Below are 288358 nucleotides of genomic sequence, written 5' to 3'. Positions count from 1 at the left end.
TCTAGAGCTTTCAGCTGTGATGTTAACTCTCTGGTTTGACTATTGTCTAGTTTCTTCCTGTGAGCACTTAGAGCTATGACGTTTCCCCTTAGTACTGCTTCAAAGTGTCCCTTAAGTTGGGGTGTGTTGTGTTTTCCTTTTCATTGAATTCTAGGAAGTCTTTAATTTCTTTCTTTATTTCTTTTTTGACCCAGGAATGGTACAATTGCGCATTGTTCAATTTCCATGAGTTGGTAGGTTTTCTGCAAATTTTGTTGTTTTTGAATTATAACTTTAAAGCATGGTGATCAGATAAAACACGGGGTTAATTCCAATTTTTGTACCTGTTGAGGTTTGCTATGTTGGTGAGTATGTGGTCAATTTCTGAGAATTTTTCATGTTGTGCTGAAAATAATGTTTTTTCTTTGTGTTTGGATGGAAAGTTCTATAGATGTCTGTTAATCTCAATTGGGTCATAACTTCTGTTACCTCCTTTGTCTCTTTTTTAAGTTTCTGTCTGGTGGTCCTGTCCAGTGGTGAGAGTGGGGTGTTGAAGTCTCCCAGTATAACTTTGTGTGTTCTTATTTGTGATTTGAGTTTTAATTATGTTCTTTTATGAATGTTGGTGCCCTGGGATGGTTTTGATAATAAAGTAACTTCTGTGAAGTGAAGAACTTGCAATCTTGCAGAATATTATTTTAAGGTATGTTACATTTGCTTATGTTCTGAAATGTTTGTTTAATTATGTAAAGATGTTTTGTTTTTGTTTATTCTGAATTACATTACCTCTGTGATGCTATGTTTTTTTGCCTGTCTAAAACACGTGATCATTTAATAAAGAGCTGTAAAGCCCATTGCAAGACAGTAGAAAGAATAGATGAGGCTGGCAATCAGAAAATATAAATAGAAGGATAAATCTGGAAGAAGGGAGGAAGGAGCAAGATGAAACAAGGAGAGGAATATTTTAGGGCAAGTCACCCAGCCACCCAGACACCCAGCGATTCATCCACCCAGGCATCCACCCAGCCAGAGAGCAAGTCTGAAAGTAACAGTTACAGAAATAAGAAATGTAAAAACCCTAGAGGCAAAATAGAGTCAGAATAATTAAAAAATGTCAAGAAACAAAACAATCTACGGCCAGGTATTCATAAATAAGAAAAAGTCTCTGTGTTTGATTTATTTGGGAGTAGTGTGCTGGGGTCCGCTGAAAGAATATTAAAGAGTAAAGAGTAAAAGAATATCCAACTACAAACTCTTGCCATTATTGTTATCATTATTACTTATAGTGATGCTGTGTTTATGATATAACAAATAAAGCTGGCCTGAACATCAAAGTGCAAAGCAATCGACACAAGCTAGCCAAAGAAGCCAGGTATTGGTGGCCCACACTTTTAACCACAGTAATTAGCCATAGAGGCCTGGCAGTGTTGGCACACAACTTTAATTCCAGAATGAGGGAGAGAGAGGCAGACAGATCTCTGTTATTTCAAGGCCACTCTGAGTTTCACAAAAATGATCCAGTCTAAACCAGAAACAGAACTCACAAAAAGGTGATCTCAGCAAGTGGGATCATATGCCTTTAATTTCAGTACTAGAGAGGAATATAAGTTAGGGGAGACAGGAGCTAATTGCAGTCTGAGGAACAGTGCAGTCAGTAGCAGTCTGAGGTTCAGTGGATCACCCTTTCAGTCTGAGCATTGGTAGAGTTGAATACTCTCTAATGGCTGGCCATTTTACTTCTCTGATCTTCAGCTTTGACCTCAATATCTGTCTCTGGGTTGCTATTATTCCTGGTACCACTACTGCATCCATACATATGCAAACATATTAAAACCAGGAATGTAGTTCATCACAATCTTAGCAGTGTCAATGCATCTTATTACACATATGGACACTTTACTTGCATGTAATATTTAGATACAGCATCTAAACAAACTGAAATATTAAACATGATTTAACAACCATGAGGGTGAAGGACAGAATACAACTTTTGTAGCCATGTTCAGCTAGTTTAAATGGTAATTTTTTCTTTATTCAGAAGAATTCATGTTTTGCAAGGTGATTTAGAATTGGATTGCCGCTGGTGGTTAAGGTGGGCAGGAGGTGAAAGGGTAAGGTCATATAGAGAAAAAAAGGTAGTTGAAACCACAATGGTGTCAGTGAGGGAGATGACCCCATGCCCCAAGGTTCCCAGAGAAAGAGGGAAACCTGCCACCACAGCCTGCCCTGTGGGCTGCTGAGCAGCATTGGAGCAGCTTCCATAGGATCGCGCCATCCCGGCACTCTTGGGCGTTGGACTCTGCACTCCCAAGATGATAAAGACAGATCCAGATAAAGACAAACCTCTAAAAGTTTACACTTCATTTAAAAATATATTTAGGCTTAAAAGAGAAAAAATAACAGGAGGAAATAGATTAGCTGGTTGTGGTTGCTCATGCTGGTAGGATTTGCTGAAGGAAGCAGAGGCAGGCGGATTTCCACAGAGAAAACCTGTCTGAAAAAAAAAGGAAAGAAAGAAAGAAAAAGAAACAAAATAAAGTAATAAAAAGGCCACATAAATATGGAAAATACACAGAGAATCTGGATACTATATACCATATTGTTGTCTTTAAATTGTTTGATTGCCAAGGAAAGACATACTGCTGCTAAAATACATTTGATTATAAATGCTGCTAAATTAATCCAACTTATATATTTTAAAAATGTTTTGACTTCAGAATGTAAGTCTAAAGACAGGCTACTTGAAAAAGATTTTTATTTGTGTTTTCTCAGAAAATAAAAAGCTATGGATTCCTTCCAGACTAATATGGTTTGATCAAGCAAGACCCCCTGAAGCTGAGACGATACAGCCTTACAGACTACAAAAACAAGGACTTGGTCACGTTTCTATGTTTTATCATATTTCTGATGTCCCCCAAGCAGCAGGAAGCAGTTTAGAAAGAACGACATCCATATTCCCAAATATTGTTTATAACAGTATGTTTTCATTTAAATGGGGTTGGTTATAAATGGCAATGAGCATAGTCAATGCCTTTTTAAAGAAAAAAAAGGCATTTTCATTTATTGACACAACTTTAAGGTCAATTTTTTGATATATATATATATATATATATATATATATATATGTCTCCTCTTGTTTAGGTATTGTGTTTATATAGATCTTATATAGTCAGAACTTATAATTAGGTTAATTAGGTTTTCTAGATTTACAGAGATGTATTTGAGATGGATAGATATTCTTCTAACCTTTCAAAGAACTACAGAAATATGGCATTTAAATGGTTTAGGGTTTTTCTTGGCAGTGAGACACATCTCCTCCTGGCACACCATTTACTTCAGAAAGGAGGATGGGCATCAAAGAAACTCGTTATAGAGTTTGTTTTCAACATGGCAAGATAAGCCATTTGGGTAAACTGCCCTTTCCTGGACTGTTTGTTTCAGTATAAGCTGGACATTCATGACCCACAAGAAAGTGACTGCTGAACTTACAAAACAGGACAGTACCGAAGGGTTCCTGTTGAAAGGGAGAAGTGTGCAGCCACACTGTGGCCTATAGGCCAAAGATGGATGCCCCAATGTTACAGAAGAACTTTGGGTGACTGTCCAGGTAGCAAGATGTCCTGTCAATTCTAGAGTTTATATATTATCCTTCTGTGGTCTTTGATACAGTTGAAGACAGATAGTTATGGTTATAGTTTTCTTCAGTTGTTATAAAAGATAAGTTACCCTTCTTTTTATTTACACAGAACAGAGGAGATGATGGGGAATGTACTTCTTTGTATGTTTATCTTGTTAATTATTGAATAAAATACTGTTTGGCCAGTGAGACAGCAAGTTAGACAGGACTAGGAGTCAAAGAGGATTTTGGGAAATGTAGTAGAGAAGTGGTTATCCAGGCAGGAAGTGACATAGCAAAGAGAGTCATGTTTAAGAAAAGGAAACAGGAAGTGTCCCCCTTTCACTCCTCCAGTGGCTGGATGTGAGCCTCCGGCAAGAGAGGGCGCCAATGAAAGGTGTCCTCTATAAGATAAGTCCTATAAAATATATAGATTTTTGATAATTAAGACTGAGATAATAGATGATAAATCCTAGTCATTGGCCAAGAAGCTTTGAACCTATTACAAGTCTCTCTGTGCGTTAATTTGGGCCTTAACTCAGGCGGGTGACTGGCATAAAGCACACAAGTGGTGGTGGGGCTCCGCGGCTTTTGGTGGAAAGATTTATTGTAACAAACCACCTTGGATGCTGGAGAAGCAGATTGAAAGTCTGTAATTGAACACATATTCAATTTTAAAATAATGTATCACTTAGAGGTCAGCAGTGAACTGAGTCTCCTGGGCAATGATGATGGAAGCTAAGTAGGTAAAAAGGAATTTCACATGTAGGCCTTTGATTTTTTCAGCCTGGAGTACGAGAGACAGGTTTCAGGCTGCTGCCCAAGTGAAAGAGAAGGGCTTCAAAGGTGCTGGCACCTGTTGAAGAAAATGGAATTGATAACAGATACAAATGGGAGGCTTAGCCAGGAAAAAATCCCAGAGGGTGGAGAGCAGCATCCATGAGCTTCTAAGTGTGTGAGTTTGTGTGCTTGTGTGTGTGTGGGGTTATGGGTGTGTGTTCATGTGTGTATGCATGTGTGTGTGAGAGCATTCTTGTGTATCCGGACAGGAACAGGAAACAAAATGCAAAGAAAGAACACCCCATTCTCATTATTTCATTAGAGCATGAAATTTGTGTAGAAAGCTAGAGGAAGGACATTATCTAAAGAAGAAGAACTTTAGCAGTAGGTTTCAGAAAGAAGCTAAACTGGGAAAAAGGCAGGAGTCATTCATGAGCAAGGTAAATTAGTAGGAAGATCACATTTAGGAGACTGGCTCTGGGTAGGCCATCTTTTTTTTTTTTTTTTATCCAAGAGAACCTGAATGTTACAAGCAGAAAGAGTAGAGAGAAAGCATAATCGGAGACAAAAACTTGAATGCAAGATGTCACAAGCACATTCTATTACATTAGTGTATGGCCATCAGCTATAAGCTCCTTGGAATACAGAATTCAAATTACTGCCCTTTTGCCAGGGTAGTCATTATCAAGTAATTATGCCATGTTAATGTAGAAAAAAAATGTGAAGAGACACACTGAACTGTGCTACATAGTCAGGCCCATGTGCTCATTGGGGTTGGAGGTCCCAAAAGAAAGAAAGAAGGCTAACAGAAAGTGACATCACAACCAAATATACTCTTCAGTAAGAGGGACTGACAAGAAGAATGTTTAGACACCTCTATTTTACCTTCAGGTGTCAGACAGATTGGTTTAGAGGAAATTCTCCACTTAACACCTACGTATATGAAATGTCCTTCTGGTTGAGAGAAAGGAAGCCTTTCCAGAATAGTGGAGTTAAAGAAACAATCTTAAACTCACCCAACATTGAATTACCCATGGTGGATATGAGGAGTTCAAAGACCAGATGATTTCTTTGAAAGTTGATCAAGTGAAAATGTGATGTGGTGGCTTATTTGGGAAATATAAACCATCCATTAAATGTCTTGTTCTTGTCTTTTTATCACAGTAACAGAAAACTAAAAAGCAGAGTACATGAGGAACTAGAGGGCTACAGTGTGAGAAAATGAAGCAAACATTCATGCAGGTCACTGAATTAAAATATTAGGTAGGTCAAAATATAGTCAAAAGACAAGTTTTTCATAACACTGAGGACATTAAATGAGTGGGAAACTTGTAGAGATACTGCCTGTAAGAAGCAGAGTCTGCCATCAGCTTGGGTAATTATAGATAAGAAGATGAATAGGAAAGGAGTTGAAATTTTACAGTTTTGTCCTCAATATGCCACTACCAGGCATGAATATCCAGTGAGTACTTGTTTTAAGAATGCTACATTATGAGCAAACATGTTCCTAACTGGTCTTAGGGGACTCCTTGGGCAGGTCAATGAAAAATTTCCAGAAAAAAAGTTACTTTTCTTCTAGAAATCATTAGTTAATGTTACAGTTCGACCAAAATAAAGTTTTACAAAATAGCACGGACCTTGCAAACAGTTAACTTCCAAGACTAGAGACCTGAAATTATTCTGCAGAAATCCCATTTAAAAAAAATACAGATATAATGGTGAATACTTATAAACACAGAATTAGGAAGTTAAAGATAGACACACCTGGATTTCTGTGGACAGACTCTGGCTCACAAAAAATGATGATATAACCTGAAAAATGGCACCAAGTATTTTCACTGTCTGCAATGTGCACATCTGTGTGCATACCTGCCATACAAATATAACACATGTACTTTTGTGATATAAAAACAAAAGTGACCCAGAGCAAAGGATGTCTTATCCCAAAGACCTTTGTTTTACTATTTGGGGTACAATTTAGAGTTGTGGGCACCATGGATCTGAACTACTAAGCATTCTAGTTTCAAGTATAAGATATCAAAACTGAGGCCAAACATTTACATGATGCTGAGTGTTATTTAATATTCCCTCAAAATGTAAAATGCATGTTTATATTGACATCTGATTCAAAAAACAGCTAAAAATGCTAATTTTAACTGCTAAATTATTTGTGTGCGATTATAAAAAAAATTCAGGACAGATTGTAATGTTGACTCACTTTAAAAATAAGCTTTGCACTCTTTCTGCTGACCAGATCCATAATGATGTGAGTGATCCTCTGCTATTACCCAACTCCCTTTCAAAACCCCATTCACCCCATCTCCCAGGGACTGGGTCTGCTTGGGATAGACACGCCCAGGCAGGGAGGAGCTCCCTGAATCTGGAAACACCACACTCTTCCTTCCCTTTCCACCGACCTGATCCATAACAAGGAGAGTAATCCTCTACTGTTACCCACCTCCCGTCCAAATCCCCATTCACCCCATCTCCCCGGGCCTGTGACTGTGCCTGCTTGTGGTAGACATACCCAGGCAGGGAGGAGCTCCCTTAGTCTGGAAACACCCCACTCTTCCTTCCTATCCCGCCAACCTGACCCCTATGGAGGCCTAACTCCTTCAGAGTGAGGAGACTACCAGGATAGGCAATACCATCCAGAGCTGTGGACATTGAATTCCTGGGCCCCACACACCACTGGGTCACAAGAGGAGATAGAGAGACCCCAACTGCACCTACTGGAAGAAGATATGGGAAGAAGACAGAATAAGAACTCACTCAACAACAGAAAGGCCAATATGACACCACCAGAATCTAGGGACTCCACTCCAGCAAGATCTGAAAAGGCCAACACAGAGCATGAAGATGAGATGGACCTCAAAAATTATCTTGGCAAGATGATAGAGACCTTTAAAGAGGAAACAAGAAAATCCCTTAAAGAAATAGAAGAAAAAGCAACCAAAAAATTATAGGAAATGGAGGAAAAGACAAACCAAAAAATTCAAGAAATGAACAAATCTCTTAAAGAATCTAAAGAAACCCTAGAAAAACAACCAAACAAGTGAAGGAAGCTCATGAAACAGTTCAAAGCATGAAACCAGAAATTGATACAATAAAGAAAACACAGAATGAGGAGATGCTGGAAATGGAAAGGCTAGATAAATGATCAGGAACTAAAGATGTGAGTATAACTAATAGAATTTAAGAGATGGAAGCTAGAATCTCAGCTATTGAAGACTTGTTAGAGGATATACTTTCATCAAACAAAGAAAACCTCAAGTCCAACAAATCCCTAACACAAAATATCTAGGAAATATGGGACACTGTAAAAAGACCAAACCTAAGAATAATAGGTATAGAAGAAGGTGAAGAAACACTGCTCAAAGGTACAGAAAACATATTCAACAAAATCATAGAAGAAAACTTCCCCAACCTACAGAAGGATATGTCTATGAAAGTACAGGAAGCTTACAGGACACCAAACAGACTGGACCACAAAAAGAAGTCCCCCTGACACATAATAATCAAAATACAAAATCTACAGAATAAAGAGAAAATTTTAAGAGCAGCAAAGGAAAAAGGCAAAGTAACATATAAAGGCAAACCAATAAGAATAACACCCGAATTCTCAATGGAAACTCTGAAAGCCAGAAGGTCTTGGATAGACACCCAACAAACACTAAGGGAGCATGGATGTCAACCAGGACTACTGTACCCAGCAAAACTTTCAATCACTATAGATGAAAAAAAGCAAGATATTCCATGACAAAAACAGATTTAAACAATACATACCCACAAATCCAGAACTACAGAAGGTTCTGGCAGGAAAACTCTAACCCAACAAACATAACTACACTCACAATAATACAGGCAATAGATAATCTAATATTACCAAACACAAAAAGAAACAGGAGGGTGAAATCCACACACAATGGCATCACAACAATAAATCCAAAACAAACAAGAACCAACAAACAATGGACATTAATATCCCTAAATATCAATGGACATAGCTTATTCATAAAAAGATATAGGCTAACAGAATGGATACGAAGAAAGTATCTATCCTTCTCCTGTTTACAAGAAACACACCTCAACTTCAAAGACAGGTGTTACCTCAAAGTAAAAGGATGGGAAAAGATATTCCAATCAAATGGCGACAAGAAACAAGCTGGTGTAGCAATCTTAATATCTAACAAATTAGACTTCAAACAAAATCAATTAAAAGAGATGCAGAAGGGCATTTAATACTCATCACAGGAAAAGTCCTTCAAGATGAAATCTCAATCCTGAACATCTATGCTCCAAATATGAAAGCTCCAAATTTGTAAAAGAAACATTACTAAAGCTCAAACCACACATAAAACCACACACACTCATAGTAGAAGACTTCAACACCCCCTTACACTGCTAGACAGGACCACTAGACAGAAACTTAACAAAGAAACAAAGGATATGACAGAACTTATTACCCAACTGGTTTTAACAGCTATCTATAGAACATTCCATCCACACACAAAAGAATATACCTTCTTCTCAGCACCACATGGAACCTTCTCAAAAATTGACCACATAGTTGGCAGCAAAGAAAACCTCCACAGTTACAAAAGAATTGAAATAACCTCCTGTATATTATCAGATCGCCATGCATTAAAGCTAGAATTTAACAGCAATAACAATTGCAGAAAACCTACATACTCTTGGAAAATGAATAACACCCAATTGCACCATTCCTGGGTTGAGAAAGAAATAAAAAAAGAAATTAAAGACTTTCTAGAATTTAATGACAATGTAGACACAACCTACCCAAACCTATGGGACACTCTGAAAGCAGTGCTAAGAGGAAAGTTCATAGCACTAAGTGCCCACATGAAGAAATTGGAGAAAAGTCACATTAGAGCATTGACAGAACAACAGATAGCTTTAGCAAAAAAGAAGCAAACTCACCAAGGAGGAGTAGACGCCAGGAAATAATCAACCTGATGGCAGAAATCAATAAAGTAGAAACTAGAAAAACCATACAAAGAATCAATGAAACAAATAGTAGGTTCTTTGAGAATAGCAACAAGATAGACAAACCTCTACCCAAAGTAACCAAAGGCAGAGAGAGGGCATGTTAATTAACAAAATCTGAAACGAAAAGGGGAATATAACAACAAAATCTGAGGAAATCCAGAGAATCTTCAGGTCATACTTCGAAAACCTGTACTCCACAAAATTGAAAATCTAAAGGGAATGAACAGTTTTCTGGATAGATACCACTTTCCAAAATTAAACCAAGATCAGATAAGCAGTTTAAATCTATAATTAGTGGTTAACTAATGAAATAGAACCAGTCATCAAATTCTCCAAAGCAAAGAAAGCCCAGGGCCAGATGGCTTCACTGCAGAATTCTACCAGAAATTCAAACAAGAGCTAATTCCAGTACTCTTCAAAGTGTTCCACACAATAGAAACAGGTGGGATATTGGCAAACTCTTTCTATGAGGCTACAATCACTTTGATACCCAAGACACACAAAGATAAGTCTAACAAAGAGAACTACAGCCTGATATCCCTCATGAATATCAATGCTAAAGTACTCAATAAAATACTGGCAAATTGAATCCAAGAACATATCAGAAAAATCATCCACTATGATCAAGTAGGCTTCAACCCAGGGATGCAAGGATGGTTCAACATATGAAAATCCATCAATGTAATCCACCATATAAACAAACTGAAAAAGAAAAACCACATGATCATTTCACTAGACACTGAAAAAGCTTTTGAAAAAATCCATTATCCCTTCATGATAAAGATCTTGGAGACAACAGGAATAACAGGAACATATCTAAACATGATAAACCCAATATACACCAAAACAATAGCCAACATCAAACTTAATGGAGAGAACCTCAAAGTGTTTCCCCTAAAATCAGGAACAAGACAAGGCTATCCACTCTCTCTGTATCTCTTCAACATTGTACTTGAATTTCTAGCTAGAGCAATAAGACAAGAAAAGTGTATCAAACAGATAGAAATTGGAAAGGAAGAAGTCAAACTTTCACTATTTGCAGATAATGTGATAGTCTACATTAGTGACCCGAAAAACTCTGCCAGAGAATTCCTACAGCTGATAAACACCTTCAGCAAAGGTAGCAGGATACAAAATTAACTCAAAAAAATCAGTAGCCCTCCTCTTTACAGATGATAAATCCAATGAGAAAGAAATCAGGGAAACATCACCTTTCACAATATCCACAAGCAACATAAAATATCATGGGGTAACACTAACCAAAAAAGTGAAAGATCTATACAATAAGAACTGAGACTTTAAAGAAAGAAATTAAAGAAGATACCAGAAAATGGAAAGATCTCTCATGCTCTTGGATAGGTAGAATTAACATAGTAAAAAGGGCAATCCTGCCAAAAGCAATCTACAGATTCAACATAATCTCCATCAAAATCCCAACACAGTTTTTCACAGATATTGAAAGAACAATACTCAAATTTATATGGAAAAATAAAAAACCCTGGATAGCCAAAACAACTCTTTACAAAATAACTCTTTGCATCACCATCCCTGACTTCAAGCTCTACTATAGAGCCAAAGTTCTGAAAAAAGCTTGGTATTGGCACAAAAAAGACAGACCAATGGAATAGAATTAAAAAATCTGACATTAACCCACGTACCTATGAACACCTTATTTTTGACAAATGTGCTTAATCTATACAATGGAAAAAGGACAGCATCTACAACAAATGGTGCTAGCACAATTGGATTCGGACATGCAGAAGACTGCAGATAGATCCATACCTGTCACCATGCAGAAATCTAAGTGCAAATGTATCAAAGACCTCACCATGAATCCAGCCACACTAAATCTTCTACAAGAGAAAGTTGGAATTACCCTTCAACTACTTGGCACAGGAGACTGCTTCTGAACATTATGCCAGTAGCACAGACATTGAGGTCTGCAATTAATAAATGGGACCTCCTGAAACTGAGAAGCTCCTGCAAGGCCACAGTCAGTAAGACAAAACGACCACCCAAAGAATGGGATAAGATCTTCTCCGATTGCACATCTAACAGAGGACTTATTTCCTAAATATATAAGGAACTCAAGAAGCTAGCCACCAAAACACCAGACAATGAAATTAAAAAGTTTGGTGCAGAACTAAATGGAGAATTCTCAACAGAGGAAGCTGAAATGGCTGAAAGACACTTAAGAAAGTGCTCAAAATCATTGGCCATCAGAGAAATGCTACTCAAAACAACTCTGAGATACCACCTCACACCTGTCAGAATGGGTAAAATCAAAAATACCAATGACAATCTATGCTGGCGAGGATGTGGAGAAAGGGAAACACTCCTCCATTGCTGGTAGGAGTGCGAACTTGTAAGACCACTCTGGAAATCAGTATGGAGGTTGCTCAGAAAATGGGAATCAGTCTACCTCACGATCTAGCCATTCCTCTCCTGGGTAAATACCCAAATAGTGCATGTTCATACAACAAGGACATATGTTCAACCATTTCCATAGCAGCATTGTTTGTAATAGCCAGAACTTGGAAGCAACCTAGATGTACCTCAACTGAAGAATGGATAGAGAAAATGTGGTACATTTATACAATGGAGTACTACTCAGCAGAAAAAAGCAATGGAATCTTGAAATTCTCAGGCAAATGGATGGAACTAGAAGAAACAATCCTGAGTGAGGTAACCCAGTTACAAAAAGACAAGCATTGTATGTACTCACTCATATATGAATTTTAGACACAGAGCAAAGAATTATCATCCTATAATCCTCTTCACCGAAGAAACCAGGAAACATGAAGGACTCTAAGTGATAAATGGTCCTCAGGAATGCGAAGTGGCATGAACTCCTGAGCTAATTGGGAGCATGAGGTTAGGGGAGAGGTAGCTGCCACAATAAGAGCAGGAGAAGACCAGTAGAGGAGAGGAAATGGAGGAGCAGAAATATTTGGTTGGGGGAAGAATAGAGGAGAGAGAGCAGGATGAGAGACACCACATTAGAGGGTACCTCTATAGGCCCAAAAAAGAGATCTGGAACTTGGGAGATCTCTAGAGACCTACAAGGATGACCCATTTGACAATCCAGGCAATGGTGCAGAGGATAACCTAAAAGCCCTTCCCCTAAAATGAGATTTGACTATTCTTTAGAGCCATCCTAGAGCCCTCATCCAGCGGCTGATGGAAGCAGAGACAGAAATACACAGATAGACACTGAGGTGAAATCTAGAATTTAGTTGAAGAGAGGGAGTAATGAAGATTGAAGGTGTCTCTACCAGGTTGGAGAAACACACAGAAACAGTTGGCCTGAACAAGGGAGAGCACATCCACCCCAGATGCTCTTGGGAAGCCAGTACAAGACTGATCCAGACCCCTGAACATGGATGTCAATAAGGAGGCTTCTGTACTCCAGGGAGCCTCTGGTAGTGGATTAGTATTTTTCCATGATGTAAGAATGGACTTGATAGCCCATCCCACATGAAGGGTTACACTCTGGCCCTGGACACATAGGGAAGGACCTAAGCCCAGCACAGGAAGATTTGGTGGACTTTTCAGAGCCCCTGTTGAGGGCTCTACCCTGTCTGGGGAGTGGTGGATGGATGGGGTGGGGGTAGGCTGGGGTGGGGCAGGAAGGGCAGGATTGAGGGGAGGGAGAGGGAGAAGGTACTTACATGTGAAACAAGCTTGTTCCCTAACTTGATCTAATAAAAATAAAGCTTTGCATGATTAATATTTACCCTGAATTAATTGTGTGGCATTGGTAAATATACTAAGTGAAGCAATATAATTCTAAGGTCATGAGTGCAGAAATTATCAGCAAGTAATTTTCATCATATGTCATGAGGGACATTTGATAGACAAATGAAAATTATTAATGGTTATAAATCATTTCACTTTGATGTACTATGTTTATATTTTGCTTGCAAAAGAAGTAAATCTAGGTAACAGGAGACTATGTGCCTCCTTTTAACACATGCCTCATTTTTTTTACTTTTTGATTTTCTTTGCTTAGTGAAAAATTGATTGCTGTTCAGATCAGACACAGAATTGAGCATCAGGGGACAAGATCCACAAAGTGAAGGGAGAAAGTCAGCATGAATCACAGCAGATAATATGGATTGCTACAGAAGAAAAACAGATAAAAAACAATCTGTTATTTTGTATTATGCCATAGTTAATACTAACAAATTTGTAAAAATAATAGCTGTGATACTATCACATTTATCCCTCCAAACGTCAAAAGTTTATCCAAGTACTACTTTACTTCCCTCTGGCAGAATTCTAAAATCACAACACAAAATGTTCTTCCAATTCATTCACAAGAGAAGTAGGCATACTATTTAGCACTGATTTGAATTTGTTTAGATGTGTTTGTACTCAAATATTATACAAATTACAAATGTGGTACTAGTTATATAAGTAGCAAAACCTAAAAAAGATGTATTTTTCTTCTATATCTTCATATGTGTAGTATGAGTAGGTATGCGTTACTCTGTAGTGTGTGTGAACACAGAGTGACAATGGGCATCTTTTCAGTCACCTCTCACTGAAGTGAAACTTGCAGTTTCATCTATACCTAATGTTCAGCTCTTCTGGGAACCTGTGTCTGCCACACATACCTGGGAATACATGGGTGCACTGCTTTGCCCAAATTTTTTATTTATTTATTTATTTATTTATTTATTTATTTATTTTAGTTTTTTCAAGACAGAGTTTCTCTCTATTGCTTTGGAGGTTGTCCTGGAACTTGCTCTGTAGACCAGGCTGGTTTTGAACTCACAGAGATCCACCTGCCTCTGCCTCCTTATTCCTGGGATTAAAGGTATGAGCCAGCAATGCTCAGCCTGACTTCTTAGATATGTGCTAGATATCCACATTCAGATTCTCACAATTTCAAAAAAGGACTTTATTTACTAAGCTATCTCTTAAGCCCTAAAAATGTTGAGTTTTAAAAAAAGAGAAGAAATTTAAATATCCCCTATACTGATCTTATTCAGTTAATGCAAATGAAGATAGATATACTTTAGTAATTAAATGAATAGTTTAGCCAAGGTCTATTGTGGGAAATTACCAATACTGAGTCAGGTAGAAATATAAGGGTATTTAATAGGGAAAAAGCCTTACTTACAGAGCGACCTAGCCAGCCGGTGTGGCAGCAGTCTGTACACAAGGCCAAAAGAGAAACCAAAAGTGCAAACGCAGTCACACTACATCACTCTGACCACACCCTCACAAGTGTAGTGAGGCACACCTGTAGCCAGCCCCTAGGAAGGCATGGCTACAGCTTCCCCTACAATTCCCCTTTTAGTATAAAAGAGGATTAAAACTTAACAGTATAAAGTATCCAAATTTAACTATCATAAAGGTAAAATATAAGAAGATACAATCTGCTTATGTCACATCATAACTATCTATTTTAACTAAACCCTAAAGTCGTCTGAAAGAGGTGGCCAAGAAGGAACACCTCCTTCCAATCCCAACCATAAACAATAGGAAGCTATCACTAACTAGGTATATACACTATCCTAAGTGACAACAATGGGAAAAGGGGGTGTAGATCCTCCAAGTTACTTCCTGCTGAAACAGGATGAAAAAAGTCATGTGGGGTCCTGTAGGAAGAAAATATCATGAATGGATTGTATCCAGTCCATGTTAGATGGGATTCTCTTGATAGAAGATCTCGCTTGAAATCCTCAACTTGATTGAAGTCAGTATCCAAAGCTTTGGCTGGAGTGTCAGTTGAAATGGAGCAAGTTGGATCCAGTGCAGTCGAGGAGGTGTGGCCCATTTTCCTTCCAGGGTGTCCAGGGATTGCTGTCAGGCATGTCTTCATTGGATGTGTGGGACTCAAACATAAATAGCAGAGAAATGTTTGCTTGTGTATGTACACATGCTGGGGAATGCAACCATGAGAACATAACAATTATGAGAGGGTGTACACCTTGAGAGAAAGATCCAAGAAAAGACAAAGACAGTCCCCAAATTCTTCTTTTATTCTGTATTACATCATTTCACTTCTTGATACAATACAGAAACACTAAAGTTTAGTTAAATAACATGCTTGGATTTCAGAGGAGGAAAGCCAAATCCACCTCTAAATCCAGCATTGGTTTAATTGAATAGGGACTAGGAAATGAAGAGAAATAGAGTTTTCTCAGAGACAGCTTTAAATTTACCATATGGCATGTTCCTTTTGTTTGGATGGTTATAGCTACCTTCTCTTCCCAAGTATCTACCCATGCAGTGTCCTTTGCCTTCTGGAGATGAGTTTTCTTGTGAAGATAAAAGCAAAACACTTCCCTTTCCTTTGGGGGTTTCTATTTAGTTTATAAGACATACCATAGTAGAATACCTGACATTTGTCCTCACAGAGAGGTTTTTCCTTTTCCACTCGAATCTTGATCAACTTTGATGGTATCCAAAGTTTTTCTTCTCCTGTAGAAACCAATGCAAAACCCCTACCCCAACGTAACACATGTCCTGGTTTCCATACAGAGGTTAGTACATCTTTAATGTATACCGGCTGATTGAGTTCAGCAGTTTTTTCCGTAGTCCAGTGTCTTTCTGAAGCTGTTTGTCCTTTTTCATTGGCATTAAGAAAGTTTAGTGTTAATAAAGCATTATGCAACCTATGTTTGGGGGGTTTAGTCTTCCAAGCTTGTTTGTTGAGCATCTCCTTAAGTGTACTATTAGATGTCTCAACCACTACTTGTTCTGTAGGATTGTGTGGTATAGCAGTAACATGCTTTATGTTATAATATTTGAAAAATTGTTCCAATTTTGTAGAGACATATGCTGGAGCATTGTCAGTTTTTATTTGTGCAGGTATACCCATAACTGCCATCACCTCTAGCAGGTGTATAATATAAAAGTAAAATAAATAAAATAAAAAAACAGAATCAGCTTTTTCAGAGTTAAGAGCAGTAGCCCATTGGAACCCTGAGAATGTGTCTATAGAATGATGCACATATTTCAAATTTCCAAACTCTGCAAAGTGAAAGACATTCATCTGCCAAACTTCATTTCTCTGAATGTCCTTAGGATTATAACCTGCTGGCAATGGAGTTTGATTATAAAAGCAATAAGTAGGACAGTTTTTCACTAACTCCTTGGCTTGTTGCCAAGTGATGGAATAGTCCTTTTTCAAACCTTTGCTATTTACATGATGTTTCTTATGAAATTCTGAGGCTTCTAGCACACTTCCAATTAATAAACAATCAATCTCATCATTGCCTTGTGCTAGTGGGCCTGGCAGACACATATGGGATCTGATATGTGTAATGTATATAGGATTAATTCTGTTTCTGATAGTTTCCTGTAACTGTAAAAACAGAGAAGTTAATTCTGTATTATCAGGAACAAATTCTACTGTCTCAATGTGTAATATGACTTCCCTGCATATTGAGAATCAGTAACTATATTAAGAGGTTCTGTAAAATCCTTAAGTACCATGAGAATTGCATATAATTCTGCCTTCTGTACAGATGTATATGGACTTTGAACTACTTTACTTACCTCACCTGCTTCATAATCTGCCTTACCTGATTTGTTGGCATAAGTGTAGAAGGTAAGAACTCCAGAAATAGGAGTTTGTCTTATAATACGTGGAAAAATCCAGACTGTCTTTTCTTTGAATTTAATTCTGTGAGTTTTGGGAAAATTGTTGCTAATTGTTCCCAAAAAGTCAGTAAGAGCTATTTGCCAATATTCATTATCTATCCATAAGGAAGAAATTTCTTCATTATATAAAGGTACTATAATTTCTGCTGGATCTTTTCCAGTCAGCTGACAAAGTCTTAATTTACCCTTTAAAATCAAATCAGATATCTTTTCTATATATGTCTTTAACTTTTTATTCTGTTCCAATATAGTGTCTTCCCTCTGCATCAGAATTCCAGAAGGGTATTCTCTGGATGGCAAGATAACCAGAATACAATCTAAATCAAGATTTATCCAATCTACATGTGCATTCAATATTCAGTTTTCTACCCATTGTAACTCTATTTCTGCCTCAGCAGATAATATTTTTGGACTGTTTAGGCCCTTATCACCTTTAGTGGCCATTTTTAAATGCTTTAAGTCATGTCCTTCTACATCAATAATCCGTCTGTAATTGAGAAATTTCCCCTAATAATTTCTGAAGAGAATTAAGAGTTTGATACTGATCTCTCCTAATTTGTACCTTTTGAGGTCTGCTTCTTTGTAACTCTATCTTGTAACCTAAATAGTTAATAGAATCTCCTCTTTGTATCTTTTCTGGGGCAATCTGTAATCCCCAACAAGGCAGAACTTCCTTCACCATTTCAAACATACTTTCCAAAGTTTCCTTATTAGAATCTGATAAAAGAATATCATCCATGTAATGATAAACAAGAGATTGTGAAAATTTCTTATGAATTATTCCCAAAGGTTGCTGTACAAAGTGTTGACACAAAGTAGGGCTATTTAGCATTCCTTGTGGCAAAACCCTCCACTGATATCTCCTTACTGGCTGTGAATTATTAAGAGTTGGTACAGTAAATGCAAATTTTTCTCTATCATTTTCCTGTAACGGTATTGTGAATAAATAGTCTTTTAGATCAATCACTATGATAGGCCATCCTTTAGGTATCAAGGAAGGTAATGGCATTCCAGTTTGCATAGAGTCAATTGGTTGAATTACCTTATTTATAGCTCTCAGATCTGTCAGCATTCTCCACTTACCTGACTTCTTTTTGATGACAAATACAGGAGAATTCCAAGGACTGGTAGATTCCTCTATATGTCCAGCGTCTAGCTGTTCCTGTACTAACTTTTCTAAAGCGTCTAGCTTCTCAGAGGTCATAGGCCATTGTCCTACCCAAACTGGTTCATCTGTAAGCCACTTCAATGGCAGGGCCTTTGGCTCCTCTGAAGTTCCATCATTTGTAGCTAGTTTCTGTACAGCATGGATGGTTGGTAACCGTTTTCCATAGCTTTTTCCCAGATCTTTTCTACTATTTAAAGATTGTACATAATTTGTATCTGACACAGGAGGAATATTAATCTGAGTATTCCATTGCTGTAAGAGATCACGACCCCAGAGAGTTATAGCTATATATGCCACGTATGGTTTCAGTATCCCTTTCTGTCCTTCCAGTCCAATGCAGACCACTGAGTTAACACTCTGTCGAACTCTAGATAGAGTTCCAATTCCTAAAAATTGTACATTTGCCTCTTTAAGAGGCTATTTCTGAGGCCAAGACTTTTGAGTAATAATAGTTACATTTGCCCCATTGTCCACTAAGCCAGAAATAACTTTATTATTAAATTTCACTTTCAACTAAGGCCTTTTATCATTAACAGAAGCTTGCCAAAATATGCATTTCTCATTTTGTCCATTCCCACTTGATTCTTCATCACTATTCAAACTAACATCTAGAGCAGTATCATTTTTCACAATAGGCAAAGAACTATCTATTGTTCCTGTGAGAGATTGTCTCCCACTGCTACTGGGAATGACCAAACCTTTCTCGATTCGGGGGCCTTCTTGAGTCCCCAAGCTTAAGGGATTTCCTTGTATGTCCATGGTCGATCTACATTCATTGGTCCAGTATCTGCCCTTACCACATCTTCTACACAATCCAGAAGGCAGTGCCCTTCCATATGAGGCATTGTTAGAATTCATTTGTCTACAATTTCTCTTGGTATGTCCCATTTTACCACAGTTGAAACATCTAGGTTCCTGGAGCCTTCGTGGTCTCCAGGGGAAGGCTCTTCCTACCCAAGGTTCTGGTTCATAGTAGAAGTAACCTCTAGACTCTTGGTATCTATGTTGACCTCTGTAAGGTGCTTGTCCTTGCCAAGCCCTTACATCCTCACCTGTAGACCTTTTAATTTCCTGTTGCTGTTTTAAACCTTTGGAGATGGCTTCTCCTACCCAAGCTCCAGTATCTTGCACATTATAGTCAATGTTGGCCGCATACAAAACCCATTCTTCTAGCGGAACTGATCTGATCTTTAAAGGCAAAAGTATTCTTTTGCATATAGGGTTTGCATTCTTATAAGGTATTTTATATATAATTGATTGTCTTGTTTCTGGATCTGTTACCTGTAATTCTACTGCCCTAGTTAACCTTTGTAAGAAATCCTGGAACTGTTCTGTAGGTCCCTGTTCTATTCTGGTATAAGCTTCTAGGCGTTCTCCTGCCTCACGAACCTTATCCCAGGCATTTAATGCTGCTTTCCTGCATAGAGACAGTATATCATCATGATATTCAGCCTGAACCTGTGGGTCAGCATAAATACCCTGACCAAGAAGCTTATCTAGAGGGGCTTCAAAAACTTCCTTTATGCCCTGATGCTCAAGGGTCTTTGCCTCTTCCCTTAATAATGCCTTCCACTGGATTTGGCATGAATTCTCAAGTACAGCTGCTACAATCGTTCCCAATCTGTGGGTGTCACCCTGTTAAAGGTTGCCCATGAATGTAATAGCTGTTTTACATATGGGCTATGGAGACCATATGAGATAATGGATTCTTTAATATTCTTAAGTTCCTTCAGCTGTAAATGTTGCCATTCATAAGTCATCCGTCCATGAGGGTGATTCTTAGAAGCTGGCTTTTCTACCATGGTAGCTGGGTACACTAATGGTGTATGAGTAACAACCTTAGAAGAATAGTCACAATAGGTAGTTGGAGTAGGTGCCTGGGATTGGAGTGATTCTGCTTCTGAGGCATCCCAATGATCTTTAAGCCTAGCAATGATATCCTTTTGAAAAGTTTCAATCTCCTTAATCATAAAAGATTCCAAGCACATTAGTAAATCTGTAAATTGCTCTAACTGCTCATCTACATGTTTTTCTAGGTCTTTAATACGATCATCCTTAGGCAGCATCTGGATGGCATGGAAACTGCCTTCTAGGTCTAGATTGGAGTCTAGATTCGAGGTCATGATTTGCTGATTTTGAGTCCTCAGCAATCGACCCTATGGACCTATGTAATCTGTCAGCCCTGTACTGTAAATTATCTTCCAAACATTCAAATCTAGACTCAAATTTGTGATCTGCTACCTTGGATGCTTCAATAATTGATTGAATGGCATTGTCCATTTCTTCAACCCTATGCTGGGTATTTTGCACCGTTGCATCTAGTTGATGAGTAACGTTGCCTATCTGAGTTTCTAGCTGGCTATGGATATTCTTTAGCTGGTCATGGTCTTCTGACAGCCTAGCCTCAAAGGCCTCAGACATGGAGGATCTCTCTGTGTTTATCTTATCATAAATACACTGCATCTCATCAGACAGCTCTGTCTTTAGTGTATGGGATACAGAGCCAAGCTTATCATCCAATTTCTGTTCCACTTGCTGCACAATTGTGGTCTGACCTAATGTGTTCTCCAAAACCTCACTGCATAAAGCTGTTATTTCCTGTAAGTAGGTGGTGAGGTTATCCTTATCCTTATTCCTGAGTCCTCTGGCTAGTAATACTATTTGTACCAGCAAGCTTACTGCCATTATGGCATATAGGCCAGTAACTGGCACATTAACATCCTCCTCAAACAGTGAATTCACATAATAAGCCAAAATATTACCAATTTTAGCAAATGATAAATATTCCCCCATAATTTTACCTGATTTCTACTCCAGATGCAGTACATATATTTGACCAGCAGGTAGCACAGGCGTTCAGTCAGTTCGAGGCATTTGTCAGCAGTCAGTCAGTGGTGGAGAGAGGTCACAAAAGCGGCTGAACTTATCTTAGAGAGTATATGGTCTTGCGGTTGCAACCACTGAAACAGATGTGGGTTTCCCGCAGCAGTGGCCAGGGGAAGCCTCTGCTGAAAGCCGAGGTCTACCTCGACTCTAGGCAGCTAGAAATTGTCTCCAAGCTGGGTGGATGATTCTGAGCAGCTCAGCTGCAGTGGGTTGTCTGCTAGCTGGGAATGCCTGTGGAGAAAGTTCGCTTTCTGGGCCTAGCTGCAGGCCCGATGGAACCCACAGCCTGTCCCAAATGGGGTGTAAGTTTCCAATATCCCACTTCTGACAACCAGATATTGTGGGAAATTACCAATACGGAGTCAGGTAGAAATATAAGGGTATTTAAAGGGAAAAGCCTTACTTACAGAGCGACCTAGCCAGTTGGTGTGACAGCAGTGTGTATGCAAGCCCAAAAGAGAAACCGAAAGCGCAAACGCAATCACACTATGTCACTCTGACCACGCCCTCACAAGTGTGGTCAGGCACACCTGTAGCCAGCCCCTAAGAAGGCGTGGCTATAGCTTCCCCTACAAAGATCAAATATAAAACTAAAGAGCATGAACTAACAACAGTATGAGCACCTGGAGAACGTAAATATTTTTCTTTCAAAATGAGAGCAGTTACCCTGCAAAGCAACTGTCTAGAAGAGGCAATCAGCATAAAGAGTTTCCAAATGCTCTTAAATGATCATATAATTTAAAAGAATCATATTGGCCCTGTCATTTTAAGTATTGCAGAGGGAACTTATGTATTTTCAGTGCATTTTATGATCATTAACCACTAATTAGCAGAACAACTTATGCACTCTAAGGAAATAAATGGAAATATATTATTTGTTTCTCTTATCAAATATAATTTCTCATGCAACTTGTAGTGGATTTAATTAACCCTTTGTTCCTTTTGGTATCTGTCAAAGACCTACCACTTTGATTAACACTAGGATATTTACAGAATGATTTATAAACCTACTTAAGAAGGTAATATTCAAACAACATTACATATTTAATACTGAAGGGATATTTGAATTTTGATTCTGGCCTATGAGTAGACCAGTAGAGAACAATAAAAGAACTTACTAAAACTGAGTATTTTAGGAGGAACAAAACAAGAACATATGAAATTAAATTTGTTGTTTTAAATAAAAGTATAACTAAAGAAAATCCTGGTCAATGCCATCAAAGATTTTAATCCCACAGGGTGAGAATAAGATCACTACCACAAATTTTTGAGCCAAAGTGAAACTAGGTTTACTAAGTACTGGCCAAGTCCATACCTGGGATTCCTGGAGAATGGTCATGAATTGTGTTATTCGGGTGTCTATAATGGCAAAACCCACAGGGCTGCTTATTTCCTGCTTTTCTGTAATTGGGGGAAACCATATATCTTGATATACTGCCTACCTACATACTTCTGACAAGCACATCCTGTACAGTTGGGGAAAACAATTTTGTTAGCAAAAGTGAAAATACAGTTTCCATGAACAGCTCCCAGAATTCCAGGAAGGTAATGTCCTTGGATAAGTGGAGCTTAAAGGTTAGAGGCATTTTGGTTTTATGGAACCTCTTAAGTACAGTAATTTAATCTTAAAATGTAAGTTTAGTCCTCACAATGTAAATTGTTTTGGTTGATGAATGCATAAAATCACCAAGGGAGGTATCTTGAGTTCTATCCAATTCAGGGGAGAGATATAGACATTAAACGCCATGGAGCCATCTAAAGAAGTTGATGGAATTACAGATGAAATAGCTGACACTAGTCCAAGGAATAGAGCACCAAACAAATAGTTACCTCCTTAAACACGTAAACTTGTTTTTAAAAAGTGTGGGGAGCCACAGCCCCAAGATGGCACCTGGCTGGATGCCAGGGAGACCGAGCTTAGCTGTAAACAAGCCTTATTTGGAAGCGCTTAGTGGATCTGGTGTGCCTTCTCCAGCTGTGACCTATCCAGGATTGCCAGATGGTGTGAGCTAATTGGGTAATGAGCTTGCTTTTAAGGGCCTGCCAAGGGGGTGGTGGGAGAGAGTAGAAGCTGATGTACAAGGTTCCTGAATAACCTGCTTGAAGAAGAGTTGTGGTCGTGTTTCTCTTGCTGGTCAAGATAGACGCAACAAAAAAGTCTTTACCTTTTTGTTCTATTCTTTCCATTGTATTGTCTCTATCACCTCAACACACATATAAACTGTGTCTAATCCAAGGTTCTATTATATGAATTCTATCAACAAAGACTTGGATAAAAAGTCAAATCCCTAGACTGTGAGATTGAACTCTACTCCTACCTACTGTTTGTTGCCTAATAGGAAAGAGGAGTTCCAGTGCATTGAAAGTGATTCTGAACAAAAAACAGAGTGATACAGAGGCACCTGGAAATAGAAAACTGTAAAATTTTAGGTGATTTAAAAATGACTAGGCATTTACCATGAGTAATTCACACCCACTAATTGCTAAGGTTCTACAAATATAACCTAACTTCTACTGATCATCAACCTCTGATCATCAAGGGAGACTCTCTGTTCTATAGTTCTAAGTCTCCTGAAAGTTGTTGAAGTTGGAAGATACCACCATTTTATTTTAGTACATTGAATAGGGCACTTGCTAGAATATCTTGTACCTTACTTTTTAAAAAGGCTCATTCAAATTAGTAAACATTTCAGGAGATAAGCATTTAAGGTTATGTTGTAAAGAGAGATATTTTGCTGTCTTAAATCACCTAGCCTAAATTCAAATTCCTATAGTTGCACATGCATAAATGTATCTTTAAACATACCAATAAATTGGCTTGATACAAGAAACTTTGTGTCAATTGAATGAAATTAAAGGATTAACTTAGAATTAAAGTTGCCTCAAGGGCTTCACTCTGTGGTAACTTCACTCATTTTAATTAAATGGTAAGATCGTTTAAGTCTGTGGTTCTCAATATGTGGTATGTTTGTACATGAATACGATGCATAAAAATATTGCTGGGTCACACTTACACTGTTTCTGATCAGGTTTAGAATGATGAACAAAGGAGAATGATTTACTGTTGTGAGAAGTTCCCATACATTTTTTAGTGCCTTTCCTGAATCACTAGAAGCATAGGCAAAACAAAAGCAAGAAAACAGACAAAGGGAAAAAAATAAAGGTTTTCCATTGAAATGAATGACAAAGCCAGAGGCAAAATGAGAAATACTGTAAAGCAATGATTGAAAACTTCCCAAAGACTGAGAAGAGATTAGAACTAAACCATTAATGGCATTTCCTCCAAGATATTATGTGCATTGCTCTTATGGTATAATTTTTTACACTGTGAAGGTTGTGTTACTCTGATTGCTTTAATAAATGGCTAAAAGGCAAATAGATTTGGAGGATTTCTAGGCACAGAGAATATAAGGAAGAAGAAGATAAGGTAGGTCAGGAGAGAAGGAGAAGGAGCATGGGCAGTATAGAGTAAATATAACCAAGCCATGTAAAATGTAAAATCATGTAGATTTAAAGTGCTTTAAGTTATAAGAGCTAGTTAAAAGCACACCTAAGCTATGGTCTGTTTTCATAATTATAAGACTCTATTCCATTGTTGAGAAGCCAATTGTACTGAAAAATTACTTTTCTTGTGATTCCATTTCCATTCAGTCAATTTAGAATCAGAGCAGAACCCAGAAACATTTCCAAATGCACCAAACTTAGAGAAACATGGAGTTGGTTAAGTTTACTTTTCAAATCATGAATAAAATTTTTACTAAGAATAATACAGATAAAACTACCATCTAGAAGGGGCAATGGCTCAACGTTTCTATTCAACTTTCAGACAGTGAACAATATAACAGTGAAACTGTATTACAGAAGAGTGTCTTGCTCTTCAGCCATAATTTACTTCTTTGATAATTAAGTAACTTTTCAGAAAGACCTTATGAGCTTATGGAGTTCATGAGCAGCCCCCCACTCCCTGCAGAAAAGAATGTTACAATACAGGGAAAGCTGCAAACAACAACACTATATGAACATCAATTTCACATGTGCAAAATGCTGACGGCCATTTTGGCTTAGATAAATAAAAGTTAAAATGATGAACAGATATTGTCCTATACTCATTTAAACATCTGGGACTATGAAAACAGGTGTGTGAGGGTAGGGTGAGATTTAAAGTCCCTGCCATATTGTAGTGGTAGTTATTATCATCTGTTTGTTTGACTATAAAAAATCACAGATTTTTCAGAAGGAATTGAAACTTACTATGTCATAGCTCTGAAGATTTGGAAGACCAAGATATCTGATATCTAACAAGTAATTTCATGATGTATTTATGAATGAAATAAGCACAAAAACTGAATAAAAGAAGAATGAACAAGTTCATTCTTTCAAAAGGATGTTACTATGATGAATACTTTGACTAATCCATGAATCCTCAGAGAAAGCACTGTTGGCTTAGTAAATGACTTGCCTTTTATCACTGTTGCAGTCATGCTGGAATCTTCAACATATGGTCTTTAGGGGAATCATTGAAGTGTAGTCATGGCCACCTGGAATTGAATGATGAATGAAGATGCTTCAAGAGTCTTAAAAAACCTTCAAAATCTTATATATGTACACCCATCACATTTCAGAATTCTGTTCTAGGAAAATTGAACAAATATCCAAAGAAATTTTGTATAGATGTTTCTAGTCCCTTTAATTAAAATAACTAAAAACAAAAAGAAAATCAGTCCATTATCTGTACAGTGAGGCAGTTTACAGAGATCAGAGGAGGAAACAACGTACTTAGAACATCGTAGAATGCCAGGCATCGGTGGCGCACGCCTTCAATCCCAGTACTTGGGAGGCAGAGGCAGGCAGATCTCTGTGAGGTCGAGGCCAGCCTGGTCTGCAAGAGCTAGTTCCAGGATAGCCTCCAAAGCCACAGAGAAACCTTATATCAAAAAACCAAAAAAAGAAATAGATATGAAAATAAGAAAGTCACATTAAATGAGTTTGATAGAAAAGAATGTACAATACATGAATACCTTGAAATGTATTTCTACATAAATTTCAGTCACCCAGAATTTTATAGCTTTCTATAGATGACAAAAGCATGAAAAGTGAGTGATATGGATTCTGGAAAAGCCCTTACAATGAGGTATATTTGTATTTTTATTCAGAGAGGTTTATAAAATATATAATATTCATACAATTTCATATAAGATGTTTACAAAGTGGGGGTCAGGGGAGGAGAGGAGGCAGAGGGAACTGGGATTGACATGTAAAACAGTTTTTTCTAGTTTAAATAAAAAATGGAAAAAAGAATCATACAAGATCATATTAGATGTTTATAAAACATAATATATTTATAAAAATTTTATCTAAATTATGCTTTTAGAGCATAAGCAAGCAAACCTATTCATGAAATCTTACAGATATATTTGTTTTTTGAAGACAACTACATATGTTTTCCAATATCTATTTCCATTGTCTATTTCAAGCTATGTTGTGGACTGTGTAATTGCTGAAATTGATAGTGTACATTACCATCCAACAGTGAGTCACTCTGAGTTTGACATCTTGGTCCGGATGGCATTCCCAGGACACTGTACTGTAAAGCATTTATAAATGATTGTATCCTTAATCATTTTTTAAATAAATATTAGTAATTTTCCAATTTATTTTAAAATTGAATTTTTTAAAAAATTTCTTCTGTGACCATTTTCCTATGTGGGTATGACAGACTCTACGATATCTTCTTATTTCCCTACCAATCCCACAAACTTCTTACCAAGTTGCCATTTATTCATTTTTTTGAGTTTCAAAATAATGGCAAAATAATGGCGAAATGTTATGCATCAATAGCAACAACAGCTTTTCCAGGTTCTGCAGTCATTTGAAGAAAATTGTAGAGACATCCAGCACACTTCATTAAAAAAACAAAAACAAACAAACAAATAACAACAACAACAAAAAAGTAAAAAACAAAGTCCCAGAAAACAGCACAGTTCTTTTACTCTTGTACTTGGCACCATTTTTTTTTTAAATTAGCTTCTCAATCATCATCTGGGAGGAAACCATTCTGAGCAACATCATTAAAAACAGCTCTGATAAAGCATGGTCACAACTAAGTATCATAAAGCAGGCCCACATATGAGTGAGTACATATCATGTTTGTCTCTTTGTGATTGGGTTACCTTGCACAAAATGGTTTCCTCAAATTCCATCCATTTTCCTGAAAATTTCAAGATTCCATTGTTTTTTTCTCCTGGGTAGTACTCCATTGTGTAAATGTACCACAATTTCTCTATCCATTCTTCGGTTGAGGAACATCTATGCTGCTTCCAGTTTCTGGCTATTACAAATAATGGTGCTATGAACATGATTTACAGATGTCTTTGTTATATGAATGTGCTTCTTTTGGGTATATGCCTAGGAGTGGAATTGCTGGATCTTGCGGTATACTCATTCCCATATTCTTGAGGAGTCGCCATACTGATTTCCACAGTGACTGTACAAGTTGGCACTCCCACCAGCAGTGGAGGAGTGTTCATCTTTCTCCGCAACCTTTCCAGCATAAACTGTCATTGGTATTTTTTATTTTAGCTACTCTGACAGGAGTAAGGTGGTATCTCAGAGTTGTTTTGATTTGCATTTCCCTGATGACTAAGGATGTTGAACACTTTCTCATGTGTCTTTCTGCCTGTTTAGAATCCTCTATTGAGAATTGTCTATTTAGTTCTGTACCCCATTTTTTAATTGGATTGTTTGGTGTTTTGGAGACTAGCTTCTTGAGTTCTTTGTATATTTTGGAGATCAGCCCTCTGTCAGATGTGGGGTTAGTGAATATCTTTTCCCAGTCTGTGGGCTGTCATTTTGTCTTGCTGGCTATGTCCTTGGCCTTACAGAATCTTCTCAGTTTCAGGAGGTCCCATTTATTAATTGTTGATCTCAGTGTCTGTGCTACTGGTGTTATGTTCAGGAAGCAGCCTCCTGTACTGATTAATTCAAGGGTATTTCCCATTTTATCTTCTAGTAGGTTCAGTGTGGCTGGGTTTATGTTGAGGTCTTTAATCCATTTTGACATAAGTTTTGTGCAGGGTGAAAGTCTTGGTTCTATCTGTAGTCTTCTACATGTTTGCATCCAGTTATGCCAGCACCATTTGTTGGAGATGTTCTCTGTGTTCCACTGTATATATTTGGATTGTTTGTCAAAAATCAGGGGTTTATAGGTATATGGGTTAATATCAGGGTTTTCAACTCTATTCCATTGGTCTACCTGTCTTGTATCCTTATTCTGAAGGACATATGTTGTGTACAGAACTATGGGGAAAATAGAAAATAATTACTTGTCTTTTTCTTTCTTTTTTGTTTTGGTTTATGAGAAAGGGTTTCTCTGTGTAACAGTTCTGACTGTCCTGGAACACACTTTGTAGATCAAGGTGGCCTCAAATTCACAGAGATATACCTGCCTTTGCATCCAAAGTGCTGGGATTAAAGCCATGCACTACCACATTGCTTTGGTTATTTTTTTAATTACCTGAAAAGTGTCTGTGTGATTCATAAACTACAAGACCAAAAAAATAAAAACAATAAAAGCATTCAATTACAAAAATAGTTGCAGGTCCTTTACAGTAGGTTTTCCTTTTTTAATGTGCAAGTTAGCATATTTGAAGGATAAAAAAACCTATTTGAAACCAAAACAATGATTTTATATTTTAGTTAATTCAAAATTAATTGGGTGAATAAGCTGGTGCAATCTTACATTATTAATTTTTAAAAAAATTATTAAAATTGAAAATAGTCTTATTTTACACACCAATCCTTCTCTCTCCTTTCCTCCCTGTCTCACCATGCCACCTGCCATACACTCCTTAGAGAAGGGAAGGCCTCACATGGGGGGATCGTCAACGTGTGTCACATCACTTGGGGGAGGACCTAGGCCTGATCCACTGTAGGCTGAGAGAGTAACCCTCCATAGAGGATGGGTTCCAAAATCACATTCATGCACTAAGAATACTGGTTCTACTACAAGAGGCCACATAGACTGCCCAAGCCACCGACTGACACCCTTGTTCATGGGGCCTGGTTCAGTCTTATTCAGGTTCCCCAGCTGTCAGCCTGGAGTCTGTGAGCTCCCATTTGCTCAGGTCAGGAGTTTTGGTGGGTTTCCCCAACATGGTCATGACCCTTTCTTTATCACTTCTCCCTCTCTACAACTGTATTCTAGGAGTTTGGCTAAGTGCTTAGCTTAGAAGTTCTGCTTCTGTGCCCAGCAACCACTGGATGAAGACTCCATGATGGCATTTAAGGTACTCATCATACTCATTGTAAAGAAAGGGCATTTAAGGTACCCATTTCACTATGCCTTAGATTTATAGTTGGGGTCATGCTTGTGGATTCCTGGGAATTTACCTAGTGCCAAGTTTCTCTTTAACCCCCAAATCACTCCCTCTATCAAGGTGCATTTTTCTTGTTCTCTTTTTCTCTTCTTCCCCAACTCAACCTTCCTTAACCCTCATGTTCTCCTCCCCACTTTCCTTCTAACTTCCTATTTCTTCCACCACCCTCCTCCACCCGATGTTCCCAATTTACTCAGGGGGTCTTGTCCCTTTCCCCTACTTGGTGGTCTATGGATGACTCTCTTAGGGTGCTCCTTGTTTCCTAACATCTTTGGGTTTGTGGATTGTAGGCTGAATATCCTTTGGTCTATGTCAAATATCCACTTATTAGTGAGCACATACCATGATTTTCTTTCTGTGTCTGGGTTACCTCATTCATAATGGTTTCTTCTATTCTGAGTAGTACTCCTTTGTATAAATGCACTGCATTTTCTTTATCCATTTTTTGTATGAGTGGCATCTATGTTGCTTCCAGATTCTGGATATTACAATAATTATGCTGTGAACACAGCTGGATAGATGTTTGTGGTATGAATGTACATACTTTGGGTATATGACTAAGAGTGAAATTGCTGGATCATGAGGTAGACTGATTTCCATTTTCCTAAGAAACCACCATACTGATTTCCAAGGTTTCTATAAAAGTTTGTATTCCCACCATCAATGGAGGTGTGTTCCTCTTTCTCCACATCCTCTCCACTGAAAAGTTTCATTGGTGTTTTTTATTTTAGCCATTTTGGAGGTTTTTGATCCATTTGATGTTAATTTTTGTGAATGGGGAATCACACATTATGATTAAGGCTGAGACCACACGCCTGAAAGATATACAAATCTCAGGAAAATATATTAAGTTGTCAATAATTTCAGAGTTGCTACTGAAATGAAAGCTGTCCATTATGTTTGGTCTTAGGCTCTGATGAGATAAGATGTTTTGTACTTCAGAAGATACATTCTCTGATCCATTGCTTTGTTGCAGATAAATATATATATATATATATATATATATATATATATATATATATATATTTAAAATGAAGTTGAAACAAATGCCAGACCCTTTTCATTTTCTAAATTATTGGTACAATTTTGAGAAAATCAGATTGTTAAAAGATAAAAAAGTATGCATCTTAACATAAAATATTGCTAAATTCCTTGGAGAAATTATGGTAATATGATTTTAACCATTTTTTTAAAGTAATAAACAAGTCAACTTCAGAATACAACAAACAAAACTAGAAGCTATATTCATCACCTTACAGAGGAGGCAGTCAAGGTTTGTAAGCCAGAATACCTGCAGCATAGCTGCAGATCAGGCCAGGTGTATTTGGTTTTTCTACATAGAGACTACAAAAATCAAGTCATCTCTAGTGTACTTCACTACATCTTATTTGCATGGTTCTTGTTTTGAAGATAACCAATCAGTAAAGCATGTGATAGGCAAGCAAGAAGAGCTGACTTTGCTCCCAAAGACACATCCCTACATCATCTAGGTATTGTGGTATTGGTGGTATGTATTTTAATAGCAACACAAGAAACTCCGAGACAGGCAGACCCCTTGTGTTCACTAGACAGGTAGCCCCAATTCCCAAGCACACACTACACTTCAAAAAACAAAGAAACAAACAGATAGATGGTTTCTGGATACCAAGTTGTTAAATTAGGTCTGGTCCCCACTTTCTTGGATATACATTCATATATACCAATATACACAGAAATACATGAAAACACACACATAAACACACACACACACACAAACACACATACACACACACTGTATAATATATGTCAAGGGAACTCCATGTTCTTTTTGTGCAATACGATATTGAAGATCGAATTCAGGGACTTATTTATGCTATGTGAGGCCTTTACTGATGATGTACATCATTGTCCCTTACGTCCTAGAGTCAAGGTTCTTGATTTTTGTGATTTGTATGTGTTTGTGTGTGTATGTATAAAATAAGTTGGTTTCCAACCAGAAAATCCTCTGCCTTACTTCTTGTGTACTGGAACTGTAGCATGTGCTAGAACTATTTCTCATCTCACTACACTCTGTATTATTGTCCTGGCTAGTTTTTATGTTAGCTTGATAGAGGTTACAGTCATCTGAGAAAAGATAACCTCAAATTAAAAAAATGCCTCCATAAGATGCAGTTGGAGGCAAATCTGTAGGGCATTTTCTTCATTAGTGATTTTTGTAAGATGACTCAGCCCATTGTGGTTGGGGCTACCCCTGGAGGATAGTATGTAAGAAATTAGGCTGAGAAAATCATGAGGAACAAGCCAGTGAACAGTGTTCATCCATATCTTCTGCAGCAGCTCCTACCTCCAAGTTGTGGCCTGTTTGAGTTCCTGTCCTGATTTCCTTTGATAATAAGAGTGATGCTGAGTGTAAGAAAAATATATCCTTCATTCTTCAAGTTGCTTTCAGCCATAAGCCATGGTGTTTCATAACAACAATAGTAAGAGTAGAACTATTATCATTTTGTTGTTTTTTTTAGTATTAACTCTGAATCTTACTACATGTATTATCAAATAGTGAACCATAACCAAATTGTTACAAAAACAGAAAGCCCATAGTAGTCTCGATGAATTAAATCTGTCAATATCTCCTTTAATTACATCACTTGAGACTGATTTTCCTTCTATTACTAAGGATCAAAGAACAGTCAAAGATCAATGCTATATTTTATTTAAAACTTTTATTAATTCACTGGGTGGTGTGAAATCATTAGGCAGAGGCAGGTGGATCTCTGTGAGTTTGAAGCCAACATCGTCCACAGATTGTCTCAAAAAAATTAGTAATTCTTTTGAGTTTTGAAATGTATTTTGAATGAAAAATCCCATTATCTGAATATTGGGCACTGGTTGGTTAAACTGTTTAGAAAGTGTTAGAGGTTGTGGCCTTGTTGGAAGTGTTGTGTAGTTTGGAGTAGGATTTGAGGTCTCAGAAGTTCACACCATTCCTAATTAGCACTGTAACTGTCTGTAGATGAGATGTAAGCCCTCAGCTTTAGGTTCAAACACCATGCTGTTTGCCTTTTGCTGGGCCTCTAACTACAGTGGTCTTGGAATGACCTTCTGAAACTGGAGACTTAGTAAACTCTTTCTTCTGCATGTTGGTTTGGTTGAGGTGTATCATCACAGTCATAAAGAAAAAAATAATTAAATCAGGTAGTTAGCATCCTTGTTAGTTTCTAATAACATTTCTCAATAAAACCAACTGTGGTGATATATTGTTTAGGATTTAATAAACCAACTGGACATCAAAATGCAAAGACACCCACAACCATAGTGGGTGATACACACCTTTAAACCTACCAGCCAGACTAGTTAGCTATAGAAGCTGGGCACTTAATTTTAGTCCCAGGCCTGAGGAGACAAAAGCATATGGATATCTGTGAGTTCAAGGCCACCCTGGGCTACAAAAGAGTGAATCAGAGCTCATACCTTTAATTCCAGGATTTGAGAGCTATAAAAAGAAGAAGCAGGGGTTCTCATTAGGAGAGTTAGTTTCCAGACTGGAACAGCATTTGCCTCTGAGCCTACATAGAAGGCACTGGCCTTAGAGGATATGTGGCAGGAATTTCCCCCTGAGGATTCCTGGAGAAAGGATCACCCATTTCCGTCTGAGGTAGGGATAAGAGCTGGTGTCTGGCTGTTATGCTCTTCAGCTTGAACTCCAGTATCTATCTCTGGGTTTTTATTATTTGTGTTACAAAGAACAATCATGCAGCAGCCAAATGACCCGTATTACAGACACCTATAAAGGAGGTAGACACAGTATATGGGTTTACTTCAAGATTAGACTTCATTTTTCCCCACTACTTCTTATATATTGTTTAGCTAGCTCCAAGAGACAGTCATTCAGTCAGAGCTTGATCCAAGAGATTCTCTAGCCTTTTATCTAAATGTTCCCTTCCACACTTCCCTGCAAACATTATCTTTTGCTGTCTCATCTGAGTTATTTCTCATGCACTCTGATGTATTTATGGCCTTCTTTTGTCCCAGAGGAATTCCTTCTAGGCTTTATCTTTTGCTTGATGCTTTCTGAAGTCATGTGGCCAAATCTGGCTCTGGGATTGTGCTTGAGAAACTAATTGCAAGACATCTGTCTGTTACCCAACACAATTCTAATTCTTCACTTTTAGCAAAACAACAGTGCCCTTCCCAAACTTCCACTGTGTTTATCTTAAGGACTTCTTTCTAAATGTGTCATGGTTCATAAGGGACAACATTAGCTCACAACCAACATAAGCATTTCACACTTAGATCATATGAGAATCCATGTTCTACCTAAGGATAGATTCATCTACATCATTTTTAAATTTTTTTCTTTTCTTTCTTTCTTTCTTTCTTTCTTTTTTTTTTTTTTTTGGTTTTTCGAGACAGGATTTCTCTGTGTAGCTTTGGAGCCTATCCTGGCACTTGCTCTGGAGACCAGACTGGCCTCGAACTCATAGAGATCCGCCTGCCTCTGCCTCCCGAGTGCAGGGATTAAAGGCGCGTGCCACCAACGCCCTGCTTCCTTTGTTATTTTTTAAGACAGACCTTTTGTTCTTCAACATTGTGTGGTACAAACACAATTTCACAGTCCAGTAGAACCCTTTGATAAATAATCCTGCACAAATCTTATTTCTTCTTTTTCCAATTTTTACTTAAATTAGAAACAAGATTATTGCCAGGCGTTGGTGGTGCACGCTTTTAATGCCAGCACTCCGGAGACAGAGGCAGGCGGATCTCTGTGAGTTCGAGGCCAGCCTGGTCTCCAGAGCAAGTGCCAGGATAGGCTCCAAAGTTACACAGAGAAGCCCTGATTTGAAAAAAAAAAGAAAGAAAGACAGAAAGAAAGAAAGAAAGAAAGAAAGAAAGGTAAAAGAAAAGAAACAAGTTTGTTTTACCTGTCAATCCCATTTCCCTTTTCCTCCTCTCCTCCCCCACCCCCACTAACACCCTACCTATCCCATATTCTTTCTGCTCCCCCAGGAAGGTGAGGCCTTCCATGGGGGACTGGAAGTCTGTTAAATCCTTTGGGATAGGGCCTAGGCTGAGGGAGTATCCCTCTATGTGGAATTGACTCTTTCTTAGGGTCCTCATTGTATCCTAGCTTCTCTGGCAGTGTGAATTGTAGGCTGGTAATCAGTTGCTCTATGTGGATCCATATATGAGTGAGTACATACCATGTTTGTCTTCTTGTTACTGTGTTACCTTGTTCAGAATGGTTTCTTCTAGTTCCATCTATTTGCCTGGGAATTTCAAGATTCCATTTTTTTTTCCTGCTGAGTAGTACTCCATTATATAAATGTGCCATATTTTTTCTCTATCCATTCTTCAGTTGAGGGGCATCCAGCATGCTTCCAGGTTCAGTCTATTACAAATAATGCTGCTGTGAACATAGTTGGACAGATATCCTTGTTGTATTTTTTTGGTAAATGCCTCAGTGTGGAATTGCTGGATTTGTGGTAGATTGATTACCATTTTCCTGAGGCATTACCATACAGATTTCCAAAGTGGCCATACAAGTTGGCACTTGCAACAGCAGTGGAGGAGTGTTCCCCTTTCTCCACATCCTCTCCAGCATAATTAGTTATTGATAATTTTTATTTTAGCCATTCTGACAGGAGTAAGATGGTATCTCAGAGTTGTTTTCATTTGCATTTCTCTGATGGCTAAGGATGTTGAGCACTTTCATGTGCATCTCTCAGCCATTTTATATTCTTCTATTGAAATTTCTCTAATTCTGTACCCAACTTTTTAATTGGATAATTTGGTGTTTTGGAAACTATCTTCTTGAGATCTTTGTAAATTTTGGAGATCAGCCCTCTGATCTCAAAGTTCAAACAAGAACTTTGAGTCCTTAAAGAAAGAAATTAAAGAAAGATATCAGAAAATAGAAAGAGCTCCATGGTCTTGGATACGTCAGTTCAACATAGTTAAAATGGCAATCTCATGTTTCTGTTAATGTAATTTTCTAATTTTTTATTTGAGTCAATTTCCTGAAGGAGAGTTTCTTTAAATTGTGCTTTGTTGACTTTGACTAATTTTGAATAAAGCTTCATATTGCATACTTCCATGGAAAATAGAGTTCTTTCAGTGCAAAGACAAAAAAATATTTGCCATTAATAGCATTAGCTAGTACTCTATAGAATCACTTCTCCCAGTATATACAAATTTACATGCTTTACTGGCGCTGACTTAAATTTTTTATTAATAATGCTATTTTAAATTTGAGTCAGGTCTTACTAAAATCACTCCATTTATAATACAAAAAAGTGAAGGGTGGATGTTTTTCTGATTTCTTTCTCATTGCCTTTATCATCTGTATATAGTCGGAATACTGATTTTTTTTTTTTAGTTAATTTTCTATCCTGCTACCTTGCTGAAGGTGTTTATCAGCTGTAGGAGTTTCCTGGTAGAGTTTTTCGGATCACTAACGTAGACTACCATATTATCTGCAAATAGTGAAAATTTGACATAGAAACAGAATAGAATATTATGGAAGTGAAGTAATGAAACATAATGAGCCATTATAATTAATTAATCATAAATGCATATGTTTATGAATACATAAAACTACAATAGTAGCTCTAACTATAAATGAATAAAAGTTCATTCTGTCTGGTGTTCTTAGGACATTCTTTGCCTCCTATTTGATTTATCTCCTTTGTTTCGTTTTCTAAATGCTAGTGTCACATAAATAGAATTTAAATTTTTGATGATATTAACATTTTAATATAACTTTATAAACTTTTAATGATATTAACTTTGATGATAATAACTTAGCTAATCATATTGTGTTAGAGGTGTATAGATCACATTAATTATCTATTACTCGTCAAATAGTATGACTTCAGTGGATTCAAGAAGTAAAAACTGAAATAAAAAAAACAAAAATAATGCCTAACATTACATACAATGTGCATTTCTTTGTAAGGAAAGAAGACAATACACACTTTCACTTACATGGGCTTTTTAATAGCAATGTTCAGAGAACCTATGACAAAAGCTATTACACAATCTTTACAACATTCCTAGGTTAGACCCATCAGAGGAGTACAGAAGGAAAAAATGTGTCCATAGTTTTTAGACAAGTAACAACCTTCATTGGCACGTGACTGAGGAGAAAGAAAGCATGTTTCAAACAAGGTACAAATGTTGTGGAAGAAAAGAGTGAGAATTGGTTTCAAAATTGATGCAGTTTTACTAAATCCATCCATTTGCTCTCTGAGAGATAACAAAATCCACAGTCAGTATTCTAGGGTTAATGTTTAGATTCAAGATAGAGATTTTTCATTATATAAATTTTCTGAATAGTAATTATTAAGACTTTGTCAATTCAATAGTGATAGAAATGTAGAAAGTTAAGGAATATATATATATATATATATATGCAAACAAACACCTTGTCTTAGAGACTTAAAGACTCTAGACAGCTTCAAGTCAAGAAGTGCAGAACAGTTAATTAATAACAATTAATATACAGTGAAAGATGACTGTATAGAGATGTTTATTTTATCTAGAGTCAAAATAAGAAAGTTAAAATTGTCTGATCATACCAAAAGGTCTAGACAAATGTAGTTTTTCTCCTTTCCTAGGATTTAACCTACATTTTTAAAAAATAAAAGCATTCAGGACCTGTACATAGTAAAAGATATGTATTAGCTCCCTGGTGCAACCTTTGTGATTCATGCTTCTGCCTTATCAGATTTTAACAACATCCAAAGCTATCTAACACCACTAAAATATTATTTACTAAAAAAATACTAAATAAAAGAAAGTTTAGCCACCCATTGAGTGGTTACTAAGGTCCACTATACAAAAAATAGGTGCAAAATAAATATACTTAACATGACTCTACTTTGAGACATCCACGGTTCACTCTCTTATAATGTTCTTGTCTAGCAATTAACACAGGTACTCTCACCCAATCCCCATTCTTAAAAGTTGAGACCATGTTATATTGGATAACCTGTGAGAGTGTTCATCCCTGAGAGAAGCTAATTCACCATGTTTTAGCAGTTAGTATTTGCCTATAGAGAGAGGGAATTTGTTTGGAGGAAAGGGAAGGGGAAATGATGTAATTATATTGTAATCTCAAAAAGGTAAAGAAACTCTTTTTTTTAGTGTAAAGAAAAAATAAATTAAAAGCAATCCCAGTTATACTAGCACAGAGTTTAGTTTCTCCTTTTTTAAATACTTTGACTTTTAAAAACAGTAGTTAGTTAATGTGTATGTCTCTCTGTGCATGTGAATGAATGAACATATGTCAAACTATGTGTATAGAGAAGTCGCAGTTCAACTTTATGAATTAGTTCTTTCCCTCCACTACAAGCATTTATAGGAATCTAACTCCAGTCATCAGTCTTGGTTACAATCACTTTTTACTTACTTACTATCTCACTAGCCTCCATACTTCCATTTTTAAATAAATACTTTCCTTTCTGGTTTTCTCACTCCATCTGTAAGTATTTAATATATGAGAATAGAATACAGATGAAAATGTTGAATTCATTGATAATATCCCACTGAATAACATTTATATTAATATAATGTTTATTTCAATGCTAAGATCTTTTTGTTGCCCTCAGATAAATTCACTCAGTGGAAAAATTATATATTATCCTGTCAAAAAGATAATCATTGAACAACATTCTGTATGAAATATTATAGATTGCCCATACCAAATTCAATGGAGTAAATCATGCTTATTAAGAATTTAACCAAGGAGAATTAAAAGACATCGACTGTTCCTTCCTTAGGAATTTATAGTAATTTTATTTTAAAATATTAAACATGCAAAATTAAGAAATTACATTGTACCTGCTATCTATAGCTAACAATTTTTTACAAGTACAATTTTTAATTTAAAAATATTTTGATTAAATTATAGCTTTGTAATGAAAAACAACTGAATATTTATGTATAATTTATAGGAAATGTAATTCATTTTTGGTTTGTGGATAAAATTCCTTACATTTTACTTTGTAAGTAATGATGATGATATTTAGATATGAAATTTCTTATTGATAATAAAAGAAAATGACATATACATAGGTTTCTAACTGATGAACAGATTACCCGAGTGAGCAGATGGTGTGTAGTTAAAACAAATTTTAAAAATTTTTAAAATTAATACAAATATTTAGGTTTCATAGAACTTATGTTTATAAAAACATAAACCCATATACATTATTTTACTAAAAAGCTTTTCTCTTGATACTTACAAAAGGAGCTTGAAATAAAATGTGCCCTTTGCCTTCAATAGAGTCTTCTTCCAAGGATACCTAACCACAGAAGGACAATTCATTATGACTACTCAGAAATCACAGCAATTTACAAATATTCTCAGTCCGGTGAATGCTGTTCCTAGAGTCAAGTCACAATGTCAGTGCTAAAATGACATTTCCCTTCCTTCCTATAGTGTACAAGTTATAAATATTCATGGTATTCTGCTAAGGGTATATTTCGTAGTGAGCAAAGACAAAATATGTCTAAAGTTACAGCTAATAGTTTAAAGGATTTCTTCAAAAATGGATCATAAATTAGCAGCTGCTTTTCATGGATGACAATGTACATAATTTCATTAATTGTTTGACCAGTGTAGTGCTAACCCTACAGATTTTATTGCCACATGATGCAGAACAAATTTTAATATACTAAGTTTTCAACTGTAAACTATATTTCTTTCCTAGTATAATTGTCTATAATCAAGAATGTAATTTTTTAAAACATAGATTTTCAGTTGAGATTAAAAAAAACACAAACTTGCTGTAACTCGGTGTCATTCTGATCTTCCTGGCCTGAAGAGATATCGTCTTAAGCACAATGCAATTACAAATGCTGCAGCCTAAAGCCTTTTCTAGTATAATTAATTAGTTTTAAGAAACAAAAGCATATACATGAAGCCATAGCTTCCATAAGGTGCAGATGGGGAAAGAGAAAGTTAAGGAAAAAAAATATAAACAGCAAAGAAAAACACCCTAATAGCTATGCAGTAATGCTGATACACACCCACACACCGACACCAACACCAACACCCACCCACCCCCATATATATATATATATATATATATATATATATGACTGTTAGCATTTTAAATTTCTCAATGTATTAATTATAAATCCAATACAAGACAGTTCAATATGAAATTTTGATCTTTAAGAGTACAGACAGCAAAATACCACTTGTTTATGAAACTATTCAGAAGTTAAATCCTTATCTTTTTTATTAGTTTCTTTATTGCATATTAGTAATTACTGTATCTCTATGTGTATGCCAAAGCCCATCGTTTGAACACCCTTTTGTGATCATGGAAATTCTTTTCAAGGATTTTCAATCTAGTGTTATTTTTGCTTGCAAAAGAATATCAAACACAGGGATATTGATGCCTCCAGAAGTTCCTTTAGTGTACAGGGTTGTTTTGGCAATCCTGGGTCTTTTGTTTTTCCATATAAAGTTAAGTATTATTCTTTCCAGATCTGTGAAGAATTGTGCCAGTATTTTGATGGGGATTGCATTGAATTTGTAGATTGCTTTTAGTAAGATTGACATTTTTAATATGTTGATCCTACCTAGCCAAGAGCAGGGGAGATTGTTCCACTTTCTGGTATCTTCTTTAATTTCTTTCATTTTTTAGACTGAAAGTTCTTGTTATACATGTCTTTCACTTGTTTGCTTACCCCAAGATATTTTATGTTGTTTGTGGCTATTGTAAAGGGTGATGTTTCTCTGATTTCTTTCTCAGCCCATTTGTCCTTTGTATATAGTAGGGCTATTGACTTTTTTTAGTTAATTTTGTATATTGCCATGTTGCTGAAGGTGTTTACCAACAATAGGAGTTCCTCGGTAGAGTTTTTCCGGTGACTTATGTAAATTATTATATCACCTGCAAATAGTGAAAGACTTATTCCTTTCCAATTTGTATCCATTAATCTCCTTTTGTTTTCTTATTGCACTAGTTAGAATTTCAAGTAAAATATTGAAGAGATATGGAGAGTGGAGAGCCTTATCCTGTAAAGATTATACTTAATGTATATAATGTTGCAATTCCTCCAGTTCTCCACCATTACAGGTAGAACACTGAGTTGCTACTGCAGGAGAATCACTGCTTTTAGAGTGCCATGGGGAGGATACTGTGAAGTAATTTAAGGGACAAAAATAAAACAAGAATTCTTTTCATGTACCTGTAATGTTAAGTGGAACAGATCATTAATTTTTTTCTAGTATTTTTCAAGAATGAACTATATGGAAATAAAAATGACAACTGTTGCACAATTCACTCCAGAGACATAAGAACATAGTTAACACCTGAAATTAGGAAAAACATTATCTTAGAGATAGGACATCCTCTACATTTTTTAAATCTAAATTCATGTAAATGAAAATCCCATCTTTATCTCATTTACAAGCTAATTATTGAGAACACACAATAATTTATAAACTTTTGATTGACAGTCATAGTAGTTACACAAAAGACCAAAAGGGAAGGCATTGATAATTTGCAAATGTATGAGTATGAGAACTCCAGATCTAGCAACAGTGACCTGCCATGTGATTTTTGGACTGAAGTTGTTTCAGTGCATAAGGACAAATCTTGCTGAAGCCACTTTGAACTTTAACTAATTACAATAAGTGGCATAGCCTTAGAAGAGTTAAGACAATGACATAAATACCTTCTTGTACACAGAGAGTCACAAAATTTTCAAACACAGCAAGCAAAAACTGAAAATGAGGCCAATACACCACATTACATGAATGGCCAAACAAGCATTAATGTATCCATATACAGAAGCAGGTAGAAGTAAGAAAATGAAACTATTGACTCATCAAAATTGAGAAATTGGCATAAAACTGTATGGAATACAATAAAGTAGATGAGAAAAGGTTGTGTGTGGCATATATTTGCTCATTAAAATTCTGTACCTGCAATCTAATTTACATTGATGGAAGAATCAGGTACTTCTTCAGCAGTTATACATAAGTATATAAAATTCAACAGTCCCATGCCTACACTTTATTGGATCTGGAATTACTAGGATACAAGCAGCCTGACACACCCCTGAGTGATGTCCTTGATTAGTTTAATTAGCAGGGGAAGCTATATTGTAGATGTAGGATTTCAAAACCTTGGCACCCCAATTGAGACAAGGACTGAGAAAAATGTTTCCTTTTCTATTATTATTGCTTTCACATATCATTGGAAAGTTGAGCTAGGTGGTGGCAGCAACCTCTGCTGCTGTTGCTGATGCTGCAGCAACAATCCTTCTCTGAAATAAAATTCCAAATTTTTGGGATTCCAATGCATATTGAAGAAGTGGCATAGCTTTACAACAACAGTTTGGAAGTGCTGAGACACTAACATCCTGAATTGAGCTACTATAAAGTTCTTAGTCTGACCAGAATAAAGACACCCTTTGTTAGACTACCCATACCTTATTGTGAATACCAATTCAGTAAATCACCCTTTGATATGTCTTCATTCTTTTCGTTGTTTCCCCTAGAGAACCCTGACTAATGCAAACAGTAAGTACTAATATCTAAGCAGGCAATTTCTCTTCATATTCTGTTCTATGTATACCCTATATATCTTGAAGTTTTATTTGCTATGTATCACATTAGAACACCCTAATTTTATTTAAATTCTAATGTATTTGGTGGTGTTTTTTATGTTTTCTTTATACTTTCTCCTTTTTCCTAACACTATTATTTTAAACAGACAGCACACTTTCATAATTGTGAAACACACTGGGCATTATTTAATATATAATCATATAGCATTGGTCTTACTGAACATTAAATGTGAACTTGGTGCTTATCTTGTATTCATCCTTGTTACTCATGGTCATGCAGGATATATTTTTTTCAGTTATAGGGCACTAACACAACAATTTCAACTAATGTGAATTAAGACAAATAGTCTTTCTTGCAGTAATCTAATATACTAAACATTATTTCTATTGAATATTTAAATTTAATTAAATTAGTATACAGATAAAATTATTTGCTATTTATTTTGAGAAACAGTTCTTTTACTATATATGCCTGTCTTCTGTAGAACTAACTTTTTAGTACAGGCAGAATTCAGAGAAAACCACCTGCCTATGTCTCTAGAATATGAGCCAGCAAGCCACTGTCTTTATATGCATTTTGATGGGCAATTCACATCTCAATCATCCTTTCCTTCTCCACTCCCTGCCCCCTGCTGGCAATTATCCAATAGGTTTCGACTTTTCCACCCCCACCCATAGTACTTTCCACTTTCATGTAATCTGTTTCCAGGATTTGGCTTCAAATGTTAATGAATTTCAGACTATAAAAATATGTTTCTTTTATGTAATATATCCATCACTAAAAATAGTTATTATTCTTCACATTTTAATCTACTTTTCATTTTGCTAATATTCAAATTATTAAAGTTTTATGCTTGTAATAGTAATAGTTTAAATTCTCAAGAATATCTTAATACCATCTTTGTGGTAATTTTCGTTTTATGTTTATTGATTTTTTGTTCTGTCAAATTGAAAATAGTGCAGGAAATAGAGGCAAAATTATTCTTTCTGACTTTGGTATCTTCTCAGGTCTTGGAATGTTCTCTGGCTCCTCGCAAAGTTCAATCTCTATGTCAGCAGCTGCCCCAGTGCACCCAGGAAGCTATGAGTCTTGTTTGTTGCCAGCATAGGTTCTCAAATTCACCTATCCTAGCTTCTTCTCTGATTTTTATTTTATATTTTTTCTTTGCTTCTTGTAGGTTTTCTCTTTTTTGCATATCTTCTGACTCAAGGACTCAATTGTATGAATCTGCATAAAGGCAGTTCTTCTGCCTTGATGTCAAAATTGTCTTCTTTTAGGATACCAACTCAAACATATACTAGGAAAGAGAATAGCAATAGTGTGATAGTGTTTGCATTAAAATTATTCTATTTTCTGATTATTCTGAAATAAAATTTAACATATTTTTTCTGATTTATATATTTTAGTAGAAGAATAAATAGAAATCTAATAGACTTTGAAAGAACTGAAGCTTACTTATATTTCAAGACATAAAATGAAAATAAATTTTGAGTCTTATCTACACAAGCCAGAATTCCATCCTTTCAATTTTAGTGTTGTTAGTAACAATGATGGCCAAAATAATTCTATATTATATTTAATTTCTAATCTCCACCATTCTTCCTGTGTTTTCTAAGATAAGTAACAACAGTTATGGACTTCTGAGTTGTTTCCATCAAATGAGGGAGGCTTGTTCTGCAGAGAATCTGTCAATTCTGCTTGTAAGAAAAGGATTTCACACAACTCATGAAAATTTTTCTGGAACTTAAAATTACATTTACATATAAAAATTTATTAAGGTAATTTCATACAAAATCCGTTACTTGCAAAGAAACATTGGAATTTAACAATAATACCTACTGTAACAAGTTGTGGGGAAAAATAAAGTGTAATGAGAATGATGACTAAGTAGTTATCAGGAAATGGGAAACTATTTCTACAGTTTTTTTATTTGTTGTCAAATTTTTGATATTGATTTTTCTCTTAGCTTTTTTTGAGCTTGGATCTTGCTTTGATCCATGTTGGCATCAAAAGAGCCGTCTTCTTAGCTCAATATGCCAAGTGTCAGGGTTACAAGTGTATACTAATATTTCAGGTTAATATTCCATTTCTTTAAAATATAGCAAAACACACACTAAAAGAAAAACAACAGACAAATAAGTAACTTTTAAACAATCTTATCTCTTGAAGTGCTCCCACATTTTTTCTATACCTGGTTCATTTATTCACTGTACACTTTACACACTTTATCACGGTTTGGGAACTGCACATTGATTACTTAATCTATATTTAAAATGTTCTACATTTATTTCTCTGAAAATTAGCACTTAACCTGATTATAAAATGTCTTTGGAGGCTCTGCTACATATTGAATCCAAAACCCTAGCTTTGTATTACAGTCCCATTTTTAAGGGTGATTAGCATTTCTGTACTCTATCATATCTTTCTTGATAAGTGACTTTCAAGCAAGCAGAAGATCCTGTAAAAGGGATTTCAATTATTTTTAAGATAGCTACCCTAGAATCACATTAGTACTCAGCTATAACTCCAGTGCCAAGATATGCTGTAATATTTTACCTATATGAAATTTTCATTATCTTCATTTTGAGAATTCTGAATTTTGTAATAGTGAGAATCTTCAACAGTACAGTCTTTTTTCAAATGTGTTCCCACAACATTGTAGAGATTGGATCTAGTTATTATAATTAATTTCAAAATCTAAAAATTTCCAAAACCATCGTTAATTTAACCTTTAATGTAGACTTATATAAATGTGTGAGCATGCTCTCCCCTCTCTCTCTCTCTCTCTCTCTCTCTATATATATATATATATATATATATGCAATTTCAATGTATTTATTAATACAAAATTTTAAGTCACACATATGTATATTTCAGAAAATTTAAAAATGTATATATGCAAATTTGAAGGCCATTGAATTTGTATACATATGTGTGTTTATGACAAAAGTACTGAATTTTCAGGAATCCGAATTTTTTCTGTTCTGGATACCTACATACCAACTAACTTCTGAATGTCATCGCTTCAACAATTTCTAACATTTGGGCATATTTTTTGTTCTTTAGTAATACTAGAATCACCTAAAATCCTTGATCTTCCATGCAGTCATGACATTAGTATGGAAAACTGTTCTTTACTTGTTATCCATTGTATGATTTGATACTTCTAACCTTTATAAATGATTAAACAGACTGAAGTCAGATACTTGAAAATGCTCTTGTAGCCTTGTGAGTCTGTTTTCTATCAGTTACACAAATTATTCCTTTGAACATTCAGAAATTGTCTGAATTTAGTACATAAAACAAATATAACCAATCATTTTAAAATTTTTCATATTATTTCATAAAATCTTAACATTTTACAATGCTTTACACTTTGCAAAATGCATTCAGTTAATCTCATGTGCATCATAAATAAATAACATAGTCAATGAGTCTGTTTAAATAATAAATATATAAAAGTGTAAAGAATCACCCTTCTATGGCTCAGACAGGTGTGCTTATATTTAATTCCTGTAACAAATTTATTGACCTTGGATGACTAATATTAAAGAAGAAAATTCTGATAAAATATCACAAAAAATAATTCATATTCCAGGTCCTGAGTGAAAAATGAGATCGCATGTACACAGCAATATAAACATGGCAATATATATATATATATATATATATATATATATATATATATATTTCTCAAAGCATTCTTCCTTTGGCCACCAAGATTTTTTTTCCAAAGTAGATTGTATTTTTAAATGCATACTTGAATTCAGCAAGAGGCATAATGTATAATCTTAGTCAGCTGACATTGTATTAATTACTTTTCAGTTGCATCACACTTGCCAGTGTTTCCAATCGCCCACATGTAAAGATACTCTGATGAGTGTCATTTTCTGGTAAAATGTAGCTTGTAGAAGTCAGCATTGCAATTTTAATGTGTGGGATTATGACACACATTGATTTCTGTTTGAATTTATACTGGGAATTTTTTTCTAATAGTTTTCAAATCACAGCATTAGATATCTTTAGTGTATTAATGTCTTATCACATTTCCTTGCAAAATCATCTAATTAAATTCTACATTCAAGGGCTCTAAATCCTTTTGCATGCATTATTGTATTCAAGGCATTGGTGTTTGAGTATCAATCTTGATCAATTGTATTTAGTTACTACACATGATTGTAGTGACTTTCCTTGCCAAAGTTTTATATATCATTGTATATATGAACATTATTTGTTATGAATAATTAAGAATGCCAATTTAAAATAAAAATAAATGTAGACTAACAGAGAGTACATGAACTCATGTATTAATTATCACATCTTTTACTTGCCTTCAGCTTTTTCTGACCTGAAAGAGTTAAGATGAAGATTTAGCCAACTATAATTAAGTTAGATTAAGTATAAATAAATTTGTAAAGGGTGATTAAACAAAGCAATTAGGGCAATTAAAACAGTGCATAGGTCAACAGATGTCAGGTTAAAATTGAAAATGTGATGATTAATATTTCTTGCTAGTACTAGAGAATTTAAAATGTTAAAACTCAATTATTTTCCTCATACCATGTGCTTACCAGCTCATTTTTATCTCCTTTCAGGGTAACATTTGTATAGCAATGTGAACACTGTGTTGGTGGTTCCTTTTCTGTTTGTGAGTCATGTGATAGATGTTACTCATTCCTATACAACTATCATTCCTATTAGTGAAGAGCAGTTGTCTATATCTGTTCATTGCTAAGGCAAGTATAGATGTATTGTCTATAGAGTTAAGGTAATTGAAAATGGTTATGAAGGGTTAATCATGCAAATTCTGTAGCCAGATGCAACTGCAGTCTTCAAAACTTTATAGAAAAGGAATAGGGAGCAAAGTCCATTGAGTAAATTACTGGAACACTGATTTTCACATGCCAATGTTTTACTTGCTTTTTTGATAGTTTCTGGCAATGGTTTATTGTCTGGGATATTGTTTATATTTTTATGATGATTTAAACTTATCCAAATATAATGAAGAAAAGGTACTTCGATGTATTTCCTCAATATACATAGTAATAAATGACCTCCAGCTAGATTTTTAAGAAATTAAAATGTTCAAACTAGTTATTACTTTACACATGATAAATTGCTGTTTCGTAGAATTGAAAAATATAATTTGTGGGATACTTACCCAGTTTTCTGAGCTAGACTTTGTTAAGACTCTGATTATCACAATAAATTATTTGTCCCTTTCCCTCACACTTAATTCCATGGGTGCATCTGTGTTTATGTAAATATTTCTTCTAGGATCATTATTTGATGTTATATTTATTCGTAATATAGCTATACTAATAAGTATGGCTTTATGAAATAGTTCAGGACATAGAAGTCAAGTATGGTTACATAAAACTTGAATTCAGGTAGACTAGAGATTGAAAAAAGAGGATTGCTATGATTATGAGGCAACCCTAGGTTATAGGATAGGACCCTTACAGCAAAATAAAAAGAAAAGCAACAGATCAGATTCACATAAAACCATACCAATGTAAGTGAATTTGCAGAATGAGATACATGTTGATTCTTGAGCTACTTCTGACTGCTTAAAGTACAATAACAAATTTAAGACAGTAAAAAATAAATATGTATTTAAATGAAAATGGAAAATCCCTAAATTTATATAATAATTCATCTCTTCAGTCAGCTGCTGTGAATTCTAGCACTGAAGCATTATGTCAGATATAGCATTATATTTTAGAACATAAAAGAAAGCTAAAATAATATGTAATAAAAAAATTACCTCATTAATGTTAAGTTTTGAATGTTGTAAAAATTCTGATATTAAGGATTTTTGTCCATCTAGTTTTAGCAATTTCAACAACTACCACAGAAACAAATAAATATGTGATAGATGCAAACAATTTCAAGCCAGTGGTTAAAGTAGAATCATTTTCTACTTTACTAGAATAGAATATTTTAATATTTAATAGAATATTTAATAGAATAAAGTAGTATTATTTTCTCAAGCTGTCATTATCAAAAGATGGGCAGAATTTAAGGGGTAAAATCCATTCATTTTCCAAGATGAGAAAATATGCATGAAAATGATAGCTTAGTTTTGAAAAATCAATTACACCATTATTTTGTGATATGTGTGAAAATCAGAAGTTTTTAGACCACTGTCCCCTGCAGTAACTATTTCATTTTCTCCCAGACATCAGGGGATTTGTAACAAATTATTTTTTCATTACTTTGCAGATCTAGCATCTATACAATTCTGAAACCACAACCTGATTTTATTTAACTAGGTAAGTATGAATTTTGTTTTAATTTGAAAAGGTTTCTTGTATGTCTAAGAGTATCAATATGACAATTTAATCTGTTATAAAATTTGATGTATATAACTGTGATTATAGCAAGAATTGTAGTAGCTATCTAGTCAAGGGACTATACATCTGTTTGCAGGTAATCAAATTTATTGAATTATCATAAGATGAAGATGAAGGCCTCTTTTATATACTGCATTTCTAATGATGGACTGCAAGTTACAAATTACTACATAGATTCTCTTCATTAAATCAACTTAATATTCTTTTTCTGAATTTTGCTTCTTAAAAGGTGGAAATTATAGGACAATTCATACACAGTGTCACCTCTATGTTTACTCAGAACCCAACAATGATTTAATTTTTAAAAAAGAAAGAAAATATAAATCTATTCTTACTTACCTATGTACACCATAAACTACTATTAATGCAGAAAAAATAAGTAGAAATATTGTTTTAAAAAGTCATCTTATTCTGAGACCTCCATCTTGATCTTAAACACATATGATTACTTGAAATTTCTCCTTTCCCTTTGACACATCTAAACCATGTGAGATATTACACATCATTCATTACTTGGGGACACAATGGGCTGAAAATGTATGGCATCATACTTTTAAAAATATATTTAAAAACTCAATCTTGCAATCAATGTGTTACACCAAAAGAAGCTGGGAAACAATCCTTGAAAAGTCTTTACAACATATAGAACTCATGATTTTGGAAAGTAATTCCTGCATCAAAGGAAAATCTTAACTCTCCCCGAAGTCTTACTTAAATGCAAATATTTTATTGCCATTTTGTACTCTCTAGTGGTTCAGAAGAAAAATGTGTACATCATTGGAGCTATGCTCCTGTTTGAGATGTGAGGGGAAATAAGGCTCAGTTGCTGTGCAGTTATTTCTCCATTTCCATGTTTCATCCCATTACTATAGTCCATGGTGCAGAAAAGCCAGAATGTCCTGATGAGCTTAATACCATGAGGCCATAAGATGAACCTGAATAGATTGGAGACTGGAGTTCCAAAATAAAAACCATACCATGTGTCAAATAAAAATATATTCTCCTGTACAAATCAGAAGAGATAAAAATTAATGAATAGACAGCAACTGTGTTTTACATCATACCTAAGCCAGTATTTCAAAACTACTTGAAACTTGGAGAATTATTTACCTTTTCCTTATTGTGAACACTTCCTAAAATTATTGGCAAAACAATGATTTATGTTGCCTTAAATTAAGCTTTATTGGTTTTTATTGAAAGTTTCACTTAGGGAAGATATCATGATTTGTATATCTCTAAATAAAATAAAATATTTCTGTGCACCAACAGCAATAAAATTATATTGAATTCTGTCATATAACAAGCCTAAAAGCTTCAGTAGAAATAAAATTCTTCCAAGTTTTTAAAGGCAAAAATCTGGGATTTTTCAAGGGCACACCATGCTCTATTCTTCTCAGAGAGGGTACCATGAATGTTTGTGCAGGGTATCCTTGACTCACTGACAACACAGGACATGACTTTATCAGACAGGTAAGGTGCCTTTGCAAATATATGAGAGTTGCTATCTATTCACAAACCACTAGGTATTTATTTTTATCAAAATAAATAAATAAATAAATAAATAAATAAATAAATAAATAAATAAACTTCAAATGCTCAGACTCTGTGGTCAGTGAAATCCATTGGACAATCTAGTGAATGTTTTACGAAGCCAGAAACCATAAGAGTTAAAAATGGAGATATATTTACAATCTTTTGTCCACAAGTAAAGTTCTTGTTTACTGTATGTAATACTTCCCCCTTCTTCTTCTCTTTTAAAATTGTTTCATTTTTCTTTTTTTTTTCTTTTCTTTTTTCTTTTTTTTTGCTGCTGCCTTTTTATTCAGTACATTTCAAATTAACTGTCCAAGGCTATGAGTACAAGGTCTCCTGGCCATTTCCATACATGTCAGCCAGTCTTTTAAAGCGGGGACCCCAGTCACTTAGGTAATCATAATTCTGATCAGAGTTTGAGCTGATGGAATCTAAAGAACTAAGAGATTCAGCAACTGAGCCATTTCCTTCAAATGCATAGGTCTGCAGCGAGTCATACGGTGGAGCCCCTGGATCCACATCAGCTTCTTTCAGTCTTTCCCAAATAAATTCCCTAAAAATGACATTATCTGGGATGCTTTTAAAAGTCGGTCGACTCAAAAACTGAATTTCAGGAGTCACATCTCTGCGGGTTTTGTTGTCTCGTATGACGTTGAGGTTTCTAAGTGCAGCCATGTCAAAGGCTTCAGTATCTTCTTCTCCCCCGCCTTCGTCATCGTATCTGACTATATTTTCTCTAATGTCCCTCTCCTCGTCAAAAATAAGAGGTTCTTTTTTTCGTCTTCTCATAGTGACGATGAGGAGGATCAGCACTGAAATGTGAATGGCAAAGAGAAATGTAAGCAAGCAGAGGAATGCAATCAATGTGGCTCACATTCTATCCCCTAGTAGAGAAACCAGTTGGCTTCCCGGTGTCACTGAAATTCAGTCAGCGGATGTGCTAAAACTGCAAGCGATGGCTGTAAAATGAAATGCTTTCATACACCAGAAAGTCTTTTTTTCAAACCTTTTTATGATTGATGTCTGCTCTAACCTCCAAAATATTTGATAGAACAAATTGAAGGGCCAGTTCAGAATAAATAGAATACTTTCAAAGCCTGGCAACACAAAGGGAGCCTTTGAACTGCTTAATTGCTGAAAAGGAAAAAATGTCATTTATAAATGTTTTGTATCTAATTTAGCAAGTGCAATGCCACACGGAAATGGATAAGAGAATTTGATCAGGTTCTTTGAAGAAATGTCTGGTCCTTGTTATGAAATTCAGCTGTTTAATGATATCCAGGTTGCCATGCCATGTAGCAAGATTAAAAGCTTCTATAATAAAGTACGTCCCACTTTCAAGTGTGAAATATTGACCCTGGACTCTTAATAAAACCCAAAGACAGAAAGCAGGCTGTGAGGCTTTCAATAATGGCCAAAGATTTAAGAAACACTTATTTAACATTAGGGATTTCTCTCCATCATAAAAATACATAGTAAATGTTGAAATGTACAGTTTCTCTGGAAAGCAAAAGAGAGAAACACAATAGTCCTGAGTATAACACAGATTAATGGCATTCTGCATTGTTAACACAAACAATCTTACTGAGACTTCACTAGCTACAGTGGCCCCAAGGCTGAGAACAAGGTTACCTCTCTTGGCTTTAAGATTTGTACTTACATGGGATAAAAAAAAGTATGTTTTAGAAGTTTGTGATTCTAAATGTATTTAAAAGAACATAAAAGTATAAATGATCTTTTTATGAAAAATATTTATTTTTATTTTGTGTATACGGATATTTTACCTGAATGTATACCTGTATACCTTGTATATGCCTATTGTTAGTGAGGGCATTAAATTTCCCGGGAAGTGGAGTTACAGAGTGCTGTGAATGAGCATGTGTTTAATTGAAATCAAGCCCATGTCCTCTGGAAGCCAACTAGTTCTTTTAACCACTGAGCCATGTCTCCAGCTAAAAAAGAATGAATTATCTTCATCTGCTAAATACCAAAATGTGTTTTATTCATTTTTATTGAATTTTTCCAGAAGTTTTAGAAGACTCAAAAATATACACATCATTATATTACTGTTTGGGTTATGTTATTCTCAGCCTATTTTTAAGTGTGTAAGTGGGTAGGTTAGAGAGGGAGGGAGGGAGAGGAGGGAGGGGAGAAAGAGGGAGGGAGGGAGAGAGAGAGAGAGAGAGAGAGAGAGAGAGAGAGAGAGAGAGAGAGAGAGAGAGAGAATGCAACACTGCATCCACAAGTCAGAAAACTGTGTCAGCTCTACAACCTCACATCTTCCTTATTTGAAATATATTTCATTTGTTTACTCCTGAGTAATAACAACTACCTGGCCCACAAGCATCTGCGGACTTTTTTTCTTTGCCTTCCACATCACTATAGGAGTGCTCAGAATATAAACCTGTGCTACTGGATCAGCTTTTATGTGTTTCTTCGGATTCACACTCAGGTCCTCAGGTAGTACAGAACCTTGTTTCCCTCTGAGGTATCCCCAGCACTCAGCATATTTTTATAAAAGTAGGTTAATGGGCAAGTGGTTGTAGCACAATGACAGATACTTGTCCACCATGTCTAACAAAACATGAAAACAAATAACTGGCTTAGACTAAATATAAAGTATCTTTGCTGTTAAGAATGTCTAAAGGAAAATAGAAGAGATTTCATGAGTGGACTGAGACCTGGGGAGGATGGGAACATGATTGATCAGGTTGAAGGGACAGGATAGAGAGAGTAGAGCTGGGAAATAGGTCAATGTGAAAAACATAAGCATGAGGACCTGAGTTAAAAATCACTAACAGCTGTGTAAAAAGGATAGCTATGGCAGCATGTCTGTGAGAGACAGAGATAAGCAGAACCCAGAATCTCACTGAAAAAAAATGAGTAATTGAAGAAGAAATCTCCATGTCATCCTCTGGCTTCCACATGCATCTACATAAGTGAGTACATATGTATACACATTCAAATATACTACATCCATACTGATATAACCTCAATTAAGGAAAGTGTCACTCCTAAATCATTCATGACCGATACTACCAATCTATTCAAGAATATTTTTGGTCTAGATATCTGAGACTTGAAGGAAGAACTCATTTCTCCCATTACATAGGAAAATATCATTAACTGTTTTCTAAAAGCCTGAGTTCACACCCAAATATAAACATAGCTCACAACGCATGACCAAAGCTTATTTTTTCAACCAATGAAAACCATTTGATATGATAGGGAAATTTCCACAGGGTCCTACCCAAGATCAAGAACTATTGAGGGAAGTGACTACTGTTAGAAGGAGAATCATTTGGCCCCAGAAATGAAATCACACATAGGGTGTCCAATTCCAAGTGTTCATCCCTGAACACATGGACATAGGAATAAAGCCTAAGGGACTCAGTAGGCCTTATATGCATGCGTACATATGCATATAACAATAATAAAAATGATATAAATTTGGGGAGAAGAGGCAGAGGTTGGAGGGAAGAAAGGAAGCCCTAGGGTGCTCTTTTAAGAAATTTTCAAAAATAAAGCTATTATAAAACAAACCCAATTATTTGAAATGTATAGATAATGTTCGGTACAGCAGCTTTTCTTGAACTCCTCAGAATGAAAGCAGTGACAAAAACAACTAACAGCCTAATGAGAATTGGTACGGAGGAAAAAAGAGGATAATGTACCTATTGAGGGGTGAATATGAAAGAAAATAGTGTGGTGATAGGGCAGGTGCACAGGTAGTAGCAAGTGGATATGTCATATTGAGAGCCAATGACAATAAGAGTTGCCACGAATACATGAGCTTAAGTGTACAAAAATGAAGAAAGGAAGACCTATGATACAATTAGACTTCTTTAAATTTAAATCAATGCCAAAGGGAACAAAGTATTTCAAATTTATCAATATTTTATACAATTGATACCATATTTTATACAAATGAATCATATTTTTACATTTACCAAAAAAGTAGCTCTAATATCATTCTGAGATGCATTTCATTCTACCTTTAAACTTGCTGTCCACTATTGCCATATCTCAATTCCTCCACAGAACAACTCTGTCATCCCAAACTGGGGGGAAAGACTAACTGGAAATACTTTAGTGAAATTCTTCTAACAAATTTCATCATACTCACCTATATCCAACCACAACTGTTTTTCCTTTATCATAAAATGTAGCTCAATCTATGTCTTCTATTTGAGATGGTTATTGTTCTTAAATAGAGAAACATCAGGCTTTTCTGTTACATTACAGAAACCAAGGAGATCAGCAAGTGGATTTCTTGCTTTCTAAAACTACTCTAGGACTTTTACCCTATTTTTATACATGGTGCATTTGTTCTATGAAACTATATAGCCACATATTTCAACCACTAGAAACTTAGTATGGGTCAACTATCTATACTATTGAAAGGATGTGATGGGGCTCTCCATAGCAAGTTTAAAAGGGAGTAAAAGCAGGGGAGTAGAGAAAGACAGGATGAATTGGAAAGGCTAAATGCTATTGTTTAAGTTTCTCCCCTCCAAACATCACTTGCTTTGTTGCTGCTCTTAAGAAACAAGAGGACTGTCCCTTAAATTCTTTTATTGGTTTCTTTCCTCATTCCCCATCAATTTTCATTGGTGAGTCGAATATGCTCATGCTTTTACCAACCTTTACAAACAGAAAACCCTTGTATCCCTCATATCTAAATATCCTTCTAGTTTTTCTGGATGAACAGACCCTGTTCTAAAATAATTTCTGACAAGTTCATTGAAATGACAACATATTCACAAAGCAGATCATAATAAAGTACCCAGGAATATAATAGTCTATTTTTATTATTTTATTACTGCCACTCTTTCTACCAACACTCTTTGAATTCATGTTACTTTCATTCACAGCACTTAAGAACAGTGGATTTAATGTCACTACATTTCATGTAATTTGTTTCATATCCTACGAATTTTCTCAAATAGGAAAATACTTGTACCAGAAATGTCCAGTTCATCTTTGATTCAACTGTCAATTTCCTCTTGTCTTCATCTAACGTATATATTTGACTTTAACAAACCATATGCTGTGAGTGCAATGGAGAGATTTGAGACTCATTTACATTAATTTACTAGATGGGTAGTTCTAAGCATAGTTTGCTTCCATCAATCTCAATTTTCTCACATATAAAATATTGATAATATTAGTGTTTTTGTCATGTAACCTCTATTTCATAGTAATTTTGTGAAGATTGAGTGAATTTGTTTCTATGAAGTCACATGCAGTAAATATTTTCTGGTATTATTAAATACTAGTACATATTTGATTAATGCACACCATCAAACTTTATGCAGCTAAGTTCCTCATTCTTCAAACATGGAAGCTAGTATACAAAAATAATTATAGATCCTATTTTGTTCCATATGATTAAAATGATCAGAATGATCACCAAAAATATTGTTAAGGAAGCTGATATTAATCATTGTGTTTTCTGAATGAAGAACACTGAATACTGGGTCTTTTTTCGAGTGTGTTAATTGTATAGTAAACCTTATAAAATACAAATAGTTAAACCACATTTAATGAGTCATTAAAACACTTTGTCTCCTATGTGCTTTATTGTATATTTTAATAACACATAAGATAAAAGGGTGTGTGATTGAGAGTTAAACATGAGTAATAGAAAGAAGGAGAATAGGGAATGGAGAATAAGAATGGAAACCTCATTACTCTCAAGGGGTATTTTTGTTTCAGCAAATTATATATAAATATAACTTACTCATGGCAGCTGTTTTCTAAGTAAAAAGACGATAGAAAGGTTTAGTGAATGCTAACAAAATAACAAGTAGGTATTCTGATATTGAGGAAAGTGAGTGTGAGGTTTGTTTATGAATATTCACAGTGGTAATAACATGCTCCTAGAAAAAGAAACATAAATGTATTATATGAACCTGGAAGGGGGTAGGTAGTACATTTCAGTAAAATAGTTGTAATTTTAAAAATAATGGAAATGAAATTTCCCACAACTTTTCCTAATGGGTGATGTAGGATCACATTGGCTGATATGTTTCTGGTGGTCATTTGTGAAAGAATGTATCTTGCTCGAGGTAAAATTTTGGCTTTCTTTAAACATATTCATTCCTTCTAATTTTTTCAAAAATATAATTATAATAATTTGTTTTACAAGTAAACCCTGAGAAGAGCACAGGGGATCAGAAAAATAATGTCATCTGAAGTAAATCTAAGACAAGTTCTGAAGTACAAAAATAAGACAAGGTTTTCAGTTTTAACCTATTGGTTGTAGAATCAGAAATACACATATTCCCAGAAACAAACGAGCAACAATTTAACTTGTACTTTTAAGTCCACTTAACACTTAAATTAATGGGGATTAATTACTATTGATATAATCCAAGTGAGTCATTGAGACAAATATGAAGCAAATACTATGTTTTGAACTGATTATAAAGTATCTGGCATATTTACTACATTGTGTCCTTTTTTATTAGTGATATATTCCTGTTTCTGTCTCTCTCTTACACAAACACACACACACACACACACACACACACACACACACACTATTATAAATCTCACCTTAAAAGTTTTCCAAATATTGAACCTTAGGAGAAAGATGAATATTATATTTCAAGAGATATATAGGTAATGCATAATTTTAAAATAATCAAATGTTCTTTTTTGTTGCAGACTACATTCAATTTATATGGTCTTTTCAGCAATAACACATGGAATTCCTCTGTCAGAAAAATCAATTTCTTTGATATCACATATAATGACAAATAATGCTTAGCCCCTGCCTTTGGAAGTAGCAGTTCATTAGAAGAGACACACAAAGAAATAAAATAATATAGTCAGGCATAATCTTTCTCAACTAGGATTTATGCAACAACACTACTATTCCAATAGTTTTAAAACGACCAAGTTGAGATAACACAATTTGGCTTCAGAAGCCAACAAATAGTCCCTGGAATACAAAACAACGGTGTTCTCTTATAATCAAATTAAAGTATACAAGATAAGAAAATACACATATAAAAGGCAATGTGTATATTTGGGCCTAAGCACACTGTGATAAAAGGGAAATATAAGGTAGGCCTGACTGTTAAAATTCTCATCTGGAACTCTGAGTTGTGTCTGCATACAAAAAAAGAGAGAGAATGAGACATGGAAATATATTTTAACTTGTATTTCACACAAGTACATTTGAGATTTAAAAACTTATGCTGTAATACTGTTTTATGGGATTTCTGTGAGTATAAACAAGAGGGTCCCTGTTGCTTGTACCTTCCCTTAAGCTCTTTTCCTTCTGTTTGATGCTTTGTTCAATTTTGATATGTTAGCTTTTGTTTTTTCTAAATATTACTGGAGAACTATTCCTTAGATACCTGTTTGTTTTCTAATGAAAGACAAGAAGGAATTGATTTAGAATAGGAAGGGAGATGGAGAGGAAGTAGAGGAAGGGGAAACTGTAATCAGGAAGTATTTTATGATTAAAAAGTCCATTTTTAATGTAACAAAAAATGTAGAGAAGTTTCCAGAATTCAAGAACATAAAGATGGAGCTTTGACTAAATCCAGTACAGCACCCAGGGAATAACTGAATAAACTAAAGAACTTATAAAGTAAGATTAAACCCTAATTCAATGCTGAAGATGAAATAAAGAGAAGACTGACTCAGAAAAACAATAAAAATTGGAATCTAAATGAAGAAAAGATCAGGATGTAGGAATATAGTTCAAGATTTGATACCTCTATTGGGATTTCTAATTTCAGCTTTTCAATAGAACATGGATTATACATAGTGAGATCTGATGTAAAATTATACCAAGTAGAGATTTGCAAATGACATGCAAAAATAGATAATTATTACCATGTCTCAAGACACAGAAATATTTAATTACAACTGAAATCATCCATCTTTACTGAAAATGAGTATCCCAAGGTGCCTCTTATTTAAATGTGATAATTATAATGATTTCACTTGAACCTCAAATAAGAAAGAGCAAAACGGTTCAAAGTATAATGAATATGTTACACAGAAGCACATTTTTTGTGCTATATTCTGTACCAAAATATAGTCTTGAAATAATGAATAATATGTGTAATTGCAAGTGTGTATTCCAAGAGTCACAATTAACTGGAGCATACCATAAATTAAACATCCTGAATTAACTAAAGATCTAGAAACCCACCACATGAAACAGTAAACATTTCTGCTTTTATTGCAGTAGCTATCAGGCTTGAGATACTAATAGACATTTATCCACTTCCAGCAGCACCTTGCTATTTCATATTAGAAGACAAATTTTCAAGAACAGATTTTTCAAGAATATTTAGAGGGCAACTGTTTCCTCCCTTCTGTTGCTTCTGTTTAGTTTCTGATTCAGATCTGAATTTGCCCTGTGACTTTGTGCCTTCTTCCTTATCTGTTGTTTGCTCTAAGACAAGGGGAATACAATAATAATAGTTGCCTAGGAAACAGTTTATGAACATTTTAAATTACTCAATGTTAAAAAAATAGCTAAATAATTTAGTCAATGATAAGCTCAATGCATTAGCTTAGGAAGGTATTCCATTTCTGTTCATTCTTTCTCTAAGTAGGAACATATTTGCTATCATGAATTAGAAATTGAGAGGCTGGACATTATCACAGAAGTGAAGCATGGTCCATTGTTATAGATCATGAAGAGTGATAGTTTTTACATGTCTTTTCTGATGTCATCATCATTCTCAGTGACTTGATATATATTTTTACACATTAATAAAATTCTGACTACACTTTAAAAAAAAAGAATACGTTCCCCAGTTGAAAAAATCCTAAGTAGCCTCAGCAACAGGTAGCTATATCTAGCTCAATTTTATATTGCATAAGCATAATGAAATGGTGTATGGAAACTAAAAGTCAAGCTGACCAATTTAGATATGTTGAATTCTAGCTAGAATTATGTGTGGTGAATGTTGAGTTTCTATAAACACCCTATTGAGCCAGGGCTTATAGAGATGTGTCACTCTGTATGAAGATCAAAAAGCAGGATGGGAGACTACATCTTTTCAAACACTTGGAATTATGATCCAAGTTGGGAAATAAATAGAACTTAATACAGTACATGCTGCAGCCATTTCAGTGAGAAGAAACAGACATCTCTGGGTAGAATAACATAATCCAGCTGTAGCAGTCCCAAAATACCTGTGCAACCTGTTAACGACTAGAAATATTTTAAACCAAAGCAGGTGAAATAGTTGCTCTGAGTTTCTGAAATATCCATCTCAGCAATGACTGAATGTGTGAGTTTTATATACTTTTATTTCCTTAAAGTGTTCTTATTCTAATTGAAAAATATCTGTATTTGATAAAATATGAATTTGACTATGATAATACATCAGATCAAATTGATATTGTTAGTTATGAGGAAAATTTTTTAATGTATTTTTAGGAATACTGAAATGTTTTCCATATATTGATTAGAATGAAAAATGTTTAAGGTGGCTGTTTGACTTCCATATGATGAAATCTGACGGTGAAGGTTCTGATTTCATTCAAGATGTATTCATTCTTTATAACAGAAACCTCATACTCTGGAGTTTTGGATTATTTCTTTCATTTAGCATATTGAAGTATAAATGAGTTTCAAACAGGGGCAAGGTCAACTGGGAAAAATAAATTTCACTCAAGAGATTAGAAAAATACAGATGGAGGTGGAGGTTGACATATATAACTTTCCATGTCATAAAATTTAAGCTTAAGGAGGAAAAGTTAGTAGGTGAGAACAAGATTCTTGTCCTTCCTGTTCAATCAAGAAGCAGTAACAAGAGTCCTGCGAGATGGCTTAGAGGGTCAGTATACTGGCTGTTCTACCACAGTACCTGTGTTCAATTCCTAACATCCCAAAGAAGTCTCACAACTAGTATTTCAAGGGATCTGATATCCTTTCCTGGCCTCTGTTTGTATATATTTATTACACAAATGCATGCCCTCAAAACATCCATATGCATAAAATAAAAATAATCACATATTATAAAATATATTTCTATAAAAAGCAATATGGAACCACATGTACTGAGCCAGATAGAAGAGAAAGTGGGGAATAACCTTGAATTTATTTGTACAAGAGATGAATTTCTGAACAGATGACCAAAAGAACAGGCAATAATATCAACAACTGATAAATGCAACCTCATGAAATTCAAAACCTTCTGCAATGTAAAGAATATCATCAATTGGACAAAGAAACAACCCACAGAATGGGAAAATATTCTTAGCAATTCCCCATATGACAGACAACTCATATTCAAAATATATAAAGAACTCAAAAACTACATATTAAATGCCAAGTAATACAACTAAGATATAAACACAAAATTTTCAGTAGACTAATATCAATAGCTAAGAAACACTTAAAGGAATGTCCAACATCTTTATCCATAACCAAGATAAAAGTCATAACAAGGTTTAGTTTCCATCTTACACCTATCAGAATAGCTAAGATCAATAATATATGGGAGTTCATTATGGTGAGGATGTGGAGCAAGGGGAATACTCTTCCATTCTTCCTGGGAGTGAGAACATGTGCAGTCACTATGGACATCAATGAAATAGTTCCTGAAAAATTTGGGGATTGATCTACTTTAAGACCCTGGTATTCCACTCTTGGGTTTATACCAAAAGGACATTCTGTCCTACAACAAGGACACTTGCTCAACCAGGTTCATTGTAGTTTTATGAATAATAGCCAGAAACTAGAAAAAAAACAAGATGTCTCTCATCAGAAGAATGGATCAAGAGAATGTGGTTCAATTACACAAAGGAGTATTATTTCACTGTTTAAAAAATGGGATGATGAAATACACTTGCAAATGAATGGAACAAGTTAAAGACAATAGAGTTAGGTAAGGCAGACTCAGAAAGACATATATGGCATATATTGACTCTTAAACAGATATTAAACACTAAATAAATGATAACTAAGAACAATCGGTAGACCCAGACAGGTTAGAAGAAGAGGAGGCGTTGAGAAAGGATGCATGATCTCTTTTAGAGGGGAACATAAAATAGATTTTAGAGGCAGCATAGAGACAGTAGAGGATTAGGGGTAAGGTGAGGTATGGTGGGCTCAAGGGAGATAGTACAGAGATAGCAGGGTGCTGTGTTGAAGCTCAGTGAAGTGGAAACCTAGTACAAAATATGCTAGAGCAATTATAGCATAGAACTAGTTGGAACAGCCAATCAATATCTGATTTGACTTAAGACATTCTCCACAAGAAGAAACCAATACCAAACACTGTTTTGGTAACCAGGAACCAGAAATTAAATACTTCGGAGACATAGGTAAATCCAAATACAACTGGTCTAAAAATCAATAAATTATTTCTTATGATAAGTCACTACACTCTTAGATAAGTGCATTCTCCACTCATCATCAGAGAGCAATTCTTCAACAGCAGATAGTGATAAATACAAAGACCTACTAGCAGACATTATGGGAAGACAGTCTAAATGGGATATTTCCATAAAATTCCTTCCTTCAAAGCTCAGAGATTTCCATGGAAGAAAAGGCAGAGTATAAGAGCCAGAGGAGATAGAGAACACCAGAAGAACAAGGTCCTCTGAATCAACTAAGCAATGTAAAAATTATCTCACAGAGAAAGAAACAACACACACACACACACACACACACACACACACACACACACACACACACACACACACACACACAGCGCTACATTGGCCTGCAGCAGGTTCGGTGCAAATATACTATATTTATTGGTTTAGTGTTTTTATGGGACTTCTGTCTGTGAGAACAAATGGATCTCTGACTCTTTTGCCTGCTCTTGGACCTCCTTTTCTCTTGTTGTATTGCCATGTTAAACTTTAATATTATTGTTTTTGCTTCATCTTAAGATATATTGTGTTGTTATATTTTGCTATTTCTTAGAAGCCAGTTCTTTCCTTTTGTTTTGTTATTCTGTTTGTTTGTTGTTAATTTCATTTTGGTTTTTATATCACAAGTAAAGTTTCCCCTCTTTTCCTTGTTCCAAGTTCCTCCCACAAAACACACCTACATTCACTTCTCCTGCACTGTTTCTTTTCAGATTCAGATGGGCATCCAATTGATACCAGCAAGCCATGGTATATTAAGTTGCAGTGAGACTAGATATCTTCTGTTCTATTAAGACTAAATGAGTTAACCAATAAGAAGAATGGATCCCAAAAGCAGGCAACAGAGTAAGAGACAGCCCCTTCTCCCACTGTTAGGATTACCACAAGAAGACCAAGCTACATAACACTATAATATATGCAGAGAGCCCAGGACAGTTTCATGGAGGCACTATGGTTCTTGGTTAAATATATGTTAACCTCTAGGAGCCAAGGTTAGTTGGCTCTGTGGGTTTCCTTGTGGTGACCTGGACATCACTGAGTTCTAGATTCCTTCCTCCCCCTCATCCACAAGATTCCCAGAGTATTGCTCAATGTTTGGCTGTGGGTCTCCACATCTATATCCATCAGGTATTGGGTGAAGCCTCGATGATGACAGTTTGGATGGACACCAATCTATGAGCATAGAAGAATATCATTAGGAACCATTTGATTGATTTTTTGGTCATTCCATCTTTTACTCTGCCTATGGATGTGGGGAAAGACCTGGATAGGGGCATGGGTATTGGAATAGGAAAGATTGGGTTGGGGGAAGCAGGAGGGAGAGGGAATTGGAATCTGGGTGCATCTCTGAGATGATCTAGAAACCTAGTGTAATGGAAGACCCAGGAATCTATGAGGATAATTCTAGATAAGACTCCCAGCAGTAGGGAATATGGAGCCTGAACTGCCCATTTCCTGTAACCAGGCACGACTTCTGGAGGAACTGGAACATCGACCCAGTCATGAACCCCTCAGTCTACAATTTCTCTTAACTCCAAGAACAGCTTATTAAAGATTATGCAGAAATTGTGGGAGTGACCAACTAATGAATGGTCCAGCTTGCCACATAAGGCCAGGATCCAGAGACTGGACACTCTAGTGAAACCTCTTCTTTTGTAAAGAAAGGCAGGGAAGAAGTTGATCCAGAGAAGAGGGGAGGTTGAGAGTAACTGAGAAGAGCATAGAGAGTGGAAATTTTAATAGGGATATATATTATAAGAGAAATGATCTATTTTCAATTTAAAAATATGAAACAAACAAAGCTATAACTGAGAATAAGGAATCCTTGCTTCTTCCTAGTATAGGCTCAAGGTTAGGATTCATTTCTGGGATACTTTTCAGTATTACAATTCTAATAATTCAATATATCATTTTTTAAATTAACTTCAATCTGTTACATCACAGAAAGAGAATGTTGACCCCTAGGAAAGTATTTTTCTTTATTAGAATTTCTAGCCCAGAGTCTACTACAATTTCCTCCTTAAATGAACATCAGTCTCAAGTTCTTGATTATCAGGGGCAATTCCTTTCCTTCATTTGTATAAAAAAGTTTGGTTCATAAGTTCAGAAGGTGCAGAAAATTTTGGCTTCTAGCATCTAAAGCCTAAATTTGCATTACTTTATGATATGTTATAAAAATGAGCCATTTGTTTATTTGAGTCAGACACTTTCCAGGATACGTACTCCACCTTCACACCTGTGAAAAAGTGAATTCCATTGGCTTCAAAACTGATCATGTCCTGGGTAGTAAATGAAGTCTGGCACATCTCTATGAAGAAGGACCATGTCCACCACCCAACCCTATATCTAGGCTGAACAAGATATCCTACCAAAAAGAATGGAGTCTAAAATGCCAGTTCAAGCACTAGGGTGGATGGGATAGGGTAGGGTGGATGTAGGGAGAGCAAGAGGAAGGGAGGGAGTGGGGATTGGATTTGGTATGTAAAATGAAAAGATTGCTTTAAAATAAAAAAAATGTCAAAAATTTTTCATGTCAAATTCCAGTTTATAATAGTGGAGGCAGACAGAAAAGACAACAAAATTTCTAATTACTTGTTACCTCCAAGTTAGGTTATAAAATTTAAAGATTAGAATAACAATTTGAAAGAGTGATTGTGTAAGATACTGGCTATTATATATTTTCCCTGTAGATATCAATTGTTGTAGGTAGAGCCTTTGCGTGAAAACTTTGTGTCAGTATGAAAACATTCTGCTTTGACTGAGACTTTGGTGAATCCACAGAAACTTAAAACAATAAACACAATGCAATGCACAAAAAAATTGATAATAAGAAACACAAGTGCCTTTTCTAATTCTCAGGTGACATGCCAGAAATTACTTGAATACTAGTTACGCTTACAATCACCCATGTCAAAACACACATACATATATATATATAAACCATACACACAGACACAGATGCACTCTCACACACACAGACACACCACAAACACACGGTAGATGTGATTTCTGTCCCACCAGGTCTTGTAGCCATTTAGCTCCAAATAAACATAAAGAAAGAAGAACATCCCCCATCCCACACACTCACACATACACATGACATACACATACATGAACATGCCCTCAAACACCACACAAATGCACACAAATACATCACACACATATCAAACCACACACACACACACACACACACACACACACACACACACACACACACACACACAGCCACAACATATACACATAGTGCTCATGTAGATAATTTTCAAACAGGAAAATAAATTTAAATCTAAAACTCAATTATTGAAAAGTATTAATAGAAGTTCAGATGATTTACCCTGTGCTGTATTCTGAAAATGAAGCTTAAATTTTTATTATGTATTATACTTTTAAAGCACTGCTAAATAGAACAGATAAGTAGTAGTGATTGTTACCATAACAGCATCTGGTAAATTATTAACATATCCTGGAAAAGATACCCAAAAGAAATGAAAATGAATTAAGAAAACCTTTGGTCTAATTTTATTTTGGAAACTACTCTATAAAACAAGAAAAAGAAAACAGTACCTACCCAATAGTGTCAATACACAGGCCAGTATTGCTATCAGGGCCCCAGTGCTGAGGCCAGCGGGTAGAACATAGGCCTCTGCATTGCAGGTCTGTGCTACACCATCAGCATCACAGTCACAGACACGGATGGTAAGCGTGTTGGTACTGCTTAGTGAAGGGGATCCACTGTCCACAATGAAAATTGGCAGGTAGTAAATTGATTGCTCCTGTCTGCGGAAGCCATTTCTCCTGGTGAGTATTGAGGCTGTGTTGTCTAAGATGAAGAACAAAAAGGTATAACAAGCTTTCTGATATACTTTATCTTTCCAAAATTGGAGTCATTCTTTTCATGTTGCTCCTTAATTGTAAAATTGATGTGGCATATATTTTTTTCAATATCCCATGGTAAATCTCCTTGAACAAAGAGGCATATTTCCTATGGAATTAAATTTCAGTTTTTGTTGTTTTGTTTTGTTTTTTGTTTGTTTGTTAGTTTTTTCGAGACAGGGTTTCTCTGTGTAGCTTTGGAGCCTATCCTGGCACTCACTCTGGAGACCAAGCTGGCCTGGAACTCACAGAGATATGCCTGCCTCTGCCTCCCCAGTGCTGGGATTAAAGGAGTGCTCCACCAATGCCCAGCTACTTAAGGTATTTCTGTTCTTCTATAGATAGCCAAAGAAATAGTCATAATGTAAAATTAAATGTTTTATTAAATGGAATTTTTATAAATTTTTATATATCTAAAATTTCAAATCATATACTTAGGGGAAGATTGGTAAAAGTTGTCAGTTGGTATATGTTTCTTTTCTAGTATCATTTTATTCTACCACTTGTTTGACAGTTCTCAAGATCAATAAAGAAAATAAGATAATATAGTTATATTTAAATTGATTATGCAATCAAGTATCACTGAACTAGGGAATATTCTCTGAGAAATGAGCCAGGCCAATTCCTGTGTTCACATCATGGTTTACTAGCATAAAATAAGATGTTTTCATTTCATTAGTTGATATAATCTTATGGGACTACCATCATAGATATGGCCCAACAATAAATGAAAAAAATCAATAAACAGCACATTTTTGACACAGATATTCAAAATGGGAATTAGTGAATAAATTTTACAAATCATTTTATTTTTAACACTTTCTCAAGCAACATTTTGAAATATTTTATTAATAACAGAACTTAATTAGTATTCAATATTCTGTCTCATCTAAGAAAGTTAAAGTAACTTTAACAATGGAAAGGTGATTAATATGTTCATATAAAAATTTATATTATAGCAATACATTTAATTTGAGGGTATTTCTCTGTTTTTTCTCTGAATTATCTAATTAGAATTAATGATATTTTTAGAATTACAACTAAGCAAAAATAATAAAAAAGAAAATAAATCAGGAATATACTGTCATATAGTATATAAATACTAAATAGTTTAAAACTTGCTAATCCATTATTGACATGAAAAATTCAATAATATTTAAAGAAACCAAGCTGACCTCATTCCTGCCTTAAGCAGTACAGAGCAATAAGCTCATATTCAACTGTAGCAAAAAAAAAAGATAACAGTAATTTTAGATTGGACAAAATAAAACATTACTATTGTTTGTAATTAATATATTTTCACATATGTAGATTTTGAAATGTTTACCAAATATTAATGTTTTAAAATATTTAATCATACAATATGGATTTGTAAAATGCACTTGGTGGCTAATGAATTAAACATGGAATTGTTTACAGATATATTTTAAGTTTCTGTATACTTCATAATACACAGGCTGATGTTCTGATGTGCACCAATGTTGATATTAATCATCATTATGAATATAAGGAACATATTCTTACAATTGCTTATTGTTAGTCTAACATGACTGATATAAAAATCATTCACACACAGACACAAAAGCAGAAACACACAATGTAACAAACATTGAATTGAGAAGCAGAGGCCACATGCTCAGCATGTGAAAAAAGAATGCTGTGATCAACAAAGAGTTGTAGAATATATGATCCTCTGTATTTCCTTTTCTAATGTGGAAGGCAACATGGATGATTTCTACCTATTCTTTTGATAACCTTCAACGTTCTGCCTAGGGAACATCGGGCTTGCTGTATGTGGCATAGGGACATTTCCAGCTGTGTGGCAATATGAATGCCTCATAAATCCAGACATTTTCTTGTACATGTTATACAGAAATATTGATGCTATTAGACTGTGTGACATATGGGATATATTCACCATCTCCTTGTGAAGATCCTATATTCCCCTGTCATTTAGCATCTGTGGTAAATGACTCCAAGAACTTAGAGTGAACCTTTCCAACAATGATTAAGTCAGAGAGTTTGGGATTACTCACTCAGAGAATGTTCTTCCCTTATATCACTAAAGGGAAAACAGAGTGTTCTCATTAGGTCGAGAATGGAATAAAAAAAAAATTACTTTCAGATTGAATTTTCCTGGCGAAGATCACAATTCTTGCACTAAAGTTGTGGCCTTGGGCAAAAGACTTGATAAATTTCATCTGAAAGCATGTCTGTTCTGGTAAGCCATTTTAGTCTTTATTTTAAAACTGAAACCTGATTCACCTGAAAAGCTTTATAATAAGTAAGAGTAAAGTCTAATGCTTCCTTTGGAAGGTCTTATAGTTTTTAAAGTGTATTAGGGAAATCAGGAACCTGCTTAAAGTTACTTATAGAGCATCCTTATAATTACACTTAAGACTTGATAGGAGTAGCTGACTTTAAAGCAAGAAAATTAAATGAAATGAGAGGGAGTATTTTTATTATTATTTGCTGTTTTATCTTATTCTGAATTATATTTATTATTAGATTTTACACTTATAACATTTATTTTATGTAAAAATAAAACTATTATTATTGAGACTATTGTGTCAATATTGATTTAAGTTGAAATGTATATAATCCAATTATTTTCTGAGGTCTCAAGTAGTGTTGACATACCACCATCCTTATGAAAGATCTTAGAAGACCTTTAAAATATAATATCATCTAAATAAAGAGCATGACATATAAATGGGAGGCAACTATCCAGGAGAAAGACAAGAGAAATACACCTAACTTTTCGCATTTTGTTTTATGCCCGAAAATGATTTAAATAGCAGTTTTTTCTCCATGATAGCAAATTCATGGATAAAAATTACTCAAGGAATTCATTGCCTTTTAATTAATGTCCTTGTCTTACCTTTGTTATCTTTAAGTGAAAAGTTGTGGTTATTTGTTGTGTCTGTTGTTAAGCTGAAATAAAACTGGTGTCCATTGGATGGCTCATCTTTATCAACAGCACTGATTTTCTGGATAACCTAGGTAGAGAAAAAGGCACTTATGCTCTCTGCTGTGATTTCTAGAGCAGGACACAGTGATTTTACACCTCATCAGAAAAGTTATTCTCCCAAATGAGTGTGGGCAATGGATCAGGTGTACAAACTTCAACTCAATGTAAAACAGGCTCCAGAAAACAAACCATGTCCTTTTCAAATTGCCTGTTTCAACTTACATTTTTGAACCACAAAAACAAGTTGTAATAATTGATTAGTCATAGTAAACAGCACACAACTCTGAGTAATACAGATGGACAAGCCAAGGCCACTTTGTACTGCACTTAATTCTTAGAAGTCAAGGCATTAAATTCTGCTGCATAATGTAATGTAAGAAATAACCTAATCAATCTTAATATGCCTTATTTCTTCTTTAAGGTATCCAAGCATTAAAACATGCTACAGGGCTTTTTACAATGTTCATCTTCTCTTCCTGAGGAATTTTCATTGCCAATTAAACCGGAATTTGAAAGTTCTTTTAATATTATTTTGTGCTACATATCAAAGTGCTAGCTTTACTGAAAAAGGCAGATTGTGAGGTATTTTAAAAATGTTATAAAAAACACCACTGCTGGATGTTTTTAAAGAAACTCTGGTCAAAGAAGTAGTGATTCAAAGCTCTCACCTGCCCAGGCTGAGCGTTTTCACAGACAGTTGTTTCATAGTCCATGGCAAACTCAGGTGCATTGTCATTAATGTCCAGGATAGTGATAGCCACATAGCCTCTCCCAACTTGAGACGGATTCTCTAGAAGATAAGAACATGTTCTCTAATTAACTCTGATAGAATTCTCAGCACACTCTTGCTATTTCATAAAAGAAAATTAAAATCAAGAAAAAATTGAAAACCTTCCTTTTCTAAAGTCAAATGAAAACTGTCTTTATGATTCTATACTTTCTAAAAAGAACCACATATAATCTGATAATCTAAATTCATTAATTTAGATATGAATATATTCAAGCATACATTTTATGTGTTTGTATATAATGTACAATTGTGTGTTATCTATATTCATGTATTTGGTAGAAATATGTATATACATGTATGTATATATGTGTGCATGTGTGTCCAGCCCATGACAAGTAAAATGATGAATGAGGAACAGTGAACCAACAAATTCAACTCAATGATGCCATAGTTCATATTAAGTTAGTACTAGCATATTCTATTTACATGTTTTTCTAAGTATTTTATAAAATACTACATATTCTAACAATATAGTTGTATTTTCTCTTAAATTCTTTCATATACTAAATTAGTTCAGTGTCAGAACATTCATATCTATGTGTGTTGGTAAAGATCAAATAACTTCCTATCCGGATAAAGGCAATATCTAGAATGTAAAATAAAACAGTTTCAGAAGGCAATTCACACCTATCAACCTTTACATTTTTATATTTTGAATTAACTTTAAATATCAGCAAATGAAAACAGTAAATCTGTAAGTATTCTACAATTTAGTCATTTGGGACTTTTTGAGGTTTGTCCAATTTAGTCAAACAACTATCACGGTTTAAATTGATCTTGACTCATAAATACACATTGTTTATTTTCACCTTACTTCATCTTAATATCATTTCAAACCTTTCAACTTACGGCTTTCCATTGCAAGGACTGTAATGTTATGAACAGCATTTGTCTCTCGATCCAATGATTTGGCAGTAGTAATAACTCCACTGTTAGCATCAATATTGAAATATCTCTCCAAATCTGTGTTTCTGTCAATTGAATATCTAGTTGAAAATTGAAAGAAAATATTTCACACTTCTGTTTGGTTATAATAATCTTATTTTTTCATTGATTTCTTAGATGATCACCAAATGCTGCTACTACCAGTAATACATGTTATGTTTAAACTCCTACTCTATAGCTGTATGCCACAGATTGTGTGTTGGTAATCACTTTCCTTATCTGTTAATTTTTTTGAAATGAGCACCATAGAATACATTACTTCAGTATGACTTTGAACATTCTATTGCATCTCTACATGCATTGATATTAGTATTTATAACTGATACTAGCCTCAATCCTGTAAAATCTTTTGATGTTTTGTGGGGGTCTGTAACCTTTTATTTTGATAACATCAATACTAATATCTTTTGTTGTTCTTGTTACTGGAATCATCACTCAGAAGTCGTAACTGGCATTGCAAAGATATTATAGAGAAAGAGGAAGCCTTAAAATTGCATGTCATTTCCATTGAATGCTGCAAAATTCCAACCTTAAAATATCTACAATGTGAACATTACTGAAAAATCATGCTACATCTGTATTCTGGATCCATGTTAATATTCCATATTTAAAACCACCTTCCCATAATAAGTTAGAAAGTTTGCATTCCCCTGTGCTCATAATATTTGAGGTTTACAGTGTTTCATACTTTAATGAAAACAATTCAGCTGTCAGTATTTTCTCTCTTTTAATGTCTCTATCACATTCAGTTTATCACAACCATTCACTCCTAAGCAAAGGCTATTACATGCATCATCTAAGAATTAAAACATAAATTGTCTCTCATATATTTCTGAGTTAGGAATTTGGGAGGACACTCAATATGGAAGTTTTTCACATCCTATCCTCTCATTGCATTGCAGACCAATATTGACTGGAGGTGGAGTCATTTATTCCTAGTGTGTTATGCCATCTATTTCCAAAGTGTCTTATTTCCATGACTTAATATTGTATGAAGGGCATGCATAACATATTGGTGCTTTACATGATTTCTCTTCGTGAGTGGTCTCATGGGAGGATGATTGGGCAAGTGTGAATAAGTTTAAATAAGTTCAGGGAGTTATAATTGTTAAAGAAAATAAGGAGACTCTTTCACTTATCATTGAAAGTATTGGAAAGATACTCTGAAGGAAACAATCCACCCGTGGAAGACTCCACTTTTTTAAAAAATCTGATTTTATTTAAATAACATTTTTCCATTTATTTTACATATCAACCAGTATCCCCTCCTTCCTCTCCTCCTATGCCCTCCCTTTCCAATCTGCTTTGCTCCCCATCCAGTTCTACATCTCCATTTAGAAAGGGACAGACATCCCATGGGCTTGAACATAGCATGGTGCATCAATTGAGTCAGGATCAATCTCCTCCCCTTATGTCCAGGCAGGGCCAGGTAATCCAGCATTCTGAACTGGTTACCAAAAGCTAACTAAGAGTCAGGGAGAGTTCCTCCTCTCACTGTTAGAAGGCTTACAAAGACACCAAGCTATATGATTGTCACACGTATGCAGAGGGCCTAGGTCTGTCCCATTCAATCTCCCTGACTCCATGAGCTCCCAGGAGCTCAGATCTGCTGTCTCTGTGGGTTCCCCTGTCATGACTCATTGGCTGGTACAATTACTCCTCTCTTTCTTTCATGGGACTCCTGGAGCTCACACCTGTGCTTGTCTGTGTTCCAATTGGTCCCACAACCAAATAGCCCCAAATAAATACACAAAGACTTATATTAATTTATAAACTGTTGGGCCGATGGCTAGGGATTCTTACTGGCTAACTGTCTATTAATTATTTGCCCATTTCTATTAATCTAAGTATTTTCATATGCTCTTGGCTTACCTGGTCATGTCCCAGAATGTTACTCCTGCCTCTACACGGAATGGCATGCCTCTAGCGGCTCTCCTCTGCCTTCCTCTCTCCAGCCTTTTCCTTGTCTATTAGCCCTGCCTATCCTTCTGGCCTGGTTACTTGCCAATAAGTGTTTTATTCATCAACTAATCAGAGAAACATATATACAGAAGAACATCCCCCATCAGGAAAATACCAATCGGCTTCCAGTAGGTAGTGAGTTTAGGCACCCTTTCCACCATTATCATCTGGGTTCCTTGGGGTTTTCCTGGCACCAGGCTTCTCCCTACCTATACAAAACCCTCGACAAAGATGTCTCTTATTACTTTCTCCATCTATCCTGCCTCTAACACACCTCCTGTACCCAACCTGCCCAACTTGCTCCCTCTATTTCCCATCCCTCCATTACACAACACCCACTACCAGCATACCCACAAAATCTTTTCTACTTCTTCTCAGGGAAATCCACTCATCCCTCTTTGGGTCCTTCTTGATATCTATCCATCCCTCTCTGGGGAAGTGTATTGTAGGTTGGTTATTCTATCCTTAACTCATAATAATCAACTTTGAGTGAGTACATACCATGTTTATCTATCTGGGTCTGAGTTACCTCACTTAAAATGATTTTTTTCCTAGATCTATTCATTTGCCTGCAAATTTCATGAGGTCATCATTTTTTGTTTGTTTGTTTGTTTGTTTTTCAGATGAGTAGTACTCCATTAATATACCACATTTCCCTTTTCCATTCTTCAGCTGAGGGACACATAGGTTGATTCCAGGTTCTGGCTATTACAAATAATTTTACTATGAAATAGTAAGAAAGTGTCCTTGTGGTGTGATTGCACTTCCTTTGGGACTTCAGTTTTAAGTATGTAAATTTATAAGAAAAGAAAGAATGGAGAATGCTGCGGAAAGATTCCAATCACTATCAGGGAAGTGTTTTCAATCAGATTCAGCTGAGAAGGCTAAATGACAAGAATCTAAGAGATATGAACACGGGAACAACCACTGACTCCTCAGCTATAGAAGCAGAGAACAATTGGTATTAGAGAGAAAGTACATGTATCACCAGGTGGGGGGACTTCAAGGTAGGGCTGATTAATCCTATTATAAACCAGCTGATGCTATCAGGACCAAAGTAAAGAAACAGATCTTCTTGGATTTAATGTTGGGCTTTCTGAGTTTCTGTCTTCATGTGTTCCAATTTTGTCTTGCTATGCCCACTTCTCCCTTTTGAAATGAATAAATACACTCTTTGACATTGCATATTGTAAGAATAATTTAATTTTTCATAGTAATTACTTTTAGCACAATGTAATCACATCATGCCCTCACTCCATCTCCACCCATTTACTTCTTCTTGTTCTGTGAAGATAATCCTTATGTCTCAGATAAAATACTGGGCATTGCCTTTTATAAACATATTAGAACTGTGTGATTGTATCTCATAGATGAACAAGATGCACTCTGATTTCAGTGACTACTACTGATCAGCTAGATGAACCTTGTATTTTATGATGACTGCAAAATTGGAATGTCCAAAGCTGAAATAATTTGGTTAAATGCAGTCAATTTTGGTTCAAGTGATAGGTAATCTTCATTGTTAACTTGAGTGAGTTTGATATCAGCTAGGAAATATTCCTCAGGGTCTGTATGCTCAGGTGTTTTGGGAGGGGTTTAATTGGGGGAGAGAAGATCCACCCTGCATGAGTACCTTATGCTTGCTTTATTTCAGACTAAAATGAGGAAGAGATTGGAGCACCAAAAATCTTCCTTGATTCCTAACCATGGTTCCATGGTTATTGGCTGCAAAATTCTCAGTATCATGCCATGATGAAATTTATTTCCTTAAACCATGAGCCAATGAAAACCTTAAGCTTATTTTGTCATGGAATTTGTCACAGGCACAAGAAAGGTAACTAATGCAATGTGCATTTCCAAATATCTCACTATTTCTTGGAAAGCCTATGGTAGGTTATACTTTTCTATTGTTGTATAAGAATAATGACCACGTCAACTTATAAAAACAATGAGATTTTTAAGGGGGGTGACTTGCAATTTCAGATGGTTAGAGTTCATCATGGCTGAGATGAACTAGTAAGTGACAGGGATATGTGGAAGCATCAGAGAGGTTACATTGGAAATAAAACCTCAATTCAAACTCCCAGTGACATACTTAAAACAACTAGTCCACACTTTCTAATTTTTCCAAATAGTTTAAAAAACTGGAGACTAAGTATTCAAACATATGACCCAATTGGGATCAATTTCATGCCAAACACCACAACTATGTTCTTCCATTAACCTGCATTGTAACAAGGAGAAAAATAACTGATCATATGTATGGATCAGTTCTACAATATTCTGTATTATGTTTTTGTTTTTGTTTTTGTTTCTTAAATTTTATTTTTTTCCAGCAGGATTCCCCTCCACTGCTGACCCGTCCACGGGAGGACTTCAGCCCCTCACCAAAAGCCACAAACAGTTTTGAGGCTTGTCAGGGCTGTGGGCTGTTTCTGAAGTTAGGATTCCTGTCTCTAGTCACTAGAACTGTTTGGGTTTCCTTCTGGAAGCTTCTTCAGACTCCCCTCCATGCAGTGAAGAGTGCCGCTGCTGGAAGTGAAGTGCAGGGGAGTCTGTTTTTGTTTTGTTTGTGTGGGTGTGTCTTACCTTGCTTTGCTTACACTACAGTATTTTAATTATTGAAACTCTAAGTCTTGAAATTTGATAAATTTAGTCATTCCTTTCAAAATTCCTTAGAAATTTGAAGTCCTTTATATTTTATAAAAATTTTACATCAGATTTACACACAACTATAAAGAATGACTGCTGGGAATTTCATTATTCCAGTGAATTAAGTTGTAAATAACTGACAATTTTACCCCTTAGGATGTTGAGCCATTAGAATGTTAATAATACTTTCATAATTCATCAGGTTTCTGTGATATTTTCTCTCAGTGATTTGTCTTCCTACCTATCTTGCAATTCTATACAGGTTTGGTTAGGCATAAATATGCATTTATATTTCAGAATTATTTTAAACTTCAAGTATATTTCTTTGATTGTTTCAGGATAATATATGAATGTAAAATTGGATTATAGAGATAACATTCTTGACCATGAAATTTTTAAGATTCTAGGATAGTTTATTTATTGGGAATTTTATATGTTCATATAGTAATTGTCCATGAATATGAATAGCCATGTTTCTTACTTGGTGTATATGGGCTTTCTTTCTTTTTCATGCCTTACTGAACTAGCAGGCATGTGTCCCACACTAAATGTAGTAACTTATTTATATACATTTTAATCAAGAGTAATTATACCATTCCTTTGCTTTTCTTCTCACCAATTTCTCCCTTTCCAATCTCAAATTGAATACCTCTTCGATCATTCTTATTAAGCATGTACTTGTGTGTGGGCGCGCACACACAGACACACACACAAACACACCACATGCAAATAAAAAATTAAATGTGCTTATAGTCAATATTGTTGTTTGTGTGGATAAGGTTTCAAGGCTCAGGACATAGACAATGAGAATATCAATGGACATGCTAGAGTGGAAGTGAATTAGTCTCAAGATGTTCCACGCTAGACAAACAATTACAGTCAATTGATAACTGAGGAGAGAGGGAGTTATCCTCCCTCAGGGTTGAGCATCATGATTTATTACTGGGCATTTTTCCCTATTTCTTTTGCTTTCTTATTTTAGGCACAGGTTGTAGCACAGGCTGGCCCAGAACTCTGGTTGGTCTGAAATTTTATTCAATCCTACTGCCTCTGCTGGAATTTTATGTACAAGGCACAACACCTAGCATTTTATAATTTTTTCAATTTTAAGAAATATTAATTTACCATATATGATTAATTTAAATTTAGATGCTTTTTATTTGGGTGAAAACATTATATTTTTGTTACCTTGGGTTTCTTCAGAATCAGAAGTAAATGGCAAATTTCCCTTAATATTTTTTATCAATATCTGATATGATCATGGGAATGTCTTTTTATATTAACATAGAATGCTATGTATTGAAAACCTTTAACTATTTATGAAATCTTACTTATGGAAAGAGTTTTATGGTAACTTGGTGGAATATTATTATATATATATGGCATTTTTCATTATTTAGTAGAAAATATTTTCATAATGATTTTATTTTATAGTGTATATCTATATTTGTGAGTACAATTCTGAAATTTATGGACTGCCCTTTGCCTGTTGGTCAATGTTGCCTAAGACAACTCTTCTACTACTCAAGTAAAAAGCTTAGTTCATTGACTTCTATATGTCTTCAATGTTCAAGTATATTTACTTGATTATCTCTTACCATCATATCACCACATTTACATAACATGTTTTGATTTTTAAAAAAAAATATTTTAAATATTTAATCCACACCAGGTTATTGTACAGGGAAAATAATGGTAAACTAAGCAATTTTCAGAGATACATCAATAATGATCTTTACTAAAAGTCCTTAATTTTTGCCTTCCAGAAATTTCAATATCTGCTTTAGAGCAGCATTCTGTATGACAAGATTGGCTGTGTTTCTCAGGAACAGCATTATTTGTGTATATGTATATTTATTTTTCATGTAAAAAACATGTACACATTTAAATATACAATCATAGAGATATACTATATATAATATACACTTTATGGACACCTTAATCAAAGGCTACAGGACAATTGATATCAATTATGCTGAGATATTATAACAACACATGCAATCAAATAAAGCCAATATTATAAATTTTGCTCATTCATTTTCTTTGCCCTATAGTCTAATGAAAAGATAATGTCAGCAAATTCTTAAAATTTTGCATCATTTTGAGTGTGTGATTTATTTATTTTCTTTTCGAGACATGGTTTCTTTATATTGCTTTGGAGCCTGTGCTGGAACTCACTCCATAGACTAGGCTGGCTTTGAACTCACAGAAATCTGCCTGCCTCTGCCTCCTGAGTGCTGGGATTAAAGGCATGCTCCACCAATGCCCGGTAAAGAAAGGATGTCTTTGAGTTTACATGTGTGTACATTTATGTGGATGAGAGAAGTTGACATGTGGTATCTGTTTCAATCACATTCCACTTTATTTTTTGAGGCAGACTTCTAGTTAACCTGGGGCTCACCAGTCCTTCTCATCTACCTCAACTATTGTCCCATAGATCCACAGTCTCTTTCCCCACATATTAGGATTAAAGGTCAACAATTATGCCTACTCTGAATATTCTCTTTTCCATGTGGATTCTGAGGATCTGAAATCCAATCTTTGAGCTTTCATGGCAAGCACCTTAGCCACTGAGCTATTTCTCAAGCTGTATCAGGATATTTTTGACAAAATAATTTTATAGAATTTTTTGACAAGTTACATGATACATAATGAGGGCTACTGTAAAGACATTTTTATTCAAGTATAGTGTGAATTTTGATTTCTAATGTAACAGAAGCAGAATGAATACAGAGTAGATACATATTCATTTAATTCCTTATTCAGTTAAAGCTAATGCTTAAATGTTTGCCTCTATCTTAATAGTCTCAACAATTCCAAATTAGATTAAGGGGCATATATGTTGAAACTTCATTTATAATGGTGTTTTCAGTCATTATTCATCTCATGATTTGAAAATAATTATGGATCTTGACATAATTTAAGTTAACAGGAAAACAAAGTTCTAATCATTCAAAAATTTATTATTGCTCAATTATAAACACCACTGATATAGTTTAATGTGTATCTAGCCAGCTGTGATCTCTATGTGGTTCTATAGTGCAGATATGTATGCAAATAAGTGGATAATGTATGTGTGTTTATAATTTACACATTTTCTTCAATCATTCATTCATACATGAGTTAATTATTTTAGCAAATTCATCCAACACTCCTTTCCTGGAAACAACACATGGAGAAGTAATATTATAAATTATAATTGGATGAATACCACAACTTGAAGTGGGAATGTTAAACAGTGAAATTTATGCTATGGAGAAAGAACTACATATTTTTTCAAGAAGAGATGGGAGACTAACAATGCACTTTAGTAAAAATATTGTCCAGGTAATTATGCTCATTATGTTCCTGAATGACAGGCTAGGGACAATCAAGTATTAAAGTAATAAGTTTTACTCTTTATCTACTCATTTGATACTAAAGTTCTTATGGACATGTCAACAAACTTAGGAAAAGTATAAATCAAATTACCAATTAATTTGTGAAAATATATGTTAAAATTTAACCTTTTAAATGAAAGAGTCAAAAAATTAGATTTTTTAAGAATGGGAAGTGTAATGTTTCTCCACCTTAGAATATAGAAAAGTAGGCTGAACCAAAAGCATAGCATGAGCCTCGGAGAAGCTTGTGGGGCACACTGTCTGCAACTGGGCCAGGTAATTATTTTCAACTTGACACAATAGTCATATGGGAAGTGATAATGTCAATGCAGGAACTGCCTCTATCAGGCAGTCTTTTGGGCATGACTGTGGGGCTTTTTTATTAATTTCTATATAAGACCCAACCCCTAGAGAGGGCACCATTCCTAAACTGTTGGGCCTGGGCTACATTGAAAAATAGCTGAGCAAGACAGAGGCAGCACAATAGGAGGTAAGCAGCTCTCCTTTCTCTGTGTTCTTGTCTTCATTTCCTGTCCTAACTCCCCTCAATGATGGGCTTAAACCTACAATTCAAATAAGCCCGTTCCTTCCCCAAAATGAATCTGACTAATTTTTCATCATAGCAAAAGAGAACCACACATAGTATCTCAGTACTGCCAGGCCAATTTAAGACAGAATGGGAAACGAGAGGAGAGCCCCTCTCTTTCTCAGGATCCACCTATCAGTGCAATTTCTTTTGCTGCTAGTGTGAGCAGCAGAATGACAGTTATAGCTTCTTCCACATAGAAGCCTGTTTACTAGGCTTCTATCAGTGTATTCTAGGGTGACTGGTTTCAGAGATGACTCCCAAGTTATAAAACAGCTTCATTACTGTGTTGCCAGAGGGTATCCTACCATGGCTTTTCTCAGAGATGAATTACAAGCTACTAAACATTCTGGTTACTTGAACTACAGTGTGGTGTGTTGGAGAGGATGGTTTTAGAGATGGCTTACATAATAGGTATGCATCTATAAATATATCTATATATCTACCATAAAAATTTTTTCTGAAACTTTGTAGAGGGCTGTCTAAAGTCTCAAGTATTTATGCTCAATGTATTCCAGAAATAAATACTACTTCAAAATAAACCACTGGTTTGTGTACATAATGATAGAAGACAATGTGTTTGAGCCACTATTCACCTCTTCTGATATCAGCATCTCAATTTTCCTATTGGTGATTTAAACCTTTTCAATCTTAAATATTTTGACAGTATAATCAAAGTACCCAGAATCTTCTGGTAAGGTGACAGCACATATATCAAGAAATGCCAAAATGATCTTCAAAATATCTGAATATTAAGCAGGATACATGGAAACTTATTCATCCTCATTATTGCATCCCAGGGACTGCTTGTCATTGTTACTCATGGTTTAAAGGAAATTTACACTTTTATTTCTCTCACAAGCTATATTTTCATAATTTCACCTTCAGTGAGGATTGTTAATTTGTTCTAGGGCTTTACATTTTTCCAGTTAACCATGCAAAGTTTCTATTGATTACAATTAAAATATGGTAGCAAAAACAATGGAAAATAAATTAGTTTAAGCTGTGACAATTTTCAAACTCATCTCATGTAAAATCACACACACACACACACACACACACTAACACACACAGGATTATGTCCTTTAACTAATCTTATGCTTTAATTGGTATTTTAGAAATGAGAAGTATAGATGGGGGACAAGTAAAGCAACATGTAATATTACAAAAACACTTTATCTATAGCTTTATAAAGCAAACTCAGAAAGTCTTAGCAAAGAGTTCTAATTCCAGTAAAGCCTCTTGCAAAATTTAAAAACAAAAATTTGGGTCCAATATATTAGTCATTTCCAGCTTAACATGTTTTTAAAATTATCTTTGCATAGTAAGCACAGTAGTCTAACAAAATACGTTGTTTCTAATGTATCTGGATGTATTTTTTATTTTATATTTTTAGTAGCAATTATGTTAAAATGAACAACAGCTTGAAATGGAACACAACTCCTAATTTCCTCACAGAACTGGTTCCTGCTACTTTTCAGATTAACCATCTGTATTGCTAACACTATTTTCTGCATAGCACTAGTTCACTTTGTGTAGTATAAAAATGAAAAATTCATAAATTATGTAGAATAATGCACAGAGATATATGAATGCATGCAAGCTATTTAAAAGCACATACTAAATTATTCAAACACCCCAAATGTGTTCACAACAGCCATATTCCTTCATCGTATTTGTGACAGAATTTTATGTCTTTTATCTAAAAACATGAAACACCAAGAAAGTCAATGCCCATAGTAAATACTTTCAGAGCATATTGTAATATACACATATAATTTTGATGGAAATGGTGAGAAATCCTGATAATACTGCTTAATAATTTTCATAAGCTATCTTCACAATGAATCTTATTTTTACTAAAGTCATACTTCACATAGCTACTTTTAGCATTCTGTCCTTTAGTTTGTTCTGTGTCCTTCAGTAATCAATCTTCTCATAGCTTTGCACCAGTTTCTTAGGATATAACTAAAAAACATCATTTTCTACATCATATTTGTTATCATCTTGTCTAAAGTCTGTCATATGGGTATGACAGTTCTCTTGTTGCTATCATTCCTCCAAGTAAAACCACTTGTCCAGTGAACCAAGCTGTCTCACAGTTTTCCTTGTTGTCTTTTAATGGATCTTGCTACTTCACCCAGATTGTGAGTTCCTAGGTGGTGGAGGAAATGTTTTATTCATCTTTGTTTCCTGTAAGCATTTTCCCCAGAGGATTTCACAGAACACTTCTTAATAAATGAATTTCAGCCATTGATCAGCTTGCCAATGCCGACCTAAAGCATGAGTTTTAGTCCTCTAATATCTAGGCTCCTTTATGGTTCCTACAATCTTGGACAAGAACTACAAAGGGAAGTTGTTACTATTTTAAATGATGATCAGATAGAATGTACTGCAGCCTGTTTGTCTTTTTTGCAGTAGATGAAGGCCCAGAGTGACATAAAATATTATGTGAATAATTTAAAACAAGTCAGAGACATGCTTACACTTTATTACCTAAAAATTCTTAAAGAAAAACAAAGAGGCACTATCTTTACTTGAGTAGTTTTAAGAGCCACATAATCTTTACCTTTGATTTCACTGACAATTTTTTGTTCATATGTGAAATTTTTAAAGCAAATTAAATGAAGTATGGTACACTTTAAACAAGCTTTCTGCATGAGAGTAAGGCCACAGAGAGACCTAATATTCCCTAATGGTGTTATATTGTAGACAATCACAGAGGTCTGGATTCATATAACCTTTTCATTTGTACCAATTACATCTGTAACAGTCAAAATGGCAATGTTATGACAGTGATGCAGGCATGCAATTTCTTCTCAGCAGAGAAAAGATGCATATAGAAATGTCACACAAAGTCTGTGTTTAATGCATTATCAAATTGAGCTTTACATTTATTATTAATACATATGGATGTAATATTATTCATACCACTTTGGAAAAAGATTTTAATTTTGCTTTCCTGGAAGTTTGTAATTATATTCCTACCTAGAATCTAACCCAAGTAAGAGTAAATTTCTGAAACCTGAATGGCATATGCCAGCATTCTATCTGATGTCATAATTTGTTAACAAATGCAGAACTGATGATTCAATGTCTATACTATTTATCACTTTAGATACTATTGTCTTCCCTTCAAATAATTACAGTAAAGTGAATGTTGCTTTTTAATATCTCAAAGACAATAGGGGTTGGCAATCTGAAACCATATGGTGAGAAGGGAGAGCAAGGCATAAAATTTATCGCTGAGCTCAACACACTGTCTAGCCACTTTGTGAAAGTATACATGGACATTCATATGCACAAACATGCACACACAAACACACACTAAATAATTGTGAAACAAAATGAACAACATTTGGGAAGTCATAGAAGCAAGATCATAACTATGAAGACTCATCACATTTTACCACCACCTGGAAGTTCTTGTTCCCTATTTCCAAAGAAGACCTTTGTTTCTCTGTCTGTACATGTTGAAAGAGGGTTTACAGACTGAAAATTAATAAAAATGCATGTTTACCTCAACCATGCCATTGTATAATGTACAATGACTGTCATTTACTGGGATGTATGTGAATACAAAATAGTCTTTGTAATAAGTAGCAAAATGGCAGCTGGAGAGACTGCCCAGAAGCAAAGAGCACATAACATCCTTCTAAGGAACCAAGTTTGGTTCCAAGCACTAATCTCAGACAGGTGTCAATTTCCTGTAATTCCAGATTCACGCAATCTTGTGGATTCCACAAGCATCTGCATACGTATTGACATGCAGACATGCATACACATAAACCATAAAATAATTAAAAAATAGCCAGTGTTCTTGTCTATAAAATATCAGTATTAACTTACTTTTTTCACATTTAAAATTAATTTTCATTAAAACATAACAACAGAAATGCAAAATGGTCATATTTCCTAAGATTGTTCATGATTTTTACTTATTTTAATAGGAAAATACAATGAAGCACATGTCAGAGCAAATTTTAATTATTGCTGACTCATAGAGAAATATAAGAAGTCATGTAGCATTTTGCATTCTACTCAATAAACAAGAATGCTGGAAAGAGAGACATTTTTCAGAGACTGCATGAGTTTAAATAGTCAATAAGGCACAACATGTAACTCTGAAAGAACATCATAAATGCATGGGGAAGACAAATATATGCAATTAAATTCAGTAAATAGATGTACTATGAATATCAGTTGCTAACATTATGAAAATAATTTAAAATAATAAAATATTTCAAGCATAACAGTATTAGACTTAAGTCAAGAAATTAATTTAATAATGGTAAAACAAAATTTAATCATTTTAAATTGCTTGAGACATGCCTATCTCTCTGTGAGAAAACAATGTAATATCGCTTTTAGTTTCCAACTCATTTTCTTGCTTTTCAAAAAAAAAGTGAAAAAATAGTGGACAGAAATGTTCTTTCACTGATAGAAGTCATGGGATCTTGACATACATAGCCTGGAATTCATCCTTTGGTCTGTCTATCTCTTTTAGAGATGAACCTTAGAATTTACTTCATCTTTCCTAATACCACAGACTATCCATTTAAGCCCGTTTTGTCTTCCCTTTTTCTATAATTACTATATATCATTAACATCGTCTTATCTCATGTACAATATTCTGAAAAAGGCAATGGTTTCTCGGGAAATGTGATTAACCATGGAATGAAAATAAAATTAAGATAGCAGATACGAATGGACTCTTTAGATATCCTTACATGATTTTAATCCCTAAATAATGGTAAGTATGCTTTCACCACTTTTTATACTCTTATTCATTGGGAAAGATTATGCTTCCAATAATCAAACCAAATACTTTAAGTAGAAGTAACATATCTGATTAATGTGTATTGTGAGCATTAATGTAAGGGTTTGTTTTAATTAAATTGAATAATGTAGAAAGACTCAGATCTCTGGTATAGGGAGTGATTCCTAAACTGTGTAAGAATGGAGAAATATTCTATATCCATATTCTGCAATTTTAGGGAATTGTACAAGGTTGCACTTCTAGATGAAGAGCTACAGGTATTTATTGGCTACTGAGAGAGAAAGTTATTCTCCAGGGACAAGCCACCAGATAGATTATCTGGTCATATGTCATCAACTCTAAATGCATGTATATAGGAACAAAGCTAAATAAACTCCTCAGGATATATTTATTATATATGATATATGATATATATATATTAATTTATATATGTATATATAAATTAATCGATAAATAAGGATCATGAAAGGGTAAAGAATCCAAGCCAAACACTGGCCAGAAGCAAATGAGCATTCATGCATTTGTTCTCTATGTTTGATTTTTGATATGATGTGGCCACCTCTCATTTTCCCACTACCATCATGGTTTGAAACATGGCATTGTGAGCAAAAATGAACCCTTATGTTTAAGCTGATTGTTGTAAGGATATTTCAGTGCAGAAAAAGAACTTAAACTAAAACCATCATTGAATTCAGATATATATTACAAACTTTAACAAAATGCTCATAATCTAATGTTTATTTTCTCTACTATGTTCATTCCAGGCTACACAGATCATTAAACACACACACACACACACACACACACACACACACACACACACAAGACACTAGTAGATCTCAGATTCGAGGGTGTAGATAATTTGAAGTGTTTATATACCATAATTGTATTATACTCAGAGATTATTTTAAAGCAATGTGTCTAGTCTAATTTTAATAATGGTAATTTAAATTAATTGCATACATAGATTAGTATTGTTTCCTTTTACAACTTGAAACAATAAGGTTAGTAAATGCAAGGTGTCCACAGTGATCAATTTTAATGTTTATTTATTTAATCACTCAATTAAGAGCTTACTTAATTAGTAGAGATGCTGTGTGGTTCTTATCCTGGTGAGAGTTTTATACTATGGCTTTTCACAGGCAATGCAGCAGTTTATTTCTTTCAGACAAGAAAGGTCCATTATAGAGATTATGAGTGTGAACAAAGGAACACTGATGAGAATAGTAGAATAGGGGAAAAACAAGCCTTTACCTCACAGGGCTGTTGGAAGAATCCGGGTCATGAGCTGCTACAGTTCCGATGATATTCCCCACCTGCGTAGCTTCTGATACCTCCATGGGGTACAAGGGTGAAGAAAATACAGGGGGCTCATCTACATCTTCCACAATTATCTTTACGGTTGTGGTGTCACTAAATGGACCCAAACTTAGGAAGCGGGGATCAGCATCACGATTTGCAGCTTCTATGCGCAGCGTATAACTTGTTTTGGCTTCAAAATCAAGTTCCTGTAAAGAAAGTTATTTTAGGGAAACTAAATTACTAATTAGACAGTCAGCTAAGCAAGCTTTTTCATTTGGGAATATCAATAACTGTAAGGAGACTCTGTCAAGAAAATGCACCATCAGCATTCAAACACATAAGACATTCTGCCTATTAGTGATCAGTGTCCTTGCTAGTTTTTTGGCTCAGTCCAGGGTATGTGCGTTGAGCTAACTTAATCCATCCTACTGCCATGCATTTCTGGAACAAACACAAGTATTCGTAACTATATCTGAGAGAATAAGGCCTGATTTAAAGTATTTTCCAACAGGGCATCAGTGTAATACTCTTAAATCATATAATCCATCTACCTTACTCAGGAATATATGTTAAAATGGAAGCAAAACCTTGTGTCCACTCAATCTTTCATTTAGAAGATGAGTGATTTAGGGGGTTATACTCATATTCTGAGTTCTCAGGTGCTCAAAATGTAGAAATAGCAGCAGTGAAAGTATATGGATGTGTCTCAGACACTTACTACAGTCTTTGTATTACTCCTTTCTATAGGGCACTCATTAGTGCTGCTTTCATTAACAGCCCATTTCTAAACACAAAAGCTCTCTACATAGATGTCTGTTACCTATATTTCAGAATTTTAAATGTGTATGTGATTTCCTAAGAGGGCTATTGATGTAAAAATACTATTCAAAAGCAGTGTAGAGTAAATTACAAAAATTAAATATTTCACTAAAAACTCACCATCTGTTCAAAATAAGAACTATATACGTGGTATGAAGATGCGTGGAACAAAAACATATGGAGAATGACTGTTTCATAGGTTTGTTCTCAATCTTATCATTGAAAATTCTCCTCAAATCTTCTACACATAATGCCACAAAACAGAGAGACATTAAAGTAAAGAACACGATAGAAATATAGCCAATTCCAATGGACATTTTACTTAGTAGAAGTATTTAACAAGAAATAAATTAAAAATATAATAGTGATGGTTAGAATACAAATTTACCTACTGTGCTTAAAGACACATGCGTGCACATATGTGGGTAATCAGATATTCCAATTCATCTCCAAAAGTGTGGGAAATCAACTCAAATGTATTTTAAATGATGGACATAATATAAAAAACATTAACATATATTACATGCACAAGCATATAATACATTCAATATGTCACATATAGCCTACAATAATTATACACATAGTACCTGTAGTATAAAATATATTTTTGTATACCTTATACATATATTCATATCACATACACAAACTATACAACATTTATTACATAATGAGATTCTGCTGCTTCTCTTTGGCTAATGTAAAACAAAATATAAATTGATCCACACAATTTGTTCATTTCCAAACATAGACAAATCTTACTGATGCAGTATATATTTCATGAGATAGGTGCTATCCATATGATTGGTTCAAAACTCTTACTCTCAGTATTCATTTTTCTTTAAGTTTAGAGAAGGAGCTCAAGTACTAATCACTGAATTAGAGCAAAAATTATGAATTAAAGCTTTGATATTGTGCATAAACCACTTAAAAATTGAATCATGCCCTTGACCCAATGATTCTGATATCCCAAATGGAACACAAAGGAAAAGTACAATGATGTATATTTTGTTTCTGATCACAAATAAGCAAAGCAAGTTAATGCTAATGCTAACTTTGTAAATAGCTCCATGGAGGAGAATTAATAGTGTAAATCAAATCCTGGTTTCCATATGAAAATACTCAATAAGCAATGTCACATACATTGTAAGGAATTCTGCAGTATTTTAATGAGCCAATATTTTGTACAGGTTTTTTATTACCATTTTATTGAGGGCACTATATATGTTTCCCTTCCTATACCAGGGTATACCTGTGGAGATGAGAGGACAATTTTGTGGAGTCAGTTGTGTCTCTCCACCCTTACATGGGATACGGAGATCAACCCAAAATTCCATGCTTGCTATGCAAAGACTTGTCCCTACTGAGGCATCTCCTCAGACCCTCCCTCTTTGTCTATAATTTAAGAGGTTATAGAGTGAAACTCAGCACATTCTTGCTCCTTCTGTGAGTATTCATAATACTCAGGATATGTACATGCACAGATATTTCTAGGAGGAATATCAGCTATTTCTCACAGAGATCCTCATTTAGATACTTCACAGAGGTACTGAAATCTTCCTGGGCCTACACTAAAATCCAATGACTGTAAGTAGGGGCACCAAGAAGACAGCAGAGAATCTGTATTCACCTGAAGCATTTACACACAGACCTTGCATAACTATGAATGATTTGTATACAAACTTATTTCAGTCTCATTTACTTATATAAATGCCAAACCATAAGAGATTTGATTATCCAATATCGTGTTTCAATAAACAGGGAAGGATAAGGTTCCATTTCCAATCTCTTTGCAAACAAGTGCAAACTCTAAACTACCTTCAAACTATTCAATCAGGCCTTCAATATTTCCAAAAGGTGTAACAAGTACTTCTGTGTTCAAGGAAAAGTTTGTCTCATCTACACAAGAATAATTTAAAGTTAAGATAAAAAAATAAATTTAATTATATTGTAGTAACATATTGTAACAGGCCTCAAAGGCAACAACATGAAATATAGTTTATGAATGCAATAAATTAATATAAATGCAGTAGTATGTATGAAGAAAATCTGTCTAGAAGCATTATGAATATATAATTAATGTATTTATATAATTTATGTAAATAATTTATATAAAATATTATAAACCAAGATTCCAAGATTGTTACATAAAAAATATTTGCAGAACATGTCACAATATGTCATGGATTCAATTTTACAAAGGGAAAATATATTATTAAATTTGATAGTATTATGTAATAACGAACCTATTTTAGAAATGACATTCTAATTAATTGTTTTCTTCCTCATTATTGATTTGCTGCACAGGAAATACATTTAAAAACTATTATATTTGTTTATCTGGATAATCATATACAAAGTGGTAATGAAAATAGAAAAAAGACACAAGAGAAAACAAAAAGATAGTCATAGGGATAGAGGTAAAGAGTCTGAACTTGTTCTCTTTAATGTCTGAAACTCATAAGCCTGGAAATTATATAACAAACCAGCATCACACTAGTGGTTCAAATGCATAGTAACAAGGTTAATGAGGCCGGGAGACCCTGAATCATGCAGGTTACAATTAGTGAAGTCACAAAGACATTATGGAACTACAGGTGTCACTTTTTCACCTGTGGATACTTATGGCAGATAAAAAGGCAGAAGCAGCTGGTTTGATAAAAACCCATTAACTGACTGTAAGAGACTTCTTCAAATTTACTATCAGCATGAATGAAAAATTAGCATTAAAATAGTTATATCTAAGGACATGGTCTACTGTTTTCCTACATGAAGCCAGCCAGTAAACCTCAGATATTGCAGGCTTTGTGCTCCCTGCCATATATGAAGAAACAGGCATAGTTATACATCAGTAATTGCACACAAATGAACAATGGTTCAAATTCTCTGTAATTTCTGTGTATCCCAATGCATCCTTGTTTTCCAGTGACTTAAATCATAAAACATTGTGAATATGAGTTCTAAGAAATATGAGTATAGTGTTCTTTTTTTTTAAAACCACTCAATAAAAAAATATCCACAGCTAAGGCTAACACTCAAAGCTGTGTACAATGGCCACAGCTATGCTGTTTTTATACTGATAACTCCTATTCCTTCCAAAGCTTTCATTGCAATTACAATAATCTAAACACAGAGAGAGCACAATGCCACCTGCTGTTCCTCTTTCTTTTGTAACTTCATTTTTTACATTTATGAAAAATGTTGTAGAGACCACTGTCTTCCATAAGGACACTTCTCTAATCTACTTACAAAAGAAATAATAGGCCTTTATATCAAGAAAAATTTCCTTCCAAGTAATTTTGTTCATATTTTAAGATGCATTTAAATATTTTTAAATTATGTGTATGCATGTACATCTGTGTGAGAGTATCTGTATTTGAATACAGTTATTCAAGGATGTTCTTCTGAAGCTGGAATTATATGCAGGTGTGATATCCAAGAAGTAAACTAGGAATTGAGCCAGAGCCCTGTGTAGCAGTAGTACATGCTCTGAAATTCTCAGTCATTTTTCAAGCCTCTTTGTTCACATCTTTAAAATACATTTAAGTAAATTATTTGCTTTGGGTTGATGATTTATGCTCTTTCACTTTGTCATTCTAATATCTTCCCATGTGGCATTAGGTTGTGAGCTATGACGGAGTCTTGAGTGCGAAAGTCTATTCACAATATGTCTGTAGTTGCCAGTTAGCAGCCTTGGCTAGGCTATGGGGCATTTAGCAGTGGATCAGTATTCATCTCTAGTGTAGGAATGTACTTTGGGAGCCCATTCCACATAGAGGGATACTGTCTCAGCCTAGACACATGGGGGAGGGCCTAGACCCTGCTTCAAATGTGATAGACTTTGAAGAATTCTACAGAAAGCCTCACACTTCCTGTGGAGCAGAAATGGGATAGGATAAGAGGGTGAGTGAGGTCAGGGGAGGAGGGTAGGCAGATGAAACTAGGATTAACATGCAAAACAAGCTTGTTTCCAATTAAATTTATTTTAAATTATATAAGTAAAAAAAGAGAGCTTCCACAGTCTCCTTGCTCTATATGCCTTATAATGGCACACTGAGCAGAGTCATCCCAGAGCTAAGGAGAGGGTTATCAACTGCAATTGATTCTGCCTTGACTTTGGACTTTCAAGTTTCTAATTGCAAAATAAACATATTTTTATTATTTAATCAGCACTCTTTGTTATTTTAATATAGAATCTTGAAATAGAATATATAGCATTTTTAAGAGTTGTGAAAACTAAATTGTAAAAAGCTTTAGAGTAAGTTCCAAAAGTCTATTTATATGAGAAAGGAATACTCTTTGAACTCATGACTATGTATGCTCCCCACCAATTCCATTTCGGCTCTAACAGACAGGATTTCTTCAAGATTTCAGAGTAACTTCATATTGTATATTATCACATCTAGAACACTTGCACACCCCACTTATGATATGGCTTTTCATAAATTTGGAAGAATACAAAAGTTATCAATAGAAGATGGGGAAAGAAGTCACACATTTATTAGTACTTGTCATCACTGAGAAATAAGATGTACATCACAGATGACCAAGATCTCATTTGTCTCTATGACATATACAATGAAACCATGCCTGAAATGAAGTCTTGATAAATACATTTTTTAAAAAAATGGAAAATAAATATCAGTACCAGAGCATTTGCATCTTCATTTCCTCTCCTATGTAGGACAAAGGATTGCTCTATTCATTCACAAGACAAACAAACAAACAATAAATAAATAAATAAATAAACAAGGGAACTAAGACTGCTTTTTTTGCCATTTTATCAACATATGCTTTTAATATATTTAATAAGATAATTACACTGCATTTGTCTGTTCAGTCCACCTTGGATCTTGTTCTATACCCAAGCACATTCTCAGTTTACTCAGTGATCTCCTTTTAGTTCTTGTACCTTTGGCCAAAGCTTTTGGTGATGAATTGGGAATTTATCCAAGTTAAGGTGCCATCAGGGCTAACTAATATTTGTATGATGTGTATGTGTTTGTGTGTGTGTGTGTGTGTGTGTGTGTGTGTGTGTGTGTTGTGTGGTTTTTTTGTGTGTGTGTTATTTTATGTTTAAAAATGATTTGCTATAAAATATGTCCTATTTGTACCCTTTAAAAACATTCCACTGAAGGGATAGAGCAATGGCTCAGTGGTTAAAAGCAATTGTTGTTCTTCCAGAAGTTGTAAGTTTAATTCCTAGCAAACACATCAGAGAGATCATAACCATCTACTATACTAGTTCCAGTGACTTAATACTATCTTCTGGAACATATGTGCACAAAACATACAATGGCATGCATTAGACATAGACACATACACATAAACACATAAAATAAAAATTAAAAGATACTCCTCTCAGACTTCCTATGTTTTATATCAGATATAAGACTTGTCTTCCACTATAGTTCCTTCTTGACTGAAGATTATCAAACATATTACTTCTTAGTAAATGTCTTAAATCAGACAATGTCAATAGAATGAATATGCTTTGTCGTTTCAAGATAATTTTACTTTAAAGAAACTGAGTCTTCAAAGTTTTCTACTACCACAGAGAAAGCATGCCTGCAAAAAATAATTCTGTAGATATCATATAATAATTAAGCTATTTCTCAAGTAGATGCTAAAAGTCAAAAACAACTTATTTTTATGCACATCTAAACCCCTGTCATTTTTTTGTTCCCTGGGCTGTGACCTGAAAGGACTTAATGTTCTCTTCAACTTTGATAAATTTAGACAGTCTTCTCTTGGCCTCTTTTTCCTAAGAACATTTTCATTAGAAATCATTACATGTAAATGACTTCACTGTTCCTTTTGGATTTAGATTCAAGATTAAACTTTCTTAAAACTTTTAGACATTTTTTCATAACCCAGGATTAAATACTTCTAAGACACAAGAACAAGCACAATGAAATACAGCCACCAAGATGAAATGACTGCTTGCATCTATTCAAAGAAGTAGTGGGTGACTAGGTTTCAAGGTTTCTTGCCATCGTATAAAAATATTTGTTGTCATGAAAAAACAAGAATAGTTATAAGTAAACATGAATTATTCCTGGTTCCTAATTTTCAAATTCATTATTAAAAATGATAATAACTCCACCCAAACACAAAGAATATACCTTCTTATCAGCACCACATGGAACCTTCTCTAAAATGGACCACATAGTTGGCAGCACAGCAAACCTCCACAGTTACAAAAAAATTGAAATATCCCCCTGTATCTTATCAGATCACCATGCATTAAATCTAGAATTCAAGAGCAATACAAATTGCAGAAAACCTACATATTCGTAGAATTTGAATAACACCCAACTGCACCATTTCTGGGTTGAGGAAGAAATAAAAAAAGACATTAAAGACTTCCTAGAATTTAATGAGAATATAGACACAACATACCCAAACTCATGGGATACTCTGAAAGCAGTGCTAAGAGGAAAGTTCATAGTACTAAGTGCCCACATGAAGAAACTGGAGTAAAGTCACACTAGAGAATTGACAGAACAAGTGAAAGCTTTAGAGCAAAAAGAAGCAAGCTCACCAAGGAGGATTAGATGATGGGAAATAATCAAACTAAGGGCTGAAATCAATAAAGTAGAAACTAGGAAAACATTAAAAATAATCAATGAAACAAAGAGTTTGTTCTTTGAGAATATCAATAAGATAGACAAACCTCTATCCAAACTAAGAAAAAGGCAGAGAGAATCTTCAGGTCATACTTTGAAAACCTGTACTCCACAAAATTCAAAAATCTAAAGGAAATGGACAGTTTTCTGGATAGATATCACTTACCAAAACTAAGCCAAGAACAGATAAGCAGTTTAAAACAACCTATAATCCCTAATAAGATAGAAGCAGTCATCAAAAGACTCCCATCCAAAAAAAAAAAAAAATCCCAGGGCCAGATGGCTTCACTGCAGAATTCTACCAGAAATTCAAACAAGAGCTAATACCAGGAATCCTCAAACTGTTCCACACAATAGAAGCAGAAGGGACATTGTCAAACTCTTTTTACAAGGCTACAATCACTTTGATACCTAAGCCACACAAAGATAAGACTAAGTAAGAGAACTACAGACCAATATCCCTCATGAGCATTGGTGGAAAAATACTCAAAAAATATTTGTGAATTGATTCCAAGAACACATCAGAAAAATAATCCAAAATTATCAAGTAGGCTTCATCCTAGGGATGTAAAAGATGGTTTAACATACGAAAACCCATCAATGTAATCCACCATATAAACAAACCAGATGATCATCTCCCTAGATGCCTTAAAAGCCTTTGACAAAATCCAATAACCCCTCATGATAAAGATCTTGGAGAGAACAGGAATAAAAGAAACATATCTAAACATGATAAACCCAATATACCCCAAACCAATAGCCAACATCAAACTAAATGGAGAGAAACTCAAAGCATTTCCTCAAAAATCAGGAACAAAAGAAGGCTGTCCACTCTCTCCATATGTCTTCAATATTGTACTTGAAGTTCTGGCTAGAGCAATAACACAAGAAAAGGGGATAAAAGGGATGCGAATTGGAAAGGAAAAAGTCAAACTTTCACTATTTGCAGAAGATATGATAGTCTACATTAGTCACCTGAAAAAATCCACCAGGGAAATCCTACAGCTGATAAATACCTTCAGCAAGGTAGCAGGTCACAAAATTAACTCAAAAAAAAAAAAAAAAACAGTAGCCCTACTATATACAGATGATAAATCCAATGAGAAAGAAATCAGGGAAACATCATCCTTCACAACATCTATAAGCAACATGAAATATCTTGAGGTAACACTAACCAAAAAAGTGATAGACCTGTACAGAAAAAAACTTTGAAACTTTAAAGAAATAAATTAAAGAAGATACTAGAAAATGAAAAGATCTCTCATGCTCTTGAATAGGTAGAATGAACATAGTAAAAATGGCAATCTTGCCAAAAGTAATCTACAGATTCAATGTAATCCCCATCAAAATCCCAACACAGTTCTTCTCAGACCTTGAAAGAAAAATACTCAACTATATATGGAAAAATAAAAAACTCAGGAAAAACAAAACAACTCTGTACAATAAAGGATCTTCTGGAGGCATCACCATCCCTGACTTTAAGCTCTAGTATAGAGACATAGTTATGAAAACAGCTTGGTATTGGCACAAAAAATAGACAGATAGACCAATGGAATCAAATTGAAAACCCTGATATTAACCCACACACCAACAAACACCTTAGTTTGACAAAGATGCTAAATCAACACAATGGAAAAAAAAGATAGCATCTTCAACAATAGTGCTGGCAGAACTGGATTCGGACATGCAGAAGATTGCAGATAGATCCATACCTGTCACCATGAACAAAACTTAAGTGCAAATGGATCAAAGATCTCACCATAAATCCAGCCACACGGAGTCTTCTAGAAGTCAAAGTGGGAGATACCCTTGAACAAATTGGCACAGGAGAGAGCTTCCTGAACACAATGAAATTAGCACAGACACTGAGGTCTACAATTAATAATGGGACCTCCTGAAACTGAGAAGCTTCTGCAAGGCAAAGGAAACAGTAAGACATAATGACTGCCCACAGAATGGGAAAAGATCTTCACTGACCCCACATCTGACAGAGGGCTGATTTCCAAAATATACAAGAATCTCAAGAATCTAGCCACCTAAACACCAAGCAATGAAATTAAAAAGTGGGGTACAGAAATAAATAGAGAATTCTCAATAGAGGAATATGAAATGGCTGAGAGACACTTAAGAAAGTGCACAAAATCCTTGGCCATCAGAGAAATGCAACTCAAAACATCTCTGAAATACCACCTCACACCTGTCAGAATGGCCAAAATCAAAAAATACCAATGACAATCTATGCTGGACAGGATGTGGAGAAAAAGGAACAACCCTCCATTGCTGGTGGGAGTGCAAACTTGTAAGACCACTCTGGGAATCAGTATGGCGGTTGCTCAGAAAAATGGGAATCAGTCTACCTCAAGATTCAGCCATTCATCTCCTGGGTATATACCCAAAAATGCACTTTCATACAACAAAGACATGTGTTCAACCATGTTCATAGCAGCATTGTTTGTAATAGCTAGAACCTGGAAGCAACCTAGATTCCCCTCAACTGAAAAATGGATAGAGAAAATGTGATACATTTATACAATGGAGAACTACTCAGCAGAAAAAAAGCAATGGAATCTTGAAATTCACAGGCAAATGGATGGAACTAGAAGAAACCATCCTGAGTGAGGTAACTCAGTCACAAAAAGACAAGCATGGTATGTACTCACTCATATATGAATTATAGACATAGAGCAAAGGATTATCAGCCTATAATCCTCTTTACCAAAGAAACTAGGAAACATGAAGGACTCTAAGGGATAAAGGAATGGACCCCAGTAATGGGAAGAGGCAGGAACTTCTGAGCTAATTGGGAGCCTGAGGGTAGGGCAGAGGGAGGTGCCAGAATGAGAGCAGGAAAAGAGGAGTGGAGGACAGGAAATGGAGGAGCAGAAATACTGAGTTGGGCGATGAATAGAGGAGAGAGAGCAGGATGAGACATACCAACTTAGAGGGAGCCATTACAGGTCCAGGGAGAGATCTGGCCCTTGAGAGATTTCCAGAGACTTACAAGGATGACACGAACTGACAATCCAGGCAGTGGTGGAGAGGATAATCTAAACGCTCTTCCCCTAAAATGAGACTGATGACTACTTTTTTGCCATCCTATAGCCCTCATCCATTGGCTGATGGAAGCAGAGACAGACATCCACAAATATACTCTGAACTGAACTCTGGACCTTAGTTGAATAGAGGAAGGAATGAATATCAAAGGGGTGGGTACCAGGTTGGAGAAACCCACAGAAGCAGTTGGCCTGAACAAGGGGGATCACATCGACCCCAGATGATGTCTGGGAGGCCAGTGCAGGCCTGTTCCAGGCCCCTGAACATGGATGTCAATGCAGAAGCCTCTGCACTCTAGGGGGCCCCTGGCAGTGGATTAGTCTTTTTCCATGGTGTAAGAAGGGACTTTGAGAGCCCATCCCACGTGAAGGGTCACACTCTGGCCCTGAACACATGGGGAAGGGCCCTGTCCCAGTCCAGGATGATGAGGTGGACTTTGCAGAGCCCCCATTGAGGACCATACCCTGCCTGGGGAGTGGAAGGTGGATGGGGTGGGGGAGGAGGGATAGGAGTGAGAGGAGGGAGAGTGAGAACGGATCGAATTGTAAAACAAGCGTGTTCCTAGTTTGAACTAAAACAAAAATGATAATAAAATTGAATTCAGGCTGCACTTTTCTGGAGCCTATCTCTGTTTTTTCCCCCTCTTACAGAAATTTCCATGAATTTGCCCACCTCATTTGCTTAATTTTGTCCAGTGTTATTTTTTGTGTGACAACTATTAGTAATTTTATAAAAATGGGGGTTTGTCTTGAGGTTATTTTGAATCATTAAACCTATACCAAGCTGTGAATAAGAAGTTACTCGTTCTAGGAAGATAATGAGAATAACATATAGGGAATATATTATATTTTTATTTCGATGTTATCTTGATTTTGTCACAAAAGATTATAAAGCTCACGATTACAGGTGTCTGGTACATCCTGCTCTGTGGGAGGATTGGCCTTCTCAGATTCATCTTAGGATGCTAGACTCTGTGATTTTTAAGATAATAGAATATTAATCTTAGATATTTACAGTAAATGACAACTGTCATTGATAAAATAGAGATAAATTGATTTCTAAATGAACAAAAATATCTAAGGTTAAATACTCATGGGAAGTATACCAAAATATAGTTTAAGAATTTAAGTGTAAAAAAATAAAAAAAATATTAATAGAATATAAAAAAGGGAAGTTGAAAAGTTTTTAGGAGTGAGTCAAATGCAACATGTATATACACATCCAAAATATCAAAACATTTCTGTTTGTGAATGAATTTTATAGTCTTAAAAGTCATAATTTTAAAATTAAAAAATACAGTTTAATTGGGTGATTATCAGAACCCCATGAACATACACTATCAGTACACACAGTACAAAACACTGTCCAGTATGTTCATAGGTTTCTCTTGGATATTGGTATAAAAGTATAAAAGTATTATATACAATCCTTGAAACATAAAATCTAATATATTGACTTATATTGGTAAAGAAGAAATAAAAATATGGTTATTAGTATCAGAAATAATTTTTCTAATATGGTAAAAAGTTTCTTCTGACTCCCTTATATTTAATCAACAGTTTAATTAGAAATAACAACCCCCAACTTAAAATATTTCAAATGGATTCAAAGCATAATATATTTATTTCATTTTTCTTTCAAAGTCAGTGTTTAGTATGTTTCAAATTCTTATGTGAACTTACATGAAAGATAGTATCTGTGGAGGTTTGGATTAGAGTGGGCCTTATAGTCCCATTTATTTGCATACTTGATTCCCAGTTGGTAGAACTGTTTGAGAAGGTTTAGAAAAGTAAGTCATGTTGGATAGTGTGTTACTAAGAGTGGGCTTTGTGATGACAAAAGCCCATGTCAGTCCTAGTGTCTCCTCAATCTCCCTGCCTGCTGTCTGAAGATCAGTGTGTAAAGCTTTTATATGCTACACCAGGACCATGTCTGTCTGCTTCCCACCATTTTCTCATGGATTATCCCTCGAACAATATAAAGAATCTTCTTCTGGTATGCAATAATATGCTTCTATTTACAAAGTTGCCTTGGCCATGGTGTTTCTACACAGCAAAAGAATAGTGACCAAGAAAATATAATAAATTGATGAAGACATTTCCCATTAGCAAGCCACCTTTTTATATTAAAATATAAGTACATCATTCCCCTTCTCTCCTTTCAAAACTCTCCCACATAATCCCTTCTTACTCACTTACAAAGCCATGTCCTCTTTTATTAATTTTTGTTCCACATTTATATGTATACACATAGAATTCCTAAATGTAACATGTTCATTCTATATAATTATACTGTATGTATGTTTTCAAAGATGGTAATTTGGTTTTGAATAATGTATTACTGTACTATTCCATGAAGAAGAATATCTCCACTCTGTCAGCATTCATGGCTCCTAGTGATTTTTGTTTCAGGTTGAAGCTGTTAGATTTTCTTACATAGTTTTTGACATGTCTATTGTTGTCATTATTATTCAACTACTGTTTTATGCAGTTTCGTGTAACCCCATCAACTAGAAGATATGGAGACATAAGTTCAAGAGCAAACTCAGATACATAACAAATTCTTTTTTGTTATTACCATTTACAGAAATGTTTATTTAGTGGAAGCTGCAGACACATGAATGCCTCTAACTCTCTCATTCACAATCAGTATGTTCAATAACTTTCCTCACTTAAGCCCATGCAATTCATCTGACACCAGCAATGTGAGGGCAGAGGCTGTGGTAACAATAGCTAAGGGTAACTTATAGTCTGTGGTTCCAAACACCATTCCAGATATCTCTTTTTCAGTAGGCATGGAGAAGGACTAGGAATTGGCAGTGTACCAACCACTCAACAGTGGATGATTCTCTGACCAACATTACAAACAGTAATGTTGCAGAACAGGAAATGTGGCAGAAAATAAATTACCTACTTTCCTCTCCCCTTCCTTTCACTCCTCTACCCTTTCCTTCCATTTTCTCCATTCCCCTTCCTTCCTATCTTACACAGTTTTCTTACCTAATGACTAATACAAGTTCGGCTTTCTTCCTTTAGTATCTTCCTTTACCCAGTGGATGTTTTCAAATTTCCTGGAACACACTGTATTTTCTCATATGCTTTGGCCTAGTGGCTCAAAGAATTTAGTTAAGTGTGTCCTCCAACATATCTGCTTATGTGGCTGCACAAGCAGAGGGTAGAGTCTGCATTAGAAATATTTCCTTGCTCACTTGGGTGAGATTGTCTGCCCTGTGGTATAGATAAACCACTTGTTCTTTTCTACTTTTATGCTGATGGAAGCCTGGCACTGTGAGCAATGCTTCAACAAATGTGGGGATACAGATAGTCACTTGGGAAATTAGTTTCATTTTCTAAACATTACATAACAAATTCTAAACTATATTGTTACGTGAAGCATTTTCTCAGAAAAATTAAAAAGTTCTGATTTTTATCTTTTTAAACATGTATTGACTATTTCTTTAAGAGTTTCGCAGTATTAACTCACTGATTACTCCCAACTTACCATATCTTGAGGTTTCACATGTTTTAACCAGATCTGCTAACTGCAAAAAAAGCAATTTGAGTTTGTTATCCATAGGCAGACATGTAGGAACCTCAGTACTATCTCAGGATCTGTGTTCCTACAGATTCACCCCAATAATCCAAATTAATTAAAACAGTAAGCAATTTCTAGACAAGGTAGAAGTTAGAAAGGGTGAGGAAGACAGGGGAGTTGAGAGGGAAAGAGACAGAAACACACACACACACACACACACACACACACACACACACAACACACACACACACACACACACACACACACACTGATAGAATCTCAGAAGGTATAAAAAAGGTGAATAATCACTATAAACTTAATGCAGAAACAATTTCTAATGAGCTCAAAAGAGATAAAATGATACACCCTTTCATCAGTGCCCACTTGTACCATAGGTCAATTTAAACTAAGTACAAAATGTCTGGCTAAATTTACAAATATTTTATTGAATGTGTCTCATTGTCCTGTGTAGTTTTTCATCTAGGTTGATTTCATTACTATAGGAATGATCCTCTTTGTTTTCTCCATTATTCTCCTACATCCATAATAACAAATATATACAAACTTCATATGTTAAAAAATACAAATTTGTTATTTATTTTTCGTGTAAGGAATTGAAATTCAAGTTTCTAATAGACTTGTATTCCTTCATAAAGGCTTCAGAGGATAAACCTTCTAGTTTTCAAAGGCTAAAAGATGAGTTGCAGAAGGAGAAACAAAATCAGAATATGTTATATGAAAACAGCTACTCTCTAAAATAAATCAAACAAAAGGTAAAATGGTGTATGAGTTAGTTTTCTGTTACTGTAAGAAAATACATGAAAAAAAGTTAGTGAGTAGGGATTTATTTTCCCAGAATTTCAGAAATATGAATTTATGGTCTCAACGTTCTATTGCTGTGGGCTTGTGTTGAAGGAGAAAATCATGTCAGAGAGAAATGCAGAGTAGAATGGAGCTGATCAGCTCATGGCAGATGAAGGAGCAGGGAGATAGAGAGCCTAAGAGGAAGAAGAAAGCAGGGAATGGAAGAAAGATGTAATTACATCAAAAACCAATAAATAATCAAAGAATCTGGATTTTTTCTAGTTATGATCATAATAACATGCAGGGAATGAAGCAGTAATTCTCAGGGTGTGAGTGTTATGAGACCTCATATTGCCTGTCACTAGTGTTCCTGGCCCATCTATCTAACGGCTACCTAATAAGGAGCACATTCCTAGCCCCTTTTGTCTTCTTCCTAGCCACTAGCTTGCTTTACAGAGGCAGAACTAGTACTCTTCCCCTCAGGGGTCTGCTGATGAATATTAGAAATCACCTAGGACAAGCAGGAAAATAGCTAAAATGTCTCCCTTCTGGAAGAATAAAACAATTTGATTCTTGGAGTTTTTCTCTAAACAGTTAACTACTTTTGTTGTTGTTGTTGCTTTTTTAACATGTAATTCCTAACATCCTTGTATCTTAGCATACATTCACAGTTTGCCAGTGTACTCAATCACACTATAAATTAATTGCATATAAGAGGACACAACTTGTCCCATAAGTGTAGGGAACAGTGTAAGCCATGCCTGCTAGAAGCTGGCGACAGTTGTGCCTGATCAGGGCTTGGTCGAAGTGAGGTCAGGATGACACGTGATAAGGTTTTAAGGGGTTGCAAGGCACATGGGATTCCCTTCTCTCTGGCCTGCCTCCCTTGCTGCCCCTGGCGTGCTCTGGTTTGCATTTGATTGGTGTTTTTCTAATAAAGGATATCATTATCCCAAGCTCCTTTTATTTATTAATGCATAAGTGTCTATCTTCCTTTAAGTTCTTGAGCTTCTAACCTTGCGTATGACCCAGAAATATGGATTTGCATATAACAAACAGGTCAAATAAAGTGCGTTCCTAAGTATACGGATAGCTTGTATGTCCCAATCCTAAAGGAAGTACTGAGATGGCGCAAGCATATGGAAGCACTCCGATGCCTCTCAGCAGCTCTTGCATTGGTTTCCACAGGAGAAGAAAAACTTTGGATACCATCAAAGTTGATCAAGATTCGAGTTGAAAAGGAAAAATATCTCAACGGGGACAAATGACAGGTATTCTACTAAGGTATATCTCATAAACTAAATAGAAAACTCCTAAAGGAAAGGGAAGTGTTTTGCTTTTATCTTCACAGAAAAACTCATCTTCAGAAGGCAAAGGACACTGCATGGGTAGATACTTAAGAAGAAAAGGTAGCTATAACCATGAAACAAAAGGAATGTGCCATATGGTAAACTTTACAGCTGTCTCTCAGAGAACTATTTCTCTTTATTTCCTAGTCCCTATGCAATTAAACCAATGCTGGGTTTAGAGGTGGATTTGGCTTTCCTCCTCTAAAATCCAAGCATGTTATTTAACTAAACTTTAGTGTTTCTGTGTTGTATCAAGAAGCCAATTGATGTAATACAGAATAAAAGAAGAATTTAGGGACTGTCTTTGTCTTTTCTTGGATCTTTCTCTCAAGGTGCACACCCTCTCATAATTGTTATGCTCTCATGGTTGCATTCCTCAGCATGTGTACATACACAAGCAAACATTTCTCTGCTAACTGTTTATGTTTGAGTCCCACAAATCCCATGAAGACCTGCCTGACAGCAATCCCTTGACACCCTGGAAAGAAAATGGGCCACACCTCCTCGACTGCACTGGATGCAACTTGCTCCATTTCAACTAACACTCCGTCCAAACCTTCGGATACTGACTTCAATCAAGTTGAGGATTTCAAGCGAGATCTTCTATCAAGAGCATCCCATCTAATTCTTCCTACAGGACCCCATGACTATCACCATCCCATTTCAGAAGGAAGTAACTCAGAGGATGCTATGTCCCCTTTCCCCATTGTTGTCACTCAGGATAGTGTATATACCTAGTTAGGGATAGCTTCCTATTGTTTATGGTTGGGATTGGAAGGAGGTGTTCAGGCTTGGCCACCTCTTTCAGATGACTTTAGGGTTTAATTAAAATAGATAGTTAGGATGTGACATAAGCAGATTGTTGTATCTTCTTATATTTTACCTTTATGATTGTTAATTTTGGATACTTTAAACTGTTAAGTTTTAATCCTCTTTTTGACTAAAAGGGGAATTGTAGGGGAAGCTGTAGCCATGCCTACTTAGAGGCTGGCTACAGGTGTGCCTGACCACGCCCTCACAAGCTTGTAAGGGTGTGGTCAGGGGATGTAGGGTGACTGTGTTTTCGCTTTTGGTTTCTCTTTTGGGCTTTCGTACAGACTGCTGCCACGCCGGCTGGCTAGGTCACTCTGTAAGTAAGGCTTTTCCCTATTAAATACCCTTATATTTCTACCTGACTCCGTATTGGTAATTTCCCACTATACATATACATACACATACACACACACACACACACACACACACACACATCATGAATTCACTTGGAAGTAAATATCAAAACCAAAGAAGCAAACACACCTAAGGGAAGACTCCTAGTGTTCTTTCGTTTTTGTTTTATAAAGTCTATCATGTGCTGGTATCTAGATTAATATCAACTTTCTTAGAATAATGCTGATTCTTTATTGTTGGGGCTGATGTTACTTCTGGATATGTGTGTACGGTGAGTCACTTACAATGTTTGGAATTTCTCTGCATAGTCAATCAAATGGCTTTTATTGCTCTATCATATCTTGCTGTCATAAAACCTAAGTTTCTACTTTTTCACAGTCAACAATAAAGAACTACCTTTAGTACAACATGAGAAAAATACATTTTCAGCAAATTAACTAATTGAATAAAATCTATAAAGAAAATTTTGAATGAGAAGAAAATAAACTTGAAATTCCAATTTATTCTCCATAAAGCCACATCAAGAATCTAAGTAGTGAAATACACACTTGTCTTTGGGTGTGAGTATCCTACTATTTCATGAATTAGGAAACACAGGAACATAAACTCTAGATATGACTGTTCTGTGCAGATGAGCTAAAGGTTGAAAGAATAGCACACATTCTATCTTTTTCTTCCTTACAGAAGAGAGAAAACAGCAGAATTACAAATATTCTACAGTTATTCTCTAAAACTTTGAGTTTTTAACCCTACATTCCAGATGTGGATATGAGAAGATCATGTAGGTAGCACAGCAACATTATCCTGATACAATTTTAGTGTATTCTCTGGACAATGTGACAAGCCATTAGTGGTACAAAGGCTGAAAGTAATTTTCCTTCCAAGGAAATGCAGTTTGAAAATGCATAGTTTTTACTTCATTATAACTGTATAGCAGTGCATTTTATAAAACAAAATTCCATATTTCATCCCAACTGAGGTTTTAAACAAAACAATAAATTATGTTAAAGGAAGGAGTGCCGTATCTCTAAGAAAATACATAAAAGACGGAATGTACTACCATGTGAATTAGGGCACAGAAGTGTACTCTAGATGGAGGGAAAAGGCACTTTTCACTCAGATGAGATAATCATTATCTTTACCCCAATATGAATTCTAAATCCCTATCTGACTCATTATAAATAGCATCACAAAATGTTCATTAATGGCCACAGATTACACTATGCTTTGCTCTAAATGTCTGACATTGTTACTTTATCATATTTTTACTATATAATAATCTTATTCAGAATTCACAGAAGCTGTGTTTAACTCTTGGAAATAGCACAAGTACTTAAACAGGCACTGACTCTTATGCATATTGCAATGCTGAACTCTTAAGAATTTTCCATAATAATATTCAGGCAAAAATCACATGATTGAAGGTACTATTTCAAATTCTCAGTCACTATTTGTAATGATACTACTGTCCTGTTTCTCCATGATGCCGAGTTCACTGCTTATTTACTTATATAAAATAAGCAAACAATAAAAATATGATAACAAATTATTCAAATTGGAATGAACTTTGCTATTTGATTCTATATAGTTAATGAAAGTGATATGAAGTAAAGTTCAATTTTGTTGTGAAATAGAAATGATAATAAAGAATGCACTCAAGATAAAATTTATAATCAAACTATAGTAACTAATCAGACACTAGGACATTTAGCAAATTGAGAGATGATATTTACATATTTGAAATGGGTAGACAAAACAAATGTATATCATTATCTGAAATCTTGCCAGTGAATTGACAAAATGTTTATTAATGTTTTCTTCTTCGTAGGAAGAGCTGGAAAATGTACTCATATTTGGATTTTTTGGGGGGTGGGTACTTCCCATAATATTTTACTGTTTACATTGGAAAATTTTCCTTAAGTATGCACAGCAAGAATAATAGTGAGGTCAGCGTTGTCATTTCAGGATTCCCTAGTTTCATTCAGAATATGAAGAAGGAAAAGGCCCTTCATATTTCACAAACAATGCCAAGACATTTGGCACAAGAGAGAGTGGAAAGTAGGTAAGTCATTCACTTTCCTGAAAATTTCTTAGGTTGTGTAGGGTCTCTGGAAATGTTTATATGGGGTGTAATATGGGCCTTGGTTCATGGAATTAAAAAGTGGAGTGCAGAAATAAATTGAGAATTCTCCACAGAGGAATCTAAAATGGCTGAAAGACACTTGAGCAAGAGTTCAATATCCTTAGACATCAGGGAAAGGCAGGTAAGAAACACTCTGAGATACTATCTTACACCTGTCAGAACAGCTAAAAACCAATGACAGTCTATGCTGGAGAAGATATGGAGAAAGAGGAACACTCCTCCATTGCTGGTGGGAGTACAATCTGGTACAACTACATTGGAAATCAATATGGTGATTTCTCAGGAAATGGGAATCAGTCTACACAAGATCCAGCAGTTCCTCTCTTGGGCATATACCCAAAGAATGCACATTCATACAACAAGGCCATATGTTCAACTGTGTTCATAGCAGCATTATTTGTAGTAGCCAGAACCTGGAAGCAACCTAAATGCCCCTCAACCGAAGAATGCATAGATTAAATACGGTACATTTACACAATGGAGTACTACTCAGCAGAGAAAAAATAAACAATGGAGTCTTGAAAGTCACAGGCAAATGAATGGAACTAGAAGAAGCCATCCTGAGTGAGGTAACCCAGTCACAAAAAAGATAAACATGGTATGTACTCATTCATATATGATTTTTAGACACAGAGCAAAGGATTACCAGTCTACAATCCACATTGCCAGAGGAGCTAGGAAACAAGGAGGACCCCAGGAGAAGATTGTGTAATCCCTGGAAGAAGGGGTGGGGGACAAGAACCACTGAGCAAAGTGGGTGCATGGGGGGATGGAGACAAAGGAGTTGGGAAGGGAAGAAGGGGAGGTGGAGGAGAACAAGAGAACTGAGACAGGATAGGAATAGAGGAGGGCAAGATAGGAGATGCCTTGACAGAGGGAGACAATACAGGTATGGAGAGAGTCTGGCACAGGGAAAATGTTAGGGGGTCCACAGAGATGACCCCAACTAAGAATGCAAGCAGTGATGGAGAAAATGCCATTGATGCCCCTCCCCTATAATGAGATTGGTGTCTACCTTGGATATCAGTCCTAGAGCCTTCACCCAGTAGCTGTTCAAAGAAGAAACAGGCACCCCACAGCTAAGCACTGAACCATACTCCTGGAATCCAATTGTGGAGAAGGAGGGATGAGCAAACGAGCCAAGATGGTGCTGCAGAAACCTGCAGAAACAGTTGACCTGACCTAGTGATAGCATGGGGACTCTAGTCATAATGCTGGGGAAACACGTTGGACAAAACCAAGCCCTTTGAATGTGGGTTCTAGGTAGGAGGCCAATGAAGTCTATGGGACCTCTAACAGTGGAGCCAGTCTTTATCCCTAGAGCACAAATGGACTTTGGGAGCCCATTCCCTGCTGAGGGATACTATTGTAGGCAAGATACAGCAAGCAGGGCCTAGGCCCTCCTCAAAACGATATGAAGATCCCTGGTGGAGGGCCTCACTATTCCTGGAGAGGAGTTGGGGTATGGGTTGGGGGAGTTGTGGGGCAACATGGGAGGATGGGAGGGTGAGGGAATGGGGAGATGGATACATAAATATGAACAGTAATTAAAGTATTTAAATAAAAAAGATTCTATTAAATCAATAATGGTTTTAAAAGTATAAAGTATAAAAATGTAAAGTGTCTGATGCCAATATTTTATTGTAATAAGCTTTTTACTATTTCTGTTAAATTAATTTTTTTTATAAATGCTTTATAAAATAAGTACAAAATAGACTATTTCAAAACAAATTGACATTATAGAAACAACTAAAATTGATTCTGGAATAGTAATTATTTTAAAAGGAAGGATTTAGTAATTGAGAAGTTAAGAAAGGGTTCAGGGTTTGATACGTCATTAAAACCATTTAGGACTGAAGCCATGATCAAAAAGCTTAACTAAATATCAAGGAGGAAAAAAAGCATTTTGTCAAGAACTGTCATGGATCAGCAAAGGTCAAAATTAAGAAAACAAGAAACGTAAATGAAAGAAAGGCTATAAACTTGAAAGTAAGTGAGAATGCAAGAATAAAAGACATGAAAGCAAAACATTTAAAATGAAAAAGTGTGTAACCCATGACAGGAAGAGTCAATATTAAAGACATATTCATAAGGGAGCTTTAGAATCGAAGTAATGTTTGCAATGAGTTAGAATCATTACAGTAAGTACAAGGCTCAGATGAAAGCAGCAAAGATTTATATTTTCTGTTGAAGCTGAAATTAACATACCTCACAGTAGTTTCTATTTACACCCCTTGTTTTCTTGCCAATGAGCCCCTATGTCTCTCTCCACTAACTACAAACCATTAAAGGAGCATTTCCAGGTGCTCCTTCAGCTTTTACTGTATCTACCATAGCTTATACTGGTTCCCATATTTTCTCTAGGTAAATACCTTGAATGTGGTTCACTGAATATGGCACATTATTTCCTATAGTGAAGTCTCTGGATGATGACTATGCAAGGGTGTCCTGCTTTTACAGCTCTACCTAAGTAAATAACTAATTCATTTATTGCTCAACTATTGATTTTTAGTTTATGGTAGTGGTAGTATTTTATCTTAAGTCATGATGAAAATGTGATTGTATCAATGATCAACTAGACTGGATCTTGAGTTACTTTAGAGAAACGTTTGTGTACATGCATGTGAGTGAATTTTCAGATCCATTCATTGAATGGGGAAAGTCTACCACAACTGTCAGTGAAACAGTTAATTGGGCTTGGAATCCTGAAGAATATAAAAGAGAAAACGAGCTTATCAACAACTCTCTGCCTCTGATCTTCATCTAACTTCAAAATGAGGACAAATGTGAACAGGTATTCCAAGTCCTGCTTCTATGATTTCATTCCATAGTAGACTATATCCTTAAACTGTGAGAAACTCTTCTTTCTTGAATTGTTTTTGTAGCATGTTATCTACTGGGAAGGAGTAGAACAACCAGCACAGCATGTATAGTTGCAGAATTATTGTGAAAGTCAAAATAAAAATGTTGTAAACATTGCTTAAAGAGCTATTTTAATGAGGTATAGGAAAGCTAGAATATGGGCTGTAGGGCCTTCTGGGGAAAACTGACTCTAGAGAAAAATGGTTTAAGAGAAAATTAAAGATAAAATCTGGAAAAGAGTTTAGCTGCATTTTCTCTTTGCCCTGAGAAATTCAGTGAGGTTAAATTTTAAGATAACAGAATATCATACTTATATTAGGAAATATAAAGGCAGCAAAGCATTCATTCTCTGGCACTGCTATTACCACTCTTATCCAGTTCTACAGAGAAAGAACAGCAAGAGGGGAAAATACACAAAAAACATGTTGTGTTAATTGGAAAAATAGAAGTTTCAGCCAAGGGACTTATTTAAAAAGAGTTTGTAACTTTTAAAGCAGACCTCCTCTTCTGCATAGGGTAGTAGGAAAAGTGTCCTGAATACAAGAACTCTCTCATCTAAGACACCAAATTTTGAAAACAGAAGTTCATTTGAATGGGCAAAGCCTTACCTGTGAGTGCCAAAAAGGTATACATGTATTATGGAAAGCAACTCTAAGAAGTAAGAGCGAAGACTTCCCCAAAGAGCAGCATGCAGAGTACAGACACTGTATACTGAGGTCCAGGATACATCCTAAACTGACAGTGTTGACCATTTAGTACTGTTTTTTCAGGCATGGAACTTTCAAGATTTGGAGAGTCATGAAGTATATGGGCCAGGGAATTGATTATAAGACCAGTTTCTCCAGAATGAAGCATTTAAAGGGTACATAGTGAATCTCTGAAGTGAAGGCTAATTTGTGATTGAGACCCTAGGATATTAGAAATGACAGGAACATGACAAATATAAAGTAGATTCAAACCAAGTGAGAGGCTATACATGCTGTGGGCAAGCAGGCATGATGAAAATGTGTGCCATCCAAGTCATCCATTTGGATTATATGTTAGTCTCTATCATGTCTTAGATACATTACATGAAACTGTAGGATTTGGCATTTTCCCTGCTGGACTTAATTATTTCTAGGACTAGCTGTTTCTTTTTTATACTGCCACTGTATTATATTGCCACTCCTTCTTTTGTAAATAAGTATTTTTTTATATTCTTATGCTATTGGAGGGCAGAACTATGTAACTTGATATTGTTATTATTACTTTATCTTATAAGAGCTCACACGTTAGTTATTGCCTCTTTTCTCATAAGTGACTCGGAATTTAGATCTTTAAACTATTTTGAAACTGGAAAAGTTTATAGAGACTTTTGATGTTTGACTGAATGTATTTTGTACTATGAAATATCTTTAAGAGTATTAAGAAAGAAATTTATGGCTTAAATGTGACATGTTAGAATGTCAAGTTGACAAGGGATGTTTAATTGTCAAGCTGTCAAAATTTGGAATTATATAGAAGATATGCTATTATATAGGAGATATTATATAGGAGGTATGAATTGACTGTGATAAGTAAGCTTATGTGAAAGCAAATGAGGATTAGGGTCATTGCACTGGGAAGACCCACTCTAACTCTAGGTGTCATTGTTCCATGCATGGGCTTGTGTATGAGATTGAGACCAAGAGTACAAGCAGTAATTACTCACTGGTTCCTATCTATTCAATGTCACTAACTTTCACAAGCTCCTGCCACCATGATGGATCATATCCTGTGAATAAAATAAATTCCTTCTTTGTTAATTTGTTTTTGCCTGAGTATTTTCTATTACAAGAAAGGTAAATGTAACTATTACAGAGGAATTGGGGTGCTCCCAATAGCTACATAGCTCCAGGTGGCCTCAAATTCATGATCATTCAGTCTCAATCTCTAGACTATTAGGATAATAGGTTTGTCTTTAACATATCATGAAGTCCAGCTAGTTCTTTAGATTAAACTCAAAATTTTTGTGAGCTTTGATGAAAGCAAGCATTTGAAAACCATTATAAATATTCTTAGACCTTCCCCAAAGCCTGAGATAATGGTCACAATCTTTTAGGTAAAAAATTTAGGAGTCAGAATATTTACAAAATTGGAGCTTCTGAGTTTGTAGATCAATCCCCATCATTTGGGAGACACACGTATGCACACATATGTTAATTTCCAGTCTTGAAAACAAATTACATATATATGAAATTTTGCCTTGTTTTGTTAACATTTAAAGAAGTAAAGAAAAAATGAGGCTACTCTATGGACTACTGAATTAACCAAGTTTGAGCAAAGAAAAATGTAATGAGGTAATTTTCAGTAATTTACTGAATTCCTACTTAAATAATAAATTATTTTAAGGAAAGCAAATATTTTAAAATAACTTAATTATTTTAAATATGGTAAATATTCACCTCATCTAAATAAATCAGTCATAACTTTTGAAAGGTATTTAAGAGTGAAGACCTTGGCAATAACATTTAGATTGATATATAATAAAAAAAAATCCCTCAGTATCGCTTAGTAAACAAAAGGAAGGACAGAAAGAAACTAACCAAGAATGAAGCAGCAAGTATTAATACTTGAGATCTTCATCTTTCACAAAAAAACTTGTATTATTTTTTAAATTGTATTTGGATAGACATTTATATAAGTTATAGGTGTGGTTGGTTCTTTAAAAATGACTATTCAAGTGGCAAAAATCCTGATAACCTTTATTAATGTGAATCAATTCTATGATTATAGGATAATAGTGGCATCATTTGGCAGAGGCACTATGTGTGGGTCATGCTTTTTTTGCACTAGACTGGGGAACTTTCAGAATTTAATGGTTCTGATCACTATGTTGAATATATCTTCTAAATTAAAGTAAACAACAGAAAGCATATCAACTTGTCTTTTGAACAAAAGTAAAGTAAATTTAGGAAGAATGTTTAAAATTAATTTACTTTTGTTGAATTTTCAGTGAAAACTGATGTTGAAATAAAAGTTTATTAGGCTTAATTCAGAAAATCATGTAAGTACTCTGCAGCTGAGTGTTCTTGGTATATTTTTAAATTTAAATATATTATGTTGATCTATGATAAGCAGAAGGTAAATTTGATTCTCCATATGTAACATGTGAAAATGAACAAGAGGAATGGTGCATTCTTTTTCTTTCACTCATAATTTTTTTTCTTTTTGCCATACTGAAATCTCATTATTTGGAACATTACAGTCATTGTCTATTATGTACATATGTGTGCCTAACAGTTTCAGAAGAAAATTATTGATACTGTAAAGGAAAAGAATGATTATTAGATGTTGTTCATATATTAGAAACCACTAAAGAAAATAATATTTGATTTTAATTCCTAATAATTTTAACCTTATATTTACCTAAATACAAATTTAAAATAGTTTGCTTTGCATATATTGCCTAAGTGATATTTGTAATGATAAATTATTGAACAATAATTGGGTGGAGGTGATTTTTCAGATTCATATGCATGAATAGAGGATTTTTTTCATAATCATGAATAAAAACTCATTAGTGCAATTTTAGAAGGAATTGAAATATTTTAGAATTTTAATTTATTAAAAATTTAATATGCCTCTTTTGTACTTATTTGCCCTCAACCAAATAAGATAAAACTTATTAAATATAATTTTCATGAGTTATTTCTTCACTTATAATAGTTCCTTTTCTAAGAAACATAGTTTTGTATGAAGTGCATTTATATATTTCAGAATATTCCCACTAGACTAAAAATGCATAGTATGCACTAAAAAAGAATTCAATCTATATAACATAGTTTTCATAAAATTATTAAAAGTACTTGAAAAATTTAGATAATACATTTTCTTTTTTAATTTTTAAAAGTATTTCCAACCTGCTTAATATGGTAAGAAAGTAACATCATTTCACTTTTTTGAAATTTTCTCCAATTTGTTACTTAACCATTTATTCAATTGTGAGCCATTTAATAATTTTATCAAGTTTTAGCTGGAATAAATAGGAGTTTCATGATATCAATGCAATGATCTGGAAGAATATGTGACTAAGAAACTTTAAATTGTTCTGACAGACATTGACAACTGAATATGACGAGTTTATTCATTGTGCTGTTTCTTTTAAAACTGTTTTTCTTTGAAGTTCATTTCACTGATTCAGTTCTTCAATGGGACATTATTTACAGCTGGTTCTTCTATACACATTTTAATTTTTTAAATCATGGAAGTGATTTTATTATTTACTTTGGGGAGCCACAGCCCCAAGATGGCGCCTGGCTGGATGCCAGGGAGACCAAGCTTAGTTGTAAACAAGCCTTATTTGGAAGTGCTTAGTGGATCTGGTGTGCCTCCTCCAGCTGTGACCTATCTGGGATCGCCAGGTGGCATGAGCTAATTGGGTAATGAGTTGCTTTTAAGGGCTTGCAGGGGTGGGAGGATGGATGGGTGGGGGCTAGGAGGAGTAGAAGCTGATGTAACAGCTGAGGAGAAGCTGATGTACAAGGTTCCTGAATAAACTTCTTGAAGAAGAGTCATGGTCGTGTTTCTTTTGCTGGTCAAGATAGACGAGACAATTTACAAATTGAAAATCGGATCTAGCAAGATTGCTCAGAAGGTGCTGACTGCTACTAACAAACCTGAAGACCTGAGTCTACATAGTGGAAGTAGAGCACTAATCTTGAAATATGTCTTCTAATCTCTACATATCTCCATGGAAGTCCCATACACATATGTTAATTCCCATGCCAGTAAATACACATATTTAATAAAAGTGTAATTATAATAAATACAAATTGAAGTATAACCTTTTAAGTTTTCTATTATTGAATTAAATATCTCATACCAAATACAATTCCAATAATTTTTAACATGCCTCTTCAGTTCCATAAAATATATAATGTGAAGAATCAAAATATTTTCAGTATTCTTCTTGAGTATGATCATATTGATTTTGTCATATTTTTGAAACCATTGAGCCAAAGAGTACCTCATTACCTGCCTTTTGTTTTAGACAACAAAGCAAAACATTTTAAAAATAGTTGGCCTATCCTACTTATTAAAACTTTTCACAAAGATTTCTACCTGATGAAGTAAAACAACATCTGTCCACTGAAACAATTGCAGAAATCTTTTTCTCATATCCCTGACATCAAACACATGTCTTAATATAAAAATTAAATTATAACTTGTTTATTGGTATTTTAATTACCAGTGAATGTTAATTACAGAATTATGCACCTGGATTTTCAACCTAATAAACATCCTAATTTGAGGAAGATTGTGATTTCCAAAATTTTAACATTTCAAGTTATTTGATATTATACTATTTTCTTATTTTGCATTCTATTCTCTCAAATTTCTCACTCTGAAAGTTTGTCAAAGTACGAAGATCAACATTGAAGAGAGGGGAAGGTTAAAAGTACCAACACTTAATCAAAGAAGTATGAAAACAATTTAAATATATCAAAGTAAAGAAATATTATTTTCTATCACATTGTTATTTTATCTATCTTTATGTAAAAGATAGATTACAATAGAATTCAAACTTGTCATTTTCTTCTACTATAAATTTCTCAAGTCATAATTCTTATATATCGTTAGACAAAGTCATTGCTAATGCAGCAAGTCTTCCTCAATTTGGTTCTCCTAGTTGTATATATTATCTTTCTATAACTAGGTCATTGAGTGTTTGTCTTGCACAACCTAACTAAGGGTTGAATTTAAGGCCCCATTCAAGAAAGAAGCATTTATCTTTTCTTGTGGGTATACAAATGCACACAATTTATGATGGTCTAACTGACATGGAGCCTTGCATAATGGTGATACTATTACTAGGGGAATAGAAGTGAGAGGTACTATTGAAAATGCCGTTCAAATTTTCACAAGAATTTGATACCTAAAAATAAATACATAGCTTAGTCTTCAATAAATTAAAATAGCAATGGCTATGTATGACAGTCAGTGTGTCTGGCACATTCTTGCATCAAAGCACACCTTGTAATGTGATAGTTCATGACATCACCCTTATAGGTTATAAATAAAAATGGAAACATTACCTTTTGTATTGTAATGATTCCTTCCTGTGTGTCTTTGTCAGCAGATATCTTGAAAATCCCCAATCCATCACCATCCACTATTTTGTATTCCATTTCTGCATTTACTCCTATATCTGCATCAGCAGCTTTAATTCTGGCCACAACTGATGCTACAGGCAAAGATTCTGGAACGTTATACTGGTAAGATCCTGTGAAATGTCAAAATAAAGAATGAACAGAACCTTCTAACTATTCTCTTACAAGAACTACTGTTTTATTTTCATAATATCTTATTGTTTTGTTTTCCAAATAAAGAAAATCTATGACAAAATAACATAAATTGTAAGTTTCATGAAACCTCAAGAAATTTGAGATTCATGGTTCAGCAATGACAAGTGACAGAAACAGATTACCTGAAGAAAGTTGGGTTAGATGTATCTAGTAATATCTAATAATGAGAAATATGCTTCCTCAAGTAATGAAACTGAACTAATAATTAAAATATAATTATCAAACATATGTTGTCATTTATATATAATAATCACCACAATAATATTAAACAATAAAACAGCTCCCGCTACAAATATCCAAAGGCATGACTAATACTTCTGATAAGTTAAAACTGGATTTTATTTAGTATCTTTCATAAATATATTTTCACATAACTGGACAAGCACCGGTGGGAATGGCAATATAAGTCCACTTGTAAAGTCTTAATATTCTTTTAGACAGGAGAGCTGAATTTGAGAATTCTATACTCTTGCTATTTGGACATAAGAGTACAAAAAATTAAGTAATATTATTTTAAATTGAAAAAAGAAACTAAGAAGAGAAATGACCTATACAAACTTTTACTTCACTGCTTTATTGATGTTTTTCACCCTTTTCCAGATAAAAAAAGAATTTTGAGGGGCAGACGAAAAACAAAGTAGGATACTACTGAAATATGTTCCTGTACAATTTGCTCCTAACATTTATTTTTCTTGCCCCTGAGACCTTATCTCATACTCTATTAGCTATAATTCCATGATGCATTTGCATTTTGCCATATAAAAGGGACAGACTGTCTTTAAGAAGGATGTAGAAAAGAAAGGGAGCACTGTCATTTTGAACTGCAATTTTTGAATGTTGAATACTACATTTTAAAAATGATTTCATTATATCTGTAACATTTTCAGTGTGTTCCTTGTACACATAGAGGTAACATTAATAAAACTCAAAGATTTCAAGGATATAGTAATAACTAATTTGCAGAAAATCCTAGTTAATATAATAAGAAAAATAGAAATGAAATGGTAACTATTTGATTTCCTTCACTTTAAAATACAGGAAAGGATATGAGACAATGGAAAACCTGGGCTCCATGTCAGGAAAGCATGGGAAGCACAGACACTGAAAGCAGCACCATCTCTTCACCAACATTAGAGAGAACCAGTCATTTTACAGGGAACCTAAGATAACAATAGCATTCTTTTCCAAAACTGCCCCCTCCTTCCCATGGTAAGGCATAAAATGCATAAAGGGATGCATTTTTTCTTTTTAACACAAAAATACATGTGTCTTTTTCTATGCTTTCTAGAAATACCATAATGTTTCTTGTAAAATAACACAAGTATCAAAATATGCAAAATAACTGAATACATATTATTTGATTGAAAAAAAAACAAAAGTTTGCACTGTAGCTCACAGTGATTATTTTATATTATTTTTTCTCTCTCTTGGTATGGAATTGGGTTCCCTGCTTCTATTGGATAACCATTTTAGAGTCATTGAATAGATAGACTAAACTTTGAGTTTTAAGCCAATGACAGTTAAGATTCGCTGGGGAAAAGGAGTACCCTTCCTTAAAGTAGCCAAGTGCAAGATAACCTTGTACTAGATATAATTTGCCTATTTGCCCATGCTCATTCATGCAATGCAAAGTAAATGCAGTGATCCACAAATAAGCAAACAGTATTTGGCAGACTCACTGGGAAGAAGGAGGTTCCAAGGAAAAGGGAAAAAATGAGTTGGTTATTAGGGAGACTATCAAGGAACATTATATGCGTGATGAAATTAAGAAGTAAGAAAGAAATAGAGAAAGAAATGAAGGAAGGAAAATACTTCTCTTTAACATTCTAAATAAGTCCCACGTGTTACAAAACAATGGAGAAAAAGAAGTGTAGGATACAGTTCATACTGGAGATGATGTGGAAAAAGGGGAACACTTCTCCACTGCTGGTGGGAATGCCAACTTGTAAAGCCACTTTGGAAATCAGTATGGCAACTCCTCAAGAAAATGGGAATCAGTCTACAACAAGATCCAGCAATTCCACTCTTAGGCATATACACAAAAGAAGCACATTCATACAACAAGGGCATCTGTTCAATGATGTTCATAGCAGCACTATTTGTAATAGCTAGAAACTGGAAGCAGCCTAGATGCAACTCAACCAAAGAATGGATAGAGAAAATGTGGTACACTTATACAATGGAGTACTACTCAGCAGAAAAAAAAAAAAAAACAATGGAAACTTGAAATTTGCAGGAAAATGGATGGAACTAGAAGAAACCATTCTGAGTGAGGTAACCCAATCACAAATAGACAAACATGGTATGCACTTACGCATGTGCAGAATTTAGACATAGAGTAAAGGATTACCAGCGTACAATCCACACTGCCAAAGAAGCTAATAAACAAGGTTGACCCTAAGAGAAACATATATGGTCCCCTGGAGAAGGTGAAAGGGTCAAGATCTGCTGAGGAAATTGTGAGCATGGGAAGAGGGGGGAGGGAGCTAGGAGAATGAGAAGGGGAGAAGAGCACGGATGCAGAGGACATGAGGGAGCAGAAAGGTTGGTTGAGTCGGGGGAAGAATAGATGGTAACAAGAATAGAGATACCATAATAGAAGGAGACATTTTTGGTTTACAGAGAAATCAGGCACTAGGGAAATGTCTGGAGATCTACAAAGATGACACCAGCTAACAATCTAAGCAACAGAGGAGAGGCTACCCTAAATGCCCTCCCTCCCCTGATAATGAGATTTATGACTGTCTTATATGGCTTCCTATAGCCTTCATCCAGGAGTTGGTGGAATTAGAAGCAGGCACCCAACAACTAATCACCAAACTGAACTGAAACCCAGATTCAGAGAAGGATGAGTGAAGATCACAGGGGTCCAGACAAGGCTGGTGAAACCCACAGAAACAGCTGACCTGAACATCGGGGAATTATTACTCCCCAGACGGATAGCTGGAATACTAGCATGGGACTGATCCAAACCGCAGAACATGAGTTTCTGTGAGGAAACCATGGAAATCTATGGGAACTCCTGTAGAAGTTCAGTACTTATCCCTAGCATAGGTGTGGACTTTGGGAGCACATTCCATATAGAGGTATACTCCCTGAGCCAACAAACACAGGGGTGGGCCTAGGCCCTATCCCAAAGGATCAAATAGACTCTGATGCCACCCTGTGGAAGCCCTCACCATCCAGGGGGAGCAGAAAGGATATGTGATAGATAGGGTTTCAGTTGGGGGTGGTGGTGTTAGTGGAGGATGGGTGGGGGAAGGGAACTGGGACTGTCATGTCAACCAATCCTGTTTCTAATACAAATAAAAAATAAGTTGGAAAAAAATAAGTGTAGGATACAATGGTTTTATAAACAGAACACAGCTATGCTGAGAACACAGGTTCTTATTTTTATTTTTCTCCTTATTTCTTGATGAGTTCAGAGCCACTTAAGCCAGAAGCTCATCTGAAGGTGGATTTCTGATGTTTGCAATTGCATTATTTTTAGACATTACAATTGCATAACAGAAATATGGTAAAATGGTAAAAGACAATTTTAGTGCTTATGATCTTGTTAAAAAACATAAAATGAGCATATGATTTTAGTAAGAAAAATTGCATCAATTTGTGCACTTAAAATGTTAATAATTATAAAAATCTTACTTTAAAAATAAACCACTACTGTTTTAAACCCTTACAAGCAAAGTATAATCTTTTTTGTATAGAACAAAGAAGTTATGTCAGTAATTGACAATGTCTATGGAAACACAGTACAAATTTAAAAGAAAATAAACTCTGGTAAGTATAAATACAGAATTATAATTAACATTTATCCATAATTCTAAGTATATATTCAAGGCAAATTGTTTTGTATTTAGTGAAATTATCCTTCCTATTCGATTGTCTGAACTTCATTTAAGCCCTTGATAAAATACAAATTTGGGAGAAAGTCATCTGAGTCTTTTGCCTGTTCTTTGGACCCCCATTTCCCCCTGCTGGCTTGCCTCAGCCAGCCATTACATGAGGGTTTCTGCCTAGTCTTATTGTAAATTGCAGTTTCTGGTTGATATCCATTGGACAACTCCCTTTTTCTACAGGGGAATGGAGGAGTAGTGGATTTGGAAGGGTCTGGGTAGGGAAGGGACTGGGAGAGACAGGAGGGAGGAGAAACTGTGATTGGATGTAATATGTGAGAGATGAATCAATGAGAAAAAAGTATTTGAAAAGAATTGTAAAGGTTGTAAAGATGTTTTATACAGTTAGTCATCACTTAAAATAACTTACTTCGTGGAAAGCGAGGTGGGTTATCATTGACATCAGTTAGGGTCACAGTGACTGAAGTGGTTCCAGACAGTCCGCCATTTTGACCAACCATATCCTTTGCCTGAATGACAAGCAAATACTGGTCTTTAGCCTCTCTATCCATGTTTGGAAGGGCAGTCTTGATGACTCCTGTAAGATTTTAAATCTCAGTAAAGAGCACCATGATTCACTACATTATAATAGCAACAAATATTGATAAAGGAGCAACATGCCACTGTTCAGTTGCCATTTTGTGATTTTTTTTGGCTTGCTTTCTTATTTCAGCATAGATTAGAGATCATGTGTGTATATATACTTCATACATACACTTTCACATTATATATATATATATATGTATATGTATATATATGCATGTGTATTATATTAAAAAGCAGAGAAAGGTGTATAATATGATCTTCTCAGTATTTGCTTGAGAAAAGTAGCTTTAGGTTTTGGTACACTTATTAGTGCCTATATGACCTGGCTAAACTTCTACACAGCCCTAATATTGCTTATCTTTCATGTCTGTAGTCCCGAATTTCCTCTTCTGGTTATTTAACTTGCTGTATCTAAGACAGCTGTCAGAAGGACTGGCAGAGAACGTCTATCTTCATTATAAACTCATCTGCATGTTAAATAGTACACCTTCACATGCTTGAGTTGTCAGCAGTTGCCATAGTGATAACTGGAAGAAACCATACAAATAAAAAGAAAATGGCATTTAGAATTTTTAGAAAATTCTCATGCACTCATAGGAAAAATGTGAATATTCATCTCATGTTAGCCTATCCCTTCACCTTTATTCTGTTCCATATCTTTATCCTCTCCACCTCAAAATAATACAGATGCGGATTGGTCAATTTATTCTCCTACCTTGCCTATACTTGAGCAAGTCAGCTAAACAGTGAATTCCTAGCCAGGTTGGCTAGAGTAAAACTTTGTATCTAAAAATCAAAACCAAATGGCCAGGTGGAGGAAGTCTATAATCCCAGCATGTCAGAGATAGAAAACAGATGATCAGGTCCTCAGTGCAATCAATCCTCAATGACAGTGAACTGCAGATCAGCCTGGATTACTCTGTCACAGAAATCATCATCATCATCATCATCATCATCATCATCATCATCATCATAGCTAGCTTCTGCTGCTCAGAGGATGTTCAATCTTAGTTTTGGTCCCACAAAGCCAAGAGGTAAAAAGGCCATCATGGGAATAAGAGTTATTGAAAGTTTTGGACAAAATAATGAATAGCATTTTGAAAATGAACAAAGTATCTTTATTATTTCTAAAAATGGGAACATACAAAATAAAGGATATGGTAAATAATCTATCGTTTCTTGCTCTCCAACTTGAAATATTTGTTGTAAATAATTATCAAATATCAAGACACCAAGTTGAATAGTATTAATACATTATATAATCATATTTATGCTATGTCTATCACTATTTATCATACATAAGCATACATACTAAAACATGCATAAACACATCACATTAGCAACTCATCTACACCTATGCATTATGGCAAAACTTACTAACATTTGCTATTTTTTTTTTTTTTGGTATTTTGAGACAGGGTTTCTCTGTATTGCTTTGGAGGTTGTCATGGAACTCGATCTGAAGACCAGGCTGGCCTCAAACTCAAAGAGATCCACCTGTCTCTGCCTCCCAAGTGTTGGGATTAAAGGTGTACACCATCAACACCCAGCATATGCCAAATTTAATTTTTTGACATCACTCACTTTTTTCCTTTAGTTCTCAAGACAAGGTTTCTCTGTGTAACTTTGGAGCCTATCCTGGCACTCGCTCTGGGGACCAGACTGGCCTCCAACTCAGAGATCTGCCTGCCTCTGCCTCCTGAGTGCTGGCACTAAAGTCCTGTACCACCAACGCATGGCCACTCACTTTTTTCTAAGCACATTATATATATAACTGCTGGCAATAGGTACCTGTATAGCATCACATATAAATATCTTCAGTGGCTTTTTGCTATCTATATACTAATTATTTACTTTTGAAATGTTATTATAAAATTTATATACCTAGCAGTTTTAAGTGTGAAATATCTGGTAGAAAAGCACCCTCTGTGAAGTGCAATTATTTCATAAACATTTCATGTTTCTTCAGTATTTCTAACTCTACAGCAAAATGAGCAGGTGCTTCACTCACCATGGCTTTTTATAAGCAACCTTTCATATTCTACATTTCTTGAACTTAGGCACCTATATGTTTTTATTGTTTCTTGTTTTTATTTGTTATTAATAAGTTTAATATGTGTTTTTAAATAAAGACTAATAATCTTGATAATGGCTAATAAACACATTTAAATTTCATGAAAAAGAATCATTTTACAAAAATATTCTACTCATAAATTCAAGTTTTCATTTTGATTTATTCTTATGGTATTTCTTCCAAGAATAATGTGTGCCTGTTATCACCTTTTTAAAATACTATGGTAGAAATACATTAAAAGTGATCATAAATGAAATTCTGCGAGGCACATATGGTTGTTTGGTGACTAAAGGATTTGTTTTGCAAAGGTAAGGCCAGTTTTTTGCTCAGAACTTATGGATAATTCCAGCAAGTATGGTAGCCCTTATTAATCATACATTTGTGAGGCAGAAGCAGGGTTCACTGGGGCATGCTGACCAGTTACGATAATAGAAATGGCTTTATGCAGGCTCCAATATCCGTGAGAGACCCTCCTTAAAAATGGAGCTTGAAAATGACTCCATAGTAAACCTGTAGCCTCCAAATGTGTTTGTGAATACATACATGCTCACTGTGACACTGTGACATATAAATGGGTTCACACACATGAGAAAGTACATAATACACACACACACACACACACAAAAAAAAAAGGACATCGATTCAGATACTCCAGACTTTCTTGGCTTACCTAGTGACATTATTTTTGAAGGAATTTTAACATCATTTGGGTAGAAGTCTGGACATCAAAGTTACCTGCTTACTTTTAAAGCCTATAAATGTCTCTTTATAAAGGATCTTATGAATAATATTTTCTCAACACTAAAATAATCAGGAAACTTTAAGTGAGTGCAGATGAGAAAGGAAATTTCCAAATCCTTTGGCTACTACACAGAAATAAAATAATAGGTAACACTTGAGTTTAGATGCAAATACTTGGAAATACCTCATTTCTATGTATTTAAATATTTTTTAAAAAAATATTTATTTATTATGTATACAGTGTTCTTCAAGTATGTCTGCAGGTCAGAAGAGGGCACCAGATCTTGACAGATGGTTGTGAGCCACCATGAGGTTGCTGGGAATTGAACTTAGGACCTCTGGAAGAGCAGTCAGTGCTTTTAACCTCTGAGCCATCTCTCCAGCCTGGTCTTTAAATATTTTTTCTTTAGGTTAGAAACTACATTAGAAAAAGAATTCTTAGATATTACATTTTCTTTTGTCAATAACTATGTAGTCACAGGCTCATACATATACACACTGAGCAATGTTTAAACATATTCATCTATCAACTCATAGAAGTTAGTTTGATATAACTGTCACTATAAAGTGTAGCAACATCATGAAATTTAAAATATTCTGTAATCAATAATTTGTAAGTCATACATAGTGAAAAATACATAGATCACTAGCTCTTTAAAAATAATTTGGTCTTATTTTCAACCTTCCTTGTCTTATTATTTTAAATTAATACATAAAACCTGAACTTTATTATTAGCATTATACTTTCCATAACTTTTATTTATAATTCACATTTAGATAAAGCATCCTAAAAAGCACATACACAAGTCATGGATATATTTTCTTTTTTTCAACAATTGTCTGTTCTGTAGTCTGAGGGAAATCACTGATGATTTTCTAATGTGCCACCAACTGTGATTCCTTTTCAGAACCTATCCTGTTACCATGGAAGCTTAATTTTGTAGCGTGATCATGTGTATCAGGTAAGATTTTCTTTCCTACAATAAATCACAGAGTAGGTGACTGCTTGATGCTTCCATTTTTTCTGTACTCTGCTTTAAATTGGTTCTCTTGGAAAACACATGCTCTCAGGGAACACAGATACATTTATTTTGTGAATGGTCAACTCATTGGCATTTGCCTTACTACAACTAAAACAACATTTAAGATCATATTTTCAGTAGATTAATAACAAAGTTGAGCCCCAGTGTTGAGAAACCAGCTCTCACAGGTTTTTTCATTATTTGAGAACACCTCTTACCTATAAAATAAAAAACCTGTGCTAACTCCCTTGGAAAACCACTAATGGTTCCCCTCTCATCAAGGCAGCCGTTATTTCAGAGAGTCATTTTGACAGTTCCAAGAACATAAAGTTAAATATTTGCCATATCACCTTCCTTGTGATTTCTGTGTGGTTAATAATACATGTGAGATTGAGGGCATAAAGTCACTTGATGCAAATCTTTGAAAAATAGGAACAGCCCGTGTTTGAAAGAATGCTATTAGTGTTAGCAAGGACTGTATGCACAAGTATCATATATCAGAAAATCCTGTCATTTGCCCCTGTCTTTGTTTTTGATTGATTTTCATGTCAGCTCCCTTTGTAGCTACTTCAAAGATATAGCTTTATGGAAATATCCATATGCATATAAGAACAGTGTATGTGACTATGAATTGAATATATATACATGCTCTGGATTCAGTTTCTGTTAATATAGCTTATAAATATTAAGAATCACTACCAACATGAGTTTTTTTTGTTTTTACATATATGGCTATTACATTTATAATGTTTAGAGACACTTAACATCTAGGAACTATCTCCAACAAAATTCTATGCTAGTTGTCTTATTTAGGGTTTCTATTGCTACATCAAAACATCATGCCCAAATACCAATTGGGGATGAAAGGGTTTATTTGTTTTACTCTTTAGCATTGTTGTTCATCCCTGAAGGAAGTTAGGACAGAAAATATAACAGGGCAGGATCCTGGAGACAGCAGCTGATACAGACACAATGGAGGATAACTGCTTACTGGCTTGCTTCCCCTGGCCTGTTCAGCACACCTATTTATAGAACCTAGAACCACCTGACTAGGAATGGCAATACCCACCATGGCCTGGTCCCTCCCTCAATGATCACTAAATGAGAAAATGCCGTACAGCTCAATCTCATGCATGCATTTCCTCAACTGAGACTATTTCCTCTCTGATGACTCTAGCTTGTGTCAAGTTGACACACAAAATTAGCTAGTACACTAGTCAAGGACTAACTCCATGTTTGCTGCAATATGATGAGCTGCTGAGTTACAGGTAAGAAGTAGAAAGTACTCCATAGGTACCTAGATTGGATAGCAGGTGTGGCCTCTGTAAACTCCACCGTAATACCACTTTCTTTCATTATGAAAGATACCACTTTCTAAGCAGAATAAACCCATTTGTGACAAAGCAGAGAAACTTGTGAAAACAAAATGAATTTGAAATAACTGAAGCTGTAATGAATAAAGAATTAACTAGGAAATAAAATTAAAGTCAAACAGAATGTACAAAAAGGGGAACACTCTTAGGAGTGTTTATCTGTGAGGCTTAAACTGCTTTAGGAGAATAAATACCCTGAATTATGTAATATAAGCTATCAGATCTTAATGTTGTGAGTTATTGTGTAATATATCCATAGATTTACAGAAATAATGAAAACTTGGGTAAAAAAAACTGTCTTTGTATAATTTGGAACAAGGCCATGATAAAATAAGTCAAGGCTGCCTTCAATTTTTCAGTGCTTGAAAGTCACATTTCAAAGGAATTTAGAATTTTAATTATGATAACATTGAAAGTTTGCTGCTTTCAGCAGATATCTCTTATTAGAGTCAATACAATGGTAATTATGAATTAATTCCAAAAAGGTGCAATAATCTCAAACTTGGTATGTTTCTTACTGATACTAATTAGTACTCTTCATTAGACATAAATGATAACACAAAAAGCATGACATTTTTGAGAATGTTCTTCCTTTACCTAACAAATTCTTGGGAACAGAAATAATTTATAACTCAATGTGCCAAAATCAGTGTCTAATTTCTAAGTCATTTCTAGCATAAGCTATGGAGATAGTAGTGGCCTTGAAAGCATCAGCACCTGAGATCCACAGAACACAATTGAAAGATCTTGATAATGTAGGATGAACTGGGGTTCTGGAGAAAAGCAACTCCTTGGGGTCACTGGCCAGCCAGCCAAACAACTTGAAGAGGTCTAGGTTAATGAGAGACCCTGTCTCTAAAATGCTGAATGAAACAATTCAGAGAATGGAAAATAATGGAAGGCACATGGGAGTAGGTGTTTCAGCTGTTATGATGTAATTACTAACAGAATGACTTTAAAGCAAGTCCTCATATAATTTATGGAAAGTATTAAATGATCATAAATTGTGCTTTAAAAAAAGAACTCTTCAGTGGGAGCTGGAAAATGGCAGAGAAGAAACCATAATACTTGCATGATGGATCACAATCTTCTACACTTCTAGTCGCAATGCATCATATGACTTCAATTGGTACATGCACTAATACAGTGCAGAGACATGCATGGAGAAAAACCAGTCATACATATTTAAACCAAAACAAAACAATTACCAAGTGGCAGGAAACCTTCAGCCTTGAATCTCCTTTCCAGAGATGGTTTTATTGACCTGAGATTTCTTAAGTTAGGCTCTGTGTTTGCTTATTTTAAATTTCTTCTGAATTTTTATACAATTTCAAACAATAGGTCTACTTTTGTTTTGCACTGAAAATTATTTAACTAGTCCTGTCATATATCGAATAGAACCAACATGGATTACATCTTTAAGCAGGTTGTCAATACTGATTTTTGCTACTACACACATTCTGGTTTCGTTTGTAAAAAAGAGTCAATGCTACCTGGGAACATATTTGTTGAATAATCATTGTACTAATAAAATATTCACTATGAGACACTAACCTAGCTACTTTCTCATCAGGTAAATAATTTTTAGGCAGTACGCCTAACAAATATTGATTTCATGGAGCTATTTTAATAATCCCAATATAGCATATTATCAACATCTTTTTGTGTCAAAATTGCATTTTCTTCTACAAAATCCTTAAATTTGAAGAATTGGAAAACAAAATAATATTCCTCTCATAGATAAACATCACACTGACACCTGCAAGGAAGACACTAAAGTTAGATTTCTCCTCTGAAGGCCCAAATGATTGAAAATTATCTATTTTTCTAGATTTTTTCTTTTTAAAGTATATTCTAAATAGAATTAATAATTCAATAGGCAAAGATACACAAAATGCGTCTGAGCTAATAGTTGTAGGGAGAGAGGCACCAATAGTTGTCACAGTTACAGTATTAAAACCAATTATCTCACACTCTCTCAAATAAATATAATATTTTGAAATAATAATCAATATTGCTTTCTTCAGTACTAACAATATAACCTCAATTGGCACATACAACTGGCCAAACTAGGGCAATTTTAGCTCTATGGGTTGGGAAAAATGTCACGATCTGCAGAAAGACTAAAAGTTACAAGACAAGCATTGGGAGGGAAATATTTATCCCGTGGTATCACTACATTACATTTGGAACAGGTTACATAATGCAACACTAAATAATTTATAAGCAAATCCTCAAAGGTTCTCAAACTTTCAAGGCTGGGGAATCTGATTCAAAAGTAAGGCTGAATAAATTTAGTTTATCTAATATGGCATTCAGTTGAATATAAACACATTCTACACTGGCATGGCTCATATCATAGGACAAATGCTTTAACTTATTCACCTTCTGCACTCACTTGTTTAATTATCATGATATCTTCTCTATTTGATTTCTTCATATTTTCCAAACCTTAACATTGGTTTGATGTACATCATAACTGCAGACTGTACAAACTTTTATTAATTGAGTAGAATTTTTTTACTTCTTATGCATATTACCATTGTTGCTTAAAAGAGCATCTAGAATATTTACCCTTGCTTTGATTTAAGAATGAAAGATTATTGCTCCTTTGGGAAATATGAACAATATTTTCATTGCTTTTAAAATATTAAACTAGAGTACTACTTGTAATCCAGTATCTTTAAGAATACAATCATCTGAGAAATCCTGCAACTAAAAAAGTTAAAGTTTTAAATCTTTTGCCATTTTAATGGAAACAAAATATTCAAAGGGGCATATTTAAAATAGTAAGCCATACCAGCCTCTCGGCACATTGAGAGAAAAAGAAAAAAGCCAATAATATAGAATTATTTTAACAAAAGTTGTACTTCAAGTATACAATCACTCAATCTGAACCTGTTTTTTATTTTTCAAGATAGGATTTCTCTTTATAGCTTTGCAACTTATAAGACTTTAATATAAAAATGATAGAAACTTATTTTTTTTAAATTTAGTATTTCACAAATTTCATAATTTCTTCCTATTTTGCCTTTGAATTAAGCTATGTAAATATGGATTAGACACACTTCATATTGTACACTGCACGAAAAAACGTTTTGCTTGTTTTAAATAATGAATTCTCTAGCTTTCTACATGAATTGATTAAGGAAAACTAAAATAAAATATTCAAGAAGGTAAATAAAATGTCCCAACAAGGTCAGGAGTCACATCGGAGATAATTATGAATTCAATTGTATTCAGTGTTTTCATCAGTACAGGTAAGTGGAATAAAGTAAGTGTATATTCCTTCATAATACAGTGCATTTAGTAATTTTGACATACTGAGAACAAAATAAAAAGTACCCAGTATTATTATATTAATAGAAAATGTATATTAAGTATAAGCCAGAATATAAATGATAATTACAATCAGTGCAAACTTTATTCAGTACCAACCTGTCTTTGGTTCCACTGAAAAGTATGGTTGTCCTTGAAGAATACTGTAGACCACTCGAGCACTGTTGCCATAGGTAGGATCATCAGCATCTGTGGCTGTCACCTGTACCACTGAAGTCCCTAGTTGACAACCAATCTTTGGGTTAAATTTCTCAAGTATGAGAATGCAAAAGGACTCACAAACTGTCACAAACTCTAGGCTACATTTATTTGTTTGTTTTCATCTATCTGCATCAAAGCACATCAGATATCAATCTAGTATATTTTTTAAACAAAACTAAGAAAATGAATGTTAAAAAAATCCTTAAAGTGGGTGGTATGCCATTATTTAGACAAAGGTACTACAGAATGAGGAACATTAGATTAAAAAAGTCAGAGCCAAAAGAAGTTAGATATTAGGTGTCTCACTCATCATGCTCAGTTGTCAAAATTTCACTAAGAGCATTGTCTTCCAGACTCATGAACTGTCCAGAAGTCATACTAAGACATAAAAGAAATCTGATACCTGTAGCACCTCATTCATCAAGAGTGAGACAGAAACCTACATCTGTACTTGTAGGATGAGTAGTGGTTTCATTTAACTGCATATTAAGTTTTTACTTCACCTCCTTGATAGGTGTTTGGGGTTTTTTGTTTGTGTGTTTGTCTATACTAATTCATTTAAAATCTGAATTAAAAAAATGAGCAAATCTCTCCAAAGTTGAAAAAGAATAGTATATATTCCTTCATAATACAGTGCATTTAGTAATTTTGACATACTGAGGAGAACAAAATAAAATTTACCCAGTATTATTATATTAATAGAAAATGTATATTAAGTATAAGCCAGAATATAAATGATAATTACAATAAGTGCAAACTTTATTCAGTACCAACCTGTCTTTGGTTCCACTGAAAAGTATGGTTGTCCTTGAAGTGTTGTAAACATGGAATTCTATAGTTTGAATAATACTGATGTCATGGTGTCTTCATTTTATAGATGAATGTCACTCATTTTCAGGCTTTGGGCAGTTTTCCTTCTGTTTGTTTTATTCAAATCTACTGTGATCTATTCTATCCTATTCTTTCTATTCTATTCTAATGTTAGAAGCCTGTTTGTTTTCTTTTCTTTTTTAAGTTTTTCAGATTTTTTTATACTGTCCCCCTTTTTTATTATTCTTCTCTCATACAATGCATCCCAACTACATGACTGATAAGAAAAAGGAATGAGAATGAAATGATTCCTAATGATATTTTGCTATACTCATAGACCAGTGACTGTTTCTTTACTAATAAGAGACAGAAAGGTTGTGGGTCCAAATAGAAGGGGAGGTAGGGAGGGTCTGTGAGGAGCAGAGAGAGTGGAAAGTGCAATCAGGATATATTATGTGGAATAAACCCTATTTTGAATAAAATAAAACAAAACAAAGTAAGAACATTGATTCCAAGATCTATTTTCTGCTGCACAAGCTTTAAAAGATATAATCACTTCATGAATTTATGCATGTACTAGCAAGTAACTTATGTTCTACTTGATGCATAAGGAAAATGTATCATTTTGATGTACTGAGTATTAGTGTGGTTACAGTGATTACTAAATAGGGAACTTTAAATCTACTGTTAACTTTACATAGATTTCTTTCTAAATGCTTGTTTCACTACAATCATTTTTACAGAGTTCTACCAAATTATCATATTATGATATACTTTGACAATATCATCTGCCTTATAGTTGAATAGAAATCATGAACTTACAGTCATAAAAAATGTGCTTTGTTTTTCTTTTGGTAAATTTCTCTCACTATGCCTCATAGAACCAATGTAGTGAATGGTGAGTATTTCTAAATCAAACTGTGTCACATTTTAAAGATTCATTTAAGTGTGAAAATTATATAAATGTTTAGTTTATTGGCATATTTGAAATATTTTATAGGTACATATACACACGTATTTCCAAATAAACATAAAGCTCTGATATGTATGTTGGTGGGTATATATGTGTGTGTGGATGGTGCAATTGTGTGGAGGCTAGAGTTCAACAATGTGTCTCATTACTAAAGCACCAACCAACATGTTTGTTTGAGACAGTCTCTCCTTGACCTGGGCCTCACTGTGTAAATTAGGCCAAATAGTAAGCAAACCCAGGAGTCTCCTTATGATGACCCCCAGTGTCAGCAATGCAATATAATGCCAGATTATGATATGGGTTCAAGGGTTGATCTCAGAGCCTCCAGCATTCATGGCAAGCACTTTACTGGCATAGCTCTGTTTTTGGTTTCTGAATGGAGAGCTTCTGAGCTCTGTAGCAATTTAGAAATTGACCTACAGACATATTATCATTGATAAATGTTTTACTATTGTAAATTTAGTAAAAGAAAAACTCTAATATTAAACACTGAATGATTATGGGCTATACAACATATCAATCAATGCTTTTTTAAATATTTTCTGAGAATTAAAAAATTTAGTAAGTTTTAATACATTGTCATGACATTTCAGTTTTTGATGTTCAGTTTTAAAAGTTTGAAATTTTTATTAACCAGTTTAAGTGTTCAATAAATTCTAAAGTTATTTGAAACATAATTTCTGAAATGTTTTAACTGAATCAATCAATCAATTTAATAAAATAATTTGCATGTGTACATAATAATCAGGCTTGTTGATATTAGAGTAGAATTAACCAAATCAAAACAGTGGTGTACAGGTAATCTCTAAAATAATATTTATCATACACTTGATTAGCATATCCAATGTAATTTTTCTAAGTTACTGAAAAATATCCCAAATTCCATCACATAGAAGTACCAAGTTCAATCAAACATTTCTCAAAACTTGATTTAGCAAACATTACTAATTGGGGGAGGAAATTGCCAACTTGTTACAACTGACCCCAACCACCCAAATATTATTGTCACTGTATTTCTTTTTTTATTCATGTGGAAAGTAGTTGCAAGACATGTTTTGAAGCATGACCAGAATTAAGAAAAAGGCAATATATCTGCTTTGTCAGAGAAATGCAGATCTATATATTATCATTAGAACCTCCCTCTATGGTATAGAACATTTAATGACTGCAAGTCCTAATAATTTCTTTTTCAGATTGAATTTCTCTAACTGCTAGAGCCACAGGTCCCCCAAAATTGGGTTCTATATTATCATACCATGACTGGAACACTGACCTGTACAATCCCAACACCAGTGTAATAATATCAATCAAAGGACTGAATAAATAAAACAAGATAAGTCACAGTGTTTAAAATGTCCATGTGCTATAAATTTCAGTAATATCTTAAATGAGCTTTGTCCTTCAATAATAAAACCAAAGGGATTACATTTATAGAACTGTTGCCCTATTTTACAGTCCAATTAAAAATAATTTACATACATAAATTACATGGTGGCTAAATAAAATGCTATGGGAGAAATACTCTAAACACTGAGATTTAAAACAGAATTTAAATATGTGGCATAAAGTAAAATTAAGGTTTGTATTTTTTTAATGGAGAACTGTTAAAAGTATTATAAGGGACTTTTTATTGTTTTCTGCTCCTCTACCTGTTTCTTTACTACTATTAAAAAACAACTCAGTTTTTAATTTACAAGAGATTACAAAAGGGTTATTGTTAGGAAGCACTGGATACTCAATAGAGGGAATAGAATAGCATCCCTGTATTAACCTTGGGAGGTACCAGCAACAACTGTAGGCAAAAAATCAGGAAATCATTGCCCTACTAGAGAAGATTTTGTAATTTGGTTTGTCTGTTTGTTTTCATTTTGGAGTCTCTAGATCAATCGTGAGAGGGAGAGAGAGACAGAGAGAGAGAGAGAGAGAGAGAGAGAGAGAGAGAGAGAGAGAGAGGAGGAGGAGGAGAAGAAGGAGAAGGACAAGGAGAACAAGAAGAAGAGTAGGATGAAGGTTGAAAGAATATACAAAGATTTTTTAGAAATAACTTCTTATATGTTACTGTAATCATTTTTATACAACTATTTAATAAAAAGGAAAATACACAAGCTATTTATTAAAGACAATGAAAGTTGAGCCAAATGAACTGGATAAAATTATAAAATGGAGATATATGATACAACAAAACAAAACATATTGTAATCTTCAGAAAACATAAATGAGGATTTGAATGAATGAGTAATGGCTTCCAAAATGTCATCAGTTTTCTTTCATTCTGACCATCACTACACATAGACCAGTATATTTTTTCAGATACTTAATACAAAAATGATGTTCTTTACTTACCCACAGGAGACATTTCAGGAACTCCTGCTGTGTATGGGCCATCCAGAAATTTGGGTTCATTGTCATTGATATCTTGAATTTTTATAACAAATTCAGATTCAGGCTCCACAGGCTTGTTGGTGAGTCTGTCCAGAGCTTGGGCTCTGAGTGTATAATAGGCCTGCTCCTCCCGGTCCAATCTCTTGGTGGCATGAATATCCCCAGTGTTCTCATCAATAATGAAAATGGAACTTGCCCCTTCGCCTGACAAGATGTATTTGATGGAACCATCTCCTTTATCAACATCAGAGTGAAGCTGGTGAAAAATTCATGTAAGATGAGATTAACTTACCAGAGATTCAGCAATATGGATATTTGTAAAAGTCACTCACTATTTTATCAAACATCTGTATAAGATTTCATTGTTCTTGGAAAGATAAGCAAAGTGCTTATTGTTCACAATTGTACAGCAAGGATGTAACAATATGATATTCTTTACTGTGAACAAGTTGATTTCCTTTCTTTCTGTAAATAGTCTTATTTCCAAACATAACTCCATCCCATTCAGAAATATAGGAACTTGTGTTATTTTACATATATAGAAGGAATATATGGAACCCTATCTTAGGAGCTCTATCTCCTGCCTCCCTAGCCTGTCCATGTTCACAATTCACTTTATGATTAACCAGTATGGATGAATTTTCACTCTTTAAATTTACCTGAAAACTTATTCTGCATTTTAATTTTGAAGCAGAGAAATTATTGCCAATGAAAGTAGGGATTTTAAATCAATATGTGCCCAATAAATACCCGAAATACCAAGAACTGCATTCGATTTTCATGATTTACCCTAGTGACAAGTGCAGGATAAAACCTTCTAATTTTCATTTCATATATGAAACTGATCCTGCTCTATGTCATAACATAATGTACAGATCTGTGTTGGGAAACATAAAAATAATTACTAAATTTCCTGAACTTCATAACCTGAGAAACATGCTACTCAATTCATCATTTCACCAAACATACATTGCCATGAGTGATAAATCCAGTCAACTACTATGGTTGAAGAATGTCCTAGTCATATGATCGGCACAAGAAACATGCAATAAATACTCTTAAAAATGAAATTCACCCGAGCTCTGATGCTACATTTTACATTATTATGTTGATTAATCTCCATGAGTAATATTGCAAGAGTTTAAAGACAGATAATTAATACTGTTTCTTTCCTCATTATTACAATGATATCAGTATTTCTTGTCTTCCCCTTTCCTTCCTGACACACATAATAACATACAATTCCTCAAGGAAAAAGAATATTACTTTTGCTGGATCACACCGTTAATCCCAGCAGTCATGAGGCAGAGGTAGGCAGATCTCTTTGAGTTCAAAGCTGGCCTGGACTACAGAGCGAGTGCCAGGATAGGCTCCAAAGCTACACAGAGAAACTAAGTCTTAAAAAACCAAACCAAACAAACAAAATTACTTTTTTCCTATCACTAACAACTTCCTCTCAGTTGATATCATGACTGGATTGTGGTAATTACCAAACTCAACAACCATTTGTTCTTAAAAACTACATTATGTTATGCAAGATTAATATAGGCTACTTTGGTTAAACAGCAATGACCAATGTTGGATATTAAGTCACATAAACTATAAATATTGGTATACTATGAAAATCTTAAGAGGTAGAAAATTTTATGTGGGTATCCTTTCTTGTGAAAAAGAATACTCAGCAAAGAAGACAAATGTTGCATTACATACCTCCAATACTGGTGGGAGTGCAAACTTATACAGCCACTTTGGAAATCAGTATGATTTTTTCTCAGGAAAATGGAAATCAGTCTACCTCAAGATCCATCAACACTACTGTTGGCATATATGCAAAGGATGCATATTCTTACTACAAAGACCTCTGTTTAAATATGTTCATAGCAGCATTATTTGTAATAGCCAGAACCTGGAATCAACCTAGATGCTCCTCAATGGAAGAATGAAAAAGAAAATGTGGTACATAGACATAGTGGAGTACTACTCAGCTGGGAAAAAATGAAATCTTGAAATTTACAGGCAAATGAATGGAAGTAGAATAAACCATTCTGAGTGAGGCAACCCAGTCACAGAAAAACAAACATGATATGTACTCACTTGCATATGGATTTTAGACATAGAGGAAAGGAGCAACAGCCTACAATCCACACTACCAGATAAGCTAGGAAACAAGGAGGAACCTAAGAGAGACATAATGCCCCCCTAAGAAGAAGGAGAAAGTAACAACACTCCTGAGCAAATTGGCAGGGGGAGGGAGGTAGAGGAAAGAGAAGGGGGGAGGAGGACATGAGGGATTAGAAAATCTGAGACAGTAGAGGAGAGCAAGAAAGGAGTTACCATCAAAGAGAGAGCCATTAAATGTTTAAATAGAAATCTGTCACTAGGGAAATGTTCAGAGATCCACCATGATGCACACAAATAAGAATGTAAGCAAAAGTGGAGAGGCTGCCTTAAATGCCCTTCCCTTATGAGATTGATGAGCACCTTAAATGCCATCCTAGAGCATTATTCAATAGTTGATGGAAGCAGAAGCAGACATCCACAGCTAAACACTAAGCCATACTCCTGAAATCCCATTGTAGAGAGGAAGGAGGGATCGGCAAAGGGGTCAAGACCATGGTGGAGAAACCTACAGAAACACCTGACTTGAACAAGTGGGAGGATACAGACCCCAGTCATAAAACTGGGGAACCAGAATTGAACTGAACTAAGCCTTCTGAGTGTGGGTGTCAGTTAGGAGTCCTGGACAGTCTAACAGACCTCAGTCAGTATTTATTCAGTTTGGAACAAGTTTGAATCCATAGTGCACAAATGGAATTTGGGAACCCATTTCCCATGGAGGGCTACTATCCCAACCTAGGCCCAACCCCAAATGATATGACAGACATTGATGATGCCCCATGAAAGGACTCACCCTGCCTGGGGAATGGATGGGGTGGGATGCTGTCATTGGTGGTGGACATGGTAGGATGGGAGGGAGAGGGAACTGGGATTGATATGTAAAATAAAATTGTTTCTAATTTAAATAAATTACAAAAAACAACCAAATATCCAACAGCATTCTTAAAGTTTCACTTTCGTGTGTGTGTGTGTGTGTGTGTGTGTGTGTGTGTGTGTGTGTGTGTGTATCTGTGTGTGCACATGAGTGTAGGTGCCCATAGAAAACAGAAAAATGTTTTTGTTCCCCAGGTGATGTATATAAAGAAAGCTTTGCATCATGAAATACCTGCTTTGAAACCAAACCTGAGTCTTCTATAAGAGAAGCACATGCTCTCAACTGTTAATCTAATTCAGCTCAGGAAATACCATTCTGCAATTCTTAATTTGACAAGTACCAGTATAGTGATTTACACCACACACACACACACACACACACATACACACACACACACACACACACACACACACACACACACACACACACAATATATATAATATATATATATATATATATATATATTTGGCCTTCTTAATATTAGTGTTGATCTAGTATTGATCTACTATGTAATATTGTGGACTCCGCCACCTAAACTCAGGGATTATTTCAGAAAAGGCACAGGGGCAGAAAGATCGATTATAATAACAATAGGGACAGGAAGTTTCCTGTTAAGCTATGTCTCCTAGAAACATCAAAGTGACTATATGCATGAAGTTTTACTAATATGGCTGCTTAATTAAGACCTGAACAGTGACTTCAGCAATAGGCATATAAAAATGATAGGAGGAAATATCACAACACCTTAACTCTAGAAATAGAAGTATGGGATACTAGAAAATTGTGAGAGCTAGATAATTGGTCTTCCTGGCAGGAAAGAGTCACTAAACTGACTGTCTATTACCATGCAGTCACCCTTGAGATCATAAACATACAGGCAAACTCACAAAGACTGAACAAGATATATATATATATATATATTATATATATATCCTATCTAATTAATATATAATATAATATGGAATCATGTTATCAGATAATACATATTACAACAATTTTCCAGCTCAGAAAATACCATTCTGTCATTCTTAATTTGACAAGTACCTGTATAGTGATTCACACCACACACACACACACACACACACACACACACACACACACACATACACACACATACACAGTATTTGTCTCTGTGTATATGTCTGTTTTCTATGAATTTTTATTATATTTTCACTTTTTTATTTTTTAAAATTTCATGTATTTATACTTTCCTGTTCATATAAGAAACATTAAGAGGATTCTAAGTTTAATAATAGTAAAAAGAAAGAAAGAAAAAGAAAGAAAGAAAGGAAGGAAGGAAGGAAGGAAGGAAGGAAGGAAGGAAAAAGACAAGCATTTGGGAGAGAGGGTTAGTGATACTAGGAGTGGGAGGGAAGTAGTGGTGTGTGGATATGACCAGTAAACATCTTTGAAAATATGTTTGTTAACAATCTACTGTGGTACCATTATCTATTAATGAAAATTACTCCTCACTTTCTCTGCCATATCTTGTTTGTATTTTTCATTGTTCCATCCATTTTCTCTGAACTACACTCCTCTATTTTAAAAAAATATTTATCTTATTTTTGAGATTATGATTTAAATACATCATTTCTTCCTTCCCTTTTCTCCCCACGCTCTTCCCTCCTAGCACCTTTGCAAATTTATGATTTTTCATTACTTGTTGCTGCATTCGTGTATACAGATGGCTCAGTCAGTGTAATGTTACATATAAGTAACTATTAAATATTTATAACTTTAGTATATTAGTTCAAGTTTTAAAAGTTTTACTTAATTGAATATAAATGTCCTCATTCATCCCTTGATTTAATACTATCACACATTTAACACTATCTCAGTGTCTATACTAATTGTCAGATGCAATTTTCCTTAGGAAAGTACAATCATTTTACTCCCTTCATAAATGTATATATTGGTATTATGCATTCCTGATGTGCTGAGGAGCAAAAATCACTACTGATATATGGATCCATCTCACCTTTGATCAGAAAGACTGATTCTTATAGAATTCAGGGATGAGTAAACACAGAAACTTGGCAGAGGTTACCGATGATCCCTCTGGTGGTGGCTCAATGTTTCATGGAGATTGTAGGAATATTTTTGCTGAGAATCCAACTTTTTCAAGTTGAATATAACATTAATGTATTGAATCTCTTCCTCAATGTTTTGTTCTTTTCCACATGTAAATTAATTTTGATTATTTTTCATCAATGTTTCTGAATATTTTGTAAATATCAGACAATTCTGTCTGTGTAATGTCTACCCAGCCTCACCTTTCACTCATTTTCAAAATGTGTGTTGTTTCATTCACGACAGCTTGTTGAAAAAGCCCCTGCTGCATTAACATAATTAGTATTGCCCATCCATTTAGAAGATGCCTTTTAGTGAACTGTAACTAACTCAAGTCCAACTCTTATGCATGTATGCATGCTCATTTATACTGAACCCCCATAGTTCTTCTAATATAAAATTTCTGTTAACTAGATATCCAACATAATCTATATGTTCAATAAATAGAATGTTATCACTAATTTAGGTGTCTTCATGCAACAAAAGAAGAAAAACTGTCTAGACTTGATAAAACTAGCTAAACCTTCCAGATGTTTCTCTATGGGTCACATTATTCTCATTTGTCTGTATCAAACTATTATACATACAAGACACTAACCAATGATCTATTAAATGAAGAAGGATGCTACAGTGCATCTGAAGAAAAAGATTCTATTGCATTGATCTCATTTTGAAAGACATGAAATGAAACAGGTTCATTAACTAAATGTCAAAGGAAAAAAATAAATATATCTATAGAATTTTGGAAATACAGTGCTAATATTTTTTAAAAAAGAATCCTTGAATAAAAAAAATCACTGGGGTAGCTTAAATAAATTTCAAATTTTCCTAAATGAAGAAGAAAAAAAAAACAAGTTCCTGGGACAGAATTTTCTGTGAGACTGGAAATTATCTCATCCAAAATATAGCAGGTATGAAGATTAACAGACTCATGGCCCAATTTTGGAGACATGAATCTTGAAAGGTGTTTGATCCTGTAAGCAACAGCATACAGAGATAAATGTTTAAATGTATAAATCTCTTCTGAATGCTCTGCTTCCTTCCCATGTGTCTGTAGCTCTACTGACCTTCATTTCTTGAATTTCTCCCAATTTTGACTACAATGTTTAATGGCCTAAGAATAAAATTCTTCACAAACCATTGTGGTGGACTTAGTAAAGAATAGAAAGAAGTTGAAAGTGTACAAAGGGCACTTGGCCACCACCAGATGACAAATTCAGTGATTAGGTGGGACATGGTGGGCCATCTTTAAGAAGTTATCTGATTTTTCTTGGAGAGACTAGCTATTGTTGTTCTGTCTTTTCACACATGAGAATTTCTGATGCTAGTATGAGACCACTAGGACCAACTAGAAGCAGGAGGATATCATTCATCACTGTGTAAATGCAAGGGAAGGGGAACAGGACAATTGAGAATGAATAAGACTATTGCTTCATTAATACTGGTCTTCACAAAGCTAGATTTAGCTTTGTAGCTATAGCTGATAAAATGATGTTTGACTTTCAAAATTTAGTAAGTTTTCTGATAATTTTAACAACCATACTTATTGCATTGCAGGATAATTTGTTGCTTCTTTCTCAATGTGAATCAGATATAAGGACTATAATCTATTATCCATATTCCATGGAAGTGGGATTCAAGAGGCCTACATTGAACACTACAGCAACACCCTAACAATCCCTCAAGAGATTCAGAATAACTTAAATCAATTTGTATTTTTTTATACAGCAAGAAATATAAAAAGAGCTATGAGTCCAAGTGTCTAGTGTCCTGATGTTATCTAAAATTGGACAACCTAACACTCAGTACAAAACTCAGGGGATTAACAATGATTTATGTAGTCAAATAAGTAAGTGACTGAGTATGTCACCACCCTACGCACATTATTTTACTTCAAGCAATGCAAACACAATGGAGAAGAGAGAATTTTAGGTATGCTATTTTGCCATAATTTAAAATAAATTCAGAAATTATAATTTAGGATCATACCACTATGCAAGAAGGCAAATCAAATTTCTATATCATGTTAAAAACTCTGTATCCTTAAAAATGTAAGAGATTTATTTTTGTAACATTTCTTAATTTCTGAGCACTTGGAAATCATGACTAATGTTAAGTTCTGTATATGAGTTTTCAATTTGGCCGAGAAGATTCATCAGAAAAAAAATAGCTTTTTATTTAAAACTCCATGTGAAGAACACATACAAAATATCCTTAAACTGTATCCCAATACAATAAATGACCTAAGCATAAAAATCTGAGAGCTTTATTATATATGTAATTTCTTAAAATTTGTGCATTATGGATGATTTTTCTGATGCTTTCTTGGATTTGATTTGCCAGTATTTTATTGAATATTTTTACATCAATGTTCATGAGGGATATTGGTCTGTAGTTCTCTTTCTTACTTGTGTCTTTGTGTGATTTGGATACCAAGGTTATTGAATACTCATAAAAAGAGTTTGGCAATGTCCCTTCTGCTTCTATTGCATGGAATGCTTTAAAAATTGGTATTAGCTATTTTTTAAATTTCTGGTAGAATTCTGCACTGAATCCATCTGGCCCTAGGATTTTTTTGGTTGGGACACTTTTGATGACTTCTTCCATTTCAATAGGGGTTATAGTTCTATTTAAATTGCTTTTATGTTCTTGATTTAAATTTGGTAAGTAATATCTATCCAGAAAATTGTCCATTTCCTTTATATTTTCAAATTTTATGGAGTACAGGTTTTCAAAGTATGACCCTGATATTAATACACACACCTGTGAACACCAGATCTTTGACAAGAAGCTAAAATTATACAATAGAAAAAAGAAAGCATCTTCAACAATTGGTGCTGGCATAACTGCATACTGGCACATAAAAGACTATAAAAAGATCCATATCTATCACCATGCACAAAAGTTAAGTCCAAATGGATCAAAGACCGCAACATAAATCCAACCACACTAAACCTAATAAAAGAAAAAATAGGTGGCAACATGGAAAAAAGTGGTACAGGAGATGGCATCCTGAACATAACAATATTAGCATAGACACAGAGATCAACAATAAATAAATGGGACCTCCTGAAACTGAGAAGCTTCTGTAAGTCAAAGGACACAGTCAATAAAACAAAAAGGAAGCCCACAGAATAGGAAAATATATTCACCAACCAAAAAATCTGACAGAGGGCTGATTTCCAAAATATACAAAGATCTCAAGAAGCTAGTCACCAAAACAACAATTAATCCAATTAAAAACTGGTGTACAGAACTGAATAGAGAATTCTAAATAGAGGAATCTAAAATGGCTGAAAAGCACATAACAAACTTCTCACAGCCTTAGCCATCAGGGAAATGCAAATCAAAAAAACTCTGAGATAACAAATTATTCCTGACAAAATGACTAAAATCAAAAGCACCAATGACAGTTAATGCTGGAGAGGATGTGGAGAAAGGGGAACACTGCTCCACTGCTAGTGGCAGTGGAAAATCCTACAGTAACTTTGGAAATCTGTATGGTGATACCTCAGGAAAATGGGAAGCAGACTACCACAAGATCCAGCAATTCCACTCTTAGGCATATACCCAAAACTTGTACATTCATACAACAAGCATTCAACCATATTCATAGCAGCATTATTTGTAATAGCTAGAAAATGGGAGCAACCTAGATGGCCCTCGACTGAAGATTGGATAGAGAAAATGTGGGGCATTTACACAATGGAGTACTACTCACCAAAAATAAATAAATAATAAAACAATGGGATCTTGAAATTCCCAGGCAAATGGATGGAACGAGAAATAACCATCTTGATGAGTTAACCCAGTAACAAAAAGAAAAAAAAAAACTGTATTACTCACTCATTTATGTATTTTAAACATAGAGTAAAGGACTACCAGCCTACAAATTATTGTAGGAAATCACAACATCAGAGAAGCTAGGAAACAAGGTTGACCCTAAGAGTGACACACGTGGAGAAGGGGAAAGGGAGATCTCCTGAGCTAATTGGCAGGATGTGAACAAGGGAGAGGGCATTAGGGGAAAGAGAAGGGTAAAATTGGAGGGGAGGGGAGGACATGAGATACCAGAAAGATTGGGTCAGGGGAATTATATAGGAGAGCAAGAAAAGAGATATCATAATAGAGTGAGACATTATAGGTTTAAAGAGATATCTGGCACTAGGGAAATGTCCACATATTGACAAGGTTGACCCCAAGTAACAATCTAAGCAATAATAAAGAGGCTACCTTAAATGCCCTTCTTCAATAATGAGATTGATGTCTGCCTTATATGCCACCCTACAGCTTTCTTCCAGTAGCAGATGGAAGTAGAAGCAGAGCTCCACACTGAACTGAAGTCTGGAATCCAGTTGCAGAGAAGGAGGAGTAATGAACAAAGGGGTCAAGACCAGGCTGGAGAAACCCTCAGCCTGAAGAAGGGGGAGCTCATTGACCCCAGACTGGTAGCTGGGAAACCAGCATAGGACTGTTCCAGATCCCCGGAATGAGGATGTCAGTTTGGAGGTCTGATTAATCTATGGGATTTCTGGTAGTGGATCGGTATTTATCCCTAGTATACTAATGGACTTTGGGAGGCCATTTCACAGAGTGATACTCTGTCAGCCTAGACAAAGGGGAGGGTTTAAGTCCTTCTCCAAATGATGTGACAGACTTTGAAGATCCCCCAAAGGAAGGCCTCATCCTCCCTGGGGAGCATAAAGGGGATGGGATAGGGGGTCATTGGAGGGCAGGGGGAAGGAGAGGGAGAGGGAACTGGGTTTGAAATGTAAAAGAATCTTATTTCTAATGGAAGTACAAAAAAGGAAAAAATACACAGTATAATAGAAGTTACAATTTATCTAAAATCTAATTCAAAATTCCACTTAGCATCAGTTAAATATCTAATAAACACCATTTGTTCTTTTGTCTTCTGAGATTTACAATATTTATTTCCTTTGTGCTTCATTCTGTCACATTATGGTTACAAGGTTCAGATGTCTTCTCCATTATTTTCCTACAATAGCAATAAAAGACCAAGACAGCTAATAAAAAAAGGATTTATTTGGGTTTACAGTTATAGAGGGATAACAGTCCATGATGTCAGAGCAGAGGTATGGTTCAAGGAGCAGGAGTCTGAAAGCCTGTATCTAAAACCAACAAATGAAGCACGGATCTCAATCTCAAACTGGAATGGGTTTTTAAACTCATAAAGGCTCCCTCCATTTGGGACATTTCTCCTTAGCATCTCAAAGAGTATTTCAAACTGAGATCAAGTACTTAAATGCAGAGATTATGCCAGACATCCAGTTCAAATCATTTCAACTTAAGCTACCCAGTACTGGTTGAAGCAGTGTGATGATAACAACATCCTGTCATTAATCTACTATTTGGAAATAGTAATAAATAGAAATGTCTCTGAGGGGGCATGACATGAGACAGATTTTTATATCATTATTACAAATTCTGTTTCCATTTATTCAAATAAAGAAAAAATATTAAGAGCAGCAAGGGAAAAAGGCCAAGTAACAAATAAAGGCTAACCTATCAGAATTACACCATACTTCTCCATGGAAACTCTGAAAGCTAGAAGGACCTGGATAGATATTCTACCAACTCTGAGAGAAGACCGATGCCAGCCCAAACTAGCTAAAACCAGAAAAGTTTTCAATCACCAAAAATGGAGAAAACAAAATATTCCAGGACAAAACTAGATTTAAGCAATATATAACCACTAATCTAGCCCTACAGAAAGTACTGGAAGGAAAACTCCAACCTAAGGAAATTAACTAAACTCATATAAACATAGGCAATAGATAATGCCATTCTACAATAACACAAAATAAAAGGTGGGGTAAATCCACTTACAATACCAGTACCAAAAACAAATAAAAAACAAACAAGAATAAAGACTCAATGGACCTTAATTTCCCTCAATATTAATGGTCTTAACTCACCTATAAAAAGACACAGGTTAACAGATTGGATACAAAGACAGAATGCATCCTTCTGCTGCATACAAGAAACAAACCTCAAATTCAAGACAGATATTGCCTCAGAGTAAAGGGTTGGGATAAGAAACTCCAATCAAATGGACCAAAGATACTAGATGGGGTAGCCATCCTAGTATCTAACAAGTTAGATTTCAAACTAAAATCAATCAAAAGAAATGAAGAATGTCATTTCATATTCATCACAGTAAAAATCCATCAGGAAGAAGTCTCAATTCTAAACATCTATGCCCCAAATACAAAGGCACCAACATTCATAAATGAAACATTAAAACTCAAATCACAATAAGGCCTCACAGAGTTATAGTGGGAGACTTCAACACCCCACTCTCAACACTGTACAGGACCACCAGACAGAAACTTAACAAAGAGACAAAGGAACTAACAGAAGTTATGACCCAATTGGGATTAACAGACATTTATAGAACTTTCTATCCAAACACAAAAAAATATACCTTCTTTTCAGCATCACATGGAACCTTCTCAAAAAGGGACCACATTCTCAGCAACATAGCATACCTCAACAGGTACAAAAAAAAAATGGAATAATCCCCTGTGTGTCATCAGACCACCATGCTTTAAAATTAGAAATCAAAAACAAATCAAAGTGCAGAAAACCCACCAACTCATGGAAATTTAACAACATGCAATTATAACATTCTTGGATCAAGGAAGAAATAAAGAAAGACTTCCTAGAATTCAATGAAAATGTTCACACAACATACCCAAACTTATGGGTCACTTTGAAAGCAGTACTAAGCGGAAAGTTCATAGCTCTAAGTGCTCACATGAAGAAACTAGAGAATAGCCACACCAGAGATTTGACATCACAGCTGAAGGCTCTAGAAAAAATGGAAGCAAATTCACCCCCGAGGAGTAGATGCCAGGGAATAATCAAATTGAGGGCAGAAATCAATAACGTCAAAACAAAGAAAACAATTCAAAGAATCAATATAACAAAGAGTTGGTTCTTCGAAAAAATCAACAAGATAGAAAAACCATTATCCAAACTTTTGGTTAAAAGGCAGGATGAGATCATGAAAATTAACAAAATGAGAAATGAAAAGGGGACCATAACCTCAGACACTAAGGAAATGCAGAGAATCTTCAGATCATGCTTTGAAAATCTGTACTCCACAAAATTTTAAAATTTAAAGGAAATGGACAATTATCTGGACAGGTATCTCTTACATGAATTGAATCAAGAACAGATAAGCAACTTAAACAGACCTATACCTTCTAAGGAAATAGAAGCAGTCATCAAAAGTCTCAAAACCAAAAAAAGCTAGGGCCAGATGGATACACTGCAGAATTCTACCAGAAATTCAAAGAAGTGCTAATAACAATACTCCTCAATTTTTTTTCCACACAAATGAAGCATATTGGACATTGCCAAACTCTTTTTACAAGGCTACAATAAACTTGATATACAAGCTAAACAAAGACACAATTAAGAAAGAGAAAACTACAGACCAATATTCCTCATGAACATTGATACAAAAATCCTCAATAAAACACTGGCATTCGAATACAAGAATACATCAGAGAAATCATTCACAATGATAAAGTAGGCTTCATTCCAGGGATGCAAGAATGTTTCAACATATGAAAATCCATCCATGTAACCCACCATATAAACAGATTGAGGGAAAAAAAAACACATGATCATCTCACTAGATGCCAAAAAAGCCTTTGACAAAATCCAACACTCCTTCATGACAAAGGTCTTGGAGAAATCAGGGATAACAGGAACATACCACTACACAATAAAAGCAATATACAGCAAGCCAACAATAAACATCAAATAAAATGGAGAGAAACTCAATCCATTTCCTCTGAAATCAGGGACAAGACAGGGATGTCCACTCTCTCCATACCTCTTGAATATTTTCTTTGAACTTCTAGTTAGAGCAATAAGACAACAAAAGGAGATCAAGTGAATACAAATAGGAAAGGAAGAAGTCAAACATTCACTATTTGCAGATGATATGATAGTCTACATAAGTAACCTGAAAAACTCTACCAGGGAACTCCTACACCTGATAAACACCTTCAGCAAAATGGCAGGATGCAAGGTTAACTCAAAAAATCCGTAGCCCTACTATATACCGATGACACATGGTGGAGAAAGAAATCAGAGAAACATCACTCTTTACAATTGCCACAAACAACATAAAACACCTTGGGGTAACACTAAGCAAAAACGTGAAAGACCTGTACCATAAGAATTTTGAGTATCTAAAGAAAGAAATTAAAGAAGATACCAGAAAATGGAAAGATCTCCCATGCTCTTATGTATGTAGGATCAACATAGTAAAAATGGCAATCTTGCCAAAAGCAATCTACAGATTCAATGCTGTCCCCATCAAAATCCCAACAAAATTCTTCACAGACCTTGAAAAAACAATTCTCAACCTTATATGGAGAAAAAATGACCCAGGATTAGCCAAAATATCCCCATACAACAAAGGAACTTCTAGAGGCATCACCATCCCTGACTTCAAGCTCTATTACAGAGCTATAGTCCTGAAAACAGCTTGGTATTGGCATAAAAATAGATAAGTAGACCAATGGAATATAGTTGAAAACTCTGATATTAACCCACATACCTTTGAACACCTGATTTTTGATAAACAATTCAAATTTATACAATGGAACAAAGAGAACATCTTCAACAAATGGTGCTGGCATAACTGGTTCCAGACATTTTGAAGACTGCAGTTAGACCCAAGCCTATTACCTTGCACAAAACTTAAGTCAAAATGGATCAAAGATCTCAACATAAATCCAGCTACACTGAACCTATTAGAAGACAAATTGGGAAATATACTTGAATTAATTGGTAAAGGAGACCAATTCCTGAATATTACACCAGTAACACAGACACTAAGATCAACAAGGATAAAGGGGACCTCCTGAAACTGAGAAGATTCTGTAAGGTGAAGGAGACAGCAAGACAAAATGGCAGCACACAGACTGGGAAAAAATATTCACCAACCCCACATCTGACAGGGGGCTTATCTACAAAATATATAAAGAACTCAAGAAGCTAGTCTCCAAAACACCAAACAACCCAATTAAAAAGTGGGGTACAGAACTAAATAGACAATTCTCAACAGATAAATCTATAATGACTGAAAGACACATAAGAAAGTGTTCAACATCCTTAGCCATCAGGGAAATGCAAATCAAAACAATTCTGAGATACCATCTTACTCCTGTGAGAATGGAAAAAATCAAAAACACCAATGACAGTTCATGTTGGAGAGGATGTGGAGAAAGGGGAACACTTCTCCACTGCTGGTGGGAGTGCCAACTTGTACAGCCAACTTAGAAATCAGTATGGCGACTCCTCAAGAAAATGGGAAACAGTCTACCACAAAATCCAGCAATTCCACTCTTAGGCATATACCCAAAAGAAGCACATTCATACAAAAAGGGCATCTGTTCAACGATGTTCATAGCAGCACTATTTGTAAGAGCCAGAAACTGGAAGCAACCTAGATGCCCCTCAACCAAATAATGGTTAGAGAAAATGTGGCACATTTACACAATGGAGTACTACTCAGTGGAAAATAAAACAATGGAATCTTGAAATTTGGAGGAAAATGGATGGATCTAAATGAAACCATTCTGAGCAAGTTAACAGAATGTACCAAGAGTAAAGGATTACCAGCCTACAATCCACACTGCCAAAGAAGCTAATAAACAAGGAGGACCCTAAGACAAACAAACATGGTTCCCGGGTCAAGATCTTCTGAGCAAATTGGGAGCATGGGAAGAAGGGGGAGGGAGCTAGGAGAATGAAAAGGGGAGAAGAAGAGGGATGCAAAGGACATGAGGGAGCAGAAAGTTTGAGTCAAGGGAAGAATAGATGATAACAATAATGGAGATATCATAATAGAGGGAGACATTTTTGGTTTATAGAGAAATCAGGAACTAGGGAAATATGTGGAGATCTACAAAGATGACACCAGCTAACAATCTAAGCAACAGAGGAGATGCTACCTTAAATGCCCTCCCATGATTATGAGATTGATGACTGAATAATATGCCTTCCTATAGCCTTCATCCAGGAGTTGGTGGAAGTAGAAGTCAACACCTACAACTAATCACCGTACTGAACTGGCACACAGATTCAGAGAAGGACAAATGAAGAGCACATGGGTCCAGACAGGCTGTTGAAACCCACAGAAACTGATGACCTGAACATCCGGGAACACTTGATCCCCAGACTGATAGCTGGAATTCCAGCATGGGACTTATCCAGACCCCAGGAATATGGGATTCTTCGAGGAAACCTCAGATATCTATGGGACATCTTTAGAAGTTCAGAACTTATCCCTAGCATAGGTGTGGACTTTGGGAGCCCATTCCATACAGAGGAATTCTCCCTGAGCCAAGACACACAGTGGTGAGCCTAGGCCCTATCCCAAAGGATACAATAGTCACCGATGACACCCTATGGAAGGCCTCACCATCCAGGGGGAACAGAAAGGATATGTGATAGATAGGGTTTAGTTGGGGGGGATGGTAGGGGTGTATGGGTGGGAGAAGGGAACTGGGATTGTTATGTAGAACAATCCTGTTTCTAATTCAAATAAAAAAAAGTTGAAAAAGAATACAAATCTTTCTAGGAAACAATACAAGACCTCAAAACTGAAATAGAGATAATAAAGAAAGCACCATCTGAGGGAATTCTGGAAATAGAAAACCTGGAAAAATGATCAGAAACTACAGAATCAAGCATAGCCAACAGAATACAAGCGATGGAAGAGGGATTCTCAGGAGTTGAAGATACACTAGGAGAAATAGACTCATCAACCAAAGAAAATCTTAAGTCCAACAAGTCCCTAACACAAAATATCCAGGAAATATGTGATACTGTGAAAAGACCAAACCTAAGAATAATAGTTATAGAAGGTGAAGAAATCCAACTCAAAGGAACAGAAAATTTATTCAACAAAATCATAGTAGAAAACTTTCCCAACCCAAAGAAAGCCATGGCAATGAAAGTATAAGAAGCCTACAGAACACCAAATAGACTGGACCCCCCCAAAAAAAGGTCTCCTTGCCACATAATGATCAAATCCTCAAACATGCAGTATAAAGAGAAAATATTAAGAGCAGCAAAGGAAATATGTCGAGTAACATATAAACATATAAAGGCAAAACTATCAGAATTCCACATGATATACCATGGAAAGTCTGAAAGCCTGGATAGATATTCCACATACACTAAGAGACCATGGATACCAGCCCAGACTACTATACCCAGCAAAGCTTTCTAGCAATATAATTGGAGAAAACAAGATATACCATGATAAAACCAGATTCAACCAAAGCACATCCACCAATCCAGGCCTACAGAAATTTCTGGAAGGAAAACTGCAACCCAAAGAGGTTATCTACAAGAAGAAAAATATAGCCAATATATGATCGCACTTTACAAACTGACAAAAGAATAAAGGGATAGAAACACACACATAATTTCATCACCACTACCAAATCCAAAACAAACCAGAATGAACAATCAATGGTCATTAATATCACTCAATATTAATTGTCTTAACACTCCCATAAAAAGACACAGGTTAGCAGAATAGTTAAGAAGACAGAATCCATCCTTCTGTTGCATAAAAGAAAAACACCTCAACTTCAAAGACAGTACCAAATAATTAAAGGTTGGGAAAAGATTTTCCAATCAAATGAACCAAAAAACAAGCTGGGATAGCAATCCTAATATCCAACAAATTGGACTTTAAACTAAAATCAATCAAAAGAGATGAAGGAGGTCACTTTATTACTCATCACAGGAAAAATCTATTAGGTTAAAGTCTCAATTCTGAATGTTTATGCCCCAAATACAAAGGCAGCCAGGTTCATAAAAGAAAAAATACTAAAACTCAAATCACACATAAAACCACATACACTTATAGTGGGAGACTTCAACAACCCCACTCTCACCAGTGGATAGGAACACCAGATAGAAACTTAACAAATAAACAAAGGAACTAATAGAAGTTAGGGCCAATTGAGCTTAACAGACATCTATAGAACATTCCACCCAAAGTCAAAACAATATACCTTCTTCTCAGCACCACATGGAACTTTCTCTAAAATAGACCACATACTAGGCAACAGAGCAAACCTCAACAGGTACCAAAAAATTAAAATAACCCCCTGTATCTTATCAGAGCACCATGGTTTAAAGTTAGTATTCGACAACAACACAAATTGCAGAAAACCTACAAACTCATGGAAATTAATTAACGCCCAATTGCACAATTTCTGAGTCAAGGAATAAATTTTTAAAAAAATTAAAGATTTCCTAGAATTCAGTGAGAATGCAGACACAGCATACCCCAACTTATGGGGGACTTTGAAAGCAGTGTTAACAGGAAAGTTCATAGCACTAAGTACCCACATGAAGGAACAGGAGATTAATCACACTAGAGAATTACCTCCATAACTGAAAGCTCTAGAACACAAATAAGCCAATACACCTCAGAGGAGTAGATGGCAAGAAATAATCAAATTGAGGGCTGAAATCAATAAAATGGAAAAGTGAAGAAAAATACAAAGAATCAATGAAACTAAGTGTTGGTTCTTTGAGCAGATTAACAAGATAGACAAAACTTGATCCAAACTTACCAAATGGCTGAGACTAAAAATGCAAATTAATAAAATCAGGTATGAAAAGGGGGCCATAACAACAGATACAGAGGAAATACAGAGAATCATTCAGGTCAAACTTCAAAAACATGTATTGCTCAAAATTCAAAGAATCTAAAGGAAATGGGCAATTTTCTGGACAGATTTCACCTAACAAAATTAAATCAAGAAAAGATAAGCATATAGACATATAACCCCTAAAGAAATAAAAGCATTCTTCAACCCCCCTCCCCGAAAAAAAGCCCAGGGCCATATAGCTTCAGTGCAGAATTCTACCTGAAATTCAGGGAACAGCTAACACCAATGCTCCTCAGAGTATTCCACACAATAGAAGCAGAAGGGTCATTGCTAAACTCTTTTTAGGAGGCTTCTATAACCTTGATACCCAAGCCACACAGAGACACAACTAAGAGAACTACAGACCAATATGCCTCATGAACATTGAAGAAAAAATACCCAACAAAATACTGCCAAATCGAATCCAAGAATATATCAGAGAAATCTTCCACCATGAACAAGGTGGCTTCATCCCATGGATGGAAGTATGGTCCAATATACGAAAACCCATCAATGTAATCCACCATATAAACAAACTGAGGAAAATAAACCCATGAATATCTTACTAGATGCCGAAAAAGCCTTTGACAAAATCCAGCACCATTTCATCATAAAGTTCTTGGAGAGATCAGGGATAACAGGAACATACCTTAAAATAATAAAAGCAATATACAGCAAGCCACGAGCCAACATCAAATTAAATGGAGAAAAACTCAATGCAATTCCTCTAAAATCAGAGACAAGGCAATGCTGTACACTCTCTCCAAACCTTTTCAATATTGTCCGTGAAGTTGTAGTTAGAGCAATAAGACAACAAAAAGAGTTCAAGGGGATACAAATCAGAAAGGAAGAAGTCAAAATTTCACTATTTTGCAGATGCTATGATAGTCTACATAAGTAAACCAAAAACTCTACCAGGGAACTCCTACAACTAATAAACACCTTCAACAAAGTGGCAGAATACAAGATTAACTAAAATTATCTGTAGCCCTACTATATATTGATGAAACATTGGTGGAGAAAAAAATCAGAGAAACATCACCCTTTACAATTGCCGCAAAAAACATAAAATACCTTTGGCTTTGGGTAACACTAACCAAAAATGTGAAAGACCTGTACCATAAGAATTTTGACTATCTAAAGAAAGAAATTAAAGAACATACCAGAAAATGGAAAGATCTCCCATGCTTTTGAATAGGTAGGATCAATATAGTAAAAATGGCAGTCTTGTCAAAAGCAATCTACAGATTCAACACAGTCCCCATCAAAATCCCAACACAATTCTTCACAGGCCATGAAAGAACATTTCTCTACTTTATATGGAGAAAAAAAGACCCAGGATAGCCAAACAACCCTGTCCAATAAAGGAACTTCTGGAGGCATCACCATCCCTGACTTGAAACTCTATTTCAGATGTATAGTCATAGAAACAGCTTGGTATTGGCATGAAAATAGACAGCTAGTCCAATGGAATAGAGTTGAAAACCCTGATATTAACCCACACACCTACAAGCACTTGATTCTTGGCCAAAAGATAAATTTATAGGATGGAATAAACAAAGAATCTTCAACAAATGGTGGTGGCATAACTGGTTGCTGGAATTTAGAAGACTGGAGATAGATCCATCTCAATTACCATGCACAAAACATAAATCCAAACAAATCAAAGACCTCAACATAAATCAAGCCACACTGAAACTATTAAAATTCAAAGTGGGAAATACTCTTGAATTGATTGGAGCAGGAGATTGCTTCCTGAACATTATAGCAGTAGCACAGACACTGAGATCAACAATTGATAAATGAGACCTCCTGAAACTGAGAAGCTTCTGTAAGGCTAAGGACACAATCAGTAAGGCAAAACAGAAGCCCATAGACTGGGTAAATTATTCACCAACCACACATCTGATAGAGGGCTGATATCCAAAATATACAAATAACTCAAGAAGCTAGTCTCCAAAACACCAAACAATCCAATTAAAAGTGTGGTACAGAACTAAATAGACAATTCTCAATAGAGAAATCTAAAATGGCTGAAAGGCACTTAAAAAAGTGTCCAACATCCTTAGCCATCAGGGAAATGCAAATCAAAAAACTCTGATACCATCTTACTCCTGTTAGAATGCTTAAAATAAAAAAACACCAATGGTAGTTTATGCTAGAAAGGATGTGGAGAATTGGGAAGGGTTCTCCATTGCTGGTGGGAGTGCCATTTTGTACAGCCACTTTGGATATCAGTGTAGACACTCCTCAGGGAAATGGGAATCAGTCTACCACAAGATCCAGCAATACCACTCTTAAGCATATACCCAAAAGAAGTACAATCATACAACAATGACAGCTGTTCAATGATATTGATAGGAACACCATTTGTAACAGCCCGAACCTGGAAGCAACCTAGATGCCCCTCAACTGAAGAATGGATAGAAAAGATGTGGTACATTTACACAATGGAGTACTCCTCAGCAGAAAAAACAATGGAATCTTGAAATTTGCAGGAAAATGGATACAACTAGAAGAAACCATTTTGAGAGAGGTAACCCGATCACAAAAAAAGCAAACATGGTATGTACTCACTCATATGTGGATTTCAGACATAGAGCAAATGATTACCAGCCTACAATCCACACTACCAGAGAAGCAAGTAAACAAGGAGGCCCCTAAGAGAGACATAGATGTTCCATCGGAGAAGGGGAAAGGGACATGATCTCTTGAGCAAATTGGATGCAAGGGAGGAGGGTGGACAAAACTAGGAGAATGAGAAGGGGAAAAGAGGGGTATGAGGAGGAAATGAGGGAGCAGAAAGTTGAGTCGGAGGAAGAACAGAAGAAAACAAGAAAGAGATATCATAATAGAGGGAGACATTTTAGGTTTTCAGAGAAATCAGGCTCTAGGGATATGTCTGGAGATCTACAAAGATGACACCAGCTAACAATCTGAGCAACAGAGGCTACCTTAAATGCCCTCCCCTGATAATGAGTTTTATGACTGTCTTATAGGCCATCCTTTAGCCTCCATCCAACAGCTTGTGGAAGTAAAGCCGACACCCACACCTAATCACTGAGAACTTCAGAGAATCCAAGTGCAGAGAACAAGTAATGAGCAAAGGGGTCCAGACCAGGCTTATAAAACCCACATAAACAGCTGAACTGAACAATGGGGAGCTCTTGGTCCCCAGACTGATAGCTGGGTTACCAGATGGGACTGATCCAGACCCCAGGAATGTGGTTTTCAATGAGCATACCTCGGAAATTCCTATCCAAAAGGATATGATATACTTTGATGACCACCTATGTAAGGCCTCACCCTCCCTGGGGAGCAGAAAGGATATGTGCTAGCTAATGATTTAGTTGTGGAGGAGTGTTAGGGGAGTACGGGAGGGAGTTCAAACTGGGAGTGACATGTAAAACATTCCTGTTTCTAAGTCAAATAAAAAAGATGGAAAAAATAAATTCCATCAAATCAACAAAACCAATAATTTAGCTATTCTCATGGATAACCTCATTATAGATATACAGGATTGACTTCCTTATGTTAACTAAGCATTTGCAAAAGTCATACATGAAGCTTCCTGTGAGGTTTTGTATAGTGTTAATATTCATTTCCTCTAGCATTGTCCAAATACTCATGTACTTTATATCTTATAATATAATCAACAGGGACACTGCTTATGCATGACAAAGATAACAACATTTTCATCTACATCTTTGTCATCATTGGCTCAGCTGTCATCTTCACACAAACCTAGTGCCACTTGGAAGAAAGAACAGTGATGGGACTTGCCTAGATAAGATGTACCCTTAGATATGTCTGTGAGGCATTTTTATACATGCTACTTGATTCTGTGGATCTTGGCTGTATAAGAAATAATATCCCAGTCTTCTAGCTCTATTATAGAGCCATAGTCCTGAAAATAGCCTGGTATTGGCACAAAAATATATGTGTTTACCAATGGAATCAAATTGTAAATCCTAATATTACAACACATGCCTATCAACACATGATTTCAACATAAAAGCTAAAGTCATACAATGGAAAAAAGAAATCATCTTCAACCAATGGTCTGGACTAACTGGATTCAGGCATGCAGAAGATTGCAGATAGATCCATATCTATCATCATTCTTTAAGTCCAAATTGATCAATGACCTCAACATAATTTCAGCCACACTAAACCTCCTAGAAAAGAAGGTAGGTGGTACCCTAGAAAGAATTGGTACAAGAGACTGCTTCCTGAATATCAGACCAGTAGCACAGACACTAAAATAGACAATTAATAAATGGAACCTGAAACTGAGAGGCTTCTGTAAGGCAAAGGACACAATCAGCAAGACAAAATGGCAGCCCTCAGAAAGAGAAAAGATATTCACCAACCCCACATCTGTCAGAGGGCTGATATCCAAAATATACAATGAACTCTAGAAGCTAGACACCAAAACACCAAACAATGCAATTAAAAAGTGGAGTAGAGAATTAAATAGAGATTTCTCAACAGAGGAATCTAAAATTGCAAAAACACTTGAGAAAGTGCTCAACATCCTTGGCTATCAGGGAAACACAGTTCAAAACAACTCTGAGATACCATCTTACTCCTGTTAGAATGGCTAAAATCAAAAATACCAATGAAAGTCTCTGCTGGAGAGGTTGTGGAGAAAGAGGAACACTCCTCTATTGCTGATGGGAGTGCAAACTTGAACAAGCATTTTTTAAATCAGGATGGTGGTTTCTCAGGAAAATGGGAATCATTCTACCATAAGATCCAACAATTCCTCTCTTGAGCATATTCCCAAAGAATGCAAATTCATACAACAAGGCCATATGTTCAACTATGTTCATAGCAGCATTATTTGTAATAGCCAGAACCTGGAAGCAACCTAGATGCCCCTCAACTGAAGATTTGAAAGACAAAAATATGGTATATTTACACAATGGAGTACTACTTAGCAGAAAAACAAACAAACAAACAATGGTATCTTGAAATTCCCAGGTAAATGCATGGAGCTAGAAGAAACCATCCTGAGTGAGGTAACCCAGTCACAAAAAAGATAAACATGGTATGTACTCACTCATAATTGAGTTTTAGACATAGAGCAAAGGATTACCAGTTTACAATCCACAGTGCCAGAGGAACTAGGAAGCAAGGAAAACACCAAGAGAAGAGTGTATAATCCCTAGAAGAAGAGGCAGGGGACAAGAACTCCTGAGCAACATGGGATCATGGGGGAAGGGTGGAGACAAAGGAGGTGGGAAGGGAAAAAGGAGATGGGGAGGAGAACAAGAGGACTGAGACAGGGGAGGAGTAGAGGAGGGCAAGAAAGGAGATGCCTTGATAGAGGGAGATAGTGCAGGTATGGAGAGAGGTCTGGCTTAGGGGAAATGTAATGAGATCCTCAGGGATGATACCAACTAAGAATCCAGGCAGTAATGAAGAAGATGCCATTGATGTTCTTACCCTATAATGAGATTGATGTCAACCGTGGTTATCATTCCTAGAGAATTCATCCAGTAGCTGTTCGGAGCAGAAACAGGCACCCACACCTAAGCACTGAATCATACTCATAGAATCAAGTTGTGGAGATGGAGGAGGGATGAGCCAAGGAGCCAAGATGGTGCTGCAGAAACCGTTGACCTGACCTAGTGAGAGCATGGAGACTCTAGTCATACACCTGGGGAAACAGCATTGGATGGAACCAAGCCCTCTGAATGTGGGTGCCATCTAGGAGGCCAAGACAGTCTATGGGACCTCTAACAGTGGAGCCAGTCTTTATCCCCAGATCACAAAGGGACGTTGGGAGCCCATTCCCCATGGAGGCATACTATTACAGCCCAGATACAGCAAGGAGGGCCTATGCCCTCCCCCATATGATATGACAGACTTTGAAGGTTCTTGGTATAGGGCCTCACTATCACAGGGGAGTAGTTGGGGGATGTGTTGGGAGTTGGTGGGGAACATGGGAGGATGGAAGGGCGAGGGAATGGGGGGAATGGATATGTAAACATGTGTAATAATTCAAGAATAAAAAATAATAATTACATGTATGAAAAAAGAAAGTCAAGTTCAGTAAGCCAGCAGGAACAAGCAAGCTATTAGGGAGCATTCCTACAGAGTGTTTGCCTCAAGGTTCTGCCTTGAGTACCTGCCTTAGCTCTTCTCAGTGACTGAGCATAACCTGAAAGATGAAATAAATCCTTTCCTCCCCCTGTGGTTTTGTTTGTGGTGTTTCATCACAGCAAAAGAAAATGGAAACCAGAAGTTTCATATATCTTTAGCAGCCCCAGACCCTTCTCTAACAAACTAGTCCCTGGATGATTTATTTCAGCTTCTGGATTTTCATTTTTTTACTTGAATTATGAAAAAATGGGAAATTATTCAGTTTTCATTTTACCTGTGTTTGATTAATTATATTGTGAAACATCTGCCTATATAAACCACTGTCTTTGAGTGGCACTTCCCATCTATCCTGCAATATTTTCCCTTACAGACACTCTGTACTACTTCTATATGTTGTTAAGATAATGACAATAGAAAAACATTTAGATTCTATTCATATACCTCTTTTAACGCATATAGGAAATGAATGTTGCTTATGTGAGTACTTAATTTGAATGAACAAATTTAAAACTTCTTTCCCCATAAAATATAAGAATGTCACTGCTATAGAATTGGGATGTTGCACTTATTCTTAAGGTGGAAATGTTTAATCCTACCCATTGCCCAAATGTTCCTGATTTAGTCAAACCTACTTTCTGAATTCAGAATTTAATGATTTATAGCATCTAGAAGCCCTAGCAATATGTCAGACTTAAAATAGAATAAATGTAACTCTGTCCTATTGCACGGTTGAAAAGAAGATTATAAAGCCTTTCTGGTTTCAGAAAAGCACAGTAGTATTCTAATGGTTCTAGAATCTCTTTTCCTGGCAAAATCTCAAAGATTCCATTTCTTTCAAGATTTAAAATATATTTGAAAATGAAAACATTGCTTATGAATTTTTTGCTGTTCAAAAATTTTTAAACTTTTTTGATTATATGTATAATGTAATTTTTTTTCCCTTCCCCAAAACTTTCCCAATCCCCTTCCCCTCTCCTTCAAATTTTGACATTTGTTACATTTCGTGTTAGGCATGCATATATATAAACACATATATATATGTGTACGTACAGGTATATATATGTATATATACACTAACACACTATTAATTTCAGGATCTATAATGTTATTTGTATTTAAATTATTTTTGAAAAACTGTTCTAAGCAAATCAAAATGGTTTTCTATTGGAGTAAATTTTAAAATAAAATTCATATATTGCAAGTATTATATACCTATTATTTATCACAATTACCAAGAGATCTTGCCCAACATCATTCATGTTTATGTGACACTTTAAGTATCAAGACCAGTAAGAATCTTGATGCCTACTTGGTCTCTTTTCATATTTTCGGGGGTCACAAAAAAAAATAGCTAAGTTTTGACAGTTCTCAAAAGCATATCAAATATATATGCTTAGACAAAAAATTTTAGCCAATGGTTAAGGTTGGATCAGACTAAATCTATTTTGAACATATTAATTAAAATTCCTAAAACCCAGGGGTTTGCATAAAGCTTAATCCTCATTCCCAGCAATAATCACACACCTCGAGATTGTGAGTTCCCAGTGGATCCCATCCCCAGTTAGGAAGGGGTCCTAGACTTGGGCTACACAGTCCCTTCAAGAAGCTTTTATGTATAGAAATACACTTTCCTTTGGTGTTTCATTTATGATTTATTTTGACTTTCTGTATTTTATAGTCCTATGACATTAGCATTTAGTACCTTTTTATAAATAACAATAAAAAGGAAACCAGGCTATTCACTTGAAAGCACATTTGGAATGGCAGAGCAATGTAACAACACAGATCACATAAAATTATAAAAATCATTTAAAATATATCCAGAGAATGCTTTCACTCTTTTGGAACACATAATGAAGAGTTCTTGGTTCTGGAATAAGGGCTAGTAAATTTTAAATTCCAAGCAGCTCTGACACAGACACAGACACAGACACACAGACACACAGACACACAGACACACAGACACACACAGACACACACACACACACACACACACACACACACACACACACACACACTCACACTCACACACACACGCCACATGCACACACGTACAACGCACACACATTATGTGTATGCATGTGTGTGTGTGTGTATTCAGGACATAAGTTTTTGTTGAGACACATTCAGCTTTTGATGAGACACATAAACTGTAAAATAATTATCTTTTATCGGAAACATAGTGAGCCCTGTCCTCTTACCAAGCCCTGAGGCCTTACTCACTTATGTATATTTCCTATCATCAATCGTGCTCATACAAGAAATGGAAACATAGTCTTCATTTAGACCATTGTTCTGTAAAACTCAGCTAAGAAATTCACTGATCATAGCTGCTCCATTACAGTTAAATGTCTACTTTCAGGTGTTACAATGGGCACGCCTATTGCAAATTATCTTTTCTAATAAATCCTGTGGTTTAATTTGAAAATCAAGCCTTAAACTCTATCGAAACCTTTGGTACGATCTTTAAAACAATTGCTATTATATAGTGTGTGTGTCTGTGTGTGTAATTATGTACACTATGTATAGTTTTAGTTTTGTATATAATTTTATACTAAACAGTGTCATAATATATAGTTCCAGATGATGTTTTTAAATATTATAATTTATTGATAAGAATTGTTTCTCATTGTAGGATTCAAGTTCTGGTATATAATTAAATTTAATGTCAGTCCCTAGCGCTTACTAATCCCTGCTTTTCTTGAATAAGCAAGACATATCAGCTCTCTTATGATTCAGTTCAGAAAATTATGTAAACTATGTGAGAAACAAGGAAGATGTGCAAGTCAGAAATGAGAGTCTTGGATATGTTATAGGAAAGAAAATGGTAGTTTTTATCTTATTTATTCTTCATTTGAGGGAACCAAATGCAGAATGTGTAATCGTTCCATACATATTCGGCTCCAGTTGGACCCTTAAATGACTCACAAATCAGAAAAATCTAATTTGAGCATGGTTTGACTAATTCCACTAGTGATCATCACAAATCTTTCAAACTCACATCTGTTGAATATTATGTATGTGTGGGCCAAATTTTGTTTGTTTGTTTCCAGCTAAGTACCTTAAAACATGTCAGCATTTTCAGTAAGGAAACATTTGAAGCAAAGCTTTGAAGGGAAGCATTCTTATCAGATAATTGTACAGTGTTTACATACAAAACTTGCTAGAATGATGTTAATCACTTTGTTTCTGGTACTTTAATTACAATTGCAACAAGACAGTCACTTCTTGAAAAATTACCCTTCTGCATTCATCTTTTAGAAGACAGGGAATCTAGTTGAACTAGAAATGAGGATTGCCTAATCACACTGCTTCATCACACATGAATCTGACTCTGTCTTTGTTTCTTTTTGTCAAGAGATCAGGAGATTCTTCTCTAGTCCTTATACAGACACCCACTCTATCTGAACCGAGCCTGATGAATTTCAATAACTGCACAAAACAATTTAATCAACACATTTCAAAAAATTCTCTTGGAATTTGCAAGTATCACAGTCAAAGCCAAACTACAGAGTCTGGATGTGGCCCTATAATATGTAAAATTACTACATTTTAATTAAATGATTTTAAGAAAGAATTTGATAGATTTTCCCATAGATACCAAAATCCACAGATGCTTAAGTCCCATCAATTTGGATTTGACTTACAAATGTCCTCCATATGGTCTAAATATTCTCAATTATTGTGATTACTAACAATTAAATTACCATGTAAATAGTTACAAGATATATTGTTTATGAGATTACGGCATATATATCATCTTTGTATTTACAGAAAAGCTAATGGGCTTTTAAAAAATTAATATGTCCAGTGATTGTCTTAAGCTATGGATGATGTAAGTATAAAAGGGCCAACTAAATGTATGGTTATTAATTATTATTAACAATTCTCTATTTTCACTTGAAAAAGATTAAAAACTTTTGAACTACTAATTCTTTTAAAAAATTTATGCTTAATGCTACACTCCCAATAGACTGTATTATACATATTCCTTATATGCAGTATGCTATGTATAATTCCTTATGTCTAGAAAGGATGAAGGTAGTTAGTACAAAATGAGGTCAGAAGATTGAAGGCCTACCTTGTAGCAAGGATAGCCTCATAAGAATCATCAGGTCTCTGTTATGCCTTGTGAGATGCAATGAGAATGGACTGTCTCCACATTAGGAAATAAGTTGTCTCCACACAATGGCTCAGGTGGTGCTTTGACCTTAAACTTTCTGCCTCCAGAAGTACATGGATTATACAAACACTTTTGACTATTATTCAAACAATCTAGTCTAATTTTTTTCTTATGGCATATTAAAGAAACTAAAATGATGTTGAAGATTTTTAAGTATGACTGTTGTTAGCTCAAACTGCTTGAAAAATAAAAATATGGACATTATTTCATGTAAACATAAGACAATCATTCTAATTCTTCTCAAGTATAACCCTAATTTCTATTCTTGCTTGTCTAATTTCCACATGTATCTATTATTTATGCTAACTTTGAAATGTAATTCTGACTCAATTCAAGGCTTTGTGAAAGTGTACTTAATGTTGACTGTGAACTCAGTCATACCTCTGGAAAGGTTAGAAGGAATTGTTACTATTAATTATAACTATATTCTTATGCACTGTTTTAGTACTTTTATTATTAATTCATTGTTTACACTCCAATCAAAGTTACCCTCCCTCCTCTTCTCCCACTCCCCCTACCCCCCCAACCTCCCTTCTACTCCTCAGAGAGGGTAAGGCCTCCCCTAGGATGTCTACTAAGTCTGTCCCATCATCTTGTTGAAGCAGGACCAAGGCACCTCTCCACCCCTCACACCCCTTTGTCTAACCTGGGGAAGGTATCTCTCCATATAGAATGGGCGCCACTTAGTCAGTTTATGTGTTAGAGTTAGATCTTCGACATACTGCCAGTGGCCTCATATACTGCCCCAGTCTTTTTAAACTTTGCTATGGACTACAGAATTATACACTGAGACTTCAATGCATACTTCAGGGGTCTATCCATCAGAGGTTTCTTATATCTTGAAAGACATACCTCATTTACAAAGGAAATGAGCAATATTGTCACCAGAGATGCATATCTCAATCCTATGGGGAAAGAGAATGTGTCAGCTGTCCACATTGCAGATTCATGTGTTAAGAACACGTTCCCTCACTTTACAGCTTAGGGATTCTTCCCACAGCACTACAGTGTGTTAATTGTTTACAGGCACATATTCTGTGAATGGAAGATAAGTTTTTTATTTAGCTATATAATTTTGATATATAGAATATATACTGTATAAGCTTCATAACTGGATCTATTTGTCCTGCAAGGACTGTAGACTCTTAATTGACTGCCTTTTTTTTTTTCTTTGCTCACTTTGTCCTCAGACCAAGTTCAAAATGAAAGGCTAATTGTAAGAGGAAACTTAACAGCTTGCACAAGGTTGGAGTCACAGATGTCTACCAAGGTTACTAAGAAAAGCATGATAGTTCTTTACTTGCCAGTCAAATAACAAAAGATCTGTTTCTTACAGTTGTCACTGGCCACTGTGCCTTCCCCTGTCTGTTCATGGTTTTGCACCTATGATCTTCAAGCCCTGTATTGTTCTGGTAAATGGTTCAGCTCCTTATTGTTTGCTCTAAGAATGTGCTTTTGACCAATGAGAGAAACTTCTATATCACTTCAAGCCTCCTGAAGGAGAAGAGATTTTAGAAAAGAAGGCTAGAAGAAAAAGATGGAGAAGTTAGAGGAAGGACAGGATTATTAGAGTAGAAACAGAACAATGAAGAGCACAGGAAATAAAGAAGATGACCCTCAGATTGTGTATGAAGCTACTATAGAAAGTGGTACTCACCCCTTAGCTCCTGAGGAACTTTTCACCTTGGAACCCTGGATAGGGCCTGGAGCAGGTCTCCTAGCCCTGACAAACATTGATATAATTCTATCACAATTTTATACTGAAATAGGTTATGAGATTTTCTTTTTCAGTGTTTTATAGAATTCTAACGTCTCATTCTTTTTTGAAACAAGGTTTCATTTACAATTAAAATGGCTGTGTATTTGTAAATCAATATTGCAATGTCATAATTTTTATGTCCCAAGATGGAAGTAGATATTTTAATTTTAAATTACCCTAAAATGTTCTTGGAATTCCAGAATGTAAACAATAAAGTTTTCCGAAAATTTCCCCCAGTTATCCTGAATTAAAGTACTGTTAAGAAACAAGATTATTACTAAAAAATTAGTGACTTTTGGTAACAACTTTTTGAATTTGAGTGAAGAACGTATTTTAGATGAACACACTGTACAACCTAAAAAGGGCATTAAAGCATATCAGCATATCAAATATCATTTTGTGTCTTCTTCAAAAGGACTGCAGTGTTTGTTCTTATCTGTGGAAGCACATTTAAATGTTTTAATACTAATACTCCATTGACATGAGACACAATTGCTCCTGACAGTACCAAGCTATTCCCGAGAAAATGTTGGGCACTGATGTCATTCCTTTTGGAGTCCGTTCTCTCCTTGGCTAAGGGCCTCTTGGAAAAAGAACAGTCCCCACCTTGACTGCTGACTACTGTCCTACTGTTTTGAGGGAGATAAACTCAGAAGAATACTGATTGCCAAGTTAGGGTAAGACAGCCTTTCTCCCTCCCTGCTTCTGTGTTGGTCAGTCTGATACTCTAGGCCTTAGCCAAAGCTGATTGTCCCTACATTGCTGTGAGACTTTGGGTGACTGTACATGTTGTCTTCTCAGTCTGTCTTCACTGCGCCTTTTGGAAGTTGCTCACCTGCACTTTCTGCTTACCCTAGTATTGTTATCCTCCTTTTCAGGTTTTTGATGAGGTTAAAGATTAGACTGTCCCAATTATTGTTTTCTCTTCATAATTAGAAATGTTAGGTACAAGACTTAAACTTTCCAGTTTAGGATAACTCTATAGTAATCTCTTTTATGTCTTTACTCTAGGACTAGATATATATTTCTTTCCTTTTGTTCTAGTTGCTTCAATAGCAATAAGTGTGTTTGTTCTTACTTTTCCTTCTCCTAGAGCATACTTGTTATTTCCTCTTTGTATATAGTTTTGTATCAACCCTAAATCTTTTCTTTAAACTAAAAGGAGAATTGTAGTGAGATATCGACCACACCCACACGTATAGTGCTAAACACACCTGTTTGGACATGGTCGCTGGTGAGGATGTGATGGGGAGTGAGTTTAGGTCTGGGATCTGGGCAAGTGACACTCTCTTGTGTCTGGTAGGGTCAAATGGATCAGCCTGTGAAGATCCTTAGAGCAAGAACCTGCAGTGGCCATCTACTTCTTATATAAGTGACTTCTCCCCCAAATAAATTATGTTTAACATTTGAAACCAGTCCCATGGGTCCTTATCCATGCCTCCACATTTATCTGTATATTGTAATTTAAAAATTAAAATAAGTTTAGAAAATTTTATAACTTTTTGGAGATATTAAAATTCCAATAGATATATGTTCATAATCCTTTCCAGTAAAGGAAGCTGTCAGATGCCCCCTTACATAAGCATTCAAGTCAGGTTCCCTATGAATGAATCAGTGACCATGCAGTACCTGCTGACACGGTAACTGCTATCATTGCCTAATGTCGGTTTCCTCCCCTGTATTTACTGCAAAGAAGCACAAGGCAGGTTTGTTTTGTGTGATATTCTAACAGTTTACTTTAAAGATTTACAACAAAGGGCATATTCAAGCCAGGCATGGTCTCAGCACTGAGACAGAAAAGTAGATATGAGCTTCAATCCCTAAACAAAAGCTTTGCCCAACTGGCCTCTAATTGCAAATGAAAAAGTAGATTTCTTTAATAGATTCTCAGACCCCATTTCCAACAGTAGATGGCCAACACAAAAAATACCTCATTGGTGGTATTTTCATAGATTTTTTTTTTTTTTTACTCATTTTGGATACTTTTCGTCTTGCTGATATTTTGTTTGTATATTGTGTTTCCAGTTTTGTGCTTTATGAGTTTGGATCTCTCTCTCTCTCTCTCTCTCTCTCTCTCTCTCTCTCTCTCTCTCTTTGTGTGTGTGTGTGTGTTTTTGTGTGTGTGTGTGTGTGTGTATGAGTATCACTTCTTATATCTTTTCTTTTTTCTGATTGTTTTCCCGATTTCTTGTTTTCTAAAGATAGAATGAAGGAATGGAGTTGGGTGATTAAGGACACAGAGTTGATCTAGGAAGATTTCAGGGAGAGAAACTAATGAAATACCTATTGTATTAAAATATATTTTTAGTTAAAAATACATATGAATATATTAGTTACAGCAGAGGCTAGATAGATGGCTCAGCCTATACAGTGTTAGCTGTAGAAACACAAGGACCTTAATTTGAATCCACATAACCCCAGGCAAACTCATATTTAATGGTACTATGCTGTAATCCCAGAACAAGGGAGGCAGAAATTGACAAGAGAATTCCTGAAGCTCATCAGCAAGCCCAACTAGCCAAATTGGTTAGCTTCAGTTTCAGGGATGGAAAATGTCCCAAAAAACTGAGGTAAGCAATTAAGGATGGCATAGACATATACCTTTGGCCTCTGTGTGCACCCACATACAAACATACACACATACAAAAAACAGAAACAACACAAACACGAAATGCCCTTAAGGCACAAATTAGCTCAGATTAGAAAAGTTTCAGGAGATAGCAAAGAAGTAAATCATGATACTTCTTGATTTTCACAAAGAAACTCATTAAGACAAAATGAGAACACAACTTGATCAGTAAATATGTTCTATGTCAATATCAATTCCCTAGTTTGAATATTTACAATAAATACTTAGGACACTAGTTTTTTGGGGAACCGAACTTTGGAACAGTAGTTTGCAGTTCATTTCTAAGTTTAAAATAACTTAGAATTTTTAAATATGTATCTTCAATTGACAGATAAAGAAATTAAACCTAATTGTTTCAATGACCAACTCAAAATAACAAGAGACATTACAGCTTTAATTTATGGTCTGCTTATTCATTTTCCTCCTTGGTAAAGACCCCCAGTAAAATTTTGGAAGGCTTTTCTCTACTTCCTCAGGGGATAAGACAGTTACCACTTTTTACCTTGGTGTAAAGAATATATGTAAAATATTAAACAATTTATAGAGATATGTATGACCATGCAAGCATTGTTCATGAATCACTGATTCAAAACTTCTGTGTTCTTCTTCTCCAGAGATGAGGTGGAACATTAAATTTCACTGCACCCTTTTGCCAGCTGCTAACCTCTTTTACTTATGATTCAGATTGGACATTCTACTCAAAAAGATTTTAGTCTCAGTTCTTCAGTTAATCCCTGAAGTACAGTGTCTCTTCAGCATAGTGATGTCATATGTATTTGAAAAAGAAATGATAAAAGCAAGAATAGAAAAAAGAATGTCAGGATCAGGCTTAACAACTCGTGAAAAAAAGTTAATGGAACAAAATATTAAACTTGTTTGAGAAAACAGTATCTCAGGCATTCAAACTAAGACTTACAATATAATTCATAAAAATGGTTATGACAAAATATATCCCTAGAGGACACATTTCCATATGCTTAAATCAGAATGAAGTTTCTGCTTTGTTTTTATTTAATTCTGTAACAATGTTAGTGAGCTACAGAAACAGCAGTAAGATCAATGACTTTGTCAATAGGAGAACCAAACAGAACATGCCAAAATAATGATAGTGCACTTTACAAAGACATCTAATCTACATTTTCATTCATGCCATGTCTTCTATACTTAAAACCTCAGTAGAAACACTATATATATATATATATATATATATATATATATATATATATAGTGTTTGTGTGTGTGTGTGTGGTACAGAAAATATTATATTCAATTTCATTATTGCTGCTTCTGTTACTAAACACATGGCAAACATAATGTCAATAAACACAAACAGACATGAAAGTGAGCAAGATCATTAAGTCATTTTGATCAGCAGAGACTGAATAGGAAATGTCATCCAAAAGTATGTGGTTGTCTACATACACCTGAAATCTATACCTGAAAGTTCCCCTATACTCCCACTGTTAATTTTATAGTTCTTCAGTAGTCTTTGGGATTTATCATTTTCATGTATAAATTAATAAAACAGTGAAGATGGCAAAATGCACTTAAATAATTGTGGGATTCTGCATTTTACTATTACACTAAGATGTATTTAATTTCCAATATTGTGAAAAACATACTAAACACAAATTTTGAATTATTGATTTCATGTGGAGAAATTCATCTATTTTCTTATCTTGATCTTGGATTGTTGTGAGTTAAAAATAACTGCCTGGAAATATGTCTTTTAAATCATGAATTTATTTGCATCTCACAGAGCTAATCAATGTCTAAACTCTTTTGAAACCACCAGGAATTCCAGGCTTCTCTCAGCAAGCTAAGCAAATAAGAGTAAGGGTTTTCATCAACAAACTGGTTATAGAGATACTATGGAAACTGTTTCCTATTTGTTCCTGCAAAAATGGCAACAACAAAAATACCAGTGCTTTCTCTCACGTTTTTAACTGACTATAGACTGCATGCATGTTTAGAAGATGGTTTTCTTTTTAATATATACTTTTACACCAGAGCTTATATAACATATATTTAAGTATAAAGATGTTTTTCCAAAGTAATTAGTACTTTGGATTTGTTATTTTCCTTCTCTGTGTTTTGTATTTAAGAATGTGACTTATTTTCATGATGAAATTTTTCTTTCTTGTATCGGTAAGTGCTGTCATCAGGCTTGGAGATACTGAACATTCTGAGAAAGATAAGCTTGCATGTAATGAAGGAAACAAGCAGGGAATGCTCCCCCACACTTTCCATTTAAAGGAATGTGAGTCAGGAACACGGAATTTCTATGAATTTGATTTCTACTGGGTAATAGGTATAAATTCTCCCTGAATGAACGAGGAAGAAGGGGGAGTAGCATAAAAAGGCAAGAATGATGTTAGCAATGAGGGAAGCCGACTATAGAAGTTACAGGAAGCACATATTTCTGTGGAAGTAATAGCCTGGGGCACAGCCATCATCTGGCAGCCCATTACAGTTAGCAAAGATGAAAACCACTTAACACCTGGGACAGAGTCATGGTAGATTTGTAGACAGATATTTTTTTGGTCAGATGGTTCGGGCACTTTAAGTGAGAAATACCAAGGTGAGGGGAAAATTGGGCTGAAAAACTTCACCCATGACATGTGTTGTGTGGGAAATGTAGCCTCTTGTTAATGGCAAACAGATCTACTGTGACACTCCCAGAAGAAGCAGAAAGGTCTCTTCACTCTATTGCCTCACATAATAAATTATAAAAAGAGATGCATAGCAGTATTTAACCCTATAAATACACTGTGACTCTAAACAAAACACAATCGTGGTAATATAGGGACTATTTTCTTTAATTCTACGTTCATTTAGGATCAATAATTTATTAGTTTCTATTGTAAACAAGCAAGGAAAGTGATTATTGTATTGATGCCCAATCTAAATTTTTGTAAGTGCATTTTTTATATTTAATTTATGTTCATGTGTATATATTTGTAGAGGTTTCCATGTAGAGGTTTCTAAACTCATGTATAGAGCCATGGAAACCAGAAATCTGTGAACTGTCCAACTGTAATATATATTATAATCCTTTTATATTTACATATGCTTTTTACTGAAGAAAAATAAAAGTCCCTGATCCAAACTGAGTACTGACCCATGGGGTCTAGAACATATCTATCTTTTTGTTTCTCATAAAGAATCAATCTGTATCCTAAACATTACAAAGAAGTGATAAATATTAAAACATGAAATTGAACTATATATTCATTAACATTTTTTCAACATTTTAACCCATTATGTGAACAATATAACAATTATAAAATATCCAATATTTTTCTGCATTTCTCAAATAAAAAATTCCTGATTTCTCTTCAACTTTCTTAGTTAACCATGCTACATTTTATGAGAAATATACACTAAAATTAGTGAGATGGAAGGAAGATATACTGCTATGTAGTTTATTTACTTATCTTTCCTATTCAGAAATTTTGTGGCAGTACTGAGTTCCACACTGAGGAATATAAGATGTCTGAATACTTTAAAAAGCCTGGGGATAATGTGTAAGAAAAGTGAGCAGGAGGCTATGATCTCTTGAAATGAACTTTAGGTCATTGAGTTCTCAAAAAATATGTTCTATCCAAGTATTTAGACAAAAGTAATATTTTCAATTTTAAAATCTCAATTTGGCTGCCAAATACCACCAATACATACACCATAAACTGCTCATCATTTGTTAATAACATATCAAATTCAATTCTATTCATGCTCATTTTTTAACATAAATGACATTTTCAAAAGCAAGAAAAAATAACAGTTCTATTAAAAGAAGACAACTAAGAAATTGAATTTGAAATGCTTATAATGGAAGCCATGAGGTCAAAGAATTTCATGTTGTTACCTGTAATGCTAAGTATGGGGAAAGATACATGAGTATGGGTGTGGATATAATTGACTAGCTACTAAAGAATCCACTGCAATGATTTGAGAGAGGAGCAGATGTTTTCTTCCTTGGCATAGACACTGGTAAGGTGAGAATATGTCTCTAAATAACTCTACAACTTCTAAATCAAGCTCTTATAAGTAACTGTGAGGAAACTTAGTGTATCACCAAAACAAAACAGACAAAGAAACACAGCAAACAAAAACCGCGAAAAATAGACTTGCTGGTAAGGAAAAGTAGGAGGAAGGAATTTCTTGAGAGTATTCGGTGTGGCTTTGAATATGGTCAAAATTCATTATATACATGTATGAAAATGCCATAATGAAACTCATTGTGTCCAATTATTGTAAACTGACAAAAATCTTTCAATATCAACTGGTAGAAGAAGAAGCATATTATTTCATATTTTCGTGGGTCATCTTGTTCTAATAGTCGTAAAAAGAGCTTAGAAACATTTTAGAAGTATTAAAAACCAATCTTCTCATATTTAAGACAAGAGCATCACTCCTTAAGCTATGACTTCACTATCCCACCTGACAAAGTAGTTAAAGACAGAAACATCATAAAACCTTTCAAAGAGTAACATTTTGTGTTTTCATCACCAAATAAAAAGTTGGCAACTCTTCATCCAGTCACAGACATTGACAGTAACCATTTAAATCTTTGAAATGCCAAATGCCCTACCTTGCCTACATAAAGGGGATCTGAACCCATGTATTCTTCCAGCACGAAGAACTGATTCCACACCCAGCTGCGCTTCGTTCGGGACCTCCCTGACTGGAAATAAGGCTTGGATCTGGACCTTGGCAACTCAGCTTGACTCATCCCAGAGAAGTACAGGAAGAGAGCTATAAGCTGTAGAAAATGACACAACTCTACTTTGCCCAGCTTCATCTTTTTTTTTCTTCCTTTTAGCAGCGTAAGAAAGGAACCTTGAAAAGAGAAAAGGCACAGTTCTAGTTGGCTTCGTAGCTTTTGCCTCCGGCAGACTGTCAGCTGGGAATCCAGAGATAATAATTTGTAGAGTGCTGAACTGAGTGGAAGACGTCAGCAGTGCTGAGTAGCTGTTGCCAAGGAATTGTGTAGTAGATACCTAGAACGAACACGAGAGTTCATGTCAGAAACCAGGACATGTAATCGTGGTAAGAATTCAGTCATTAACAATACTGAATTCCCCAAAATACTAATACATACACTGTGAAAAATACAATAATATTAGCCACTGCTATTTGTAGAAATATTTTTGTTCCACAGCACCATTTCCATGTTTCTTCTAGGGCATTGCATTTAATCATATGATTTTCTCTACATAAATGTAGAACATCATTTCAAAACCTTATTTTAAAGATAGTCTCTTTATAGATCTTACAATCAGTTGCATTTATTGGTATTAGGATGTGAAAATGAATATCTCAAAGCATGAATTTAAGCAAATGTTAATTATATATGCTCGGAGAAATAAGGCATGTGGTGATTCACAACTGACTGATTCTGAGTCACAGAAAATGAGCTGTTCTGACGTGTTCATGTTAGATTTTGATTATCAGCAAAGCCCAGGGCTTCCATTTCCTATCCTTCAAACTTATTGTCATGTGCACTGTGCAGCATGCTATGTATGCTAGTTTACTTAGTTATTTGCTAATCCATGAATCTTTATTAAATGCTTCATAATATGACTGCCGAATAGTGGCCTTCTTCTATAAGCAGAAACAGAATTGACTCATAATGCACAATAAATAGGCAAGAAAACAACTATATTTGTGAATCTTATTGATTTTTGGCTTGTAACCATGTGGTGCTCCAGGGACAGCATAGGAAAAAATCTTTACTCTTGCGTCTATTTACTGCAGGCACAGAATTCTGATTATGCAAGAGATATAAAAACAGTTACAAAACCAACTTTCTTATACGCCCCCAAAACACAGAGGGATAAGAATTTACTACAGGATTCTCACTTAAATCACTATGTTGTACTCTGCAAATTCATTTTACTTACTATAAATAAATCAATAGGATATATACATATATATGGTATATAGAAGGCTCTCCCTTCTCCTCCCTCTCTGTCTCTGTCTCTGTCTCTGTCTCTGTCTCTGTCTCTGTCTCTGTCTCTGTCTCTCTCTCTCTCTCTCTCTCTCTCTGTGTGTGTTTGTATTGCGTGTGTGGTGGATATTGAGAGTGTATAAAATATGAGTAACACAAATCCAAAAGCCCCTACATATTAAATCAGAAAAAAATATTATTCTTAGAATGTTCTCCATTTTTCATAATTTTATCTCTCTACTCTGTAAAAAAAAAACAAAAAAACAACTACCAATCAGAAGAAAGTATTTTAGACAGTTAAAATTTTAAGAAAATATTATATAAAATAGAGGAAATATGAACATAGAATTATCTGAAATTCTTGAGGATACAATCCAGTTCAAAATTGGAAGAAAAAACAAATCCAACTGACGGATAGCTCTATGAAAAAAATCCTATACATAAACATATTTCTATAAAGTTTTGATATTCCTAGTGAATTTCAGAATTATACAACATTCAGAAAATATTTTATTCTGCTATTAGAAAGAGGTAGTTCTATTAAGCCATAGGAACCAGAGGCTGTAGTGAATTCAAGGTCCCCAAATCTGGTGACCAAACACAAGGTGAAATAGAGAGCAGGAGGAGAAAGAGAGATGGGTGACTTAAATTACAAAAACACAAAGAGATAGAAACACTAATCTTCATCAGAGTAGATTAAAACTACTCTTGATATATTATGTGTTTCAAACATAGTGGATTAGAAGGAATAATAAAAACGAGTACAATGGTGCAGTGAGCATGAGTAAGCAGAGGTAAACAAGTCTGCCTCTCCTGCACCTACCAACAGACTACATTTCTGGGCACAAGGAAAGATGCTGTGGTCAACAGGAAAATGACAAGTAGAATTCCAGTTTCTCTGCTTTCACTTTAGAGAAATTACTTATTAAAATTAAAACCATATATCTCCTTAAGACAAAAATAAATAAATATAAGGTAACAAAATTATATTACCTAGATTATGGAATGCCTTAGAGGACTTTGTGACATTGTTTCAGCATGAAAATATATACAACTTTTAAAATAAATAAACATTTCCAGATAGTTATTTTTGGAATCCAGAACTTGGGATGTAAGTCCAAATACATGCTGGCAACGAATATGGATATTTCTGTCTGATAGACCCATATTAAACTTAAAGATGCATAATTAAGTTTAAGAGTCTAAACTACTTGACCTATGATAACAAAAATTAGAAGACACTAAGTAAGTTCCAAGATAAAGCCTGAAGGACCTATGATGGAAATAATGGCCGTAACAGCTGCAATAGCATCTTGGTAGGAATAATGCAAGACATTATAAAATGCTAAGAATAGTGCTTGGAATATTTAAAGTTATTAAAAATAGCTGTTAGAGTTATTATCATCTTAATCATTTTCTGTGTTTGAAACATTATCAGAAAATTGAAGGTGAACTGATCTTATTTTTCATTTCATTGTTATCAATAGTGAAATTATTTAGATACCTGTTACCTTAAAGGAAAACATTCTAACAACAGAGAATTGATGACAGGGAACTACACACTTATGAATCAAAGATAGACACATGGATGAGAGGCTACAAAATACTTGCTGGTGGAAAATTTTAACTATTTCCAAAAGACATTTTGGATAAACCAAACACTAGATTAAAACTACAGATGACTTAATTTAATCAAGGGCATTCACTGATGATAGTAGAGGCCATAAAACTAATGGGGTTAGATCATTGCGATTTTCTATACAACCTTAGATCCCTCTGTGGTTTCCTTTTCTATATGGACAAAATTAAAAGGCTGGAATAAATATCACTACAAAATCTTAGGGATTTTTTCCCATCTTACATTTAGGATTTTTATCAGTTGCTTAAGAGTAATATTACAAGCTTTACTGTAAAACTATAATGAAAAGCCTACTGCTAATACTTTAAGATGAAGAATTTGAGAAGTTTAAAAGGGAATGAGAATGTAAAAGAAGCACTTGGCCTTCTTTTGAAGCACAATGTGCTCTGTAGCAAGCATTGTTCAATTTACTTTTATTGCCTCTTGGAGATTATTTTTCATCTTTACAAAAATATTCTAGATTGAGCAAAGCAATTGGAACATAAATATGAGACTAATCACCTAACACATCATGACACTTGAGATAATAGAACTGAAGGGAAGATAATCGAGAATTTTGTGCTCTCTTGTTTAAATAAAGGGTTCAAAAAGTAGCTAAAATGAGTTCAGAGTTACATACACTTTATCATTGTAGCTGTGGAATATAGAACAGGAGAGACACTGAGATAAGTCTTTAGAAAATGTCTATTTTAATTCTAATCCATTTAATAATAATGTGGAAAATTAACCACATAACAAGTCAATATGTGAATGCTTTGGCGACTCTAGAATGCTAATGAATATCAATCATTTTGTAAATATTTATAACACATTTTGTTCTAGAATTTGAATTATTTGTCATGCTCTTAATCAGTCATTTTTATATTTTTTAAGCATAAATATTACACCAGGATAATTGAATGGGTTTTGTGTACAACATTGGATGACAGAATTCTGTTGTGTAAAGCAAATAAATATCTCTGTAATACCTTTTTGTATAATTACTTTTAAAATCAGAAATAGTACCTATATAATTGTGATTTGAACTTAGTGTGTTCATGTCATATTCACCAATAGTTTTTTTCATGATCAGCCTTCTGTAAATCTTTCCTTCCTTTGCAAACCAATGTGATGCTTAACATAAAATAACTATAGCATTTTTGCAATCTTATTGTACCCTGAGTTGCTTTATCATATAAGAAAAAAAAGAACTCTAACTTTTTTGTTTCAGTAAAGATAAACAAAAAATAACAACAAACCTGGAGTTATTTCTTCCTGTGAATATCAAAGAGAAATAGCTAAAATTTGAAATTTCTTCATGTATTGTGTAACTTCTCCAGACAGTTTCCTGTGTTCTCATAGTATTTGTAATGGTGTCATAGCACCATGTATGCATGTGAATGATTTTGAGCACTGGACAAATTACATTTGTTGATATTTCATACTAAGCTCAATATCATATCCTAAATCTGTGTTCCAAAACAAGAACGCTACATCTTGCCTTAGATACTTCACTATTTATCCTGCTACCTTGTCACCTACGTGAGTTTCATATGCTCTTGTTACTAAGGACCTGTGCCAGGAATAAGCAGAGTCTGCAGTGCCCATGCACTATGCTGGATATGCTGTCCTTGTTGAATAACTAATTTAGGTAGTCTACTCTCTAGGGTTTTGAAAAACTGTCTTCTTTTCTACAGTTGGTTCAGAAAAAAATAATCAAGTGTACCAATATAAAGTGGAGATAATTTCTACAGATTGTGATCATTTTGGGATAATAGATTTGAAGAATTATAACTCCAGGGGAAAAAGGAATTCCTTATATATGAGAAAAGTACAACATGGGTTTTCAGAGAAAACTATTTACAATGGGACAGTACTAGCTGGAAATCTAAAAGTAAACTATTGAAAAATTTTAAAATATCTTTGTTTGCTACTTATACTTTAAGGTAAGTATTTGTATTTTATTTATAATAATTTTTAATTTTAAAGAGGATGTTTGAAACAATCACTTCAAGTAATACTATGGTAAGCATAATATACTTATTAATCAATCAGAATAAATATCAAAGCATTGGAAAGGAAATGTTAAATGTATTGAAGCATAGCGAAAAGAGGAAAATTTTGAGCAGCAATCCATCTGACACTTACTTAACTGAGATCAGTTATTTGAACTAAAATAACTGCAACAGCAACCACTTTACATTAATTTCAACCAAGTTGCAAAGAATTATTTCAGAGTTGATTGTTTATTATATATTTATGCTTATTAGAGAATATTATTTTATCAAGATGAGATCATGGTTATAATTTTTCTTGACTTTTGCATTTCTTGTAATTTCTGTGAAATCACTTTTAGAAATCTTAACAAGAATCTGTCATGCTCTTTATAAAACATTTTATTGATAGATAGGAACAATGATTGAAATTCCATCTCTAATCAAAATCAGAAAAATTGCAAATACCTAGAGCCTGTGTCACCTGAATTAAAGTTAGCATAGTAGGAACATGGTAAGCACTGTAAGGTAGCTCATGTTCAGCCACTGCACATTAGCAGATAAGAGCTTTTAAAGCATACCTAAGAATGCATTAAGGGCTGGAGCTATGGCTCAGCCTTTAAAAGTCTAGGTTCACAGCTAAAGATAAAAATGCACTGAGTTGCTCCCAGGTACTCTAGCATCTAGTTGGCTGAGGCAGGAACATCAAGCATTCAAGATTATCCTATCTTATACACAGGAATGGTGGTTATAAAACAAATATGAACAGCAACTAAAAGATTTTCTGACAATGTAGACATGCAGTACTGTATTTTCAGATAACACACTGTGCTAAATGCTTTACAGAAACAGTTGTGATGTGTGACCATGCTTGATACTAAAGGAAACAGATTACTGGCTCATATTTTCTAGGAATTGGAATATATTTATTTAAGTCCACTATAATTAAGCTACATATTATCTCAATTTAATAACTTTTGTTTCCACCATTTTGCTAAAATCTAGGCAAGGAACAACTGCCCATGTTTGGAGTTTGCATTAAGCCTAGTTCTGAAACTGCTTTCAGATATTGTTACTGGATCCCATACAAGCACAAAACTTAATTTCTACTGAAAATTTTGTTTTAAATAATGAGGATCCAGCACTTTAAAATTAGTAAATTCATGATTCAATTATGAATTGAATTATAGTCTAAAAGGAAGTGTAATAGTTTGCACTTTTTAGAAAGGTAATAGTGCAATATTATATTTGAAAGCTGTTAATGCACTTAGTAGAATGTACCATGAGACCCAGATACAAATCTATAGCAGTTGCCCGACAAACACTTCCAGAATCTAAGTACTATTTCTTTGGGTGTTTTGTTGTCCCATTAATAAGCACTAACACCTAATCTTGGCTGTAAAAATAACAAGTTAAAAATCATTGTGCTGTAGGTCTATTAGAAGCAAACTCTCATGTCCAAGACTGTTTTAAAGTTTCAGAACATTTTGACAAGCAGCACATTTTAATGAATCCTTATGAAAGACAAACAGCACACTTGTTTAAAAGCAGAAATGTAAGAATAGCAGTAGTTAGGAGGTAGTATACAGAATCATGATTGAATCAATGAAATCTTTCACTAATGGTTCTTTGGCAAAGTCTAGAAACGAGACAGACACTATGCAGATAATCTTTACAATAAAGTGGCCTAGTGTTAATCTCAAGGAAGAAATTCCATATATATGAAAAGAATCGATGAAGAAAAATATATATGTATATACCCTTATTATCCTCACTCACCCATGCTTCCCCAGAGTATCAGGCACCTATGACTGATGAGGTCTTGTTACTTATGTAGGTCCAAAATGTTAGAGTAGTTGGCTTGACCTAATTGATATTACATCCTTATTTTTGCTTTTCCTTATTTATAAAGTAAAAGATATATTCTAACAGTTTTCAATTCAGGGATGAGTACATCAGAATTCTGCATTTGAGAGAAGACTGAAGCAAGAACCCTTTCAGAGTATTAGCCACAATTCATTTCCTACTATGTCATTACAAGCCAAGCTACTAAGGGCAATTTCTGTGAAACGGTAAGAAGAATATCACTTCAACGCTAAGAATGAAACACTCTGGTTATCTTGAGAGTTCATGTTAAAGGAAAACCTGAAGAACTCACAAATATGTTCATGCTGATATTGTAAAGTGTTGATAAAGCCACAGATGAGTAGCAAAAGCCACAGACATGAATTCTACAGAATCCTCATGAAATATCCAAGGTCATACAGCTCATTATGGTACTGATGTCAGGCAGATGATGGCAGTAATTTTAGGTATTTGCTAAGAATTATTTAGAAAGTCTATCTCTTGTTATGTACAATCCTCATATTTTCCATCTACCTCAGGAGCAAAGTATATGCAATCATATGAAAAGATTTTTAATAAATTAAGTTGGAATTTTTTAACATAAGAAATCATTTTGATTGTCATACAGAAGGACAGGGAGGGCTGAGCAAAGATAAAAGGTTAAGTGACCTGTCTTCTAGCATCTTTCTTTCACTGCATTAAGAAATAGAAACAGTATCCAGAATTAAGATTACATTCTAATGAATAAAATATCTTGACCATCAAAAAGTAAGCTAATACAATAAAAAGTTAACCATTTTCACTGAAAAAGTGAACAATATTCCACTGGGTATTTTAGAAAGAGGCCATCATTAGAACAGTATTTTAGAGTATAAAATGAGTAAATACGACCAATCTATTTGTCAAAATTACTAATATACCAGTTGTAAATTATGAGTTGTTGCTATTATTATCATTCTAGATTTAATTTTTCCATCTTTAGACTGGGCAATTAACTGAATCTGTATACTATTTAAATGTTTTCAAAACATTCTGTGAGTTTAATATTGTTGAAATTCCAAACTTTTGTATTATGTATTATATATATATATATATATATATATATATATATATGTATATATACATATATATTACTTCACATATATGAATGTATATGTATATTTCATTTCAATTAGTGACCCTAGAGACCTCCTGTGTTACGAGATTTCTCTGTAATGAAATCATGATGAAATCCATTAGCTCCCTAGGCCACACAACATTATAACCACAGACCACAATCTCCTGCTGATAACTGGCCTAAGTATACAGGCAGGGGCCATAGAAATGATTCACATAGTCTGTAGTCAGCATCTGGATATCAAACATGTGAGAAAACTTGTCTAAGTGGATTATGAATTTGATTTCACTGTGGTACTGTCAACTTGTACTGTAAGAGAAAGAATTAAAATGAAGACAGACAAATTGTTTATACTGAAGGAGGAGAGAAGTTTTATAAATTAAAAAGTAAAGTGACAATGCACAGGTGTTCTGAATTGTTTATATAATAACCAAATAGAGATACTGTGCTCACAGAGATATCTCTTTATATTTAATTCTTATATTAATTCTTATAAGAAATCTTGGCTGTCCCAGTTTTAAATTTTAATTTGCCCTTTTATTTACCTTGTATCTGGTATGATTACCATGATTTTCATGAAAGGTTTCAATTTTGAGTGAAACCATACAAAATAGCAGGAAGTAAAGTCTATAAGAATAAAAAATCTATAGTACATTAAGAAATTAATACAGGGACATAAGTCTGCATATTCACTTGCTCTGGAAATTTTGTCACTAAGGAGTCTAACAGAATAACAAGGTGGGGAGGGGGCAGTGAACAGAGTGACTTCTCTGCAGAACCAGCAAATTCCCAGAGGAGGCACTGTTGCACTGCTTGTCACAGCTAGATCTCAGCTTGTTAGAGACAAGGGAGATGGTCACACAGGACTCTTGTCACATGGCTTATTAGCTTGTCCTCAGCTCCCCTGTATCACCCCAGCAAAAACCATCATGCTCCCTTGTTCGAGGAAGAAACACCTACATCACAGTCCCTTTGAAATTAACTCAAGCATGTTTGTTATTCTAGAAGTTTCTGAAACTCCCAATTTAAGCTATGGCTTTAAAACCTTTCAAACATACAGTTTTTTTTTCAACCAACAGAGAGAAAACACTGTGATTTGATGGAAAGCTGTTAACGTAATAACTGTAAAACCTTGTAAAATCCAGGATTATTGAAATCATTCAACAATAAATATGTACAGCAGAGAACAAGTTATGAACTTAGTACTTTATAACATATTTTTGAAAGATCTTATATTGAACTGAAACATGGATATATTCACTTTTGTTATGTACATACAGTCTGAGAAGTTTAGATCAGTGTTGCAATTTAGAAACCAAAATACTGGATAATTGGAATGCTGGCAAGAAAATGATGACTGAGAGGAGACAGTGGTTTGATTTTTCAGACCAAAAGAGACTGAACAGTAGCCAACAGAATGTGTTCTCCTCTCTCTCTTCCCCATTGGACACTAAAACCTAGAGTCAATTCATGGAGTTACAAGAATATAGATGCCTTACAAGTGCCTTTTTATAAAAAAAGAAAAGATAAAGGGAACAGCTCTCTGCTATTGAATCAATTAAAAATAGACTGAAGAAGAGTTGTGAATCTGTCAACTGATACTTAACACAATGCCAATGACCTATCACAGTTCTTAATTACAATAATATCTCATCCTGTGAGTACACAATGCCCTTTTAGTTACACTGCAAACTATAGTACCTTCTAGAAGGGTGATGGGCTGTGCTGCTTGCTTTATTTTTCTTTACACACACAGAATATAAGTAAGCTTTCTCAGACAAAACAATTAGAACTGGGTGTTACCTCACAGCTCTCTGTTAGCCATTGAAAACTAAGCAACACACAAGAAAAGATTTCCATAAAGATGCTAGCCTGACTAGCACCCATGTTTTAACATTTTACTCCATACCTTCCAAAACAGCCCCTAAAATGAATAAAAATATTTTAATTCATTTCTTTTTCATATAGAATAACAAGAAAAGCATTTGGGTCAACTAGTTCTTTAGAAAGAGGCTGTTTTGGTGAGTTTCTCAGAGCTGCAAATGCAATTGCTTTCTCCCTTAGCTCTTCCTTCCCCTTAAAACTTCTCTTTATAAAGACTAAAACATAGATGCAGCTAACAGTGCATCAGCGCAAACTTTCCTTTTTCTCGAAGCTTGCTGCTCTTTAAAACATACAGTTTTGTGTGTTGGCAATCTGCCTTTAACAATGTATATCTTCTATTTGCAATGTCAACATAGTGACATTACTTTTTACTCTATGTATAGACACAGATACAAAGTTTTGTCCAACTGCCTCTGTATAAAAAAACTGACTGGGCACAGACATCATGAAGGGCAAGTCATACTTTTATAAATATTCAATTTAGTACATTACCTAAAAAGGACAAAATATTTCTTGCAAAGTATAATGTGCTTCACAAATATTCACCGTTTAGTAAGCAGATCTCCAGTCTTGAGATGCTTACTCTATAATTTTTTTTCAACAGTTTATGATTTCCCAGGTGCTGGGTTCACTCATTTTGGTATTTTTTACTTACCTGAACTATGACATCTAAGAAATCCGAAGGGTTAAGGATATGAAAGGTGAAAGCATACAAAGATCCTTTCGTATTAATCCACGCTAGAAGATCGAATGCCAGCAACTAGCCCTGTGCCAAGTGAACCCATGAAGAAGTCCAAGTCCAGCATGCGTTCCAGGGAAGCAGGGCGCCGTTTTCCCAGCTCACATGTACTGTACGACCAGGAGGACCTGGAGGCAAACCCTGCTGATGCACGGGATCAGGTGAATACTAATACAAGAAGCAGGGGTGGGGAGCAACCTTAAGTGAGTTCCACATTCACACAAGGCCAAAGGAGTCCAGAGCAGACAGTTCAAAGGACTCCTGCTCCCACAGGCACACACCTCCTTCCGGCCTCAGACCTCCGCCAAAGCCAGGGGCCCAGGCTGCCTGGAGTTGAGCCTGCATCAGTCCAAGGTCCAGGGAGGGGTCCTCTGGGTAAGGATTTGAGGACAGCAGTTCAGACGGGCGGCTGTTTACCTCTGCATCTGGAGTGGGTTGGGATTCGCTCTCACCCGACTTCCCTCGCAGTGCACCTGGTGTCTGTCAACACTGCTTTCCTGGCCAAGCGCATGAGAGCTCGCTCAGTCCTCAGCCTGTCCTGCCAGGCAGAAGCACGTCTCACGACAGCACGCAGTAACTTGGGAACACCGCGGGAAACTCCGCACGGATAACCCCGCTGAGTGCTCCCAGATCTGTGCTGCTCCCCGCTGTGCGCTACCAGGGCGCGCGTCTGCCCCGGCGCCCTCCCCAGCCCAAAGCCTGACTTACACACTCACCTGCGTCCTCGCTACCCAAGCAGCATCGCCAGACCCCTGAAACCACAGCCTTTGCATCCGAAAGGAAGCACGCTCGGTGGTGAAGGTGGAGGGACTGGGGGAAGGGACCCGTGGTTGCCCAGGGAAGCAGTGCTCGCAGCTATGCTCGCCAGGCGGACATGGAGGCACCAGATCCGCACTTGCTCTGCCAGAGGCCACAGGATCATCCTCCAATCACAGCGCACTTCGCGGGTCGCAGGGACCCTGCGGGGCCTTGAATGTCAGCTTCCTGCTCCCTGCGGAGTCTAGATGGGCCATCGTTACACACCCCTCCCTGCCACACACACAGGCACGCTAGCTCTGCATGGTAGCCTCGGGTACCAGTTCTGGAGCCAACAGGAGCGCGCGTCCCCGGAGAGGGCGAGAGGGCGAGAGGGTGAGCGCGGGTGACAGCGAGAGGGCGCCGGGTGAGCGCTAGAGGGTGGTGCGCATCCCGGAGGGTGACCAATGACAGCCCCTGGCCTGAGAAGCTACTGAGACTCCAGGACCTCCTTGAGACCCTGGAAGCGCTGTGGACTGTTCTCTCCAAAAGGGAACCTCTTAGCCGGCAAGCGCGCGCACAGACCCACACACGCGCATCCTATTGCACCTCCTGCCTGACTGAACTGTGCAGATGGATTCCTTCGCAGGGAAATAAAGAAGTGGGTTGAAAGTGGGAGGGGCTCAATCTCCCCTCTCATTCCACCCGGCCCCAAGATATTTGCATCTGAAAGCAAGAAAGTGGAAGGACTTTTTTGTTTCAGTGATTCTTTTTTTTTTTTCCAAGTACCCTTACCCCCAGCCTGTCTAGGCAGCCTTTTTGCTTTTAAGTCTTGAGGCACAAAGGCAGTCATAAAACTAGCCAGACTTAACAGTTTTTTTGCATGATAGTCTTTTGCCCTTTCATTCTCCACGGACTGCCTTACTTTTACTTCCTTTACTTGCAGAAAATGCCCTTCCCTGCCTTGCTGTCTAAGGCAAAAGTTCAGAAGTGTGTGATTTCCAAGCAGGGTGGAATCCAAGAGCGTCCTGAGGCCGGCAAGAGGGGAAGGAGAGAGTAGCTGGGCTTTTTTTTATTCACTGTGGCGAAGCACAATAGAACAGGCTTTGCTTGGTGGGTGCTTGATTCAACCTGGTGACTTGCTGTTTGGTCACAGAGATGAGAATTGCACAGATAAGTATCGAGTTCATTGGTTTTCGTTTTACCAGTTCGTCTAATGGACTCCTCCTTCTCCTACCTACTCAACTTAGGCAACGGTTCTACAAGAGAGGCAAAGACTTGTCCGCCAGTCTCCGATTCCTTTATTTCGTGTTCACTGAAGCAAGCTTGCTCTTCACCCAATTCAGTAGGTCCTGACCTTTTGACTTCAATTCCCCTCCCCCTTCTGGCAGGATTTAAAGTGGACAGCATTCAAGTAACTAAGGAAGGAGGGTGGTGAAATCAAAGCTATCTGGGTTACACAGAGCCACCATGAATGTAAACAATAAAGACATGATGCGTAAACTTGAATTCCATGCTTAGTGACCCAGTCTCTTTGAACTGCTGATAAATCTGCTACATCCTTATTTGCTATTTCTTCACTTCGCCCAAACTGTGCTCCTCTGCCGGGGTGAGGTATGGGGGAATCATTGTCTGATGTCGATATCTAGACATTAAGCCCCAGCATTATGGTTTCAGTTCTTTGAATGGCTCAAACCCTGATTTTCCTGGCTCCTAGCATGCATTTTATAATACTGTTAGTTTGTTTGTTTTTTCCTCTGTAACCTTGCATACTCCTGCTTTGCATATTTTTACTGCCTTCTAAAAGGAATTTTTTTCTTACAACCCGTCTGGACAGGTTATAAAGAAATATGAAGGATGGTTGGCTCTCAGAATAAATTATTTTTGTCACCAAGAAGTGATTTTATGTTTGTTGGCATTTAACTAATACAATATTAGGATAATTGTAAATTGTTCCCTGTCTGCCTGGATCATTCTAATGAGAAAGACGACAATGTGATTGGCAATTACTTTTGTGAGAGATGGTCCCATGTAGCTGCAAACTTCGAACTTTCTATATAGTTAGTCATGGCTAACCTTGAGCTCCAGATCCACTTCTTAAGCTAAGAGCATTGTATAAAACAAAAACAACTATAAATAACGAAAAAAAGGTATTTTAATGATATTTTCAGCTTTCTACTTTTTCTGCCCTACATTGAGCCTTTGAATAAAGATTGGGTTGTTATCCTAAACCAAATACTGTCATTTTACTTGACATTCTTGCATAACTTTCCTTGAAACAGCACCTACACAGCATTAGCAAAAGGATTGCAATGTGTTTTGTCAAACAAAGTCTAGGTCCTGCTCAGCATGGTCACCAGCAGATGTTCACCAGCCTTCCATCCCACAGCAAAGTCTAGATTCCTTTCCATAGAAAGGTAAAACTAAAGAGAACGGGAACCATTTGCTAGTCAGATGACTTTTTGATGGTGACAAAAAAAAAAAAAATACCAGAAAATGTGAGGGAAAGATGATTAAGTTCAGAGTTTCAGAAGTCCCATTCCATGGTCACTTGTCTCCACACCTCCTTGTTCCCATGGTGAAGGATAACATGATGGTGACTGGAGCTTGGGGAGAAGGAGCTTCCATACTTCATGGTAGAAAGAAAGCACTAGGTAGCAGAAACAGTAGACAGCCAGGACAAAGAACAATAGCAAGGACAGATGCCCAATTACTTATATTTTCCAGACAGTTCCCATTTCAAACCATTCGCTTTACTTCAGATATCCTTTTAAAACTTTAATAGATCAACAAAGTAAACAATTAATTACATCAGAAGGCTGATGGTCATAAATATATCTGAAAACATCATCTCAGATATATCCAGAAGCACAGTTTAATGATATCCTAGGTGTTTCTGAATCAAGTCCACAATCGAGATTAAATATGTCAGGCCCTTTCTGAGAAGATGGTATTTAAGCTGAGGTAGGGTGATCAGAGTAGCAGGGTTTTGGAGATATGGGGGGAAATGATTTCTGCAGAATAAACAAGGGGGAAGGCTGGCCAAAGAAAGGAGTAAAGCAATAAAATTGATGTCAGTATATGAAGCCAAATAATGCTGTCAACAGCTTGACATTCTTGCATAACTTTCCTTGAAACAGCACCTACACAGCATTAGCAAAAGGATTGCAATGTGTTTTCTCAAACAAAGTCTAGGTCCTGCTCAGCATGGTCACCAGCAGATGTTCACCAGCCTTCCATCCCACAGCAGGATGAGTATGCACATCAGTCATGATAATATACTTTCTTATAAGTTCCACATTTATTTTTATAATGTCTATTCATTATATATATATATATATATATATATATATATATATATATATATATATGGAGGGACAGAGAATGACATATACTCAAGCAAAGGCTTTATTTCTTCATTATTATTTTGAACCATAAATTTCTCCTTTTGCATTAATTAAAAAAGCATTTTTCAGCTTGACTAAATTATACTATCAGAATAGAAAAAATTGAATAAGTCTATCAGGGCTTCTTTCAGTGTGGGAATTATTTTCATGCTTTGAAGTTGATTTTATATAAGAAGTTTCTGGTGAGATTGCTACTCACATCAACTTCACATCCAGTTTACACACAAACACTCACATACATGCATATACACACATACATTCACACACACTCTTACACTCACTAATATATACACTCACATTCACACATTCTTACACACTCACTAATATACTCACACATGCACACAAACATGTATGAATACATAGAATAAATAAATAATACAATCCAAGATATAATTCAGATAATTGATAGTTATGAATTGCAAAGAGCTTATTTTTGTTACCTCAGTTCAACACATTCTCGGGAGCTAGAGGTCAAAGAGAACTGGACATGCAGATGGCCAAAATGTGCTCTTTAAGGCAACTTCTCAAAAAGTTGATCTTTTTGTTACCATCTCTTTCAGTATAAATATAATTTCAATAAAAATATTTTCATTGTGTTAGTACATTCTGAAACTGTTTTCAATTTATTTTTCCTAGGAAGGCATAGGTTCTTTTCTTGAAAAGGCTATACTTTAGATGAGAGATTTTACATCAAATAGTCTGTTCAGTTATTTGGTAAGCATTATCACAACTTCTTGTTTTTAATCTCCTAGACTGGGGATACTACCACCATGATAGATTATATGAATGTCTTAGATTCAGGACTTTTCAGTGTATTATAACTCAGTATACGCAAACATCTTCCTATAGCATGTGATGAGGAAGACACACAGCCTCAAGTATGGGAACACAAAGAAGGGCTACATGATGATAAGTCTGAAAAGGGAAGATTAAGCATGTGTGATTCTCCAGGAAGGTAGGATCAATGCAGTCAAGGTATTTTTAAAGCAGGAAAGGATCATATTTTGTTAGAAGGAATTCATTGGAAGCATTAAGCATGTCTTTGAAGGTTAGGAAAATAGTTATGATGTTGAAATACATCAATGAAGTCATAGGCTAGACTATCATCATGACATCGGTTATATATGAATACCCTTTTGATATACTCAGAAAATATAGGTATATTTACAGACTCCTTGAATAGAATTATCAATAGTATGTATTACAAAATATTTAATAATATGCTAATTCTCAATAATGGCCATACTTGCAATATTAACTTTAGTGTTGTAGTATATTATATATGCTATGGAACCTTTGTTTAATCATGCAAAGATAAGTTGAATTCCTTTATGTTGCATTTTTTAAACTCTGCGAAGCTTGTTACTTTGCCTATCTAAAACACCTGATGGGTTTAATAAAGAGTTAAACCAATAGCAAGGCAGGAGTAATAATATGTGGAGCTGGCAGGCAGAGAGAATAAATAGAAAGAAAAAATATTAGGCACAAGAAAAGAAGGAACGGAGGAGGACATGAGGGCCCAGTCACCTAGCTACACAGCAAGCCACGGAATAAGAAGAAAACAAAGATATATCAAAATAAAGATAAAAAACCCAGAGGAAAAAGTAGACAGGATAATTTATGAAAAGCTGGCAAGCAACAAACCAAGCTAACGGCAGATATTCATATGTAGTAATACAATTACATGTGATTTACTTGGGAACAGTGTGGTGCCACCCCAAAAGAGTAAAGACTAAAAAGAATAAGCAATTGCATTTACATGCATCTACTTCATTGATGGATTCATGATCCCAAGATGCCATCGACCAGGATGAAGGAATGGACAAGCCCCAGGATCATTCTCTGAGGATTTGAGGAAGGTACTGCCTCATCTCTGGGTTTGAAGTAATGTGCTCCTCAGTGAGTTTGGCAGACAAATCCTACAGGAATGAAGTGGAGACAAAATGAAAAGCAGAGGTAAAGTGTACACTTAGCTTTGTGCTGTACAAATAAACTCTCCAGTCTCCTCTCTATAGTCACAGTTCATCTTTCGGCTTTAGAATACCTGAGGTGCAGAGGATCAGTGGTTAACATTTCAAAGTAGAAATTTAATTTAATGCTGCAACATGTCAATTTCCTCAATGTTTTCTTACTGAGCAAAAATTCAAACAGATAAACATTTGATTTTGGTTCAGTATCAAATGCCAAGGAGAGAGAGAAGACTTACTTATTTAAATAGCTTATGATACTACTGATGTGATTTGTATCTCTGGGTTCAGTTAAGTTGGAATAAAAATTATTTTTTAAAATCCAACTCAAAACAAAATTGTTAGAAGTAAAAAAATATGTCCTTGCTGACTCCTGAATTACACTTTTTCTATAAAAGTCTTATAAATTTTGAAAGAAAAAGCAATGATGTAAATTTTCAAAGAAAACTAGTCTATCACTTGGTCATAAGCTATAGAATCTTTGAGAAATAATTAATAATTAATCTTATTAAATGAAAACCAAGAGTCAGATATTAGGGGATGAAAGCTGAACAATCAGATAAACAGAGAAGACAGCCACTAGACTTCTTACATCTACAAAAACTCAGACAGAAGAAGAGGAGCTGAGATCCTGTCTACACTCTGCCTTAGCACTTGCTTTCTCTACTCAGCCATATTACTTCATGCCTATCTATACAGATCTCTAGACCTCCATGGTTAAATACTGGTTAGCCCCATAAACTAATCTTCAGACAAGCTTTATTTGCCAGGACACAAACAAAATATAACAATATTCCCCATGTTTGTATGACATAAATAGAGAAGGTTATAACTAACATGTAAAAATATATACAAAAAGTATAACTATATGGAACATATACAGTCAAGAGTTTTATTAACAAGATCATTATCCATTATGATTTGACAAATTCAGAAAAAATATTCCATTATCTATACTGTCCTGTTGAGTCCAAAATGTTGTACCTAATTCACTTTTTATCCTAACTTGCATTAGAAACACAAATCTTGCCAGGAGGTGGTAGCGCATACCTCTAATCCCAGCACTCAGGAGGCAGAGGAAGGTGGATCTCAGTGAGGTCGAAGCCAGCCTGGTCTACAGAGTGAGTTTGGACAGACTCCAAAGCAATACAGAGAAACAAACAACAAAAATGTTATCTTTTGATGTGTCTCAGCATTACACAATTTACACCTTTTTAGTTTTTTTTTCTGAACTTGTTAAAAAGAAAAACTATAACTATCTAGTCCTCAAGTCCCTCAGAGAACCAAGAAGGAATTAACATTACCTGAGTAAACAGGGAGTAAAAGCAAGTGACTTCAAAAAAAATGTGAAAAATGACTGAAACATCTGGCTGCCTGGATAACCACCTTTGGCCTACAGGCATAGACTATCTGACATACTTTTCTGTGAAGAAGGATACCTTTACTTGGTAAAGTTTGGCAGTCACTTTCTTTTATGTCTTGCTTATCCAATTTGGACAGCATAATGTCAGCAGTAGAGGCAAGAGCACTTTCTTGCCCCCAAAATGTAAACTCCATGTGGAGTTTCTTCAATGTACATCATCTTCTCTCTAGTAAATTAGTACTGCCAGAAGCATACATGTCTCATTATTCAATCTGTCTCAGAGGGTCTTTATTTTTCCTTATGTTTATTAAGCATATCTTTAGAATTCAATTTGATATTTCTATTACTGCTCACCCTGTATCATTGTGTGATATGCCTGAAATATGCTTTATATTGTAATATACAAAAATCTGTTTCATTTTAATAGAAACAAATTCTGGAGCATTGGCATTTTTAATTTGTACAGGCATACACAGGATGGCCATAACTTCTAGCAAATGTATGATTAGAGAATCACTCTTTTCAAAACTCAACGTAGTTGCCCATTGAAATCCTTAGTATGATCTATGGTATGGTGTTCACATTTTAATGTTCTAAATTATGCAAAATAAAGCACATCTATCTACCTGATTGCATTTCTTTGATACTCTTTGGGTTACTTCCTACAAGTATTGGAGTTTGGTTGTGTAAAGAACAAGTAGGACATTTTCTAGTAATTTCCTCGTCATGTGGCCAAGTGAAAGAAAACTCTTTCTTCAAACATTTGCTATTGACTTGGTGTTTTTTATGAGATTCTGAGCCCTCCAGCATATTAACTATCAATAATTGATCAATTTCAACATTACAGAGGGCCTGGCAGAACTGTATGGGATCAGATGTTATATCCTATCCCTGATTATTTGATTGTGTTGATATATTGTTTATGATTTAATAAAACTTTTCTGGGGATTTTAGTGCAAAACTGTCTGTTCTAGTTATCCACAGATGCCAGGCATTGGTGGTACACACCTTTAATCCCTGGATTTAGGAGACAGAGTCAAATGGGTCTGTGTTTGTCCAGTACCATCCCGGGCTACATGAGAGTGAATCAGTCTAAAAGAGTGAGATTCAGTTTCCAGTCAAAGAGAAGACAGGACTCCATTTCAACTTTGTTAGAGGTAAGAGCTACTGGCCGGCTTCTTTGCCTTTCTGATTTTCAGTTTTGACCCAAATATCTGTCTCTGGATTGTTATTATTCCTCCTACTAATTGGTGTCCAACATTCATGAAAAAGCCATTTGCCTGTGGCTTTGAAGCCACTGGCCCAGGCCCAGACCCAGGTCCAGACCTGGGCAGTAGCCAGTGATTGCGCTGAAGTCACTGCCCAGCTGACTGGTATTTCTTTAGTTTTTCCACATAATCCTAAGTCCTGTTTTTCAGACAGCAGGCTGTCTCTCTCTCTCCATCTCACTTTCTCTACTCTCTCTCTCACTCTCTATCTCTTCCCCCATTGGTTATGGACATTCCCTGGACCCCTTGGGCCATCTTCTAAGGCTGCTACCAAACTAGTTAGTTACCTGCTGTTCTACACGATAGCAGTCAGCTTCATACTTCACTGTCATGCTTTCATTGTCAGCGAACTTGTTGAGAAAATTGGGAATACTTAAATGGAGGCATTAGTTTAAAGGTTTTTTGTTTCCACATTAACAAATGGGAAATACTTTTACAATGGTGAGAATTAGGTCTCTGTATAAATAAACATGCATGATTTTAAAAAGAAACAATTAAATGAAGCAGTAATCAGCTAATCTGGGATTGACATACTGTTAATTTTTATTTTGATGACTTTGTTTTTGGTTTGATAGCATTTGGATTATCTCTAAAAAAAGTTGGTTGATATGAGTGCCAAGATACAGGACTTAGAAAATGTTATTAAAGCAGACAATAAAGATATTTAAAAGCAGACAGAGGAATTTAAAGGAGAACTAAGTTCAGCATTGAGTTATAAAGTTAGAGAGGAGCAACCTAAGGTTTGAAGACAATCAACCTTAATGTATCCAGTAACCATCCAGGAACTGCCAAATATAGAGGCTCTATAAGAGCTAATTGAACACCTGTGCCAATGTTATATTTAAAGAAATCCAAGAAAGCAGTATTCACATATGGCATGCATCAATCATTTGTGAAGCAGATGTTAAACTTGTGGTAAATTTATAATAGAATTTTTCCTAAAGGCTGGATAGACTTGGTTAATGCTGTCTTAGAGCCTGATTGCTCAATTACAATGGAATACCTGGTTTAAAGAAGAGGCTAAGACTATTGAACAATGGTGAAAGCTAGAGGGAAAGAAATCTTTTAAGATCAAATTCTTGGAGAAGGAGAGTATGCTACTATAAAAAGGCAACCTCTACAGGCTGAACATGCCAAGGCTTTGTGCCATGTATTTTCGTTGAATCCTTGTGACAGAATTGGAGAAGTAGGAATGAAAATTATATTATTTTAAAAAGGTTTACAGGGCCCAAAGCAAGCATTCATGGATTTCTTACAAAGGCTGACTTTAAATGTGAATAGGTTATTATCAGATTTAGATGCTAGAAACATAATAATTGAAATCCTGGATTTTGAAAATGCTAATTCTCAATGTAAAAAAAAATGAAAATTAGGCTTTTAAAGGCAATGTCAGCACTTTTGGAGGAATGAATTTGAGATAAAATCAATATTGAATCTTATGACCATGATGATACATGGATAAGAGAGGTTATTTTTAAAGAGATGGCGAAAAATTGAAATGATAATTTTTTTAATTCTAGCAGACAAAGTCAACTTATAAGGGAATATAAACAGGGCATTCCTAGACACAATGATTTCTCTTACTGTAATTCAAAAGAGAATGCTACTTCCTTCTGGATTATACAGAAGGTGTGGCAAAGGTAGGCATTGGACTATAGAATGCAGGTCTAAAATGGACATTCAAGGTAAACCTTTGCTATTGGGAAACACCTTGAGGAAATTCTCACAGCACCTTCTGCCAAACCTGGTTTTTCTTTTCCAGAGAAATTAAAGAACCTAATTCTTATTGTAACAAAATATATTGCTCTGGATCATAGAAGAGCTTTAGAAGGTAAACAAAAATTTCCAGAGAAATGATAAATCCTAAGTGGTAAAGATTAGATTAGGAATGTCTTAAAAATTAGGGTTGGGGGAGGAAAATAAAAATAAACCTCTTGAGGAATTTAAAATCATTGGGAAATAAGCATACAAAGAAGAGAGAACTACCCAGAAAAAAAATTACCAAGAAAAGGAATAATCTGACCTAAGGTGATCTCTTAATGTCTCCAAAAAATGATGAAATCCCACAACAATAATTCTACCAGGACTATGATAACAACAGTAAGCTGGGGGAGAAAAAGATCTACTTTAGACAACAAACTTCTCAGAACAAACTTTTGAGATGCTTAGCTGAGATGATTTAGCCTCACACACATTGCGCAGAGCAATTTAGAGGTGGTTAGCTAAGATGATCCATCTTCAGAGACACTGCTCAGAACAATTTTGAGGTGGGTAGCTGAGATGTTCAAGCCTCACAGTCTACTCTTGCCAGAAATTGAAAAAAATCCTTGTACTTTCCTATTATGCAGAAACTGAACAAAATAATATAGCTGCCCCTCCCAGTATTTGAAAATTAACCCGATGTTTTCTTTTCAGGATCTCCTAAAGATGCTATCACACCAAGACAGCGGGTTATAACTGTATTATCATTACCAAGATATGGGGTGGGTGGTTTTTGGTCTTTCATGAGTTATGGATATTTGTTAAATTTAGGTGGGGGGGGTTGGTTACAACTTAGCCGAAAAAATTTGAAAGAAGGTGATTAGATTCAAGGTTCTTGTTTTGAAAAGAAAAAAGTGGGATATAGATATGATAGGATAAAAAGGTATATTATTATATCTACTCCTAAAAAAGAGAAGAGACAAATATAATAAGGTAAAAAGGTAGATTATTGAATCTACTTTTAAAATGCAGATATTTGCTTTAAGTACTTTACAAATGATGTTTATTTTGATAAAACATACTATAAATATGTTTCTAATATTGTTCAAGGTATTATATCTACATAGCTAATGTAATAATGTAATGCGAATTTCTAGTTCTTGAGAGGTATTATTAGCAACTGTTTAACATAATAAGGAAGTACAGGCTAGTAATTAGTCACCTATAACAATTGGACTTGGAGCCCTATATTGTATGTTATCAAAGTCAAACAAAGTTATGTTTTTGAAAGACAGGTCATCTTTGAACACATCAGATCTCTAAAGAATATGGAATTTATGATTTTTTATTTAAATTAAAAACAATCTTATTTTACGTAACAATCCCAGTTTCCTCTCCCTCTCATCCTCCCATATCCCCACAATCTCTCCATGCCACCCCCATCCAAAACTCCTCTGGAAGTTTGAGTCCTCTGATATGGGATCATCAAAGTCTGTCACATCATTTGGGAAAGGACCTAGGGGCTTCCCCACACATATAGGCTAAGACAGAAACCCTCTATATGAAATGGACTTCCAAAACCTGTTCTGTGCACTAGGGATAAATACTAGTTCCACTGCTAATAGCCCCACAGACTGTCCAAGCCCCCCAACTGAAACCTATGTTCAGGAGCCTAGTTTGGTCTTATCCAGATTCCCCACCTGTCAATCTGGAGTGACTGAGCTCCCACTTGCTCGAGTCAGCTGTTTCTGTGGGTTTCCTCAGCATGGTCTTGACTCCATTGTTCATGACTCCTTCCTCTCTACAACTGGATTCCAGCTCAATGTTTGGCTGTTAATCTCTGCTTCTCCTTACATCAGCTACTGGATGAAGGCTCCACTATGGCATTTAAGGTCATTATTAATCTTATTATAGGGGAAGAACACTTCAGGTAGCCTCTTCACTACTGCTTAGATTCTTAGTAGGGGTCATCCTTGTGGATATCTGGAAATTTCACTAGTGCCATGTTTCGCTTTAAGGCCATAATGGCTCACTTTATTAAGGTATCTCTTTCCTTACTCTCCTCCTCTGTTCTTTCCCCAACTCAACATTCCTGATGAACCTTACTCTATGTCATGCCATGTTTGTCTTTCTGACTCTGGGTTACCTCACTCAGGATTGTTTCTTCTAGTTCCAATCATTTGCCTGCAAATTTCAAGATTTTTTTCCCACTGAGTAGTACTCCATTATGTAAATGTACAACATTTTATTTATCCATTCTTTGATTGAGGGGCATCTAGGGTGCTTCCAGGTTTTGGCTATTATGAATAATGCTGCTATGAACAGAGTTGAACAGATGTCCTTGTGGTATGAATGTAATGTGTCTCACAATAGATTTATTCCCCTTTTCCTGAGAAACCACCATACTGATTTCCAAAGTAGGTGTATAGGTTTGCATTCCCACCAGCAATGAATGAGTATTCCCCCTTTATCCACATCTGCTCCAACATAAATGATCATTGGTGTTTTTTATTTTAGCCATTCTGACAGAGGTTAAGTTTGTATCTCAGAGTTATTTTGATTTGCATTTCCCTGATGGCTAAGGGTGTTGAGCAATTTCTAAAGTGCCTTTCAGCCATTTGAGATCCATCTTTTGAGAATTCTCTATTTAGATCTGTACCCCATATTTTAACCAGATTATTTGGTGTTTTGGTGACTAGCTTCTTGAGTTCCTTGTATATTTTGAGAATCAGCCCTCTGTCAGATATGGGATTGATGAACATCTTTTCATATTCTGCAGGCTGCCATTTTGTCTAGGCAACTGTGTCCTTTGCCTTACAGAAGCTTGTCAGTTTCAGGAGCCCCCATTTATTAATTGCCAACCTCAGTGTCTATGTTGCTGATGTTATCTTCAGGAAGTGGTCTCCTTGCCAATTCATTCAAGGGTACTTCCAATTTTCTCTTCTAAGAGGCTCAGTGTAGCTGGATTTATTTTGAGGTCTTTGATCTGTTTGAACATAAGTTTTGGACATGACAATAAATATAGTCCTTTCTGCAATCTTGCCCATGTCAGCATCCAATTATGCCAGCTCCACTTTTTGAAGATGTTTTCTTTTAACCTTTGTATAACTTTTGCTTTGTTGTCAAAATCAGGTGTTCATAGGTGTATGGATTAATATTAGGGTCTTTGATTCAGTTCCATTGGTCTATCTGTTTTTGTGCTAACACTAAGCAGTTTTCATTACTATAGCTCTATAGTAGAGCTTGAAGTCTGGGATGGTGATGCCTCTGGAAGTACCTTTATTGTATAGAATAGTTTTGGCTGTACTGGGTATTTGCTTTTCCATATAAAGTTGAGTATTATTCTTGCAAGAACTGTGAAGAATTGTGCTGGCATCTTGATGTGGATTGCATTGAATCTGTAGATTGCTTTTCTTAAGACTGGGTTTTTTACTATGTTGATCCTACCAATTCAAGAACATGTGAGATCTTTCCATTTTCTGACATCTTCTTTAATTTCTTTCTTTATAGTCTCAAATTCTTTCCATACAGGTCTTTCACTGTTTGATTAGAGTTACTGTAGGATATTTTTTGTTGTTTATGGCTATTGTGAATGGTGATTATTCTCTGAATTTTTTCTCAGTCCATCTATTGTCTATATATTTTGGAGGGATACTTTTATTTTCTTTTTAAGTTAATCTTGTATCCTGCCACTATAATGAAGTAATTGTTCAGATGTAGGAGTTCCCTGGTAGAATTTTTCATATCACTTATATAAACTATCATACCATCTGCAAATAGTGAAAGTTTGACTTCTTCCTTTAAAATCTGTATCCCCTTGATCTCTTTAGTTTTCTTATTGCTCTAGCTAGAACTTCAAGTACAATATTGACAAGGTATGGAGAGAGTGAACAGACTTTTCGTGTTCCTGATTTTGCAAGAACTGTGTTGAATTTCTCTCCTTTAAGTTTGATGTTTGCTGTTAGCTTGCTGCTTATTGGCTTTGTTATGGTTAGGTATGTTCCTGTGTTGTCATTCTGTTTAAGTTCAAAAATATAAAAAGTTGGGCGATATGAGAACAAGAGACACATTAACCATAATTTATTATAGGTTGGGGAGGAAGAGTGAGAGTGGGAGTGTTAAGAGAGACACAGAAAGGGAATGGGAGAGAGAGAAAGAGCACAGAGCAGGGTGGAGATAATAGGGAGTAAAGAGGAGAGAAGAGAGTTAGTAATTGACTACTGTAAAGAGAGAGAGGAGAGAGGAATGTGGGCATAGGCTTAAAAGGGGGAGCTTGTGTTTGCACAGCCCTCTATGGAGTGACATAGCCTTGATGTGGCCACACAACACATCACCCTTTGAGCTGCCTAGGAATTGTCCTGAAAATTTCATTCCCACCTTTACTTAATACTAACACAGGTGGGGTGTTAGACATGACAGGTTAGGGAATAAGGATGTCAAGTTCTAAAGACTACTTCCTGCTGATATACTGGGCACTGACCAACTTTGGGGGACCTAAGAAAGTTGGAGTGCTGCCATGTCCTGGGATTCCTGGGGTAGCTGGTTGCTCCATCTCAGTCCAGGCTGTATAGAAATCTAGTGTCTCTTAGACATGGCAAGACATTGGCAGAGCAAAGGACAATGTTAAGTTTTGGAGAAATTTTTTCTCATGTCCTGATACTTGAGGGTAGGATGGTAAGATGAGGGCAGGTTTCCTGAGGCATCCGAAGATGAAGGAAGGGAATCCGGGACCAGGAAAAGGTTGAATAATATCTGAAGTGAATCTGACCTGTTTGGGTACAATTCAGCTCCCTGGAATTTACAAGAATCCTTAGAGTTTGTGAAAACATAATTATTAAACACATTAGCAGCATGTTTATGTTAGAATAGACTTGGCTGAAAGCACTAACATTTTAAAGTTGACAATGAAAAGCACCTTAATCTTGACCTGGTAATTATAATAATATAGTGGCATTGTAGAGCTTTATTGATTATGAAGAGTAGCATGAGAAAGAGAGAAATCTGGAACATATTTTATTATTTTTAATGTCTGAACTCTCTGCCCTTTCACATTTTATCCCTGATCTTTCCAAAACCTTTATCATGAAGGTGCGTTGGAATTTGTGAGAAGCTTTCTAATCATGCAGTGGGATGATCATGTGGTTATCTTTTCAGTTTGTTTATAAGCTGGATTGAATTGAAAGATTTTCAAATGTCAAACCATCCCTGCATCTCTGGATGAAGTCTATTTAATCAAACTAGACAATTTTCTGATGTGCTCTTGGATTCAATTTGCCATTATTTTATTATTTTTACATCAATGTTCATGAGGGAGATTGTTCTACAGCTCTCTTTCTTAGTTGTATCTTTGTAGTGGCAGGATACAAGATTAACTTAAAAAGAAAATAAAAGTATCCCTCCAAAATATATAGACAATAGATGGACTGAGAAAAAAACCTACAATTACCAAGGTAATTGTAGCCCTGTACAGAGAGTTTGGCAATGACCCATCAGCTTCTATTGTGTGTAACTCTGAGGAGTGTTGGCATTAGCTCTTCTTTGAATTTCTGGTGGAATTTTGCATTGAAAACATCTGACCCTGTGCTTTTTTTTTGATTGAGAGATATTTGATCACTCCTTATATTTCATTAGGGATTACAGGAATATTTAAATTGCTTATTTATTCTTGATTTAATTTTGGTATATGGTGTCTATCCAGAAAATTGTCCATTTCCTTTAAATTTTCCAATTTTGTTCAGTACAGGTTTTCAAAGTATGACCTGATGATTCCCTGGATTTCCTCATTGTCCTTTGTTATGGACCCCATTTAATTTTTATATTGTTAATTTGCATGTTCTCTCTCTTCCTATTGGTTAATTTGGAAAAAGGTTTGTCTGTCTTGTTGATTTTCTTGAGTAATCAACTCTTTGTTTTGTTGATTCTTTGTATTTTCTTCTACTTAGTTGATTTAAAACCTCTATTTGATTATTTGCTGCAATCTACCCCTCCTGGGTGAGTTTCCCTCTTTTTGTTCTAGAGTTTTGTGCTGTGCTGTTAAGCCTCTAGTATGACTATTCTAAAGTTTCTTTATATAGGCACTTAGTGCTATGAATTTTCTTCTTAGCACTGCTTTAAAAGTGTCCCATACATTTGAATATTATTTGTGTTTATTTTCATTGTATTCTAGGAAGTTTTTAATTTATTTCCTTATTTCTTCTAGGACCAATCGATGACGCAGTTGATTATTGTTCAATTTCCATGAGTTTGTAGGCTTTCGGCAGTTTCTGTTGTTGTTGAATTATAATTTTAAATCATGATGATCAGATAAGATACATGGGGGTTTTCTAATTTTTTTTGTATGTGTTGAGATTTGCTTTGTTGCTAAATAAATATGTGGTCAATTTAGAGAAGGTTCTAAGTGGTGGGAGAAGAAGATATATTATTTTTTTGTTTGGATGGAATTTTCTATAGATGCCTATTAAATCCAATTGTGTCATAACTTCTGTTTATTTGTTTCTCAAGTTTCTGTCTGGTAGTCTGTCTAGTGGTTATATAAGTTTGTGGGATTTAATGTGTGACTCAACTTTTAGAAATATTTCTTTAATGAGTGTAGGTGTCTTTGTATTTTGGTCATTGATGTTCAGCGTTAAGATGGATTTTTCCTGTGTCAAATATGAAATGATCTTCATCTCTTCATTAATTTTAATTTGAAGTCTAATTTGTTAGATATTAGGATAGTTACAACCCAATATTTGTCTCTGTGTTTCTATTATTTATACGACATTTCTTGTAACTTAATAAATAAAAAAGCCAATTCTGAATCATCTGGTATAAATTCAGCAGTTACAATATGTGAAACAACTCTTTCTGCATATTGAGAATTGGCAACTCTGTTAAGATATTCTGAAAAATCTAATGATACCATCATAATAGCATGTAATTCTAACATTTGGCCAGAACTATAACAGCTTTGAGCCAATTTACTTAAAATTCCTGATTTGTAACTTGCCTTTCATCAATATAGAATGTAGGGTCTCCAGATATTGGCATTCCCTGTACAATGTGAGGAAGTATATATGTAGTTCTATTTATAAATAGAATTCACTTCCTTATGCCTCACCCTCCCTGGGGAGCAGAAAGGGATTGGGATAGAGGGTTGGTGGGAGGCAGGGAAGGAGGGGAGGGAGAGAGAACTGGATTGTCATGTAAAACAAGCTTGTTTCTAATTTAAATTAAAAAAACAGAAAAAGAATAATTCACCTCCTTTTAGGATATATGTTGTTAATCTCTCCCAAAGCTTTATTGCAAGCCCATTTCCAGTTTTCATTTCCTGCCCATAACAAGTCAGTTTCAGCTTTGGTAAAATGTACTACAATTTTTGCTGCATCTATTTTTACCCATTGATGAAGTCTTAATTTTACTTTAAGAATCAGGTTAAAAACAACTGACCCAACCCAGTGGGAGCACTCAAACCCCAGTCATAAAACTGGGCAACCAGCATTGGACAGAACCAAGCCCTCTGAATGTGTGTGCCATTTAGGAGGCCAGGGGAGTCTATGGGACCTCTGGCAGTGAGACCAATATTTGGGAGCCCATTCTCTATGCCAAGGCCCTCCACCAAATTATGTGATAGACTTCATTATTGCCCATGGAAGGCCTCACCATCCCTGGGGAGTGCATGGAAGGTGGAATGGCAGTTTCGGTGAGGGGAATGTGAGGATGGGAGGAAGAGTGAACTGTGCTTGATATTTAAAATAATATTGTTTATAAATTAAATAAATAAATTAAAAAGAATCTGCTCATAAACCTTTTCTACATAAGTTATTAGTTTTTTAAGCTTTTTATGTGGCAAAATATCCATTCTAATATCTACCTGTCACATGAAAATCCCTATTGGGGAATGCATAAAGGGTAAAAGAAGCAAAGTACACTCAAACTGTGGATCCAAATGATCCACATGTGCATTCTATAATTTCTTTTTCACTACAGCCAATTCTCTCAGCATCAAATGATAATTCTGTGTGATTATTTAAGTCTTTGTCACCTTTCAAAGTTTGGAACAAATTAATCGTTTCTGGGGTTTGTTACTCTAATATTAGGCCATAGATGGGCAAGATCCCCCAGTAATCACTAAAATTATTAATAGTCTGACATTGATCTTTCCTAATTTCCACCTCTGGGATTGAATTTTTTAGACCTATTTTTATACCCAAAGTAATTAATCAAATCTCCTCTTTTTATTTTTTCAGAATAAAATTGTAATCCCCACCAAGTCAAGATTTGTTCACTTCTTCAAACATGTTCTCTATCATATCTACATTTGAATCAGCCAGTAAAATATTGCCCATAAAATAGTTCACTATAGACTGAGGCAACAGCTTATATATCATTTTCACTGGCTGACATGCAAAATATTGACATAGGGTCGGGTGATTTAACATTCCCTGTGGGAGAATCTTCCATTGATATCTCTTATCAGACTGATAATTATTATACCTAGGCATCATTAAGGCAAAATTATCTATCCTTTTCTTAGAAAGGTGGAGTTAAAAATAGTCTTTTAAATCAATAACTATAATTCACCATCTTTTAGGTAACAGAGAAGGCAAGGGAATTGCTGGTTTTAGAGAGTGCATTGGCTGAATCACCTTATTAACAGCTCTTGGATCTGTTACCATTCATTCTTCATTTTCCAGAGTTATTTTAATAACAAAAACAGGAGATTTCCAAGGACTGGTTGATTCTTCAATATGCTGAGCATCTAGCAGCTCCTATACCACCTTTTCTGAGGCCTGCAATTTTTCTGATGTTAAAGGCCATTGCTCAACTGATTCATGTTTGTCCATTAACCATGCTGAAGGTAGAGCTCTTTGTAACTTTTACAGAACAGTAGCTATTGTACCCTGTTATTGCACAACTTTAATGTTTGTTGATGGTTTTTTTACAATATTTTTTTAATATTTCTCTTAGAAACATATGCTAGTTTATTGTTTGTTTCTGAGATTGAAGGAAGGTTTATTTGAGTATTTCATTGTTGTAACAAATCAAATTACAATAACCTCATTGTTTTGTTAGGCTTATATAGCTTTAATATTATTCTCTGTCGTTCGGGCCCTATACATCTGATCCATCTAGCACTTGGATTTTAATGAGTCAGGTGGCCTTCCCACACTTCAGAAATCTACAGAATATGATATTTAATATGTTTTAATAACATAGGTTCTTTTATTTTTTTTGTAAGACAATGAGACATGTCTGCCTCTGGCAGCACCCATCTACTTCAGAGAAGATGATTGTCATCAAAAGATCTCCATATGAAGTTTTCTGTTCTTGTGGCAAAAGTTAGCCACTGGGCAAATATGTGCCCTTGCCTGGACTGCTTGACAATATGCTGTATAAACTGGAAATGCAAGACCCTTAGGAAAAGAACCACTATACTTTGTCAAAACAAGGCAGGATGGTCCTTCAGTTTCCTGGTTCTCAGAAGAAACTGCCAGACATTCTCTAGGACAGATTGGTAAACACTGAAAATCTTTGCCTTTATGGGTGGAAAATTCTTCCAAATTTCCTGCTTCACTGAATTTTCTACAAGATATTATAGGCCTGGAGGCTGAAGATGGATGCTACAAAGTTACAGAAGAAATTTGGTTGACTATCTAGCCAATCAGCATACTCTGTCATTTCTAGTTTTAGAAGTTGATAGCAATACACTTCTGGCTTACTTTTGTAATTATATATACTTCCAGAGCTTTTTGTGGAGCTGGTACTAGATAGTTATGAACCTTTAGACTCACAAATAGAGGATAGATGATAGAGTATTTAATTTTGTCAAATACACATAGTCTAAATACTGTAAATGTGATTCTTGCTTAATAATAACTTTGTTATATATAATTTTACTACATTAAAGTTAAAAAATTCATTTTTGATTAGAGAGAAAGGCAAATTGATGTGTGATATCTTCTGAACACTGCAAATATGTGTTGCTCTCATTGGTTGATGCATAAAGGTGCTTTGGCCTATGCAAAGAAAGAATGGAGACAGATGGGAAATTGAAGCACAGCTACAGTAGAAGAGCAGAGTCTGAGAGATGCCAGCAGCTATCCAAGGAGCAACATACCAGAGAAGCATTGGGAAGCCACAGGCCATATGGCAATACATAGGTCAACCGAAATGGGTTAAATTAAGTGCAAGTACTAGCTGAAAACAAGCTTGAAACATTGGCCAAATATTTATAAATAGCAACAATTATTTGTGTGATTACTAAGTAATGGATGTTAGTGCAGGTGGGACAGTAAACACTCTGGTTCCATTTCATGACCCACACCCAATGTTGGGCAACAGATGATGTATGAATCTTATCAGTCTTTTTAAATACAAACCTGAAGACAGATATTAGGGAGTGAAAGATGAAAGACCATAGAAGCAAAACAGCCAGTCACTAGAGTGATTACCTCTACATAATCTCAGACCAAAAGAGGGCCCAGAACCTGACTACACTCCACCTTATCAGTTCCTCTCCTAACACTTCCTGTCTATCTGTATAGATTTCCAGATGTCTATGGTTAACTAACAGCTAACTTCACCCTCTGATCTTTCAGCAATATTTATTTTTCAGAATACAAACAAAATATAACAACTAGTATTTTCACTAAAACAACTTAGTTCTAAATTATTTGTGGAATGCATTCTATGTATCAGTTTAATGGTACAAAGTGAAGGCTCTTGAAAGAAAGTACAACCAAGCTCCTAGGCTAGGCAAGAGTTCACATATGCAAAGCTGTGTAAAAGTAATAATGTTCTAAGTATTTGTTTATAGCAAACAATGAAATATGGGATTCAAAGAAGAACGATATGCAGGTTGTGGGATATTTTATCACATTGCATGAAGATGTGTCACTATTTTATCTTGTGATGACTAACTTGTATGCCATCCTATAGCCTTCATCCATCAGGTGGTGGAAGTAGAAGCAGACACCCAAAACTAGTCACTGAACTGAACAGGAACCCAGATGCAGAGAAGGACAATTAAAGAGCAATGGGGTCCAGACCAGGCTGGTGAAACCTACAGAAACAGCTGACCTGAACTTCCTGGAACTCTTGCTCACCAGACTGATAGCTAGAATACCAACATGGGATTGATCCAGACGCTAGGAATATGGGTTTTAATGAGGAAACCTGGGAAATCTATGGGACCTCCTGTAGAAGTTCAGTACTTATCCCTAACTTAGCAGCGGACTTTGGGAGCCCATTCCATATAGAGGAATTCTCCTTGAGCCAAGACACACAGTGGAGGGGGGGGGGGCATGGCCCTATCCAAAAGGATACAATAGACACTGATGACACCCTATGGAAGGCCTCACCATCCAGCAGGAGCAGAAAGGATATGTAATAGATAGGGTTTTAGTTGGGGGAGTAGTAGGGGAGGACTGGAGGGAGAAGGGAACTGGGATTATCATGTGAAACAATCCTGTTTCTAATTCAAATAAAAATAAGTTGAAAAAAAGCTAAATTGCCAATAGGTAGGCAGGACAGGTATGCAAGTCTTACATGCAGATATAAAGAGAGGCAGATTCTACCAGTGAGATGTGGAGGAAGGCAAGCATACTTTATGGAGGATAGGTAAAGAGCTACATGGCAGAATGTAGATTAGTGCAAGTTTGAAACAAGCTTAAGCTAAGACCAAACTTTTGTAGCTAATAGTAAGTCTCTGTTTCATTATTTGGGGACTGGAGATCCAAAGAAACTCTGACAGCATACGCATTCTCTTTGGAGAGCTCTAATTGCATGCAGTTAGCTGACGCTTATGTTGGCTCAAACAAATGAATAAAATGAAGACAAACAATGATGGAAAAATCAGGAAAATATTTGGATTTTTGGAAATCCAAATGGAATTTGGAAAACTTCCATTTTCAAGGATAAAAATAAAGATTTAGTAAAACTTTACTTAAAATAGATTCTCATGAAAATTTTTTGTTGTCGTTAGGCAGAAAGGAGCCTCTCTAGGATGCTCTCAATTTTTGTGTTTGTGTATGGGACACAATGCTTTCCCCTGCCACACACACAGCTGTTGTACTTCTTTTAGCAACAATAGCCTCACTGCTGTCTGCGTGTGCTTGTTATGAGTGCTGCTTGTTTTATAACTGGTGATACTAAGTATTATTTAGTGCTCTCTGAACACACATAAAATGTGCACACAGGAATGACCCTACTTCCAACAGCTGCATAGAGCCAGAGTGCAACTTCTCATTTGAATGACATTGGGGTTAACCTCATATTCAAAAGGAATATCCAGTAAGGGAAATAAGAAACTACATACCTAAGGAAGAAGGCTTTGAAGAAATGAGACACTTTCTTCAAAGGTAATATTTTAGGAAGGTGAGAATGCTCAATAAAATATTGAAATATCACTGTATTAGAAGGTCCTTATGGATGAGAGCAGCAGTCTTTTCATGTATTTGAACTACTTCATTCTCAAAGGTGAGTTTTGAAGAAGTAACTCTCATCTCTGCATTGTTTCTATTTTATTTTACATATCTTAATGATTTAAATGTATTTAAAATACATGTCTACACCATACCCCATCTGAACACAAGCATTAGTTGGTCAAGATGAGAATGTAGAATACCATGTATAAGGAACAACATAAAAAAAAAGATAGAAAACCAAAGCATGATACTTCCTGGCTCATCTTTGTGAGGATAACTTCTATTGAACATGAATAATCACTATGCAGTAACTATTTGCTTAGGGATTTTTCACAATTTACATTGAAAAATGAGTGGTATGTAATGAAATATTGGCTTTGAAATACAGTTGTAGTTCTAAAAAATGAAGGCTTGAAAGAGTTAATTAGCTTCATCAAGCAACTAAGTTATAGGGGGCACTCAGAAACTTAAAGTAATTGGGCTCAATACTTTATGCATGAAATGACCTATATAAAACATCTTTGAAAACACATAATCATATTCTTGTATTTTATCAGTAATAGAATTTAAATGCATAAATGTGGAAAGACTGTCTCATAATCTCATGTCAAACTGCAGTTATGCAGAATCAAATTTCAGTCTGAAAAGCTGGGCTGGTCCATCCTGCAGTATTCAACAAGGGATTTCTACAGAACTACATACCCAGATAGAATTATTCAATATTTCAGATTACAAATATCAAGAAAGATCTTAGTTTCCTTTCCTAACTATTGAAAGAATTAGAGTAAGAATTTGATTTTTGCTATTCTCATTTTAAAATATGAATTTATTTTAGCTTGACCTTTAGTTTATGATTATGATGAAAATTAAACATTGCATAAATAATTCTGCAGATATGACTCATCACTCCTTAAAATTGTGTTCATACACTAATTTAAATCTTCAGTTCTTAGAAGAGTAAAAATCACATTGGCTATTTTTTCAACAGTAAAAGGCTTATAAACCAGAAGACTATAAAAGTCATAAAAAGAATAAGTTGTTAAACATATCATGTGGTATGAATAGCCACTTCGATTGTCAATTTAGTTCCATTTAGCAGGAAATACCTTCTGGAAGAAGGAAGTACCTTCTTCCAGAATTTAGACACTTCAACTTCGTTAACTCATGGCTATAAATTACTTGCTTGAAATTTATTAGAAAGTCATACATATTTAATTATTTTCTTATAGATTGAGACAACCAATTTGTATCTTTTGTAATTGCTTTCAAAGACTTCATTAATTAACCATGTAAACTGCCTTAACTGCAGATTCAGATTCAATTGGGCACTAAAAGGAGACAGTCAAAGGTGTTTGTTTGTCTTTCCTATTGGATAACCAAAGTGCACCAACAATGCATTCACTTATGTACAGCACCAGGTGAGTCTGGCCACATCTTACCACCACTTGTTGCCACTTATTATTTTTGATGCAAATAAACACTAAAGAGACATATGAAATAAAACTCCAAAAGTGGCAAGAAGGAAAAAATCAAACAAAAAAAAACAAAACAAAACAACAACAACAAAAACAGTACCTATGTTTCTTAGCAATGTGGATCGAAATCTGAAATTGACATAAAGCTATTGTAGATAAAAGCAAAAGCAGAGAGGAGTGAAATGTGACATTTCTGTAGATCTTTAAATTTGTTAATCACTAATCTGGAAAATATTTTCTTCTATTGTTTCATCACAAAAATAAAACAAAACAAATAACAACAAAAATCTAACAGTTTCCAATGTACCCATTTTGACTGAATTCACAAAAAGTTATTTTTCCTGGAAACATGATCATTTTCCTTTCCATAGAAATATTTATTTTATCCCTTGAATCAGGATGTCACCCCTTTTTTAAAAAGTTATTGTCCTCAGTAAAGACCTTTGTGATGTTACAGGATTATACAAGCCTATGGAATATCCTGTTTCAGTTTAAAAGGAAAAATTAAGGGAGCAGAATAAGAGACCAAGCCTTGCTTAAATCATTGCATGATTTTACACTTCAGAAGATGTGTTCACACCTGTTCTACTGGCCTGCTAGAAAGGGCTGAACCTATTGCATTGAGTCAGAGTTCAGACCTAATGTTGTGTTCAGTGCCTTTCCCAAAGAACAGATGCCTCTGATTTTGACAAAGTGAGGTGATTAAAACCACCAGGAAGGCATAAGTATAACTTCCATTCACTGGGAAGAAAGGAAAGCTCAGAAAAGACCAACCAGTTTAGCATACAATAAACCATATATTCAATGTTCTGAACATTAAGACACAGTCATATTAAAAAGTAGGCCATGATGACCCAAGAAATTTGTATAAATGACAATGTGGAGAAACAATAACTGAGCATTTACTAAGTTACACATAATTATCAAGTGCCCTTGAGTTCAGGTTCCCAATATCCTGTGCAAGAGGCTTTGTCCAAGGCACAAATGTATACAGCTACCTTATAAGGATGCTCATCTGAAAGTGCTGGCTGAAGATATTTATGAATTTGAAACAAACAGTACCCAAGATACAGTATGAAGAATAGTGGTAGAAAAAAATCTAGTAAGACTATGTTCTGATATGTGTAGAATTATATACACAGTTTCAAAGAATTTTTTTAGACTTATACAAAGGGAAAAGGCAGCAGAAGTTAGCAATGTTCAATTGGTCACTGAAACTAAGGAAATGCAAAAAATGATACTCATTTTGAATTAGAATCTTTGAAATGGTAACACAAAAGTAATCAGGTGTACATGCTTCTGTGAATTCAATAATTTGTATAAGAATATATGGAAATTTGATTGGAGGATTTAGCATCAATCTTACTTTTCTTCTTTCCTAAAACTTAACATAAGGTTAATCTTAGGTCTCCTATCCAGATTCAGTGAGGATGAGATTTTCAATGTAAAAATGCTCCTACACTATCTTCTTTTTATGCACACTGAAGATGCTGACTAAAATAGTCATTGTTCACAATTTTTGAATTGGCCCTCCTGAAAGTTAAAAGTTTCTTCATGGCCAAGAACATCATCATTCAAAAAAATAACAGCTTGCAGAATGGGAAAAATTTTAATCAGCTAAATATTTGAGAGAGGTCTAATATATAAAATATGTAAAGAACTCAAAATAATGGACATCAAGAAAAAACATAATTCATACTTTGGGCAAAATCTAAAGAGATTTCTCAAAAGAAGAATCAGAAATGGCTGAGAAGTTAGTATGTTCAACAGCCTTAGTCCTCCAGGAAATGCAAATGAAAACTACTTCAAATGTCATTTTACACTAGCCAGAATGGTCAAGATCAATAAAATAAATGACAGCTCATGCTGGAAAGGATGAAAATAAGGAGAATTATCCATCCATTGATGTTTGTAGTTTAAATTTGTCCAGCAAGTATGGAAATAAATGTGGCAGTTCCTTGAGAAATTCTATTTCAAGTTCCAAATGTCCCATTCTTGGACATATAACCAAAGGCCTCTATATATTACCACAGATACTATTATTAAACCATGTTCATTGCTGCTTTATTCATAATAGCCTGAATTGGACACAGATTAAATGTCCCTCAACAGAAGAATGAATAAATAAAACGTGATACATTTATGCAATGAACCCAGATGTTAAACAAATAAAATCATAAATTTAGAGAGAAGGGGATAGAACAAAAAGTATCATCCTGAGTGAATTAATCCAGAACCAAAAACACCAAAAATATGTATATTCTCACCTTGGTGAGAATAATATAACAGCTTACAGCTGTCACATCTTTGAAAATGAGGCTAAAATCCACAGAACCACAGAGGTTAGTTATAGGGTAACAAACTGTAGGGAAGAATGGATTACCTCAGAAGAAGAAAAGGAATAGATACTTATCAATGGATGTGATGAGGCTAAAATGGAAAGATCAAATGGAGAAAGGGAGGGGAGAAGTGAATGACAGAGGAAATACAAGGATTTGTATTTTATACAAATGTATATGTATTTTGTATTTTAATGTATTTTAGATGTATTCATATTTTAATACATCTAAAACTAAGGGTCATTTGAAGGATTGTGTGGAAATCGAATTTAGTAAAGCTTACACACACACACACACACACACACTGGATCGAAATGGAATCCCCCAAATGTAGGGAAGACTCAGTGATATGGAATGTCCTTCTGTATGCTACAAATATGTGTTTCTTTTATTAGTTAATAAATAAAGATGATTTGACCAGTAGCTAAGCAGAATGTATCTGGGTGGGAAATCCAGAGTTACAATGAAAAAGAAGTCAGAGTCAGGAAGATGTCATGTAGTTGCCAAAAGGGTAAGATGCCAGAGAATTTCTGGCAAGCTACAGCCTCATGGTAATAGACAGATGAATAGAAATGGATTAATTCATAAGAGAGAGCTAGCCAGTAATATGTCTGAGCCATTGGCCAAATAAATATAATTTAATATTAGCATCTGTGTGATTTTTTTCATAATCAGCTGGGGGGGGGGCTCTGATGGTAGGAGAGAAATTGGTCCAGTAAGATGAGGTGAGACAGAAAAAATTTTCCAAGTACATCTGGCATGCCAAAGTGTGACTCTTAAGTTTCCACATAAGACCAGAGAAAGCTTAAAAGGGGTGGGAATGCCTGCAACACATATATGAAGCTGACAACAGCTTCCTGGTTCAGTCTCTCTTGCAGGCCATGGTGCACAGAGAACATATCATTCATGCTTGAGGACATCATGGTAGATTCGCATTGTAGTACACAGAGGCATTTCCAGGTCCAGAAGCATGCTACTTGCAGGTTTAGCTTTTACTGGTACATACAAAATAGATTTATGGGCAGTCTGCTACAAGGTTCTTGGTAGCAGCATAGATCAGAGTTGGGGCACTGTGAGCATGGCTCTCAGAGGTGTCAATAAACATATCCTCGCAATGTTGGACAGCCAAGCAGGACAGAGCCAGCAGTCATTTTAGTCCTAGCCATGCCCATTTAGCTTAAAAAAAAAAAAAAAAAAAAAAACAAAAAAAAAAAAACAAGCTTAAAAAAAAAAAAAAAAAACGTGTCTTTCCCTTTCCTCCGACCGATCCGAAATGAGGTGAGCGACCCCTGCTCTCACCCAACTCCCAACCCAAAGCATCATTCACCCAGATCTCCCAGGGCTTGTGCCTGCTTGGAGTAGACACACCCAGGCAGGGAGGAGCTCCCTGAATCTGGGAACAGGCTACTCTACCTTCCCTTTCTACTGACCGATCTGCAAAGAGGTGAGTGATCCTCTACACTTACCCAACTCCCTTCCAAAGCCCCATCCACCCCGATTTCCCCGGGCCTGCTCCTGCTTGAGGTAGACTTGCCCAGGCAGTGAGGAACTCCCTGAGCCTGGAAACACACCACTCTTCCTTCCTGTCCCCCCCCACACACACACACAGGACCCCTACGGAGGCCTAACTCCTTCAGAGTGAGGAGACTACCAGGAGAGGCAAGACCATCCAGAGCTTCCACATTGAATTCCTGGCCCACACACACCACTGGGTAACAATAGGAGATAGAGAGACCCCTCCTGCACTCACTGGAAGAAGATATGGGAAGAAGACAGAATAAGAACTCAACAACAGAAAGACCAATATGACACCACCAGAATCTAGGGACTCCACTCCAGCAAGATCTGAAAAGCCCAACACAGTGCATAAAGAAGAAATGGACCTCAAAAATTATCTCAGCAAGATGATAGAGACCTTCAAAGAGGAAACAAGAAAATCCCTTAAAGAAATAGAAGAAAAAGCAAGCAAAAAATTATATGAAATGGAGGAAAAGACAAACCAAAAAATTCAAGAAATAAACAAATCTCTAAAAGAATCTAAAGAAACCCAAGAAAAAACATGCAAACAAGTGAAGGAAGCTCTTGAAACAGTTCAAAGCATGAAAGCTGAAATAGACACAATAAAGAAAACACAGAATGAGGTGATGCTGGAAATGGAAAGGCTGGATAAACTATCAGGAACTAAAGACATGAGTATAGACTCCAAGAGACAGAAGAGAGATTCTCAGCTATCGAAGACTCACTAAAGGATATACATTCATCAACCAAAGAAAACCTCAAGTCCAACAAATCCCTAACACAAAATATCCAGGAAATATGGGACACCGTAAAAAGGCCAAACCTAAGAATAATAGGTGTAGAAAAAGGTGAGGAAACACTGCTCAAAGGTACAGAAAACATATTCAACAAAAATCATAGAAGAAAACTTCCCCAACCTAGAGACGGATATGCCTATGAAAGTTCAAGAAGCTTACAGGACACCAAACAGACTGGACCACAAAAAAAGTCCCCCCAACACATAATAATCAAAACACAAATCTACAGAATAAAGAGAAAATATTAAAGCAGCAAAGGAAAAAGGCCAAGTAGCATATAAAGGCAAATCTATCAGAATCACACCCGACTTCTCAATGGAAACTCTGAAAGCCAGAACGTCTTGGATAGAAAAAATACAAGCACTAAGGGAGCATGAATGTCAACCCAGGCTACTGTAACCAGCAAAACTTTCAATCACTATAGACAGAGAAAACAAGATATTCCAAGACAAAAACAGATTTAAGCAATACATATCCATTAATCCAGCACTACAGAAGGTTCTGGAAGGAAGATTCCAACCCAACGAACATAACTACACTCACAAAAACAGCAATACGAATGGCAGAAAACCTACATACTCTTGGAAAATGAATAACACCCAATTGCACCATTCCTGAGTTGAGGAAGAAACAAAAAAAAGAAATTAAAGACTTCCTATAATTTAATGAGAATGTAGACACAACATACCCAAACGTAGGGGACACTCTGAAAGCAGTGCTAAGAGGAAATTTCATAGTAGTAGGTGCCCACATGAAGAAACTGGAGAAAAATCACATTAGAGAATTGACAGAACAACTGAAAGCATTAGAGCAAAAAGAAGCAAACTCACCAAGGAGGTGCAGCCACCAGGAAATAATCAACATGAGAGCTGAAATCAATAAAGTAGAAACTAGGAAAACATTACATAGAATCAATAAAACAAAGAGTTTGTTCTTTGATAATATCAACAAGATAGACAAACCTCTAACCAAACTAACCAAAAGCCAGAGAGAGAGCATGCTAGTTAACAAAATCAGAAATGAAAAGGGGGATATAACAAAGGACACTGAGGAAATCCAGAGAATCTTCAGGTCATACTTTGAAAACCTGGACTCCACAAAATTAGAAATCTAAAGGAAATGGACAGTTTTCTAGATAAATATCACTTACCAAAATTAAACCAAGATCAGATAAACAGTTTAAATCGACCCATAACCCCTAATGAAATAGAAGCAGTCATCAAAAGCCTCCCAACCAAAAAAATCCCAGGGCCAGATGACTTCACTGCAGAATTCTACCAGAAATTTAAACAAAAGCTGATACCAGTACGCCTCAAACTGTTCTGCACAATAGAAGTAGATGGGATATTGCCAAACTGTTTCTATGAGACTAAAATCACTTTGATACCCAAGCCACACAAAGATATGACAAAGAAAGAGAACTACAGACCAATATCCCTCATGAACATTGATGCTAAAATACTCAATAAAACATTAGCGAACCGAATCCAAAAACATATCAGAAAAATCATCCACCACCATCAAGTAGTCTTCATCCCAGCGATGCAAGGATGGTTCAACATACGAAAATCCATCAATGTAATCTACCATATAAACAAACTGAAAAAGAAAAACCACATGATCATCTCACTAGATGCTGAAAAAGCATTTGACAAAATCCACCATCCCTTCATGATAAAGATATTGGAGAGAACAGGAATAACAGGAACATATCTAAACATGATAAACACAATATACACCAAACCAATAGCCAACATCAAACTAAATGGAGAGAAATTCAAAGCCTTTCCTCTACAATCAGGAACAAGACAAGGGTATTCACTCTCTCCGTATCTCTTCAATATTGTACTTGAAGTAACAGCTAGAACAATAAGACAAGAAAAGGGGATCACAGGGATACAAATTGGAAAGGAAGAAGTTAAACTTTCACTATTTGCAGATGACATGATAGTCTACATTAGTAACCTGAAAAACTCTACCAGGGAACTCCTACAGCTGATAAACACCTTCATCAAGGTATCAGGATACAAAATTAACTAAAAAAATCTGTAGCCTTACTGTATACAGATGATAAACCCAATGAGAAAGAAATGATGAAACATCACCTTTCATAATATCCACAAGCAACTTAAAATATCTGGGGGTAACACTAACCAAAAAAGTAAATGACCTGTACAAAAAGAATTTTGAGATTTTAAAGAAAGAAATTAAAGAAGATACCAGAAAATGGAAAGATTTCCCATGCTCTTGGATAGGTAGAATTAACAGAATAAAATCCTACCAAAAGCAATCTCAGATTCAACACAATCCCCATCAAAATCCCAACAAAGTTTTTCAGACATTGAAAGAAAAATACTTAACTTTAAATGGAAAAATAAAAAATGCAGGATAGCCAAAACAACTCTTTACAATAAAGGATCTTCTGGAAGCATCACCATGCCTGACTTCAAGCTCTACTATACAGCCATAGTTGTGAAAACAGCTTGGTATTGGCACAAGAATAGACAAACAGACCAATGGATCAAGTTGAAGACCCAGATATTAACACATGCACCTATGAACACCTTATTTTTGACAAAGGTGCTAAATCTATACAATAGAAAAAAAGATAGCATCTTCAACAAATGGTGCTGGCACAATTGGATTCGGACATGCAGAAGAATGAAGATAGTTCCATACCTGTCACCATGTACGAAACTAAAGTGCAAATGGATCAAAGATCTCTCCATAAATCCAGCCACACGGAATCTTCTAGTAGAGAAAGTGGGAATTACCCTTGAACTAATTGGCAAAGGAGACCGATTCCTGAACATCACAACAGTAGCACAGACACTGAGGTCTGAAATTAATAAATGGGACCTTCTGAAACTGAGAAGCTTCTGCAAGGCAAAGGACCCAGTCAGTGAGACAAAACGACAGACCACAGAATGGGAAAAGATCTTCACAGACCCCGTATCTGACAGAGGGCTGATTTCCAAAATATACATGGAGCTTATGAAGCTAGCCACCAAAACAGCAAACAATGAAATTAAAAAGTGGGGTTCAGAACTAAATAGAGAAGTTTCAACAGAGGAGTCTGAAATGGCTGAAAGACACTTAAGAAAGTGCTCCAAATCCTTGGCCATCAGAGAAATGCAAATCAAAACAACTCTGAGATACCACCTCACACCTGTCAGAATGGCTAAAATCATAAATTCCAATGACAATCTATGCTGGAGAGGATGTGGAGAAAAAGGAACACTCCTCCATTGCTAGTGGGGGTGTGAACTTGTAAGACCACTCTGTAAATCAGTATGGCGGTTGCTCAGAAAATTGGGAATCAGTCTACCTCAAGATCCAGCCAGCCATTCCTCTCTTGGGTATATACCTAAATAGTGCATGTTCATACAACAAGGACATATGTTCAACCATGTTCATAGCAGCATTGTTTGTAATATCCAGAACCTGGAAGCAACCTAGATGCCTCTCAACTGAAGAATGGATACAGAAAAAGTGGTGCATTTATACAATGGATTACTACTCAGCAGAAAAAAGCAATGGAATCTTGAAATTCGCAGGCAAATGGATGGAACTAGAAGAAACCATCCTGAGTTAGGTAACCCAGTCACAAAAAGACAAACATGGTATGTACTCACTTATATATGAATTTTAGACATAGAGCAAAGGTTTACCAGCCTATAATCCTCTTCACCAAAGAAACTAGAAAACATGAAGTACTCTAAGGGATAAATAGACCTCAGGAATGGGAAGTCACCTGAACTCCTGAGCTAATTGGGAGCATGAGGGTAGGGGAGAGGGTGTTGCCACAATAAGAACATGAGAAGAGGAGTAGAGGAGAGGAAATGGGGGAGCAGATATATTGAGTAGGGGGAAGAATGGAGGAGACAGAGCAGTATGAGAGATACCATATTAGAGGGAGCCACTATAGGTCTGAGAAGTGATCTGGAACTAGGGAGATCTCCAGAGACCTACAAGGATGACATGATCTGACATAATAGGTAATGGTGGAGAGGATAACCTAAAAGCCCTTCTGCTAAAATGAGATTGATGACTACTCTTTATGCCATCCTAGAGCCCTCATCCAGTGGCTGATTGAAGCAGAGACAGACATCCACAGAAAGACAACTGAGCTGAAATCTGAAATTTAGTTAAAGAGAGGGAGGAATGAAGATCGCAGGGGTCTGTACCAGGTTGGAGAAACCCACAGGAACTGTTAGCCTGAACAAGGGAGAGCACATGGACACCAGATGCTGTCGGGAGGCCAGTACAAGACTGATCCAGACCCCTGAACATAGATGTCAATAAGGAGGCCACTGCACTCCAGCGAGCCTCTGGAAGTGGATTAGCATTTTTCCCTGGTGTAAGAAAGGACTTTGAGAGCCCATCCCATGTGAAGGGATACACTCTGGCCCTGGACACATGGGGAAGGGCCCAGGACCAGCATAGGGAGACTTGGTGGACTTGGCAGAGCCCTTGTTGAGCACCCTACCCTGCCTGGGGAGTGGTGGGTTGATGGGGTGTGAGGTAGGTTGGGGTTAGGGGAGAAGGAATGGGGGTGAGAGGAGGGAGAGGGAGAAGGGACTTATAATGTGAAACAAGCTTGTTCCCTAACTTGAACTAATAAAAAAATGAAAAAAAACCCTCCTGGTCAGAAAATGAGTACAGACACACAATATACACAATAAAGATAGATTCAGGTAAAAAAAAGAGTCTTTAAACAGATCATAGTGTTTTGGTAAGTGTACATGGGCTTGAGAAAGAGAATAGAGAATAGACAAAGTCATAGATAAAAAAATAATAATTTAAGGACAAGTAAGGAGAAATGTTGTATGTAAATTATAAAATGCCACACACAAAGATGTTAAATACACAGAGAGTCTGGATTAGGTATATTATTGTGTTTTCTTTGAAATTTTGATGGTTAATAAACTAACTACAGGAGACCTTGGATTCTTGGTGCTGCTAAGCTGAACCAATGTATCTTGACATCAAACTTTAAGTCTAAGGACATGTTACTGATTTTGTTTCCACAAAAGACAAAAAAAAAAAAAACTATGGATTGCTTGCTCGTTAATATGGTTCAATTGAGCAAGACCCCATGAAACACCTGCATGGCTACTGGTTGAGACAACAAGCCTCACAGAATAATAAAGCCAAGATTTAACCATGTTTCTAAATTTTCTCAGGATCTCCATAAGATTAACCATGCCCACAGTTAGCAGGAAGTAGACCAGAAAACTTTGTCCACTGAAAAAACAGATTATAATGTTTGTCTTTGTTTAAGGAGTTTTTTACAAATTATTATTGGTCATATTTAACCTATTTTAAGAAAAATTGAGTACAATATAAAAATCACAGGGAAAATGTAAATTTTTATTATAGAATAGGTAGGTTATTAAATATACTTTAATCCAACAAACAATTTATTTATTTGACATTGATATAGATTTAGTTTATTGATACAAATTTAAAGTTAATTTTGTTATACTGTTTGTATATTTCTACTCTTGCTTAAGGCATTGCATATATACAGCTCAATTAAAAATGTATAAGAAAGAAATACAGATTTATAGACAGTCATCCATAATATTCAAAATTATAATCATGGTATTTGGTTTTCTAGATATACAAACATATATTTCAGATAGTCAATCTTCAAACACTTTAAAGACCTACAGAATATGGCATTTAAAATATTTTAGGAACTTTGAATTTTCTCAACAGTAATAGATATCTGCTGCTAGAAGGACCAATTACTTCAAAGAGGATGACAGGTTTGAACAAAACTTCCATGTGGTAAGATTAGCTATTTGGGCAAGAAATTGCTCTAGCCTGGATTGCTTGATTGTATACTGTATACACTGGGCGTGGATGATCCACAAGAAGGTGACTGCTGAAATTGCCAAGACAAGACAAGATGGTCCTTCAGGGTTCCTGCTTCACAGAAGAAACTGTTCAACATTCTGCAGGGCATAGTAGAAAGCAATTCACAAACTTTGCCGTTAAAATGCAGAACAGATCTTCAAATTTCCTCCTTCACTAAAAAGTCTGCCAGATACTCTAGTTGTGTAGGCTAAAAATTGATTATTCAATATTTCAGAGAAACTTTGGTAATTGTCCAGGCAGCCACATGTCTCTGTCATTTCTAGAGTTTTGGAAGATGCTTGCTGTGTACTTCCTGTTTAGTTAGGTAATATTATATCCTTCTTGGGGTTTTGGTCAAGTTGAAGACTAGTTTTCCTTAAATATAATAAAACTTTAGACTCAGAAAGGTAGGCTGGATGATAGAGTATTTTCTTTAATCTTGTCAAATACAAATAGACTAAATATTGTAACTGTAATTTTTGGTTGAAATTTTTTGTTATATATAATTTTTCTATTTTAAATTGAAACCTTTCTTTTTAATTAGACCAAAAAGGGAGGTGATATAGGATGTCTTTCTATGATCTGCTAATATGCATTTCTTTTATTGTTTGATGAATAAAGTTGTTTCAACTAATGGACAGAAAAAACCACATAGCTAGACAGGAAATCCAAAGAAAGATGTAGAGAGAAATAAGGCAGACTCAGGAAGATGCCATGTAGCCCTGGATGGTGTAAGAAGCCACTGGTAAGCCCCTGCCATGTGTTGATACATAGATTATTAAAAATGGTTAATTTAATTGTGAGAGCTAGTCAGTAATATGCCTGAGCCATTTGTCAAAAAATTTAATTAATATTTAGACTCAGATTGATTATTTCTTACATGGCCGTGGGACCAGGAAGAAACCACAAAAACCTCAAACTACATGTGACACCTAAAATGTTTGGCAAGAGTTTCCAAGTAAAACATGTTTAAAGCTTAAAAAAGAGATTCTAAACACAAAAGAACACAGTCAAACATGGCTCCTTTAAGAGATGGCTTGCTGATTCAGCATTAGCAACAAAAAACAAGCAGTTTTTACAAAAGGCCCTGCAAACAAACACTTGCAAATACTTTATGAGCAGCTAGTCCCATGGACCTAAAACCTCCACAGGTTGAGAACAACAGATATGGCTGGCTCCTGCCAATACGTCCTATATGAATCTAGACTCTCTGGATTCCAAGGAATTATGTAGATCCAGGCCAGTTATTCCTAACTAAACCCACTTAGCCTTTTAAAAACTCTCCTCATCAGAAAGACATTATAAATATACAATAAAAACAGATCCAGTCAAAAAAGGTTTTATAAACAGGTCAAAGTATGTTTGATAAATATGCATGGGATTGGAAAAGAGAGTATATAAGATAGAGTCATAGACTAAAGTATAATTTAAGGATCATAAACTGAAATCCTTAAAGGAAAAATAGAATAAAATTTTTAAATGGTCATATAAAGATGGAAAATACATGGAGAATCAGGATTATGCATATTATTGTTTTTTCTTTGAAATTTTGACTGTTAATGATCCAACTGATAAGAGATATTTGATTGTGAATGCTGTGAAGCTAAGTCAACATATATATTTTAAAGATATCTTGACTTCAAAATTTGGGTCTAAGGATATGTTGCTTTTGAAAATAGGTTCTGCTTGTATTTCCATAGAAGGTGAGAAGCTGTGAATTCCTTCCTAGATAATATGGTTTGATCAAACATGACCCCCTGAAATGATGGCCCAGGTGATCCAATACCCATGATAGCTTCAGGACTGATTGCTAAGATGACCAAGCACAGAAAATATAACAGTCATGACCTGACTATAATTCTAATTTTTTCAGAATCCCCATAAGAACACAGTAGAATGTAGTCTACAAAACTATGGACAAATTCCCAAATATTGTTTATAAATGTTTGTTTTTCTTTAAAAGTGGTTGATTATAAATGGTTAATGGTCACAGTCAATCTCTTTCTAAAGAAAAAAAGGGGATATGATTTGGAAATAGAGACATTGGTAAGGGTTTTGGTTTATTGATAGAAATTTGCTGTGGTTTTTTTATCCCCTATATATTTCTACTCCTGTTTAAGGAGTACTGATGTATTGACAGCACAGTGACTTGCTCAGACATCATGAGAGACGCTTTTACCTGTACTACAGGAACATGCACACCTGAAAAAATTTTCAGACAGTGAGAAGCCTTGCATAACTGGGTCCTAAAACGAATGTCTTCATCAAATCCCTCTGCTTAGAGCTCAAGGAATTATGCAGAGGAGAAGACATATTGGGAAAGGTAATTTATACATGGCTATGTATTGATATAAAAAATGAAGACACTTGGCATGGAAAAAGTGATGGTAATGGTATATTTTCAGAAAAAAAGTTAATCAAGGTACTCCTCTAACTATTGAGAGAAATACAAAATAAAAAATGAATAAATAATTACAAAAGCAGTTGGTCTATAGTTAGCAAAGGAAAACAAAACACACTAAACATGCACATATGCCTTTATGCTGAGTAACTCTAAAAGATTAACAACCCTTTTAGGAGGATAGATGCATCTCTTTGGGAAGGTGAATGATAGTATATTTTGCTAATGGACTCAGGGTAGGTGAAGTCAGGAGCATGAGGGATCAGCTGCCCAGGAGAAAAGTGATGAGAGTCTAGGAAAAGAGCTGTAAAAATAAAAAAAGCAAACATCACATCTTTAACCTGTGTACCTATAGGCAACAGGATGTCAATGAAAAAGTTACCCTAAAATAATTGGACATTCATAGGAAGAAGACTTACATCTTCAGTTACAGTTTACTAGCTGGGATAGATCGCAATAGCTATCAATCATCATGCTTCAGGGCATAAGCTGTTCAACAAATGGGTCAAGAAGATATTCACCCCTATGGTACAGTATCATGGAATGAAATATATTATGGGAAGTTTATTCCTCTTATTGTAATATCTGGCCTTGGCTACCAGACAAGACATACCCTCTGTCAGTTTCAGAATGCTAACACCTACTTCTCAAAAAATGTTCCCTTATATCAGTGGAAATCATGCCACCTTACTGATGTTTTATATTTGCTTTCAAGTTATTTAAGGGATTTTCAGGTTTTACTGAGCTTCCACATAGCAAATGGTGAGTCATTTGGAAATAATTTCCATTTATTATGTGATTTTGTTTGTATTTATTTAATAAACAGCAAGGCACCTGAAGAGAAAATGGCTATAGTGACCACTTGTCTAAATTTGACAGATATATATGAATATTAGCATTTAGCTTATTTGAAGGTATAGGAACAGGATATGTTTTCAATCTCTGTTGAGCAGGGAACAGTAAAAGTACACATTTCCTTATGTAAAATATAAATTAAATAATGTAATTTTCACTTTACCTGTTTATGAGGAAATTTGCACAATTGCCTTCTGTGTTCCACTTTTCCTAGTGTTTGGAAGAATATGTTTACAACAGCCTTGGGTTCCATGCAGTCTGTGTGACAGAATGACTGTGATTTTGGCTGCCAAGGGACAACTTACCCCTCATCCTGTATTGTCTTAGTGATAATAGTCATCTCTGAATTTTGACTCTTGTCTTTTGTATTCTCTCTGTTATGAGAGTTTGCCAAGTTCAATTAATCAATGTTTCTCATCACTAACTATGATGTTTTTCTTTATTCACAATCTCTAAATAACTAACAATACAGTAAGTATAAATACTATTTTAAATTTATTATACTTGGAATGTATTAAGTGAATTGATTATGAATTTAAATCAGTGATACTTCTTAAACATCATTCTGGTAGTTGAGCATCTTATTTTATGATGCATACTATGACTGATATCCTGTAATTAACCACAGTAATCTCAGGTTCAGATGTTTTCAAAATGTGAGGATTCTAGGGTCAGATTTCTTTATTTAGAATTTTGGTTGAAATACCTACTAGCAAAATAATGTCGAATAAGTCACTGGACCTCAGATTCTTCATTTCTAACATGGAAATAAACACTGTTACTCCATTATTAGTTTTCTAGAATAGAGAAAATATGCATAGTAACTAAAAAGCCCCTAATTTTTGAAGCATTTAACAGGTTACCAATTTATGATTAATATGTCATAATTTTGCTGTTATGACTAAGAATTAATATTTCCATACACAGAAAAACTTCTCCCATGAAGTAATGTACTCAAAATGGCAAATTCATTTTTATCAGTCTGAAGCCATTTAAATGTAAATGTTGAGAAAGATATGTTGTAATATATTCATGTTATAAAAACTGTCATATGTTTTCCATCTGGCTTCACTGGGAAATAAATCTATATACCTGAACCTTTCCTCAGTCAATCATGTCTTTGAAAGTTGGTCATTAGTCCCTGTCCTCTTTTGAGTACGTTCCTGCCACTCTAATTTTTTCTGAAAGTATGATTTTTAAAAGTTATCATATGGTGTACAGTAATTAAAATATAGCAAAGGTTTTTGTTTGTGATTTGATTTATTTTTAGTGTGTACACTAAAAACAAATTTATTTATTATTTGTTACTTATATATTTATTGCAATTGTTATTTTGTGTTTGTTTGAAATTATACTATCTATGTGAAAAGATAATGTGTTGTTTGGGAAAGTTTTTTTTTTTTTACTTGAATTCAATTCTTTTGATTTACATTGTTGTGAACACTTCTCTCTTTAGAGGAATTTATTAGTAATAGTTTTGTTTTATAATCATTAGAATTGTAAAAGAGAGCAACATCAAACACAGAGTCCATCTAGGTTTCTTGACTCATTATTATAATTCTAGCACGTAGAAAGCAAAAACAAGAGGATCAGCAGTTCCAGGTCATCTTTAGCAAAATAGTGAATTTGAGTCTAGACTAGGTATGAGACCCTATCTCAAATGGGACAAGACAAATGCAACAGCAGTGACAGTGAATCCAAGAAGCCCAATTTAACCACAGAGCTTGGTTTGTTTTTTAGTTCTGAGTTATTTTATTTTTCTATTTATGTTTTCTCACTTGTGAAGTGACTCTGGCCAACTATAGTAAAGCAAGCATGGCTCTGACAGGCCATGGCTTTCTCTCACATTCCATGTAGCTTGCTAAAAAACATTATATTACTTTCCTAAAGCTGGCCACCAAGGTCTCTTCCTTCATCTGGCCACTTCCTCCTCTTGTGGAAGACTGCTGAGATATATCAAAGTATTAAAGTCTAGCAATCAAACCTCCCCTTTTGTTCACCCAATTAACGTGCCAAATCAAAGTACACCAGTACATCCTAGCCCATTTTAGAACATACCTTTCCATTTTTTCTTCTTAAAAAAGTACATCTGCAAGGTCAGTTACTGCTGTTTTTCTGCCTGTGTCAGAAAGCATCCACTTTAACTTCTCTTGCCCGCTTAATAAAGGATCTCTCTGAAAACAATTGTATGGGTGTAGTTTGTGCCTAATCCTTGAATCAGGAGTGAATCCCCACTGTGTGTGTGGGTCTCCTTCTATAGTATAGGTTTCAATTTTAAGAAATTGAAATATGGAATTGAATTTCACAAGAATTCTCCCAGCAGTCTTCTTCTTCAATGTGTGTTGAAGATTGTTTATAGAAAATGAAATCTGCACCTAGCTATTCCACTCTGCATAGGACAGGGAGTTCAGCATGACCTCTCAGCAAATAAACAGAAGACAACTAGTGAAGGAATTCAGCACAGGAAGCAGATTATAAGAAGCAGTTACCTTGATGACATTGATAGTTAATAGATATGAGATTATTATATTAAATACATAAGTTCCCCTCTAGATGTAAATGTTTCAGTGATACAGAAACAATAATATTGCTGCTCACTTCAAGTTATACATCATCAACAGGGATGTTCATTGTATGATTACACAATTGTTTAAGAAGCTTGAAAACAAGAAAATTACTTTCCTAAAAAAATGCATAAGCATTTTTTTAAAAAAAATAGATGGATGCAAGCAATTTCAAGAGCCCCCAAAACAATAAATGAAGTATGTCCTTAGTTAAGAAATAAAAAAACACTGAAAAATTCTATAACAGTTATATGTGCCAGTCATGGATTATGTCTTGAAGGGCACAGTCTGAGCTATAGACTCATAAGGGAGGAAGTCTACGGAGGTGCACCATATTGTGTTGAAGGATATCTGTATGTTCTCATGGCAGAGGAGGCACTTTATGTATTGCTGTTTAATGACAGATTCACTGAAAGAAAATAGCATTAAAATATACAGTTTAATTTCAAGATTGATACAATCACCTCACTTTTGAAGACGACTTCTTAAATAAAGGGAAGTTATTAGTGGTGAAGTCCCTGCTTAAATCCTGTATCTTTAATTTTTTGTTTGTCACATTTCACTCATACAAGTGATCTGGCACTGACCTCTGAATTATATTCCCAACTTGACTCTGTGACAGCACTGGGCCAAACACACTACCTTATATTTTATCTCCTCCTGACCTTCACTCTGCCAATAGTAGCACCAACTGTGATGCAATTCATAAAATGTACAATCAATGAGAAGCTGAAAGTCTAAAGCAAAGAAATTCTATCTGTCTCCCAAGTAGCTTCTCATGGTGACACTCTCAAATCCATCATGGCTCAAGGGTTGGCTCAAAGACTAGAGAGCTTCAAAAGTTGATTCATCAACATCCTGGAAACAGTAAGCTTCTCCAGTTAACCTAGCTCCAAAAGAGTGATGAGCATAAGTTCATCAATTTATATTGAGCAATCTAATTGGAGAGGAAACCAGACACTCACTCTACCTGCAGGCATGCCACATGGGAAGGTACAGAGTAATCAGCCTGAAACTTGGTGAGCATGAAATCACAGTGAGGATTGCTAGTTTTATGATTTAAAAGTGTAAAGGCAAGATGCTCAAATTTGCTTCTGTATGCCTAGCCAAATGTCCTATTATGAATATCCATTTCTGATCAGGCTCCCATTCTTATTAATGCCACATTTAGATACGTTAAAAAGAAGCTTTTTTGAATGATTTTTGTTATGTATTTTACCTAAAACCTAGGAGATGTTGTCCTCACTACTTCTCTACTTCATGCCTCATCATTCCCTTATGTGTCATAGAGAGCTATGTCTAATTCTGAAGTCTTCCTTTTCTGACAGTCCTAACTATACTGGCTGGTTTTGTGTACAGGCTTGACACAAGATAGAGTCACCAGACAGGACTTGACACAAGCTAGTCCTCAATTGAGAAAAACCTTCCATGGAATTCAGCTGTAAGCCATTTTGTTAACAAGTGACCAATAGGGAACGGCCCATCCCATTGTTGCTAGTGCTGTCCATAATCTGGGGGCCCTGGGTTCTATAAGAAAGCAGGATGAGCAAGGCAGGAAAAGCAAGCCAGTAAGCAGTGCTCTTCTGTGGCCTCATCATCATCTCCTGCCTCTAGGGTTCTTCCATGTTTTGAATTCCTGTCCTGACTCATTTAGTAGTGATTAGCAATGTGCAAGTTTAAGCCAGATAAAAACTTTCCTTCCCAAATTGCTTTTCAGTCATGGTGTTTCATCACAGCAATAGAAACCCCAACTAAGACACTCCTAAGAAAAGCACTGCCAGAGTCTGACCAGAAAATTTCCTGGGCTGATGAGAAAAAAAAAGTTGACTTAAAAGTAGTGTTTTATATAAAAGTCCAATAGTTATTGTAGTTTTCTTGAAAATATATTAGAATTAGGCTGTCACAGGGAGACAGCCTTTATGCCTGCTTGAAGAACACATGAAATTCTTTGGTGAAAACACAGAAAAAAACTAGAAAAATAATATAGAATTCAGTGAGAGAACTTATGAAAGTGTGTTATCCTAAGAGAAGTCAAGAGCAAGTATCTTCTTAGAATTATTTGAGCAACATGTGTGGCAAAACAATGCCCCATAATCATTTAAGAGGCCAACCTAATCTAGATAATTCTTCATTTAGATGGCCTTCTGTGGTGATTCTAAATTGTGTAAAGTTGACAACAAACTTTCAGTCTACTAAAGCTTGAAATATACATTGCACATTTACAAACTTTTAGATTGGTAATTCCAATAGATAGCATACAAAGTGTTTCATTTAATTTTATAAGAGGAGGAAATAATAACCCAGAAGTTAGGTGACATCAACCCCTCTGGGACCATTAGCATTGAAGACTAGCCTAGAACTCACATCAGCTGCCTTCCTTCCTGGAGCATTCTTCTCATGATTCACTGCTTCCCATAATTGCTGACAGATTTAGCTGTTCCAGATCTGTGCCAGCACACAGAGCCTTTGTAAGTCACCTTTATTTCTTTAAATATTTTATATCTTCCTGCCTCCAGACCCCTGAAACATACTTCTTATAATTTGTAGGCCACAGATACATATAATAAGCCCCTACCTTATTCTAAATTGACTTTTTGGTATGTATCATTTTCCCTTCTTGCTCCTAGTTCTTTCCTTTCAATCATTCCTCATAGTCAGCACTTGTGGTTTGATAGAGAACTGAGCTGGTTTGCTGCTTGAGCTTGTGTCCCCCATCAAACAGATGACTCTTTGTCACTATTAATTTGTAGGACAGTGTTAGTAATGATATGTATTATCTCTTGGGTGTCTGGAAAAGCAAACCATGGCATGGAATTTTATAGACTTTAGCATGCTGTAATACTTCATCTCTTGGTGCTGTGATAGAATATTATCATGAAGGCAACTTATGGAAGAATGAGTTTATTTGAGTTTAAGTTTCCTGAGAGTTAGAGGCTATAATGGTGGGGAAGTCTGACAGTAAGTGCCAAGAACAAAGCTGGAGCATTAAACTGAAAACAGCAAGCATGATACACAGAATGTAAACTAGAAGAGATGCTGTTTTACTCTTGAATCCCACTCTACTGACCTCCTTTCTCCAGCAAGGCTGTACAATTTAAACTTCCTCAAACAACTGGGTACAAAGAATGTAAATGTCTGAGACTATGGAGGGGGTGTGATAATTCTCACTTAACTTATTACAGATACTGTGCAGTTATAAACTATGTTTGCTAAATTTCATTTAACAAGTATAATCAAGATACCTTGAATTTCATATCTATCAGTCATTAATTTTGGGGTTAATGTAGGACTAGTTGCATATCTTCACTTACTTATTCCTCTTCTTATAATGGGAATTTACTATGTGCTATGGAAATATGGCAAAAATATCAAATTTTAGATGTTGTACTTTAGAAATACATCAGTCTTACACAGAACTCAGTTCTTTATCCAACATTGAAGTCTTTTGTTATTACTCCTAATTACAATTACCTTCATTGATCATTAATAGTTTTAAAAAGCTTTAATTATTATTTAGGTCTTAGTATTGATACTTTATCAATTTAGCCTTACTGATTAATCCCAGTATCACTAGGATATTCATGAGTGGACTATTTTGTTCATATTTTAAATTTTCATTGTCTTTATTCAGAATTTCTTCTTAAGCACTCCCTCAGAACAATCAATGGTCACATATGAAGCAGGGGAAGATTCACACTAAGGTTTTACTTTATCCATTCAGTTACAATTGAGTATTGGAAACATTGAATATAGCAGTTTCATTGCTGAATGCAATTTGCAGCTTTCCCGAAACAGTTTTATAACACACTTAAATAAAATTGGATCCTATGTAGCAAAGCAGACTGTCTTGTGCCTTTGCTGAATGAATTGTTATGAACAAATCCTTGTATCATTTAAAAGAAAAACAAAACAGAAGAGAAGTTTCTTTCTAAAACACTCAAAGCTGATGACAAATAAAGATTATTGTTTTTGTTGCTGTAATGAATTTCCTGGCAATGAACAAATGAGAAGGAAACTGAAGTGGAAAAATGTTATCATTCAGCCTTCGTTTATTTTTTTTCCAAACAGCTTATGCCAATATACATGCAATGTTTTCACATTTAAAAGGAAGAAGAATATTGCCTCTTTGACAAAAAAAGGTAAACACCACATTACAAAAAAGCATCAGTAAATGTTTTAATTGAAATATAATGCTGTTGTAATTAGGGCACTTTCCTCAGTGAGTGTTTCCATATTTGTTTAAGAAGTATATGAAAAGAAAGAACCTTCTTTGTGTTTAAAATTATTCTTTAAATACTAATTTTTCATGGGCTATAGACCACCAAACTATTGATGGATGAAACTTTAAAGAAAACTTAAAGTGTTTGAATCCCTTAAAAACAGGGCATATTATATTACTCCTGAATATAACAGCTGTTTGATATACTTATTTACATTCATCCTGGATACACACATCTCTCCCAATCAAAAGAAAATCAGACGAGGCATAAATTCTGCAAGAAATCTGAAGGTAGAAAATGGCTCATCTGTTTTTAAACATGAAAGCTCACTGTTTCCCTCCTTAAACATTGTAAAGAAGGGCTAATTCCTACTCATTCTGTGTAAGTGATTATAGACTCTAAATGGCCACAATTATGTTGCTGCATATGAATGTGGTGTTTGATGAATGTAACTACAACAATCACAAATCAATAGTATGAAGAAGAAAAATGTGGTAAACTGTCATTTTTAAAATTGCCACACTGGAGCAAAATTATAATGTACATACTTTGAAAGACATAAATTGCCCACTAGATAAGATCTGTTGGTAAGTAAATTTTATTATAAATAACAATAACTTGATATTTCTTTTCTATTGCGCAAATCAGTGATTGTTTTTATTGCACAGAATGTGTGTATGTCATAGAGACAGAGAACATATTTTCATTAATGGATAAAAATAGTTACAAAGTTATTAAAATATTATAAAGGAGATAAACTGGATGATGAAAATTCACATATACATTTAGAATCTGAACTTTAACATTCAACATTGGTTCTTCAAAAGAACTTGGAAAATGTTTGTTATTCATTTTAAATTTAAATTATTTATTCATTTTAAATAATTGTCCATTGGGTCTGACTCCTCCTACAAAGTGCAGTTTTGCCCCACCCAGTGGCTTCCTCCTAAACAGTCACTGTTCCCAGGAGTGATAGAATCCTTTCCCTGAGGAATTGGGGTGAGAAGCACAGAAGGGCCGAATCTGTCCCTGTTGCTCAGACTTGCACATGAGGCCATTGTCTCAATCAGTGATTCTGCCATCTGTCCTCTGCTGAGGGGCAAAAGCACAAGTGTGCCAGCAGCTTCAGGGCTAACACCTGCTTCATTAGGAAGGGAGATCTCAAAGTCAACTACACACTCATCACACATTTGAAAAGGGAGAAAGAGACACACATCTCAGATACTGAGATTGGATTAGTGAGAAGAAGAGGGAAGAGATAAATACATGTAACACAAATAAATAAATCAAAAATGAAATAAATGAGCACATCCAAGAAAGTTTAATATGTATTACCCATTTGAATTTGTCAGGTAGTTTAGTCTATTTCCTGTATCATTAATGCAAGATGAATTAGAATGTGAATTAGTAATTCACATTACTCTGAAGGGGAAATTTTTTGTATAACACAGTGACTGATAGAGGTAAAATCTCTGCTGAACTACAGGAGAGATATTTACATCTGTGTTATATAGACTGTGTGTATGCTTCTCTGTGTTCTCATATGTATACACATGTACTTATATCTGTGTTATATAGATATGTATTAGATTCTCTGTGTTCTCATCATATGCATATAAACTTAAAACTTCTAACTTTTGTTAAAATAATGGAAGAACTACAGACATGTGAAAAATAGACATACTGCCTCCATATTATCACTGTGTCAGTAATAAAGGCTATATGTAAGTTTGGATGTGTGAGTACAATGAATTATTTCTTTTCTATGGTAGAAGTGCTTATTCCTATTGTTTGGATAATACTATTTGATTACATAGTTGTCTAAAAGTAAATGGTTTTGTGAAAAATACGTTTTAGATTCTGGACACTGATATAGGGGAAAATAAGTGCTACCATCAAATCTGTACTATCAGAATAAAAGGAAATACACAGTGGTGTGCTGTGGTAGGGACATCAGGAGTTCAAGATCATCTTCAGCTACACAGCAAATTTGGAAGGCAGCTTGAAAGCCATAAGTATAGTCTCAAAAGAGGATGATCTAAGAGCATGAAGGATACAGAAAACACAGGGAGAAAGTGGAGGGAAGAGGCAAGGAAAAGGTGAGAGAGAAATGGACTGAAGGTGAGTCAGGGAGAGAAGGCAAGGAGACAAAGAGATGGGCAAGTTTCAACTTTCTTAGCCAGAAAGGATGTCAGGTGCAAGAGCTCCATACCATATCAAAGTTCTCCCAGAAGCTCAGAAAACTTTTTCTCTCATTTGATACTCAATCAATTCCTTTCTCATTGAGATGTTTCTATTTGTGTACTAGTCAGTAGGGATTTAATATATGTTGTTGTTGTTTGGTTGTTCCAGACAGGGTTTCTCTGTTTTATCCTGGCAATCGCTCTGGAGAGCAGGCTGGCCTCGAACTCAGAGAAATCCACCAGCCTCTGCCTCCCAAGTGCTGGGATTAAAGGCGTGTGCCAACAACGCCTGGCCTTACAACATAGTTTTAAGACTTGAAGACATTCCCATGCCCGTGGAAGTACACGCTTAAGAGTGAAACCACAGGGATTTATGGATTGTGTAAAGGTTAAAAGTTTCTCTGTACCATTGGCATAATTCTTCTCTTTACTGTTGCTGCTGTTGTGATATCTGCATGCTGACATTAAATACACTAGTTTCAGTTGTATGTCTGTGTCTAATGATGTTAAGGACTTTTTCCTACACTTATTGGCTACTTATATAGTCTCTGCAAAAACATATCCATATTTTCAAAAACTGTAATGTTTTAGAGGTTCTTTGTATATTATAAATATAAAATCTATTTGAGTAACTATTTACGTCTGGATGTGCTGCTACACATGTTTAATAACAACACTCAGGAGGGAGAGGCAAGCAGACATCTGTGTATTCAAAGACAGCCTGGTCTACAAAATCTTATGCAAGCCTACTAGGACTGCACAGTGAAACCCTGTGTCAAACAAACAAACAGACAAATGAAACGGAAAACAAAAGAAAAACATTCACAAATATTTTATTGTCTTTTACTCTATTTTTCTTCCTTACTATTATTATCTGTTAATTAAAAGTGTTTTGTTATTCTGACCAACTCCAATATTGTTAGTGTCACAGCTAAGGTTCCATTTCCAAATAAAAGGTCACAAAAATTCCTAAGATTTTTCCTACGACCTATGGTTTGTTTCTTTGTTCAAGTAATCTACCTATTTGCAGTTAGTTTTGTATATACTGATGTGAGATTCAACCACATTTTTTGCATGTGTAATCCAGTTGTAACATTCTTATTTTAAAGACAGATTTGCCGCTATTAAGTGCACTTAGTGAGATGCAACTAACAAATTTTCTATAATTAGAAGGCTCTATTTATGGACTCTGTTTGTTATTAAAATATTACATATGTGTATATGCTAGCAGTATACTACTTTTTACAACTACAGTCTTTGGTGAATTTTGAAATTGGAAACTGATGGTCTTAACATTGGCGTTTTTTCCCAAACTCTCTTAGGCACTTGAGTTCTGTTCAAATTCTACATGATATGGAAATTCAAATCCTCATGTTATGCAGAATTGGTATTGGGATTTACTTGTATCTTGATACAGATTTATTTTCGATGGTAAATTATAGTCTGAAAATGTGCAATGGAAAATTCCAGAAATTATGAGTGAATTCTTTTAAAATAATTCTGAGTAGCATGATGAAAACTCACACACCCTACTTTGTTTCATGCTTGTCTCATGAATCAGTTTGTATGTGGAATGTGTTTATTATACCTGTCCACTTTTTCTCCAAAGTCACTGTGCTTACTGGATACACTGTTACTCTCCCTCTCTCAGGTCTTATGTGGAAGTAAAATACAACAGGTGCTTTTTTATAAATATAAGTTCACAATAACAAAATAAGGGTAATTATTGCATAATTTTATATTTCATACAGACCTTATAATATGACTCTCATTGCATATGTTGTTTTTTAAAACTAAGGTTTGTTTGGGGGCCTAATTTTGAACCCAACATAGGTAGTGTTCCATGTTCAATTAAAAATAATGTTTGCTGATAAAGTTAGGTGAAGTGTTTCAGATATGTCTGTGGTCCTGGCTGATTCATTGGGCTGTACAAGTCATATATTCCCACACTGATCTTCTGCCTAGATGTTCTATCCATTCTTGAAAGGTATATATTAATATTTCTAACAGTTATTATAGAAATGTTATTTCTTTCTTCATTTCTATCAATGATTACGTCATGTTTCAGAGAGGAAAATAGTTTTGCTTGATGTGTATATTTTAATAGCTATGCCTTTGTTACGAATTAAAGCTGGGCAATTTGTGATATTTATAATGTCTCTTGTAAGCTTTTAAGTATAAAGTATATTTTGCCTATCCATCATAAGTTTATGCTAGCTCTCTTTTGTTTACTATTTGGACATACATGTAGTTTTCTAATTTTTCACATTATATTTATTTTATTTTTTTAAAAATAAAGATGAGACTTCTATGGGCAGCAGGGAGTAGATTGTATTTATTATATAATTGTGCTGAGAATTTTCATTGGATTTGAAAGTTACATTCATCCCTTTAAAGCTTCTCCCCCAACTCTTATTTTCCCCATGAGTGAGGCTGCCTGTGTACTTGTATGACTTCTGCCTCAGCTTCCCAAGTGGATTTGCATGGGTACACTGCCAAGCCCATCACTGAAGCAGTTATTAACAATACTGACTCTTTTGACACTTGTTTTCTGTGTGTCTTTTTAAAAAAGTCGTTTTTATTTTGCAGTTAGATAGTTTGATAGCAAGCATGTCTGTGCAGCATTTGTGCCTGGGGCCAGTGGAGACCAAAAGAGGCCATTGGATTCCCTGGGGCAGGTGTGAACTGCCCTGTGGATGCTGAGAATTAAGCCTGAATTTTCTAGACTAGTAGCCAGTGCTTTTAACTGCTGAGACATCTGTCCAACTCCCTGTTTTCTCTATGTCCTCTAGGGACTTTTCTTTCTGTCCCTTACATTTTTGTATTCAATTGACAATTTTTAGCAAACTAGAGGCTCTTTGCTTTGTGTGTGTGTGTGTGTGTGTGTGTGTGTGTGTGTGTGTGTATGTGTTTCTGAAATACTTATTTTTAGTTTTCATGGGCATTACATGTGATATCCTACACTGATAGCAACTTACCTTTAATAGTGTACAGCATTCACACACCACTGCATGTCCAAAATTGTGTCTTGCTTAGACAAATTTTATCTTTATAGGCTTCAGATGAATCCTTTCGATTTTTCATTACTGCTTCTCTGTGGTTTGCAACATTCATGTGATTTTTAAAAGTACTATTTCTACTTCTGTGAACATTATCTTGTAATTTTATCTAATCTAATTTTTAAAACAATGCTCTGTAATTTGAGACAGATCAAGTATTCAGGATTTTACTGTAGAATGAATTTCTAAGACTAAATGGTTTGTCATATTTTATATGACCAATTTTTAAAATGGAATTTATCATGATGTATTCTTTCACCACTTTATTGTCTATTAAATGTAATTTCATGGTCACCTTGTTATATACAGACAAGTGAACTGAATTATTGAGCACGGTAAAATTTAAGTAATAGCAAAGAAGAATATTCAATTTTTGAGGAACATACATTCAGTTCTTTTTATATTCACTCTTAAGTAGAGAGAAGATTGATATGACAAGAATGCTATAATAACCTTATTGATAATTACATTATTGAGTTTAAAATATAAGAAATGCTTTCTTCCCTAGTTTCTGCAGATATGAATTCCTAGTTATAATAGCTTTCTATTTAAAAGGAAACTTGTGCTCATGTCTCAAATAAAATAATAATTAAATAGTAAAGCTCCTGACTTACACTGTAAGAAGATTTTTAAGAGTTCATTATTATATTATAATCAGTACCAAATATTTAATTTATAAACCCTCAAAATCAGAGTCTTTCTTATCAGGCAAGCACACTTAGGTTTGGTTTTAAATAGTAAAAGCCAAATTTAAATGATTTTAAGATTAGGGTGATGTTTGAGTCAGATAAATTCTCGTGATTTGTGAATATTAAAAGCATTTTCCTTATACTTTCTTTTGACAGATTTGCAATTTAATGCTGTTTTGACTTTATTACTTCTGATATAATACAATCATATTCATTTGTTGATGAGGTTTTTTTTTTTTTTTGGTTGAGAAGAGTTGACACCTGGGAGTTATGATTGTGTCAAGGAGTTTACTAGTAATATCTCACTGCATATGTGCTGGGTAGTTTTAAGTCATCTTGATACAAGGTATTGTTACAGGAGAGGAGGGAACCTCAATTAGAAAAATGCCTCCATAAGAGCAGGCTGAAAAGCATTTTCTTAATTAGTTACTTATGGGAGATGATCCAGGCTATGTTGTCTGGGGTAACCACAGAGTAGGTGGTCCTGGATTGTATAAGAAAGCAGGATGAGCAAAAAATGTTTTGTAAATCACTGAGCATAGTTCTTGAATGGTCTCTGAATCAGTTCCTGCCTCCAAGAATCTGCCCTATTTGAATTTCTGTTTTGACTTCCTGTAGTGATATATTATTTTTGACTTATTAAAGCTTGGCTGGGGATTTAGAAAGCAAAGCCAGCCTCAAGTCATGGAATCTAGGCACAAACCATAATCCCAGCAGCCAGAAGCTAGTGGGTACACTGGTGGTACACACCTTTAAAGGATGAAGAGGTAGAGGGATATCTGTTTGTCCAAGGCCTGCCAGATCTACAAAAGATCCAGCCCTAATGACAAAATGTTCACACAAAGATAATCTCGGCACCTGGAATCATGGACCTTTAATCCCAGCATCAGGGAGGTCTGTAAGATAGGAGAAAGGTCTCATTGTCAGGGATTAATTCTCCAACCACATTGAGGATATGATGATATTCATTCTCTGGATTCTCCAGCCATGCTGAGGAGAAACATCAGGAACAGCTCATTCAGCCTGAAGTAGTGGTAAGAAGTTGTGTGACCTGTTACTTTGCTTTCTGTTCTTCAGCTTGAAGTTTGAATCCTGATATCTGTCTCTGGGTCTTTTAATTTTTGTGCAACACTTCCTTCAGTGATGGCTAAGCTGAAATAAACTCTTCCCTCCTGGAGTTGTTTTGGCCAAGGGGATTTATTAAAGTAATAGTAACACAAATAATACATCAAAAATAAAGTAATTTATATGAACAGTCAAATTGTGGTTTCAGGAAACACATGAAACATCTATTAGTAATTATAACAACCTCTTGTTGTCTGTAAACATAACCACATACCAGCATATCTACCTAAATTAAGTTAGAAAAAATTAGCATATTTCTCAAAAAAAACTGGCTCAAATTTTGTATATAGAAATGTAGCTTTAAAAATAGACATCTATGGTGTAAGGTAGGGCTCCATGGCAAGAATCTCAGGAATTGGAGTATCAGGTGGTTTGAATGAAAATAGCCCCCACAGACTCACACTAATGGAGGTGTGACCTTCCTTGAGTAGGTATGGCCTTATTGGAGGAAATGTGTCATTGTGGGGTGGATTTGGGGTTGAAGAAGCTCAAGTTAGGTTGAGTGTCTATCTCTCTTCCTAGTGCCTGTTAATCTAGATGTAGAACTCTCAGGGGTTTCTCCAGCAACATGTCCACCTGCACCCTACCATGCTTCCTGCCATAACTAAACCTCTGAAAATTTAAACCACACCCAGTTAAATGTTTTTCTTCATAAGATTTGCCTTTGTCATGTTTTTTTAAGAGCTACTGAAACCCTAAAAGAGTATTTCATTTTTCTGTTAAGTAATTTCATTTTCTATTTGATAATATGATCATTAATATATTTATGTAGCTGTTTATAGGTTTGATAGGTACCAACAGCTTAGAGGAGGTTGCTCTCTTTGTTTCTATAAATGGCAAAGGCTTTATCTTTAAGAATAAAAATTCATGCTTCTCGTGTCTTACTTAGAAACATGAGAACATCACCAAATACTATGTGGAACCAGATATAAATCCTATAATCTGAAGATATTAGGGAAAGTTTTGAGGTTTTAACAACTGGCTGGTTTAACATAGCTCTAATATGCTCCATACTGTGTTTACCTCCTGAGATAAAGTAATGAATAATAAATGAATGTATAAAGAGTAATTTAAAATGTTAAAATAAATTCAAGCTTCATTTTCAAAAAAGAATTACTATATTAAAGTGTTAATATTATTGATATTTTCACTAATATGTGTTATAGAGAAAATTTTTTCTGTTAATATGAACCAAGAGTCTTGATATTTTGGTGGGTTTATTTGTGTGTCCTGAATATTGATATTCAACCATTTTTAGAAGCAGGAAAAGCAAAATCTCTCAGTGTTTACAATTAATCTTGGCCAACATAGTGAAATTTGAATGCCCAGGTGGGATGACTAGAACCCTGCCTCCTGCATGCTCATTGTCTATCAATCTGATGGCTGGCTTTTCCCACAATCTCATTCCTTTCTCCTACTAAGGACAGGTTAGAGACAAGACCACCAAACTATGGGAAATAATAGTTATTTGGAAACTGTACTAATGGAAAGATGTCTTTTTTTTAATTAATCAATGAATTAATTTTCCACAGCCTGATCCCAGTTTCCCTACCCTCTAGCCTCTCCTGCCTGCCCCTCCCATAACATGACATATAAAAGATCCAGAGACAGATATTGGGGTTCAAGCTTCAAGCTGAAGATCAAAGAAGTGAAGCTGCTGACTACTAGCTCTTACCTCTGCTTCAGCTCAGACTAAAAGGGCAATCCTCAGACTGTTCCTGACTTCACTGCTCCTCAGATTCACTCAGACTGCTATGCTGTCCTCAACATGGCTACAGATTTATTCTCAGTCTGAATGTCTCTACCTCTTATACCTCTCACATCCAGGGATTAAAGATGTGAGCTCTGATTCACCCTCTGGTGTTCCAATGTGTTCTTGGACTAGGAAACCCATCTGCTTTTCTTCTGAGGCTTATGATCAAAGGTTTGTGTCACCACTGTCTAGTTTCTATAGTTTCTGGGATTGAAGGTATATATCACCACTTCCTGATCTCTATAGCTGAATTTTCTTTCTCAATTCTCAGTCAAAGTTTAATAAATCAAAATAATATATCACCACCTTCCATATCAGCTTGCCATGGGGTATCAAGTTGCAGCAATTCTAGTCACCTCCTCTCCTATTAAGGTTATATGAGAAAACCCAGCAGGAGGAAAAGAATGGAAGAGTAGGCAACATGTCCATCAAAAAGGGAATGGATAAAGAAAATGTGGTGCTTTTACACAATGGACTATTACTCAGCTGTTAAAAATGGCATTATGACATTTTCAGGAAAATGGATGGAACTAGAATAGATCATGCTGAGTGACCCAGAAAGACAAACAAGGTACATACTCTATTATAGTTGGATATTACCTGGGAATTAAAGGATAATCATGCTATAATCCACAGACACAGAGAGACTAATTAACAAGCAAGCCTCAAAGTGGGGGATAAATGACTCTGAGTTTTCAAAAATGTTGTTAAATTTTATTAACTTCTACTCCATGACACATATTAACTTGGTGGTGTTTGCAATCTAAATTATTTTATCTTAGGGCAGTATTTTGAAAATCATTTAAAATAATTAAATAACTCTAAGGATTTTTTTAAAGATTTATTTATTTATTTATTTATTTATTTATTTATTTATTTATTTATTATGCATACAGTATTCTGTCTGCATGTATCCTGCATACTAGAAGAGGGCTCCAAATCTCATTAGAGATGAGTGTGAGCCACCATGTGGTTGCTGGAAATTGAATTCAAGACCTCTGGAAGTGCAGCCAGTGCTCTTAACCCCTGAGCCATCTCTACAGGCCAGGAGATAATTTTTTAAGTCAGGGTAAAAGTGATTTCCTATAAAGGAAATAGGGAACTTTATTAAAATTTATATAATTAGACCATTTTAAAATAAGGTAACATTTGTTCTGTCTAATAGTACAAAAACTCATTTGAAAGACTGAATTAATGATATAGGGAAATCAAGTACGTGCTGCACTGAAGTTTCCTCTTATCTGACTAGCTTTCATAGTTCCAAAAGCTGGTTTTCTAATTGTCTTACCGAGTTGAAAGTCCTATGATGTATAAAACCAGATTGCTAGCCCAGATATATTCACTTGTAGAATAGTGGGAGTATTGTTATTTCAGTAACCAACTTTTTTGTTGTTGTTTATTTTGTTTTAGATTTTGGTACCTGCTTCACAGGTTATAATAGGAACCAAGAGAAAGGTGATCATGTTTTTTTTCATTTCTGTACCCTCTGATTATCCATCTGAGTTCAATTTAATGGTCACACAAATGATCCTGGTTAAACAAAATTACAAAATTAGCCACACACACCCCAATTAGATAACTAGATGATAGAGAGAAAGAAAGAAAGAGAAAGAAAGAAAGAAAGAAAGAAAGAAAGAAAGAAAGAAAGAAAGATATATAGACAGATGCCATGAATATGGGAAAGGGAAAGGAACTGAGTGATCATGAGTGTGAGGCTTAATATGAGCAGGAGGGAGATAGTTTTTAGGAGAGAGGGCAATAAGAATGCACCATACATGCAGGCATTGTTGCCTGTAGCCATGACAGAGGAGCAGCAGGTGTTGCTTGATTTCAGAAAATCAGCCCACCAGAATGCAAGGTAATGATAGGTAAATCTTGGATAGGCAAGGCCCCCAAGGGCTTTGGCTTCAAGATAACACTTGCTACTGCTGTATCTTTGCATGTTTGCAACTGGCATTTTTTTTTCTGGTATCTGGCATAGAGTGAATACCTTTAATGAAACACCCATACTACTGGGCATTTTCACCTGTGGAATATTATGAAGATTATTTCCTCTTATGCTATACTGTTCAACTGAAGCAGTGATTTTATACAATAATAGTGTTGGCTTAAATAGAATTTTGGTGAGTACAGGGTTTAGATAAGCAGAGTAAGAGATATGATAAAGGCTTATTTAGTGGGGAATTTAATATAGGTAAAGGCAGGACATGGTGTTACAAACAACTCCATAGAATAGGGCATGTAAAGGATACAAAATAAGAACAGGAAGTGACAAGCAGCTAGAATTTATGAGTTCTCTTGAGGAGCCATATGGAATGTGGCTTAGGTTAATCATTAAGGGAAAAAAATGTATCCCAGCAGCTAAGCTAGCTCAGGGTCTGTTATAGTTAATGTTGAAAGATGTGTGCATCAAAGCTAAAACAAAGTTTTAAATGAATTAAGTAAGCTTTTATTACTGTCTTTAAGGTATAAAATCTTGGGGAATGACTTAAAGTTTAAAAAGGCACATAGTTGAGTGTGGGACTCTTTGAGGTCAAGAAACAAGAACAAAGACAGTGAAGTTACTATTAGCTGACATGCTGTTCTTTTTAGGATACATTGGAAATCAAGGGTGATGATTAATTCTTTGTACCCATGCCTACCTTCAGGTTTCTGGTATTAAAAGAAAGAGGAATGGCTATGAACTTTCACCCCGAGGATGCAAAATAGAGCTGACTGATCATTTTTCATATATAAAATTTTAGATTTGTGGTTCTTTTAAGATTTTTTTATTAAGATTAACTTTTGAGATACATAAAAAAGTTATCGATCCTTACTTTGTAACAGAAAAATGCAGCCTTCCACTAAAAGAAATGGCTGAGAAAAACACATTTGTGGCTTATAGTCTGCTAATATGTAACAAAATGCTTGGGCATGAATGAGTGTGGGTTTTTTAAGATAATTTGTTGTTCCCCTGTTGTACATAAAATTCTTAGTATGTAAGGGCTATGGAAACATCTTGGTTTTATTTAAATTCATTGTAATTGTTCACTTAAATAGATTATAAATACATTTCAATTTTTATATTAGTTGCAAGATTTTGCTGGGGAATACAAAAAGCAGGAGAAAAATAAAATCATGAGAGAAGGAAAGCAAAATGAAAGATGTCGAAGGAAAGTAGGAAGGAAGACAGACATAAGGAATACATCTGGAGAGAGGTAATAAAAGAAATAAAGGAGGGAAGATGGTAGAATATAAAGGTGAGTGTGTGTGTGTTTGTGTGTGTGTGTGTGTGTGTGTGTGTGTGTGTGTGTGTGTGTGTGTGTGTGTGTGTGCTTTCTCTTTTCACCAGGACAAGAGTTAAGATTAATTTCCTCAGATAGAAAAGTGAAGTTGAGTGATTAGTTCAAGGATGCTATGGATCCACCTCAATCACTATAATGCTGAAGGCTGGTTCTCACAGCAGCAATACACTGTGTTGTCAAAAGTTAAAAAAAAAAAATCTTGAATTGCCTTGAATGTATCAGAAGTGACATATATTTATGTGCCCTCAAAAATGAAAATTAAATACATGGAAAACAATTAATATTAAAGAAAAGCTTCCACTAAAATACCCTAAATACATTGTCATCAATAACAAAATTACATGTTTAAAGGAAGTTCTACTTTTTAATTAATGCATCATCTTGGAACCCCTAATTCTACAATTGAAACTAAGGTATCTATTTAATTTGGTGAACATAAGTGATTCATAGGTCAATGGCCTTGAGTTAACCATTGTAATGAAGATTAACCAAAACAGATGGAACAGTGTGAGAACACAAAATTCCTGAGGTTCTTATTTGCTGACAGGAACACTGTGGCTTCAATAGACTCATCCAGGAATTCTGTCAACTCTTAATTAAACAATTAATGAGACATGGCTACCAGGATTCTCACAAAGTTCTGTCTATTTGGAAATCACTTTAGGGATAACACAATCATATATCATTATTTTTTCTTATATTCTGAAAAAGTTTTACCTAAATATACATAGTTGCTAGATAAAATAAGCAGTAAAGAAACTAAGGTAGTTTTGAAAGCAGAATACAAAAACTGTGATGAAATTTTAGGTAAAGAAAATAATTAGGGGAAATATCTATATTTAGAGGGATATTCTATTAATTATTAAAGCATCATAAATTCTTAAGTTACACATTGTGATTGCACGGTTGGCATTAAAAAACATAAATACACATGGTGTTTTCATGTAAATATAATAATGTGATATTGCAATTCTTACGGATATTATTAAATGTCTATAAAATGTTAAATCATTAAGTGTATTGAAAATGTAATATTTATTTATTTGTTAAATTGTAGAAACTTAGGCAATTGTAAAATAATTATGGAACAATAAATAAAACAATTCAATCAATTGTGTACATAGCATGTAATCACTGGATTTTTATGCCAGATATTTTGTAAATAATTATATTAGTATTATCAGTGATAGTAAATAAGTGAAAGTATAGTTTGATACAGAAAAATAATTTTGACTTAAGCAAGTCAATAATATGTTCCAGTTCAGATACACATACATTAACTACATGATCTTAACTTTATTCATCACACACACACACACACACACACACACACACACACACACACACACACACACTTCTCACAAATTAGTAAGCAACTAAAATATCTCTATAAATCTCTCAAGTCCTCCTGTACATGTATCATGAGCTTTGGTCATATTCATAACCCTTTTTCCTCTCCTGTTCTTTTGCATACTCCCATTATCTTCTTTCCAGTTTCAATACTGCCTTGAAATCTTATTAAAGATAAATATTCTTCATATTGTGCAAGGTTTTAATTAAAATCCCATCTGTTGTAATAAAACTTGACATAATTCACAGGACCCTTTTTTTTTGGTAAATTACATATGGACAATTGGCTTTTTCTGTTCCTTCAACAAGGATTAATTCTGAGGAAGCTCTTGCTCAGAAAAATTATCAGTATTGAGTATACTAACCCACACATTCTATTTATGAATACTATATTTGGATTTATAAATGGCAATTACGTTAAGAAGCACAGACATTTTTTGAAAAGCTTTTACACTGATTACAAACATGTAACTGATGAGAAAGAAGCAATCTTTTGCTTACCAGATGGTACTGCTGCTGCTTATTTTGAAAACTTCAGTGTGGGGTATATTCTTAATATAAACTCTGTCATTTAAAACAAAATTCCCATCCAAAATTCTGCCTTTACAAATGTGTGTGTTTCCTGTAGTCTCAGCTTTTTCAGGTATAGAATTTATAACACTTAAATTATGAGCAGATTTCCATTAATGCTTTGCTGAAAAGTTACTACAGGAATAACTTCTAAGGCTAGTGAATATAGCAGTAATATCAAAGCAAGTGTTAGTTTTCAAATCTCAACTTTACATGTTGCATGTAATAGATGGTCTGCAAACTAGATACTTAACAATAATGTCTAATAACATAAATTAAACCCATAAAATTAAGCTGAAAATTCAGTTATGTCTGCAAAGTTTTTCTCTGTGATTTTACATGGTTTAATTTATCTGAAAATTGTGTATAATATTGGGAAATTTTTAGAAACCTTTTTGAACGTATCTGAGTTTATCTTTTTGGCGATTAAGTGTGTGACTGTGTGTGGGTTTGTGTACATAAGTGGAGGTACACGCAGAGTCCAGAAGCTGGTGTCAGATTCTCTATTGCTGCAGCTAAAGGCGATTGTGATACTCCCTGATATGGGTTTTGAGAATGAATTCACGTCTTCAGAAGCCGAATATGCTCTTAACTGTGGAGCCATTCTGCAGTCCAGAGCATATATCTTCAAATTCAGTATCTCTTCAAAAAAATGTTACAGTTATAATTTCTTATTTATTTATATATACTTCAATAAATTATTTTGGATAAAATGACTAATAATTTTAAGCATATAATGTGATTTAAATTAAAATTACTAATATAGTAAAACTTTCTCTAAGTTTTAGGTTAAATTCCATAGTATTAGAAAAATCACATAGCTTTTAATTAGTGATCTAAATGTAAAATTGTTTTTTGGTGGTTGTATTTTTTTCTTCTTTGGAATTGATATTTTCACACCAAGAATATGCATGAACTGTACAAGAAACAAGTGCTTCAGCTATCACCACCTACACATGAGGGATATATATATATATATATATATATATATATATATATATATATTATGATTCCTTGTAGGATATCCTCTTTCTTGTAAATATCAGTTAATAAAAATATTCATTATTTCCATCAAATGTTAATTCAAATACCATGCTCCATTAGATAGACCTACAGTGTCCATCTTGTTTACATTTCTGTTACATATCTACGACCTCTTTTTTTCTCAGTTTTGTTTGTTTTTTCTATATCCCATGTTATTTTTAAGATTATACTGCTTATAAGCATAATATTATCATCAGCAAAGATAAAGTATTGGATATCTTCAGGTTTAATTCAAATTAAACTAGCAAGATACTTAGAATTTTGCATGAGTTGTATTTCCACAGCCCTCCCATATTCAGTCCATGCAACATCTCAGAGTGGAGCAGTACATTATTGCAGTTATAAAACACACTGTGTAGTTATTTAAATCTGAGAAACAATTGGTGATTTGATCAAGTGAGAAGACATCTCAAGAGGGACCTCATTGAACATTGTATGATGCTGATTCACTGTTTCCCTCCAACCAGAATTATTCAGGAATGTTTCCTCTGACTCCATAGCAGTTAATGACCTTTTCCTAAAATCTTCAGCTACTCAGCAATGTGGTGTAATTCTTACTGGGTTTATTTCTTTCAAAGAAAGGAGGTCAAAATTCCATGAAAAGGAGAAATAAAAGCTAGTGCCCATACAGTATTTATTTCTTGTGATGAAAAAAGGATCATAATCTAATAACTCAGTCACTGTTTTTGAAAGGCATGGTCATGTGCTGAATGAGAAAGCAAACTGGGTCATGTTTTAGGAGACTTAGCAAGATATGATTACTATAATTAATGTTAACTTGGTACTTGACATAATTTAGAACCGATAGGGCAGAAAGAAACTATCCAGTTATGCCTGTGCAGGATTATGTTGATTATGTTCACTGCTTGGTGAAGGAATTGCCAGCTCGATGGTGAGTAGGCTAGTCTCTAGGCATGGGAACCTCAACTGCATGAATTGTACAAATTGAGCTGAGCACTAGCAAGCTTTCACTATTTCCTATTGATGATGGCAGATAGAAAGCTGCTTCTAGCTCCTGCCTGCCTTAACTTCCTTACTAAGATGCTCTTGTGCCCTTGATCTACATGCAAAAATAAGCCAAATCTTCTTTAACTTTTTTCAGAGTATTCTTACAGACTTGGATGATATTTTTGATAAGATGCAGACTCTAGAAAATTTTATTAAGATGGCTTATAGAGATATTGAAACCTAGACTGAGGAATTACATGGAGAACCAAATTCAGCATTCCATTTTAAGGTTAAAAAGGAACAGTCTATGGTCTTAAGAGAAGCACATTTAATATATCTAGTAACCTTATAGGAAGTGCCAAATGAAGGAGGTTACATGAGAGCTACTTTGAAGCCTGTGACAATGGTAGATTGAGAGAAATTCAAGGCAATTTTAGTTTCTTATGGCATGCATTCACCATTTGTGAAGCATACGATAAACACATGATCTGTTTCTAATTGGGTTATACCTATCGATTGGATATACTTGATTAAAACTGTCCTAGAGCCACAGCTTGTTATCAGCAGTAAACAAAGTGATATCAGATATAGAAAGCTAGAAAAATAATAATTTAAATCATGACTTTTGAAAATCCTAATGTCCAATGCATGAGAATAATTAAGCCTTTAAAGGCAATATCATCACCTTTGAAGGATGGGAACAGATAAACAATTTTGAAGCTCATGTCAGGATAATGATACATGGATAGAAGTGGTGGTTTCAAGAGATTTAAGGAAAAATTGAGATGTCAAATGTTTTAACTGTAGCAAACAAGGTCACATGAAAAGGATTTGTAAATAGGATGTTGATGGAGAATGTACTGTGTATGTTTATCTTATTGATTTCTAAATAAAATACTGTTTGGCCAATGAGCCAGCAAGTTAGACTGGACCAGGAGTCAAAGAGGATTCTGGGAAATGTAGTAGATAAGTGGTGATCCAGGCAGGATGTGACATAGCAACGAGACTCATATCTAAGTGAGGAAACAGGAAATGGCCCTTTTTCCAATTCACCTCCTCCAGTGGCAGAATGTGAGCCATCGGCAAGGAGGGACACCAATAAGGCATCCAATAAGATAAGTCTATAACATATATAGGTTTATGATAATTAAGACTGTGCTAGCAGATGAGAAGTCCAAGTCATTGGCCAAGCAGCTTTGATCCTAATATAAGTTCCTGTGTATTCCTTTGGGCCCTAACTTGGGTGGGTGGCTGGCATAAAACTCACACGTGGCAGTGCGGCTCAGGTGGCTTTTGGCAGAAAGATTTATCATAGCAGAATGATGTCAGAAGTGGGATAACCCCATGCCCCAAGGTTCCCAGACAAAGAGGTAAACCTGCCACCACAGCCTGCCCTGTCAGGCTGCTGAGAGGCATCGGAGCAGTTTCCATATGCTTGCGCCATCCCAGTGCTCTTGGGCATTTGACTCAGCACTGCTGAGTTGATAAAGACAGATCCAGATAAAGAAAAACCTCTAAAGGTTTACACTGCATTTAAAAATATATATAGGCCTTCGAGAGAAAAAATAACAGGAGGAAATAGAGTAGCTGGTTGTGGTTGCACATGCCAGTAGGATTTGCTGAAGGAAGCAGAGGCAGGCAGATTTCCACAGAGAAACCCTGTCTGAGAAAAAAAAAAGAAACAAAAGGAAGTAAAAGTAAAATAGTAGAAAAGCCACATAAAGATAAAAAAATCTACACAGAAAATCTGGATACTTTATGCCATATTGTTGTCTTTAAATTGTGTGATTGCCAATGAAAGAATTACTACTACTAAAATACATTTGATTATAAATGCTGCTAAATTAATCCAAATTATACATTTTAAAAATACTTTGATTTGAAAATTTAAGTCTAGCTGTGCATTGGTGGCACACTCCTTTAATCTCAGCACTTGGGAGGCAGAGGCAGGGGGATCTCTCTGAGTTCGATACCAGCCTGGTCTACAAGAGCTAGTTCCAGGACAGGCTCCAAAGCCACAGAGAAACTCTGTCTTGAAAAATGAAAAAAAAAAGGAAAGAAAGAAAGAAAGAAAGAAAGAAAGAAAGAAAGAAAGAAAGAAAGATAATTTAAATCTAAGGACACGCTACTTACAAAAGGCTTTGCTTATATTTCCACAAAATAATGAAAAGCTGTGGATTCCTTCCAGACTAATATGGTTTAATCAAGCAAGACCCCCTAAAGCTGAGAAGATAAAGCCTTACAGAATACAAAAACAAGGACTTGGTCAGGTTTCTATGTTTTATCATGATACCCATGATATATGAACATTGTCCCCAATCAGCAGAAAGCAGTTTAGAAGGAATGACACCAATATTCCCAAATATTGTTTATAAATGTTTATTTTCATTTAAATGGGGTTAGTTATAAATGATAATGAGCATAGTCAATTTTTTTTAAAGAAAAAAGGGACATTGGATATAGGAATGAATACTTTGTATTGGTATAGATTTTCATTTATTGATAGAACTTTAAGGTCAATTTTGTGATATGTTTATGTCTCCTCTTGTTTAGGTATTGTGTTTATACAGATCTTTTACCTATAATAGTCAGAACTTATAATTAAGTTAGTTAGGTTTTCTAGATTTACAGAGATGTATTTGAAATGATTAGGTATGCTTCAAACCTTTCAAAGACCTACAGAAATATGGCATTTAAATGGTTTAGGGTTTTTCTTGACAGTGAGACACAACTGCTCCTGGCACACCAATTATGTCAGAAAGGAGGATGGGCATTGAAGAAACTCGTTATGCAGTTTGCTTTCATGGCAAGATTAGAAATTTGGGCAAGAAACTGCTCTTGCCTGGATTGTTTGTTGCTGTATAAACTAGACAAGCAGGACCCACAAGAAAGTGACTGCTACACTTACAAAACAAGAGAGTACTGAAGGGTTCCTGTTGAAATGGAGAAGTCTGCCAGACACACTGTGGCCTATATGCTACAGATAGATGTCCCAATGTTACAGAGGAACTTTGGGTGACTGTCCAGGTAGTGAGATGTCTCTGTCAATTCTAGTGTTTATATATTATCCTTCTGTGGTCTTTGATAGAGTTGAAGACAGATAGTTATGGTTACAGTTTTCTTCAGTTATTATAAAAGATAAGTTATCCTTCTTTTATTTAGACAGAAAAGAGGAGATGATGGGGAATGTACTGTTTATGTTTATCTTATTGATTGTTAAATAAAATACTGTTTGGCCAATGAGCCAGCAAGATAGACTGGACTAGAAGTCAAAGAGGATTCTGGAAAATGTAAGATAAGTGGTGATCCAGGCAGGATGTGACATAGCAACGAGACTCATATCTACGTGAAGAAACAGGAAGTGGCCCTTTTTCCCATTCGCCTCCTCCACCGGCAGGATGTGAGCCATTGGCAAGGTGGGACACCAATAAGGCTTCCGATAAGATAAGTCTTATAACATATATAGGTTTATGATAATTAAGACTGAGCTAGCAGATGAGAAACCCAAGTCATTGGCCACGCAGCTTTGATCCTAATATAAGTTTCTGTGTATTCATTTGGGCCCTAACTTGGGTGGGCGGGTGGCATAAAGTTCACACGTGGCAGTGGGGCTCAGGTGGCTTTTGGCAGAAAGTCTTATCATAACAGGATGTTTCTTCAAATTTTACCGTTTAAAAATATAACACATACTCAGCACCATAATAATCATCCACAGATACAAAAAATGGAAATATCCACTGTATCTTATCAGACCACCATCCTTTAAAGTTATAATTCAACAACAATACAAATTACAGAAATCCTACAAACATGTGGAAATTGAATAATGCACAATTGCACCATTCCTGGGTCAATGAAGAAATAAAAAAGACATTAAATACATCTAGAATTTCATGACAATGAAGACAAAGCATACCCAGACATATGTGACACTTTGAAAGCATTGCTAAGAGGAAAGTTCTTAGCACTTAGTACCCACATGAAGAAACTGGGGAATACTCATACTAGACAACTGACATCACAAATGAAAGCTCTAGAACAAAAAGAAGCAAATTCATGAAGAGGAGTAGACGCTAGGAAATAATCAAATGAGGGCTGAAATCAATAAAGTAGAGACTAGGAAAACATTACAAAGAATCAATGAAACAGAGGGATGGTTATTTGAAAAAGTCAACAAGATAGACAAACCACTATCCAAATTAACCAAAATACAGAGAGAGAGAACATGCTAATTAACAAAATCAGAAATGAAAATGGCGATACAAAAACAGACACTGAGGAAATCCAGAGAATAATCAGTTCAGACGTTGAAAACCTGTACTCCACAAAATTTCAATATCTAAAGGAAAAGGATAGATATCCCTTACAAAAATTAAATCAAGAATGGACAAGCAATTTAAGTATATCTATAACCAAGAGTGAAATAGAAGCAGTCATCAAAAGTCTAGGAACCAGAAGATGCCCAGAGCAAGACTTATTAGTACAGAATTCTACCAGGAATTCAAACAGGAGTTAATAGCAGTACTCCTCAAATTGTTCTACACAATAGTAGCAGAAGAGACATTGCCAAACTCTTTTTACGAGGCCGCAATTCCCTTGATACCCAAGCCACACAAAGACACACCTGAAAAAAGAGAACTGCAGACCAATATCCGTCATGAACTTTGATGCAAAAATACACAACTAAATACTGGCAAATCAAATCCAAGAACACATGAGAAAAATCATCCAACATGATGAAGTAGGCTTCATCCTAGGAATGCAAGAATGGTTCAACATATGAAAATCCATCCTCTAATCCTTCATATAAAAAAAAAACTGAAAAAGAAAAACTACCTGATCATCTCACTAGATGCTGAAAAAGCCCTTCACAAAATTCAATATCCCTTCATGATGATGATCTTGGAGAGAAAAGGAATAACAGGTACATACCTAAACATGATCAAAGTAATATACAGTAAACAAACAGCCAACATCAAACTATATGGAGATAAACTCAAAGCAATTCTTCTAACTTCAGGAAAAAGGCAAGGCTTTCCACTCTCTCCTATCTCTTCAATATTGTACTTGAATTTCTAGCTAGAGCAATAGGAAAAGAAAGGAGATCAATGGGATACAAATTGGAAAGAAAGAAGTCAATCTTTCTCTGTTTGCAGATGATGTGATAGTCTACATAAGCGTCCTGAAAATCTCTACTAGGAACTCCTACAGGTGATAAACACCCTCAGAAAATTGGCAGGATACAGAATCAACTCAAAAAAATCAATAGCCCTTCTATATACAGATGATAAATGCGTCGAGAAAGAAATCAGAGAAACTTTACCATTTACAATTGCCACAAACAACATAAAATATCTTGGGATAACACTAACCAAACAAGTGAAAGACCTGTACAGTAAGAACTTTGAGTCTTTAAAGAAATAAATTAAAGGAGATAACAGAAAACAGAAAGATCTCCCATGCTCTTGGGTAGGTAGGATCAACATAGTAAAAATGGCAATCTTGCCAAATCATTGTGCAGGTTCAATGCAATCCCATCAAATTCCACACACAGTTCTTCACCGACCTTGAGAGAAGAATACTTAACTTTATATGGAAAAGCAAAAACCCAAGATAGCCAAAACAACACAGTATGATAAAGGAACTTCTGGAGGCATCACCATCCCTGACTTCAAGATCTACTATAGATTCATAGTTCTGAAAACATCTTAGTATTGGCACAAAAGTAGACAGATAAATAGATGTAATCCAATTGAAAACCCTGATATTAACCCACACACCTCTGGACACCTGGTTTTTGACAAAGAAGCTAAATTTATACAATGGAAAAAAGAAAGCATCTTCAACAAATGGTGCTGGCATAACTAGATTCAGACATGTAGAAGATTGCAGACAGATCCATATCTATTGCCATGCAGAAAACTCATGTCCAAATGGATCAAAGACTTCAACATAAATCCATCTACACTGAACCTCTTAAAAGAGAAAGTGAGAGGTACCCTTGAACAAATTGGTACAAGAGACTGCTTCCTGAACAAAATACCAGTAACATAGATATTGAGATCCACAATATATGGAACCTCCTGAAACTGAGAAGCTTCTGTAAGGCAAAGGACACTGTCTTCAAGACAATAGGACAGCCCAAAGAATAGGAAAGATCTTCCCTATCCCCTCATCTGCCAGAGGGATGATATCCAAAATATACACTGAACTCAATAAGCTAGCCACCAAAACACCAAACAATGAAATTAAAAAGTGGGGTGTAGAACTCAACAGAGAAATCATAAATGGCTGAAAGACAGATAAAGTGCTAAACATCCTTAACCATCAGGGAAATGTAACTCAAAACAACTCTGTGATTCCATCTTACACCAGCCAGAATGGATAAATTCAAAAACAGCCATGACAATCTATGCTGGAGAAAATTTTGTGAAAATCTTTGCTAGTGGGAGTGCCAAACTGTGTTTGTATGACCACTTTGGAAATCACTATGGCATTTTCTCTGTAAAATGCTAATCAGTCTACCTCAAGATCCACTGATTCCTCCCTTGGGTATATACCAACGAATGCACATTCATAAAACAAGGACCTATGTTCAACTATGTTCATAGCAATGCTGTTTGTAATACCCAGAACCTGACACACCCTAGATGCCCCTCAACTGAAGAATTGAGAGAAAATGTGGTATATTTACACAATGGAATACTACTAAGTGGAAAAAGGCAACAGAATCTTGAAATTCACATGCAATTGGATGTAACTAGAACAAACCACCCTTAATGAAGTAATCCAGTTACAAAAAGACAAATATGATATGTACTCACTCATATATGAATTTTAGACATAGAGCAAAGGATTATCAGCCTATAATCCACATCACCAAAGGAACTATGAGGAACAGGAGGACCAAAGGAACAGGAGGACCACATGAGATGAATACATGGACCCTAGAGGAGGGGAAGGGCCAGGAACTCCTGAGCTAATTGGGAGCATGGTGGCAAGGTAGAGGGAGCTGGGAGAAAGAGAGGGAGAGAAGAGGAAAGGGGGGAACAGGAATGTTGAGTCATGGGAAGAATAGAAGAGAGCAGAATGAGAGATACTGTAATAGAGGAAGGTATTTTAGGTTCAAGGAGAGATCTGGCACTAGGGAGATATCCAGAGATCAACAAATGGCAATCTAAGCAATATTGGAAAGGCTATCCTAAATGGCCTTCCCCCTTATTGAGATTTACGACTACCTTATTTGCCATTCTAGAGCCTCCATCCATTGGCTGATGGAAGCCCAGGCAGACACCCATAACTAAACACTGAACTGAACGTTCTAACCTAATTGCAGAGAGGGAGGAATGATGAGCAAAGAGATCAAGACCTGGCTGGCGAAACCCCCTGTAACAGCTGATGTGAACAAGGGGGAGCTCATGGACTCCAGACTGATGCCTAGGAGCCCAGCCTGTGACTGATCCAGATCCCTGAACATGGATATCAGTGAAGAGGCCTTGGTACTCTATGGGGCCTCTGGTAGTAGATCAGTATTTATCCCTGGAGTAAGAAAGAACTTTGGGAACCCATGCCAAGTGGAGAGATACTCTCTCAGCCTGGACACAGTGGGAGGGCCTAGGCCCTGCCCAGGATGATATGACAGACTTTGGGGATCCCTCATGGAGGGCCTTAACATCCCTGGGGAATAGAGGGCAGATGGGGTGGAGGATTGGTGAGAAGTGGGGGAGGAGTTGTGGGAGAGGGAATAAGGATTGACCTATGAAGCAGGCTTGTTTCTAATTTGATTTAATAAAAAATAATAATGTCTTGGAAAAAAAGAAAAAATAATAATACAAACAGAATTTTCTCCCTTTTTGAATTATGAAGAAAGTGTGGTAAAGGCAGGGATTAGACTGAGGAATATAGGTCAAGAAGAAAATATCAAGGTTAAACTTTGCCTTCAGGGAATCCCTTGAAGGACCAACCCCTTGAAAGTCCCTAATCATGCACATGCACAATCTTTCCTCTCATCTTGGATGAAACTGCTTCCTAGAACAATTAAATAACCTAAAGCCTATTGAAAGAAAACATATTGTTCTAGATGATAGAAGAGCTTTAGAAGCTAAAACAGAAATTTTCAGGAGAAAGCATTAATCAAAATTGATAAATATACCATTAGCAACTTTCCCCAAATTTAGGTTTGGGGAAAGGTTTTATTTTTGTCTTTTCAGGAAAACAAATAAGCCATCTTAAAGAGTTTAAAGATTTTTGAACAAATATACATTCAGAGAAGAAAGAATAACTACCTGGAGAAAAATGCAAGAAAATAAATAATGTGTTCTAATGTGATCTCTGAGGTCTGCAAAAAGAAGATTGAATCCAGACTGGGCAAATGTCACACCCACTTTAATGCCACCACTTGTGAGGCAGACACAGACAGATCTCAATGAGTTTGAGGCCAGCCTGATCTAGAAAGTGATTTTCAGGCCAGCCAGGACTGTGGAAATAGAGAAAAACTGTCCTGAAAAACAAAACGAAGAACAAACAAACAAAAGACAAGAAAATGGGACCCCACAGATGATAATTTTACCAGCACTATAATTACACCATTAAGCTGCATAATACCAATTAAAGACTTACTTTGGACTACAAATTGCATGAAACAATTTCAAGTTGGCCTTACAATACTGATCAGAACTGTATCAAGGAGATTATCTGAGATGATCCAGCCTCATAGAATACTGTAGCCAGGACTTGAGACAACCCCTGTACTTTCCCATTATGCAGAGACTGTACAAAAGTGATATAGCTTGATAGGTACCACAATTTTTTCTTTTCATGATTCCATAAAGATGCTGTTGCACCCAGACAGCAACGAGTAATTTTAAGAACATGATGCAAACATTCCCAAGAGGTGGGGTAGGTGAATTTTCACTCATTCCATAGGTTATGGATGTTTGTCATTATTGAGGGGGATTGGTTACAAAATATTGTTGGCCATTGTCAGGAATAAAGTTGACCAAAAAGGGACACAGATAGGATATGATAGAAGGGTAGATTATCGAATCACTCTGAAAAGAAAAAAAATATGAGTATGATGAGATAAGAAGGTATATTATTGAATTTACACTTAAAAGGCAACTACTAGTTTTAAATATTTTACATTGGATTGGACTTTTGTATATTGTATACAAATATTGTATAGTGATAAAAATTTGAAATTGTTTAAACGTACTGTATATATGTTTTTATTGTTTTTCAAGGTATTGTACCTATACATCTAAACTATCAATGTAATGCAAATGTTGTGGGAGCCCAGAAGTGACTCAGTTTCCATCTGGTATCTACTCTGGCTTATAAGACATTAGAGTTCAAGCTTGCTTGTTTCAGTCTCCTTGAGAGCTATGAGAAAGTTCTGATTAAGTCATGGAAAAGAGCATATTATCTAAGCAACTGGTGCCAGCTAATAGACACATAGAGATAGAGAGTGAAGCTGCTTGCTGATAGCAAGACTACATGATAGATATTGAGCCTGGCTGCTCCTCGACTCAAGGACAGTACAGGAAGCTGTTCAACTGACTATGCTGCTCTTTGTTCTGCTTTGCCTGTAGTCTGTATATAAGCAGGGTTTAAATTAAACTCAGAGCTGGCCAGTGTGCTGGAAGGCACAGACACAGACTAGTCAGTCTCCCCACAACTATCCTGTTTTTTTGTCTCTGTTACTTTATCTACCATTTTTCAATCCTTACACCCCTACTCAGATGACCCAGCTGACTAGTTGGAGCAGGTTCCAACCAAATTTCTAGTCCTTGAAAGTATTATTACTGGCTATATAGGATAACAAGAAAATGTAGGTTAGTAATTAGTCAGCTATTACAATTGACATTGTAGTCATATTAGGTATGTTTTCAAGGCCAAACAGATATAATTTAGATAGACAAGTCGTCTTTAAATGCTTCAGAGATGTACAGCTTATGGAATTTAAAATATTTTAATGACATAGGTTACATTTTTATGACAATGAGACATGTGTGCTCCTGGCAGCACCAGTCTATTAGAGAGATGTTGAAGGACATAAAAGAAACTCCACATAGAGTTTACTTTCTTTGTTGCAAAAGTTACCCACTTGGCAAGAAAGTGCCATTTCCTTGACAGCTGACACTATGCTGTACAAATAGGACAAGCAGAGCACAAAAGAGTGTGGCTGTGGCTGCAATATCTTGCCAAGACAAGGAAGGACAGTTATTCAAAAAATCTGCTTAGCCAAAATCTGTCAGTTATGCTAGGCTTATACACAGAAGATGGATATCCCAACCTCATAGAAGAACCTTGGGTGACTGTCGAGGCAGCAATCTATTTTTGTCATTTCTCATAATTTTTAGAAGTTGCATGTTCATTCTTTTTGCTTACTTGTTAATATTATGTCCTTTTGAGTTCTCTGAGGAGGTTGAAGGTGAGTTAGTTATAGTTACAATTTTTATTGTTTACCAGATTCAGAAAAGAAACTCACTAAAGATGTGTAATGTGCAGAAGGTTGAAAGACATTAAAAGATAATATGATAACACAAATTAGAAGAGACATCTGATGCCAGGAATCTGCTCACTGGATCTGAACTCGGCAGCAGGACCCAACCCAACACAAATAAGAATAGAAAGTAAACTAAGTACAAAACTTTGGTCTCACCTTTATAGAATAGATAACAGATGTATTTTCTCTGAATTTGTCAAATGAAACTAGACTAGACATTTTAATGTACTTACTGACTACATATATTGTAAAACTTCTTGTACTTATTGTTCATAGTTTTTCTTATGTTAGTTGTAGATTTCTTTTTTCATTAGACAAAAAAGGAATTATGGTGATATATTGTTTATAATTTATTAACTCTGCTGGATATCAAAATAGCAAAGAAGCCATACTATTTAGTTACAGAATCTAGGCAATGCTGGTATATTTCAAGACTAAGAATTAAAGGTAGATATCTGTCTATAGTTCAAGGCCATGTTATATGCAGGAAATTGATCCAGTTCTAAAAGAAACAGTTTACACAAATTTATCCTAGCACCTGCGATAAAATAACTTTAATCCCAGTACTAGGGAGGAAGTGATAGGAGAGAAATGGCTGGACTGAGAAGGGGATTAAAAGGAAAAGAAACAGGAATTGAGAGCCTTTGTCTCTGAGGATTTATGGAGACAGGGTTGGCATTTCAGCTGGGTAGAGTAGTAGTCAATTTTACATCTACTGATTTGACTGCTGTGCTTTTCTGATCTTCTGCTTAAAGCTTGAACCCTGTTTCTGGGTCTTTTACTTACCATGTTATAATAATTATGTGAGTGATTGATATTGTTTACTTATTTTGAATGGAGACCTGTCTATAACACTGGTTGATTAAAAAAATCAAATCAGTTATCCTGTCTACTATTGGAAGGAGTCTTTGCTGGGGACCTCCTTATGATTTTTCAGAGCTCTCCTAACACCAGTTTTCTCCCTAAGCCCATAGTAGCTATCTTTATTAAGATATCTCCTCTTCTATTAACTATATCCCTCCCACCTTGGCAATCTTGTTGTCTCCTGTTATCATTCCTCTCACTTCCCCTTACCACCCCCAGCCCCTATTTTCCATGTAGATTTCATCTAATTTCCCTTCCCAAGGTGATACAAGTGTCCTTCTTAAGGTTCTCCTTATCACGTTGCTTCTCTGGAGTTGTGGATTGTAATCTGGTTATCCTTTGCTTTACATACCATGTTTGTCTTCTTAAGAATACTAGCAGCAGTAGAGAGGATGCCTCAACTGGCCTATCCCTTTAACCAGATTGATAAATACACTAAATATCACCATAGAGCCCTCATCTAATAATTGATGGAACTAGATTCAGAGACCCACAACAAAGAAGCAGGCCAAACCCAGAGAAGAGGGGGGGGGAGAGAATATCTGAGCAAGGAAGGTCAAGACCATGATGGAGAAATCTTCAGAGACAGTGGAATCAAGCCCGTGGTAACTCATGAACTCTAGAACTACAAATGTATAGACTCCAGGGGATTGAACTAGGGCTCCTGTATGTGGGAGCCAGTTGTGAATCTTGGGCCCAGGCAGTAAGATCCTGATACAAAACTGTCACATGATCTAGCTTATTTGAGCCCATTCCTTAGTGTGGGATGCCATGCTCAGTCTTAATGCATGGGACAGGGGCCTAGCCCTGCTCCAACCTATTGTGTCAGACTGTTTTGACTCCTAATGGGAGACCTTACCCATGAGGAGGATTGGATTGGGGATAGGATAGTAGGGAGATAAGGGAGTAGGATGAGTGGTGGGAGGGGGAACTGTGATTGGAATACAGAATGAAGGAAAAAATATTTAAAAAATGAGAATAAAATAAAATAAAATAACCCTACACACCCTATGTTTTCTCATTGTTCCTGAGGTACACTTTTCAGGTTATATCCTCAAAAAAGTTGCTGTACTGTGAATTGTTTTCACATCCAAGAAAGAAGCTGGCAGAACTTTGTAACACTGAAGCCAATGCAATAAGTAAGGCCATTTTCACAACAAGCCCCTTTTAATTTATTATTGCTTCCTTGATAGAACAATTCAAATACCAGATTGCTTAGTAGAAACAAAAATAGATAACCAAGCATTATATTTGTGATAGAGGCTGTGAATCAAATGACTAGAATTGGAAATATTTTAATATTTTTTTAATTTTATAGATTATGATATAATTCCAACTTTTTTAAATGCTTCCATATTTCTTGATCACTTTCAAATTCATGAAAGTAAATATAAACTCCTTATTTCATATGTTTAATGTAAATATGTCCTTTCTTATTGCATTGGCTTTATATTTAGCCTCACAAAACCCTTTTTCTTGTAACTATATGTATATATTTATAAGTATATACATATGCATTCTTAAACATAAATGTGCAGTTTAAATACTGTTACTTGTATATTTTTTCAGGGCTGAGAAAACATTTGTAATGGGAATCTACTTCATTAAACTACAACTTTTCTTTTGATATTGTGCAAAAGGAATTCTTAAACTGTTATTTTGAGAAAATGTGAAAATTGACACACTTATCAATGGTCTTTTCAACAAAATATAATGTGTTTCGGAATATAGTAAATTTAAACCAGTGTCTCTACTCTCATTCCACCGTTTAAAACCTTACATCATGTAATGTGAGAGGTAGACCCAGGAAATAACTATCTTGTGCCCCCTCCAAAACTTTGATCTACACAGTATGCAAACAGATTCCAAGCTCTGTTTGGCAGAGATTCTGGTCTCTCAACAGGGGTAGGTTGTGGCATAGAACCAAAGCATATCTATACCATCTGCTCCTGTTGGCAAAGCTCATGTCAGCTGCCAATTGTAACACTCTACACTGCCCCAAAGGTCTTGTATTCCTTTTAGGTTATTACAATATATTAAAGCTTCCAGTGTTTTTATTAAAGTTGTAGTTTCTGTAACATCTTGGCTATTTTAAAGAAAAGAAACGTACTGACAGTATATTTCATTTTAAAATTTATGGATACACACATTTCACTTAAAATGTTATATTTCCTTCAAAATGCCTTCAATTGTTTTTGATAACAATTAGATTAGATTTTTTATTTCATGGATATTTCTTGATGCGGTTTAAACATTAATGGTTACATTTAATAGTTTAGAACATTCTTTCCTTGTTTTACTCTTCCTTCTTATTATATCCCTGAGTAAATTTAAATGCTTTAGAGAGTGAACTTCTTCTGCTGATTGAATCATTACCTCAATTTTGGTTTTTTTTCTTAGGAACATCTCAATCTACATCTGTCCTAAATTACAACTCAAAACCATACTCTTCCTCTTATGTTTTTATTTAAATTTATGCCATTTTCTAAAACTCTACTCACTCTAACAACTTTCACAACCACCATCCCTGATCCTCAAATTCAGGCCTCTACTACTTTATTAATATTTTTATCACACACACACACACACACACACATATATATATATATATATATATATATATATGCATATTCATAGGCCTGTGCTTAGTATTTAATATCTTATATTGAAGCAGACCATCATTGCCTAGTTTTATTCTTCCACCCATATACATCCACGTATATAGGAAGAAATACTACTCTAAGGTCTAAAATTTGACTTGATCTACTGTCTTTATTGGGTTTCCTGACCATTATCATATTTTTGCCAGCTTATTGTAATAATGTATTCTCAGGTCTTTAAGCCTCCAAATTGCACCCCACCATTCTTCCCTATTCTGATAAGATTCTGAAAACACTTTAGTTACTTTAATGCAGTGCTTCAATCTGTCAAAGTATCTCCTGCACTTGTATTGAACACACAGGTGAAGACAGAAAATAGTAAGGTGACTGAGAAAATAGTGCTATTTTTGATGGAATGTGCAGTTTTCACTTTTGTCATCTAAGATCACTAAAAATATTTCAGTGAGAGAATTCAACCTCTAAAATTTGAAATTATAAAACATGAAAAATATGTATATATAGAATAATTAAAACTATATCAATTAACACTGTAGAAAACATAAAATGTTATATTAAGTATAAAACAAATAATTGAAAATTCTTTATTTATAGAATGTAGTCCATTAAGTAGTACTTTGAGTTAGACAGGAAAACAAATTTTGTTATCTGGAAAATTATTATGAAATACAAAAATAAATTATTTAAAATGATTTTTAAAAGAAATCTACTTCATGTTTTAAGAAAAAATACTATATAATTATGAAAGATAATTTTATATAAAAATCTTTGTTAATCTCTAAAATAAGTTACAATTTTTATATCATCACTTTTTACAATTAGTCCCTCAGCCTGAGAAGATACAGTCACTCTTTGTATACATAAAGGATTAGTTCCATAACACAATATTCTAATAATCTCATTTGTTTCATCAAATGCAGAGTACTTACACCCGACCAATGCTGCCTCCCATGTAATTAATTTTGAACCATTTCATACATAATATATTTTACATGTTGTGGAAAAGGCTATTATCTCCTGTGGTTTTTGAAACAATGATATTGATAAAAGATTTGTTATGTTTAGTACCATAACCTCTTTTGGTTGTTGTATTTGATTTCAGAGGACATCCTGTTTGTAGTATAGGAATATGGCAATAAAAATGATGTTCCACAATAATTGTGAGGTTATCCTAGGATTTATTAATATGTAGAAAATAATATGTAGAATGTAGAAAAGTCTCAAAACTGCAGGAGAGATCAAAGGAATGAGCACTGCTAGTATTTATTTAGGTTGTTGTCTTGAACTAACATTTTACTCAAAAACAAATTGAAATATATCTTGACTAAATTCAATATGAGCCTAATGGCAACAAATATTTGTTTCAATATTTTACTACATTAGATAGTGATACTTCAACAGTCATAATGAATGTGTTTATCAAGTATGATATCTGCCTAAACAGACTTGTACACCAGTGGAATATAATGTAAGACACAGCAATAAATCTATAGTATTACTGCTATCTGATTCTTGGCAAAAGTACCAAAAACATACATTGAAGGAATCACTCTCCCAATGGTAAACATTGTGTGGAAACTGGATAACCACATGTAAAACACAAAATGTGATCTTTGGCCCTCAACCTGTGAAAATAATCAAAAAAACCAAAGCACATGAAGCAAGACAGAGATCATTTAAATTACTAGAAGAAAAAGAAAGTTAAACACTTTAAGATATAGGAGTAGGCAATTATTACTGAATAGGACTAGCAAGAGTAGACAAATGTTTCTATCCAGAGACTGAGGCTTTTTTTTTATATTCAATGACTGTCAAATATAAGAAAAAAAGGTTAATTTTTCACTTGGGAACAAACACAAATATTGATGCTGCTTTAGATGTCAGGGTAGACCTTCTGTTAACTCAACACCTTACTTTCCCTTCCCCTTTCCTCATCCCTCCCATCCTCATTTGTATGCTTCTGAGAAGGCCCTTGGGGGAAAATTCTGTATCAAATTCTGTGTCTTCTGTTGTATCTTCAAGGGCATTTGGATGTAGGACAGTTGGTATCAAGAACAGTCTTAGTAAACAAATTCTAAAATAGGATTTAGAGAATGAATCACTTTGGAACAGCTGGCAGTGTCAGCAACTCTCAGTACTGGTAGGTAGACTATGAATAGTTCTGGCATGCTACTCCAATATATAATAGTTAAAATATTTACCAGAGATGATCGGGAAAAGAATTCTGATGAAAGAAGTTATTCTGCAAGATACAGTGTTCTTTTGAACTTGAATATAAAGAAAAATCTTAAGAATGTTAAGTTGGTTCCTGATGTTTATTCATAGCAAACAGTGACTCATTACATCAGAATGATTAATCACCAATTCAAAACAAATCCTGAAAGGCAGACTCATGTGTGAAAACATCAGAATCGTCTGTAGGCTGACCAGGAGCACAAACACCTAATATTAGGCCTTAATCCATGGGAAGAATGCTTTATATATACATAAATGTCATGTCTAGCATATTCACCAATTCTAGGATAAACTCACAGTCACTGTAGGATATAGTCAGCAGAGAAATGATTAGGTATTGCTATTTGAGATGAATATAGGTAGGCATGTACCCCAGAGAAAGTTAAATTTTGCATTTCCCAGAATTCACTGAGGTGTAAGAACCTCCCTTGTTTGATCAGAGTACTCTTCCAACTTCCCAGTAGAAAATGAAGGAATAAGGAAAGGAATTAAATGCTTTCTACACATGTCAATTACAACCTTTTTTATAAATTTAAAGGGAAATGATTAAGTTCTAAGAAAGTATCACTGGGAATGAACAAAGTAGGTAAGTTAATCTAAGAGGTTTCAGTCATTAGCGAATTTTCCAGCAGAAACTGGAACATGCATTCCTTACTGTAACATTTCTGAATCAAATGGATCTGAGCATAAATTTGTGTAATGAAAAGTACATTCTGATGAGATTACAAAAGAGCTTGCACTCTCTTGCAGTGCTGGTGAGAATACAAAATGGTGTCACTCTGTAAACTCACTAGCATTTTTCAAACACATAAAATGCACTTGTCCTATGTGTCCATTGCTCATCTCTGTAATAGCTTACATGAATGAAGGTGTATTGTGCTAGATTGTAGGATTGCTACTAAAATTACCCAAATATGGTTGCTCAAAAGAGAAAATTATTTTCCCACATTTAACATTATTTTTTTCCTCTATAGTACTAAGGGAAGCCAAGTAGTCATATCTGATATTTTTCTCCCCACTACAGTCAAAATACTAAATTAAAATAATGCTGCATCCAAAGAAGAATAGTAATGATTATATTTATCTCCACCAAGTTTTATTAATGCATCTGTAGTAGTACTAGCCACATCCCAATTTAATTAACAGATGTAGCCATTTCAGAATATACAGGGATAGTAGCTAAGTACATTGATGCAAAAAGAAACAATACTAACTCCAATTGTACCTTCAGTGACAAACTTGTGTCTTTGTATTATTAAAGAGAAGCTATATTAACACAAAGAAAGCCTTAGCATGTGTCAGCTTTTGGTCTGGCAAATTAATTCTTATCCTTCTCTAAAAGGAGTCATCGAAAGCAGTTTGCATATATGAGAAACAAGTAAGAATCTACAAATTGCAGTATTACCCAGGTGCTAACCATACTCTGCTACTATAAGAATATTGGACCACCACATGAAATATTACATATCATTCTCACAATTGTTCATGAAATACAGGGTGTGTTAGAGATTTCACCAGTACTCTAGGAAAGGAACTTCAGTGATACTTTGAGGAAATAAATGGCCTGATAAATTCACTAAGAAAGAAACAGATGCTTCATAGGCCTTCATGAGTTCAGAAGTTCAAATAACACATGTTTTCACCATTTTAATACATACACAAGTTTAAACAAAGGCCTGACTATTTTTCATGAGATCCCAGGAAGATATCAAGCCAGTAACAAGCATTCTCTCATGCGCTCCCTTTTGGTTACTTCCAAGTTACTTCCCTGGATTCCCTCTGGATGGACTTTTAAGCTGAAATAAACTGTTCTTTCCCCACCATCATAAAATAAAATAAAATAATATGTAGCAGGTTAATACTACAGGTGTTGAGGTATCTATGGTAACAAAATATGTTGTAAGAATCTTATTGTTAGCTATGAGGAAGTGTATATCATTTTCATGCAAGAAATATGTGTTACTCTAAAAGTTTGGCTTATGGTTTGCTACTCTATCTGGTAGAAATGGAATATCAAACAAAAGACATAAAAGAATATGAACAGGAGCTTGACATCCTGACCAATGATTTCCCATGACTTACAGTTTAATTGGGGATGAAGAATGGTAGCTGCCCATTATCTTACATAGGAAAACATTTAGGTAAATAGGAACAGTAGACAGCACAGTTGGCTGTAAATACATTCATTTTGTACCTACCAACCACTATTCCTCAGGTCACTGCTATCATCATAACTGGGTTTCTCCAACACCTACCAGAAATGGGAACATCTAAGCAATATGCTCAGTTGATAGAGATTAGTGTTTATCAGAGGGAAATATATTATTGATGAACTGTAAATGAGAATAAACCTAGACAGAATTCTTAAGGGCTCTATTTCTGTAGGGCAGAAGTGAAAGGCAATTCAAGTGCTTGTCACATGAATGTAAGGTGCCTGTGGAGAGGGTATCATATCATCTGGAGCTGAAGTTACAGGGAGTTGTGTGCTGTGTAACCTGAAAGCTGGAAATGGAACACTTGTATTCTGGAAGAGCAGCAGGCAAGCACTCTTAACTGCTGAGCCAAACTCTCCTGACCTGTATTTCATAACATCCATGCAGATATAGTCATGTCTAGATTCAGACCTCTCACAGTACCTGAAAATTTAACAACGTAATTGGATTATGTTTAGAGAAAGATGCTTCCACTGCCATACACTTTCACTCAACTCAAATCTATCTCTTTGCTTCCTGACTGAAGATGAAGTATTACCAACTATTGTTTGTTTCTTTAGGCATGCATTCCCTTATGTTATGGACAATGTCTTGCAGAGCTGTAGGCCTAAACATGTTCTTTCTCTGTTAAGTTGCTTCTGGCCAGAGAGCTGGTTATGGGTAAAACAATAAGAAAAGTCACTAATTCATGCAGGAAGCTAGATATAAATACAACTCAACAATACTAGAAACATAGCACATATTACTTGTGATAGGAATCATCTTAAAGAACCAAATTCATGACTGAGCTTAAGACATCAAATAATGCAATTTAAATGAATAACAACTGTAATAGACAGACTGTATCACACAGAACAAGGAAACTTAACTAAAGATTAGTATTTTAAAGAACAATATAATGAGGGAAAAATGAAAACTTTTAGTTGTATGTTCTGATACAAACTGCAAAATGAGCATAACTTAGCTAGTTACATTTTTATATTTGAAACTTCATGAGATTATATTTTCAGCATATTTCTGCTTACAATGGTGCATGAAGTAATAGTTGTGTTCATTAACTTGGTTGGGGTTATCATTTAATACTGTGTGTGTGCGTGTATTCAAATATATGTGTTCATGTGAGATTTTAAGTGATGGATACATTCTAAAAATGCATTAATGTGATAACATTATAGTGCAAGTATTTTGGATATAAATAGTCTAAATGACAAGTGTAAATAAATTATTTTATTGCCATAATGAAGGCAAAAACATGATTAAAATTGATATAAACCTGTTTCTGGTCTAACTAGACATTTTCTTTTATATTGAACTTATTTTTTCAAAGTAGGGTCATACCTTAAAACACTAATTAAAAGGTATGCCATATTATATGATGATTTATAATTTATAAGCAGAACTTTCTTTTGTCACTTTTAAGCAGTGTATAATGCACATAATTGTACATTCTGCACATGATAGTTTACACCAGAATTTACCTTGGCAGCACCTAGAGTCACCATCAGGCCAACATCACAAAGAAGGATTATCTAGATTAGTTGAGCTGAATTTGAGGACATATTTTGACTTTGTGTACTGCTATACACAAAGCAGTGTATGTGTACTGCTTCATGGACTAAATAAAAATTAGTGCTCAAGCATCCCCTACTCTGTTTCCTGTTGCATACACAATGTTATGACTTGGCTCAACTTCTTGCTACCAAGACTTCAATACCATGATGGAAAAATAAACCAAAATAAATCCTTTATTTCTTAATTTTATTTTATCTGGTATTTCCTATATTTAACAGACAAGCTAAATAATTTGTGATGCTTCATGTAACTTGTAAGCACAAAAACATGGTGGATATTATTATATATTAGTATGCTTCATCACAACAATCAGCTTTAGCCCATTATATATTGAAGAGAATGTGTTAAGGAAATACCTAATTTTTAAAACCTGTCATTATCATGAACATTTAAATATCTACCATGTTCTCATCATTTTACATATATATCATATTATATAAGGCTTTTAAAAATACAATCATGTGATGGAGAAATGGCTCAGCCATTAAAGGCTAGACTCAGAACCAAAAATGTAAAATACAATCATTCAGGTCAGTATGTTGGATCTGGATATTATTTGCCTATGATAAGTAATATCACTCCACAAAAGTGTTAATATTGTTCAATAATTTCACCTCCAACACTACAGACTTTGACAACCTCTAAGCAAATATCTGCAAAAGAAAACCTCTTAGGAGGTTTGGATTGTTATTATTTTCACAATAATTATGCTAGCCACTCTCTTTATATAGGGATGTTTGCCACCTAAAATAGGTGTTATTTCTTCTTTGTTTTTTTGGAAGATCTGTATTGTTTCATACACTCATGCCCCCTTAATTTTACAGTATAAATAGTAATACTAAATGATTTAGACTTAAATTTGAGGCAATTATCTTTCCTTCTTTCTTCATTTTATCTGTCTTTTATCATGTTTATTACTTATTTACTTCTGTTTTGACTTGCATAGATCAGCCAGGACTTGGACATTCTACAATAGCATGTTCTTCCTGAGATAAATCCACAGTCCTGGGTGTAATTTAAATTTTGAAGGACTTATTTTTGTATGCTATATGTCTTAGCATAATATGTTATTTTTCTTTCCTGTGATAAAGAAAGGGTAATGTTGCAAAATTAAAATATTTATTTTAGCCATGAATATATAAGCAATACATATCAAGGTAAATATATATTTGTGAAGAATACAAATTGGTAAACTATTTTATTGTATATTTCCATAATCTTATAAATTTGAAAGTAATAGAAGTACTGCTCTGTTATTCACTTTTCCTTAAGCTTTGGTACTATGGGCAATGACAATTGTGGATTAAGAGAGGAAATGATGAAGGAAGTTTGACCCCTAAGCTTTTGTTGACATCTGTATACCATATAGCATATCAATATGAAGGATAAATTATCAGTGATAATATTTATCAGTGATTTCATGCAATTCTGAAAATATAGATCTATGCATTATTTCTTCATAATTAATTATGATTTATAAACTATGATATGACTTTATCATAAAGAAAGTAAAACCCTAATTCTTGAGTATCCTCTATTCTTGTGCCATGAAGATCCAGCCACTTTGGAGCTGCAGGGTAGGCCTCTTCATGACTTCAGCAGATAATAGAAGGGTAGGATGTTGTAATGGACTAAGTCATAACTCTAGTCTGAGACTGTGCAGTTACTGGGATGGTCAGTCTGCCATCTTCAATGCTAGGGTGAGTTCTTCAGCACTGTCTTGTCCATCTCACTTTAAGGTATATGCAGCAAGGGGTAGGACAAATTCTCCTGCTCTCATGCCTTCTGGTCTGGTTTACCTATACCTTATACCACAAAGGCCAGTTCTACTGTGTCACCCAGTGATGTTCAGGGGCCACTATGCTGAGTGATGCAGCTGGTGGGAGACAGGGCCAGCTCTCTTGATCTCATGACCTCATGGACATCTATTGCTCTCACAGACATTTGGGGGGATTCTTTCCCTCCTCACTCTGCCATGTGGGAAATGAAATGAAGGGCGATATCTCTCATGGTGATATTCTTCTTGCTGTCTCATCTACATGCCCTATGAACATGGTCAGCTCTACTGTGCTGCCCATGTGAAGGTTATGGTCCACCTTCTCTCCCAAGGGCTAGAACACATGAGAGACAAGGTCAGCTCTTCCAATGTCATAAGCCAGAGGTCTGCTCTCTCACTTGCAGTATGGTACAAGGAGAGAGGCATCTCTCACTTGCTCATACTACCATTTGATATAAAATTGCACTCACCCTCACAGGGATGGCTCGTCTGTGATGCCTCCAGCAGGGTCAGATTTACTGTGGTGTCCAAACAAGGTGCAGGGCCTGCTCTCCCTATTGGTACATGTGGTGAGGTGCTGGGCCAGCTCTCCTATTTGCTATAGGTGGTGGTTAGGGAGGGCACCTCCCCCTCACTTATGCCACCATATAGCTAACGAGGGACAGTTATATATCTCCCATGCTCACTTTCTTGGGGCCAGCTCACCAACAACCCTGTCAACAGAAAAAGCTCTAGTATGCTGCCAAGGTGAGGTACAGGGACTCCTCTCCCTAGTGCTACATTTGGTGAGGTACTGGTTCAGCTCTTCTGCCTTCCACAGATGGTTAGGGGCAAGAGGGTAAGCACATCTATGCTTTGCCCATGATACTGTAGTATCATGGGCATATGAGGGGTAGCAGATACCAAAGTCATAAAAGATCAATGAGTTATTGCCATGAACACTTGCAAGTAAGTTGTATGGACTAAAGGGGATACTGTGTGTCTCACTGTGTCACACTACAGGTTCCAGCACATGCAAGATTCTCCTTACTTGTTCTTGTTCTTCTTTTTCATCTTTTTGTTCTTCTTAATTATTATTATTATTATTATTATTATTATTATTATTATTGTAGTTATTTTCTTGTAACTTGGCTAGGGGGAGGTTTCTAGGGCAGAGGATTGAAGGGATGAGAAGATTAGTGAGATTGAGATGCATGAAGTGAACTTCACAAAGAATCAATACAAAGTTAAATTAAAAAAATTAATTAAAACTTTAAATACAGATTCAACATTAAATTTAGTCATTATGAGAAGAAACGACTGTTACTTAAGAAGTAATTACTAAGTCTGGCACTTATTGGCTATTTGTTGGTAATTTCAAACATTTATTGGGAATCTTGAATTATTGATTACATTTTGCAGAAAATTTATGATGAGCAATTGGAACATTGCTGTCAATTAAACTTTGAGCACTCAATCAAAATTCTGCTATTTAAAATATCTTGTAACAATGGTTATTTCTTTCATGTGAAGATGATTGCAGTTTTTTCAGCCAGGATATCCAAGAATGCAAATACTCCTTTGCATAAAATTAAGGGTTATTGACTACTTGAAATTAAAAGATAGAAAATTGGGTAATAGATAATCCATCTATTTGTAAATATGACATAACTTTCTGGACTCTATTACTTTTTCTTTGGATGAAATGACTATCAGAGCAAAACATACACCAAACCTAAAGGGTATTTGTTTTAAAATATCAACATTATCATCTTGTGTTATTACTTGTTATTGTTTTGTAATTATTATAACTTTGGGATGGGTACACACCACACAGAGCACATGTGGTTCCAACCGACCCACTTCACATGGTTTCTCAGAAACATTAGCAAGCACCTTAACCCACTGAAATAACTTGCCAGACCTATAACATGATGCTTTAAAATGGTCAAATCCAGCCAGTTTTCATAATTATTGCCTCATAGAGTGAGAATTTTTGCAACAAGAACCTTTGCCTTTGGTTTGCTGTTTCAAGAGAAACCTGGGAATATCTTCAGAACTAAAGTTAAACAACTGCTTGGTTCAAGCATTGGTTTTCTATGAGTCTGATGTAGTAGCACCTGAATTTAGGATCATATGATGAATAAACTTTTTTAACTCTCAGGAAGAATAACAAAGAAATTCTATTAAATCATTATTAATATGTCATTTCACCTCATTTCAACATAAATGTATTTAGAATATATGTGACAATCTTGATAAAAAGGGAAATATTTGCATACTTGTTACTGTCAGCCTCTGCATCCTCAGCTATGTCCTCAAGTGCCATCAGGGATTTTTCCATCATTGGAGGGATTGCAGCCCATCTGAAATCCCCATGATTTCACCCACAGTTAAAATGCTTCCTAATTCAGCTTTAAAAAGAGAAGTGCTAGCTCATTCATTTGAATGAGCCCTAGTTTATTACAGGCAACAAGATGATCAAGTAAAAGCCCAGCTGAATCTCAGCTACAGAAGGGATCTATTCATTTATTCTGTGCTCTTAAATGAAGGCTGTGTTAGCACATGATCTGAATTTAATAACACTCCTCTTGATACCATCTCATAATTTCATAAAATCCTTCACATTTTTCTGTCAGACTTCAAGTAGAGTTCTTAACTATGTCAAATTTTTAAGCAAAACACAAAATTAATTCAACAAGATTAATAATTTGTTCTTTGCTAGTTTTGTAATTAAAAAGAAAACAGCATGAACTACAAATCACAAAAAATACTAATGTTTCTCTATTTCAATTCTATTTGAACTCAGTTCATCCATCAGTTTCATCTGAAGAAGCTGACGAGCACTTGTACATGGATTTCCTAACCAAAACAAAGATGTTGTGCAAGGAAAATTAACTCACATTTTAAATATATGGTGTTTCTTTAAATAAAATAAGCTTAGTCATAAGCTATTGCAATGTATTTGGAACAATAAGTATTCTTTCTTTTCAAAATCTCTTGGTTAAATCTTGATGAAATGACATTGTAGATATTCCTGGTTAAAAAGTATCTAATAAGCTCCTTACATTAGATAATATATTTTATATGATATACATATGTATACCATTAATTTAAAGATTACAAGTCAACTCTGCATACAAATCATTTTCTTTCTTAATTGTATAAGACTATTAATGTCTATGAAAAGACTCTGAGATGAGGCAAATGCAAGCTACATAGCCATGAAGGAACTTGGGTGGATATTTCTGTTATCTTTTTGGAGAGGAGAACCTCAGATAATGTTGTACCTAACTTAAAATATACAACTATTTTTGGAAAAATAAACTTCAAAAATATATAATACATACATGCACATATACATATATACATATATTCACACACACACACACATATATAGGTATTACATACATACATACACATATGTATATATGAACTGTCAGCTTTCAGTAGTTTCTTTATTAATAATTTCATCAAGACAACAGGCTTAATTTGAGACATAGTCATTGAATTCTACTTTTATTTAAAGTCAAATGACACAAGATTAATAATACATTAAATAAATACACCAGTCTCCTTAAAAATAGCTTGTTGAATTGAGATTTGGGGACAGGAGGAAGGAGAGGAATCAAGCTTTCACCATGCAGCAGAAATCAGATTAAAGTGAACTCTAGGCAAGAAGAGGGAAAGAGAGTGAATGTTGGAGGTCCATCAGTTTCTGAGTTGGAGAAATTTGTTTACTCAAAACTGATTATCCATTCATGAATCAATCATATGGTCAACTTATTATAATAGATTTAAATTTTGATGTGGAGTTTTACACATGGGTTATGATCTTTAATTAGATTTTCTTTTTGAAGCCTCAAATGTCCAACAAGCTTTGGTTTTCAGTACTCATTACTGCTCATAGTATTTTCCCTCTGTGAAATGCTAAACATCAAAATGAACACATATGGCACTTTGGTCTTTATCATCACAAAAAGCCAGCCTGTTTTTAGGATCTAAGACATATTTAATCATAGTAAAATGATGTGATCAGCCAGTGCCTTAAAGCCTTGCAAAACAGTAAAAAGAGTATCAAATGGCAAAGCCACTCTGTCCCTCACTCTGATCTGTGTAAAGATCATTTTCCTTCAAGCCTGGCTGACTCCTTGGTCCAAAATTCTTGTGTAAATCCTTCACTGTATCTACAACATCTTTATCAGTACTACACACCAGAAACTGCTCAGGAGATATTTTGAACACTGCAAAGGCAATTTGATCCCAACAGCTGCAATAATTATGCATTAGGAACACAAAATCTCACTATAGTCTTCTAGAGTAGAGTAATTTCAAGGCTAACCTTGCAGTTCCATATGCTATGTCTAATAAAAGGGTGGCAGAACACACACCTGCTATAATCAAAGATTTATGTATAATCCTCTGTATCTCAAAAAAGAAGGAAAAGGGGGCAGAACGGATGGGAGAGGATAGAGGGCAGATCATAGGGAGTGAAAGAATGATGGAAAGAAGGAAGGTTTAGAGGGAGAGGAGAGTAAGTGAGAGCAGGGAAAGCAAAAGTTAGGGAATGGAAAAAAAGAAGAAAGAGTTGACAATTGGTTTTTATATACCACTATAGTTATCTTTTTCAGGCTCACAACACTAAAATATTTTCCTTTACATCAGGCATCTTGATCACATTCATTCCTCAATCCCTTCATAACTTCTCTCTGTGCTTGCAACCTCCCCAACAAATGAAATAAAATTTAAGAGAAAAAAGGAAAATAATCAAATCTCATCACCGAAGCTGTAATTTGACACTGTGTGTCATGTAGTAAAATCCTTTATGCATCTATTTTTAAGTGAAAGTTCTCATTGCATAGTCATTGGTCTGGTTTCAGGCTTCTGGTCTCTGCTACCTTGTCAATGCTGGGACCTCACTGAAACCTCTCTTGAATATCCTGTTGTTGTCCCATGTCATGTTGCACCTGCAGGTTTGGGTCTGCACAACTAGCCCCTTCACATGATCCTGCAGACCATAAATGGATTGGTTGATTGGGTGGCACCCTGATAATCCTAGTTCTCAGCCTGGGCAGTTGCAGGTTTGGTCAAACCATCAGCTTTCTCCTGTTCTCCACAAAAGGGTAAGCTCTCTAGCATTTCCAAGGCCAGTTACCTCCTGGCAGCCATGAGGAAGGGCTGGGGACACTTATTCTGCTTTTTGGCCTACAAGGTCAGCTCTTCCATAAATGTACCATTAGGACCAGCTCTTCTCTGCTGCCCAGAGTAGGTTTGTTGCCCAAGATCCTGAGAGCTGAAGCTGGTGAAGAGCAAGAGTGACAGCTGTCTCAGTCATATGATATAAGAACCAGGTCTCTCACCTGCCACAAGTCTAGAGGTGTTGAGGGGTCAGTCGTCTGTCTTCTACCCACACCACTATCTGATAGATGAGGAGTGGGGACAGATCTCTCATGTTCACATCCTTCAACGGGTTTCACCTCCACCCCTGCCAATAGGGTCAGCCCTACTGTGCTGCCAAGGCAAGGTAAGGGCATTATACCTCTAGGGGTGAATCTGGTAAGGGAAAGGCCAGCTTCCTCACACCCACAGGTGGTACGGCATAGTGGGGGAGGGCATCTTTCCCTGCACCTCACCACCACATGGCACACAAGGAGGAATGGCTAGTTATCCAATGCTCACACCTCACCCTCAGGGCCAGCTCAACTAAATCTACACCAAAAGAGTCATCTCTACTCAGCTGCCCGGGCAAAGAACAGGGCCTGCTTTCCTGAGTTACCCAGCAGCTAATAATGGGGAGGGTCAGCTCCCTCATCTCCTGGAGGCAGTAAGGGAAGGCTTCTCTCCCCCACTATGATTTCATATTACCGATGGTTAGTGGTTGAAAGCTGTCCCATGCTCACAACTTCAGGTTGGGCTCAACTACAAATCTATTGATAGATCAGCTTTACTGTGTTACTCTGGTAAGGTGCAGGTCCTACTGTCTTTAGTGCTTCACCTGGAGGGGAAGGGGCAGCTCTCCTTCTCTTAGGAACTCAGGGTAAGATTTCATACACCCCTCAAGTGTAGCGGGCAGGGTTGTGGGTAGGGTATCTCTCTGCCATCCATGCAGTCATATGGCAGTTGAGGACTAGGACTAGTTCTTAGGCCAGCTCACCCTGGTCAACAGGATAGGCTCTACTGTGCTGTCCAGGTAAGGTGCAAGTCCTATTTTCATGAGTGTTGCAGCTAATAAAGGGGTGGGTCAACTTTCTCCCTAGCTGGAGGGACACCTTTCTCTCTCCCCCACCAATAAACTGCAGTCAAGGCAAGCATTACAATCTATGCCCTATATGCAGGGTCCTGAACATGCACTTTTTAGTGTAGATTAAATCTAAAATATGATGAAACTAGGTATTAGTATATAAAGAGTCAAATGATCCATTTGAAGGTCAACTACAAAGAAGGTCAACTGGTGGGGTACCTTTTTTTTTTTTTTTCTTGCAAGCCTAACAGTGTTCTGTACACTGACTATTTGAATTTGATAAGTTGAATAATCTGATATATTTAACATGTAAAACTAGATGGCAAAATAAACATGTCAGAATCATAAAATCATCTATTCATATATGAAACTTTTTGCCCTAACCTCTCAAAAGTTGTGGAATTAGTTCTGTGCTTGTTGCTTGTTCTGAAATTTAGCATATATACTCAATGACACTTTTAGAGAAAACTGATTTTTAATTTCTCAGTAGGTATAAAGTGAAAATATATTACTTTTTAAAAAATATGTGGTTTGGACTAAATGGCCTCTAAATTCTGTGTATATAAACTTTCAAAACTTACTTTTTTTAATTAAAAATATACTTATACAATTTTCTTTCCTTTTTCCCACTCAACCTATCCCACATGTCCCATTTTACTTTCTATCTTTCTCAGATTCATGATCTCTGGCCTCCTTTTCTTTAATTGCTGTTATACACAACACACACACACACACACATACACACACACACACACACACACACACACACACACACACCACAATCATACACACATTCATATATATATATATATATATATATATATATATATATATGATATATATACATCCTGTTTTCCCAATCTGTGTAATGCTTCCTATATGCATATAATTTCATGGGTGAGTACTTGGTGCTGAGTTGCCAGTAGCAGAGCTCTCATGGAGATTACTCTATTCAGCTCTCCACATGACTTACTCTTCCATAGTTGTTTTTCTAGAGTTATTTTCCTTTGAATATCCCCCTCCATGTCAAACGTGAGTTGGATTCCCTTGAGATTCTGTGTTCACATCTCCATTAGTGTCCTGCTTATTCAAGTCTTACATCTGCAATGGTCAACATAGATTGGTAGCACTAAAGGTATAATAGTGGTAGTCACTGCTTGGCCATGACTAACATCTGTTTAATTGAAGTGAAGGCTCATTTGAGATGAGGGAACTCATAACTGCTACTGGAAACACAGACAAATATACAGTCTAGTGATGTAATGAATCATGGAGGAGAACCTACAGCCTTCCCTTTACTGAACCAGCATAATTCCTAACTACATTTCAATATTTATTTCTTACCCACAGACAAGTATAGCTCTCCCTCTGCAACAATGAAACTTCTCTTTTGAACAGAATGATATGGTTGTAGAAAACCTCATTAACTGATTGAAATCTAAAAAGCAAGTGATCTGTTTATTGGTATGTAGCCCCAGTTGACCGATAGATTATATCTCATATAAATGCCAAGAATGCTACACCCATGAAATCTCAAAAACATGACTGCCTAACTAAACTTTTATTACTCATCAATTTAAATGTTTTATTTTTTAAAAAGTTAACAGGAAATACCTATATATCAGGTTATATAGAAAATATTAAAATTTAAGACCAAATATCTACCTTCTCAAAGTAAATGTTAATGTTGTAGGTTGATTTTGTATTCATTGGCAATGGTATATATAAATATTAAATGTTAAAATTATTTTCTCTTAGCAATTAACTAAATAAAAGTTAGAATGTTGGGTTATATTCTAATTATGCAGAGCTTGGTGATTTAAAGGTAGTGGGCAAATTCAGATGCATCCATTGTTTTATAAACTACATATAATAAGCTCATTATATGAAAACTGAAAATGTGGAACATAATTGAAACATATTTACAATTAGGTTATTCTTTCCAAACTCTCTGTAGAAAATATTTCCTAACAATAAGACAAATATGATAGAATAATTTTCCAGCAAGCTTATTGGGGGGGTAACATTTTACAGTTTTGCAGTTGAATACATAAGAAATTGATTAAATTTTTCTCATTTCTCCATGTACAAAACAAGGCAGCAACTATTTTCTAAAGTTCCACTATGGTCTTGTTAGCACATTTTAAATTTAACAATTAGTGTGTAAAGTTTGGCATCCTATGTTTCCCATGACTTTAAATTTTCCAAAAGAGTAACCTAGGAGGGAAAGAAACAATTTTTAAAAGTCACGCTCTATTATTCTAAACTATTTTGGATTTTGTGGTTAGATATTCCTTAAACAGCAGGGCAATTTACAACTTTATGGGTATGGGTATCAGTAATTGGATTGAGGTAGGAAAGAAAACATGGAATTATTGGGGAGATATGGAAGGGGTACTGGAATGGGAGGAAAAGTGATAGATGAAAAAGAGCAGAGCTGGAAGTAGATATTATCTAAATATGGTATATTCTAATATGTAATTGCAAAAGAAACAATAGAACTTAAGAATGAAAAGAGAAAACTTACATTAAGAAGCCAAGAAGGCCTGGAGTACATTTAATTTTTATCTATATCAGAAATCAGTACAATAACATCTTTCAGGTCTTCGAGCTGCCAGACCAATGTCTGTATAATTGACATACTTGAGGTTCTCTGTTTGATCAACTGTTGAATACAAATGCAGTGGTTAGTGGAATTGAATGGCAGAATTCTCGGTAGGAGGACGTAGGTTTTAACTGTAAGCAGTGAGGTATTTACAACTGATACCTGTGCTAGAGATGACCACCATGTGGAAAAGTTGAAAGTGAATAAATTATCAATAGAATATTGAAGGGTAGGACAATGATTCAAACCCATAATGAAATTAATTGATTAGATATTTAGGCAAAAATGAGATTGAATACTGGATTTAATTTGTAAAAAATTTGTATAACTTATTATACCTCCAGATATAGCAAAAATGAAGTTATAGAAATAACTTTGCAAGATTTTATTGTGCAATATGAATAGTAAATTGCAAAGATGATCTTTCAAAGGTAGGAGTTGATAAAGGTACTTCAAATAGTATTCTCATTTTGTTGAGTTTCTGATTCTATTACTGTGGTAATTGTGAGAATCTGAGTCCCCCATGTGTCACGGTAAATGAAGAAAATGCTGCTTCTGGGGAGTATTTGGTGAAATACTATTTATAAAGAAATATAGTGAGAGACAATTCCTGCCATCACCCTTCCTTGGATATTTCTGGACCTGCTTCTGGCATAAAGTGGACCCACCCAGACAGGGAGTACCTTCCTGAGTCCAGAAACACCTCAACTTTGGTTCCCCCTCTGTCCTGACCTCTGATGATTGTGGAGCCACCCAGCCATTGAGGACATCCCTGAGTCTGGAAAAACAACACTGTTGGTTCCCCACTCTGCACTGACTTCTGGTGAGTGAGTAGAATACCAGGAGAGGACAGACCTTCTAGAGCTGTAGACACTGAAGTCTTGGCACACATACAACACCTGGTGACAAGGAGAGATAGAGAGGCCCCACCTGCACCCACTGGAAAAAGATATGGGAAGATTACAGAATAATATCAGTCAACAATAGAAAGATCAATATGACACCACAAATATCTAGGGACCATACCAGCAAAGTATGAAAGGGATAATACAGAGGAAGCAGAAGAGATGGAACTTAAAAAAAACTATTTCATGAAAATAATAGAGACACTTAAAGGGGAAATGAGAAAATATCTTAAAGAAATAGAAGAAAAACAAAAATTACATTTGTGTCTAGAAGTTATTTGGACTACCTGATTTTAAAAAAATAATAATTCTAGTTACTAGCATAGATAAAAAAATGGAATCTTCCTAGTAGTTTAGACATAGTGTCAATTCCATGCTTGTTGGTGTGATTTAAATTTTTAATGAAATGAATCAAATTGTCTGCAACTCTCCTTTTCTTAAAACAACAAAAATAAATAAAAAGCATCTCTCTCTGTCTCTCTGTCTCTGTCTGTCTCTGTCTCTATCTCTCTGTCTCTCTCTGTCTCCCTCTCTCTCTCTCTCTCTCTCTCTCTTGGAAATAGAAAGGCTTGATAAATAATCAGGAAATAAGGATGTAAGTATAACCAATAGAATATAACAGATGGAAGAGAGAATCTCAGTTGTTGAAGACTCACTAGAGGTTATAATCATAGACCAAAGAAAATCTCAAGTCCAACAAATCTCTAACACAAAATACCCAGGAAATATGGGATACCAGGAAAAGGCCAAACCTAAGAATAATTGGTATAGAAGAAAGTGAAGGAATACAGATGAAAGATATAGAAAATATATTCAACAAAATTATAGAAGAAAACTTCCCCAACCTAAAGAATTATATGCTGATGAAAGTAGAACACCAAATAGACTGGATCACACAAAGAAATATCCTTGCAACATAATAATCAAAACATAAAACTTACAGAATAAAGAAAAATATTAGAAACAGCAAAGAAAAAGACCAAGTAACATATAATGGGAGAGCTATTTGAATTACACCTGACTTCTCAATGGAAACTTTGAAAGCCAGAAGATCCTGGATAGGTCTCCTACAAATGCTAAAGGAACATGGGTGCCAACCAAGACTACTGTATGCAGCAAATCTTTCAATCAGTATAGATGGAGAAAACAAGTTATTCCGTGACAAAACCAGATTTTAAAAAAATACATATCCACAAATTCAGCAATACAGAAAATACTGGAAGGAAAACTCTAACCCAATGAAGATAACTACACTCACAAAACATAAGCAATAGATAATCCCACTTTAACAAACACAAAAGATAAAAGGGGGAACCACACACAATAACACCACCAACGATAAATGCAAAATAAACAAGAAACAACAATCAATGGACATTAATATCCCTCAATGTCAATGGTCTTAACCTGCCTATAAAAGATACAGGCTAGCATAATGGACAGGAAAAAAGATTCCATCCTTCTGCTGTATACAAGAAACACAACTCAACTTCAAAGACAGGCGTTACCTCAGAGAAAATGTTTGGGAAAAGAATTTCCAATCAAATGGACCGAAGAAACAAGCTAGTGTAGCAAACCTAATATCTAGCAAATTAGACTTTAAACTAAAATCAATCCAAAGAGAAGAAGAAGGACATTTCATATTCGTCACAGGAAACGTCCATCAAGATGAAATCTCAACCTTGAACATGTATGCTCCATATATGATACCACCAATATTTGTAAAAGAACTCAAAACACATAAAACCTCATACACTTATAGTAGGAGATTTCAACAACTTGCTCTCCCCACTACACAGAACCCCCAGGCAGAAACTTAACAAAGAAACAAAGTATCTAACAGAAGTTATGACACAATTGGCTTTAGCAGACATCTACAGTACATTCCATCCAAACAGAAAACAATATACCCTATTCTCAGAGACACATGAAACCTTCTCTAAAATTGACCACATACTTTGCAACATAGCAAACCTCTACAGATACAAAAAAAATTGAAATATCCCCCTGGAACTTATCAGATCACCATGCTTCAAAATTAGAATTCAACAAAAACACAAAATGCAGAAATCCTAAACATGTGGAAATTGAATAAGGCACAATTGCACAATTCCTGGGTAAAGGTAAAAATAAAAAAAAGAAATTAAAGACTTCCTAGAATTTAATGAAAATGAAGACACAGCATACTCAAAATAGGGGACACTTTCAAAGCATTGCTAAGAGGAAAGTCCATAGAACTAAGTGCCCACATGAAGAAACTGGAGAATAATCACACTAGAGAATTGACAGCACAACTGAAAGCTCTAGAACAAAAAGAAGGAAACTCACCATGGAGGAGTAGACTACAGGAAATAATCAAACTGAGGTATAAAATCAATAAAGTAGAAACTAGGAAAACATAAAACTCAATGAAACAAAGAGTCAGTTATTCAAGAAAATCAACAAGATAGATAAGCTTCTATGTAAACTAATCAAAAGGCACAGAGAGAACATGTTAATTAACAAAATCAGAAGTGAAAAGGGGGACATAACAATGAACATTGAGGAAATCCAGAATCATCAGGTCATACTTTGAATACCTGTACTAAAACATTTGAAAATCTAAAGGAATGGACAATTTTCTTGATAGATATCACTTACCAAATTTAAAACAAGAACAGATAAGTAATATAAATCTATTTATAACCCTTAATGAAATAGAAGCAGTCATCAAAAGTCCTTTAACCAAAAAAATCCCAGGACCAGATAGCTTCAATGAAATTCACATATGAGCTAATACCAGTATTACTCAAATTGTTCCACACAATAGAAGCAGAAGGTTCATTGCCAAGCTCTCTCTATGTGGCTACAATTATCTTGGTACCCAAGCCACACAAAGACACATCTAAAAAAGAGAGGTACAGACCAATATCCCTCATGTAAATTGATGCAAAAATACTAAACAAAGTACTGGTGAATCAAATCCAAGATCACATCAGAAAAATCATCCAAAATGATCAAGTAGACTTCATCCCAGTGATGCAAGGATGGTACAACCCACAAAAATCGATCAATGTAATCCACAATATAAACAAACTGAAAAAAACCACATGATCATCTCAATAGATGCTGAAAAAAAGCCTTTGACAAAATTCAATACCCCTTCATGATGAAGATCTTGGAGAGAAAAGGAATAACAGGTACATACCTAAACATGTTCAAAGCAATATACAACAAACCAACAGTCAACATCAAACCAAATGGAGAGAAACTTAAGACGATTTTTCTACAATGAGGAAAAAGGCTGTCTACTCTCTCCATATGTATTCAATATGGTACTTGAATTTCTAGCTAGAGCAATAAGACAAGAAAAGGAGATCAAGCGGATACAAATTGGAAAGAAAGAATTCAAACTTTCAGTATTATCAGATGATATGATAATCTATATAAGCAACACCCCCCCAAGAAAAAAACTCTACCAGGGAACTCCCACAGCTGATAAACACCTTCAACAAAGTAGCAGGATACAAAATTAACTAAAAAATTCAGTAGCCCAAATATACACAGATGATATACACAATGAGAAAGAAATCAGAGAAACCTTACCCTTCACAATATAATATTTTGTGATGATGCTAACCAAAAAGTGAAACACCTGTAAGGTATGAACTTTGAGTCTTTAAATAAATAATTTAAAGAGGATACCAGAAAATGGAAAGATCTCCCATGCACTTGGATATGTAGGATAAACATAGCAAAATGACAATCTTTCAAAAGCAATCTACAGATTCAATTCAATCCCCATGAAAATCTAAAACTCAGTTCTTCACAGACCTTGAATGAAGAATTCTCAACTTTATATAGAAAAACAAACAAACAAACAAAAAGCAGGATAGCCAAAACAACCCTGTTTAATGAAGGAACTTCTGGAGGCATTACCATCACTGACTTCAACCTAGATGCCCCTCAACTGAAGAATGGATAAAGAAAATGTGGCACATTATACAATGGAATACTACTCAACAGAAAAAAAGGATTGGAATCTTGAAATTCCAAGGCAATTGGATGGAACCAGAAGAAACCATCCTGAGTGAGGTAACTCAGTCGCAAAAAGGCAATCATGGTATGTATTCACTCATATATGAATTTTAGACATAGATCAAATGATTACCAGCCTATAATTTGAATCACCTATGAAATAGGAAACAATGAGTTTCCTAGAATGCGTGTACTCGGAGACGGGGAAGGTGACAGGATCTCCTGAGCTAGTTGGGAGCATGAGGGTAGGTGAGAGACAACTGGTAGATTGAGAATGGGAGAAGAGGAGTGGAGAGGATGAGATGGGGGAGCAGGAAGTTTGAGTCAGGGGAAGAATAGAGGATAGCATGGTATCAGATAACATAACAGAGGGAGCCATTATAGGTTCAAGGAAAGATATGACACTAGGGAGGTTTCCGGAGATCTACAAGGATTATGCCAAGTGACAATCTAAGCAATAATGTAGAGGATACCCTAAATGCCCTTACCCTATAATGAGAGTGATGACAACCTTATATGCCATCCTATAGCTTTCATCCAGTGGCTGATGTAAGCAGAAGCAGAGACCACCAGCTAAAGACTGAACTTAACTCTGGAACCCAGTGCCAAAAAGGGAGGAGTGATGAGCCAAGAGGTCAAGACCAGGCTGTTGCAACCCACAAAAATAGCTGCCCTGAAGAAGGGGGAGTGCATGGACCCCAGACTGATGTCTGAGAGGCCAGCATGATACTGATCCAGACCTCTTAAAGTGGATGTCAATGAGGAGGCCTCAACACTCTATGGGCCTCTGGTAGTCAATCAGTATGTATTCCAGGTGGAAGAAAGAAGTTTTGTAGCCCATCCCATGTGGAGGGATGGTCTCTCAGCCTGTATAATATATATGGCCTTGCACCTGCCCAGAATGATATGACAGACTTTGAGGATCTGCCATGGAGGTCCTTACACTCCCTGGGGAGCAGAGGGGGAATGGGGTGTGGGATTGGTGGGGTGGTGGATGAGTGGAGGGAGAGGGAATAGGGATTGGCATGTGAAGCAGGATTGTTTCTAATTTGAACTAATAAAAAATAATTTCTTTGGAAAAATATAGTGAGACACAAGAGGGACACCTCCATAATTTTGACTGAATTATCATCTTTTCTGTGTACTATGGTTCAAATATAAAATATCTTCAACAAGTTGACTGGATGACTCTTTATCCCATGTGTCACTTCTTTATATTCTCTGGAAACTTCTGTAATTAGGGTCTAGTTTTAGGATATAGGTAACTTGGAGGATGATTTAAAATGTTGGTCTCATGTCCTCTATTTGCCCAAAGACATAGGAATAATTAACCAAATAATAACACCTTTAAACTATTAGGCCTGATAAAACTAGTTCTCCTTGTATTATTTCTATCAGTTACTTTATCAGAAAACGAAAAGACTTTGATTAAGGAAGACCACTTTAGAGGAGAATTGGGCATATATAATACATATGTGCATATTTTCTCTAACATTACTAAATTAAAGGCCTTGAAAACACTGAGAACATAAATTAGAAATATTTTGACTTTTCACTTACTAGTCCTTCCTAAAACAATAGTGAACATCAAACCAGAATGGACCCTCATCTTGACATGTGATAATTGATGTCTATCTTGACTCAAGCTGAAACAATTACATCCTGTAATATTATATCTAGTTTTCTATGTTGTTGGTATTTCTTGATGGTCCCAATGCACAAGAAGTCATTTAAGAAGAAATGATGGTGTGCATTTGAGCAGTGATTTAAAGTGAAGATGAGGTTGTAATGACTTTGTTAAGCCAAAGATAATAGATAAATGGATGTTTATTGGGGAACATTAACAAAGAAAACTTCAAAGAACCATGGGAAAATCTCCCTGTCCTTCCTCCCTGAATTGATGACCCACCAGAAAGGTACCAGGGAAGGAAATTAATGCCTCAAGCTAACCTCCTTCCACTTCTGACTGCATGAAGCAACACCCAAAGTGGTGCTGACATCATTGCAGGTTCACAGACCAGATGCCTACAAATCCCCTTTTAGTCTAAAGAAGAAGGTTTTAAGCATGATGCAAAAACTATGTGCAATGATAACAAATGTCAAGTATACTCCAGAAAAAGGAAATGTAAATACACAGATTAAAACCTACCATCAGCAATAGCCAAAATTAATCACACACACACACACACACACACACACACACACACACAGACACACACACTATATATATATATATATATATATATATATATATATATATATCACTATATATGTCTAGTAACAGGGTAAAGGCAAGGCAGAGATTACTCCAATATCAGTCCTAAACTGGAAAGTCTAAATCTTGTGTATCTAAGGTAAGAGAGGTTATTGCTAGTTTTCAGCCTAATCCAAGAAAAATAACAATACTAAGGTAGGCAGGAAGTGCAACTGTGTGACTTCCAAGGGTACAAGCAATGACAGAAAGAGCAGGCTACCGGTACAGTCACCCAAGGTCTCACAGCAACATGTGAGATAGACCATCTCAGAGGCAGGGAAAATGAAAAACTGTCTCACCCTGACTTTGCAGGGTTCAGCAGTATTCTTTAAATTTTTCTCCTGCAAACTCAATTAGGGTAGCATTTCCAAAGTAAGGGAGTTGAGGTGGGGATAGTTATTTGCCCACGAGGCCAGTAGCCAAGGATAGAATGAACTCCAGATGATGTCTTCCATGCCCAACATACTCTTGGAAATAGGTCAGTGCTGTCAGGAGCAATTGTGTCTCATGTCAATGGAGTACTAATATTAAACATTTAATTGCCATATTCTGTAGGTCTTTGAATTGCTTGAAGACCAAATATCTATGTCTGACTTACCTCATTGGTATAAGAACCATAGGTTAGTATAATCTGTCTTTCTTGAAACATTGTTGCTCAATGTCTGAAGCTTCCCAAAATAATTCAGCAAGGCCAATGGCTTCATAATATATATATATATATATATATATATATATATATATATATATATATATCAATAACTGAGACAGAACTGAAAGGTCTTGACTAGAGGTATAACTGTAAACTGCAAAATTGTAAAATATTCTTAGGTTGTAGTAATACACAAAATACATTCATAAAGATAGTTTTCCAATTTTGTGCAAAACATCATAAACAAAATGAAGACCCAACTAGTCAACAAACAAAATCTATCAATTTAAGTTATTTATAGCTAATAGTTACTAAAATTAGTTCACAAGGAGACATGTCAATATATCTGTATCCCATCCTCAATATACCCCTTTCATCCTTACCCCAAAATAGATCTAATAGAGATACCATAGTCTAACCATAACCTTCCATACCCAAACTTACACAACTTAAAACCAACTCTAAGCATGTGATAATTATCCCTTTTACAGTGATTAGAGAGAGAGAAAAAAAAACCTTAATGCCAACTGTAAGGAAAGGGGATGTTGTACTTCCTATACTTATTTCCTACTGAAACAGAGTGATGGTAACTCTATGGGGTTCTCTTTAAAAATAAAGCAATGGAAAGTCTCAAGAGGACTAGCTGTAACATTTGTAGCTAGCATATGAGTGGCAGGAGATGCTTGACTGAAGTTCTTATATGGAGCTCTGGCCAGAGTGTTATAAGAAGGTACACCATCTCTGCTAGCTAATACGGAATTTTCTGGAGCAGTATAGTCCTAAACTAGTTTTAGGGTGGTGTTTGTTAGTTGAAAGACAAGTGGAATACATGAAGTGGGGCCTCAACTTCTTTCCCGAGATTTCAATGATTGCTGTTCGGAAATGTTATTGATCATTGCAGAAGACTTAAACATTAAAATCAACACAGAAAATTTAACTTGAATAAGTATGCATATCAGGAGACAAGAAGAATTCTGAGAAAGTTAACAATAAGGATGAAAATATGACTAAAATTGGAATACTTGAGAGATAACAGAGTTTAGACACATTATAGTCTCTGGATTTTGTTTTCTTCTGTATTACACCAAATGACTTGTTGATATAGGACAGAAACTCTGAATTTTATTTTAATTATCTATTTGAACTTAGAGACAGAAAGCCGAATCCAACTCCAAAGCCATATTGGTTTTACATGAAATGGGAGTACCCAGAGTACTAGGCAGTAAAGAGATACATGTTTTTAGGTTGCAGGACCTTACAAAGAATAGATATTGGTAGCATAAGTCAGATTCTTCTTTGTTTGATGTTTCTTTCTGGATAGCTATCCTCTCTTCTTTAGGCATTTATATGTCCAATGTCTTTTGGCTTTTTGAAGATGGGTATTTTCTGTTTTCCTGTAATTACAATGATCAGAACACTGATCTACCTTTGTAAGATCTCCATACAACTTGTAGGATATGCATTGGTGGATAACCTATCATTTATCTTCATCACGAGGTATCACTTCTTCAAATCAGATCTTGATCAAATTTGGTGTTATCCAAAGCTTTTCTTCTCCCTCTTGTAGAGATAAAGGCTAAACACCTACGGCAATATAACACATATCCTGGTTTCCATACTGAGGTCAATACATCCTTGAAATACACCGACTGATTTAGCACAGAAGATTTTTCTATTTTCTAAGGTCTTTCTGTGGCTGTTTTTCCTTTCTCATTAGCATTAAGAATGTTCAAGGTTAGCAAAAAAGCATTATGTAATCTGTTTTTGGACATCTTGGTTCTCCCTGCCTGTTTATACAGCATTTCCTTTAAAGTCCTATTAGAGCTTTCAACAAACTGCTTGTCCTGTGGGATTTTTTGGTATACCAGTAACATGATTTGTTATGATATTTTTAAAATGTTTAAAAATATTTTTCAAAAATGTTTCAATTTACTGGATACATATGCTGGAGTGCAGTCATTTTTTATTTGTGCAGGTATCCCCATAATAGCCATTACCTCCAGTAGGTTTTTAATAACAGAATCAGCCCTATTAGAGCACAGAGCAGTTGACCACTGAAATAATAAAAATGTCTCTATTGCATGTTGCATATATTTTAATTTTATCAAATTCTGCAAAGTTAAACACATCCATTTGCCAAATTTAATTTATATGTATACCTTTAGGGTTACTATCTGCTGGAAAATGAGTTTGGTTATAGAACAAACAAGTAGGATTTTTTTTTTACTATTTCCTTAGCTTGTTGTCAAGTGATTAAAAATTTATTTTAAAAATCTTTTCTATTTACTTAGTGTTTTTTATGAAATTGCAATGTCTCCAGCAACTTCCTATCAATATAAAATCAATTTCATCATTGCCATGTGCTAGAGGACCTGGCAGAGTGATATGGGATCTAATGTGTGTTGTATACAGGATGAGTCCTATTCCTGATTATTTCTTTTTTTCACAACTGTGATTTATTGATTGAGCAGCAGAATTCACAGACAAAATTCTTAACACATGCACTCAATCTCTGAAAACTCATACATTGTGGTCATGTACCACAAAGAGCCACTGGTTGTTTCTCTGTGAAATTATTTCAGTGATGTTCTAAACTCACAATGTCAAGTTTTCCCTAAGACCTCTCATAACAATTAAATTCTCACAATCTTCAATTCCACTGAACTCACAAGTTTATGCCACATACTGTACATACTCAAAATGTCTGTCTTTGACAGCATATTATCACAAATGTTAGGCAAATGGATGGCAATGACCATCAGAGACAGTTCTGACAGAGCAAGGACCTAGCAGTGATTTTTTTAGGAACCAGTTCTACTAGAAACACAATACCAGATATAACTGGAAATACTGCAGACACAAATACAATACCAAGACTCCAAAGATTTAGTATGCTTTATACTGTGGGATATAAAACTAGCCCCCTCTACAGAATATTATCATGACCACTGAGAAAGTCATAGCCTCTCATGATTCAGTGTTCTTTTTTCCATTTGTACCAAAAAGTAAACAACCAGCAAATGATTTAAAATCTTAAAAATCTTTTACACTTAAAAAGTGGGATGAAGTGAAATTTCCTCCCACCTTTTAAAAATGTTACTAGAGTTACTAAAAAAATCATAGAGTTTGAACCACTTTGCTTATATTTCCTGATTTATATTCTGCCTTACCTGATTTATTTGCATCATTGTAGAATGCAGGGACTGGGGAGATTGGTGTTTTCCTTACAATACATAGAAGGTTCCAAATAATTATTTTTATTAATTTTATTCTTGCATCTTTGGGATAATTGTTGCTAATCATTCCCAAAATGTTGCTGCAAGCTTTTTTGCCAACATTTATTATCCTTCCATAAGCAGGGAATTTTCTCATTAGTTAAAGGTACTATGATTTCTGCTGGGGAAGTTCCTGTCAGTTGACAAAGTCTTAATGTTCCTTTTAAAATCAAATCAGAGATCTTTTCTACATATGCTTGTAATTTTTATTCTGTTTATATTGTTGAAATATCTATTCTAAATGATATCTTCCTTATGCATCAAAATGCCTGAAGGTTTGTCCCTAGATGTTAATATGACCAGAATACAGTCTAGCTTTGGACTCACATGGTCTACATCTTCCTCTAGCATAATTTTACTACACATTCTTATTCTTTTTCAGCTTCAGATGATAGTATTTTTGATTATTTAAGTCCTTGACCCCTTTTAGGGTTTTTTTTCTAATTTTTCAGATCATGTCCTTCTCCTCCAATAATAGTCAGCAGCTGGGAAATCAATCTTAGCAAGTTTTGAAGATCATTAAAAAGTCTTATCTGTGCATTTGTGGTCTAATATTCTGTAGACCTATTTTATATTCTAAATAATTGATAGAATCTCCTCTTTATAATTTTTGGGAGCAATTTGTAATCCCTAGTGAGGTAAAGCTTCCTTTACTTCCTCAAATATTTTTGCTACTGTCTCGGCCTTATAATCATAAAACAATATATCATCTAGGTAATTGTAAAATATAGATTGCGGAAACTGTTAATGAACTATTTTGAATTATTTTTGCACAAAATATTGGCACAGGATTGTGATTTTTGATATTACCTGTAACAAGACTTTCCATTGATATCTTTTGACTGGATGAGATTTATTGTAATAGGCACTGTGAAAGAAGTTTTTTCGTTATCGCTTTCTTATAAAGGTATAGTAAGGAAACAATCTTTTAAATCAATAAGTACAATAGGGCATTCTTTATGTCATAAGAGACTACTTTATATCTTTTAAATGTTTCATATATATCTTTCACAATGATATTCAACAAATCCTTTTGGGTGTTTTTAATTTTCTGGGACAAAATGTGTTAATCATATGCAGCTTGATTCACTGAATCATTATAAAGACCCTCACCAAGAATTTTATCTTGGGGATCCTTATAAGCTTTCTTTTAGCCTTGAAGTTCAAGTACTATCTCCACTTCCCTCCATAAAGTATGTCATTCAATTTGAGGCCCAATTTCAAGGAGAGCTGAGACTAATTGGACGCAGTCATTAGGGATCACCCAATGTCTTTTGGCCATGACTCTACTAATTGCCTCACATATGGTGAATTCATGCCATAAGTGACTACTTTATACCTTTTAAATCTTTCATATATATCCGCTCACAATGACATTCAACAAATCCTTTTGGGTGTGTTTTAGTTTCTGTTTTTTCACTAACAGGGTAAGCTATAGAAGATATCATCACTAACTTTGGTAGATCATCTCTGACTCTGAAAGTTACTGGTAATGTTAAATCCCTTTCATCCTCTATTGTTTATACTTATGGTTCTGGTGTATCATTTTTAAGGTTTTCTATGGCCAGTAATCTATTCACCATTGTTTCTCTGAATATTTCAATTTCCTGGACAGTATTGATTTCTAAGAATTTCATTTAATAAGTCAGTTTCTTATTCTCGACATTTATATATGATTTTAAAGATTTAATATTCTCATCCTTAGAGATTATCTGAATGCCATATAAATAGCCCTCCAAAAACAATGGTCTATCTGCTAGCTTGTCATTAGTCTCAAATGTAACAATTTTTTCTGTTAGTATTTCAATTTCAAGTTCCATTTTTGTATTCTATTTGTGGAATCATCAGACATGGAACATTTTTTTTTGTTAGCTGGTCAGTTTTATGTTCCATATTTTATATTCTGTTTGTTAAATCACCCTTGACATTTTCAATCTTCTGAATCCTTTATTCTAAATTCTTATTATTTGTCTGTAAAGGGTTTCAGTAGTATGTATTCTTTTACCTAAGGTTTCAGTAAAAGTCTGTAAAGTTTATATGATTCCTATAAATTCCTCATTCTTTGCTCTATTATCAAAGCATTTCTTTAAGGGTATTATATGGATTATCAGGATAATTGGCACACTGAATAATAAATATGTTCCAGGTAGGTCGTAAACCTCTCATAATATCCATCCATAATAGAAACTAAGAGGTTTTTTATATCCTGTATGGTGATTTTATCTGCCATTGCTGTAGGGTAGTTAATTGGACCTTAAGTAGATTATGGAGAACTGGGTGATTGTTGGATCGTATGGAACCTTGAGGTTCAGTGAGCAAATCACACCAAAAAAGAAAAACTAATGCAACTCAATGCTTTGGGATACTTTCCACAGGCATGTGCCCACAAATCCATGACTTGCAAAAGTCACAGTGAAGTACTGGCTTTTTCCAGGACAGACCACAGTACTGTGCAGAAAACTCAATTACTAGAGCAAAATAAAAAAGCTACAGGCTGTACAGCCAGGCATATGGGTGATTGAGCAGACCTAGCCAATCACATCAACTGTCAAAATAAAGGTGAGGTTGTAATGACTTTGCTAAACCAAAGATGAATGATAAATTTGTGTTTATTGGGTAACAATAACACAGAAAAATATAGAGAGCTGCTGGATCATTTCCCTGCCCTTCCTACTTGATCAGCTGACCCACCCGAACAGACATATGGAAGGAAAGGCCCACCTCAAGTTTCCCTCCTTCTGCTTCTGTCTGCTTGAAGCCACAACCAAAGAGATATGTCCATGATTGCAGGTTTACAAACCAGAAACCTACACTATATTCCTGTGAGGACCTTCTGAATGGTAACTAAAGTGGAAAAGACAAATAAAAAGGACATGAGATAATTGTTTGTTCAATGTTAAGTTTCTGTTTTAGTTATGGTGGAAATCTTGAAATTTTGAAATATGTGTATTGAATGTATTCAGGTAATTAAAATGCTTGTGGTTCTAGGAAATATTTCGTAAATTACTGTAGTAATCAAGACTAGAGCCAATAGAATGCACATTTAGTACAAATGGGATTTGTTAAACTAGCTTTCACAATGCACTCTGAGTAGTCCACCAATAGCTGTTATCTACATTGCAGAGGACAAATCCATAAGAATTGGTGCTTTTGTAGTTTTAATATGGTGCTCAGTAATCAATAATGGTGGTTTGTATCTTAGTTAATATTAGTCAATGAAGCAATCTACTGTAAAATGAGTTCTTAATTTGTCTACATAATAAAAAGTTGGAGTCAGATATAGAAAGAAATGCTAAGAGATCAGAGAGAAAGAGCAAGCCACAACACACCTTACCTCCTAAGTGTCTCAGCAGAGAAGACAGTGATTTCCTGTTTCTCCCTGCTTATATCAATTTTCTGCCAAGCTACATTATTTTCTGTCTGCACAAACCTCCTGACCTCTATGATTAGTTAGTGGCAAGTTCCTTTCTCTGACCCACAGACAGGCTTTATTTGTGCAAGAACGATATCACCACAGTCTACCATGATTAATCCTTACAAATGTTGAGTCAAATAAAGTGGATTTATAAGGGAGTCAAAGTACATGAAAAGTAGTAGTTTCCAGGTGATTGAACAAGTTTTCTTTTTATTTATAATGATTTACATCTCATCAATGCAGAGAATGTATGGTGAGGTTTCTATTTACCTAGCATTTTCTTATTTTTACTAAATATGTCTTGCTCCCTATTCCCAAGTTTTCTGTACCTTCTGTTTTATCTTCCTCTTTCTTTTACTCTTGAAAGTTCTCATACTCAGGCACCTCTTTTCTGCTAAATATTTTCAATTTTTAATTATAAAAAACTTCAAGGGAGAAAGCCATTTGATTTTAGTGTGTGAACTCATATTTCTAGTTCAATGTTTCAGAAAAAAACATGTGAGTGGTATGTTATGTATTCTTACTTTGAACTTACTAATAATTATATTACTTAAGCATGGATAAGCACTTTTGATGATTACTTTCATTAGTTTAAAAGATGCATACCTTTAGATATGCTTTTCGAAAATTGGTATGCAATTAGAAACACATTATTTCAATCAAGGAAAATTATGCCATCATGTATTAGAATAACAATGCAGATTTAGGAACACATTTAACATCAATTATCACCTTCTACTTTATTTTATGGATATTTAGAATTTCACTGCGTTATGAGCCTATCAAAATAGAAGGCCATCCATGTGGTCTATCACTGTACTCAGAGTTTTATAGTTGATTAATTTCATTCTTAAAGAAAATGTTTTAATATTCACTAGGAGTGAAAGGTCATTAAGAAGAGTCATATTCCTGGTAATTTTTTCCAAATCATCCTAAAATAATGATTGTCGATAAAAATAGGTATATTAGCCATTTAAGACTTATTCTAATGTTCTGTAATTTTTCTCTTCATGGGTGTATATATCACCCCATTTGGGAAAACCAACCCCTAGTTGACATATCAACAGCTTTCAATATTGTCAAAATTTGTCTCTGTTATACTTGCTTACAATCACTTATGTATTTAAAGAAAGATAATACTATTTCTAAGAAATGGTGAGGTGAGCCTCTAGTAATTCAATGTAGTTGAGTTAGTCATAAAGTCCCATATGATAATGTAACAGGTAATGAGAAATGCAGTCTGAGAACTATGTGCTTGTGTCTTTTCTATAAAAGTATTTAAAGCAGCTAGAAGTTATAGACATATTCACTAAATGCTTAATTCTCAGGTTACCTCTAATATTTACATATATGCACTAAAGTATTTGTCTGATTGAGTTATTGGTACAGTCGGCAATTAGGCAAGTGCAAATAATATTCCCTTTTTCTTGTGTCATTATTACTACTTGAAGTGTGGAGACAAGAATGACTAGAGAAATAGCAAGATTTCAATTTTTAGTTCAAAAACCAACAAAGTGGCTTAATTGCTAGGTTTGAAAAGAAACATGATTAAAAAATGGAAACACCTGTGCTGAGCTACAGTTGAACTGAAAATCACTGTTGAAGCAAATTTTTCAGCTTTTGCTGTGGTGTTGTAAATTCAAATTCAACATATGAAAAATGAAATATTTTTTATTGAGAGTAAATAAAATCATTTCTATCTAGAGAAAGTTAATTTAATATTTGTGTACAAAAGTTTTAAGAAAAGACCTTTCAGAATTTTAAATTAAAATAGTACTATTGGTCATGTATAATTTTGAAGAAGAAAGGCAGCACTATAAATTTTGTTGGAGTATTATGCTTTTTATAAAATTGTAGCTGTGTCTTTTTATATGCAAATGCCAATTTCTGGAAAACATAAGCTGGAAAATCACAAAACCCTAAAGAATGTTTTTAAGTCATTTCTATTATATTATTAAGAATCATATTAAGAATGTTTGTACTCTGAGCCTAATAATCCCAGCTACTTGTGGAGCTGTATCAGAGAAACACAAGTCCAAAGCCTAGATAGTCTACAAAAATTACTTAAGGATGACATGGCAATGGAGTAAAAATTTCTCCGAAAATAAAATAGTGATAGGGGATTTTGAGACACACAAGCATAGCAGCATTTTGTAACATGTAGGGAGCCCTATATTCGAATCCCAGTAAAGTAAATTCAATAAATAATATTCTGAACAATTTCGGTTTCTCTGAATAAAAAAATTATTAGTAAAGTAATTCAAGATGTGCAAGAAAAAATTTCACATTAGTCTACTCAAACAGTTGAAACCACAAAGAAAATATTACAGAGAAATAGTTGCCTTGGCAATTTATTTGTCTGCAGAATTGCTCTTGCTAGACTTTCTCTTTTGAACTTCACTCTACTGGGACCTGAAGACCAGGACAGTGAATTGTTAAATTTTAAGGACAATGTACCAAGTTCTGAGCACCTGTTTTTATTTGATGCTATCTTCCCCCTTACATGTACAACTAAATTTGCTGACTATCCTGATGTTAAGACCCCAATGAGCAGCATTATTGATACACAACTGAGGCAGAAACAGGGAAATATGCCCAAATTAGATGTGCGAACTTTAGGAGTCCATTCCCTATGGAGGGATACTGGCTCAGCCTATATACTTGGGGAAGTACTCAAGCCCTTCCTGAAATATGTGACAGGCTTTGATATCCCCCCATGGGAGGCCTCACCATCCCTGTTGAGGGGATGAGGGGATGGGAGGTTGGTGGAAAGCATGGGAGGATAGGAGAGAGAGGGTACTGGGATTGGTAAATGAAATAAGATTGTTTTAGTTTACATTAAAAAAACAGAAAAAAGTTGCATAAGTGTTAGATATGATGATGAAAATAAAAGTGTTTCCTTTTGAGAAGTTCCACAGATTAAAATATGTTACCGTAAATATTTTAACAAGTACTTAGAATTTTCTCACTTATTATGGCAAACTAAACTCTACATTACATTAAATACTTTAAATATGTCATAGTTACAGAGGGCAGGGGTGTAACATTAAGGTTTAATAGGGTTTTTTGATATTTTTAATAGATGTTCTATGGGAAAATCCTTTGATTCCTGTCTCCTCTTTGTCTCTAGCTCTAACTCTGTCATAATTTTTCTCCATCTGTTTCTGTCTCTATATCATTCTCTATCTTCATATCTGTCTCTTTTTCTTTACTCACCCTTGCTTGTCTTTTTGTCCATCTCTGCTGCTATCTCAATCTTTCTCAATCTTTATCTCTACATTTTTCCCCATTCTGTCTCTGTATCATTCTCTATCTCTGCCTCCATCCCTGTCTCTTCCTCTATCTTTTTCCATTTCTGTCTCTACCCCTTTCTCTATCTCTGTCTCTTTAGCTTTCTATGTCTCTGTCCTTGTCTCTCTTTATTTCAATATCTTTGTGTTTCCATGGTCACCTGAAGACACTATGTAGTCCAGTATACGACTGAAATCCTGATCCTCCTACCTCAGCTTTTGAGTGATGGGTTGTGAGCCACTCAATGTACATAGCTACTCTCAGTATTTGCAGCACCTTCCCCATTAGACGCAGAGATGTTTTGATCTTACTTTATAATCAAATAATCTTACTTTATAATCAAATATTTTATTTCAAATAAACCCCTACATTCTAATTTTCCAATTACCCAAGTCTTTTTAGAGAATAATAACCAGCCCACAAATCAGGAGAAAAGAAGAAAATGTGATCACAGTACAGCTTTTGGGTTGTAGTAATAAAGTTGAGTTAGACGAGTTTACCACAAATAGCTTGACACTGGCCAGTAAATAGCAGGTAAACCAATGTCTGAATAGGAGCAGGGAGGCTAGAAACAAAGCTGAGAAAAAAAGGTTGGGAATCATGTTTCTCCAGTAGTTAGAAGCTGTAAGGTTGTTATAAAGTTGGAGAAACAGCTTCCTTCAGATGCTCTAGAAGAGTGGACTGTGCCCTAATGGTCCTGCTTATCATATGATTTTAGTGAATTTGATCCAGAATGTTAAAGTCACTCATTTCTATTAATTTAAGCACTTTGGCAATTTATTATGGTATCAATTAAAAAAATCCAGTTGCTGAAAATTCATATCAGAATTACCTATTCAGTATCAGATCATAAAAATTAATGTTTCTTGACACAGGAATGAAACATTTACAAAAGATAATAACA

At 35.3% G+C, this 288358-nt stretch overlaps 1 protein-coding gene across 1 annotated transcript; it reads right to left on the bottom strand.

Annotated features, from left to right (window-relative positions):
* Positions 1–48781: 48781 nt before the first annotated feature.
* On the bottom strand, positions 48782–168004 carry Cdh7 (cadherin 7). The gene is made up of 11 exons (XM_027417876.2): positions 167595–168004; positions 130496–130790; positions 126268–126387; positions 117444–117611; positions 112908–113095; positions 84446–84699; positions 69736–69872; positions 68765–68886; positions 68007–68124; positions 64821–65072; positions 48782–50703 (listed from the first exon to the last, which is right to left on the bottom strand). The coding sequence occupies exons 1-11, from the start codon at positions 167802–167804 to the stop codon at positions 50210–50212; spliced, it is 2358 nt and encodes a 785-aa protein (XP_027273677.1). The 5' UTR covers positions 167805–168004; the 3' UTR covers positions 48782–50209.
* Between the last annotated feature and the right edge of the window lie 120354 nt (positions 168005–288358).

The sequence above is a fragment of the Cricetulus griseus genome, chromosome 5 (assembly GCF_003668045.3).
Source record: "Cricetulus griseus strain 17A/GY chromosome 5, alternate assembly CriGri-PICRH-1.0, whole genome shotgun sequence".
NCBI lineage: Eukaryota > Metazoa > Chordata > Mammalia > Rodentia > Cricetidae > Cricetulus > Cricetulus griseus.
Note: the sequence above shows the minus strand (reverse complement) of the source record. Positions and strands in the feature narration are given on the sequence as shown.

What these genes read in the sequence shown, in the direction of transcription:
- Cdh7 (XM_027417876.2), bottom strand. Translation starts at nt 167,804, where the DNA reads ATGAAGCTGGGCAAAGTAGAGTTGTGTCATTTTCTACAGCTTATAGCT. An exon ending in AAAACGCTCAGCCTGGGCAG is followed by an intron (nt 68,125 to 68,764) that starts GTGAGAGCTTTG and finishes TTCTCTACCTAG; the next exon opens with GTTATCCAGAAAATCAGTGC. An exon ending in TTCACTTAAAGATAACAAAG is followed by an intron (nt 65,073 to 68,006) that starts GTAAGACAAGGA and finishes TCTTCATCTTAG; the next exon opens with ACAACACAGCCTCAATACTC.